The sequence below is a fragment of the Heloderma suspectum genome, chromosome 12 (assembly GCF_057233095.1).
Source record: "Heloderma suspectum isolate Gila_16-S chromosome 12, 16-S_ref, whole genome shotgun sequence".
In the NCBI taxonomy this organism is placed as follows: domain Eukaryota; kingdom Metazoa; phylum Chordata; class Lepidosauria; order Squamata; family Helodermatidae; genus Heloderma; species Heloderma suspectum.
In genome coordinates, this window is record NC_139469.1 from 21,862,439 (window position 1) to 22,150,796 (window position 288,358).

General features: G+C 46.7%; 1 protein-coding gene and 1 pseudogene across 2 annotated transcripts; both read right to left on the reverse strand.

The window, feature by feature from the left end:
• Positions 1–1,316: 1,316 nt before the first annotated feature.
• Positions 1,317–1,441, reverse strand: LOC146336680 (U1 spliceosomal RNA; annotated as a pseudogene).
• A 43,613-nt stretch (positions 1,442–45,054) lies between these two features.
• On the reverse strand, positions 45,055–236,727 carry NTN3 (netrin 3). 2 transcript variants are annotated; one of them, XM_084818726.1, is made up of 7 exons: positions 236,352–236,727; positions 174,907–175,916; positions 145,479–145,667; positions 99,494–99,643; positions 97,332–97,385; positions 50,149–50,223; positions 45,055–45,725 (listed from the first exon to the last, which is right to left on the reverse strand). In XM_084818726.1, exons 2-7 carry the CDS (start codon positions 175,871–175,873, stop codon positions 45,397–45,399), a joined length of 1,764 nt encoding a protein of 587 aa, XP_084674852.1. In that variant the 5' UTR covers positions 175,874–175,916; positions 236,352–236,727; the 3' UTR covers positions 45,055–45,396. The 2 variants fall into 2 exon arrangements, with proteins under 2 accessions (XP_084674852.1, XP_084674853.1); XM_084818727.1 differs by lacking the exon at positions 45,055–45,725 and adding an exon at positions 48,743–48,906.
• Between the last annotated feature and the right edge of the window lie 51,631 nt (positions 236,728–288,358).

Here is a 288,358-nt window from a genome sequence, read left to right on the forward strand (position 1 = left end):
GAGGACAGTCCTGTATTGGAAGGCATCCTCTATTTGAAAGAGCCTTGTGTGGCGCAGAGTGGTAGGTGGCAGTATTGTAACTGAAACTCTCCCCACAACCTGAGTTCGATCTCAGCGGAAGCCAGGTCTCGGGTAGCTGGCTCAGGTCGACTCAGCCTTCCATCCTTCTGAGGTCAGTAAAATGAGTACCCAGCTTGCTGGGGTAAAGGTAGTCATAACTGGGGAAGGTAATGGCAAACCACCCTGCTACAGTCTGCCATGAAAACGCCAGTGCAAGTGGCGTCCTTGTAGGGGTCAGTAATGACCCGGTGCTTGCACAGGAGGAACCTTTCCTTTCCTTTTTTCCTCTATTTGAAGGGCTGAGGGAGGACAGTCCTTCATTTGGAGGTGTCCTCTGTTTGAAGGGTTGTCCAGTCCAAGTCTAGCGTAAGGAGAAAGAACCCCAAGAAGAGAGAAGAACAGAGGCCTTGAAGTTGCCCATCAACCATTTACAGCACCTGGACAGCAGACTGAACAACAGGCATGCAAGTCACCTGGTTCGTCTTCTCCACTATGGTGAGATACATGGCATTTCTGTTTAAATTATAAGAGAGACTTCTACATTTGCATTTATACATATCAATTACCCTATGCAAATTTTATGGAAGTCTGTCCCATTTTTCTGTGATGAATTTCCTCTTCTTTGGTGGTGCAAATGTGGCCACCCTAGTTACTGCTACTATCCCTCCCTCCTGTTTTGAAAAGCAATCACCTAACAGAATGGAAGTCATATTGCTGATGACAATGGAGACTCTTCTTTTTCTTCTTTTAAACCCCTGCATGGTGGGGATGATGGTGATGATGATATTTGTATACCACTCTGTATCTAAAACAGATTTTGGAACAGTGAACATAAAGGTAAAATAGTAAAAGAATAAAAAGATTAAAACACTATATTGCAATTAAGCTTAAAAAACAAAGCAGAATGCCAATAGAAATTGTGGCTGGTCTGATAAGGAATGCCTCCTTGAACAGTGCTGTTTTCAGGAGGCACTAGAAACAACAGTGTTGATGCCTGCCTGACTTCCAGAGGCAGGGAATTTGGGGGAGCAAACACATTGAATCCTCATAGAATCATAGAATAGTAGGGTTGGAAGGGGCCTATAAGACCATTGAGTCCAACCCCCTGCTCAGTGCAGGAATCCAAGTCAGAGCATCCCTGACAGATGTGGGAGAGCCCACCACCTCCCTAGGTAATGGGTTCCATTGCTGAATTGCTCTAACAGTCAGGAAGTTTTTCCTGATGTTCAGCTGGAATCTGGCTTCCTGTAACTTGAGCCCATGCAGTCGGGTTTCCCAGTGGGGAAATCACAGAAGTCAGCACACCCGGAGTGCAATGGATGAGCCTCGCCCTGGGAAAACCACCTTCATGATCATGGTGTCTCCCCTGCCAGGTAACTCAAGCCCATTATTCCGTGTCCTGCACTCTGGGATGATCAAGAAGAGATCCTGGCCTTCTTCTCTGTGACAACCTTTCAAGTATTTGAAGAGTGCTATCATATCTCCCCTCAGTCTGCTCTTCCCAAGGCTAAACATGCCCAGTGCTCTTCTCAAGGCTAAATATGCCTCCCCTCCTAATGTGCAGTGGACCTGTTCTGAATCAGGGCTGCAAGCACCTACTCTAGAGTAAAGAAAAGGCTCAGCTACATGCTATGAAATTTATTTATTAATTACATTTCTATATCGCCCAATAGCTGAAGCTCTCTGGGCAGTAACATGTAGTAATTACCTAGGGAGGTGGCAGGCTCTCCCACACTGGAGGCCTTCAAGACGAGGCTGGACAGCCATCTGTCAGGGATGCTCTGACTTGGATTCCTGCACTGAGCAGGGGGTTGGACTCGATGGCCTTGTAGGCTCCTTCCAGCCCTACTATTCTGTGATCCTATGATTCTAACACGATGTGTAGTTTTTTTTTATGTACAAGCACAGCAATCCTCAAGTTTGGATGGGGAAGAGTAGCTAAATATGACTGCTCTGTTCCAGAGAAGATGTTTCCATGCCAGGATTGGGAATGCAAATGTTACCTATCTGCATTACTTTCACTGGGACATGCATTTGAACCTGCTCCCACGCTCTGATCTCCTTTGGACTGGGCAGATATCTTCAAGTGAGATAGCTCTACCTCCACATAAGGGTCCTCTTCACCAAGCTTGGAATTTTGAAATGCTATGAGTATATTTAAATACGAACATATTTTGGTTAAATAAAGAATATTTCTCATTAAATTTTTACAGCCACAACATAGTGTGGTATTATGACAGGGAAAACTGTGCTGTATTAAAGAGGGCTATTTCTTTCTCCTGCTTCTGTTTACCACTCTACAAACATACCCCCCTTTGAAAATATAAAAGAACTGCTAGATACCCAGGGATATATTTTTCTCCTCTTTCCCCACATTTCCTAGAATTATCCTAGGGAACATCACACATAGCTCACCACTGGGTGACATTTTAGTCAGTCCTAATAAAAGTATTACCCTGGTGTTACTTTTTAATATCTCAGGCAGAGTGCTACAATGTCAGTAAAACAATTGAACATCTGGGTGGCTAACAACTCCACTGGATTCTGGTCAGTTTTGGCCCTATTTGGACCACTTCCTCCATGGGTGAATTTACAGATGTGTTGCCAGAGCTCAGTTATTCTTGGAATTCAGTAGCACAGTTCTGTGTGAGGCAGCAATGGCAGTGCTGTTAATGAACCCCAATTGTATTCTGCAGCTTCTGTCCATTTGAATTGCCTGGGGGAGAGTCTGGGTGGATTGTGCTCCACTTAAGGCTGAGCAAAAATGGCCTCTCAAAATATTCTCCATGCTATTTGTGGGTGACAAAATGGTGGTGGTGGTGGTGGTGGGGACACATTTCATTGAACATTATCTGGAGCAAGGACGAATTCTCCAACGGTTTGTGTGTGGAGAGAGGCTCAAACAAGAAAAGACTATTCTATGAAATGTTGGCTGAGTTAATACTGAATGGAACAATATCATTCATACTGGTGAAGGAAGAGAGCAATGGGCTAAGAAAGGACTGGAAGGAGTCCATTGCTTTTTTCAACAATATTATAATAATACTGATAGTGGTTCAAGTGTTGGACTGGGGCTTGGGAGATCTGGGTACTACTTCCTACTCAGCCATGGAACTCACTGGGTGACTGTAGGCTAGTCAATGACTCCCAGCCTAACCTACCTCACAGGGTTGTTGTGAGGATAAAATGGAGAGGAGGAGGGGGATCACAAATGCCACTTTGGAATTCTCCACTGTTTTTTTTTTCTGTACAGATGGTGGAATTGAGAAGGCCATTTTGCTGAATATCCTCTAGGGTAAGACTGAAATTCTCCAACAGTTTAGGAACAGCTCAAAGAAAGATGATTTCCCCAAAATGTATCAGAAAATTCTCTTCTTGGAAATTTTGGCCCAGCCATCGGCCCACTACCTCACTGATTTCCTCACACCTTTTGCTCATTCCCTGACTACTATGAGGAGCTGCCCTTCTGACTTCTGTTTAGCATATGTACCTATTTTTTATCAGAGAACTGCTGGAGGCCATCCATTTGGTACAGATATCCATGTGTGTATCTTTGTAATACCCTACTCCTTTTAAAAATCTGGGATTTCCCTCAGAGCAGACAGCAAAAAATTAATTTCATTTATTTCTGAAGAATGGGTAGGGAAAGAAAATTCCTTATGGGGTAAGAAAAGGACATGGCTCTGGACATCCTAGTGTCTCATTTTTTCCTACCAATTATAGGCTGTATCCTGATATTATACTAAGCCACAGTTTACCGCTATAGGAATGAGCCTGGGTGAAACTCAGGCTTGTACATTCCCCTCTCTGTTCTCTTCCAGTGTGTCTGTAAGTAAATCAAGCGTTCACTTCCATTTTAAGTAATCATTGTTAGTCATTTTGTCCAAACCAAGAACTGTGTTTAATGTAGGGATGTACGAAAGTCACTTACCTTTTCGAAGGGTGACATTCGTGGAGGGGGGAGGCGCTCCGTCCCTCCCCCTGAAATTCTGGCTGGGGGGGAGGCGCTCCGTCCCTCCCCCCTGAAATTCTGGCCGGCCGGCTCCGCTCCGCAGGGATTCTGCGGAGCCGCCGGCTGGCTCCGCCAGCAGCCGGACATCCGGCCGCTGGCTAGCAGGGACGCAAATGGCGGCAGCTGTAGCTGCCGTTGTTTGCGTCCCTGCAGTCAGCCGTGATAGGCTACGTAAATGTTTACGTAGCCTATCACGGCTGATTTAAAAGAAAAAAAAAAACACATACGCAAATGGCAGCGCCCATGGGCCCATGGGCGCCGCCATTTGCGTACGCGCATTTTTTTCTTTTAAATCAGCCGTGATAGGCTACGTAAACATTTACGTAGCCTATCATGGTGTTTTTTAAAAATCTAGCCGTGATAGGCTACGTAAATCTTTACGTAGCCTATCACTTTTTTTGTTTTTGTTTTTTTTTAACTGGAAATGGCGGTGGCGGCAGCCAGTCGGAAGACCGGCCGCCGCAGCCACCGCTGCCGAACCGCCGCTGGAGCCGCCGCCGCCAGGAAGATCTGCCCAAGGTAAGTCCCGTCCCGGGGGGGGGGGCGGGGGGGCAGACCGCTCCGCCACTGATTTCGGGGGGCCGAATGCGCTGGCATTCGGCCTCCCCGAGATTCATGGCGGAACTTTCGTACATCCCTAGTTTAATGTGTGAACTATAGCTTATGGAAACAAGCCAGGAACATAAACCATGGTTTGAAGTTGGCTTGTTTTCTTAAATCCAAATTAAGACTAACTGTAGTTTGTCTGGGGAGGGACATAACAAGGAACTATGGTTAGTCAGAAAACCAAGCTTCTGATCTCCTTGTAGCTGTGCTGGAGAAGGGGAGGCGGAGCATATGAGCCCTGAGGCTTATGCATATAATACTAAACTATAGTTTAGCATTACATGTGAACCAGGGCACAGTCTCTGTTTCATAGCTTCCCTCTTCCTGGGGATGGATGAATCTGTCAGTGTTGTTTTCTCCTGTACTCCCATTCTTTTAAAATCTTAAGTTCTTTCTGTCTTGAATATGAAGACATTGGCAAATTTCTTTCCAAAAACGGGAATTCTCACCCATCTGCACTGGACAAATTCAATAGGTGCCACTATTCCCAGCATGAAGAGGACAATGTTGTGCCTGCCAGCCAAGGAACTGTTAAAAATGAGGAGCCTGTCAGGAGAAAGAGGTGGCAAATAATCCAGCTCCACAAACATGGCCAAATACACAGGGATTCAAAGCCAGACTGTTAAGAGCAAAGCACTCAAAACCCCAGGGGCAGGATGGACTGATCTGTCAGTTTTGGTTGCTCCCATGTTCCATTTCCCCCGCCCCAATAAATACATAAATAAACAAATCTTTCTGTCCCATTTATGAAGAAATTTGCAAATTTCAGTAAGGTTTTATAAAAAACCAAGCCAAACAAAATTCTTGTCCATCTGTACCTACTCCCCATCCACGGTTGTACTCTGTAGATTATTTAAACCTCCCTTGTGACTCGCACCCCCACTTTCTCCTTCTTAGTGGCTCCTAATTTATCAACGCAATGCACTTAGATGAAAAGGGTGGGCAGGGGGTGAGAGAGAGAGAGAGAGAGAGAGAGAGAGAGAGAGAGAGACTTGCATTTCATTCTCAGGCAGCTCCTGCGATGTTCCTGGGTGTGCCTAAGCGAGATGATTGATGGGCACCATGTTGGGGGCAGATGGAGTGTGCCTGAGGTTGGCCAAGAGCGCTGAGCTGTCCAACATGCTGACGGATGAAGCGTGTCCAACCCATGAGGGATGACACCTCCATGCATCCTTCCCTCCCTCCGCCCTGGTTGCTGTCACGCTGGGGTGGTGAAGGTGATGGAGCGTGTCCGCTCTGCAAAGGACGTCATTGCCTGTGCTGTGCAGATGCTTTTGCTGATGGGCCATCTTTCTTCCACTTTCCAGCATCTTTTCCACTCTCCGGGCCAGATCCACAGTAAACATAAATCATCATCACACACTCCATCGGATGCAAGCAGAGCCGTGTCGATCTGCAGGGACTGTGTGGTTCACTCCCGTGATTCTTTCTATTTCTGTCAAAATGGGGATTCAGCCAAACGGAGCTACCCCGTGAGTATCTTGGAGATGTCAGCTGGGGTGGGTGAGTCGCCCTGTAATGCAGACAGCCTGATCTTGTTCAGACATGTAACTGCTGCTAGGGATGCATGACAATTTCCTTTTTGCTTGCAAAACATGTGAGCATGTCCCATTCAAAGCTCCAGATACGAGTGCAAGCATTTTTCTCCCCCTTTCCTAATACTAGAACCCAATGGGGTTATCCCATGAAGCTGATTGGTGGGAGATTCAGGACAGATAAAAGGAAGGATTCTTCAGTGCATAGTTAATCTATGGAACTCACTTCCATAAGATGTGGTGATAGCCACCAATGTGGATGGCTTTAAAAGGGGATTAGATATTCCTGGAGGCAAAGGCTATCAATGGTTATTAGTCCTGATGGTTCTGTGCTTCCTCCAGTATCAGAGCAGTTGTTGGGGAACGTGGGTGGTAGGGTGCTGTTGCACTTGTGTCCTGCCTGTGGGTTTCCCATGGGCAGCTGGTTGGCCACTGTGTGAACAAAATGCTAGATGGACCCTTGATCTGATCCAGCAGGGCTCTTCTTATGTTATCCACTGAAAATATTTTCTAATTGTCCAACACTTGCTCGCATTCATCTCATTCCCGATTCCCAGTACAAATTTCCTCCATGGACTGAATCAGCCCCACTTTAGTCTATGGCGGAAAGTTGTGCAGATCAGGAAATTTGCACGAATTTGGGGAAGCTTGCATGAATCTCCCCTTTGATTGCTGCTCGATTTGCTCAAGTTTCCCATTTGCGCAGAGTGAGCAGCGATCTCAAACGTGGACAGCAGTCAAGCACAAGACGAATGCAGAGACAATGTTTGGAGAATCCTAGTGATCTGGAACATCACTCGTTCTCCCATCCCTAGCTGCTGCAGTTCCACTGAGCGTGCCTTTTAAAGCCAGGATGGGGAACTTACAACCCTAGGGCTGCTTGCAACTCTTGGTCTAATGCTATTGTTTTAAAAAACCTGCAAGTTGAGAGAGAGAAGGGGGTGGCAGAAAGAGAGAGAGAGAGCACAAAGGGGTGGCCACATACTCACTTTTGTCTCTGGACCCAACTACCACTGTCTGTCAACAGAAAAGAAGCCGAGAGAGAGAAGGGGGTGGCAGAAAGAGAGAGAGCACAAAGGGGTGGCCACACCCACTTTTGTCTCTGGACCCAACCACCACTGTCTGTCAACAGAAAAGAAGTCCCCCCCCCAATGGAGAGTCTTGTACTTGATCTTATCCATTATTTCTTTAGAGAAGATTATATCCCTCGCCTATGTCCCATTCCTCCCTCCCATCCACCTCCATTCATTCTGCCTTGTCTTCTACTTGTCCTGAATTCCAGTTTTACGAGGAGAATTTCTAAAATGTTGCATCTGCAACAAAATTTTGCAGCGTGGAGTGCTCCTGTTCAGGATACTCCGTTCCATTCTTTCTCCCACCTGATTTTCCATTCCTTACCCCCCAAAGTCAGTTGGCATTCCATGACAACTGAGTAAGTCTTCATTCAGTCATTTTTTGGGTTCCCCCTATTATGGGATCATAACAGCAGCCTACTTTACAGGACTGTTGTAACAGATACCAAGGTATCTGCTTGGAAAACTCATTTGGGGACCCATGGAGGTGGGAGCTCTATTCCAGTGACTGCTGCAGAAGGAGGTATGGCAGGAGGAGGGGGACAGGACATCAGAGTAGAATGGGTTGCAGGTGTTCATACACTATTCGCCTTCTAGCCCCTCTCCCAGCTCTCATGTCCCTAGTAGCTCATCCACTGAGCTCTCCTGTCTTGTGGTGCTGCTATTGAGCACCAGGTCAGTTCACAATAAGATCACACTAAGTCGCAATTTAATCGTGGCTGAGAAGGCTGATCTGGAATGTATTACTGAGATGTGGGTGGGTGAGCTGGGTGGGTTGAACTGACCCAGCTCTGCTCGCCTGGGTACTTGGTGCAACACCAACATAGGCTGGAGGGGTGGGGTGGCAGGGTGGCGGCAGTGGCGGCGAGTCACTGTGGTTTACCGAACTTCCATCTCTCTCACCAAGAAACCAGTCCACCTTGGAGCAGTCTTGAGGGGTTGCACCTGGTGCTGGGCCACAGAGACAGAATGGGGATGCAGCTGGTGTACCACTCCCACGCTGGAGGCATTCCAGACGAGGCTGGACAGGGGGTTGGACTCGATGGCCTTGTAGGCCCCTTCCAACCCTACTATTCTAGGATTCTAGGACTCACTCACCTGCTGCCCAGCAAGCTCCCTGACCAAGCTGGCAGAGGTAGTCTCAAGTGTGATGTTGGAGGAACCCAGGATGGGAGTTCGGGGGGTCTTCAGTTCCTGAGCGGAGGCTGTCTCTGGAGCTCTGGCTCAGGACTTGGTGACCTCCATGACAACCATGGGGCTGTTTCAGTTTGTCAGCAGCGCAACACATGAAGTGGCGCATACCCTTGATTTGGTCTTTGCTCCGAGCTGTGAGATGAGTAGTCTCAAAATGGGGAGGTTCCCCCCCCCCAATAACCCCATTGGCATGGTCAGACCGTTTCCTGGTGAGTTTTGAACTCCAGCTGTTATTTCAATGGGCCACTCCCTTTAGTGAGTCTGCCTTCTCACCACCCTTGTCACCAGCTGCTGTTCCTCCTGCTCCTGCTCCTTATTGCTACCACTTGCTTGCTTGACGGACAAAGACCCCATGAGGAAGTGGGCCGTGGCATCTGCTTTTCCTTCTCCTTCTTGCCACCACTGTCATCTGGGCCAGAGCAAGAGGCAAGTGAATGAGCAGGCTGCGGTGATGAAGAGGAGGAACACCTCCAAGGGACTCTTGTCAGTGGGCCCCTGTTGGGGTGAGGATCCTCGGCAAGTGCCTGACCATGCCTGATGCTGGCCTTAACTGTCAGCCTTCAGATGGCTGATTAAAACTACAGTGTTCCATCAAGCTTTGGCTGATTGATGCCATTCTTTGATTGTCAAAGGTTCCTGTGTTTCTTGTAACGCATGTCTTTTTGTTCGAGGGTTTCTCGGGTGGTGGTGGTGGGATTGTTGTACTTTGTTATTTTTATGGCTTTATTGTAAATCCTCCCAAGCACTCATTGAGTGAAGGGGTGACTCAAAAATCCATTAAGCAAAGAAAGAAATAATATAGCATTCACAACAAGAACAAATTGCTTTTGCTGCTGTTTCCTGGAAGCAAAGTAATATGCTGGGAGACTGAAATTCAGGCTTCATCCCTGCAAAATATGTGCTCCACCACCGAGCTATTGCAGATGAGCCAAGGGAGTTGGCCAAAGCACCTACTACAAGGGAAGACCAAAACAAGCAGGATCATCAGTCAATGTGGCTTAGAAGGAATTGCCTTCTCTGCCCAAAACTGCCATAGAGACTCCTGAGGGACACGACAAAGGGGCAGAAGTCCACATCTCTCAACTTCCTGTCTCTAGCTATGGCATTCCCTTGATGCCTCGGAGGGAAAGGGGTAAGATAATCTTGGATCCTAGAGTAGAGGGTGAAGCTGGAAGAGCCACAGGGAAAACTCAGGGGGACAGGAGAGTGTTCCACACTGAAAGGTGGCCTAAAAATCATAAATAAATAAAAATAACAATTTATTATTTATTTATAAAGATTAGATTAGGATGTCACATAGATGCCCCATAAAAAGTGAGTGAACAAATAAGGCAATTCCAGAGCAAGCACCTATTGTGGAAGCATGCCAAGAGAAACTTTGGAAACTGTAGAGTATGAGATATCTTAAATCAACCTTAGCAATGGCCCCAACTATGCTGTAGTGAAGGTTCGAGGCCTACAGAGCCAAGGAAAAGAAAAAGCTCAAGCCTAGAGGCCTGGAGTTTTTTGTTGGGAGGGGTATCTCTGAGAGGAGTAGTTTCATTTCCCTGGTTAAGTTTCAGTTTCATTTCCCCGATTAAGTGTAATTTCTTCAGGTTCGAAAGGGTACTTTTGGTTTTCAGGGAGGAGGGTATATAAAACCAGCAAGACAGCCAGTAAGAGCAGAGTCAGGGAGACCAGAGCCTGGAGAGGGAGCAGGAAGCAGCAGCCTGGAAGTGCAGCTAGGGTAAAGGAACTTGTGTTTTGCAACTTTTATTTTCTCTTAATGCCTTTTGTATCACTCAGCTCTATTGTGTAAATACCTTTAGCTATGATTTGCTTGCTTTAATTTACCAGTAAGCTGTTGTGGTTAAGCCCTGTCTCTAGTGTGTCAATCACTCCACATCTACAGCCCTTTCCCACATTTCTGGGAAGGTGGGACTTTTAAGGAGGCCAGAGATCCTTAAGGAGTTGCTCAGGGGTTCCAGGTCAAAAGGGAAACTCTGAGAGCTGTGCTAAAGAAGTACTAATTGTTATTAAGACAAGGCAAATTCTATTACTGGAATATACTACAGTTTGTTTCTGGGTCCTGTTCAAGGTGCTTTGTTTTACTTTTAAAGCAGTGACCCAGTATGGGCTGGGTCACAAGTCTCCAAAGGAGCACATAGAACCCCGCCCCAGGCCTGAAGATATGAGGCCCTGCTCTCAGTTCCGTCCTTCAGGAAGGTAAAATGTCCTTTATTGGGAGCAGGACCTTACTTGCGGTGGCCCAAGAGTTGTGGAATGCTCTCCTGCAGGAGGTCCATACATGTTCTTCCTTGGGCCCCTTGCACTAATGGATTATGACACCTTTATTCAGTTGGTCTTGTGCAGGTTAATGGAGACTGTTGCTTTTCTAGCTTTAAGGTTTTATTTTATATTAATTTAACTGCACTGCTTTTATTGCAGTGTGGATTGTGTTTTAGTTTTGTATTTTAAAATGGTTGCAAACTACTTTGTGTTGAAAGGTAGTCTACACATTTTGTTAATAAAATAAATTAGACCAATGAATTACAGATGCATACATTTACTTATTTTTGCATAATTTATTTTGTTTCTGCTAGCCTCAGGGGATGTAAGAAACTATGCAGTCATAGTCCACCAGAAGTCCTGTTCAGCTTTCCACTGGCGTCTAAGAATTCACTAGCACTGCCTCTACTTTTCAAGTTTAGTTTCACAACCATAAGGACCAGGAAGTTGTTTATTTTTTTTTTTAAGATAAGATGCCTAGGATGCTGAATTCTATACCCATTATTAAATTTTGTGGCTGCAGAGTGCAGTTTTAGAGTTGCAAAATACACCCAGCCTGACCCTTATCACTACACCTCGGTATATTGATAACAGGACTGTCCTCTTCTGAGTCATATAAGCTTTTGTTGTTGAATGAAGTACATTTATAGGGTGAAAGCTATCAGTAGGGGGTGTTCTGGGTGGCATGCCTGGAAGGGGGCAATCAAGAGGCCAAGAAGGATCAAGCAAAAGGAGGAGAAAGAGTGGTGTGAATGGAATTCTAACTTTTGGCATGTTGACGTTTCACAAGTAGAAGCCAGTCTCCCAACATCTGGCTTGGGATATTGCACATTGCCTAAGAGCAACTCCAGATGTTCAAAAGACCTTTTCTTCATTATATTTTCTTTCTTTCTTTTGTACTCCCCCACCCTGCTCCTTTCCTCTCCCTGGCACTATTGGCTCACTAAATCAAGGAGACAGGCTTTAAAACAGGCTAGGAAAAAATAAATAAATGGCTGGATGGCTAGATGAAATGAATTTTCTGGAACCAAATGAGCAGATGTGCAGTTTGGGTGAATGAGGTGAGAGAGAAACAGCGGGTGCTTCTGAACCCTGAGTGAGCCAAACACTGATCAGTAGTATGCCGAAAGGAACAAGCCAAGATACTGATTCTCATGAAACAGTATGGAAGGAAAAAGTTTCGGCATGGCAAGACATATGCAGGAATTAACCAACCAGTGCCTTGCTGCCTTTTGGTGTGTATTCCTCGCTTGTTTTGACTCTTTGAGTTCTTCGTGACTATACGTGGTTCAGAGGTGAGGGAGACGTTAATAGGAGGAGGGAAATCTTTTTTCAGGGAGAAAAGGCATTCCCCAGACTGATGAGAAAGGCTGTTAAGTGCTGAGTCAAAAACAACAAGTCTGCTTTACATTAACCAAAAAGGTACAAAAGAAACTAGTTGCTTTTGTTGTTGTTATCAGGCCAACTCCAGCTGCAGAAATAGCATGCAAGCTCCCAGATCACACAGAACTCTTCATCACCTTGTTAGCATGCATGCTCATAATATCATTAATTGCTATAGCAGCTCTTACTGGTGGTTCATCTATTCCAGCATCTTTCCCCCCAATAGCTGACAGAGAGATGCTCCAGGAAGGTCTGTTTGATCTGAATCCCTCCTTTCTACCAAGAAAATGGCGCTCACCATTTACAACTCAACAAACAAAAGGGGTGTGTGTGTGGGGCAAATGAGTAACAAAACGCAGAGTGAAAAAGCACTCCCCAACTCAAACAATCATAGCAAGACACAATATCACACCAAAGGGTGTTTAGAAAAGTACAAACATACCCAACAAAGTATGCAAAAACATTCCACCAAAATAGATATGTACATATAAACTACACAAAATGCTGGATACAGATAGCTATATATAAAACCCCATTGGAATCTCCTGGCTGGAGAGGTTACCCAGAAGCTCACCTGCGGCAGAAGCAATGTCCTGAAACACCTCTCCAGGTAATGCCTGGATCTGAGGAAGGACCCCCTCATGGCCAGGCATTTGGGCCCAGCCAGCTCTCTGAAGAGCCAGCCAGGCTTTCTCTAGCTTTCTCATGGCTCTCCAGAGGGCAGGCAGTGGCAAGGCAGGGTGGGCAGGGGAGGCCAGGCAGACAGCCCGTGATGGCAAAGGCAACAGGAGTGACTGGCTGGCTGGGGGTGCACAACTGCATTGGTGACAGCGAGAGGGTCAGTGGGGATGTGCTGGCGCTGGTCCCGCTTGTGTATATATATATAGAGAGAGAGCTTAAGCTTCTCATGCTAAATTCTCAGCCCAAAGCCGATGACTGTGCTTGCACCATGCAGTCACAGAATTGTGTGATGCAGAGAGCAATGACATCCCATTGCCAGGACTGGGCTGTTTGCAGCAGTTGTAACGATATGAAAGAACTATTTGATTCAGCCTGAATGGGTTGTCCTTTCTGGGAGGAACCAGGAACTAGTTAAGGGCAACACCTACCGCTTCTGGCCTGAGGAGAGAGAAAGAGGCCACAGCCTGAGAGAGCTCTGTAGAAAAGCCTTTGTTTAAATAAAACGTTAAAGTTTGTTTCAAAACCAGAGTCTGTTTGATTCTGTCAGGTGAAATCCACCAACTTTGTGATGGGATTATTTAGTAATAATGGCTCCTGTTAGAAAGGCAATTAGCAGAAAAAGAAGAAAAAGGCAAAACAGAATGAGCATTTACCAGTCCCACATGCATACAAGGTTATCCTAGAACAAAAGGAGACCACACCCTTCTTTGTTGAAGAAAAGCTAAAATAATTTACTCATAGTATTCTTGCATATAAATGCAGGTACAGCATAGAGTTTCAAAAAAGTGTTTGTTCAATCTATTTTGTCCATTACATAGGCAGGAGTGAGAGAGAAAACACTTGTGTTCTCGGCAATGGTGGAGGTCAGAGAGAAGGAGAGGGGGAAGGAAGGGGGGAGCAAAGGGAAGGAACCACAGGGAACCACGCTGTAGGCTATAGAGATCCTAAGGCTAGCTGTGGTCAAAATTCCCATGAGCAGTTTTGTTTCATGAACAAAAACTGCAGCACTGCCCCCTTCCAATAACTTGCAGACAAGGTTGCAATATTCCCAACACTTTGAAATAGCAGCCTGAGGTGATCCAGCAGCCATGGGACAAGCCAGTATTCAGGACCAAAGAGCCTGGAACACACTGTTTAATGGCTCACCACACAGGGCAGCAATCCAGAGATCCCAGCAGCTCCTGACAGATATTTCTCCCCCCCCCCCACCCCCAATTCTGCTGCTTCTGTGCTTTCCACTATCGGGGAATTTCCATGAACAAAAGTCTTACCTTCCAACATTCCACAGATGAAAATAGAGGGGGAGGGGGCTGTGTAATTGTGACACCATTATTCTCATAAGAGTTCCCACTCATTGTGCATTGTATTAATTTACTGATTGTATTTAAACACCATACCTTTAACAAATGTTTCGGGCCGGGGGGGGGTTACCTTTAAAACCCAAGGGGCTTGAGACCCTAATACCTGAAGGAGTACCTCTCTCTGTACCAGGGGAGTTGAACCTCAGGACCACAGCACAAATCAAGCCCACCTGGGTTGCCCAGTCTGGCCATCCAGGTTTCCCCAGAGGGCTCTGCCTCCTTCTCCTGTGTCTTAAACCTGGGGCCCTACCCAGCCAGAACCCACAGATTCAAAGGTACCAATATGACTCATGTCCGCTTGTGTGAAAGAATGATATAATGCATTGATGGAAAATGGATGTAGATAATAAAAGCAAACAAAAGCTTACATGCGCCCCTCCAGTTCCCTTGAAGTAACGGGCGTCACCCCAAGGAGCTGGTTATCTGAGCATGCGGTGCACCTTCTCCCTCACAGACGAGAACAGGTAACAGGCCAATTTGCCAGGATTTTATAGGGCTTGTCTCATCTGGTTTCAAACTGTCAGAAGGCACACAGACACACTTCCTTCCCTTCACCAAGCAGGAGAAAGGGGGGGGGGGTTAATTTCTTTGCAGGAAAGACAGTTTCTCACAGCAACGAAAGGTAGAAAAGTACATAGCGTGCAAAATAGCTACTGTGCATTATATAGCTCAGCGGTTCTCAACCTGTGGGTCGTGACCCCTTTGGGGGTCGAATGACCCTTTCACAGGGGTCACCTAAGACCATTGGAAAACACATATTTCCGATGGTCTTAGGAACTGAGACACTGCTCCTCTATCCGTCTCCAGGAGGGTCCGCCCACATGCAGATACGCTAGATAGAATCTAGCACCTTTGCGAGGCTCCGGGTGAGGGAGGCGAGAGAAGGAGAGGCGAAGAGGGAAGGGAGGCCCAGAGGCTCCAGCACCGACGGTGGCGGCTCCCCTTATGGGGGTGACTGGCTGGCAGGGTCCGGCGTGCTCCGCCCCGAGGAGGCCAGACCAGGAAGCGCGTGTGGCCGGCCAGGGGGCTGCTGAAGTGGCAGCGGCCTAAGCGGTAAGAGCGCGGGGAGAGAGCCAGGCAGGGCTGGCGTGTCTGTGTCTGCCGCCTGCAAGGCCCGGCTAGGCCTGGCCGCCCGCCATGGGGTAGGTAAGGATGGCGTGTGGAGAAATCGGAGATGGCAGGAGGCGGAGCGGCCGAAGGGTCGCCGCTTATGGGCGGGCGAGGGAAGATCTCCATGATACGAGGGACGGCGGGAGGGAAGGGCGGTGTCCAGAGCTGCACGCCGAATTATTGGGGGATGTGGGGAGAGAAGGGAGCCGAGGCCTGGCTGCTGTGGGCGGAGGGTGGCCCCCGCAAGCCAGGAGGGTGAGGGGAGATGGGCCGCGATGGTCGCCGCGGGTCGTGAGGATGGTGTGTGAAGCTGAGGCCTGATGCTGCGGAGTGGGCTGGGTTGCGCTGTGGGGCGAGGAGGAGACGGGGCCCCTGCGTGGGTTCGGGGATCCCTGAGGTGGGGATGAAGGGCAGCTGCGAAGCACTCCGCAGGGGGCAGGCGGGCTGTGGGGTTGGGGTGCGGTTCGGCGTGTACAGGCCTGCCCCTGAGGAGTGGGCTGGGCTGTGGGGGTGTGTGAAGGGGGCATTTATATATTTTTATATGGGCTAAGGGAGGCCTATAGGGTGTGTGGAAGAAGGGCGCAGCGCAAAAGCATATGGGGTGGGTCAGAAGGCTGGGCGAGGACCTGGAGGTCGTGGGCCGCAGAGGCTTGTCCTTATGGGGTGGGCTGGGCAGTGAGGGGTGAAGGGGGTGTTAATGGGCTAAAGGAGCCCTGTCTCTTCTTGGGTGGGGGTTGATTAATCACTATGCTTTAATTATGTTCAATTTGTAACAATTAAAATACATCCTGCATATCAGATATTTACATTACGATTCATAACAGTAGCAAAATTACAGTTATGAAGTAGCAACGAAAATAATTTTATGGTTGGGGGTCACCACAACATGAGGAGCTGTATTAAAGGGTCGGGGCATTAGGAAGGTTGAGAACCACTGATCTAGCTGTTGTGTGAGTAGCAAGAAGCATTGACTTTTACTGTACAGCAATGAAAACCAACTCTAGCTTCATAATCGTTGCCAACTGCTCTACCAGACTTACATATGCTACTGAACACTGCATATGACTCTGTGCAAGTTCACACCTGACTCTTCACCATTCTTCCGCAACCAAATCGAGTACACCCTGGCCTTCAAAGGCTCAAAAGCAAGCCTTTTGATTTATTACTTCTCGCCATGTCAATAGCTGAGCCCTGGCACTAAAACGCCCGAGGCAGAGTCCTGGGGACTGATGGCACAACTGAAGCTCTGGATTTCCTCCCGAGCCATCTACATCCAAAACCAATACATTATCATCCACAACCCCATGCTGGCCGATGACACAAATCTTTCAGTTCAGTGTCATCCGGCAATTTGGCCAGCATTTGTAGCGTTCGCAAAAATGAGAGGCGTGGACAGACATGGGTCCAACAAGCCACCTCTAGGAGGACCGCGGTTTGGCAGTTGTTTCCGTTTTGCATCACCCAGAGCCAACCAGGGCCATTCACACAATTAGTAATTGCATCCAGTTTTAAAGGGTTGAGAACAGATGTGTTAACAGGTATGATCCCAATGCAAACCCTGCTGGTGAGATAGGGGAGGATTTAACCCTTTGCTCCCTGCTGTGATCCTGAACTGGATCACTCTCCCTCCCATCCCCAGCATGTCTGCTATTTGCATTGAAAGAAAAGCTTCCACTGGAATGAATGGGAACTTTTATTCCAGTGCAAATAGCAGGTGTGATTTGGATCAAGACTGCAGTGGGGAAGCAAAGGGTCAAAACCTTCCCTCCCCCTCAAGGGGTCCCTATCCAGATCGCTCCCTCCCTGTTCTGATTCTTTATGTTTAAGATGCCATCTATACCATTGCTCATAGGATCATCGAATCATAGAATGGTAGGGTTGGAAGGGGCCTACAAGACCATCGAGTCCAACCCCCTGTTCAATGCAGGAAGCCTGATTCCCAGGCTGTCTCCCATCCAAGTACTAACCAGGGCTGACCCTGGTTAGCTTCAATTGCCTGAATGGCGTCTCCTCTAGTTTAAACCCCACAAAATGTTTTTTTTTTAATTCCCAAAGAATTTTAAGGCACCCCCTTCCCATCTTGACTCTTTTCTTCCCTTTTTAAAACCTGTACCATTTTTTACCAGCAGTAAGCAGAAAAAAATGCATAGGACTTGAAACAGTCAAGTGGGCATTATTTAGGGTTATGTGTGTCCACGGCATTTTACAGGAAGAAACAAGCAGAAAATTCTCCTAGTAAGTAGGAACCGGTGTGGTATACTAGTTAGGGTACTGGACTGGGAAGATCCTGGTTCAAATCAGCCAGCAGGAAGTCACCATCTCTCAGCCTAACCTACCTCACAAGGGTGTTGTGTACTGACCTTTCTGGCTTCCCACAGCTTGAGTTAAGATTCAAGGTTTGCCAGTGGGCTGTAGGGGTTTTCTTTGTAAGCCAGGGGCGGGGAAACTGTGGCGCTCCAAATGTTGTTGGACTCCAACTCCCATCATGCTCAGCCAGCATGCCAATAGGCAGTAATGATGGGAGTTGTGTAGTCCAGCGAGGCATTGAGGGCTACAGGCCCCCCATCCCTTTTGTTGCCAGTTGTTTATGCACCGTATGCCATCCTTGCCAACAGGCAGAAGCAAACCTCGGGGCCAGACGTAGAAAGAACCTGCTGTGAAGCTTCATATTTATTCTGATCTGATGGGCCTTGAGCTGCTCGTCGTTTGGCTCTAACTGGCCCCATACTGTTTTCATTGGCTATTTGCATTGTAGCATGATTCAACTCTGGGCAGAAGTTTCTAACATCTTGTAGGTGGGGGAGGAAGGATGAACTTGTGGTCAAGTCACATACTAGTTATCACGACATTATTGGCATACTTGAACGTCTCTGTGAAGAAGCAAGGGAGCAGATTTTCCACTTACTATTTGTTGCTCAAAAGTTTGGATAGGTACCTTTTGGAAACAAATGAGAGCCAGTGTGGTATAGTGGTTAGAGTGCTGGACTGGGACGCAGGTGATCTGGGTTCTAGTCCCCACTAGGCCATAAAGCTCACTGGGTGACTTTGGGCCAGTCACTAGCTCTCAGCCTAACCTACCTCACAGGGTTGTTGTGAGGATGAAAAGCAGAGGAGGAGGTTCATGTAAACCGCCTTGGGTTCCTTGCAAGAGGAAAAAATGGGATATAAATGTCATGACAAAAACAAAACTAAAAAAAAATGCCCCAGTACCATCTTTTGATTTTTGGTTGCTTAAGTCACGGTGTCTTGCTCATGTGGTTAAATGAGCATGCCTCTTTAAATTTAGAATATATATATTCCACCGTTCCTTGGAAGGAGCCTCATGAGTAAAAGCAGCCTGAATATTCATAGATATAGATATATGAACTGATGTGCTGTTTTTTTGTCCAGAGGCCCACAACGCAGCTTACAACCGGTTTTTAAATTGCATATCAAATAAAATGAGAAAAATGAATGAAACACACACATGCATGCACAATAGACTAAATAAACTATAAGGAAAGTACAGCAGTTGTCAGAACCGCATCAGCACCATGGCAGCAAAACTGATCAGGCGAGAAACAGCTATCCCACATCAAAGGCTCGTCAGAACACAAGCCAGAGAAGCCTGATGGGATATGGATTTCTGGATGCCTGGGTGCCACAACCAAAAAGACCCTGTCCTGCATACCCACCAACTGTATACCACTGATGGTGTGTGTGTGCGCAGATTAATTTTCCATTAATGTTGTAGTGTGGAGGACTTCTGTTCAGGGTTCTAGCCATTCCATTCCATCATACCCCTTTTCCATTTTTTCCTCCCAACAGGCAATCAGCATTGCAACGCTCACTCAGCACATTCCATCCCCACTGGGCTGTTTGTGGAGGCTTCCCGATGGTCAGGGTGTTCCTCCCCCCTAATTATTTTTTTCATATAACTGTATACCTTGGGGTTCCTCCAATCCTCTTCCCGAATGGCATCTCTGAACATCTGAATCAAGGGCATATCTATGATCCAGACTTCAAGCTCTGAGGGGAAAAGTGCATAGGAAGCTGCCTTGTACTGAGTCAGAGTATTGGTTCAACTAGCTCATTACTATCTACAGCATGCACCACAGCTCCCGTCAGCCCCAGCCAGCATAGCCAAAAGTAAGGGATTATGGGAATTGTAGTCCAAAACATCCAGAGGGCACTAGGTTGCTTACCCCTCATCTCCACTGACTGGCAGTGGCTCTCAAGGGTTTCAGACAGGAGGCTTCCCAAGCCCTGCTTGAACATCCAAGACTTGAACCCATGACCCTCTGCATGCAAAGCATGTGCTCTGCCACTGAACTATGGCCCTTCCTAGCAGCCATAAGCACAAGTAAGGTGGCCACTTGTGAATTGCCAAAACAGAGGGCACACATACCCAAAAAAGAGGACAAAAGAGGACACTGATTTGCATAAAATTTGCATATGCTAATGTATCGCATAGGTGAAAATTTAGAAATAATCATTGGAATTTAAATAGGAATACAGTATATCTCACCATAGTGTGGAAGACTGTGACCAGGTGACCTGTGTGCCTTGCTCATTCTACTGTCCGGGTGCTGTTGATGGGCAACTTTCAGGCCCAGCTTTTCCTTCTCATAGTTCTGATCTTTAAACTGGGCTTGGGCTGAAGAGCCCTTCATATAGAGGACACCTTCAAAATAGAGGACAGTCTATTTGAAGGGCTGTCAGAGGACTGTCCTCTGTTTTGAAGGCATTATAAAATAGGACACATGGCCACCCTAGGGCGACAGGGGTGGGGGAAGAAGTCTCAGTCCCTGACCATGCAACAATTCCCAGAATTCTCTTTTGGGGGTGGGAAAGTCTTGACAGGCAAGTGGTATAAAAGTGGTGTATATGCCTGCCCGAGGACTGAGATCTGTTGGAGGGGCCCTCCTCTGCGTCCCACCAGTGCGAGACATACACTATGGTGGGACATGGGAGAGGGCCTTCTCTGCTGTGGACCCCGGTTGTGGAATGCCCTCCCCTTGGAGGCACGATTGGCGCAGACATTGGTCTCATTTCGGTGCCAAGTAAAAACGTGGCTGTTTACCAAAGCCTCTGAGGGCTAAATGCATTCCCTAAAGTAGCACACTGTTTTAACTGTTTTATTGTTTTAGATTTTAATTGGTATTAGCTTTTTTAATGGTTTAATATGTTTTTAGCTGTTTACATTATTTATTGTTTTATACTGTTTAAATTGATTTTATCTGTACACCACCCTGTGATCTTAATGATATAGTGTGGGATAAAAATGCTTTAAATAAATAAATAAGTAAATAAATAAATACGTGATCTAAGTATGTAGTGTAGCTAGTTGTCTCTTGAAGTGAACAACACTGATCCTTTTTGTAGCCTGAAACGTATTGCATCTTCCCCACTATGGTGAGATGGATTGCAATCTTATCTTATCTTATATATATATAATTCAAAGTTGGGCATTAGTTGGTTCTCCCTTTTTGACTACCTTCCTATTGACCAATTATCATGAAACAGACTTCACTGGAAAGTTCTTGACATGCAGATTCCACAAATAACGACAGTTTCACTATAATTCAAAGTCAGGAGTTTATTTCTGTCAATAAAGCTTTTTTTTGGGGGGGAGGAATTAGGCTGTCTTCTCTAACAGTGTACTAGAAAGTTTTATTTTTAATATTAAAAAAGTAAAGTATAATTAAACAAGCACAATTAGCTGCAAAGTGGAGCAAAATGAAATATGAACACAAAAAAGTCTCTGTACACTTTTAAAAAACAGGCTGTGGGTAAAATCCAACACAAAGCCTACTTGAAATAGACCCATTGAAATGAATGGGACTTAAGTGAGTCATTACTAACCTAAGTCCTATCCATTGTCTACCCTAAGTAGGACTTAAGAGGATTTTATCCTCCGTCTTTCTCTTGATAAGAGCAACAGGAGTTCTTCTCCAGGCCACATCAAGACAAGCCAAACAGAGCTTTGAATCCACCATACACCTGTGCCATCTCTTTGCAGCAATTGGAAAAGAACAGCTCCATAGGGTGGCCAAGTGTCCTCTTTTACAAAGCACAGTCCTATATTTTAAGGACTGCCAGAGGACTGCCCTCTATTTTGAAGGCATCCTCTGTTTGAAGGGCTGTCCAGGCCAAATTTGGTATAAAGTTAGAGAATCCTCCGAAGGAAGAGCTGGGCCTTGAAGTTACCCATCCACAACAGCACCTGGGCAGCAGACTGAGCAAGGCACACAGGTCACCTGGTCACAGTCTTCAACACTATGGGGAGGTGCACTGTATTCCTACTTCAATTCTAATCATTATTTCTTAATTTTCATGTATACTATAAAACTAGCGCAAGTGCAATTTATGCAGATCACTGTCCTCTATTTCGGGGATGCATTTCCCCTTTTTTGGCGATTCCTAACGGGCGTCCCTGAGCTCTAGGCATCTCAGCATGGAGGTCTGTGGTAAACCTCATTTTTTCTTTCATTGGGCCTTTGCATCATGCATGCCCCAGAACTGGAAGGCCTCATAAATCCCACCTCTGGAGACCACTCGATTCAGATGTAAAAATATAGGCTTCCCTTTGGTTATATTTCTCTGGGGGGAAAGGTTCTCCCCCAAAGAAAGATGACAAGGTATAAAAGGCGTTTTAGTGTGCAGCTGGCTCAGGCTTTCCTTTCCCAAAGTATATGGTATACAGTCAGATCCTAATTTCAGGCTGCTCCTAAAACTCCAGTTACATCATGACCACCTATTTTCAATGCCGTTAAAACTGGCCTGGCTCCCCTGACGTGTTTTATGCATTGCCATGTCCATTTGAAAGCAACGGACAATGTATTTTATGGCACATTGGAACATATCCTTTTCTCTTCCACCTGTTTTTCCAGATGGGGTCTTCTCTTCCAGAATATTAATAACAGGACTCTAAGGAGATGTCCAAACCTAGTCACTGGGATTTATGGCCAGGGAAGATGCCCAGTCAGTGAGAAGCATGAATTTACAGTCTTATCTCTGGTAGCTGTTCTGGGTAAAAAGAGTAACTAAGGGCATGTAGGGCAGTTGCCATATGGGTGAGGAGTGGGTTTTGTGGGCCGGCCCCTCAGAAATTTGATTCATTAATTATTAGTTTGTTTATTTAATTATTTTATTTATATCCCATTCTTCAGTTTACAAGGAAATTCCTAGTTTGTTGTTTATTCATTCAGTCGCTTCCGACTCTTTGTTACTTCATGGACCAGCCCACGCCAGAGCTTCCTGTCGGCCGTCGCCACCCCCAGCTCCCCCAAGGTCGAGTCCGTCACCTCCAGAATATCATCCATCCTTCTTGCCATTGGTCGGCCCCTCTTCCTTTTGCCTTCCACTTTCCCTAGCATCAGCTTACAAAACAGAACAATAAAATAAAAACACAACAGAAGTGTGCTAGGCCCTCTGCCACTTGGCCCACTTTTATTTTAAAAAGCAACTTCCTAGTTCCTTTATTTGTGGAAAATGAGCAGGATGCATTCCACCCAATTGCCGCTCACCTGCTACCACCTTTCAATCTTCTGGCCAGTGACTGCAAGGGCACGGGTATAATTGATAAGTATGAGGCTTCCTTTAAAAAGTCTTATATAAATAATTTTGTTTTATTAATGTTGAATATACATACCACACTACCTGTATTTATGTTCTGGTCTTCTGCAACGATCTTGCCCCCCCCCCCCAACCAAGTCCCCCTCACCACAATATTTCTGGCTACAGGCCCAGAAACTTGCATCTGCTATAATAGTTTATTGGTTTGGACAAAAGAAAGAAAATATATGCGTATGTGAAGTTATATTGTTGTTGTTGTTCAGTTGTTCAGTCGTGTCCGACTCTTCGTGACCCCATGGACCAGAGCACGCCAAGCCTTCCTGTCCTGCGCTCTCTCCCGGAGCGTGCTCAAGTTCATATTCATTGCATCCGTGATGCTATCTAGCCATCTCATCCTCTGCCGTCCCCTTCTCCTTTTGCCTTCAGTCTTTCCCAGCATCAGGGTCTTTTCCAGGGAGTTTTCTCTTCGCATTAGGTGGCCAAAATATTGGAGCTTCAGCTTCATTATCTGTCCTTCCAATGAGCACTCAGGGTTGATTTCCTTTAGGATGGACTGATTTGACCTCCTTGCAGTCCAGGGCACTCGTAAGAGTCTTCTCCAGCACCACAGTTCGAAAGCATCAATTCTTCGGCGCTCAGCCTTCCTTATAGTCCAGCTCTCACAGCCATACATTACTACTGGGAAAACCATAGCTTTGATTAGACGGACCTTTGTCGGCAAGGTGATGTCTCTGCTTCTTACTATGCTGTCTAGGTTGGCCATAGCTTTCCTCCCAAGGAGCAAGCGTCTTTTAATTTCATGGCTACAGTCACCGTCTGCGGTGATCTTGGAGCCCAAGAAAGTAAAATCTGTCACTGCTTCCATTTCTTCCCCTTCTATATGCCAGGAAGTGATGGGGCCAGATGCCATGATCTTAGTTTTTTTAATGTTGAGTTTCAAACCAGTTTTTGCACTCTCCTCTTTCACCCTCAACAAGAGGCTCTTGAGATCCTCTTCGCTTTCTGCCATTAGGGTGGTATTGTCTGCATATCGGAGGTTGTTGAGAATTCTCCCAGCAATCTTAATTCCGATCTCTGATTCATCCAACCCAGCATTTCTCATGATGTACTCTGCATATAAGTTAAATAAGCAGGGTGACAATATGCAGCCTTGTCGTACTCCTTTCCCAATTTTGAACCAATCGGTTGTTCCATGTCTGGTTCTTACTGTTGCTTCTTGACCCTCGTACAGGTTTCTCAGGAGACAGGTAAGGTGGTCTGGTACTCCCATCACTTTAAGAATTTGCCACAGTTTGTTGTGATCCACACAATCCAAGGCTTTAGCGTAGTCAATGAAGCAGAAATAGACGTTTTTCTGGAATTCTCTTGCTTTCTCCATGATCCAGCGAATGTTGGCGATTTGATCTCTAGTTCCTCTGCCTCTTCTAAATCCAGCTTGTACTTCCGGTAGTTCTTGGTTCGCATACTGCTGAAGCCTAGCTTGTAGGATTTTGAGCATCACCTTGCTGGCATGTGACATGAGCGCAATTGTGCGGCAGTTTGAACACTCTTTGGCGTTGCCCTTCTTTGGAATTGGAATGTAAACTGACCTTTTCCAGTCTTGTGGCCACTGTTGAGTGTTCCAGATTTGTTGGCATATTGAATGCAGCACTTTAACAGCATCATCTTTTAGGATTTTAAATAGCTCAGCTGGAATACTGTCATCTCCGCTAGCTTTGTTGTTACTAATGCTTCCTAAGGCCCACTTGACTTCACTCTCAAGGATGTCCGGCTCAAGTTCAGTGACCGCACTATCATGGCTATCAGGGACATTCAGATCTTTCCTGTATAGTTCTTCTGTGTATTCTTGCCACCTCTTCTTAATCTCATCTGCTTCTGTTAGGTCCCTGCCTTCTTTGTCCTTTATCATGCCCGTCTTTGCACAAAACGTTCCCTTGAGATCTCCAATTTTCTTGAAGAGATCTCTAGTCTTTCCCATTCTGTTGTTTTCCTCGATTTCTTTGCATTGTTCATTTAAGAAGGCCTTCTTGTCTCTCCTTGCTATTCTCTGGAACTCTGCATTCAGTTGGGTATATCTTCCCCTTTCTCCCTTGCTTTTCGCTTCCCTTCTTTCGTGAGCTACTTGTAAAGCCTCCTCAGACAGCCACTTGGCTTTCTTGCATTTCTTTTTCTTTGGGATGGATTTCGTTGCTGCCTCCTGAACAATGTTACGGACCTCCGTCCATAGTTCCTCAGGCACTCTGTCTATCAGGTCTAATCCCTGAAATCTATTCCTCACCTCCACTGTATATTCATCAGGGATATGATTTAGGTCATACCTGAACGGTTTAGTGGTTTTCCCGACGTTCTTCAATTTAAGCCGAAATTTTGCAAGAAGCAGCTCATGATCTGAGCCACAGTCAGCTCCAGGTCTTGTTTTTACTGACTGTATGGAGCTTCTCCATCTTTGGCTGCAAAGGACATAATCCATCTGATTTCGATATTGACCATCTGGTGACGTCCATGTGTAGAGTCGCCTCTTGTGCTGTTGGAAAAGAGTGTTTGCTATGATCAGCGTGTTCTCTTGGCAAAACTCTATTAGCTTTTGTCCTGCTTCATTTTGTACACCAAGGCCATGCCTGCCTGTTATCCCGGTGATTTCTTGACTTCCTACTTTAGCATTCCAATCCCCTATGATGAAGAGGACATCTTTTTTGGGTGTTAGTTCTAGAAGGTGTTGTAGGTCTTCATAGAACCGATCAACCTCAGCTTCTTCGGCCTCAGTGGTTGGGGCATAGACCTGAATTACTGTGATGTTGAATGGTTTGCCTTGGATTCGTACTGAGATCATTCTATCATTTTTAAGATTGTACCCCAGTACTGCTTTTCCCACCCTTTTGTTGACTATGAGTGCTACTCCATTTCTTCTAAGGGATTGTTGCCCACAATAGTAGATATGATGGTCACCTGAATTAAATTCGCCCATGCCTGTCCATTTTAGTTCGCTGATTCCCAAGATGTCGATGTTCAATCTTGCCATCTCATGTTTGACCACCTCCAGCTTACCTTGATTCATTGATCTGACATTCCAGGTTCCTAAACAATATTGTTCTTTACAGCATCAGATTTTCTTTTCACCACCAGACACATCCACAGCTGAGTGTCCTTTCGGCTTTGGCCCAGCCGCTTCACTCTTTCTGGCGCTACTTGGAAATACCCTCTGCTCTTCCCCAGTAGCATATTGGACACCTTCCGACCTGAGGGGCTCATCTTCCGGCGTCATATCTTTTAGCCTTGTGATACGTTCCATGGGGTTTTCTTGGCAAGAATACTGGAGTGGGTTGCCATTTCCTTCTCCAGTGGACCACATTTTGTCAGAACTCTCTGCCATGACCTGTCCGTCTTGGGTGGCCCTGCACGGCATAGCTTATGGCTTCACTGAGTTACGCAAGCCCCTTCGCCACAACAAGGCAGTGATCCATGAAGGGGAAGTTATATATATGGATGCAAATTTAGAAATGATTATTATAATTTAAGTAGAAATACAAGATATCTCACCATTGGCTGTGACCAGGAGAACTGCATTCCTGCTCAGTCTGCATTACCGTTGCTGGGAAATGTCAAGGCCCCCGGGCTCTCCTTTCTTAGGGTTCTTTGATGTTAAAACACACTTGGAGAGGTCTTTTGTAAAGTAGGCCACCCTACCAACAGATTTAGGGCACAATCCTAAGTAGACAGGCGGCTGCCTCTGACCTTGGAGGTGACCACCTACCCAAAGCAAGGCAGGAGAGGCATGGGGTGATCATTCCCTCCACGCCTCTCCTGCCTTGCTCTTTTTTTTGGGGGGGGGACCAGGAGAGGAAGCTGCCGTATGACACATTGGATGTGTCGTATGCGCAGCTCCGCTCTCCCTGCCCCGGAACGCCCCCAGCCTCATCCCTTTTCAGTCACTCCGTGCTTGTCTTTCGAGCATGGAGGGCAAGGCTTCTCCATGCTGCCTCTGAGGCAGTGTGGACAAGAGGGGAGGTTGGTTTTCTAGGAACTGACTTCAGAACATGGGCTCTGAGGTCGGTTCCCGGAATACAGCATAACCTATGGCCCACTAGACAGTGTCTCTAAAAGACCAATGTTTACAACTAACAGAAAAGTCTCACTGAAACTAGGGGCCACAGTCCCATGAAGGAATCTCCGAGTGGGCTTGGCATCATTCTCTGGAAGAATTCTACTTTTCAGTAACGAACATGAGAAGAACTGGCGTCTGGGTTTCTCCAAAAGTTGTGGCACTGAGGCATTCAAAATTGTTAGCCATTCAAGGGGGAAAAAATTAGGTCATGGAATAACAGCAAACAACAAGAGCTGAGGCAATAATGAAGGGAATCCAATATACAAAGTGCTTCCATTTGTCTTGGACCCCACAATGGATTATTACCCTTAACTTTGTCCTCCGTACGTGCTGTGCTTCTGGTAGGCCGAAGCCATTCATTTCACATTGCGTGGGTTCTTGAAAGGGGAAAAACTGGCCAGTGTTTATTTTGACAACAGAAAGCTCTCCTCCTTGGAGTTTCTGGATAATGTGATTTGTCCAAGATGAAGGAATAAATGGTTTATTTTAATCCCTTGTATACAGGGCCCGTTGTATAAATACAGCATGTGCTTTTACAAAGGCTTTGTGGTTTATTTTACTATTAGGGGGCAGAGTTTGCCAACTCTAACCAGGGGTCTTCAAGGGAAGATGGAAAATTTCACACTTCGGCTTGCCGACTCTACCTTGTAGGACGACATCAGGCTTGTCCCAAACTTTTCTCCTCCATCCATAGCTCGTCTCTTTCTCCAGCTGCAGGAGAAAGAGAGAATCCAGGATTAGACTCTGCGACCACATTGCTGCTGACATTTTGCAGATGAAACTAGACTTTTGTCATTGTTAACTAAGGATGAACGAATCTGTCTGTTTCACTTTCCACAACTTTCATGTTTTATCAAACAGAAATTTGTTCTGACTGGTTTCTGCATCAGTTTGAATTTTTTTTTTTAAGTATGGACCAAAAAAATGTATAGAGTGTGGTGTAGCAGTTAGATACTGAGACTCAGCAGATGTGGGTTCTAGTCCTCAGTCAGCCATGAAGCTCACTGGGTGAATTTTGGCCAGTCCCTGGCTTTCAGCCTAAGCTACCTCACAAGGTTGTTGTGAGGATAAAATGGAGAGGGCGACAACTATGTAAGCTGCCTTGGGTTCCTTGCAAGAGGAAAAATGGTGGGATAGTAACATAATAATAAAAAAATGTAAAAACCCAGTGTCCTTATTTTTTCGAATATATTCTGTTTCCATTGCGCATGGGTAGGGACAAAGAACTGTGAAGGGCACTGAAGATGTCTCCTTTGACCACTGGATAAGCTGCTTACTTCCCTCACTCCTCCTGGCTTTTGAGATTCCAGTTTCACATTGTGAAATCTGTCTTTGCAGCCATCAGAACTGGAAACATGCTGTTTAAAACAACAACAGCAAGAAAAGCTAAGATTCCGAGGATGCCGCATTCTGGATTGCCATGTTGAGATTGTACCCTTGCAGAATACACACAGTCCAATCACATTAAGGAAAATGAATGGTGCATAGGGATGGGCGAACTCAACCCATCCTGCACCACTCGCTGGACCCCTACCAGTCACCTGACCCTGTTTGTGGTGTGTGCTGAGCTGCTGGGTGGTCTGCTGGTGCCCAGCGAGCAGCGCACAGCCTCCCTCTCCTCCACTGAGCTGCCATTTTGCGCAAAATGGTGGCTTGGACTTTTCTGTAAATCGTGATTCTGTGCAAAGGGCAGCCATAAAGAGGCCCAATGATGCAAAATTACAGGCATAAATGGCCTGTAATTTTTCATAAATGAGCTTCTTTATGGCCACTATTAGGACTGCTGCCCTTGCCTAACTTGGCACATGCCATGTTGGGTAAGCATGGGGATCTGTGGACTGGCATCTGGGGGGCTGAGCGGGCTGGAAAACACCGAGATCCAGCCCCAAACCGGATGCACATGACACTCCTAATGATGCAAGTGTCTTGGAGAGCAGGAGAGCTCCTGGTAGCTTTGTTCAACTCAGACTCCAGTGGCCTAAGGTCACACACCAGCTGCAAAAGTGTGAAACTGCTTCTGTCATTACAGCTTAAGGCAGAAGCTAAATGGATATAGGAGGCTGCCTTACCTTGAATTCCACCACCGATCCATCTAGGCCTATACTGTCGACTCCAGCATTCCCCAACCAGGTGCCCTCCAGATGTTTTGGACTACAACTCCCATCAACCCCAGCCAGCATTACCAATGGTAAGGAATGCTGGGAGCTATTATCCACAACATCTAGAGGTCACCAGCGTGGGGGAGGCTGGCGTAAACCAACCCATTGAATGAGCACCAATCAGAGACTAGGTACGGCAGGAGAAAGGCTGTCAATGGCTGGGTTCACAGAACACGTGTGGGTTGTTGCTGAACTGTGGATTGTTTGTTGAACCACGGGTTAGTGTGTTGTCTGAACCTAGGACATTTTCCACAAGGTGGCTTGTTAACCATGCAGTGTAGCTTATTTTTCTCGAACAAGGCATCTTGGGAGCCCATGGTTTGTTGTTGGGTTGTTCAGGGTGGTTAACAAGCCACACTGCATGGTTAACAAGCCACCCTGTGGAAAATGTCCTGAGTTCAGACAACATGGTTCAACAAATAGCCCACAGTTTAACAACAACCCACACTCAACCACTGAGTGTGGGATAGTGTGTTGTATGAACCCAGCCACTGTATTAGCCACACTCAGCCTTTCATTTAAGAAGGCAGTGGAACTGTACGGAATGTTCTCTGATTTCTTAGGGGTGGACGAAAGTCACTTACCTGTCCTCGAAGCTTGTTCGTGGTGGGGGGGAGGCGCTTTGCTGCTCCCCCCACGAAGTTCAGGCCGGGGGGGGGAGGCTTCCTGCCTCGCCCGGCCGACATTCAGGCCGGGGAGGAGGCTTCCCGCCTCGCCCGGCTGCGAACTCCAAAGTTTTTTTTTTTTAAAAAAACGCCCCCGTGATAGGCTACGTGACGATTAATGTAGCCTATCATGGCTAGATCTGCAAAGTCAGCCGTGATAGGCTACGTTAATCGTCACGTAACCTATCACGGGGGCATTTTTTTTTTTTCTTTCATTGCAATGGCGGCGGCGGCAGCCGGTCGAAAGACCGGCTGCCGCTCCCACCCCGCACGAACACCTGCCGAACTGCCGGCTGGACCCGCCGCCGGGAGGGACATTCGGCAAAGGTAAGTCCTGTCCCGGGGGTGTGTGCGGGGGGCGGGGGGGTGCGGAGAATTTCTCCCCGAAACTTGTTCGGGGGGCCGAACACGTTGGTGCTCGGCCCCCCGAAGTTTCGGGGAGAAATTCTCCGCCATCCCTAATTTCAATATGCATTTTGAAAGTGGCACACTCAACAGAGCAAAACAGATTGCCACAATGTCACTCTCCAGACATTTTTATTGTTTCTGCGTTCTTTGGCACCCTTGTTCCTCTGGTGGCTGCTACATCTCGGCGCCATTTTCCTTCTTCTTTGCCTTCACGGTCTTCTGCCTCATTTACCGGTGCCAGCACTGGATCCAAGTGGCTTTTCTGACCCACATAATTGCTTCCGTGCCATCATCCTGACAGATGTAGTGCTGTGAGAGGAATGACAAAATCACATGGGGTGCAACAGCCAATAAGTTAAGCGGACGAGTAGGCAAACGTGGCCAAGGACTGTGAGAACATAGGAGACTGGGATGAAGAAGACCAGCGCTGAAACAATGTAGGCACGCTTTTAACAAATACTGGGAAAAAGGCCAAAATGGAAAGCACCTTTTGACATTTAAACAAAAGGACACAAAATGAGGTAAGTAGTTTTGGTGCAACCCTTTAGGCAGTCAATGACGTTTCACATACCAGATCTTCACACTCACAGGTAACTCTTGGGCAGAACTCAAGCTCAAATTCAAATTTTGGTCGCTCCAACGCACAAGAATGGGAAGAGGCGTTAGGAGGCCTGGGCCTGGAGCGATAGGCCAGCCCTACAAATTAGGAGGGGTGGGGTGAAGAAACTGTGTTTTCATTGGATTTTAAGATACCTCCCACACACACACACACACACACACACACACCCCAGTGCATTCTCTCACAGGAAACCCACCCCTCACCCGCAGGATTTTCTTATTTCCACCTGTATTTCCTCATCCACACCTTGTGAAAGTTTGGCAACTCTGTCGTCTCCTCATCTGCACCCCCAAAAGCTCAGTTGTGGTATGTTCTTACAGGTGCAGCTTCTTGTGAGGAATGCTCTTGAGGAAGTAACTTAGAGCAGGGAGTAGTAGATAGTATGTAAGTTTTGGGATAGTGTGCACGGCTGGGAAACATAGCTGAGCCATGAGCTGGAGTCAACAGGGACAGCTGAAGGCCTAGAGCCTTGGTCCCTTTCACCTCTTCTCTCCATCACCACAGTCTTGGGAAAGCACTTGCAGAAGGAAGCCAACAGGTTTTGCCAGCTGGCTGACCTCATTGACCCCAACCATTCCTCCACCTTTAACTCTTCCTTAAGAAAGCAAGGAGCACGCCAACCGATCGGTTTATGGCTTCCTCTTGTTCAACCATGTTCTTTGGCTGTAAACTTCATCTTGCTTGGCTAGGCTCCTCTGTTTTGGCTGGATGGAGGGTAGAGTATTGCTTTTATAGGATCCTATAAAACGGCCTGTAGAATGTGTATTATTCATTGAGATTGTGCAAAAAGATTGTGCGTGTGTGTGTGAAAACAGGAAGAAGAAGAAAAAAACACCAAACTCTTTCCTTGAGACTACAGCTGTAGAGGTTAAAAGAAAAGTATGTGTGGAAACCTCAACAGATGGCTGGTCCAGGTAGGTTAGCAATCAAAACTGTCCGTCGATTTCTTCCATAATTTGTAAACATAGAAAGAGAAGAATGTTCAGTGATCTTGCATATAATGATGTCATTCAAAGAATGCTGCAAACTCTGGAGTTGCACAGATTTCTTCATCAGGTATAATTCTTTCATCCTGGCCATACTATGTTGTTTTTACTGAAAGGCTGCCAAATCTGTACAGCGAGAGCTTACCAGAAGCACCTGCCCTCTGGCCAAGAGGAACACAAACCAACACAGGAGATGAGATGGTTCCACCTTTCTTCACCCTAAATACTCATTTGGCCTGACAAAGTGTTCATTGGAGCTCAAGAGTTTCCAAATTCATTTAATGGCATCCGAGGAATTAAAATGTGGCAGCAACATTTGTATAAGATATTTATGGCACACAAAATTATCAAAGGACAGGGTGGAACATTTTCGTTCAAGGTGCTCAGAAATAAATTCCATTGATCTGAATGGAATTGGCTGCCAAGCCAGGAGTCCTGTAGGTCAGGTCCTGACTCTGTAATTCCATGAGCTACCAGGGCTGCTAGTTGGGCTATGAACACCACAGACCAGAATCTGCATGGCCAAGGTAATCAGGTGACTCTGGAAAGTCAATCCATGATGTAGTTACAAGGTCCACCACACACCTGGGCATATTTCTGGGCAGGCACTAGCCTACCACCCATCTGCTCTTTGAGAATGTGTGACTAGGGATGTCGGATAAATCCGTTTGAGGGGGTGAAGTTTGATGGGTTTTCCTAGGCTCGGCCCCCTGGACTTTGTTTCAGTTCCCACTCGATTTGCAGCGAGTTAGACCAGTTTGTGGATTTTCTGGACATTTTGTGCATTTAGGCGGGGGGGGGGGTCTGCAATTTTCAGAATAACTGAATTTATTTATTTATTTTATTATTGCATTTATATCCCGCCTTTTTTCCTCTTGCAAGGATCCCAAGGCGGCTTACATTATCCTCCTCCTCTCCGTTGTATCCTCACAACAACAACTCTGTGAGGTAGGTTGGGCTGAGAGTCTGTGACTGGCCCAAAGTCACCCAGTGAGCTTCCATGGCCAAGTGGGGACTAAAACCCGGATCTCCTGGCTCCCAGTCTGTCACTCTCGCCACTACACTACACTGGCTCTCTATTCTGAATTTGTGTAAATTACAGAAATTATGGCCAGATTTGCATAGTTTGCATCAATTCGGCTGTAAGATGTGCAAATTTGGCCATAATTTGCACACATTACAGAACCTTCCCCCACCCTCCAACAAATGCACAAAAAAGTTCCCACAGTTCAGGGAACAGCCTGGAGCTCAGGTCACAGATGCAAAGTGAGTCGTATACGCTGAGGACCCCATCAAGCCAAAAAAGGCATCCCCATGTGTTACTATTTCTCCCTCTGATCCAGGTACTTACCAGAGCTCCCTAGACAGGGCCATCGCAATAGTAGAGCAGATGCTTTGTATGCACAAGGTCCCAGGTTCAATTCCTGGCATCTCCAGTTAAATGGTGGCGGGAAAGACCTCTGCTGGAGAACCACCTCCTGTCAGAGTAGATAGCCTTCCCCAACCTTCTTCATGCTGTCTGCAGCTGACGGGAGTTGTAGTACAACACATATTGAGGGCCCCTTGTTGGGGAAGGCTGGAGCAGGCAATTTTGGGCTCGCTGGATCAATGGTGTGATGCAATTTAACGTGGGCTTTCTATTTTCTTTTAGCTTCTGCTACTATATTTGGTTCTGCAGTAGTAGCAATAGTTTAAATTTCTCATGTGAAACACTGAAATAAATGAATAAGAGTTTGGGTATTACCATGAGGAAATGTCCATGAAACATGCTGCACAGAAGAGAGATTTCCTGGGTACATCTTCACATTTCATAATCCAGCACAGCCTTCTTAGCTGCCAGGTTGACTTCAAGATATCAGGCCATCCTAAACTGTACCATCCTGTAGTTGATGCTCTTAGAACTATGCCACACCGAATTAATTATGATAAAGTAGGAAACTTTCCGAATGAGCCACAGAGGGATCATTCCTGGGGTTATTTTAAAGGGGCAAAAGTTTCATCCATAAACCATCATTTTTATTGTGGCCTCTGAGGTATGGGCGATCTCCTAGGTCACCCCTCCCACAATGCCTGGCTCTGAGGAAGGACCCCCTCAGAGCCAGGCATTTGGGCCTGGCTGTCTCTCTGAAGTCATGCTGGCTGCTTTTTCTGGCTTTTTCTTCAGAAAGCTTGCCTGCCTGCCCTCTGGCTTCTGGGACAGCAAGACAGAGGGAAGGTGGCAACTGAGGTGGTGGGGTAGGGGGGTTACAGGTGACAGGGGGTGATAGGTAATCTGGCAGCAGCAGCGGCAATGGGGTGGTGGCAGGTTTGTGCTCTCCCACCTCAGGCAGTGGGAGGGCTTATGCTGGCCCTGGCCAGCCGAGTGGTACCCAATTATTTCTCCCCATGACAATGGATGTCCACTCCATAATCATCCACAGTTTCTCTTTCAAGCACCCCAGGGAAAATTACGGTAATCTACTGCTAGATGGAGGAACAATAATCTAAAATGACCACTGGCTAAGTATGGGTGCCAGGGTTGACACCTTCTCTCCTGCCAGGGTCCCTGTCCCCTGCACCTGAGAAAAAAAGCTTCACCAGCTAAATTTCTACCTGTCCCACTGTTATGGGCAAAGGAGGGCAAAGGGACCTAGCAGCATGCCCTAGTGAGTTGTTCTGGTGTGAACCCAGCCAGTTTGAATATCTGAACCCAAACTGCACTCCATGCCCCAAGGAAACCCCACTCTGTAATTAGTACATATGACTGCCAACAAGATGTTGTGGTGTGTTGTGTATCGCCTCCTAACAGGAGTACTCCTGCTCAGGGTTCAAGCCAACAGCCATACTTTCCTCCAGGATACTATGGGCTGTACATAATGGTGGATTTGTACTAGTGGAAACTACTTCTACATGCGCAAGGCGCGGTCACTGATTTTCACTGATCCCACCTCGTACCTGCTGCAGCCCTCCATGCCATATCTCATACGATTCCAGAGGGTGCCCCAGCTCTCAGGAGCAGGTTTTTTTAGGGGGCAAGAGGGGCTGCAGCGGGTAGGGTGGTTTAGCAAAAATAAGGTGACTTGCCTTGCATGTGTGGAAGCGTTTCCTGCAAGTGCAACGCCACAATTGGGTTCAATCTTATAAGCTGGTAGGATCTCATGGAGGATATTCCATTTCTCCCTCCCTCCATTTTCCATTGGCTACTGAGTATGCTCATTTCTCATTGGGCTGTTTGAGGGCGGGTTTTAAAAATGTGTACTTCTGGAAAGCTTGGGTTCCCCCCATCATGCTGATACCTCTCTTTTCTTTCTCAGTGGCCCCATTTGGGCTTGATTTCTATCGGCACTCACCACCTGAATGCATAATTAGAGAGAATGATTAGACTTGAATTGTTGTCGTTGCTTGAAACATATGTATCTTACATGAGTCACAAAATGGTGGGATGTAGGTGGATGGCAGCCATATTTGTTTCCACCACTTTCAAAATAGATTTGAAATAAATGTATGTGTGTGATCAGGTGCTTACGCAGGATTGTAAGGAGAATGTTCTTGGATTCTAAAGTATTTTTAAGAAGTCAGTAAGATATCAAACACACATACAAAACATTTACAAATTAAACACAATTGCAGTTATTTTTGAAGTGTGTGTGTGTTTGTCTGGGGAAGATCACATTTTTCTCATATGTCGCTGTTTTATTTATGTAATTCTCATGAACAAAGTAAGAATGATTTGCAAACGTACAATGACAAATCACTTTTCTTCATCTGTATGCACCAAAGGCTACACTTGCCTGGATCTTGTTGTTCAAAAGCGGCTGCGTCCATTTTCTCCCTTTACTAGTTTGTTGAAGGATCATTCAAATGCTGAAATGGTTAGACTCGTGCAGCACCGTCCCTCATAATTATTCCTAAAATGCTATGGGAGCCCTGAACCTTATAATGGAAAGATATATTCTCCTTTATGGAAAGAAGTGGTTTGTGAGCAGTTGCTGGAAGACATGCTCAACACACCCTGCCCTGGATGCTCCCAATCCATGTTATTTTGAGCATTAACTACTGGAGAAAACACACTATGATCAATCTCCTAAGCTGGTGCTCAGAAAATAGTTTTTGTACTCTGGAATGGACACTCAAGCACTAAATACATGTGCACCTCTGCAGAATAGATGAGAAATTCATTTGGTCTGGAGCTTACCTGATTTGCACCTCCTGAATCTATATGCAAACCATAACATGCTTGCACACTGAAATCCAGTTTTTGCAATGCAATTTGCAACTCAAAAAATGCGTACAAAGGGGAAAGTGCATATATTAGGGGAAAGTATGCACAAAAATGCCATATGTAGGGTCAAATAACTTGCAAAAGTGTGCACACTAGGACAAATGCATACAAAAATGTAAATATTAGAAGGGTGCACAAAAATGCATACAAATTTTAATGTCAACTCTGCTTACCGAATTCACAAACCGATGCCAAAATGGGCTGAAATGAACTCATGGTCGTGCAAATGAGAAATGAAGCGAAACGAAAACTGATAGATTCATCCATTCCTAGTGCCCTGTCAGTTGTGAAGGCTGCATTCATGTTCCAAACATGGCATTTTCCTTAAAGGCTCAACCAAGTCTTGTGCTGGGGTAGACAACCTGGTGTCCTCCAGATGTTTTGGACTGCAACACCCATCATAGCATACCACTGGCCACGCTGGCTGGGGCTGAAGGGAGTTGTAGTCCAAAATATTTGGAGGGCACCAGGTTTCCCTGAGGCATCTTGTGGCATCCGAAAGCCTAAGACATACTGATTGTGGCCAGAGTGTTTGTGGACTACAAACATTTCCACACACTGCAGCATTAAACTATGGAACTCGCTACCGCAGGTTGTAGTGATGGCCACCCATTTGGATGGCTTGAAAAGGGGGTTGGACAAATTCCTGGAGGAAATGGCTGTCAATGGCTACTAGTCTTGATGGCTATGTGCTATTCCAGTACCAGAGGCAGTGAGCTGAGTACACTAGTTGCTGGGGAACAGGGGTGGGAGGTGCTGTTGTGCTCATGCCCTGCTTGTGGGTTCCTGGTCAACAGCTGGTCGGCCACTGTGTGAACAGAATGCTGGACTAGATGGACCCTTGGTCTGATCCAGCAGGGCTCTTATTATGTTCTTATGTTCTTCTGTACAGCCCACTTCATCAGTTACATGAAGTGTTACGTGTGTGTGTGTGCACGTGCGTGCAACAATTGCACTTATCTTAGAAAAACTATTGCCTTTAAAAACAGAAGCACTGGTAAGATCTGTTTCATTAGAACTTCATGCATAAGTCTAACAAGATGATATATGTTATTAAATGCAAGCGCTCTGGATGTCACATTGGGTACCCTGGAAAACAATAGACCTTTGTACACGACGTACAAATGAGTGATCTTGACAAAGAAGCTCAAACAACCTGGAGAGAAACATTTTAATTCTGATTGCCAGATGCTCTCTGACTTGGAAAAGTGTCTGGGCTACACCACTTTCACATGTGTTCACGGATAAGTTCATTCCGTCCAGTTTCCGCTTTAATCCACTATTTTTTTTTATAAAGTCTGTACAGAAATTCACATTTAAATCATCTTTAAATGTGTATTTTTGAATGCATTTTCTCTCAGAATATGCATTTCTAAATGTATTGTCCATTTTAAATGTTTTTGATACACCTTTTGAGCCAAGGACTGTGTCTTGACATCTGGAGAAATGCAAACTCTGATGGATGGCTACATTTCAATCAGCGCATTAGTCTGGGAAGTAAAGATTAGATTGGTTTGAACTGGAATTCACAATGACCCAATTCCTCATGCATCCCTACTTCTGGATCTATAGCCTTGACAACACTAACACCCCATGGACTTAATCTGGAACATAACTCTGAATTTCTATCTAGCCTTTGGGTTCTACTTAAAAAACAAAACAAAACATCTCTCTTGCATATGGCACACCACACTTCTTAGAATTCTTCCATCCTGAGGTGGTTCTAAAAAATGCCACCTTTACTTCCAGTGTTCATTTGAATTCCCCAATGTTACCCTTCCCCAGTGTGGTGCCCACCACATGTTTGGGACTTCAACTCCCATCATCCCACCTAGCATGGCCAAGGGTCAGGGATGCTGGGAGCTGTAGTCCAAAACATTGGGATGGTACTAACTGTGTTATTGAGCAAGGAGGAAACTGAAACATTGAACCAAATAACGTTAAACAAATCTCTGTTTGGTCATCCACCTGTTTACGTATAATTTAATGTTTGGTGCTATCCTTCTAGCTTCCAGAGTCAACTTGTTTGAAATGAACTTCATGAATCTCATGAAGTGTACACTAATCCACAAAAGCCTTAGCCATAATCAGTTAGTCTTTAAGGTATCAGGTGTCTCTTTCTTCCGTTTCGTCTTAGAATATAAGATTCACCATGCTGGATCCAACCATAGCCTGTCTAGATCCAACCATAGCCCATAAACCTGCAGCCCTCAGTGTAATTTCATGCAGGTGGGGTGGGGGTGTGGGAGTCCAGAGAAAGAGAATGAGGGTGGGAGGGCGGTAATGGCTGGGAAGGGGGCGGGTGAAGCCCTCTGCAAGCAATCAGTTCCTGCCTCTGGCAAGGAGAGAAAGGGGGGCGGGCAAAATGGATAGAGCAATAGAAGGAGGGGAAAGAGAGAGAGAGAGAGAGATGGAGTGGCACAGAGACCAAGTGAAATGGGGTGGCAGAGAGAGAGGGAGAGGGAGATGCAGTCCTGCCATCTGGCAAACTCCATCCACTTTTGGCTCCACATATGGCTTCATTCACCAGTGGCTGCACCCCCACTACTGATTTTCCCCAAGGGTCAGGAGTTCTTCACAGGAAAAATCTTGCCCACCCCTGTTCTAGTCCAATGTTCTATTTGCAACAGAAGCACGGTTCTTTCGGCACTCGAAAGCAAGAGTGTCTCCTGGCACTGAAAGGCAGGCGTAAAGGCAACGGCCATCCCCAGTTGTTTGTACCCAGCTTTGAGAATTCAGAGAAATGCCTTGCTGCCAGACTAGCGCATCAATGTACCGGCCATCCAGGCACACAAGGGTGTAGTGTTCAGACTTTGCTGAATCGGCAGCCAGGTGGCCATTGACTCGGCTGCTAAGAAGGAATTACTGTTGGCCCCAAGCCAAAGAACTCATCGTCTCATTGTGCACTTGCAGCGTTCAACCCTATGAGATCATGCTTTCTTATACCAAAGAGATGGCAGGGAAACCTCACATACATACCAAGTACAAACCCTTTGCAGTGACTATTGTCCTTTGGTGACATAAAACAGCAGCCCAAAGCTTAACCCAAAGTATTAAAAGCAATCATGACTGGCTGTTTCCATAATACTCAGGCAAAGCCCTCTGTGAAATCAGAGCAGCTGAGTCAATGGCGGGAAGAAGGCAGCCATGATACCTCAGTAGGGGTGCACGAAAGTCACTTACCTGGTCTCGCAGCTTGCTTCGCGGTGGGGGGGAGGCGCTTCGCTGCTCCCCCCGAAGTTCAGGCCGGGGGGGGGAGGCTTTCCTCCTCGCCCGGCCGAAATTCAGGCCGGGGAGAAGCGCCCCGTCTCCCTGGCCACGAACTTCAAAAGAAAAACACACACACAAAAACGCCCCTGTGATAGGCTACGTAACGATTAACGTAGCCTATCACGGCTAGATCTGCAAAGTCAGCCATGATAGGCTACGTTAATCGTCACGTAGCCTATCACGGGTGACTTTGAAAAAAAAAACGCGTACGCAAATGGCGGCCCCCATAGGGAGCCGCCATTCGCGTTCCTTATTTGGTCCCTGTAGTCTACGTAAAGATTTACATAGACTACAGGGACCAAATAAGGAACGCGAATGGCGGCTCCCTATGGGGGCCGCCATTAGCCATACGTGCTTTGTTTTTTTTTTAAAGTCACCCATGATAGGCTACGTGACGATTAACGTAGCCTATCACGGCTGACTTTGCAAATCTAGCCGTGATAGGCTACATTAATCGTTACGTAGCCTATCACAGGGGCGTTTGTTTGTTTTTTACTTTGCTTGTAATGGCAGCGGTGGCAGCCGGTCGAAAGAGCGGCTGCTGCCCCCGCCCCTGACGAAGACCTGCCGAACCGCCGCTGGGACCCGCCGCCGGGAGGGACATTCGTGAAAGGTAAGTCCCATCCCGGGGGGGGGGGCAGAGAATTTCTCCCCGAACAACCTTCGGAGGACCGAATGCGTTGGCGCTCGGCACCCCGAAGTTTCGGGGAGAAATTCTCCCCCATCCCTATCTCAGGCAAAGTCCTCTGTGACATCAGAGCAGCTGAGTCAATGGCAGCCAGAAGGTTTCCATGATACTCTGGCAAAGCTCTCTGTGACATCAGAGCAGCTGAGTCAATGGCAGCCATGACACCTCAAGCAAACCCTTCTGTAACACCAGAGCAGCTGCGCCAATGGCAGATATTTATTTTAGGGTAATTTTAGAAATGTGATGTTTTTAATGTTGAATTTTATTGTATGAACCGTTTTTAGTGTTGTACATTGTCCAGAGTGGCTGGGTGACCGGCCAGATGGGTGATTAATAAATTTAATAAATCAATAAATCAGTATGTATGTATGTATGTATTTATGGCAAATGATGAATTAGGCCTATTACCTCAGACCCCCCTAATCTCAGGGGCAGGTTTGCAGGTCTGTTTTGGCAGAGGACTGGCTGGGAATGCACTAGTAAGAAATGCCTACTGTCCCATCAGAGCAGGTTAAGCAAGCCTCAGGACAGATGGGGCAGGCAGTGAGATCCAAGGGCCACAAAGAAGGAGCTTCAGTACTACTCACTACAGGATCCTTCTGAGATTGTAGTGGGAATGAGGTACGCAGATTACATATTTCTCAAACCAATCCAGTTTCATGGCATCTGTGTGCAAGATGAGGGCACGCCACTGCAGTCAGGAAGAGCCAAAAGCCACACTTGTTACGTTTAAATGGAGGCTGAGACTGTGAAGTCATCACCCAGTGGTTCCCCCACTAAGGAATGCAAGCTTTACAGGAGTAAAAGACTTGAGTTCCCAATAAAACTGCACACACTGGCAGCTGTGAGGGTGAGCAGGCAGCAAGGTGAGAAGGGGAGGTGAACATCCACTCAGGTCACAACGTGGATCATGGCCTGAGTCTGTAGAACAGCCTGTGTTAACTGGGGCTGACTAGAGATACCAGCCAATGGGAGCTTCCCTCAGATCCTACAAGAGAGCCGAGTGGGGGAAATGGCAGCAGAAGTAGAGAACGCATGCTTACCCGTGCACACGCACCCCCCCCCAAAGAGAGTCTTGTTGCACCTTAAAGGGTAATAGATTTATTGTGGCATTATGTGTTCATGGACTGGAGCCCATTGCCTCATATGGCAAATACAGACACATAGACACACAGAGGTTTAAAAACCCCTGTCAACAGTAGAGACCAAAGGCCCTGAAATACAAGTTACAGTTGGTGACACATGACCGCCACTGTTAACCATCTGTTTTCTCTGAGCCGAGACTGCTCAGCCGAAGTGCCTCCCTTCCCCATTTCACCATCACATTTGCAAGCAGTGAAGTTGGGGGAGGGGGCATTTTAGCTATGTTGGGGGAGCTGATAAGGGCGCAAAATGGGGCCTTGCCAGCCGTATTCTCCTCAGAGACCAGCGACTGCTATATTTCCCCACCACCACACCCATGCCTATAAAACTCCCCCTTGAAACGATGATACAGGGTGACGTAGCACAAACCCTGTTCAGGCGTCATGCCCAAATAGGGTATATTGACACTTGCAATGGGTAAGGCCCGGGCATGTCAGTTCCACCTCCAATGTGTCCTTATGCGCCACCCCACCCCCTCAGACCTGACCTTGCCTCGCCTCACTGAACAGCAAGGTCTGAAGGGGGCATCCGCTCATGTTGGCTTGAATGCCAGTAGAAAACACGGTGCACTCAAGAACTCTGATAAAGCAGGGTACCCAGTTGCAGTGCCAGCTCCAGGTTTTCGGGGGCCCTTGGCATCTTGCTCTCAATGGACCCCCCTCCTTCAGTAAGTCTGCCTTCCCACCACCATTGTCCCCAGCTGCTCTTGCTCTTCATCCTCTTCCTCATCATTGCTTTCACTAGCTTGCTTGCCAGGCAGACAGCCAGGGAGCAAATAGGCCATGGCATCTCCTGCTCCTCCTCCTCACCACTGTTGTCTGAGGAAGCGGAACAAGCAGGAACAGTGGTGAAGAGGAGCAGCAACTCCAGAGGGTTCTTTTCAGCAGGCCCCTTCTGGGATGGGAGCCCTTGGAGATGCCCGACCATGCCTAACCTTGATGCCGGCCTTGCCCAGTCATATGGAGGTTTATACAAGCCAACGCGAGTAAAAGCCCCCTTCAAACCTCCTGGTGCAATGGGGAGAGCTTGGGAACTGAGGAGGCAGGGATGAAGATGTTGAGGGTGGGGCCAGCATGTGCACCCCTGCACCCCTTACACCTGTTGATATATCTTGCTCAAGCATAACCCCTGAACAGGACTATTTTTTAAGGGGAATTTGAGGTGGGGGAAGATGTTGGGAAGAACGCTGCTGCCAGAGAAGCACTACAGCTGCAAAACAGATGGGGTGAAAGAAGGTGATGTGGAGGAAGGGGGTGAAGTTTCATCCCCAGAAGGTCCCCCTGCCCACTCAAAACAACAACAACAACAACAAACCCACAGAGAACTTTGGGTGTAGCCTTAATGAATGCACATTAGGGTTGCAAAACTCAGCCAATCAATAGGTAAGATCAAGGGCCAGCAACTTGTGGCCCTCCAGTTGTTTGGTCTATGACTCCCATCATCCCTCACCATTACCTATGCTGGGTGGGGATGATAGGAGCTGTAGGCCAAAACTCCTGAAGTGTCACTATTTGTCCACCCGAGTTAGAATAATCAATTAAAAACATTTTAATCTTCCAAAAAAATGCCCCCAATTAATTGGACTGTAGATTTATTTTTGATTTATTTTTAAATACAGGTACTTATGAAAACTGCAGATGGAAAATGCCATCTTAAAAGAGATGGTCCTTCATGTGAGAGAACAGGGAAGCACCTTCCTAAGAGGGGGCTGGCTATGAGTCATGTATGCATCTAGAAAGAAAGAAAACATTTCTTTCTCACATGCAAATGTATGCATATTTAATCGATTGATCCATTAAAACTATGATTAACTGGCTTTCTTTTATCAGTCCTTTAATTTTTTTCCTTTTTCACCCCTCCCTCCTGAAAAAGAAGGCCATTTTGCCTAATATCCTCCACCATTATTTTGTGGTGCAGCTATTTTCCCACAATGCCCTGGAACATCTAGAGCATTGTGTGTGTGTGTGTGTGTGTGTGTGTGTGTGTGTGTGTGGTGGGGGGAAGATACAACATGGCGGCCAGGTTGTCAACACAAGAGCTCTGCTGTTGCTGCTTCTCTTGCTTGCAGAACAAAAGAAGGAAGCTGTCCCTCCCTGAGAAACTGTTGGAGCATTTCCCCTTCAGAGAATATCCCTGTGACATCTCCCGTGCCCCCTCCAACTTGGCAGCCTGTGAATAGGTTTGAGAATTTTAGGAGACCATTTTTGCCAACTGAGGATAACACTTCGTGCATCTGAGTACATACCAGTTCTGTTTTCAGGTGCCCCGAAGTTCTGTCTCTCGCTCTCTTTTTCTCTGTGTGTGGGTGTGTGTGTGTGAGAGAGAAAGAGAGACTGCTGTAATACAGCGGTGGGAACTGGGAAGACTTCAGGCTTTTTTTTTTTAACCAGTACCCAGAGATCCACCTACTGGAGCCTGGTGCAAAAGGCAGACCCTTGGAATTCAAGCCCAAGAATTTGTTTTGAGTACCAGAACTTAGGGATGGACGAAAGGGACTTACCTGGTCCCGCAGCTTGCTTCGCGGTGCGGGGGAGGCTCTTCGCTTCTCCCCCCGAAGTTCAGGCGAGGGGGGGAGGCACCCCATCCCTCGCCGCCGAAATTCAGGCCGGGTAGGAGCGCCCTGTCTACCCGGCCGCGAAAAAAAAAGGAAAGTAAAACAACAACAACACACACCCGTGATAGGCTACGTAACGATTTACGTAGCCTATCACGGCTAGATTTCCAAAGTCAGCCGTGATAGGCTACGTAAATCGTCACGTAGCCTATCACGGGTGACTCTGAAAAAAAAAAAAGCACATACGCAAATGGCGGCGCCCATGGGGCGCCGCCATTTGTGTTCCTTAGTTTGGCACGTCTAGTCTACGTAAAGGTTTACGTAGACAACAGCGAAAATAAGGGAACGCTATTTGCGTTGCCCTTATTTTCGCCGTAATCTACGTAAATCTTTACGCAGACTAGACGTGCCAAACTAAGGAATGCAAATGGCGGCGCCCCATGGGCGCCGCCATTTGCGTACGCGCTTTTTTTTTCCCCCCAAAGTCACCCGTGATAGGCTACGTGACGATTTACGTAGCCTATCACGGCTGACTTTGGAAATCTAGCCGTGATAGGCTACGTAAATCGTTACGTAGCCTATCACGGGTGTGTTTTGTTTTTTTTGTACTTTCCTTTTTTATTTTGCAATGGCGGCGGCGGCAGCCGGTCAGAAGACTGGCCGTCGCCCCCGCCGAAACGCTGCTGAACCGCTGCCAGGACCCGCCGCTGAGAGGGACATTCGCACGAGGTAAGTCCCGTCCCGGGGGGGGGGGGGGGCCAGCGGAGAATTTCACCACCAATTTCGGGGGGCCGAATGTGTTGGCATTCGGCCTCCCAGAGATTCGTGGAGAAATTCTCCGCCATCCCTACCAGAACTGAATGAAGCTCACTGTCCTTCCACGCAAGAATCCCCTCCTGGTTACCACAAGCTTTCTACATTTCAGCAGTATAATTCAGGGTGGGGTGGAGTCATGTGGTTGCGGCTATTGCCAAACAACTGGGAGTCAGAAATCCTTGCCAGTCGACTACAGCCACCCAGAGATCTCCCAGTATATCCAGACCTACTTTCTGCCCTCCCATGCTGTAACCTGCTAAACATGGCTACAGTGGAGGCTGGTGGCCCCGATGTCAGTGGGGTAGTGAATCCACTCCGGGTTTCAGTCAGAACCAGTCAGAACTCTGCTTTGCACCTTGGATAGCTCCTTTAGGGTCCTGACTGGTTCTGACAGAAACCTGGAGTGGATTCATCACCCCACTGATGTCAGAGGCACCAGCCTCCACTGCCCTCTGGAATTTGGCAGAATCAGAGAGACTGTGTTATATTCTTTTAAAAAAGGACAAGGTAGGTAATTCATTCCTGCCCAGAGAAGGTCTGAGCTGTCTTCTCTCAAGCTTCTTCAATTAATTGGCCTCACCAGACCTTTCCTTCACTTCGCTCCTTGTTAAAGGTTTGTCGTTACTGTGTTACTCTTAATAAACTTTATTTTTTATAAAAAAAGACCCATGCACTCATGCACTCATCCCTCCCCCCCCGCCCGCCCACGCACACACAGAAAGAAACCTTTTGCCAAAATATACACTATACACAGGCGAGTCCATCCATTCACATGATATATCTATGTACACAGTCTCTAGGAACAGTCTGCTGAGCGGAGTGCACAGGGAACCAATGGGCGAGAGCGGAGGGAGGCATGTATTAACAGATATGAGCCCAAACCCATCACGGTTTCAAGCACTTCCCCTTTTTCTCCCGCCTCTGCAGTTTCCGAAGGCGCCGGGTCCAGGCGTCCCGCCACTGGATCACCAGGCTGTTCTTGTCCGCCATTAGCCCCGGCCGGTCGGTGGGGTTTTCGCTGATGCCCATGACCAGGTACTTCCTGCTAATCTGGATTTTGGGGCATTTGCAGGCCAAGTCTTTCATGTGGATCCAGAGGAAGTTGTCACCCCGTTTGACCCGCTCATCCCTGCACTTGTAGACTGAGAGGATGTTGACGGTGAACTTCGCCCAGTTGGCCACGGTCTCCATGTCTAAGACGTTGACTTGGACAACTGAAGGGAGAGTTTGAGGAGAGAGAGCGAGAGAGAAAGAGAAAGAGAAAGAGCTGTAAGACTACTAAGCAAGTAGTCAGCAGCAAGGAGCTGACACTGAATATTTTGAGTCAATGCTCAGGTTCATGTCATAGGAAGCCCCATGGGTGAGTGGCTCCCAAGTCTGGGAGATAGGATCATTGCCTGTTCTGGATGGGGTTGCACTCCCCTTGAAAGATCAGGTTTGTAGTTTAGGGGTACTCCTAGATCCATCACTGTCAGTGGAGGCCCAAGCAGCCACTGTGGCTCGGAGTGCCTTCTACCAGCTTCGGCTGTTCGCCATCTATGGCCTCTCCTGGACAGAGATAGCTTGGCCAGAGTGGTACAGGCATTAGTAACCTCAAGACTGGATTACTGCAATGCGCTCTATGTGGGGCTGCCCTTGAGGCTGGTCCGGAAGCTGGAGCTAGTGCAGAACGCAGCAGCTCAGCTGTTGTCGGGAGCTGCCCCTTTTCAGCATGTAACTCCTCTGCTGAGGGAACTGTACTGGCTGCCTATTCGCTACTGGGCCAGGTTTAAGGTTTTTGTACTAGTGTATAAAGCCCTAAACAACTTGGGACCAGGATACTTGAGAGAGCGCCTTCTCCCTTATCAACCTGCGTGGTCACTGAGGTCATCAGACAAGGTGTTCCTGGTGATTTCACATGGACCTACACCCAGTTGGAATCCACCCAAAGTAGATCCTTCAGGTGCCCTCTCTGTGGAACTCCCTGCCTCTGGATGTTAGGCAGTCACAAACATTATTTTGTTTCCGGTGCCTGCTGAAGACACCAGAAGGCTTGTTACATTTCAACAAGCCTTCCCCAATTGACCAAACATGGTTTTTATTGGTATTTTATTGGTATTCTGTTGGTTCTTTCAGAAATTATTCTGTGGGTTCTTTTAAAAATTAATATTGTGTTTTATTCCTTTTATCTTTCATTGTTAAGTGCTCCGGAATCTGTTCAGACATGGAGCAGAATATAACTATTGTAAGTAAGTAAGTAAGTAAGCAAGTAAGTAAGAAAATATTCAATGAACAAAGGGTTGTTGCACTGTCATGAGATTTTGCAGCCACACCCCATGTATAAACGATGCACACTGTTCCTTAGGAAATGTGGGCCTTGGAGATTGCCACTCATCTTAAAAAGTTAGGAACATAGGAAGCTGCCTTATACTCAATCAGACTGTTGGTCCATATAGCCCCATATTGTCAACACTGACTGACAGCTGCTCTCCAGGCAGAATTCTTTCTTAGCCCTACCTGGTGATGCTGGGGATTGAACCTGCGACCTTCCGCATGCAAAGCATGCAAAGCTCTACCACTGAGCTATGGCCTCTCCCTAGTCCTTTTGAAAGCTAGATAGACCAAAGGTCCTTTGCCTTCAAAAGGATTACAAACCTGCCAGAGGCAACCTGCAATGAGGTAAGGTGAGGCATCTTTGTGCCTGATTCCCTCCCCAGCTTAGAGATGTCTGGCGCAGTGAAATCCTGCCCTTTGGGGGCTTGACGGATTTCCCCTGAGCCCTTGGCTCAGCTTGCTTTAGTGAGTTGAGCCACAGGGCAGAACTCATGGGCACCATGCGGAAATGGCTCCCTTTCCCTCCTGGGACCCAAGAAGGAAAAGGAGCCACTTAGCAACCCCACTGTTGCTGTGCACACAAACGGCTCCTTTCCCTCCTGGGACCTGGGAGGGAAAAGGAGCCGTTTGTGCGCACATCAGCGGTGGGGATGGAGAAGGAGCGTGGCCAGCTTGAGTTGGGCCAGCTCATGGATGAGTGGCCTGGAGTCCAGGGGCCGAGCCAGTGAAAACTTGCCGAGCTCCACCCCTCCAATGGATTCCTCTGACATCCCTCCCCCAGCTTTCCCATGAGACTCCAACCCCTTGCCCCCTCACTCCCTTCCATGAGTCTCTATCCCACCCACTTCAATTCCCTTACCTTGCTGCTGCACTGGCAGTGGCAGCAGGGGGAAGGAAGAGTGGGCAGTCTCTCTTTCCTTTGGCACCTGGCCTTTAGCACTGCTATGGCTGCGAACCAGGGACACCAGGAGGTGTAGTTTTCCCAGCGCTCCTGGTGAATAAGGAGCACTGGGAAAACTACAGTTCCAAATACTCCTGGTGGCTGGTTTGCAACCATACCTGAATCAAGTGCTGGAGGAGAGGTGAGAAAATGACCTTGCTTGCTTTCTCCCTCCCTCCTGGCCTCAGTGCCATGTTAGGAGGTGGGGGATGGAGGAGCAGGAACCTCACGGGGGAGGAGGGCTGCGGGAGGGGGGAGTTCTTATTCAGGAGAATTCTGGGATGGTGTGTGTGTGTGTGCTGTATCTGAGGTGAGCATTACAAGTTGCTGAGTCTTGTATTTCAAGCCGAAATATATGAAATTGGAGGGTGATTTCTCTAGATACACCAGCCCAAGACATTTTGCTGACTGAGTCAAAGAACAAAGATGGCGCCCCTCCCATTCTATGCACAAAAGCCAACTGAAACTGGCAGCTGAACCTTTCTCTGACTCTAGTGATGAAACAATGTAAGTCCTACTTAGAGTACATCCATTGAAATGAATGGAACTTCAACATGGAAATTCCATGGAAAGTTTATTGTGACTAAGTCCTATTCATTTCAATAGGTCTACTCTAAATAGGACTTATGTTGGATTTTACCCACTGTCTTCTACCACACCTGAAGGCATCAGGCTAGCTTAGGGAGTGCAGGCCACATGAGGCACAGCTTCCTCCTCCAGAACCTTGCTGCCACCTCCCAGGATCTGCCACTTGAGGCAACTGCCTCACTCTGGCTAATGGTAGGGCCGGCCCTGTAGATCATTTGTTGTTATCTCCATGTATCTACCCAACAGCCATTTTTGCTGCCTAACGACTTTGTCATTTTTTAAATTATGGTTTTTATATGTTTGTTTTATATTGCCTTCTGGAGCCTGACTGACAGAAAGGCAGACTATGAATGTTTTAAAGAAATAAATGAATGATATCTGATCGCAATTATCTGCAAGGATAATTATTGTGCCTCTGTAAAAGAGATCTTTCTTCTTCTTCTTCTCTCAACTTTGCTGCTGCCACCCCGTTTCACAGCCATCTGACAGCTATTTCTATTCCCATTCCTTTCCATCTTGCCAAAAACATCTTTTCGGCTGGAGCCAAGGAGTTCCTGTGGAAGATCAATCACAACCCTCAGTCTTTTTAGCGATCCTCCCTCCACTCCAAAAAGTGAATGTTCTTGTGTCAGGGTGATTTACAACCTGCAGTCAGGATGCCCCAAGCCCAAACTTCACACACATCCCATCCCATTCAAGTCTCCTCTCCTCCCCCAGCAGCCACCGCACACACCTTGCAAGAAAAGCAGCGAGAGAAAATGTTCTTTTTAACATATTTGGCAGACAGGGAGGCACTGTGGGTGGGGGTGAAAGTGCACAAAATGTTTTTGTAGGTTGGAGGTGTTGTTGTGTGTGTTTGAATTTTGAGCTGGGCAAACGAGGCAAGATTGGCAGCCTCTGGAGCTGGGGGTCGGGGGGGGGAGAGCTGTAACAAGCATGGGGAACGTGGAGAAGATGTCCCCTACTTAATTTAGGACAATCCTGAGTCATCTTTGTCTCCCTGCATTGCTTGCATGTTCTACCTATCCTTGTTTAGTATCCGCTCCCCACGGGAATCAGTGATTACGCAAAACAACTTCACACATGTCTTATTATGGCTTAAGAATGGGGCCTTAGAGCATATGAAGAGTGCCCTCCTTTCACTACAACCAGCCCCTATGCAACTTGGATGAAGGCAGGGCTGGGCCAGCCCCACACCACACCTCAAAATTGTAAAAAAATTAAAAACAAAATGGCATCTGTAGTAGACATTTTGAAGCTCCGTAGCTACTACGGAGCACCAGAAGGGTCAAAATTAGCTTGAAAACAAGCTAATTTCAACCCGTTTGGTGCTCTGTAGCCATTTCAGATGCCATTTTAAAAATTATTATTACTCGTAGAAACATTCTTCTTATTTTATTCTTTTGATGCCATGGGGAGGAAGAGGTGTGGCCTGTGGGTGGGGCTCGGGGGGCTCGGGGGGGGCAAAAATACCCCTGGTCTTCCCAAAGTTGCCCACCCCTGGATGAAGGGGAAGTGATTCGCTTGGGAGACGCACCTTGCAGGCAAGCTAGCTGTAGTTTTGGGAAGCTCTAGTTTTTGATCAGCAGATTTGGACCGTCTGGTTGTCAGTGGCTCCATCACTAGGGTTTGCTTAAGGCCCAGAAGCAGGGGATAAAAGAAGTATATGGCAAACTGGGCTCTTCCTGGCCAACCAGAGGGTAAGATTGGAAAGGAGAAGATCCTGAGGATGAAGTTCCAGATTTGACTACTGGTCCATTGCATTTGTGATGGAGGTGAGCAGAGCTACTCCTTACCGTAATCTTTCTTGCAGTACTTTTTCATGTTAATTTTGTAGTTGCCTTTGGCTGGCTTGCAGTAGGAGTCACAGTCTGCAGGGGACAGAAGAAACAACATTAGAATGACCACGATGAATGTCCTGGAGTGGCAGCAACACCATCATCGTAGCCTGTATTGCTCGGAGGACAGAGGAGAGATGAACAAATTTGTCCATCTCAGTTTCAGTTTGTCTCACTTTCTCATTTTTCCAATTCTTCCATCATTCCATCGCAACAGTTTGCAGCTTTAAAAGAAAAGAAAAAAGGCACGAAAATCCGTATACATTTTCGTGTTCATTTTTCTGTATAGATGCATTTTTATATGTGACTTTGCCTATTACAAGTATTTTTTTGCAAAACAGTTTCCCTTATATGATGATTTTGGGGTACGCTTTTTCAACTAATATACGCATGTTTGTGTCTGCACATTCTAACATTGTGTCTGCACATTCTAACTCTTAACATTGACATTTTTGTATACTTTTTGTTTGGGCAATTGCATTGCAAAATTCCGAGCAATGTGAACAGCTGTGTTCCAGTTTGCATGTTAGGTCAGGATGTGCATATTTGGTAAGTGGGTATTAAAATGTGAACTGAATGACATTTGTCCCCTTCCCTGGTATGGAGAGACACCGATACCAGTTAGGGCCACACTAGATATTCCCAACCCCATGCTTCCCTTCTGAGGTTAATGCAGGGGATGGGAAGAGACACATATAGGGGATGATCAACAGGCAACTGCTTAATCCTTTCCTCACTCATTGTGTGTTCCCTGCAAATGCCTTTCAACCTTTTTTTTTGCCACTCCTAGGCTCAAGACCAGAAGTGAACCCAGTTGGCAGTGTGTGTGTGTGTGTGTGTGTGTGGAATTGGAAAGGAGAATTGGCAGGCACCAGAGAGTTTAAGAACCCTTTCCCCTTGGCCATCGATATCCCCACACCACATTCCCCTATTATCTCAGCAGAAGAGGGAATATTTTGACAAGGATGAGGGTAGTGGATATAATGTGGGATGAGCACAGTGAGAATGGGTTTGGAGAAAGGCAGCCTTGAACCTTAAGAGATTGTAGATTTTCCAAATTTATTTCACATCAATAAGGGCTAGAAGCTTGGGTGTTGTTGTTGTTGTTTTTAAAAACCACAAACACGGGATTCTCATGAAGCCAATTGATACTGCCGGTGTATGTCCCAAATGCAGTTTCAGGCAAACTGTTCTATCAGTTTGACAAACACTTAAGCTAGAGGCCATAAGAATTTTTTTTGTGAACAGGTTTCCTTCGGCTCCTCAAAAAGAGCAGCATACTTTCATAAAACCATGTAGCTGCTTCAAATGTTTGTACCCATTCAAATGTGGTGGCTGCTTAATTGGAACTTAAAAATCAACCGAGAGCTGTATCAGTTCAGCATGAACTGATGTTCTTGGGTAATGTAAGGTCAGCTCCTTGGCTCCAAAGGATAACATCTCATCATATTTGAGACGGATTTTCAGCACACCTTTAATCCCATATGAAGAAGCTTCACTTTACTGAGGTTTGAACAAATACCATTGGTACTTTAGAGCTGTAGGAAATGGCCTCCTAAAAATTCTCCATTCTATTTGTTGGTGGCAAAATTTGGGAAAGGGTGTTGCTGAATATTCTCAGGCATGTGTGAGTGTGTGTGTGTCGGGGGGGGGGGAGAGAATTCTCTAACAGTTTTTAAAAATAAAATCTCTCTAAAAATTCTCTTCTGATAAATTTTGCCACAGTTAATACTGAATGAAACTGATGGATGAAGGAAACAATGAGGTAAGAGAGGAGGATTAGAAACACTTGAGGCCAAGCCCTTTGCTTCCTTAAAACAATATTAAAATAATCTTAAAACAATCATTAAAATTGGATCCACAGCTATGCCACTTTATTCATGGGCAGAGAACCAGGCAGGCATTTCAGGAAACGTTTTCCAGGAGGGCCTGAAATTCTCCAACAGTTTTGAGTCCAAAAGAGAAATTTCTGAGAAATTTCAGTCTAGCCCTAGTTTTAGAGGGTTGTTGCACGAATGTCCTTTGCACTGAGGTATTGCATTTGTGGGGCTGAAGTAATACAGTGTCCTTCCCCAACTTGGTGCCCTCCAGATGTGTTGGACTACAACTCCCATCATTCCCACCCAGCATGAACATTCATGGGAGTTGCAGTCTGTCAGGGATCCCCTTATGACCTGCACCTCCTGAGGAACTCTTTAAGGATCTCTTGCCTCCTTAAGAGTCTTACCTTCCTTTTACCTTCCCCTTTCCAATAATGTGGGGTTTCTGCTGTAGACGTGGGGTGACTGACACTCTAGATCCAGGGTCTAACCACAACAGTTTACTGGTAAATTAAAGCACGCAAACCATAACTAAAGGTATTTACAAAATAGAGCCAATACAAAAGGCTTTTAGAGAAAATAATAGTTTCAAAAACGAAAGTTCCTCTACCCTTAGACTTCTCCAGCTTGCTTCTTCCTGTTCCCTCTTCAGGCTCTGCTCTTCCTGACTCTGCTCTCACTGCTCTGATCTTTCAGACTCTCCCTTTTTATGCCCTCCTCCCTCAAAACCAAAAGTACCATTTCAAACCTGAAGAAAGGAAACTTAACTGGGCAAATGAAAATGAATCTTAACCAGGGAAATGAAACTACTCCTCTCAGGGATACCCCCTCCCAACAAAAACAACAGCAACACTCCAGGCCTCTAGGCCTGACCTTTTTCTTTTCCTTACCTCTGAAGGCCTCAAACCTTCACACAATCCAACACATCTGGAGGGCACCAGGTTGGGGAAGGCTGTAATATGGGATATTCCTCCTGTTTTCTTTCATTGCTCCATCTATCAAGACTTAAATGAATGGCTTCATTTTTAATTGGGCTTGAAGCGCTTGTGAAATCAACAGAAAATGGAGCTTCTGTCTGCCTGTATTAATGGGGTAATAACAGGAGGGGAAAGTGTGCGTGCGTGTGTGTGTGCATGTAACAGAAAAGTGGAAGAAAACCAAAATAGAAAAAGTGGCTTTATTTTCTTTCACAGTGGTGCAACTACATCGATATATGGATTTTCAGAAGGATAACTTAGCATTTTATTGTGTGTTTTCTTTTATGATTGTATTTTATTGATGCTATAAAGACAATTATATTTAACTTGGCGGTAGAGTTCTTTATTTGTGTGCATGATGCTTTTGTTTTGTTAAGACCTAGGGTCAAAGCAATAAAATCTTGGTTTGACTGCAACCCTGAATATGTTAACTCCTGTACCGTTCTGACTATGAGAGAAGGTTGCCAAAGAAATACTGACTCTACTTTGAAGGGTAATGAGAAAAATGATTGGAGCACAGCCCACACCACCTCTTTCCAAATAACATTCTCCACTGAGAGAAATGTTGCCCACCTGTAACTGTTTTCTGAACACCTGGGACATTATGGACCCAAAGGTGGGATTCACAGTCAGAAACATAGCAGCAAAGTACTATTTCTATCTGAGAATTCAGAGCAGAAGAGAATCCTGGAATATCCTCCCTGGAGACTGGGCCACACCTCCAACATTTCATGGATAAATATAGGAACAGCCAACACATTCTAGACTCAAATGTAGCACAAGGAGCTCGCACAAGGAAAGCAGGAACTAAACATGCATTCAAAGGGATGGTTCCAGATGACAAATGTACTAAGGCAAGCCACACTAGGGAGGAATGAGAATTTCACTTCAGTTCACAGAACATCTGGAGTTCCCCCATTTGCAACCCTGAATGGGAACAGGAGCAAGTTTTTTTTTAAAAAAATGACCACACATTCCTGAACATGCAATTGCATTAGAATTAAGTGGCAATTAAAATTTAAAATGTACACTTTGAAATGTGGATTTTTCAAAAAATATGTGTTTTCCCACTTTAGACAATGGGGGAGGAGTGAACACTTTTGAAAAATGCGCATAGAAATGTTCACTTTTCCTGTTTGAAATGTGCACTTTCCCCATTTGAACGAACCAAAAAGTGGGTTGCAAACGAAAATGGGGGTGAGAGCCAAAATGTGTTTCGAAGTGAAGTTCAGAGAACTTTGGCAATATTGAACATCTCTGGTTCTCCCATACCTAAACTACATGCTACTTTACATCTATATACATGCAGTCTATCACATTCATATTTTTGGAGGTAGAGATGGACAGATGTCCTCCTGTCAGGGTTCTCCGGGTGTCCACCAAGCTACTGCCCCCGCTTGCACGCCTCTGGACCTGCATGCGTCCCCCCATGCTCGCCAAGCTGCCTGCCGCTACCCTGAGCCATCTGTGAGTGCCCGTCATTCCAGTGGCTACCATTTTGCAAAAAAAGAAAAAGAAAAAGGCAACTTGGGAACTTCCATAAATGTAATATTGTGTACATAGCAGCTGTGAAGACCCTATCTACAAAATATTAAAGGCATAAATGGCCCATTTCTTTCCCTCTGCAGAAGTCATCCTCCCATGTTCCTTGTTATAGGCTGGCTTATTGTCCCCCTGATTTAATTTCCGCCAGGATTTCACCAGAGCAGCTTGAGGTGCTGTAGCAACCTGTTCAGGATATAATTCCAGCACCCACATCCACAGAACCATTCCCCCATCATCTCAGCTTGGCCACAAAGGGTGTTGTATGTGAGTAGTGGGGTCCAGACAGTTCCGGATAGGGTGGCCAAAAACGAGAAAATACATGATAAAATATATAATCATAAGAAAGAGGACAAGAGAGGACACTTGTTGGATAAAATTTGCACATGCTAATTTATATGTATAGATGCAAGCTGAGAAATATTATAATTTATATAGAAATACAGTCCATCACACTATGGTTTGGATGACTGTCCAGGTGACTTGTGTGCCTGCCTGTTCAGTCTGCTGTTCAGGCATTAACTGTAGATGGGCAACAGTTCTGATGGTTCTTTATCATTAAACTGGAATTGGACAGGAGAGCCCTTCCAATAGAGGACACCTCCAAAGAGAGCATGGTCATAAGAACATGGATCAGACCCAGGGTCCATCTAGTCCAGCATTCTGTTCACACAGTGGCCAACCAGCTGTCAACTGGGAACCCACAAGCAGGACAGGAGCGCAACAGCACCCACCCACCCCAGCAACTGCTGTACTCAGCTCACTGCCAGCTCAGTGGCACCCCAGCTCACTGCCTCTGATACTGGAGGTAGCACGGGACTAGTAGCCACGGATAGCCTTCTCCTCTAGGAATTTATCTAACCCCCCATTTAAAGCCATCCAAATTAGTGGCTATTGCTATATATCTTATGGTAGCAGATTCCATAGCTTAACTATGCACTGTTTGAAGAAGTCCTTCCTTGGATCTGTCCTGAATTTCCCACCAATCAGCTTCATGGGATGACCTCATTGGGTTCTAGTATTAAGAGAGAGGGAGGAAAATGTCTCCCTTTCCACTTTCTCCATGTCTCCCCTTACCCACCTTATCTCGAAGCTAAACAATCCCAGCTGTTGTAACCTCCCCTCATGTGGGAGTTGCTCCAGCCCCTTGATCATTTTAGTTGCCCTTTTAGTTTTTCAAACAGAGGACTGACCTCTATAAAAGAAGACACATGGCCACCCTCAGTCTGGAGATCCTTGCTTAGGACCATTGTTGCTTAAAATGGAATGTGCATGTGCAGCCAGACATCCGTGTGCCTCAAAGGCGCTGCCACATTTGAAGTGCCGCTCCTAAGAACGTTCCACATTCTTACTTTCCTATGAAAACAATGGAGCTTAATTGCAAGGTTAGTGCTTAAAGGGACAAATTAAACAGTTAAAACTAAACAGTAAAACTAAAAGGTAAATAGCAGCTATGGGGGGGCAGGGCAATTGGAACCATGGAAGGAGGCAGAGAAGGAATTTAACCCTTTGCCCCTGCCACAGTCCTGCTCTATATCCAGTGGAGTAGTGATCATTTTTGAAGTGCAGATGCTCATTCTGGGAGTCCCCATAGACAAGTCCCAAGGACAGTCCATATATGTCAGTTGCTGGGAAATCTGGCCCTTTTTGGGCTTTCCTGAAGTCTGCGGTGCCCCCAACTTGGCTTGCAATTGCGAGCCAAGCCATGGGTTTTTCTGGAAATCCAGGAACTTTTTTGGTTTCCTTTAAAATTTGCATAAATAGACATTTGCACAAATAATGGCTGTAATTTGCATAATTTGCACACGTTGCACATGTCGCAAATTATGGAAACCGCTGCTGAAATTTGCACAAATTATGCACATTGTGGCTCACATTTGCGCAAATGTCAATTCACGGAAATTTTTAAAAAATACGGAAAATCTACCAGCTGGCTCAACTTGCTGCAGACCAAGTTAGACCAGCTGGTGGAAGATGGAATTGAATCTGGGGGGGGTGAGCTAATGAGTTTCTTGAACTCCTCCCCCCAATGGAATTCTTCCGACATCCCTAAAATCATATAAACAAACCAGTTCTAGCAGTTTACACCTCCACCAGAAGCACGTCTTTTGTAAAGCTCATTGCCCATTTGAGACCAAGCCACTGCAAAATATTTGGCGTTACAACAGGGAACTATATATTGTTGCTGGGAAAATTCACTTCCCTCCAGCTACTACGAGGGTTGCAACAAAGCTGAGAGGGAACAGGGAATTCTGTGGACGGGGGGTGGCAGATGACATCAGCAACCCTGCTAATCAAGTAGGCCCAGTGCTGCATCCCCACGAGCCCTGCCTCAGCTATACCACTGCCTTTATCCTCACCCCACTCCCCTGTGGCTGCCATTAGGGATGTTGGAGAAACCCGCAATGGAACCAAATGAGTTTGGATTTTCATGAAGCTGACCTATGGATTCTGCAGTGGACCGGTTTTTCCCCTGTTAGGCGAATTCTGCTGACTTGCAGACCAACTTTCTAACTTTCCCGAATTGTGAGCAAATTTTGTTGTACAAACATACGAATTAAAAAAAAAAAAACCTGGCCAAAAATGCACATCCCCCCACATTGGTTAAAGCATGAAAATGCACATTGGGGGGGGGGGGGGAATTTGCACATTTCTGCACGTGTGAATTTGCAGAACTGCGCATCTGTGTAGATGCAAAATTGTGCAAATTTGGGTTGAAGGGCCGATGACAGAATGAAAGGCGCCTGACAATTCATGTAACACAGACGGAACAGATTTTACACAGCGTGTACATCCCTAGCTGCCATTCACATCAGGAGGAAGCTCCCATTTGTGCCAAAGGGAGCTCTCCTCTCCATTTCAATAGCAACTTTAGGCTGGTGGATGGTTTGGATTGGGTGTAGGGTGGGGGCAAAGAGTGTGATCCTGATGCAGATGTCTCCCTCCCCTGTGGGTGCCAGGTATTAAACAGAGAATAATCCCATCACTGCCAATTCAGCACTTATTGTCACATCTAGCCTGGGATTCGGTTCATTTGATGCCAGCGGACGTTGGCATGCTTCCCTTCCTCTGAACTGCAGCCCACCACAACGGCACTGACAAGCCGCAGAGGGCTAGTGCGTTTTAGCTGGAGATCTATGGGGGGGATAGACGGGATGATTAACACTTCCCCGTCTTTCTGGTGCTGATGGCACAACGGAAGGCTGGGACGTGTCTCTGCCGCCACCCACAGTGGGCTTCCTGACACAGTCATGCTCTTTCACCCGCAAGCCGCTTAGACACCTGACTTTAAATAGCATGTCCGTGTCAGGATCCAAGCTCTCCTCCTTCCCTGGCCACCCAGCTCCCCTCCCTCCATTCCCTCATGCACGTTATTCTAGCAATAAAAGAAGAGAGCAGGGGGCATTTTCCCCTCTCCTTTTTTCTGTTCTCTGTCATCTTCCTTTGAACGTCTCAATTTGCCTCTCTCCAAAGGTTCCGTTTTGGCTGTGCTTCCCCCCCTGCCCCCAAACCCATCGTTCTTCCCTCTTTTCTTCCTCTTTCTTGGGTTCTCTCTGCTCAGCTTGGCGATGGCTAGCGCCATCTCCCCTGGGACGGGGCATGGAGTCAATGAAACTCCCTATTGTCTGTGATTTGCCAGAGGCTTTGGAGAAAGAGAGCTTGAGGGGGGGAGGGGGTAAATATACAACTTCTTCAATGTGCCAACTCCAAAAGGGAAGAATCCCAGATAGAATTATGATCCCAGCTGGATTTCAGCCTCTCTTGCCATTTCCACCCCATTCCCTTTTTATTCCGGCTTTTATGTTGTCTGCTCCAAATTTGTCATTGCTCAAAACCACTCAGCATGGAGCTAATTCTGCCCCAGAGGAGAGTGAGTGCAGCAATACAGACTCAGTTGCCCCTTTCCACCTCAGTCAGGCCTGCAATGGCCAGGCCTTTGTTAACTTTGTTTTGTGCTCCTGTTAAGTTTTTATGGGGTAATGTTCTGAGCCAAACCAACGCAACCTATATCATGGCTGAATCCTTGTAGCTCTTTTTCTCCTATTCCTTTTAAATTGAAATGTATGCGGACCATCCAAAAAGCTGACCTCCTGTTCCCCCTGCATGCTTGAGACCTTTCAAAGAGCTGCTCAGAGCTTTGGAAAACATGGCTGGAAAGAAGAAAGAAAGAAAGAAAGAAAGAAAGAAAGAAAGAAAGCAAGCATAGAATCGGTGAAGTGATCTATTTTATTAGGCCCACCAGTAGCTTAAAGAAGGCATGACTTTCAAAGTTCCACAGAACGCTTCATTAGGTAAAATGTGAGTTAAGGGTACAAACTGTCACCATCTTTTAACTCCTGGCTGGGGTTGAAAGATCAACTTTTATATCAGCTCAGTGCTTCTGTTTCAGGTTCTGGAAGTTTCTTCGATGTGGCCAAGAACAGGGCAGACATTTATGCATCACCAAACCAGATGAAAAACTAGGGCACCTGTTTACATGAAATGTGCATACTCAAATGTATATGTGCAGAGGTAAATTTAGAAAGACCTAGTATAAAGAAATGTAATATATTTCACCAAAGTGAGGAGGAGGAAGACTGTGACCAGCTGATCTGTGTATCTGCTCAGGTGCTAACTGTGGATGAGCAATTTCAAGGCCCCTGGGCTCACCCTTCTGATGGCTCTTTCCCTTTAAAATGGAATTGGACTGGACAGCCCTTCAAATAGAGGACTGTCCTCACTACTGTAGGACACACATGACAACCCCAGGCAAGAGAGGAAGTCTGAGTTCCCCTTCCTCTTATCCTGCACTGGGAGATTAATACAATCCCTGAGTAGATAGAGTGGCTGCTTGTTGTTGTTGTTCAGTCGTTCAGTCATGTCTGACTCTTTGTGATCCCATGCACCATAGCACGCCAGGCTTTCCTGTCCTGCGCTATCTCCTGGAGTGTGCTCAAGTCCATATTCATTGCATCAGTGATGCTATCTAGCCATCTCATCCTCTGCCGTCCCCTTCTCCTTTTGCCTTCAGTCTTTCCCAGCATCAAGTAGGGATGGGGAAGAATTTCTCCCCGAAACTTTGGGGGGCCGAGTGCCAACGCATTCGGTCCTCCGAAGGTTCGGGGAGAAATTTAAAACAAAAACAAAAACACACACCCGTGATAGGCTACGTAATGATTTGCGTAGCCTATCACGGCTAGATTTCCAAAGTCAGCCGTGATAGGCTACGTAAATCGTCACGTAGCCTATCACGGGTGACTTTGGGGGAAAAAAAAGCACGTATGCAAATGGCGGCACCCCATGGGCGCCGCCATTTGCATTCCTTATTTGGGCACGTCTAGTCTACGTAAAGATTTACGTAGACTACGGCGAAAATAAGGGCAACGCAAATAGCGTTCCCTTATTTTCGCCATAGTCTACGTAAATCTTTACGTAGACTACCCCTGCCCAAATAAGGAACGCAAATGGCGGTGCCCATGGGGCGCCGCCATTTGCGTACGCACTTTTTTTTTCCCCCAAAGTCACCCGTGATAGGCTATGTGACGATTTACATAGCCTATCATGGCTGACTTTGGAATTCTAGCCGTGATAGGCTACATAAATCGTCACGTAGCCTATCACAGGTGTGTGTTGTTGTTTTTTTACTGTACTTTTTAATATTGTAATGGCGGTGGCAGCAGCCGGTCGGGAGACCGGCCGCCGCCCCCGCCGAAACGCTGCTGCACCGTCGCCGGGACCCGCTGCCAAGAGGGACATTCGCCGAAGGTAAGTCCCATCCCGGGGGGGGGGGCGGGGGGCCGGCGGAGAATTTCCCCAACACTTTCGGGGGGCCGAATGCATCGGCACTCGGCCTCCCGAAGATTCGTGGAGAAATTCTCTGCCATCCCTGCTTGTAAAGCCTCATCAGACAACCAGTTTGCTTTCTTGCATTTCTTTTTCTTTGGGATGGATTGCGTTGCTGCCTCCTGAACAATGTTATGGACCTCCGTCCAGAGTTCCTCAGGCACTCTGTCTATTAGGTCTAATCCCTTAAATCTCTTCCTCACCTCCACTGTATATTCATAAGGGATATGATTTAGGTCATACCTGAACAGTTTAGTTTTCCCTACATGTAAGCCGAAATTTTGCAAGAAGCAGCTTATGATCTGAGCCACAGTCAGCTCCAGGTCTTGTTTTTACTAGGGATGTACGAAAATGACTTACCTTTCGGGGATTATGCTGATGGTGCGGTGGGAGGTGTTCCGTGTCTCTCCCGGAATCCTCGCCAGGGGGGGAGGCGCTCCGTTCCTCCCCCCCCGGAATCCTGGCCGGCCGGCTGTGCTCCGCAGCGATTCTGCAGAGCCGCCAGCCGGCTCCGCCAGCAGCCGGACATCCGGCCGCTGGCTAGCAGGGACGCAAATGGCGGCGGCTGTAGCCGCCGCCGTTTGCGTCCCTGCAGTCAGCCGTGGTACGTCACTGCTACCACGTGCTGCCACCACTGGTAGACGTAGCCTATCACGGCTGACTTAAAAAAAAGCAAACAAAATGCGCATACGGAAATGGCGGCGGCCATGGTCGCCACCATTTGTGTTCCTTATTTTGGCATGTCTTAGTCTACATAAATATTTATGTCTACGCTATTTGCGTTCCCCTTATTTTCGCCGTCTAAGTCTATGTAAATGTTTACGTAGACTAAGATGTGCCAAAATAAGGAACGCAAATGGCGGCGGCCATGGCTGCCACCATTTGCGTACGCACGTTTTTTTTTAAAGGCAGCCGTGATAGGCTACGTAAACATTTGCGTAGCCTATCACGTTTTTTAAAAAAAATCTAGCCGTGATAGGCTACGTAAATCTTTATGTAGCCTATCACATTTTTTTTTAACTGGAAATGGCGGCGGCAGCAGCTGGTCGGAAGACCGGCCACCGCCGCCGCCGCCGCCACCAGGAAGATCCGCCCAAGGTAAGTATCGTCCCGGGGGGGTGGCAGGGGGTTGGCATTCGGCCTCCCCGAGATCCATGGCAGAACTTTCGTACATCCCTAGTTTTTACTGACTGTATAGAGCTTCTCCATCTTTGGCTGCAAAGTACATAATCAATCTGATTTCGATATTGACCATCTGGTGATGTCCATGTGTAGAGTCGCCTCTTGTGCTGTTGGAAAAGAGTGTTTGCTATGATCAGCGTGTTCCCTTGGCAAAACTCTATTAGCCTTTGTCCTGCTTCATTTTGTACACCAAGGCCATGCTTGCCTGTCATCCTGGTGATTTCTTGACTTCCTACTTTAGCATTCCAATCCCCTATGATGAAGAGGACATCTTTTTTTGGTGTTCGTTCTAGAAAGTGTTGTAGGTCTTCATAGAACTGATCAACCTCAGCTTCTTCGGCATCAGTGGTTGGGGCATAGACTTGAATTACTGTGATGTTGAATGGTTTGCCTTGGATTCGTACTGAGATCATTCTATCGTTTTTAAGACGGTACCCCAGTACCGCTTTTCCCACCCTTTTGTTGACTATGAGTGCTACTCCATTTCTTCTAAGGGATTCTTGCCCACAGTAGTAGATATGATGGTCACCTGTATTAAATTTGCCCATGCTTGTCCATTTTAGTTCGCTGATTCCCAAGGTGTCGAAGTTCAATCTTGCCATCTCATGTTTGACCACCTCCAGCTTACCTTGATTCATTGATCTGACATTCCAGGTTTCTAAACAATATTGTTCTTTACAGCATCAGATTTTCTTTTCACCACCAGACACATCCACAGCTGAGTGTCCTTTCGGCTTTGGCCCAGCCGCTTCACTCTTTCTGGCGCTACTTGGAAATACCCTCCGCTCTTCCCCGGTAGTATATTGGACACCTTCCGATCTGAGGGGCTCATCTTCCGGCGTCATCTCTTTTAGCCTTGTGATACGTTCTATGGGGTTTTCTTGGCAAGGATACTGGAGTGGGTTGCCATTTCCTTCTCCAGCGGACCACATTCTGTCAGAACTCTGTGCCATGACCTGTCTGTCTTGGGTGGCCCTGCACAGCATAGCTTATGGCTTCACTGAGTTACGCAAGCCCCTTTGCCACAGCAAGGCAGTGATCCATGAAGGGGAGTGGCCACTTACACATTGCCAAAAAAGAGGAGATGTATCACTAAAAAAAGAGGACACCAATTTGCATAACATTTGCACATGCAAATGTATAGGTGCAAAATTAGAAATAATAACTGTAAGTTAAACAGAAAACAAGACATCCCAATGCGGGGAAGACTGTGACCAGATGACCTGTGTGCCTGCTTAGTCTGCTGTCCAGATGCCAACTGCAGATAGACAAGTTCAAGGCCCCTGCTGCTCTTCCTTCCTTATGGTTTGTTGACTTTAAACCAGACTTGGACTGGACATCTCTTCAGACAGTGGAACGTCCTCTGCCAACTCTCCAAAATACAGGACTGTTCTCTGTAAAGTAGGCTACTCAGCCACCCTATGAATAGATCCAGTTGCTACTGCTGTTGGGAATATTGCAACCTTGTCTGTAAGCTACAAGAAGGGGGCAGTGTTGCAGTTAGCTCATGGGAATTTTGACAGTAGCTAGCCTCAGGATCTCTATAGCCTACAATGTGGTTTCCTGTGATTTCTTCCTTTTGCTCCCCCCCCCCCACAACTTCCACCATTGCTGGGATCACATGTGTTTGCTCTCTCGCTCCTGCCAGTGTAACGGATCCCAAAATGGACTGAACAAACTCTGTTGAAATTCTACATTGTACCTGCATTTCATATGCAGGAATACTTGTGAGTAAAACTGTTTTCTTCACTGAAGAAGGGCGTGATCTCCTTTTGTTATTTTAAGATAGCCTGCATGCATGTAAACCCTCATTCTATTTTCCCTTTTGTTTTTACTCTGCTAATTGCCTTTCTAACAGGAAGCATCGTTACTAAATAAGCCCATCATATATCCAGCCAACATTCACGGCTTGGTGAGATTCCACCATGTGAGCAGTAGCAGCTAGGGTGGCCCGGGGGTGCCATGCCTCTCAGCATCCAGCACTAGCTCTCCTTTCCTCACACCTCAAGGAGAGGCCCTTTCCCCTCTACCCACCTCCGCTTTCGACACTGCCAAGCTCTGTTGAAGATAGCACTGTAGGGACTGTGTAAAACCCATTCTGTCTGTGTTTCACGGATTGTCAGGTACCTTTCGTTCCATCACCCGCTCATCAACAGAATCGGATTTTTTTGTTTCTGCATTTGTGCAATTTTGCATTTGTGCAATTGCACAATTGTGCAAGTTCACGTGTGCAAAAATGTGCAAATTCCCCCCAAATGCTCATTTTCATGCTTTAGCCTATGGGAGAAATGCACATTTTTGGCTGGGTTTTTTAAAATTTTGCATATTTTTCCATTATGAAATTAGCGCAAAGTTCGGGAAAGTTAGATACTCCTTCCACAAGTCTGCAGAATCCACCCAACAAGGGGGAAAGCTGGTCCGCTGTGGAATCCATGTGGTGGATTCATGAAAATCCGGATTCATTTGGTTCCTTTGTGGATTTCTCTGACATCTTTAGTTGCAGATGTGCAGGCTTGAAGGCCTCCTTCTACTCACTGTGCAGACTCTCTGAGGGAGGAGACAATGGGTTTGTCTGCTTGTGAAATCCCCCCTCCTGGAGAGCAGAATGGAAAGGTTTATGGGAGAAAGTAAACACAGGCCATCATGCCACTGGGCATTTCACCAGCAATAAATAAGCACGCTGTACCAGGGATTCACAATATCGCCGGCGGTACTGCGCTGATTCGTATCCGCAGAGTCATTGATAAATGACTTGATACATTTATGGCGCCCTCCAGCTCTGGGCTGCTCTTTCCTGATCTGGACAACAGAATGTGTGCAGCATAAATAAAGCCTGGTGAAGAGCGTAAGAAAGCAGCCATGTGCCCTGAGAAGGCGAGGTTATGCTTTGTTGAGTCTCCATTTGCTATGACTAAAACTTTTTTCAGAGAACTGCTGACTATATTTGGAGTTACTGAGCTCGTTGCTTAGTCTAGTTTTGCAGGGAGAGGGAATGAGAGACAGATTCCAAGCCAAAGACACCCAGAGGGAGAAACCATTTCTCAGGGCTTTCTTTTGGATGTCTCTGAAGCAGCAAAAGCTGTTGGCACCCTCATACAGCTTTCAGAACCTGGAGGTTTCCCCCGAATGCCATTACATTTATGTGGCCCAGTTTTGATGGCAGACCCCAAATACCTTCAAGATTCTCTTATCTGCCCATTTGCTGCACCCAGTACTGGTGTTTACCCCCACACCACTCAACAGGAAGGGTTAGAAGGGTTATAAAGCTTCCTGTCCAGGCTGTAGATTTGCATGGGCAATGATAGTTTTCATGACGGTGGCTCTTGGCTTCGTCTGATTCCTGGCTTGACCATCCCTCCACTTTGACCCTGGCACTTGGCTCCCATTTGATGGCTGCCCATTCCTCAGCTCTGACAGAGTGGCAGTATAGGTTCTCAAGGCTGAGCTGTAAGTAGATGTCAGAGGTGAGCCAGGGAGCAAGAGCCAGGAGTTCAACCAGGGAGTCAGAGCCAAAAGACACACAGGAACACAGCAGAGCTAGGAAGACCTCGTTGCTCTGGCAAGGTCTCTGTTTATAGCTCTTCCTGCCCAGTCTGGGTGGGTAGTACTGGTCCAGGGCTGAAGAGCACTTCACTGCCAGGAAGATGTTCCCAACTGCAGTTGTTATAGTTCAGCACATGGGGAAGCTGCGTAGAAAGACAAAGGTTCCCAATTCAAGTCCTAACAGATAGAGGTGGGCTGAAATGACCATCCACAATCTACCACTCCATTTATAGGCGGCAGATAGGAGGGAAGCAAGTTCAGTTACATTTTAGGGGAGGGAAGCTTACACTTCTGGCTTGGGTGAAGGGCTTCTTCCTTCCCCCTCCTCCAGTTTTGTGGCTTTTACTTTTTAAAGCTGCTAGTTTTGTGTGGTATTGTGGTAAGTGAACTGCATGTTGGGAGTTGTGGTATAGGCATGTAAAGAAGTGGGGAGGAAGAGAAAGTGAAATGGAGGAGTCAGGAGGATTGGAGAGTGAGAATGTTTGCTTGCGTTTCAGTTTGAAGAAAGGCCTAGTGAAGGCCTAGAACAAAGAAGCATTTAAGCGGCTGTCTCTGGTGACTTCGGATTCTTTCAATACAACACTCTGCTGGGATTCTGGTGGTGTGGCAGCAGAGCATTCTGGGAAGGAAGGACGCTGGCTGCGGCAGCCGCCAAAGCTCTGCTTCTATATTGCCAACAAAACCAGTGCCTTTAAGAAGCAGTAACAAGAATGCCGAAGAAAAGGTTTAAAAGAAAAAATGGGAGGGAAAGCTAAGAAGCTTCCTCTGTGCACTCCTCTGTGTACCAAAATTGCGAGCTCCCCTGCCACACACACACACTAAATCATATCAGCCCACTCCCTGACTCCTCTGCCCGTCTGCTTTTGTTTCGCTGCTGCGTTTCGGCCAAAATGTCACCCCAGATTCTCCCAAACACCCAAAGCAAAAGAAAATGAGCCCAGCTCGACTAGTCACTGTGGCCCAGGGGCAGGCACAGGGTAGATCAAGCGCTACTGATCGATCTCTGGGTGATTTGCAGTAGATCACCACGGGTTTCTGACTCCCAATTGTTTAACAACAGCAGCAACAAAAAGGCTTTTCTTCTCTTTTAAATTAGGCTGTTGAGATGGAAGATGGTGGTGGAGTCGATGGGATTTTTGTGTGACAAGATTCCGAGCTCAGTTCTCTTACTGAAAAGCGATGCCTTCACTGAGCATGTTCTCAGAGGCACTCTTGTTCCTTAATTCTAAAATTCCCTTTCACACCTGGCTCCAGTTGGTGGTCCGCAGGGTTCTAGAAAAAAACAGTCAATCCTGCAAGCCTGACATTTGCCCACCCTCAGGGTATTTTAACTGACAGTGGCCTTCCAGGTAGGGTGGCCACTTAAACTTCACCCCAAAAGAGGACATGCAAAAGAGGACAAAAGGGGGCAGCAATTTGCATAAGAACATGAGAAGAACCCTGCTGGATCAGACCCAGGGTCCATCTAGTCCAGCATTCTGTTCACACAGCGGCCAACCAGCTGCCCACAGAAAACCCACAAGCAGTACATGAGTGCAACAGCACCTGCCCACCCATGTTCCCCAGTAACTGGTGTACATAGGCTCATTGCCTGTGGCACTGGATGTCATCAAGTGGATGACATAGGCTCATCCAGTCTGGCACTGGATGTCATAGCCATCAAGACTAGTAGCCATGGATAGCCATTTCCTCCAGGAATTTGTCCAACCCCCTTTTCAAGCCATCCAAATTGGTGGCCATCACGACATCCTGTGGTAGCGAATTTCATAATTTAACTATGCGCTATGTGAAGAAGTCCTTCCTTTTCTCTGTCCTGAACCTCCCACGAACCAGCTTCATGGGGTGACCCTGGGTTCTAGTATTTTGAGAAAGGGAGAAAAATGTCTCCCTATCCACATTGTCCACACCATGCATAATTTTGTAGACTTCTATCATGCCTCCCCTCACCCTCCTTTTTTCCAAGCGAAACAATCCTAGCTGTTGTGCAAATATAAATGTGCATGTGCAAATTTATATGTGTAGGTGCAAAGTTAGAAATAATAACTACAATTTAAATAGAAGTACAATGTGTCTCAATATAGTGGAGACTGACTAGGTGACCTGTGTGGCTGCTGCTCAGTGTTCTGGCCAGGTGAGAACTGTGGATGGGCAACTCAAGGCCCCGGCTTCTTTCCCTCCTTCTGGTTCTTTGACTTTAAACCAGACGTGGACTGGACATCTGTTGAAATAGAGGATACCTTCAAATAGAGGACTGTCCTCTGCCAGCTCTCCAAAATAGAGGAAAGTCCTCTGTAAACTAGGACACCTGGCCACCCCAGGCTCTCAGGGGGAAGTATTTCCTATCACTACCTGAGCCTTGTCAATAGAGATGCCAGGGGTTGAAGCTGAGCTTGATAGAAGATGGATAGAAGATGGGTTGAAGATCAGAAAAGGGGGGGCTAAGAGGAAGAGAGAAGTAGTTGTTGGAACAGTTATTTGACCAAAGAGAGATGAGGCCAAAATGAACTGCCAGCAATCCAAATAGGAGAGGCACTGCCAGAAAGCTTTGCGACCATAAATCTTTGTCCCTGTTTTCTGCAATTATGATATATATTTTTAAGTGTCACAAGATGTAAACTAATCTCAGTTAGAAAAACATGTTTTTTCGTGGAGGGAGAGATTTGGGCCATCTCTGGTGAAAGGCTTCAGCGGGGAAAAAGTTCTTTAAAAGGACTGGAAATTATTACAAAGATTATTTATAAAAGCTATAAACCCACCCTCTTCCATGAAGGTTAGTCTGCACCACCCCCTCCTCTCCCCCAATCCAATGCTCTGAGCTGCCTTCACACCCTCCCACCAAAACAAGTGAGTCTTCTCGGCAGGCAGAAAGAACGCGGCACATGGAAGGTCCTGACACAAACTACATGATGATATGTAGAAGCAAGGGTAGCTGAACCAGTGGGGAGGGCCATGATGAGGGTGGGTGGGCTATCATCACCTGCTATAAGCAAACCAGGATCTCAGCCTGAGGCATCTCTCCCCCAGGGTTCAGCCTCTGAACCGGTTTTCTGCGCTAGATCTCAGCCCCAGAACTTGAGGTGCTGGGCATTATTCGTACATTTCTATCAGTCTCTCCTGCAAAAGATGAAATGCAATGGAAGAGAGGGCTCTTATGCACCTGAAGCTTGTCGTTGCGGGGGGAGAAAAGTGGCATTTGTGGAAATTCTCTCTGCCATACAGCCTTTAAATGAAGGTGAGGCTGAATGCAGCGGACAGTGGTGGCAGTGGGGTGGTCAATCCTCACTGGGTTTCAGTCAGAACCACTCAGAACTCTAAAGGAGCTCTCCAAGGAGTACCTTGGAGGGCAGTACCCCTGTTTCAGTTGCGGGTAGTAGCTGCTAGTGTTACAAGCTCTGCTTGGCACGCTAGCTTAGGGATGGGAGAGAAATATGTTGGCACTTTATGAACCTACTCATGAACCGGTACACAGTTGCGTGGCAATTAGGGATGCACGGATTCCCCACCGTCCGTTCTGGTGGGGAATCCACGGGGGGGGGAGGCGATCAATTCCTACCCCCTGGAATCTTTGCAGAGCAGCTGTGCTCCATGAGGATTCCACAGAGCCAAGGGCCGCTGCTTACCTGAATCAACCAGAGCCCTTCGCCTCCGCACCAATCGCCATTAAAAAAAAAAAAGTAGCCTTGTGCGCAAGATTCATGGCTGTATTTTGCATCTAAGTCTATGGGCACATCCTGCCAATCGCCTTTTTTTAAAAATGCCGATCGGCGCAGAGGCGAATGGCTCCTGGTGCAACAAGCAGCTGTGCTGTCCTGCACAGAATCCTCCAGGAGAGGAGGTAAGTGGGGCCTGTCTGCCGCGGATTCCTGAGGCCGGATTCCAAAGAATCCAGCCTCATTTGAATCTGCGACGGATTTCTCTAACATCCCTAGTGGCAATATTCGCTCTTTTCAGAATGTTGTGATACAGTTCACGGATTAAAAATGCGTGCAAAGATGCATACGTTACAGGAAAGTGAATACAAACCCATGCTATTTTAAGGGGAAATTGTTTGCAATAATGAACATATTTGGAAAAACACATACAAAATTGCACATATTTTGAGGTGCATACAAACCTGTGTATATTTTGAGAAATGCACATGAAAATGCATATGAATTTTTTGCAGACTTAAAAATAAATCTTAAACTGAAGCAAAACTGGGATGGACTGAACACAACGTTGAGAAACTGAGCAAAACTCAGGCTTGACAGATTTATCCGTCACTAGGCCGGGTCGGTCTGCTCATGGGAAATATGGACTTAAGGTCAAACTAGACAATATGTCAAATTTATGAATGCATTTAACATGCCCCTTTTTTAATTTTGTTTGAAATAGCAATCACAAGGGAGAAGCCAAAATTGGGACTGTGAAGTATGGGGAGTAGAATTTAAGCCTTTTCCCCATGGCATGGGCCCAACGAAAACCCTTCCACTGCTCCCGACAAGTGCCAACCTCGGGGGGGGGGGCAATTTTCATCAGGACCACAGCATGGGGAACATTAACCCTCATCCCTGCTGTCCTCGTCTCGATGCCCCCCCATGCTATTTGAAAAATACCCCCCGATGTTAAATACATTCATGCATTTAATGTATTTATTTATTTGTTATTATTACATTTATAACCCACCTTTTTTCCTCTGGCAAGGAACCCAAGGTGGCTCACATGGTCCTGCTCCTCTCCATTTTTATCATCACAACATCCCTGTGAGGTAGGTTAGGCTGAGCGTCTGTGACTGGACCAAAGTCACCCAGTGAGCTTCATGGCCAAGTGGGGACTAGAACCCAAATCTCCCAGTTCCCATTCCAGCACTCTGACCAGTACACCACAGCTGGCTTTCTATCATCTTCTTTGGCCCTTAGCCATTACCACACACTGCGCTTGTGACTTATACACTAAACTACCACACAGGGCTTCCATTGAAACACGCACAGATTGAAACTACATCCAGTTCGGCTTTTCCACTGATGGATCAAGTGCCGTTTTCTGCTCTTCGCTTTGCTCATATATCACCTGGCAGCATCCTTTGGCTCTTCCCCCATGCATGATATGTGTACCTCCTACCCCAGTGAGGCAAACAGCAGCTCCAGGTGTGCGTGCGTGCGCGGAGGAGATAAAACAGACCAGACAATTATATTGCATGGGGGAGAAGGGGTTAACCCTCTCCCCCTTTCCCCAGTGCCACAGCCGCAATCAGAATTACCACCCACCCACCCCCGGCCCCCTAGCCACATTTTCCATTTAAAGGAAACACAACGCGGGGATCTCTTGAAGTGCTCTCATGTGGTTTGGCCCCAAGACTTTCCTTTTTAGGAAGGTTTTTATAGCCTGTTTACTGGAGCTGACGATGTTTTTAGTAGCGCTTCATGCTGTCATTTTATCTTGTCTTTGGGAGCTGTTTTATTGCTCTGTTTATTAAGTTTGTATGTATTTTATCTTTTTCTGATTGGAACAGGCCTTTGGCTGGGAATTAGGGTATAAATATAAGTAATGAAATAATGGGTAACTTCAACGTACAAGAACATTGCTCAGTGTGTGTGTCTGTGGACACGCATGCTCATATGTGCACCCTAAAAGGACAATCTTCCAACCAAGCCTCAACAGGTTATTTTGGCAAACAATGCTACTCCTGCTCTAATTAGGCAACAAATGAAACAGTCCACCTGCACCACCCTGGCCATCCAAGGATGTTTTTTCAGGTGCATGATGTAGCCAAGTTTACTGGAACAGGTAAATTAGGAGAAGAAAGAGCAATGCTTCCACCAGTGTGAGCATCAGAAATGCATGCTGCCACAACAGGGGGAAAGGTACTGATTTGCCTGGTCATGTATACAGAACGTTTGACATATGTATCAGGTAAATCTGTACTGGGTGAAGGTGCAGAACTTTTTAGAGGCAGCCATATCACGGGCAAACGACAACACTCCCATACCTTGTAGGCCTTATACTCCAGGAGCAAGGAGCTGTTTTGGTCTGGGGGCCAGATTGGCCCCAAATCCCTCCTGGGGCCAGAAGATGTTAGGGGGGACATCCATGATGTCAGGGGGTGGGAGCCCACCCCTGATGTCATCAGGACCCCAGCCAAAGCCCTGGCTGGATTCAGAAAGGAAGGAAGAGGAAAGGAAGAAAAAGGGTAGAGAAGAAAGGAATGAGGTGGAGAGAGAGAGAAAGTCATAATGATTTTCACAACTCATTTAATAAAAATATGCCTATGAAAGGCAGGAAATGGTTTGTGGAATTAGTAACTTAAGGAACTTTGTTTGGTTTAAGGCTCCATTCTTGTGCAGAATACTGCTCCCAGACTATAAAATTAATTTCACTCCACATTTCTGTAAAACGCAGAAAGAGAAAACGGAAAAAGAACCACCCAGATTCATCTGATGTGGCCGGAGGTTGAAGGTACTAATAGTTTTCCATACAAGAGGCATCGAGAGCATGGAAAGACCATTTTAGCCTGCTGCATTCACATGACTCCAAATACTGCATGGAAAACATTTGTCTTCAGCTCTCTGGAAAGGCTCACTCATTCCATGCTACCCAAAGATGCTCTGGTTTTGGAATTTCACAGACTGGAGGCAGCCATTTATGTACCCTGCCTGTCAATACAATAGAAAGCCAGTGTGGTGTAGTGGCGGGAGTGTTGGGCTGTGACTCGGGAGACCAGGGTCCTATTCCCCACTCGGCCATGAAGCTCACTGGGTGACTTTGGGCCAGTCACTGACTCTCAGCCTAACCTACCTCACAGGGTTGTTGTGAGGATGAAAAGGAGAGGAGGAGGAACATGTAAGCCTCCTTGGGTCCCTTGCAAGAGGAAAAAGGGTGGGATATAAATGTAATCACAAAAAAACTAAAAATAAATACCCCAGCTTTTGATTTTTGGTTGCTTAAGTCATGGAGTCTTAAGCGTGGGCTCCTTGGAGGAAAGGTGGGATATGATGGTAACAAATCAATAAATAATACTCAGCACACACATTTTTTACTTGTGTGTAGGGTGGGGTGGGGAGGGACGCTTTCAGTTGAACCTAAGAGAGTGAAATAGGACACAGATGAAATCTCTTAGATATGGTAGGCCTGAGCATTTTAGGGCAATGGTTTTTCAAAGTGGTCTTGAGCTGTGACTACAAAACAGGAATGGTAGCTGCAGGGGTGACCCCTGCCCATGTGCTGGTCTCCTGACTGCAGACCCTTCCCCTTTTTTCCATGCAAGTCTACCCTGAAAAGAAGGGAAGAAGTAGTTATCATGCAAAGTTGAAGGGGGAAACAGGGGAAAACAACAACTGCCGGTTGACCATTCCTGACTGAGGATCAAAGGCAGAGTTAAGGCAAGTGACTGATGACATCAGCAAGAAGTCAAGGTGACCTGGGAAAGCTCCACAGGCCACATTGGATACCCCACCGGGCTGGATTTGTTGGGAATATTACAACCTTGTCTGCAAATTACTGGAAGCAGGCAGCGTTGCAGTTAGTTAATTCATGGGAATTTTGACCACAACTAGCCTCAGGATCTCTATAGCCTACAGCGTGGTTTCCTGTGATTTCTTCTTTTTGCTCCTCTCCTTCCTTCCCGCCCTGCTCTCCGACGTCCACCATTGCTGGGAGCACGTGTGTTTGCTCTCAGTCTTGCCTGTGTAATGGAACACAAAACAGACTGAACAAAGTTCTTTCGAAACTCTACGCTGTACCTGTATTGCACATGCAAGAATACTTGTGAGCAAAACTGTTTTCTTTCTACGCTGAAGAAAGGTGTGGTCTCCCTTTATTATCCTAAGATAGCCTGTGTGGATGTAGGACTGGTAAACACTCATTCTATTTTGCCTTTTGTTTTTTCTCTGCTAATTGCCTTTCTAACAGGAGGCATCGTTGCTAAATAATCCTATCAGGATTATGCCCTGCAGCCCAGAGCACCCCCCCCCCGATGTAAACCAATGACGTTTGACTGCCATCCCAGACACTTCTGTTCCTAAGATTAATGGGGGGACGACGATGACAAGACTCCTCCCCCACCCTAATAAAAAAGAGTCTTATGCCATTTTAAAGACTAGCAAATTAATGAAGGCAAAAGCTTTCATGGACTACAGTTGATTTCATAGCTTGCATGATGGGTTATCCTCAGTTGGCAGGCAGGCAGGCAGGCGTGTGTGTGTGTGTGTGTGTACATGCATGCACACAAGTGGGAATTGCAACAAAATATTGCCGTGTGGAGTGCTCCTGTTCAGGGTTCCAGCCAGCCAGCCATGTCCTCTTGCAGGACATTCCATTCCATCCTCACCCTTCAGTTTCCGTTCCCCCAGCCCCAAGACAAAATAAAAGGAGACCAGGCCTAACTGTAACAGGAGATAGCCCAAACCAGGGGAACAGGAAAGAAAGAGAAGGTGCGCGGGGGTGTGTGTGTTCCTTTCATCCCTCTACAGAATCATCCCAAAATATGCATATTTGTCTCTATTTACAAGCCACTTGGCTGCTTCAAGGTATAGGGAAGGTGACTCCCGTAGTATGCCAGTAGGTTACAGAGCTGCCAAGCTATCAAGCGGCCTGCTAATTGCATTCAGGATTTGTTCCTTTCATTCCATCTGGCAATTTCATTTTGGCCACCTCAGCTCTTGGCTCTTGCACCATCAGAGGGGCATGTAAAAGGTGTCCACGCTGTTAGAAATGTGCCAAAAGCAGTGCAGCAACATCGGGGGTGGGAGGGAATGTTCTCTCGCTGCCTCGTACGTGTGTGGCAGACAGATACCTGCCTCCGCGGTCAATGAGGCAGAAAGCACTTTTGCACTGGTGCTTGGATGTGACGGGGAAGGAGGGGAGAAACAGGAGCAGAGGAAATGAAGAGCCGAGTCAATAAATGTGTTTCAAGGGCAAGGCGACGGGATTGCAAAGAGAAGCCTCTAATCCAGTGGATTTTCAAACACAGAAAGCCAAGGCTCACTTGCACACATAACAGATCAATCACGAGGAGCAACCCTATAAAAGTGTCAGAAGGGATTGGACGGGCATCAGAAAAGCTGCTTCCTAAGCACCTCCACCCCTCGCCAACTCCTGGCGTATTTTTTTCTCTCCCTCCCCATCCCAGCTTTCTTTAGACTTCCAGGACATGGTGTTGCATGTACCACCAGGATTTGGATACAGGATCCATTTAAGCTCAAAGGGCTCCCTAAAGAGGACCATGCCCAAACAGGTGTCTGCTCTCTTGTCTCCCTAACAAGCATCGTCCCATCACTGGGCTGGCAACATCCCCAGAAACACAAATGAGTAGCAGGGTGATTTAAGACATCTGGCGTGGCAAAGGGGGAAGTGGCTGCAGAGACAGCAGCTAGCGTAGATGTGCCAGGAGGTACTTGGATCTGAGAAAACTTTAGAGTGGAAGGCCAGTGCCAGCTCCGGGTTTTGGAGGGCCCTTGGGCAAGACACCCTCAATGGGGCCCCTCCCTCAGTGTGTCTACCTTCTCGCTGCCATTGTCACCAGCTGCTTTTGCTCTTCATCCTCTTTCTCATCATTGCCACCACTTGCTTGCTTGAAAGGCAGAGAGCCAGTGAATAAATAGGCAGTGGCATCTCCTGCTCCTTCTTCTCGCCACCACCATTGTCTGGGCCAGAGTGAGAGGCAGGTGAACAAACAGATGGCAATAGTTAAGAGGAGGAACTTTTGTTCACACAGCGCATAGTTAAACTGTGGAATTTGCTGCCATAACACGTAGTGAAGGCACCCATTCCGATGGCTTTAAAAGGGGATTGGACAAATTCCTGGAGGAGAAGGCTATCAATGGCTACTAGTCCTGATGGCTCTATGCTACCTCCAGTATCAGAGGCAGTATGCCTACGTACACCACTTGCTGGGGAACATGGGTGGGTGGGTGCTGTTGCACTCATGCCCTGCTTGTGGGTTTCCCGTGGGCAGCTGGTTGGCCACTGTGTGAACAGAATGCCGGACTAGATGGACCCTGTGTCTGATCCAGCAGGGCTCTTCTTATGTACTGTTGCAGGGCCTGCTATGGGGTTTGTACTCCATGCCCACAGTAGGTTGGTGTTGTTACCACATTGAGATGGTGGTGAGAGCTAGCTGGCACTCCCACAATGTATTTCTTGCTAACCCATTCACTGCTCCAGCCTTCGGTCACTGTATCTTAAGGTATTTTATAGCATGGATTAAATCCTTGCTCTCCTAATACTGGTGTTTGCTACCCCTAGATCCCTCCATTCCAAATTAATTTTTCTGGAGTTGCCTTTGTTAATATTGGAGTCATCCTAGAGGAAACAGGAGTAAAAGGATAACATGGGATGATTCTAGAGTAATCTCTCTGTCCTTCTGGATAGAAACATGTGGGATAGATGGCCATTTTTAAAGGCAGCATCCTCCTTCCTCCCCCCCTCCATGCAAGTGATTATTGAATAGCCACAAATACCTGCCCAGCCTGGGGGCTCTGGCAGGATTTTAATCTCCACTGTCAGCAATACCTTACCAGTGAACATAATAGATGAGAGCAGTACCTCGCTGCTGATGTGAAGCTGCTCCTGTTTGAAGGAGAACACTCAAATGCATAAAACATTTGTACGGCCATCACTCACTCTAATAGCAAACTCAGTGGGTGAGTGCCAACACAACTGTAGCCAAAATGGGGCCACTGAGAAACAAGTAGGAGGCACCAGCATGTTTGGGGGATTTTTTTTTTAAATACTTACAGGGGGCAACCTCCCCTCCCCCCAACAGCCTAATGAGACTGAGCATGCTCAGTAGCCAACGAATATTGAAAATCATTTGGGAAAAGAAAAGAAAAAAACAGAAAATGATGTGTGGGAGAATAGAATGGAGCATCCCCAAGGCGGATGTGGCTGCAGCCCCAAAATAGCTTTGTGGGGGGGGATCCCCAAGACTCCTGGGGCAACAAAGTCATTGTTGGGGGATATGCTTCCCACCCGCACCAGCCATTTTCAGGGCTGTGGCTTTTCTCCCCCCCCCCCCATCAACATAAGCAAAATAACTCTAAATGTAAAAAAACGGAATGGAATAGAAATCTAAACAACATAAAATGTAATTCCAAATTAATTCATTTAGATTCATTTTAATTTGTATTTATTAAATTCGTATTTGTTTTGTTTTCTTTCAGACTGAACAACTGCACATCCCCTACATCTTGAGCTGCGATACCCTGTGCTAACCCATTTGTGTTTGGGTGCTGAAGACATCGTCCTTCTCGCTACATCTACAAAGCTATTTTCTGGCTATGTTTCACAGAAAACTTCCCCTCTGCAAGAACAACAGCCCGGCCACATCCTCCATTATATTATAGCACCCTCCTTCCTCCAACGGCACCAAAGACAAAGTGCCATCAGATTCTGTTTGAGGTTGCTCTAAAACTTTTTCTGACATCCATGGCGCCCTGCTCATTTTTCCTCTACAAGGAAAACACGCACACACACACATCATGAAAGTGGCTGTGGTGGAATTGCTGCAGAAATTTTCCTTCCAAGTCTGCAGAGAGATGCTGATCCCCATGGAACTGGACACCAAGGGCTTCCTGCAACCCAAAAAGCCCATCCAGCTGAAGCTGGTCTCCAGAGCCATTGCTGGTCCTGAGGAGTAAAGAAATTGGAAACAGAGGCCGCTGCTGCTTCCCTCCCTCCACACTATATCATATGGGACTGGCAGCTTGAGTGAACAGAACTGAAGACGGGAATGCTCCTGTGCTCATCCCATAGCGCTATTGCCTTCAGCAAACAGAAGCGAATGGAGGAAGTTGTAGCTTTGATCAGAAGAGCTTCACAGTTATCATCGGTCCTGGATGTGTCTTTAGTTATGACTGCCTGTTGAAAGTTGTTTTTAGGTATATGTTGTTTGTGTATATCGTCTGTGTGCTTTTATGTAAATGGCTTTTAAACTTCGTATATTGTATTTTAATGTTTTAACTTTTGTAAACCGCCCAGAGAGCTTTGGCTATGGGGTGGTATAGAAATGTAATAAATAATAATAATAATAATAATAATAATAATAATAATAATAATAATGGAGACAGGTGGAACTCTTTAACATTTGCTAAGTCTGGGCTGTTCACCTGTATTGCAGAATCAACGCTTTACTGGAACAGAAAGGGACCATGAGATTAGAAACAGACATCAGTAAAATGGCTCTCCTCCCCCACCCTGCCATAGCGTCCCAATTCTCCCATTTCTTTCCTCCAGGAAGCTTTTGCCAAACCCGGCCTCTCCCATATGCCTTTTTTTCCTTTTCCCAAACCCGTGCCCTCTATGTTTGTGCCCCTCCCCTCCCCTCCTCACCCTCCATCCCTTTCTTCCACCGCCGCCTCTAAGCTTCTTTTTCCACTTAAGCAAGTCTCAGTGGCACAGCTTGGAACCTTCAACACCACCAAGAATGATCTGAATGCATCGCACTCGGCAGGGGGACCCCATTTGGTGGCACACGTCCAGGTGGGCACTGAGAGGAAAGAGCTGCCATTTGCATGAGAGTGTGTGAACAAGGAAGAGAGACAGATGGAATACTGGGGCGTATGCTTGTAAAACATTGCATACATAAGGCCTCCGTGTGCGCGCGCATGTGCGCAAACCAGGGTCTGAGACGTACATGGGGTATAAAGTTGGGTGCAAAGGTTCCTATGTGTTTTGTGGGTCTGCCTATACGGGTGTGTTACATAGTTTCAGCTTGTTTTCCCATGTGTTTATTCGTGTGTGAGAGCCATTCCGTAACTTCATTCGGAATGTGTTAGTAGACAGAGGAGGCAGATTTTGGGGCTCCCACTTCAGACTGCAACAGGGGGGTTGCATTTGTAAATGCAATCCTATCACATAAATAACCTCCTGCAAGAAGATGAGTAGAACATCGGGGTGTCATAGAAGCCAGCTCCCTGATATGTGCAGACTGCAGAGAAATTTTTATGTTGGGGAACACTCAAAAAAGGAACAACCCCCCCCCCTGCAGGCTGAAATTGCTCAGTCCACCCCCACCCCATCCCGATTCTATCACCTCAGTATGTTGCATGCACAGATCTGTCCTTGTAGGATGCCTCTTAGGACCAACTATACAATATATTCAATCCATGGTTTCTGTTTTTGTGTACATTTTTAAAAGTGTGTGTGTGTGTGTGTGTGTGTGTGTGTGTGTTAGGTGTATGAGAGAAAGCGGGGTGGCTCGACCCATTTTTTTAATTTGACCTCACGCACTTTTCATTTGGCCCTGCCCACCAAGGGCACACAGGCCCCAGAAAGCTAGCCACAGCAGAATATGGCCCTTAAGCTGAAAAACATTCCCTACCACTGGTCTAAGCGATGGTCCCAGTGCCAGCTCAAGGTTTATGAGGGTTCTTGGGCAAGGCACCCTCAATGGGCCCCCTCCCTCAGTGAATCTATCTTCTCACCACCATTTTCACCAGCTTCTGTTGCTCCTCATCCCCTTTCTTATCACTTGCCTGCTTCACAGGCAGAGAGCCAGTGAGCAAGTGGGCAGTGGCATCTCCTGCTCCTCCTTCCCACCACCACCATTGTCTGGGCCAGAGTGAGAAGCAGGTGAACAAGCAGGTAGCAATGGAGAAGAAGAGGAGCAACTCCAGGGGGCTTTTGTCAGTGGGCTTCTGTTGAGGTGTGGGCTCTCATCAGGTACCCAAACACGCCTACTCTTGACACTGGCCCTGCATGGTCCTAACAAAAACAGTTCCATCCAGAAGAGCTATGAGTCCTGGGAGGGCAACTGCTATTGGCACTCTGCATATGCACACGAGCAACTGTGCTCATCTTAACAGAGGCATTCTCCCATCTCTAATACACAAGATGGAATGCCTCTTCTAAGACTATGCCTGCTGTGAAAGATGTGGGCATCACCTAAAAACAAGGAAAGCATGCTTCTTGCTTCAAAAATATTTTCACCCCTATGCAAATATATGCACATTTAATTGATAGCTTAATTGTTTAATTGACTAAACACCTTATGATTAATTAAATAAAATTTCTTTAGTGGGGTTGCAGCCCTAGCAATTTCTTTAATGGGGTTGCAGCAACAGCAAGTCAAAGGAATCATAGAATCATAGGGCTGGAAGGGGCCTACAAGGTCATCGAGTCCAACCCCCTGCTCAATGCAGGAACCCTGATTCCCAGGCAGTCTCCCATCCAAGTACTAACCAGGGCTGGCCTTACTTAGCTTCCCAAGCACTTCAAACCATTAAGATCCCTTTTTGAGGTGTTGTTTCGTTTTGAAAAAAATCTACAGAATCAGGATTTGAGTGGTACCATCTTCTGGGGATTGGATAATGGCGGGAGGAGGTTGCTCTCCACCTTATGCCAGTCCAAACCCTCTTTGGTGTCATGGCCTTGTCAGAAATGTGACAAATGATGCATTACCTACAAGCCCTTTCTTTCACAAAGATACCCAGCTTGGGAGGCCTAGAGTAATTGTGCAGATATATCTTTTTAAAATGTTATATATAAATTTAGCATAAGGATGTGGAACACATTGTCTTGACAAATGTATGTGGTGGCCCTCTCGAACGTTAGAGCTTTACACTCAGAAAACATGTTGTGGATTTTTCTCAGTCTCAAATGATGCTCCATTTCTTTCTATCATTAGGCTGTCTATGCAATGATGTTTTATTGCATTAAGTCTAGGGATGGGTGAGAAATTCATTCAGTTCACATTTTACCTAACTGCACACTTTTGAACCAGCATGTGAACCGAAACTCAGTTATCCTTCAAAGTTTTCACTTCTCCGAATTTTGCAATGGAATTCTCCAAGCAAGTACACATGCAAAATTTTGCTTCCAAATATGTGTATATTAAGCAAAAAAATGCTTGTATTTGGGAAAATGTGCACGGAATGCTGATGAATTTTTGTGTGAACTTAAAAAAAAATCTTGAAGTTCGGGATGAACTGAACTTAAGACTGGAAAAATTCTTAAAGTTCAAGACAAACAACACTTCAGACTGGACAAATGAGAAACTGGGAGAAACTGGAATTAATACATTCATCCATCCCTAATGATGTCCACAGAACTATATGGAAACCCAAGCTGGATCAGACAAAAGACCAACGGAATTTGCTCCGGTATCTTTCCTCTTTCCTACAATGGCAAGCAAGATGCCTTTGGGAGGCCTACAAACAGGGCATGAAGGAACTCCACCAACAACAGCTTCATTGTTTTTCCCCAGCATATTCAAAGATGCACTACCCCTGGAAATGGAGGTTCCATTTCCACTATAGATCAATTCTCTGTTAATTGGTCTAATCTCCTTCAGAGCAGGGCCATTGCACCTCTTTCAGTCCAAGAGCCGAATTCCATTTTGGAGAAGCTCTGGGGAGGGGGGGCATTCCAGGTATGGGTGGGGCCAAGGGCAATATGGGTGGGGTGAAATACCCCAAATATCAGGATGTTTTATCTTAAAAAGCTTCCTGCTGGTAACTCAGCCTTAGAGAGAGGCATTTCAACCTTCAGAATGAGGAAAAACACTGTGGAAAAACAGGGACACCACCGAACAATTGGGGGTCAGGGGGTGGGGTCAGGTAAGAGGGGGCGTGGCCAATTAGGTAACCCTATGGGGCGGGACTGGGACCACAGGCAGGCCAAATTAGCCCCCATGGGCCTGTGGTTCAACAGTCCTTCTCTGAAGCCATGAAGCTAGTCGCCATGGGTTGTGTCCAGATGTAGGTGCATACAACTGGGCTGGCAGAAGCAGACTTCCCTGCCTCCCCCTAGCCATGCCAGCCCCTGCCTGCAGTCCCTGGAAAATGCTGCAAAGTAGGTCAGGGGACCTGCTGAAGGAGTTGAACTGTGGTGCAGGAGAAGAGGCATCTTCCATGAGTGGACCCTTCTATCCATGGAAGCTAGGTCCTGGTAGCTCCTGTTGGACAAAGTGCTAGAGGAGAAGGCTATCAATGGCTACTAGTCCTGATGGATATATGCTACCTCCAGTATCCGAGGCAGTATGCCTACGTACACCAGTTGCTGGGGAACGTGGGCAGGAGGGTGCTGTTGCACTCATGTCCTGCTTGTGGGTTTCTGGTGGGCAGCTGGTTTGCCGCTGTGGAACAGAACGCTGGAAGAGATGGACCCTTGGTCTGATCCAGCATGGCTCTTATGTTCTTATGGATCCAACCCCACATCTGTTTTAGCTTGCCACTGATGAGTGTCGGTGGATCGATTTTTTAAAAACAACAAGAACACGCGTTTAGTCTTTAGTAATTTCTGGGGGTCACTTTGGGAGCCCTTTGGCAAAATTTCAAGAGAAGACCTTTGAAACATAAGCTCCATAGCACCATGCTGAAGCCTTCTGAAAAAAATCCAGATTTCAGACCGACCCTTCATTTGTGAATAAGTGTGTGCAAGCCAAAACAATCTGGGAGCTAGTAGCACGCCCAAGTGAGTGTATGTATAAGAGAAGCAGACTGAGAGAGTGTGAGGTACGGAGTCACAGTTTGCGTATCAGAGACAGCTGAGTGAGTGTGGACGTGAAAAAGAAAGTGGAGCAGAGTTGGCCTAGCTAGATAGCTGCAGGCCTCCGCTTCTATTAAGTTTCACAAAATGTTTTCGCCATTTGAATTTGGCATCGGCTCTCCGTGTGTGTCTCTCTGTTTGTATAATATGAAAGAGAAAGACTGAGGGAGTTTGCACATCTGGTTTATTTCTCCTGCCTTTTTCTTTTTTTCTTGTAAAGGAATATTTTGTTTTAAGAGAGATGTAACTTAATTAGGTGTTATGGCTGCAAATCTTTTACTGCTGAATACCTTCAGAGCCATAGATGATAGAACTGCAAGCATAACAAAGCATTGGGGAAGGGCTGTGCGAGAGAGGTGTACCCCTATCCAAATTTGTCTCATGCAGATAGTACCCCTTACAAATTTGACTCCCTGTGTAACTTACTTATCATGCCTGCCTGCCCAGGTGAAAAGGAAACCCTAACGTGTAGGGCTATTGCTAGCTTCGGCTATTGGGCGGTATAGAAATTAATTAATTAAATAAATAAATAACATCTACTAAAATGCAATGCCCAATATATTTGCTGTTTATGGTATATAGAAAGATTAGGAATTGTGGCACTGGGGGAGGGGGGAGAAAATGGAGTTAGAAATGGAATTGAGAGCATCAGATGGAGGTGGAAATAGGATGGGTGATTCAGAAAAGACACAGCTAAAGAAGCAGGTTTGGGGACCAAGGAACCCCAGTTGCAATTAGGGGTGTTGGGGAAATCCGCAACAGATTCAAATGAATTCGGATTTCTATGAATCTGATCTGCAGGTTCTTCAGCGCACCTGACTTTCTCCAAGTCGTGTGACTCTGCGGACTTGCAGACTGGTGTTTTACGTGGGGTGGGGTGGGGGGTAGTGCAAATGCACATTTGCAAACAGGAATGAAATTATCATACATCCCTAAAAAAAAAACCTGATTCTGTCAAGGAGCAGATGACGGGATGAAAGACACCTGACCATCTGCGAAATACTGATGGAATGGATTTTTAAAATCTGTACATTCCTCGTCACACTGCAGTCTTGTTAGCAGCGCTTCCTTCAAACTGAATGCAGCCATTCTGAGTGGCTACCAAGGCCGGGCAGATATGACTTGAACCATGGAGATGTGGGAGCTACATTATGTCTAGAAGTTTGCCCTTATTCTTTTCTTTTACTGCTTTTTAGATTTGCGCTCTGTCTCTGTCATGCTCTCTCTCTCTCTCACACACACACACACTCACTCACTCACTCACACAAACATCTGAACCTTCTGGGGCTAAAACCAGGAATGCCTTGCTCTCTGCATGCCTGCCCTCAAGGTGGGTCACCTAGGCTACAGGTTGGAGCATCTCCTAGGCGGCAAATGGGTACTGGGGTTTCTCCACCCAGCCAGACTGGCCATTAGCTGTCCTCAACAGGAACAGCTGTTCTCTGGTACAGCTGAGCTGAAATTTCTTAGCACATAATGTTGGGGAAAAAAACTTTTTTTCAGCTCCTCCTCCTGAACTGCTGGAGAAAAAAAAAAATCCTCGTGAATAAGGTGGTAACTCTTCCCCAACGTAATTTCAACTTTGCTGTTCCCAAGAAGTCAGTTATTTGCAAATAAGTTCCCAAGTTCCATTTTTAAATATTGCAAGTTTCAAAATGTAGTGAGCCACAGAGGATAGAAAATAATGGCCGTTTGGATCTTCTACAAAGGGGAGAAATGTAAAATTTCATCTGTCTGCCTGCCTGTCATTACTTTTATAGCCCACCTTTAAGGGTGGAACCCTCTCAAGGTGGCTTTTGTGAACTGTCCAGAGAGCTTCAGCTATTGGGTGGTATAGAAATGAAATAAATACAATAAAATAAATAAATTTTCAAAACTGTTCTCTCTCTCTCTGTCACACACACACACACAGATCAACAACAACAAAAACATAAAGAGATTTGATAAACTTACTAATCCCCATCAGATGGCACAATCACCATGTTTTTGATGGCTAAAGGCAGCTGCCAGTAATACATTTAGGCAGGGCTGGCCCAAGATATTTTGTTCCCTGTGGCGAAGAACAAGATGGCACACTCCCCCGTGCTAACTGGACTGGCAGTTGACTCTTTCTTCAACCCTGACAATCAGGCAGCATCCTTCACCTCTGAAAAGACCAAGCTAGCCTAAGGGGGCGCAGGGCAAGGCGTGCAGCACACCACTCTCCTCCAACACATTGCTGCCACCTCCCAGCATCTGCTACCTGAGGCGACTGTCACACTTTGCCTAATGGTAGGGCCAGCCCTACCTTCAGGGAACTGATTGATTCGGGTTCCTGTGAGATGCTTCCAGTACTTTGTGATATGATTAGAGATGTTCCCAAGATTCTCATCTGAATTTTGGTGTCCTGAGTTTTTTTCTCTTGTTTCTGAAGTGGAACCAATGCATTAGGAGTCTTCCATTGTTCCATTTTTTTTCCTTTGAAAATGTTGTAAAGTGCTCTGTGCGTGAGCAGTTTGCCACAGCATGGCAACTCTTCTGTCTTCTTGTCTCTGCCTGTCCCTCACCAATATTATCAATGTGCTCGTGTGCACTGATTAACATTGCAACAACAACAGCAACAACATTCTGCTGAGATACATTTGTCTTAAGGTGAATGTGTGTGGTGTTTTATCAATGTGCAAGTGCATGGATAAAAAAAAATCACACAAAAAGAATCTTGACATGATCATACATGTGACCATGTGAAGGTTTGAGGTGTCCAGGGGCAAAGGGAAAAAAGTCAGGTTTAGAGGCCTGGAGGTTTTGTTGGGAGGGGGTGTCAGAGAAGTAGTTTCATTTCCTCAGTTAAGTTTCATTTCTCCAGGTTTGAAACAGTACTTTTGGTTTTGAGGGAGGAGGGTATGAACAGAAAGTGAGAGAGCCAGTAAGAGCATAGTTGGGGAGACCAGAGCCTGAAGAGGGAGCAGGAAGAAGCAGCCTGGAAAACTCTAAGTACAGCTAGGATAAAGGAACTTGCATTTTGCCACTTTTATTTTCTTTTAATGCCTTTTGTGTCACTCAGCTCTATTGTGTAAATAGCTTTAGCTGTGATTTGCTTGCTTTAATTTACTAGCAAACTATTGTGGTTAAACCCAGTGTCTGGAGTATCAGTCACTCCACGTCTATAGCCTGAACCCCACGTAACTGGAAGGGGGGAGGTAAAAGAAGGAAGGTGGGACTCTTAAGGAGGCAAGAGATCCTTAAGTTGCTCAAGGGGTCCACGTCACAAGGGGCACCTTGACAGACCATATCAAGATTGCTTCATTTTATTGCTTTATCACTGCACATGGGTGCATCATTTACGGTAGATGGGCACGGAGAGAAAAGGGAAAGGACTATAGCTCAGTTGGCAGAGCATATGCTTTGCATACAAAAGGTCCCGAGTTCAATCCTAGGCATCTCCAAGTAGAGCTGTTAAAGACACATGCCTGGTCAGCTGGTATGTTACTTTATTGGATTAATGTTATCAGGTTGGATTGACCTAAGTGCAACTAATGTGCAGTGTAATTCTATGATGTCTACTCAGAAGTGAGTCTTATTGCGTTCAGTGGGGCTTACTCCCAGGTGCATCTGCATGGCAAGGGTGGGAAAGGCCACATTCCTTCCGGGGTATCTATCAGGGGCTACATGCCAGTGGTGGATGGGGCTACACATGGTAGGCAGGGCCAGAGCAAAAGTGGGCAGGGCCACCTATATTCAGTGGAGGCTGATGGCTCCAATTGTGGTGAGGCTACGAATACACTTTGGGTTTCAGTCAGAACCAGCCAGAACTCTAAAGGAGCAATCTAAGGTGCTGAACCTATTTTGGGGGGATATGGCTCAGCACCTTGGATAGCTACTTCAGAGTTCTGAAATCAGAGCTACCAGCCTCCACTGCCTCTCTCCCTCTCTCTCTCTCCCCACAGCAGGCTACCAGGGCAGAGGAAGATCACTCTTGCAAGATGTCTGAACTTGCAGAAAGCATTTGAAGTTAGACTGAGGGCCACATGGGCCCTAGGTCTGCAGGTGACGCACCCCTGGTGTATAGGATTGCAACCTTCATCTGGATCCAGTGCACTGAGTTTTATTATAATTGTGTGATTTATTGCTTGTTAGCTGTGATGTGCTGTGGGGATGGTATTGCAGGGTAAAAGTCCATCTAAACAGAAGGGCAAAGAGAAACAGAGGACAATATTTTAAAAATAATTTTAATGGTATGATTTAATTAATATTTTGTTTTTAAATCTGAATTTTAATTTTAGCCACCTGGAGTGCCTGTGTGTGTGTGTGCGCGCGCGTGCGCACTCATACACACACAGGTGGGATATTAAATAAATAAGGTGCAATCCTTTGCATGTTTTCTTAGACAGAAAAAAAGACTTAACAACTCTCAGCATTCCCCAGCCAGCCATGATGGCTGGGGAATGCATAGGATTGCACCCTAAATAAATGGAATGGAATGGAATGGAATGGAATGCAGAAGGGAAATTCTCTCATCCTTAGATAAGTGTCTTCATCTTATCTAGACCTACGTGAAGTCATAGTAACCGTCTCCTATCCAATCGTTCCACGTTAGTATCAAGTCACATAATGGTTTTCCTACACTGCTTCACTGTCCATATTCACTGTCCACAGTTCCATTCTTAGCCTGATGAGTGGCAAGAAATATGTAACCTAACCTTCCCCCAATATGTAACCTAACCTTCCCCCAATATGTAACCTAACCCTTCCTTCCTAAGATGGTTGAAGTTGGGCTAGAATACATGAACATTTGTTCTGTATTTGTTCCTGCAGTCCAAATGTACAGGATTGGCCACCTTTCCTAGTCTCACCCTATGTTTCTAGGAACAACAGAATTACAAACAAAATCAAAAGCTACCCTTGGGGGGGGTGGGGGTGGGAAATGGAACCTTTGACCCGAAACACATCAGGGGCATTTTAAAGGGTGCATCACTAGAGTTATCATAAGGAAGACCTGGTCTTTTCCTGTTTCTTATCTGCATTACAGCTGTGTTTGTCCAAAATGATTCGTCATCTCCCCGTTTCCTTGCCAGATGCTCACCCTGGATTATCCACCTTCATTTCTGCCATTGAATCGATGTCTGGAAGAGACACCAGGAAGCCCATCCTGCCCCGCTAGATACATGCACTCAGTGGAGGCCAGTGGCTCTGATGTCAATGTGGCAGTGAATCCACTCCAGTCAGAATCAGTCAGAACTTTAAAGGAGCTATCCAAGGTGTTGAACCCCTTTTGGAGCCAAGGTTCAGTACTTTGGATAACTCCTTTAGAGTTCTGAATGTTTCTGACTGAAACCTGGAGTGGATTCACCGCCACACTGACATCGGAGACGTCAGTGCTTCCACTGCATGCACATTCCCACCCCACCCCAAACACCTACTTGCCTAACCTGCTCTTGGAGCCAGATTCTCATTTTATCAACGTACCAGCTAGTGATGCATGCCCCATTCAAATCTCTGATTTGTCTGCTGAAAATATTCACAAATTGTCAAACATGTGCTCGCGTTCATCTCATCCCCGATTCCCAGTTCAATTTGTGCAAAGTGCCTACTTTGTGCAGATCCCTTAGTAGGCTGCATCAGCCCCACTTTTGCCTATAGTGGAAATATGCGCAACTTAAGAGATTTGCACAAATCTCCCATTCAATCACTGCTTGATTTGTGCAAGTTTCCCGTTCATGCAGAATGAGTAGCGATCACAAGCGCAAATGGGAATCAGGCACGAGACAAGAGGCAAGGCAATGTTTGGAGGATCGTGGTGATCTGGCACATTGCTTGTTCACCCATCCCTAGTGGCAGCATTGCTGCTCACTTGTGACTTGAATCCCATGGTGCTCCAGTAATGTCTGAAGAAAGAAATACAGGTACGTGATGTAGGGTCAAGTGGGAAGAACCACACTAGCATCAGAGACTTTGGCATGGTCATTTCTATACAATAGGGATACATTCTTCTCCCTGTCTCATAATACCAGAACCTGGGGTCATCCCATAAAGCTGATTGGTTGGAGATTCCGGACAAATACAAGGAAGGACTTCTTCACACAGTGCATGGTTAAACTAAGGAATTTGCTAGCACAATATGTAGTGATGGCCACCAATTTGGAATGCTTTCAAAGGGGGTTAGACAAATTCCTGGAGGAGAAGGCTATCAGTGGCTACTAGTCCTGATACCTGTGATATCAGAGGCAGTGTGCCTATGTACACTAGTTGCTGGGGAACATGGGCAGGAGGGTGCTCTTGCACTCATGTTCTGCTTATGGGTTTCCCATGGGTAGCTGGTTGGCCACTGTGTGAACAGAATGCTGGACTAGATGGACCCTGGGTCTGATCCAGCAGGGCTCTTATGTTTTTAATCCCACCTTCCTGTCTTCTTTCTGCGTTTGTATATTACAGGAGACGGAGAGCTGTGGAGACTTGGTGGTGGCAGAGCTCTGGTAGCTTTAGAACTGAGCGTTGAAGGCCTTGAATTATGGAGATTACATACCACATCCTTAAGCAAGCTCCCCACTACTGCTGCAGGGTTAAGGTGGCCCTTACCCCTGTCTTACTTCACAGAAGACAGTCCTCTATTCCAAGGGCCAAGAGAGGACAGTCCTGTATTTTTGAAGGCATCCTCTATTTGAGGGGTTGTCCAGTCCAAGTCAGGTTAAAGATAAAGAACCCTAAGAAGGGAGAGCCCAGAAGTCTTGATGTTGCCCATCCAGAGTTCATACCTGGAGCTAACACAGATCTCCTAGTTCTAATCTTCCCAACTTTAGTGAAATAATATTTCTATTTAAATTATAGTCATTGTTTCTAAATGTCCATGTATACATACCAATTAGCACAAGAAACGTGTAGGCAAATTGGTGCCCTCTTTTGTCCTGTTTTATGGCGATGCGTTCAATAGCGTAGTGGCAAGTTCAGAAGTGCAGGGTCCCTTCGTGACAGCCACAGCCGCGCCCCCTCACAGCCACGCCCCCTTCTCGGATTATACAACCTTGTAAGATATATGTACAGCCTTCAACTGGGACCCAAAAACAGTGCAGCTGAGAGTAAGGCAGTGGCATTTCAATTAGACGTCTGAGAAAAAATGCAGGGGGAGTTAAAAAAAATTTCACTCACTCACTCAAACACAAACATTTTAGGTTTTCAAAATACAATCCTCTATGGAAGCTTCAGCCTCTCAACTCAGCCCTCATGGACAGATCCCTTCTCATTTAAACAGCCCCCTTGCACACTCCCTTAGCACCCCAACATTGCCCATTAGTCTTCCCTAAGCTACTTTGTTATATCTCCACACTCCCACTGCAACAGAAACATAATCATAGAATCAGAATAGTAGGGTTGGAAGGGGCCTACAAGGCCATCGAGTCCAACCCCCTGCTCAATGCAGGAATCCAAGTCAGCGCATCCCCGACAGATGGCTGTCCAGCCTCATCTTGAACGCCACCAGTGTGGGAGAGCCCACCGCCTCCCTAGGTAATTGGTTCCATAGTTGTATCGCTCTAACAGTCAGGACGTTTTTCCTGATGTTCAGCCGGAATCTGGCTTCCTGTAACTTGAGCCCATTATTCCGTGTATCCACCCACTCAGCTGGATTGAACTACACACACACACACACACACACACACACACGGGTAGAGGTAAATTTGGAAATGCAGGACAGTCTCCAAGGGCAGTCCAAAAATTTCAGGCAGCTGTGTCGATCCATATCAACAAACCAGTTCTAGGAGTTTGCATCCCCACCAGGAGCACGTCTTTGGTAAAGCAAAGAGGTCTGAATTGCCCATTCCAGACCAAGCCATCCCAAAGACTTTGCATTCCAACATGGAACAATATATTGTTGCTTGGAAAATTCATTCCCCCCACAGCTACAGTGAGGACCGCAGCTAAGCTCAGAGGGAAAAGGGAATTCTGAGGGTGGCGGCAGATGACATCAGAGTCCCTGCTCATGAAAAAGTGCCAGGGCTGCATCCCTGTGAGCCCTGCCTCCGCTACACCACTGGGTGTGTTTCGTCTTTGTTTTGACAATGCAAAAGCGCGGTGGAGGCTGGTGGTTCCAAAGTCAGTGGGGCGGTGAGTCCGGTCCGGGTTTCAGTCAGAGCTCTAAAGGAGCTATCCAAGATGCTTCCACAGCTTGGATAGCTCCTTTAGAATTCTGACTGGTTCTGACCGAAACCCAGAGCAGATTCACCTCCCCACCGACATCGGAGCCACCAGCCTCCACTGCAGAAGCAGCTGGCCTATGCAAGGTAAGCCTCTGTGGTCGGCATGGCTGGGCACTCTTGGAGCTCCGTGTCCCAGTACGAGGTCCACTGTCAGCTCCTGGAGCCTCTTCACCCTGATGCAGCTCCTCTTTCTTCTTGCTGCCTGTTAGCCTGACTTCTCCAAGCCAATGAGCAGTGAAAGGAGCAAGGAGAAGGAGCAGAAAGGTCCTCATGTCCTGTCCTCTCCCTCTCGGAAGTGGCGCCTCTTGGTTCCAGAAGGTGAGCAGTGGTGAAATGGAGCCAGGGCTCACAGGGACACAATGCTGGGCCTTTGTTTTTTTATTAGCAGGGATGCTGCTGCCATGTGCCACCCCAGACCCCAAATTTCCCTGTTCCCTCTCAGCTTAGCAGCAGTCCTCCCAGCAGCTGGGGTAAAATGGATTTTCCCAGCAGCAATATCTTGTTGTGAGCTTTCCCTGTTGAAATGCAAAGTATTTGGGTGTAGCTTGGTCTGGAATGGGCAAATAAGACCCATTAGCTTTACCAAGGACCTGCTCCTAGCAGATGAAAACTCCCAGAACTGTTTTTAAAAAAGGATCAACACAGCTGCCTGCAATTTTAAACTCTCCTTGCGGGATGGCTACGTAGATGATCATGATGAGTGCCTGCACTTCAAAATGTTGCCACTGCATCACGGACCAAGACCCTACCACCCCCACCATGGTGTTTCTCCAGGTCCTTCCAAGGTGAAGCCTTGAGCATTGCTCCTGAAAGAGCCAAGAGCAGGAATGGATTCTTTGAACTGTCCTGGAAAACAGCAAAAGACTTTGTGCTGCAATATTTGAACTAGAAACAGGGTTTATAAAAAGAAAATCACAGATAATTCTATGGACCACTTAGCAGACTTCCTTTGCTGAAAGTAAAATAAAGCACCAGGGTTTCTCGTCGAGTTTGTTTTATATTTTTCCAAGTCAAACTTTTATAAGAGCCCTCAATGTATTTTCAGCAAAAATTTGAAGCTTTCCTTTCTGAATGGATCTTGGAATGAAGATTTACAGAAACCAATTCTGCACCTCCACCCAACCCTTTCCTGAAGAGTTCCCTCTTTGACATTCCTAATTAAGATGCTGAACGGCCAAAAAGGAAAAAGGGAGGGGGGAAGCTTCAGTTTGGGAGCAAACTGGGGAGTTGCCATGAATATATTCCCCACAACCATTCTTGCCAGGAAATTAAGACCAGGGGAATGCTTTTCAGATTCTCACCCTCCTCTCCCCATCACTAAGGATGGAAGATAGTAATCCTGAGGGCATCATGGAGGATGCAAAATATGGGTCAGGCTACTGACACAGTTGCTGCTGTTGCTGCTTGCAGCAGCAGAAAGAGTGGGAACCTTAGAAAGAAGAAAGAAGCTGCACTAACGCCACTGCTAATGGTGACCCCCCCCCCCGCCTCCTACCACTTAGAAACTGTTGAAGTATTTCTCCTCCCACTGGAGAAAGTCAGCAAAATGGTGCCCCCAATTAGGGATGCATGAGAATTTAGTTAATGTTCGTAAATCATGCGAACATGCCATGATCGCAACCCCGAACACGAACGCAAGCAGGAGGTTCTCTGAAAATGCTTGCAAATTCCCAGACTCACATTCATGATAAAAAAAAAAAGAGAGAGGAAAAATTGTAGGACTTTTTACAGTCTTAACATGCATAAGTTTGTGGCTTTAGAAGCCAAACAGCACAATGTAAGGGAAGGGATAGTGCAGAGACAACCCCATGCATTTCAAGGGTGACGCTAAACTCTCTACCCTTGTATCAGACTGGAAGCAAGGGAGGGAGAAGAAATAGAAGGGAAGATTGTGGGGAGAATTTTTTTGTGGGGAGCAATTCAGCCAAGAAGCCATGGGGCAAAGCACAAGAACGTTCCCACACAGTTGCTAGCACAAAAGAGCAATTGTGCTAAAGGGATAGAGAGAAGGCATGGCTCATACAGAGAGATTGCGAACACAAGTGGCATTTTTTCGAGTTGGGTTTTTGGTCCATTTGCTTCAGGGTGGAGGGGCGACATGTGGTTTCGCTGGATTCTCTTGTGCCCAGGTTGGACAAACTTGGCACAAGAAAGTGACACAGTTCAGAGGGACTGCTCTCTTTTAGCACTCGGCCGTCCCCCTCTTCCCTGGTCTCTCCTAACACATTGTTCCAGCTGTGTCCTCCACCTGCAGCATGGCGGCACTGATCGGATTAAATATCATGAGTCTCACGCACAAAGAGACCTATGGTACATCTGCTAGTTCTGGGACTGTTCTCAGGTAGTGCAGAGTGGGCTGGGATGTGACAGTGGGGAATTAATAGCTCAGATTTTTGGCTGAGCCAAAAATACTGCTGTCCCCGTCCCCACACACACTTTTGCCATTCCATTCATATTAAAAGTTATGATGAACTACAGAATTTGGATTTGTTTAAAATAAAAACAAGACGGAGGATTCTCTCTCTCATAATGCTGGAACTCAGACTCATCCAATCAAATGGATAGGCAGGATATATAGCTGACTTCTGGAACTCTCTGGCGCAAGATGGCCACCAGCTTAGATATCTTGAAAAGGAGAATAGACACATTCACAGACGACGAGGAGGATTCTATCAATGGCTACTAGTTAGGATGACTGTGTGCAGCCCCAGGTTCAGAGACAGGACACCTCTGGGTACCAATGGCTGGGGAGAAGGGATGTGCAAATCAGCAAAACCCGAGCTTGGCGATGTTCTCCGCATTCCATCTCAAAGCTTGTTTTAACTCAAGTCCGTATCAGATTGCAAGCTTCCTTTTTTCTTTTTGCATGAAAATTTGTGCATATTTTCGTGCTTATTTTTCTGAATGTACGCATCCATTGTATGCATCATTGAAATGTATGCATTCTTCCCCCATTGATTAAAGCGTGTTTTTGTGTATTTTCCCCAAAGCGCACATTTTTTCATGCATATCTTTCAAACATGCTTCGGCTTCGGCCGAATAGCCGAAGAGAGCTTCGGCTATTGGGCGGTATAGAAATAAATAAATAAATAAATAAATAAATGTGCACATGCTGTTGAATGCATTTTGGGGGGTCCACAAATCACCATTGCAAGCTCAGAAATGTACAGAGTTCAACCACAGATTGTGTCTGAGTCTGTGTTCAGACCAGAAGATGCAAACTGGGTAAACCCTGATCAAAAACTAACTGAAACAAATTTCTTATACATCCCTACTGGGGAGCAAAAATGTCCTGCATTAAGGCTTCCCAGGGGCATTTGATGGGCCGCTGTGGGAAACAGGGTGGTGGACTCGATGGTCTTGTAGGCCCCTTCCAACCCTACTATTCTATGATAATCTAGCAGGGCTCTTCTTATGTTCTCCTTAGCCATGATAGGTCCTTAGAACCTACAGCTTTGGCGGCAGTGTACCTCGGAATACCAGCTGATGGGTGACAAGCATAGGAAAAGAGCTACTGACTTGGTGTCCTGGGTGGGCTTCCTGGAGGCTGGCCATCAATGAGTCTTTAGTCTGATCCAGCAGGGCTCTTCTTATATGTTCTTATGTCTAAATGCATCAGTTCCACTTTGGAAACAAGGCCAGTTAATTCAGAACTCCAAAATCCAAGGAGAAATTTGGACCATGGGGAATTTTGGAAGCATCCCTACCCTCAATTCGTTGTTATGCATTTGTTACCGACCCTACCTAAGTACCCATGCACTGCGGACGGTATGCAGTGAGACAACATCACCACCAAACAAGCAAGTTATGCTACAGTGAAGGCCCACGCTTGAGAACTTGAGCTAGTGTGCTCCTAAAAGAAGTGTATCCATTCTTCAACATGCCCCTAGAACAGGTTGGCTTCAGGCAAGGGTCCATTGCACAGAGTCTTGGAGACACAGCAGAGATTTAGACTCAAGCTTTCCCCATCCTATGTATTAACAGTGGACTCAATTCTCCAAGTGTGGATGTTTATGCAGCCAAGTGCCACCACCCTTGCAGAAGAGGGTGGTATCAGCAGGTTGGGGGAACCCCTGAGGTCCAAAAAAAAAAAAAAGAAGAAACCCAGAACAGCCCAGTGAGGACTTAGCATGCTGACTGATGGTTGGATAGGAATGTGAGACACTGGGAATTCTATTCCATTTAAGCCCAGCAGGATTTCACAGTTTTCCATTCTGATAAGTGGCGGCAGACTATAGCGGATTCTTTTTTCCGATTACAGAAACATTTGTATTTTTTGTGCATATTAAATAGACACATTTTTCGCTTTCCGTGATTTGCGCAAATTTGATTCTGTTGCCCCCACCCCCATTTTTCAGGTCTGATGATTTGTGCAAATGGAATCTTCCCCCCCCCCAGGTCTTTAAGTTTGTGCAAATGGGGTAGTTATTTTTTTTATTTTTTTTAATTCGCCTGTCCGCTGTGTAACCCTGGAGAGGCATATTCCCCTTGTACATATCCTTGTCGGTTTTATCTTCTCCGCATACTACTTTGTTTAGCCCACCAGAGCCCTATTCCGGACTTGTCAAAGAACTTGTCAATTTCATCCTCCATTTCAGCGCTTCCCAAGCGAACCCCTCCCTCTCCCCTGCATCAGATCGCTAAGGGATTTAAAGATCTGAGTCAGAGAACATGGTCACTCTCAGATATACAGAGCAGTGCTGTGAATCTCTAACGTATGCAATTTGAAAGGATGAAATGGAGGGAAGAGCAAAGGAGGGGGGGAGCCAAAAGCAGCAGCCAGTAACTACTCCCCACTCCCCGTTCTTCTCTCCATTTCATCACATTGTGAGGGTTTGAGTCGACACCAGCAGAAGGAAATCTGCCAAGGCCAAACTGGTAAAATCCGTCAAGATTTCACTCCAAAATGGAATTCTCCCACATCCCTACTCTTTCAGGTGGGAGTAATGCAAAATCAGGGAGGAGCAGGAATAGAGTATCTTGGAAAAGGGCATGGCTGGCTGGAATCTTGAATAGTAATGCTCCACACACCAACATTTCATTTCAGGTCCTGCTCATAATAACTAATGTGACAGCCAAGAGTTCTGAGGAGAAAGCTCTTGCATATGGGAAGGAGAGATGGATATTATGAATGCCTGAGCCCAGAAACTCAGCATGAGGCAGCAATGCCCCTTCATGAAACCCTTTGCCAGGTTTCAGAGCGACAGCTTTGGTGCTGGCCTGTGCAAAGGAAGGCTGCTGCTTGGGTTGTTTTTCCTTTTTTCTTTTCAGAGAATTTTGTTTTAAACCCCTAAAGAACTCTTGTCGAGTTTCTTTGGTCATTTTCCAAAAGTAAATAGGATTTAAAACCTCATTTGCACGTTAAAAAAAAAATTAGTTGAAGGAAACCTGGCTATACTCACCCTTCAAGCAAAATCTGGTGCTAGACACACTTTCAACATTAAAATTCCAGCAGATGACTAAACAGAGGGCATGTGCAGAGCACTGACTTGTGGTGATGAAGGGGGGAGAATATCATCATAAATAACAAGGGTGTAATAAACACACGGGTAGAATGAAGTGATTCTAGCAAGTCTAGGAATAGGGTTATACAAAATGTTTCAACATGGAGTGCTCCTGTTCAGGGAGCCAGCCAGCCAGCCGTGAACTCTGCTAAGATACTCCATTCCATTCCCCCTCCATTCTGATTTTGGGTTCCCCACCCACCTACAGACACTCAGCATTCTATAGCTACTGTACCCCTTCAGGTTGTGCTTTCTGTCAATGCCTTGCCATGTAGCCTGGGTTACAAGGTTCTGCAATGGATCAGATCTTGTGCAGGGGGCAGGTTTCTCGGGAAGCAAGATGGGAAGAGATCAGCACCACTGAAAGCTCTGAGCAGTGCTGGGACTGGAAGCCAGACAGAGTTGTCTGCATGTTGCTCCAACAAAGAGCAGAGCAAGACTGAGACTTAAATATGAGTTTAGTTGAGTTTAGGCTAGTTGGCCCCACCTTCATACTGACTGAGGCTTTGTCTCTTAAAGGGGTCTGGCCTGTTTTAACATTCTCAGGCTGTGACAATGTGGGAGTGGCAGTGACATGCTACTTTCCTTATGGCCCGAGTTCTCAGAGTCTGAGGTTGGTAATGTAACCTCCTCTGTATGCAAGGGAGTTGGCCCCTGGGGCCTTTTTGGAGAATTGGGTCCTGAGTATGGTGGAAGCCTCATGATGTCTTTCCATGGCTGAGTCCTCTCCCTGAACCATTAACTCTGGAGTCACTTCTTCAGAGGGAGAGGGGTTGGGATCCTCTGAGGATGAGGGTTTGGGGTCCTGGTCCATGGCAGCTACTGAGCATGCCCAGTCCTCATTGGGCACTTTTAGGGTCTTCCCCTCCCTCACCTCCTTAGTTTTTTTCTCTGTAAAGAGTTTTTTGTAATTCTGCAAACCTTGGAATTCCTTCACACCTGTGGATACCTCCCTCTTGTGTGTGGATGGTGCACTTTTGCCTACATAAGGATCAGCACTTGGAGAATGAGGTCACTATTAGTATAGCGGATGAAAGGATTTCCTCCATGTTTGAATAGCAATGGCAGGGGATCACACCAAAAAATGGTGCACGCTAAGGCTTCATTTATCTTTAGAGTTTTAAAGCCCAATAACAAGGGTCAATCGGGATGCAGAGCTAATTAGCAGCTCTGGATGCATCAGAGGCAGTCCTGGGAGCAAACAGAAGTCACAAAGAGGGGTGGGGGCAGAATGGTGGAGCCATATAAGTTTCCTTTCAGCTTGGGTTTCTTGTGTATAAAAATACTAACATGTTCAGTATGTTTTGTAGTAGTAGTGGTTTCATTCTTTCAGAAGCCTGGCCTGATTTGCTCTTCTGCTTAGCTATCTCTTTATGAATCAGTAAAGTTCACCAAGCCCTTCATTTTCTGGTTTCAGTCTGCTTTATTCAGCCATTTCTGCTAACAGCCCATTCTGTGTTCCTTTGTTGTTCCCCTCATTCACTCTGCCCTGCATTCCACTGCTCCTGAGTTCTGATTTAAATAGGATAATTTCTTACATTAATTCCAGAACTGAACATGCATAGTTTCTTCAGTTAATTTGCCTATCCCTCCCCGCCCCCATATGCCACTAATGAGCATGTGCACATCGGTTAAACACTGTAAAATGAAATCTAGATGTGATCGTTTATACGACTGTATTGAATTCATTTTTGTGTGTCTTCTACTGAGGCACACAGACAAACATGTGCCCCAGTAAAACTCCACATGAAAGGACAACATGGTTGCAACTGACAAACTGAAGGAACTGAAAGCAGCAGCAAACTGCGCATGCGTGGCTTTCTGTCTAAAAACTGGAGAGAAAAACAATAGGTGGATTCCCAGTGCATCAGTCCCACTTTGTAAACAAACCCAGGTTGTCCAAGATCTAGGGAGAAACTCGTATGGAAGCATCTTTGGAAGCATCCCTAACATTACAGAGCGCTTTGGAAAAGCATCCCTGAAGTTGCATCCCTATCTTTGTTACATCTCTAAAGTCACAGAGCATATATGGAAGCATCCCTAAAGTTACAGAGAAATGCAGTTACGATGCTTGGGCAGTGTTCCCACCCTTGCGTTTCCAATATAGCAATTGCTTACCTGCTGGTTCTTCTGTGCTGGTGACCACAGAGGTCGGGTTGATGGCAGGAATCTCTGAAAAAGAAAAAGGTGAAGTTTCTTAGTTGGCTGGATCATGCCTGGGCGCTCTTCCTCCTCGCTTCTCTTCCCACTGCTGGCAGACAGAAAGACTGGAGCAATGTGCCCTACTGGTTTCCATGTCTTCTGCAACAGGTACGAGGAGATGCTTCACAGTCGGTGAGTTTCTATACTTCTCCTCTATTTGCTTGCCACCACAGCCTCTTCATCTGTGCATAAAAGTGAACATAGGCCACATAGAGGCTGAGCCCCCTGCTTTCCAGGAATAACATTATGCCACGGGGGAGACCAAGCGGGCCCATCCACCAGCAAGGGAAGGAGCCATTGCAGGGAGCTCGCTTCCCCCTCCCGGCCAGAAAGAAAACTCAGCTCCAACTGCTTGGGGCTGCAGAAGGGAGGGGGAAGAACACTCTGGCTGGCCCAGTCCATCGGCCAAAGGACCAAGAGCCACCAATTGCCATTCCAGCAAGAACGCCAGCCAGGGAAGATCGCTCTGGCCCAAAGGGCATTTAAATGCCCGCTTATAGCTCACCATCTTGTTATGGCCTTGAAGAACTGATCTCTGTCCTCTTCCTTTTCCTTCCACCCCCCCTCCCCTTGTGTGTCTTCCTGTTGTTGTGTTTTAATTATTATTTGTAAGCCTGATGGCACAGCTTCTCTCTTTTTAATTGACGCCTAAATAATTGTCTGAAAAGTGGGAATAAAAATGCAGTGCATGCATGCATGCATACATATGCCATATATTACTTAGGGATGTACAAAAGTCACTTACCTTTTCGAAAGGTGACATTTGCAGTGGGGGGGAGGTGCTCCGAAATTCCCCCCAAAATTCTCTCCGGCTGGCTCCACTCCGTGGCAATTCTGTGGAGCCGCCGGCCGGGGCCACCCGCAGCCGGACATCCAGCCGCTGGGCAGCCTGCACAGGGACGCAAATGGCGGCTGCCGTAGCCACCACCATATGTGTCCCTGTATTTGGCCATAATAGGCTACATAAATATTTACGTAGCCTATCATGGCCAAAAAAAAGGGAACGCAAATGGCGGCTACAGCAGCCGCCATTTGCGTTCCCTTTTTTTTGGCCGTGATAGGCTACGTAAATATTTACGTAGCCTATTACAGCAAAAGAGTTGGGAACAAATGGTGGCCACTATGCCATTTGCACCCCTCTCTTTTGCCGTGGTAGGCTATGTAAATATTTACGTAGCCTATCACGGCCAAAAAAAAAGGGAATGCAAATGGTGGCCGCCGTAGCTGCTGCCATTTGCATTCCCTTTTTTTGCCGTGATAGGCTACGTCAATACTTACGCATCCTATCACAGCTCCCACAGGGACACAAATGGCATCCCTGCGTTAGCCGTGATAGGCTACGTAAGTCTTTACGTAGCCTATCACGGCTATAATGAAGAAGCGAATGGCGGCTGTGGCCACCATTCGCAAAGCAGCGCGAACGGCAGCAGGTAGGTGTCCCGTTTCACACACCTTTTGCAGGGCGGGGGGGCGGGGGGGCTTCGTTCCGTCACGGATTTCGGGTGGGGCCGAATGCACTGACATTTGGCCTCACCAAGATCCGTGGCGGAATTCTCTGACATCCCTAATATTACTCCATTTAGACCAGTATGGTATACTCTGACTGGCATTGCATCTCCAGGGTATCTCAATGTGCATTGAGAATTAGCATACGCAAATGTTATGCAAATTGCTGCCCTCCTTTTTGGCTAGGCCAGTCCTCTTGTTTTGGCGATTTGTACGTGGCCATGATTTATAAGTGGCCACCCTACCTTGACCTCCAGGCACTGCTCAGGAGGATCTATGCACATTCCACGGAGGCCTGATTTTTTAAGGCTTTGGGGAACAGTACAGTTCCTGAGGTATCTCCCAAGCCTTGGGGGTAAGTGGACCCATGCAAAGAACATTGCGGGGGGTGTTACAGTTTCGGGCCTGCTCGCCTCACAAATGTTGCTTTCTCTCAAATGCTTCATCTCAGCAACAAGCTGTGGGAAAGCGTCGCCCTCTAATCACAGCCTTCCAATATCCAAACTGCAAAAGCGCATCCTCAATACCCGAGAAGTCCAGCGCAGAGCAAGAAATGTAGCAGTGTTACTCACTGATGCAAGGAGCGACTGGCGAACGGCTCTGTTGGTAGCCTTTGGCGCAACGGTTGCAGGTTAGCCCTGTCACGCCGTCTTTGCAAGGGCATTGGCCAGTCGTCTGGTTGCAGGTTTTCCCAGCTGCACCAACGGGGTGGCAGTCGCATGCTAAGGACCAGGGGGAGGTGGGGAGGAGAGCAGAGAGAGAGGGGAGAAAAAGTTACAAGCTGGAAATTGCAAACACGCACAAACGCACTCACATTTCATTAAACGGCATGCTGGGAGATGCAGAGTTATGCGCGAACAAAACATCAATTCGAAACACATGTGAGCAAAAAAGCACTTCCAAATTTCCCAAGCTGGCTCAAACTGCTCGGGCACTGCAGGGCAGAGTTACATGTTACCTTGATGTGTGTATGGGGGGGGGGGAGAGCGTTTGCACGGGTAGAACTGGTGGATGGAGATGCTTAACCCTTCCTTTCCGCCAGTTGATTCTCTCACACATCCTCAGTCCCAGGGTCTCTTCTTTCAGGCAGGCTTAATTCCAGGAGCAGGAGGCTAGTGAGGGAAAAAATGGCTGGGGAAAGGGGTTCTGAGGTTCTAGATGGACCAACGGTCAGCAGTATTAGACAGCTTCATATACTCATGATAGAGGTGGAGCCATACCACCATAGTATATGGCTGTTTTTCGAGTCCAGGGGTTCTCAAACTTTTGACCCCTGGGGCCCACTTGAGAGAGCTGAAGAGGTCCGCCAGTCACAAAACAGTGATGGATCGGGGCGGCGTTTGGCATAATCAGCTGGGCACTGTTGATATCATTTTATATTGATGCCGAGTCACTCTTTGAAAATGGCTAAATGCTTTGCCAAAGCTATTTCCTTGCAGCAGGGAGTTCCATAATTCAGCTTTCCTCAAGTTAAGTACAGACACTGGTTCTGGAGGTATTATTACACAGCCTCTCCATTTCAGGAAGAATTTGCTGATCCTGAGGCTCTAAGTCTCGGTTTTCAACATGTTGCCTATGGGCACCAATGTGCCCACAGACACCTCCTGTCGCCCACCAGGCGCTTTGCCTCTCCTGATTTTAATTGCATTTCTTAAGATGATTTGAAATGGTTCTTTGTTTAACTGGGAGACTGCCATGTTGCAAAGCAAAGTCCTGCTTTTTATTTGGGTACAAAATCTTTATCTGAATTCAAAAGAGCGGTTTTGTATTTTGGAGCTCAGACTCCCACTTCTGCCTTGTGCTTAGATTCTTGGGCTAGTTACCTTTCTGTTAGTCTCACCAGTTTGCCTTCTGGGAAGTATTTTATGACTGGCTACACCCACTTTGGCAGCCATTTTATGAAGGAGCAACCTCCTCCATGCCCAGACATTTTGTGAGAGTGCCCATGACACTCAAAATTCCAAATGTGACCACCAACCCAAGAAATGTTAAGCGAGCCCTGCTCTAGGTAGAGAAAATAGGTAGAGTTTATTTTATAATGTTTTCCTCGTCCTCCCACATGTCTCTCAAAGTCTTCTTACCCTCTTATTCTTTCATAGTTAACGTATACCCTATCCTCAGCTGCCAGTTTCTTTCATCCCTCCCATCTGCTGCTTCTACATTCACTTCCTCCAATAATAGCTTCCCTCTCTTATCCCCTTCCTCTTTATTCCTAGTTCTTGAAATAATAATAATAATAATAATAATAATAATAATAATAATAATAATAATAATAAGCCTTCTCTCTCTAACCTGTGGCCATGTCACAGGGCAGTCAAGCAAAGAGGCACCCGACAGTCTGAAGCACTGAGACCCACCTGAAGGCTGGCTGAGAGCCACTGTTGCGTCCAGACCCATGATTTGAGAAACACTGTGTTAGAGTACAACTCAGATTGGCTGAGGATGATGGGAGGGCACCAGGTTGGGGGAGGCTGGCATAAGGCTTGGTTTTGGAGAAGAGAGTGTATCCAGGGAGGAACATTGAGGTCTTGCTGAAAACATAGAAGCTTGAGCTTGCATGCTAAGGGAGTGTAGTGGACCGAAGCTGTTGTCCTTTCTGAGACAGCCCTCCTACCTCTGTCCCATCAGCCCTGGGGTGGCAGATGCAGGGCTGGCCCTGCCATGAGGCAAAGTGAGGCAGCTGCCTCAGGCAGCAGATTTAAAAGGGCAGCAAATTGTTAGCTATTCAGTTTGTCAATGTTGTATTTTTACTGCTAGAGATGAAGAAAGGTGCCTGTGGGCACACGTTCTGCCTCATGTGTCCAAATGATGAGCTTGGCTTTGCATCCTATGCACCTTGATTTGGGTGGGTGAGGGGCACCATTTGCTGCTTCACCTCAGGCAGCAAAATGTCTTGGGCCAGCCCTGGGCAGATGACTTGATCTTCACCTTTTGGTTCAGCAGCCCCTGCAAAAGTTGGCCACAGCAAGTCATGGCAAAATTTCACTGAAAACAATGGAATGGCACTTGAGTAGTTCTTCCGGTCTTCTCAGGCTATTCCAGGTATCTTAAGGGGGGGGGGGGCGCTGTCACATTGCCAAAAAAGAGGAAGTGCAGCAACCAGGGGGAAAGACATCAAGAGGACAAAACAGTGCACAGAGTTGCATAAAATTTGCATGTGCTGAACTAAAACTATTTCAGTGAGATACTGGACCTGATAAAGATAGCTGATATAAATGCCCCATCATATGCCATTAAATGCCTGAGGGTAGAGGACAGCCTTAACCCAGTGCTGAAAAGATGAGAGTGTTGGTGCCAGGTAGGGCCTCAGTGGGGAGATGGTTCCATAATCAGGGGGCCACCACTGAGAAGGTCCTCCAGTGCCAATCCAGGTGCTAATTGTTGATGGAGAACTTCAAGGCCCTTGGTCTCTCCCAGGAGAAGACACACTTCAAACAGAGGGCTGTCCTTTGCAAAGTAAGACGCATGAGCCCCCTAACGGCTCTGCTGAAGTAATCTACTACTCTTGCAACAGCCAGCCCATAAGAAATCACATCCTTTTGTCCTTTTACCACTAAAAGATAAAAGGTGTGTGATTATGAACCAACGTTGGTTTTTCTGCCACTTTCAAAAAAACTTGACAAACAATTTCAGATCTTGCAGGAGGATTGCATACCATTGTTTTTCAGTTACGAAATTCACCACATCTGACACTGCCCTCTTTGAAAGCAGAAGAATGGATAATACATGGCAAACAGTAAACTAGTGAATAAGAAATAGGGTGGGGAAAGGCTAGTCCAGTGATTTGTTGCAAGAGAGCACAGCCACCCACTGAGCTGATGGGTGCGTAGGTGCATAAAAATGTGTTTGTGCAAACGAGGACATGTCATGGGCTGCAGTGGGACCCAATTTTGGGGGTAAGGCAATAGGTTTCTTTTGCACTACTCAGGAACAAGTTGCAGCCTCATTTATGCCAGCAGTGGCAGCACTTAATATAAAACTCTTGGCAAACCACTCATTTCATGGACTTTTGGGGTGTTTACATGGCCACAAATTACTGTTGTCACTAGACGTTTTCATTACTCCTTTGAGGGGAGGGTGCCACCGTGAGCAAAGGTGTTAAAACATCAGGCCCTCTGGCACCAGCACCCAACACCCTCGGGCAGTTGCAGGGACTTCAGTGCAAATTTCCCACAATTCCCCAGAGCAACATGACATCAGAGGCATTGTGGTGAATTGGTGGCCCCCACCCAGTGCTCGCTGAAATCATGCTGCTGCCTCTAGGTAAGCCCACAGAGGCCTGTGCGAAGGCACTTGGCCAAGGGGCCTCTTAAACCTGGACCCAGCTTTATTGAAAGGGGGTAAAGAAATAGCAACAAATGTACACAAACCTGATATCTTTATTTATTTGCTGTATTTATATCCCACCTCAACACCAAGGTGTTTACGGTGCTATGCACTGTTCCTTCCCCCTTGCAGTTTTTAGTTTCACAACAACCCTGTGAGGTAGGTTAGACTGAGAGTAAATGACTGGCCCAAAGTCACCAACTGAACTTAGGGCACAATCCTATGCATATTTAGACAGGAAAAAGGCCTACAACTCCCAGCATGCCCCCACCAGCAATGGCTGGCAGAGGCATGCTGGGAGTTGTAGGCCTTTTTTTCTGTCTAAACATGCATAGGATTGGGCTTTTATTGGCTGAACAGGGATCTGAGCCAGTCTTAGCCTGACACCATGGAACCATGGAAAGGAGTGGCACTGAACTTGAGCTGAAAGGACACTGACAAAGCAAAGTCAGGGGGCCCACATGAAAAAGTGGAAGAAGGAATGACTTGTTACATTATCATACCATCCACCTGCTCCTATTTAACAGGCATCCTTTCAGCTCCAAAGTGGTGGCCTGGGGGAGGCGAAATGTGAGTGAAACCCACTCCCCACTCAGCATTCCCACTGCCCCCACTGCCTATTCATGGTTCTAGTGGAGAATGTAGTCCCTACTGCTGCTTAGGGATGTACGGAATTTGTAAAATCCTTTCTGTCTGTGTTTCATGGATTGTCAGGTGCGTTTCGTTCCGTCATCTGTTCATCAACGGAATCAGGGGGTTTCCATTTTCCCAAATTTGCACCCCCAAAATGCACAAATCCCCCTGCAAATGTGCATTTTCATGCTTTAGCCTGTGGGGGAAAGGCACATTTTCAGCAGGTGTTTTTATTTTGTTTTACATATCTTTCTACAACTAAATCTGCATAAAATTCTGGAAAGTAAAAAAATGGTTTGCGAATCCATAGAATCTGTGTGACTCGGGAAAAGCCGGTCCGCTGCAATGTCTGTGGGTCAGATTCATAGAAATCTGAACTCATTTGATTCCGTTGCAGATTTCTCCAACATCCCTACTGTGGTGTTTTTTTTTTAAATCCACAATCATTAGAGTGGCTCTCAGTCTGATTGGGCTTCATGATGACATCATGTAACCGATGTGGAAGCCAAATAAGAATTAGGGTGATGCTTCCTGCCGTCAGGTATGCTGATGTGTGTGCACTAGCAGCAGGGGCGAAATATCTATTTTTGTTCTTTCAGTCTATACACAAACTGAAATTCAGTTTTCCTTCCAAATTTGCACTTTGTCATATTTTGGGATGGAGCTTTCCAATCTAAAACACACACACACAAATAGGGTGTGAACAATGGTTCTTTTAGTGAAAATAGCATTCACAAGTCCATGATGTTAGCAGAAATGCCTTGCAGATATGTGTATATTAGGCAAAACTGCACAAACAAAAATGTATGTATTAGGAGAAATGCACATTAAAATGCATATGGATGTTCATGTGAACGTTAAAAAAAAACCACATTAACAATGTGAGGATCAGACAAAGTGAACTGAAGAGTGGGAAACTGAGAGAAATCAAAATGGACAGATTCATCCATCCGTCCATCCCTCGTGCGTGCGTGCTTGTACACGCGCACATGCGCGCGCATGCACACACAGCACCAAGGAACATGATGTCCATCAGAATCACTGGTAAGTGGGACAAGCTGCTTGAGGCTCTTTGCAGAATCTCCAATATGCTCCTCCCCAAATTCTCAGGCTACAAACAGAATGGTTAATTGCATATGGTGTGTGTGTGTGTGTGTGGAGTTGCTAAGCCCTAATGCTTAGCAACCTGGTGCCATCCAGATGTTTTGGACTACAACTCCCAGCATTCCTGACCACTGGCCATGCTGGCTGGGGCTGATGGGAGTTGCAGTCCAAAACATCTGGGGGGCACCACTTTGGGGGAGGTTGCACTAATATATATGCAGGTTTGCATTTTCAATTCAGAATTGTAAATCGGAGAATTTTTTTTCATTTAGACCAAAAGCAAGTTTCTAATCCTCATGATTTCCCCCCAGATCTTTCAGTAGTTAAGGAGTGCTACATATCTTTCTTCACCACAGTGAAGAAAGCCTTTTCAGCCTTTCTCAGTGGCAAATAGTCCCTGCCCCTTTACCCACACCTAGTTATTGCCATCAGTTATGTACGTCTTTCAACTTTTCTTCCCCCATTGTGCGAAAAATCACCCAAATTCTCAAAACAACAACAAAAAAGAAACCCAGTCCAAAACCAACTCCAAAACTCTCCAAAACAAGCAGTCAAATGAAGACGCCTAGAAAGTGTCCAAACAGCATGGACTAGATTCAAATGCAGTCATCTTTAGAGCAGGCCCACTGAAATCAGTGGGACTTAAGGTAGTGTTGAGTCTTGAGCCCCACTGATTTCAATGAGCTTACTCTTAGTATGGCTTAATGTGGATGCAACCCCATATTTCCTCCCACACATACTTGTAGTCTGTGACTTTCTGGCTGCAGACAGCACCTGAGATTTCCTAGCATAGAATTCCATATACTTTCCTTTGTTGACAAGCACAAAACATGAGTGTTCATATTCCAGGAGGACACATCCAGATGACCGCTATGCTTTTCAATAATAATAGTAGTACTACTACTACTACTTTTTAAAAAACTTAGCGTGAAGTTTGGCCTTTCCACCCATGAGCTTCTTGAGTTAACCTCCCGGAGATCAGAGTGTTTGAACTGACGCACACAGCTGCTTTCTAACATTAAGCTCTAGACACCTAGAATCGGCCAATTTTCCTCCTGCCACCCCAGGGCTAATTCCATGCTGGGGTGTGTGTGTGTGTGGGGGGGGGGAGTGCTGGAGTGTGATGCTTTGGCTCATGTGGAAAATGGTAGAAGTTTCCATGCAACCTTCAGCTCCGAGCCGCTCATGAGCAAGAGACAGGCCAGAGTGGCAGGGAAAGTGTGTTAAGGCTCATTAAAGGTAACAAATTGCAACCTTGAGAAAGAGAGAGAGGGGGAGAGGGAGGGATGATGGGAGGAAAGGGGGAAGGAATAATAATAAAAAAAGAATGATGAAGGGTGGTTTCCATTGGGGAAGTTTTTAACTTTGGAAAAAAAAGTGTATTAAAGGACGCCTGGTTAACATCAGGGCGAAAGAGGGGGTAAATTTATTTACAATGCTTGGCTCATTTTTATTGTCAGAGAACCAAGAGTGAGGGTGGTTTCTCCGGGGTCGATTAAGCATACTTGACGGCCCTTAGCCCAAAGGACTCTGGGGGCCTGACTCCCTCCCGCTGGGAGGAACTGCATGTTAAAATACCATTAACATTAATTATATAACCGCATATGAATACGAGGCATAAATGCCGTTCAAGGACCGCATTTATTACCTTGCAGTTAGGATGAACATTTCTGCTCTAGCCCTGTCAATATAGCTGTAGCCTGCAAAGCCCAGGTACTATTCAACAGAGGTGGATGCACAAGAGGAGGATCCTGTTGGGTAGGGTGGCTGCTTATGCATCACCAAAACAGAGGACAAAAGAAGACACAGGCTTGTCTACTATGTGCAAAGGAGAATTTATATGTACAGATGCACGCTGGGAAATAATTACTAGAATACAAATAGGAATACCTAACATCTTATGATAGGGGGGAACCTAGGGTGGGCATGCATCCTCTTTTTCAGAGGACAGTCCTCTATTTGAAGGGCTGCCAGAGGAACGTCCTCTGTTTGAGGACAACCTCTGTTTGAAGAGCTGTCCTGTCCAATTCCAGTTTAAAGAAAAAGAATGGTAAGAACTGTTGCCCATCAACCATTAGCACACGGACAACAAGCAGGTACACGGGTCACCTCGTCACCATCTTCCATACTATGGTGAGATGTGCTGTGCTTCTATTTAAATTATAATAATTGCAAATTTGCGTCTATACATATAAATTAGCATATGTACATTTTCTGCAAATTGATGTCTTCTTTTTTGGTGATGCGTTTCCTCTTTTTCAGCAATTCAGAAGTGGCCACCTTAGGAAAGACTGTGACCAGGTGAGCCGTGTACCTGGTCTGTTTGCCATTCAGGCACTAGCCGTTGATGGGCAATTTGGGGGCCCCTGCACTGTCCTGGCTTATTATGGCTCTGGATCTTCAGACTGGACTTGCATTGGAAGCCCTTCGAACAGGATGCTTTCAAACTGAGGTCTGTCCAGCAACAGGCCTTCAAACAGAGGACTGTCTTTTACAAAGTAGAACACATGGCCACCCTACCATTGGGCCAGAAGTAGATGCACACACTCTAGCCACTGGGCCCTAATCTGGAGGGAGGATGAGCCGGGGATTTCTCTGAGCTCAGGGGATGAACAGAGGGGCAAAACGAACATAACTGTGATCAAAGCCGTGCGGCCACCATGAACTGGTGGAATGAGATGGTAGGAAGCTATGCTATGGTGGCACAATCGACTGCACCATGTCAGGCAGGAGATACCTTTCTTTTTAATGCTGTTCTATGTGAAAACTTTCCACAACGAGAAAACTAGGGATGCTATGTTAACTTTCTAGTTACACCAGGGGTGGGGAAACAGGCCCAGGGGCCAAATCCACCCCCCCCCCCGAGTTCCCGAGTTGGCCATGGCTCATTCCCCTGGCCCCACCCCTTTTCCCCCAACCACCAATCATTTTTGTGGTTTCCTGCCTCCCCGCCCGCCCCATTCTAAAAGGTTGAAATGCCTCCCCTAAGGCTTTGTTCGTGGGACTAGCAGCTTTAACGTACAATATGCAGGGTTGTGGGGGTTTTATATTTGGGGCCTGCCCCTTTTGTTTTCAGCCCTGCCCACTACTGGAATGCAGCCCCCAAGAGCTTCTGTGAAATTGAATTTGGTCCTTAGAGGTTCCCCACCCCTGACTTGCAGAAAGCTTTTCAGACAGGGGAGCATTGAAAAAAGTGTGATGATGCCCCCTGCCTGTGGCCTGAAGGGATGCAATCAGTGGAGGCTGGTGGCGCTGACCTCAGTGGGGCACTGCACCCACACTGGGTTTCAGTCAGAACCAGTCAGAACTCTAAAAGAGCTATCCAAGGTGCGAAGCTTCGTATCTTGTATTGTCTTCGTATTTCACATCTTGGATAGCTCCTTTAGAGTTCTGGCTGGCTCTGACTGAAACCTGGAGCAGATGCACTGCCCCACTGAAGTCAGAGTCACCAGCCTCCACTGGATGCAATCCATTCTACCACCTCAGAAGACTACATAGGAAGCTGCCTTATCCCAGGTCAGGGTATTTGTCCACCTAGTCCATTATTTTCTATTCTGTCCAGCATTGGCTCTCCCGGGTCTCCAGCAGACAGAGGTCTTTACCGTCACTTGCAACCTGATCCTTGTAACTTAAGATGGCAAGGATTGAACCCAGGGCCTTCTGCATAGACACCATGTGGTTTAAATACTGAGCTATGGTCTCTCTCTCTCTCTCTCTCTCTCCCCTCCCCTCCCCTCCCCTCATTCTGATTTCTGATGCATGTTAAGATGAGGCCTAAGAAGGTTTAAACTTACTCATAAGCCTAGTAATACACACAGAAAGCTGGTCCCTCCCACGAGCTCGCCTCAAGCCAGAAACACCACTTTGCGGTGTAGGAAGGAGCAGCTTGCCTCAAGCCGGGAACCAAAACGTCTTCATTATGCTGCACGAAATAGCTGTTTCCAGCTGTGCCCACGCTGCGCTGTCCTTCCCTGTACTTTGGATTCTTGTTACCCCCACGCATGTATTCTGAATTCCTTTGGATTAGGGTGCCCACTTGCCCCCCAAATAGAAAACGCATCGCCAGAAATGAGGACCAAAATGCCAATTTATATGTATCGATGCATAATGTATGGAAGCCAGATTCTGGCTGAACATCAGGAAGAAATTCCTGACTGTTAGAGCAATACGACAATGGAACCAATTACCTAGGGAGGTGGTGGGCTCTCCCACACTGGAGACATTCAAGACGAGACTGGACAGCCATCTGTCAGGGATGCTCTGACTTGGATTCCTGCACTGAGCAGGGGGTTGGACTCGATGGCCTTGTAGGCCCCTTCCACCCCCACTATTCTATGATTCTATGATGTCAATTTAGAAATAATTATTGTGAGTTGGATAGAAGTACAGTTCATCTCACCACAGTGTAGAAGACTGTGACCCAGTGACCTGTGTGGCTGCTCAGTCTGCTGTCTAGGCGCTGTTGATGGGCAACTTGAAGGCCCAGCTCTTTCTCCTGATGGTTCTTGATCTTTAAACTGGGCTTGGGCTGAAGAGCCCTTCATATAGAGAACATCTTCAAAATAGAGGACTGTCCTCTGTAAAAGAGGACACATGGCCACCCTACTTTGGAGTCAGTAAAACAGAAAACAGGTTCACCACCCTGGATCCTGGGCACTGTTACATTTGGCAATGGCATTTGGTAGATGAAAGGAGGGAGCGAAGAAGTTAAGCGTGATGAGTGTCCCATCAACCAGTCTTGGACTAGGGCCTGTTTCAAATAGGAGAGGGGGGGGAGCAAAGGGAAATATCATGGTTTCCATCAGTGTAACAGTCAAACATGATTCCAAAGCCAAACAAAAACACACACATACACACATCCCCCCAAAAGAGATGTTATCGTTTCCCTAATTTTCAGCAGATGGGATTTTGCCAGAGCACCATGTCCCAGTGCATCAGCCTTGCTCTAATGCAGCAAGAAGTGAGCGCACTGCGCCTAATGGGGACCAGATGCAACGGGCCTTATCAGATCTTGGCCAGGATTGGAAACGGACGTGTTTCCGATGAGGGTATTTGTGGGGCTCAGCTGTGATAACACATGGCAGCGGGTGGTGGAGTCCTGGGATGATGTTGAGCCATCCTTCAGCCACAACATGCTTTGATGCCAAGGAGGCTGTGTGTAACACTTCCCTTAGCAAGCTGGGCGGCTCTCTTCCTTGCAGAAATCTTGGTAGGGTGGCCATGGGTCCTACTTTACAGAGGATGGTCCTCTAAATTGGGGTGTTGAACCTGAGACCCGCAGCTCAGATCCGGCCCACCTGCATGCAAATGGAAGTCTGATTCTCCATGGTTTGCCAAATGGCCACACCCCTTCCCTGATCCCTACAGCCCTTTCACTGACCATAGATCTTTTGATGGTTTCCTCACTTTTGTGTCCCCCCCCCCAAGCTTAGTTGCTGGCCATAAGAGCTTTAAGCTAAAATATGCTGGTACATTGGAGTATCCTGGATCACCACTTTTTGCCTTTGATGCCACCCCCTTTCACCTTCATCCCTGTCCGCCACTGGAATGTAGCCCCCGAGAGCTCCTCTGAAATGGAATTAGGCCCTTGGGCTGAGAGAGGTTCAGCACCCCTGCTGTATGTGACGGCGTCCTCTATTTTTGAACTGGTCCAAGTCTGGATTGAAGGTAAAGAAGTCTAAGAAGGGAGAGCAGAGGGACGTTGAAGTTGCCCGTCAGTCATTCCCACCTGGACAGCAGGCTGAGCATCAGGCACAGAAGTCGCACTGTCACCATCTTCCCCACTGTGGAGCGATGTATTGTACTTCCATTTGAATGATAGCAATTATATGTAATGTGCATGTATACGTGTAAAGCAGCACATGTCCATTTGATGGCCATTTGTGCCCCTTTGGCCCTTTCTTTTGGTGAGGTGATGAAAAGTGGCCACTAAACAGTGAGTGGTCATCACAGGCTTGCAAATATATATCTCCCTGGACTTGTTCTGCATGATGACACCAATGAGGTTGACACGGCAGCCATAAACTTTGAATTGGAGAAGCACACACAGCAGCCTGGCTGCATTTCGGAATCCAAATTGTTCTTAAGGCCCTTGCAGGAAGTCTCCAGGTGGGATGCATGATTACTGGCTGGCATTGTTGTTGCATGTATCGGTGGCATTCTATGCTAGGCAGATGATGATCAGGAAACGAAGATGCTCAGGGGACTGGACACAAAGCCCTATGAGGGGAGACTGAAAGAACTGGGCATGTTTAGCCTTGAGAAGAGAAGACTGAGGGGAGATAGGACAGCACTCTTCAAGGACTTGAAAGGCTGTCACAGAGAGGAAGGCCAGGATCTCTTCTCAATCATCCCAGAATGCAGGACTTGGACTCATGGGCTCAAGTTACAGGAAGCCAGATTCCGGCTGAACATCAGGAAAAACATCCTGACTGTTAGAGCACGACAATGGAACCAATTCCCTAGGGAGGTGGTGGGCTCTCCCACACTGGAAGCATTCAAGATGAAGCTGGACAGCCATCTGTCAGGGATGCTTTGACTTGGATTCCTGCATTGAGCAGTGGGTTGGACTCAATGGTCTTGTAGGCCCCTTCCAACCCTACTATTATTTCCATTTCTATGGAGTCCCAGACTCCAGTGCTGTCTGTCAGTTGTAAAGCCATCATACCGCAGAGGGGAGCATCTTCTCTCTTATGAGCCCACCACCAAACTGCTGAGGTCACCATATGAGATCCTGCTCCAAATGAGAGGTCCTTCTGGAATTAGGCCATCAGTTACAAGGAGCAGGGCTTTCTTAGTGGTGGCATCTACCTTTTGGTGCTCCCTCCTAAAAGAGGCACACCAGCCCATTCAGTCTTGCCCTTTAGAAATCTTAGTTAAGATTTTGTTATTGTTGTTGCTGTTACTCTTGTTGTTGGAGCCAGTCTTTGTTATACTTTTATACTTAGAATAGACCCCTTGAAATCAATGGAACTAACTTAATCCCCATTGATTTTAATGTGTCTACTGTAAATCTACTTCCATTATTTCCAAAGGTCTTTGGGTTAGTTAACATTTTAGACTGGTTTTATTATTGGTGGTTTCCCAAGTTTATTGTTGGTGTGTCCCGCCCCCCCCCTTTAATGCTGAACTTATCTGTTTTATCTGATAGTTTTAATTGATCAGAAACATTTCAGTGTTGGGTTTCTTCATTGTTTTTTATTTAAAAAAATACTATACAAAAATGCAGAGAATAAACAAAGATCGGCAATCTAAATGTTAAAGTATAAACTAGTATAAACAATGAATAGAAACATGAGAAATATATATTGTATGATCTTGAACTACATTTCTGAAACATCTAACTTAATCTAGATCTAAATTATATTGCTGTTTATATAAAAAAAGCTAAGAGGAAACTAATTTGATACAAAACCTTTCCCTTTTTTACCTTGTCATATTTGGTTATATATTTTTTAACATTTTGGATATATATATATATATATATATATACACACACACACACACACACACACACTCACACACTTCTGCAGTTTTTCATATTTTCTGTATCCATTCTCTAATAGAAGGAAACTTAGAAAGTTGGGGGGAGGAGTAATCAACTTTTAGTGATTCTTTTATTTTGTAAGCTGCCTAGGTATAACCTGCATGGTGGTTTTAAGCAGCTGCGTTAGATTATTAGTTTAATAGGGATGGATCCAGAATTAGTCATACTTCTGGTATGACTAAGAGAGTAAATCAAGTGAAATCCATGGGGCTTAAGTTAGTCATGACTAACTTAAGTCCCATAGATTTTAATAGATCAAATCTAAGTATGACTAAGTCCAACCTATTGTATTGATTGCTTTATATGGTTGCTTTAGTTGTACTGAGACTTAATGATATTGCTTATGTATCTATTGACGTATTGACATGTATCTATTGACATACTGACATGGTTACTGATATCTGTATTTTATATCATCTTATGTTTTTCAATGGCTATATGGCTTGTTGTTCATCTGATATGCCGTAAGCGCCTTTGGGCACAATGGTGTGGGAAAGCAGCATCGAAATAAATGAAGGAATATAAATTAATTAATTCCAGTACAAAGGTCTAGTTACACATCCTGAAAGCTGGCCCCTCCCCCTAGCCTGCCTCAAGTCGAAAATGCCACTTTGCTGCATACAAGGCAGTCGCTTCCCTCAAGCCAGGAACCAGCGTGGTGTAGTGGCTAGAGTGTTGGACTAGGAGTCAGGAGATCCGGGTTCTAGTCCCTGCTCGGCCATGGAAGCTCACTAGGTGACTTTGGGCCAGTCACAGACTCTCAGCCCAACCCACCTCACAGGGTTGTTGTTGTGAGGATAAAATGGAGGAGGATTGTTTAAGCCGCCTTGGGTTCCTTAAGGAAGAAAAAAGGTGGGATATAAATGTAATAAACAAACAAACAAACAAATAAATACCCCAAAACCTGTTTATCATGATGCACAAATTAGCTATTTCCAGCTGTACCCTTTGGCTGCTCACCCACCTGCCATGTTTATGCGATGTACAATTTATGGACTAGGGAAGCGATATATAAATTTGAAACATAAAATTTATTTTATTTATTTCTTCATTACATTTATACCCCGCCCTTTTTCCTCTTGCAAGGAACCCAAGGCGGCTGACATTATCCTCCTCCTCTCCATTTTATCCTCACAACAACAACCCTGTGAGGTGGGTTGGGCTGAGAGTCTGTGACTGGCCCAAAGTCACCCAGTGAGCTTCCATGGCCAAGTGGGGACTAGAACCCGGATCTCCTGGCTCCCAGTCTGTCACTCTCGCCACTACACTACACTGGCTCTCTATTCTGAATTTGTGTAAATTACAGAAATTATGGCCAGATTTGCTGGTGTCATCATTCCACTGTATGACACCAGCAAATGTGTTCCTCCGGCGGCAGCAGGGCTCGGGTAGCTCCCAGCTGCATCGGGGTCTCCTCCGCCCCCACTGCAGGGGTGGGGGAGGGGGCAGGAAACATGGAGGAATGGGAGGAGGGAAATCTCGGCCCCTGGCACCCCGCTGGGTCTCCCAGAGCCCCTCCAGCCGACTATCTATCTGGAGGCAGGTCTGGATAAGGTCCTCCAAAGTAGGCAGGCTAGGCATGCGTGCCAACTCATCCAAAATCTCGTCGTTCAAACCATCCAAAAACTGAGCCACCAGCTCAGGACCTTGGAAACTGCTCTCCCTTGACTTCATCACTGACTTGCCTCGCTCACATGGTAAGACCACTATTCTGGTGGTGGTGGATTTGTTTTCTAAGATGGCCCATTTCATCCCCTGCTCTGGGTTGCCCACAGCCAGGGAGACGGCGGAGCTTTTTTTGGCGCATGTTTTCCAGCTCCACGGATGGCCCGAGGGTCTCATTTCGGATAGGGGGGCCCAATTCACTGCCCATTTCTGGAGGGAGCTACTTGGGCTTCTCCATGTGATGCTCCGTCTTTCCTCCACCTACCATCCACAGACGGATGGTCAGACCGAGTGCACCAATGCGACTCTGGAGCAATATTTGCACTGTTATGTCAATTACCAGCAAGATGACTGGTTTTCCTTGCTGCCTCTTGCAGAATTTGCTTATAACAATGCCTGCCATGCTTCCACCCGCCAAACTCAATTTTTTGCCAATTTTTGTTAACACCCCAAGGCTTTCCCGTCCACCCTAGCTCCCTCTTCGGTGCTGGCGGCCCATGACTTTTTAGAGGAGTTGCGAGTGGTACACCACCTCTTACGGGACTCCCTTGAGCAAGCCAAGACAGCCTACAAGGCCTCTGCAGACCAGCGGCGCCAGCCGGGTCCGTCTCTGCAACTGGGGGACTGGGTTTGGTTGTCTACCCAATATCTCCCCTCTCACTCGCCCGCAAGGAAGCATGTGCCTCACCGCATGGGGCCTTTTCAGATTACGGCCCAGATTAACCCTGTTGCTTTTTGCCTGGCTCCCCCCCCCCATGAAGATCCTGTCTTTCATCAGTCCTTGCTGTCCCCCCGGTTTCTGGTGACCCTCATCGTTCAGCCGGCTCCCTCCCGCCGCCAGTGCTGGTGGAGGGGGAGGAGGAGTTTGAGGTCGCGGAGATTCTGGACTCCCGCCTTTCTCGTGGCCGCCTGCAATATCTGGTGGACTAGAAGGGGTACGGACCAGATGAGTGATCCTGGAAACCTGGGGAAAATGTGCATGCTCCGTTGCTGCTGAGGCGCTTCCACCAGCTGTACCCACACAAACCCGGGGCCCCAGGGGAGGAGCATGAGGGGTGGCCTCATGGGAGCGGGGATGATGTCAGGGCGGAAACCGAGCCAATAGAGCCCCAGAGCAGTTCTGATTCTGAGGAGGAACAGCAATCCATGGGAGAGGAGCTCGCTCATCTCTCACAAGCACAGCAGCTGGCAGAGATTCCTCCTGCCAGCATTCCTGGGATAGATAATGACCCTGGCAGTGAGAGGGTGGTGGAGGGGGCCTTGCTGGATGCTCGGCGCAGACGCAGGGAGCAACGACAGATGGAGGACGCCGAAAGGAGGTGTTCCGCTCATTTGGTGCTCAAACAACGGTCGCGTCCCAAGGAACCAAGGGAAAGAGGGAGGATCTTTCCCTAGCCCATAAGTTCAGGGTCTTCCCGTGGGTCCCCTTCAAACAGGGACCAACTGCCTTACCTGGAGCTTAGGCTACTCTGCTATCTACCCCAGTGCTGCTCCTTGCTTAGTCGCTAATGATTAGTATCTGAAAGAGTCATAAAGTAATAAAGGAATAAAGTCTTGCAAAGAATTCCTCATCATCTGTGTCCTGAGTTGGCTATTGGTGGGGACTGCAAGAGGCAGCTAGGGTACTCCTGACAGCCACAGAGGACTGGCTTTTCCCGAGTTGCATGGATTCTGCAGACTTGCAGACCGTTGTTTGTTTGTTTGTTTTTGTTCACTTCCTGCCATTTTACACAAATTTAGTCATAGAAAAATTTGTAAAATTAAAAAAAAAATGAGCCAAACATGCACATTTCCTGCATAGGCATGAAAATATGCATTTTTTATTATTATTATTATTAAATTTAATAATCGCCCATCTGGCTGGTCACCCAGCCACTCTGGGCGATGTACAACATACAATAAAACAGTTTAAAACAATAAAATTCTACAATAAAAACATTTTCTAAAATACCCTAACCCACCCCAAATGCCTGCCTGAACAACTGCGTTTTTAATGCATGATGGAAGCTCATTAAAGAGGGGGGATTGGTGCATTTGGGGGGTGGATTTGCGCATATGGGGGTAATTGTGCATTTTCTCAAGTGCAAATTTGCACAAAAGAGAATTTGTGCACATTGGGAAATTGCAAAACCCCCCGATTCCATCAATGAGCGGATGACAGAATGAAAGGCACCTGACAATCCCTGAAATGCAGACAGAGCGGATTTTGAAAAATCCGTACATCCCTACTAAATAGCTGCCCATGGTGCTGGGTGCTGCTGACCCCAGCTCTGGCTATGAGCTATAATATTGTCATAAGTCAAACAACCGTATACAAAGCAGTGATGTGGCTCTCTGGAAAATTTTGGATTGGACCATTTCCCAATGCCTTGAATTGATTGGGACCTGATTTTGCATGTCTGACATACTTAGTAAACAAAACTCTTTTTTTTTTTAGGAAAAAAGGACACCATGTTAAGTTTATACACTGTATAAATATCTCAAAACACTCCCCCCTCCCCCAAATAGCCAAAAGTGGTTGAACTGAAATATTTCCTTAGGAATAAAAGCTCAATAAACTTCACTTAATGTGGTGTAAATGTTATGTTCAAACAAATTCAAAGCTTTACTTGGAAATTATTTTTATTGGAATGCTTGTAAATAACTTTTAAGACATGACAACTCAGAAGCATGCACTTCTCGTCCGTTAAGTTTCAATGAAATGAAAACATTACACACACACACACACACACTTCCTAGGGACAGTCACCTGAAAAAAAGTACTTACAACTTTAAAACAACTCAATTTGATTGATATTGGACTAGTATCCATTCATTATGTTCCTAATTAGTTTTATGATGTTGCATTTTTAGAAATGGAAAAATTCCCATGGAAAAACCTGGTAGTGGAAAATTCTCTGAAAGACTTTTTTGTTAGAGATATTTTTCCAAACCCACATCCCTGTACAAAGCCATGTCAATAAGGCAACAACTTCCTACAATCTGCCTTCGGCACTTTGGTGGTAAGGCAGGAAGGCAGCAAAGCAGGTAAAGTTACGGATGCACGAACATCCCTGCTGCTCACCCTGAAAAGAGCCAAGCTTAGGACATGAGACGAGGAGAGGCCTGCTGGCTCTGACCAAAGGCTTATCTAGTCCAATTCCTGTTTCTCACAGTGATCACCCAGTTGCAGAATTTGTTTGTTTATTACAGTTATATCCCCCTTTCTTCCACTGTGGGACTCAAGGTGGCTGTATGTGGTTCCCCAGGTCATCTCCCTTCCAAGCACTGACCAGACCCAGACCTGCTTAGCTTCAGCAAACAAGATGCCTCATAAGCCTTCAGACCATGTCTTAAATAAAATAGGCTTTTCCCACTGTGGTTCACTAGCAACTGGTCTACCTTTGTACTTGGAGGTAGAATATAGCCACCACAACTAGTAGTCATTGATAGCCTTATCCTCCAAGTTGGTGGCCATCACATCTGATGGGAGGTAATTCCATGATTTCACTAGAGTGGCCATGTGTCCTCGTTACAGAGGATCATCCTCTATTTGAAGGGCTATCAGAGCATAGTCTTCTATTTGAAGGTGTCCTCTATTTGAAGGGCTGCCCAGTCCAAGCCCAGTTGGAAGTCAAAGAACCACAAGGATGGAGAGAAGGGGCCTTGAAGTTGCCCATCCACAGAAGGCAGCTGGACAGCAGACTGAGCAAGGCAGATACATCACCTGGTCACGGTCGTCCCCATTATGGTGAGATGTACTGCATTTCTATTTCCATTATAGACACGATTTCAAGTTTACATCTCTACACATACGTCAGCATATGCACATTTATGCCAATCTGTGTCCTCTTTTGTTCTTTCTTTTGGTGACACATTTCTTCTTTTCTGGTGCTTTGTAAATGGTCATAACTAGGGATGGACAGGCTCACCTGAGGACCCACTTGGCAGGTGCTCAAGAAGCCACCACTGCTTGGCCACGCAAGCCCCTGGAAGGCTCAGCAAGCGGTCCAGGAGTGCCCTACAACTGCCCACTGCTCCATGCAAGCTGCCATTTTTACAGAAGATGGGGCCCTAGACTTCCGTATATCTAATGTTGTGCACAATGGCAGCCGTAAAGGGCCATTCCCGCAACAGTAGATATACGAAAATCTGGAGCCCCCATCTTCCGTAAAAATGGCGGGTCCAGTTAGTCCCAGCCGCTCATGCAGCTTGGCAGGCAGAGGCAGGGGCTCACCGAGCTGGGTTTGGAGGATGAGCGGTGGGGGCTCTGACAGATTCCTGGACCTAGTCGGGCGTCCATGACATCCCTAGTCATACCTAGTGAAGTGTGGACTGAACTGGTCAAGCTGGTCCTGCCTGCCTCCATCTACATCTGAGGAGCAGGGGTGTATGAAACCCCCTTACCTGGAGTCTGTTGGGGGGGGAGGCGATCTGGTCCTCCCCTTCCCCAGAATCCTCCCCGGCCAGCTCCGCTCCGCAGCAAATCTGTGGAGCTGCTGGCCGGGGCCGGCTGCAGCCAGACTTCCGGCTTCGGCCGGTCTTCAGACACAAATGGTGTCCAGCCTAGCAAAAGTTGACCTGGTGTTGAATGGGGTACGGCTACCCTTGAAAGACCAGGTCCACAGCCTGGGGGTCATTTTGGACTCCCAGCTGTCCATGGAGGCTCAGGTGTCAGCTGTGAGCCGGACAGCGCTGTATCAACTCCATTTGATACAGCGGCTGCGTCCCTTCCTTCCCGACCATCTGCTCCCATCGGTAGTACATGCCCTGGTCTCCTCTAGTTTAGACTACTGTAATGCGCTCTACGTGGGGTTACCCTTGAAGACGGTTCGGAAACTGCAGCTGGTACAGAACGCAGCGGCTCGCCTGATTAAAGGCAGCCGCCGGCGAGATCACATCACTCCAGTGCTGAAGGAGTTGCGCTGGTTACCAGTTGTTTTCCGGGCCAAATTCAAGGTGTTGCTTTTGACCTTTAAAACCCTATATGGTTCCGGCCCAGCCTATCTTAAGGAGCGCCTCCAGCAGCATCAGACAGGCCGCTTAACAAGATCAGCCTCGGATGGCCTTCTCTCTGTCCCATCAGCCAGGACAGCTAGACTGGTGGGGACGAGGGAGAGGGCCTTTTCTGTGGTGGCCCCCACTCTGTGGAACTCCCTCCCTAGGGAACTCCGTCATGCCCCCTCTTTAATGAGCTTCCGTCGTGCATTAAAAATGTTGTTGTTCAGGCAGGCATTTGGGGTGGGTTAGGGTATTTTAGAAAATGTTTTTATTGTAGAATTTTATTGTTTTAAACTGTTTTTATTGTATGTTGTACATCGCCCAGAGTGGCTGGGTGACCAGCCAGATGGGCGATTAATAAATTTAATAATAAAAATAAATAAATAAAATAAATGCCATTTGCATCCCTTCCCCTTACCGTGATAGGCTACGTAGTACACGCCATTTGCATCCCTGGTCTTTACCATGATAGGCTACGTAAAGATTTACATAGCCTATCAAGGAAGGGGAAGGGACGTAAATGGTGTCCACTAGGCAGGATGCCATTCACGTCTGAAGACCGGCCGTGGATGGATCTGGCTGGACCTGGACCCAGCGGAGCCAGGTAGGAGCCAGCTGGGTCGGACTTCACGGGGTGGCGGGGTGGAGTGGTCCATCCCACCACGAACTTCGGGGGGTGAATTCTAAGAATCCAGCCCCCCCGGAGCGTGCAGGAGAAACAGAGGTCCATGTATGTTGCTCATCGGTAGGGATGTACGAAACTCTCTTACCTTTGCTCCATCCCTCCCCGCAGAATCCTTGACAGGGGGGGAGGCGATCCGGTCCTCCCTCCCGGAATCCTCAATGGCCAGCTCCGTTCCACAGCCAGGCTGCGGAGCAGCTGGCCAGGGCCGTCCGCAGCCAGATTTCCAGCCATGGACGGCCTGGTGCAGACGCAAATGGCGGCTGCTGTAGCGGCCGCCATTTGCATCCAGCCAGACAACTGTGATAGGCTACATAAAAATTTACATAGCCTATCACGGTTAACCTCAAAAACAACAACAACAACAACACAGCGTACGCAAATGGCGGCGGCTACGGCGGCCGCCATTTACGTTCCTTATTTTTTGCCAATTTATCTTACGTAAATATTTACGTAAGATAAAACGGCAAAAAAAGGGGAACGCAAATAGCGTAGTGGACGCTATTTGCATTCCTTTATTTTTCGCCATTCTAGCCTACGTAAATATTTTTTGCATTTTGGGGGGGGGGGTTAGGTTAGTCATGATAGGCTACGTAAATTCTTACGGAGCCTATCATGGTCCAAGGATGGCAATGGCGGCAGCAGCAGCAGCCCTGCCGCGGCCGGCCAGGAGACCAGCCGCTGCCAGAGCCGCCACCGCCGAATCCGCCCCAGGTAAGTGCCGTCCCGGGGGGATTCCGCGGGGGGGGGCGGGGGGTAGGAGGCCGTTCCACCACGGATTCCGGGGGGCTGGATTCTAAAGAATCTGGCCTCACTGGAATCCGTGGCGGAATTCTCTGCCATCTCTACTCATGGGGCACACACTGGGTAGACAAATTCCACCACTGCTCTTTCCTGTCTCTGGACTGGGCATGGGCAAATCTGTCAATGTGGGTTTCTCTTGGTTTCTTTTTTCCAGTCTTAAATTCAGAACTTTCAGAATTTTTCCAGTTTTGTTTGGTTCGCCTGAACTTTGAGAATTATTTTCTTTTTATCTTTGCATGGAAACGTGCACTCATTTTTATACGCATTTCTCTCGAGGTATGCATTTAATCTCCCTGATATAATGCACTTTTTAACCTTTCTTTCACAAATGTCTGGATTGTTGTGTGGCCCAGTCCTGAACATATGTGTTTTTGTCCATCGTTTTTGATCGGAGTACTCCATTGCAAAATTTGGAGATGAGCGAATATTGAGAGAGCTGCATTTTGGTTCGTGCACTGGTTCAAAAGAGCACATTTCTCCCCCATCCCTACTCCTCTAGACATGCCTTTCTTTGCCAGAGCAGCAACTCCTTGGATGAGGCTGCCAGCTACCAGCATGGAGCTTAAATCATCGCATCCCGTTTGCCAAACAGCCCGCCTTGCCCCTCAAGCGGAGGATATTTTTGCTTCTAAGGGCTTAGCTGCTGCTGCCTTTCCAGCTTTCAAGGGATACTGTGCACATTTTATGGCTTCACTTAAATTATGGGGATTAATATCGAGACGTGCCTTTAGTTGGCTTTTTCAGTTACAACCATTGAATTAACCTCGTCTGAGTGTTTGTCCTGTTTTCCATATTCCCAGCTTTTCCATATTATCAGGTTCACCTTAGACTTTATCCGTTGGCAGGGGGATCACTAGAGGTATTAGCCTGTCAGCTTTAATGCAGGCTTTTCCTTCCAAACATCCTTGGGATGTCACATCAGCATTCAGTGGGACGCTGCCTATGCTTCGGGTGTGTGATTATGGAGGGCTTGCAGCAAGCACAGTCTGGAACTATCTTTGGAGTAGATTGGGTTTCTGGCTCTGGCACAGAAAATGCATTAGAGCTGCAATTTTAAAAATCTATGAATGGCATTAAAAACAAAGCAAACCACGAGACCCAGTGCCTTCCTGCCCATGCAAATCCAGTCACCTGCCATTTCTTTGCATAGTCTGCATACTTGCTTTATCTATTTTTATATTTACAAGCCACTTTTCTGGACCAGGTCCACCCAAGGTGGAAGGGGAAAAACACATGCATGTACATGCAGACATGTACATGTTCTATATATTTTAAATTGTTTTATTGTGTGTTGTTTGGTTTTAGTTTTTGTGAACCGCCCAGAGAGCTTCGGCTATTGGGCGGTATAGAAATGAAATGAATGAATGAATGAATAAATAAATAAATAATGCAGACACGCACACACACAAATATATGTAAAATAATGGTATAATATATATATTTTTAAATACGAAAAGGGACATTTATTATTATTTTATTTATTTACAATATTTATATACCGCTCCACATCAAAAAACTTTGGAGCACTGAACAGCAAGGATAAAAGAATAAAACACCATGTTAAAAATGATTAAAACATTTAAAAAGAGACAAGTTCTGATAAAGTCAAATTTAATAAACTCACGGAAGTTTAAGGTTACTCAAGGAAGGCTTCCCGAAATAACAATGTCTTCAGGAGGCACTGGGAGAAACACAACATTGGTGCCTGCTTTACCTCCAAAGGCAGGGAGTTCCACAGGAAGGGGGCCACTACACTGAAGGCTCTTTTCCTGGTGGACTCCAACTGAGCCATGGCCTCAGTGACCAGTAAGGTTGGTAAGGAAGGAGGCGCTCTCTCAGGTATCTTGGTTTGGAGTTGTTTAGGGCTCTGCACACTAGTACTAATACCTTAAACCTGACCCGGTAGTGAATAGGCAGCCAGTACAGTTCCCTTAGCAAAGGAGTTGCACACTGAAAAGAGGCAGCTCCTGACAACAGCTGAGCTGCTGCATTCAGCACTGCATATTGAAATTTATGCAAATTCAAAACCATCCATCATCTAACTTTATTTATTTGCTTATTCATTATATTTTATATCCTGCCCTTCCTCCAAGGACATGGACATCCAGGTGATGGAAATGGTCCTCCATCCCTAATTTTGTCCTCACAACAACCCTTTGAGCTAGGTTAGGCTGAGAGAAAGTGACTGAATCAGTGAGTTCCATGGCTAAGTGGGGATTTGAACCTGGATCTCCCCTGTGCTAGTCCAACACTCTAACCTCTGTGCCACAGTTGCTCTCACAACTTTGAAGCTGAATTAAGTGGTAGGGGTGTACAAACCCAACCTACCTGGCTCCACTGGAGGTCTGCGGGCAGGGGGGCGACCCGGTCCTCCACCCCGGAATCCTCCCCAGCTGGCTCCACTCCACAGCGAGTCCACAGAGCTGCCAGCCAGGGCCAGCTGCTGCCAGACGTCTGGCCGCGGCCGGTCTTCAGACGCAAATGGCGTCCGGCGTAGCGGACACCATTTGTGTCCCTGCTCTTTACTGTGATAGGCTATGTAAAGATTTACGTAGCCTATCACAGTAAGGCAAAGGGACGCAAATGGCGTCCGCTATGCTGGACGCCATTTGCATTCAAAGACCACTGCGGATGGACCTGGCCGGACCCGGACCCAGCGGTGCTTGGTAGGATCCAGCTGGGTTGGACTCCTGGAGTCCGTGGCAGCATTCTCCACCATCCCTATTAAGTGGTACCTCCCCCTAAAGTATTATGGCCAGAGGAAAAGGAGGGCATGCCTCCTCTACCTTTAATGGTTCTGTCATGGGGGGGAATTTCACCTGGTGCAGCTTCTCCAATCCCTACAAACTGAACCTGCAGGAACTTGAACCTGCAGAGATTAAAAAAGAGTCACCATCCTTTTTATCCCTTTCCCAGGTCTTTTAAGTTTTTCGCTGTTAAACCGTTCAGCCTGCTGCTTTTAATAGCTGGCCTTCTTTGTGTTTTGATTTTACCATGATGATTTTATTGTTATTTGTAGTTCAGTGTAAACCATCCAAGGAGCCATTTGAATGAAGGGTGTTGTACAAAAGTATAAAACAAAGAAAGAAATGCATCCCCCTTCTGCTCCAGGCAAAACAGTATCTGTAGTGGACAGGGATGTACGGATTTTGAAAAATCTGTTCTGTCTGTGTTTCATGGATTGTCAGGTGCCTTTCATTCCATTGTCCGCTCATTGATGGAATCTGGGTTTCTCCAATTTCCCAAATTTGCGCAAATTTGCAAACCTCCCAAAATGTGCAAATCACCCCCAAAGCACATTTTCATACATTAGTCTATGGGGAAAATGTGCATTTTGGGCTGGTGTTTTTTTATTTTACGTATTTTTCTATGATTAAATTTGTGTAACATTCCAGAAAGTTTTTTTTTTTTAAAAAAAGGTCCACAAGCCCAAGGAATCTGTGTGACTCAGGAAAAGCTGATCCACCGCAGAATCCATGGCTCAGATTCACAGAAATCCGAACTCATCTGATTTTGTTGTGGATTTCTCCAACATCCCTAGTAATGAGGGGCAGTGGCAGTAGCACAAGCAACCAGAAGAGTCTGCAAGCTGCCCACATGGCTCCTCCTTATCAGAACTGGGCCACTAGCAAAAAAGTTAGCTGTACTAGGAGCCAGAAGCTGCGGAGAAGCCAGGCATCAGGATCAAAGAGTAAGTCAGGACTGAAGGACAAGCCAGGCGTCAGGGCTGAAGAGCAAGTCAGAAACAAAGAACAAACCAGGAGGTATGACTTCGAATCAAATGAGGAGACAGGACCAAATAATAACCCACAATACATTAGGGATGGGGGAGAAATTCATTCAGTTCACATTTTAATGTGGGCTTACCTAATTTCACACTTTCAAGCCACCATGCAAACCAAAACTGAGTTATCCCTTGAAATTTGCATGCTTCCAAATTTTGCAATGGAGTTCTCCAATAAAAAAAGAGCATACGTTAGAGAAAATAATGGTCAAATATGCATTATATTAGGAAACCTGGCTGCACAAAATTTGTATGTTAGGTAAAATGCATACAAAAATACATGTATCCGGAGAGATGTGCACAGAAATGCTTATGAATTTTCAGGCAAACATGAGGGGGGAAAACCCCCCTCAAGATTCAGAATGAACCAAACCGGAGACCAGATAAATTTGCAAAGCTCAAGACGAACTGAACTCGAGACTGGATAAACGAAACAGTGAGAGAAACCAGCATTCGTACATCCCTAGAATACGGAAATGTACCAAAGCTCAGGAAGACCATGTCACCTGAGTAAGGTTCAGCTGACTCAGAAAGCTCTTTATACTCCTTCCTGCCCAGAAGGATCCAATGACCAGCTTGGGTGGGTGGTGTCAGCTGAGAACTGCAGGTACTTCACTGAGAAGGCTGCCACCTGCAGTGCTATGGTTCACCACATGGGCCAGCCGTGCAAAGATCCAGCAGTTCCTGCATGGCTGGCAGACATCCTGACTAGATGTTCATCCAGTCAGGTGGGAGGAGGTCTGTTTCCTATGGGCAAGATTACCCACCACCACCACCATCAGCCTTGAGTCTTTCTTCTTCGGCCAGGTTTGAGGGACCCGTTCAATCCATCACTCTTGGGAAGGGTGGGGGAGATCCTCCAGGAAGGCTCCTCTGTGTCTCCCAATCCTTCTTCCTGCAACAGTGTGCTCTTCTGTGCTCTTAGACAAGCAGCGGCACCTGTAAGCTGTGTTTACGGATTCCAGTCACTTCTTCACCTCCAGGACTCCTGAACGTCTATTCAATCTGAAACAGTGAGCAGCATCCAAGAGCTCATGAGGAACAATCTTGGAGTTCCACGGGGATGGGGGAAGACAGGGTGAAATGTACATCGTTGGCTCTGTAGACAAGTGGCAGATGGTTGCCCTGCTTTGCAGGATCGCCTTGTTTTGTCCTAATAGAGAAATCGCACATGAGCTGAACCACCACTACCATCCCGCCTGGGGCATTAAGGTTTGTGGTTTGGCCATCCATCACAGCCGTATCACTTCTTCATGGAAATGCTTTGGAACTTCCTAATGCTCTGCAATTATGTGCCGGGAAGATCTCACAGCAGGACTTGCCTCGACAGACTTCAGGCTGCTGCTTCAGCTCTACAGATTAGAAAGCTGAAGCCAGAATATATTTCAGTCGGGGAAGGGAGGGGAAGCTTCTCTCTTGGTACCCCTTGCAAAAAAAAAAGAAAGAAAGAAAAGAAAAAGAAGAAGACTGAAAGGCTGCCAGAGTTGGTCTGGGGGAAGTGGGTGGGTGGGAACATACCAGCCGCCGCCTCCTTTGCCTTCACTTGGACTGTTCCTGCACAGACAGCCTAAAGTCTTCCTGGGTGAATTCCTGACACGCCCACCTCCCCACAATCAGCAGCTTGTGTGTGCATGTGTGGCATGGGATCAGTAGGATATCTTCAAGGAAGATGTCTAAATCCAGAGCAAAGAACATAAGCTAAGTAACAAGAGCTTCTGTTTCCACAGTGCCGGGCTATGGGGATGCCAAGGAAGACAGGGAAAAGGTAAACAAGAGGCTCAGAACATTGCTGAGAACTCAGGTCAGGAAATATCTAGCTAACCCACATCCAGTCTGGGTAATTGGTGGAGTCAGGAGGGCGAGGTGTCTAGAGAGCACATTTTTCTCATTGTGTTAGGGTGATCCAATGAAGATGATGGGTGAGAGATTCCAGGCCAGAAAAAAGCAAGTGCTTCTTCACAGAGCACATCATTGACTTATGGAATTTGCTGTCCACAAATTTGCCTCACCCCTGATGTCACATGACTTCCCGTGACCCCGGGGCACGGATGTCTGAGTGGGGGAAGCCTACATGTGTAGACCTCTATGCCTGTAGGATTCCATGTAGGGTGGCCACCTACGCATCACCAAAAAAGAGGAAACATGTCACCCAAAAAGAGGATACAATTTTACAAAAAACATAGCATACGTTAATTTATAGAAAGAGCAAATTGAGAATGAATTGCTGTAATTTAAAAAGAAATACATCTCACCATAGTGAAGGAAGACTGTGACCTGTCTGCTGCTTGGGTGTTAAATGTTGATGGGCAACTTCAAGGCCCCCAGGGCTCTCTCTTCTTAGGGTTCTTTATCTTAAAACATAACTGGACTAGTTGTTGTTGTTGTGGTTCAGTCGTTAGTCATGTCCGACTCTTCGTGACCCCATGGACCATAGCACGCCAGGCCTTCCTGTCCTGCTCTCTCTCCCGGAGTGTGCTCAAGTTCATATTCATTGCATCGGTGATGCTATCTAGCCAGCTCATCCTCTGCCGCCCCCTTCTCCTTTTGCCTTCAGTCTTTCCCAGCATCAGGGCCTTTTCCAGTGAGTTGGAAACTGGACTAGACCACTCTTCAAATAGAGGACACCTTCACATAGAGGATGGCCCTCTGTAAAGTAGGACACCTGTCCACCCTAATTCCATGGGAGGTGGAACCCTGATCACACAGGTTTCTCCATGCATAGATGTCCCTTGCTCAGAGATCTGTGCACAATGTATGGATGTTAAGGGGCAGGGGAGACTTGCAGTGTACATGGTAGGGCTGTTGGAGAAATCTGCAATGGAATCAAATGAGTTCAGATTTCTTTGAATCCAACAAGTGGATTCCACAGTGGACCAGCTGGGGTGGTGGGGTGGTCAGGGTTTTGTGCATTTTTGCAAGTACGCATTTGTGCAAATGTGAATTTGCACAAATTTGGAAACTTGTGAAAAATCCCATTCCACCCATGAGCGGACAACAGAACGAAAGGCACCTGACAATCCACAAACTCACTTCTCGAAGCACCAGTCCTTATGTACCAAAACAGCCGCATCATGCACAACAGGGAGGTATCAGCTGACTTCGGGGAACCCTAAGGTTTGCAGAAGTACAAAAACAGTTTAGGGAAAAAAAATGGATGGGGGGAAAAGCTCTTCCCAAACAGCCCAGTGAGGACTGAGCATGTTCAGTGGTGACAAAAAGGGGGAAATGGAAAACTGAGAGGGAAAGGAACAAAGCACAGGGACATAAGAAGCAGCTTTAGTTTATATTGAGTGAGATCATGGGTCCATCTAGCCCAGTATTGATGATGCTGACTGGCAGCAGCTCTCCAGGGATTTATCTTCATAATTTTCAGAGCGGAAAAAAAGAAGGAGATTTCCAGGGGCTTGTTAAGGACAGAACGGAGCACTGGCTGCAAACTGCGGAAGTCAAGCGGCACTGAAGGTACACAATTCGTACATCCCTACTACTGACCCTTGGTCACCTTTCTCCAGGACCTCAAGCTCGCTTGGATGACAGCAGGCACTTGGAAAGTCTGGGAGCCACTGGGCCAGCCTTCCCCAACCTGGTGCCTTCCATATGTGTGGGACAACAACTCCCGTCAGCACCAGTTGATGGGAATTCTAGTCCAAAACATCTGGGGATGGCTACACTAGGCCATGGCCCATATATGCCAGTAGACAAGTTAGCGGTCTACTCTGGCTGCTTTTTCTGTCTCGGTCTCTCCCTCCAATCTCTCAGGCAGAGTCTTTCTTGACCCTGATACCTGAAATCCTTTAAACTGGAGCTTCATCCTGGAACCATCTGGGTGCAAAGCAGTCAGGGCCGGCATCAAGGGTAGGCATGGCTGGCATCTGCCGAGGGCCCACACCCCAGCAGGCGCCCACTGACAATAGTCCCCTGGACTTGCTCCTCCTCTTCACCCTTGCAACTGATGTTCATGAACTTGATCTAACATACCAGGTATTTTTATTTATTATTATTATTGCATTTATATCCCACCTTTTTTCCTCTTGCAAGGAACCCAAGGCAGCTTACATTATCCTCCTCCTCTCCGTTTTATCCTCACAACAACAACCCTGTGAGGTAGGTTGGGCTGAGAGTGTGTGACTGGCCCAAAGTCACCCAGTGAGCTTCCATGGCCGAGTGGGGACTAGAACCTGGATCTCCCAGCTCCCAGTCCAGCACTCTTGCCACTACACCACACTGGCTCTCAGTGGTATGCAGGCCAAAAGACACCACTCCCTTGGTTTACAAAAAGGGGCGTGGGGTGCGGGAGGGCAGTTGTCCTGTGCTGATAATGTTGCTATATTTATTATGAAATACAAGCATAGAGTCAGGGCCAGCATCAAGGGTAGGCCGGGTCGGGCACCTGCCAAGGACCCACAGCCCAGCAGGGGCCCACTGACAAGCGCCCCCTGGAGTTGTTCTTCCTCTTCACCATGGCAACCTTCATATTCACCTGCCTCTTGCTCTGGCCCAGACAACGGTGGTGGTGGTGAGGAGGAGGTGGAGCAGGAGATGCCACAGCCTACCTGCTCACCAGGTCTCTGCCTGTCAAGCCAGCAAGTGATGAGAAAAATATTGACGAGAAAGAGCAGACCATGAGAAGAGACCATGGTGGTGGTGGTCTCCTGAGGGAGAGGGGCCATTCAGGGTCTCTGGCTCAACCCCTACCCCCAACCTGGAGTTGGCACTGAAAGCATGTCCTCCATCACTGAGCTATTGACCCACACAGGGAGACCTGGGTTACAAAGGAAGGAAGGAAAGGACACAGTAAAAGGACCTGTTCTGGCAAACTTCAAAACAGCTCAGAGTCTGAAAGGTGTGTGTGTGTGTGTGTGTGTGTGTGTGTATGCGCACGCAAGCCAAGCATAGGAAGGGAAAAGAGGCAGGGGAAATTTCACAGCAGCAACAGTGGTTCCAGAAAATCTCTTCCCAGCCCCACAGAGGAAATGACTCAGGGCTTTTGCGAGAAACCGCAAGCTGATATGTTCACTGCCTGCCCTGCCACTTTTGTGCTGGGTTGCAATATTTAGGGCCGATTTCTCACTCCCAGCTGCTCTCCAGGAAACCGTGTGGACTGAAGGGAGGGGGATCAGCGCAAAAAGGTCAGGATGCACAACCACCGGTGCCTGCTGACGGCAGAAAGAGAGCTCAGAGGATCCACCCGCTGAGGTTAGACCTCAAAGATAAAGGAAGTGGACCTGGACTCTGTGATGAAAATACAGTGGCTATGTTGGTATTGCCAAGGCACTAAGAAAGCAGAAGGCTAGGCAGGCAAGATCCTATATATCTTATCTTACCCTAAGGAGGATATTTTTATAGGAGGAGCGAGAGGAGGCACCACGTTCTTATTCCCAATCTCAACCTAGAACGGGCTCAGAAAAAGCTCTGGCTTTTTCTGAGAATGCTCTTGAATCTCAGGAAGATCTGGCCCGTTCCACATGGGGAAGGATCACAACTCTGTGGTAAGAGCCCCTGCTTTGCACAAAAAAGGTCCCAGGTTCAACCCTCAGCAGCACCAGGCAGGTCTGGAGAAGAACCCTGGCTGATGCCCTGCAGAGCTGCTGCCAGGCTTCCTCAACCTGGTGTCCTCCAGATATGTTGGATTACAGCTGCCATCATCCCCAGCAAGAATGGCTCTGTTGGGAGGGCAAGATAGGAGCTGTGGTTCAACACAACCTAGTTGGCTCCTGGGGAAAAATGGGCTGCCCATTTCCAGTGCAGCCTCCACACACAAAAAGTGTGATGGCCAGCAGCATAGAAGAGCCAGCAGGGATGCAGGGATGCTTTTTTATTAGCAGGGATGCTGATATCATCCACCACCTTCCTCAGAAGCCCTTGTTTCCTCTGAGGTTAGCTGCAAAATTTTTCACAGTAGTGTGCGTGTGTGTGTGTGTGTGTGTGTGAATTTTCCCAGCAACCATATACTTGTTCCCTGTTGTAATGCAAAGCATTTTGGGCTGGCCTCTTCTTAAATTAAGACCCAGTAGTTTTACAATAGGGATGCCAGAAGAATTTGGATGGAGTGGTGGTGGAGCTCAACGAGAATTCATCAGCTCAGCCCTCTGGACTTCGTCTTGCCTTCTACTAGCTGGCCTGATTAGGTGAGTTGGGCCAGCTTGCAGCTTTTCCATATTTATTTTATTATTGGAAGAAATAGACATTTGCGCAAATTGCATCTGCAATTTGCACAAACGTTTATTTTCGCAAATTAAAAACAAAACAAAACAGAAAAAGTTCTCAGACCTTGGGGGGAAAGCCACAGTTCAGTTCACAAATGCAAGCTGAGTCGGGTATAGGGATGGACAGACTCACCTCCGTCTGTCCTCACTAGGTACTTGCTGAACCACAGCTGCCGCCCACCCCCACTCACCGCTGGATGGGCAGGCGAGCGCCCGACGGCCACCCATCCCCTTAGCAAGCCACCATTTTGCATAACAACGTCAGCTCAGGGTTTTCTGGAAATGTAGTGTTGCATAAATGGCCCCTTTATGACCACCATTTACGCAACATTACATTTCCGGAAAACCCCAAGCCACCATTTTTAGGCAAAATGGTGGCTCCCCAAGGGGACAGGTGGCCACCAGGAACTCACAGGCCATGAGGTGCTTGGCAAACGGCCCAGTAAGAGTGTGGTGGCTCGGTGAGCGGGTGTACTACAGAACTCCAGCAAGCCCCCAAAGTGCTGGATTTCCTGGTGACAGACATCCGTACTTTAGAAAAACTGCTGGAACTGGTTTGTTAGGGAACAACACTGTTTCCTGCGTATTTGGACTCTGTTTGGGGGGGGCTATGGAGACCAGCACAATGAACATCCTGAATTTACCACTCCACGACTGGTGACTGCCCTTAGAGGGAAGAGTGTGAACACTTCCATCTATGAGAGACGGGACAGTGTGGGGAAGTAAGGCACAGATGAATGGAAGCCCCTCCCGCTCAGCTGCTTGGGTGATTAAAAATTATTAGCTTTCTGTTTCCCAATGACCTGGTGGCAGGGAGTCTCACTCACTTTGGCCCAGGCACAGAGCCGTGCTACACTCCGTCTGCCACTGCTGCCTTCAGCTTTACAAGGAACTTGTTAAAGCTGTAGTGTTTCTCCTTGCTGCATCATCCACATTCCATCTAATCCCTTCGGGCAGATTGGGATTTTTCTAGGGAATGCAATCAGGCAGGGGAAAGGGGTTTCCATTGCACCCAGCACAAGCCACTTCTTCAAAGAGAGGCGCTCAGCTCTTGCTGGCCCGTCGTGCGGCCCAACTGCAGACTGTTATGATCTGCCAGAGAATTTCTTCCAGGTGCAAAACATTCATAAACTAAAAACAGATTGGATTACTGCAAAAATAAAGCAGCACCCCCCCATCCTGCAATATCCTAGCAATGGTCAATGCTTATAAATTAAAAGCACCCCCCCCAAAAAAAAAACCCATACCCTAGGGCTGGCATGATATTTTGTACACATTCATGCTTTAACTATTTAAAATTTGCATTTTGACTTGGGGGTGGGGACGGATTGAAAAATTAACTGTTTGGGATTGAAAATGCCAATAGAAAATGTGAGCATCAGCTGTCACTGCCCCTCCCCTCTATGCATTCATAGCAAAACTGTAGCCAATCCCTGCAAAAATGTTTATTCAGTCAACATTAAAATTTTAAAAACCTAAGCCATTCTGAAATTACATTTCTATACATTTCAAATTTGGGATTCTAATTATGAAACTTTCTCTCCTAGGGATGTCTGTCACTGGGTAATCCCATTCTTTTTTTACTCAATGGAGTTCCATGGTGTGTACGACTTGATTTGCATTTGGGAGCCAAGCTGTGGGCATTTCCCCAAACTGGTGTAACTTTTTTGTGCATTTCCCCCTGCAGGTTCTGCAATTTGCACAAATTTCTGTGCAATTCGCACAAACTACAAATTTTTAATTTGTGCAAATTTGGCCATAGTTTACAAACATTGCTCAGAAATTTGGGCAAATTGCTCAGAAATATGCACAAATTGCAGAACCTGCAAGGAAAAAGGCACAAAATGCCCAGAAATCCACAAACTGGCCATCTTGCTGCAGACCAAGTCGGGTGCCGCAGAAGGAACCAGAACCAAGTCTGGGGGACCAAGACTAGGAAAAGTTGTCAAACTCCACCCTCAAACAGATTTCTCCAACATCCCTATTCTCTCCAGAATGGTTTTAGTTTTAAGAAGGTCAGCCTAACTGGGAAACTCCAGCTATCCATCTAGCTCTGTATCCTATCTCCAACAATACTACACTGGATATGTTAGAAAAGAAAATATTACGGCACAAGGGTGGCCATGTCTCCTACTTAACAGAAGGTGTCCAAGTCCAGGATCAAGATCAGGAACCCGAAGAAGGTAGAGCAGGCAGGGGATTTAAAGTTGCCCATCTACAGTTAGCAGTGGATATATTGTATTCCTGTTCAACTTCTAGTCATTATTTCTAAAGTTACCTCTGTTAGTATATACATTAGCATATGGAATATACTACTTCATGTAGGCTGATTTACATATATAAATTAGCATATGGAATGTATATTAATCTGTGCCCTCTTTTGGTGATTCATTTCCTCTGTTTTGACAATGTAAAAGTGGTGACCATAGACACACCTCATGTCCTGTTCAGGCGATATGGGAGAGAGACGCAGTGGGTTTCAAGATGGGGCACTCCTTTGTATGCTCCCCCCAACTCAATCCTCTCTGACTTCTCTAAACACACATGAAAACCTTGCATTCAGTATCTCCCAGCCCTGGTACATAAAACAGATGTTTGGTTTTAATCCTGCAAGGCTGGGGACTAGATTAACAGCAAACCATCTCCTGATTTCATCCTGCACTTTTATGACGGGAGGAGGAGGAGAACATGCACATGCCCGAGGAGGCCCTCTCTCAGCTTCTTCATGGACATAATCTGGCAAAGGTGGAACCTTTGACTGGGACGTCAGTACTGCAGCATATGCCCTGCATGTATAGGTGGCCCTGTGTCCTATTTAGCTGAGGACACTCCCCTGTATGATAGTGTCCTCTATTTGAAGGGCTGTCCAGTCCAAATCCAGTCAAAAGGTCAAGAACCTTAACAAGGGAAAGCCCAGGGGCCTTGAAGTTGCCCATCCACCATGCACACCTGGATGGCAGACAGAGCAAGCACACACACTCACCTGGTCACATCTTCTTCTCCACTATGCGCTGTTTTCTACTTAAATTATAGCTGTCATTTCTAAATTGGCAGCTATACCCATGGAGTGGCATAGGTGAATTTGATGCAAATCTGTGTCCACTGTGTCCTCTTCTCTGGTGATAGGTGTACGTGGCAGTCCTATCACCATTTGGCGAGGGAAGAACCTTTGAACGGACCATCAGCAGTGCATGTAATGGGTCCCGGGTTTAATCCGTGGCATCTGTTGCTCTTCAGGTAGCAGACCTCTGTTTTCGAACTCAGAAAGCTGCTGACAGTGAGAATGGCGGACAGTTCTGGGCTAGATGAGCCCACGATCTGACTCAGTATAAATCAACAATTTATATCCTTTAGTATACACACTCTGGGGATGATCAACCTTTCAGCATTAGAGCTTCTGTATATTTTACAGTTGTGCAGGAGGGGGATTTTGGGCAGGTGCCCAGTGCTGCAAAAATCTTTCTTTTCCTAGGGATGCTCAAGGACTTAGATCAGCATTCCCCAACCCTCCATACGACTTGCATTACAATCCTGACACCACTGGCCATACTGGCTGGGGCTGATGGGAGCCGGAGTCCAAAACACCTCAGGCTTGGGAAAGCTGAATTCAATCTTTGCACATTCTGATATGAACAGGCCTGCTCCACACTTCCTGAACTTCTGTGCATATCAGAGCTAGAGCTGTACGGTTTTTTTGTTTAATCCATTCCATGTGTGTGTCGCGGATTGTCAGGCATCTTTCGTTCTGTCATCCACTCATTGATGGAATCCTCCTCCTTTCCGTAATCCTTCCTATCACTGGCTCAATTGCCAGGAAGGGAGTCAGTGAGCATGCAGGCAATGGCACCTACTGTTCCTTCTCATCAACACAGTTGCTGGGGCCAGAGTGAGTGAGGCAGGTGAACAAGCAGTTCCAGGGGCATTGTGGGGGATCCAAAATGGCCGCTCAGCAGGAAACAGCAAGGAGCTGCAAGAGTTCCGTGAGCTCCGTACTGTTGCCCTCAAAATCCCCCGTCCTTGAAAAAGAAAAGATGGGAGCTGGTTCACCACCTCTTCTGCCATGGACACCCCACACACTAAATTCAGCCAAAGCTTCAAAAGTTTCAAATCAGCTCTAATATGTACCAGTAGCATGGGCCATTTACACAGCCCAAACAAGAAGAAATGCATCACCCCCAAAAGAAAAGGAGACAGGGATTTCTGCAAAATTTTCCTAAGCTGATTTATACGTACTGATGCAAATTTAGAAATGATGATAATTTAAATAGAAATGCAATGCAGAGAAGGCTGGTGACTCCCACGTCAGTGGGGCGGTGAATCCGCTCTGGGTTCCAGTCAGAACCAGCCAGAACTCTAAAGGAGCTATCCAAGGTGCTGAATGCACTGTGTGGGTTCCTTCCTTAGGGAGCGCCTTCTCCCCTACGTCCCAGTCCGCCACCTAAGGTCCTCTGAGGGCTGTCTGCTGCAGCTGCCTAATGCGAGACTGGCAGCCCCATGCAAGAGGACCTTCTCCTTTGCCGCCCCTCAGTTGTGGAACGACATGCCGGTTGAAGTGCGCCTGCTGACCTCATTGAAGGTTTTTAAGCAGGCATTAAAGATGCCATTATTCCGGCAGGCCTTCCCCTTTTAGAACTCTTGTTCCTTTTGCTGACTCTTGCATACTGTTTTAAGCAGTGTTGTTTTAAGCTGTGTTTTATTGTTGGATTCTTTAAAAACTGTTTTGATTTCAAAGTTTTTAAGTAAATGGTTTTTAAACTTTGTATATTGTATTTTAATGTTTTAACTTTTGTAAACCGCCCAGAGAGCTTCAGCTATGGGGCGGTATAGAAATAATAATAATAATAATAATAGGAGCCACCAGCCTGCACTGCATCTCACCCTAGCAGGGAAGACTGTGACCAGGTGACCTGAGTGCCTGCTTGGTGTGCTGATGTGGGCAGACAACTGTTGCAGCAGCCCATAACAGAGGGAGATGAGAGGAGGAACTGAGGCCATTCCACCAGCCCTGCTAAAGCTACTTTATTTTTTCTTCTTCCCTTCACATCCCTTTTCCCTTGAGTGTTATAACTTTTTAGATTGGAACTCTGTGGGCAGGGACTGTCTTGTTTAGCTGATTGTCTATAGGCCACTCTGGGAGCCTTTTGACTGAGGAGGGGCATACAAATACTTGAAAATAAAGAAAGCAATGTCAAGGCCCTTGGGCTGTTGCTATGGCAATTGTTTTGGCAATAGGCAGTGCTTCTTTCTGGATATTTGGAGGCAATGAGCACACCAATGGGTGGAGGAAAGAAGTCTATTTAGCTAAAATAAAGCATAACGTATGTGTGCCTTCAGTCACTGGGAACCCGTACTCTTCTCAGAGCAGTAAATCAGATAAGAGCAGCGGTGAATGGCTCCAATGGCCAGGCCTGTGGCACCTTGCCATCTTGGCCCGCAGACAGGTTCCGAGTCTCAAACCTCCCTCAGAGATCTATCTACGCTTTAGTGGGCTCTTTTTCCCCGGTCCCATTGGGAGACACAAACTAGCCTCCGTCATTGGCAAGCAGCCAAGCCAGGTGGTGATAGCGAGCTACCGACGGCCCTGGGCTTCTAACTTCAAAGACAACACTGACTGTTTCTGAGGCAGACAGCTGAAGCTAGAGGCTGGGCTAATCGCATACAACTGATGAGGCATAACGCAGAAGGCCCATCAGGCCTGGATGAGGAATCCAGGCACAGACGTAAGCTAGGCTCCAGTGGGGCCAATACCAGTGGGGCTGCGAATCCACTCTGGGTTGCAGGCAGAACCAGTCAGAACTTTAAAGGAGCTATCCAAGGTGCCAACCCAATTTTGGGGATAGGGGTCAGCTGCTTGGAGAGCTCCTTTAGAGTTCTGACTGGTGCTGACTGAAACCCAGGGCAGATTCACAGCCCCACTGACATTGGAGCCACCAGCCTCTGCTGCTAGGCTCTCATGGGCACGGAAGAGAACAATTACGATGCACTACTAGCTCTTTGATATACAGTGGTCTTCTGTGTTTCCACTACAGCTCTCCCTTCTTATGGCTTTGCGGTTTTTTATAATTAAACCAGGCTTGGACCAGGCAGCCCTGCAAATGGAGGACTGTCTTCCATAATGTAGGATATATGGCCACCCTACTACCAGGTCCTTGGCTGAGGAACACAGTGAAACCGCCCACCGGAAACATTCTAGGCTTCTGGCCACCTAAGGCCCCTGGGCTAGGAACATGTGCCCCAAGTCTCGTTCCCGGTACAGCTGCCCATGTCCCTGGCTCTGACAGCAGTGATGTTGGGTGGAAAACTAAATTTTCCGGAAAATTGTTATTGAAACTGCTGCTATGTTTTTCTGCGGAAAAAAAATATCTATTTTTGGAGTTGCATCATTTCATGAAATTAATTAGTAACATAATGAATGAACACACAATACAAGCCCAGTTGGGCAACTGGAATATAAATACAATATAAATTGGAATATAAATTGGAACCCGTCCAATCCAAAATCCACGTTGCAATGAACTTTTTGCAGAGGACTATCCGAGGAAGCACACATATTTATGTAGCTCCCCAGCCACACTGAAATGAGTATGTTCACAGTTTTCAGCACCTTCAGTTTTTTTCTTCTTCTTCTTCTCAAAATGAAAATAATGTCAGGGAAGTGTACGCTATTGAGTTGTCACGTCTTAAAAATATTTGCAAGTCTTCCAATAAAAATAATAATTTCCAAGTTAAGTGTTGAATTTGTTTGGATATAATATTTAAAACCACACTGCAGCTGCAGTCCTAAACATACTGACTAGGGAAGAAGCCCCATGGAACACAGTGGGGCTTACATCTGAGTAAACACATATAGGATTGCACCATTACTTCCCCCACCCCCATCAAATATTTCAACTCAACTGCTTTTGGCTATTGGTAAACTTGAGATATTTATGCATGTAAAATTAACATCTACAGGTCTGGAAACAGCATTCTTCCCCCCCCCCCCCGCCCACCAAGAGAAGAATATTATAGAGCTGGAAAAGGTGCCAAAAGGGGCAACCAAGTGATCAAGGGGCTGGAGCAATTTTATCAGGAAAGGTTATGAAGCCTGGACTTTAAAAAAGTCCTAGCTTTAAAAAAAAAAAAAAAAAGTGTGGGGGACACAGACTCAGAGGAGGGCAACGAAGATGATCAGGGGACTGGAAACAAAGCCCTACAAGGAGAAACTGAAAGAACTGAGCATGTTTAGCCTTGAGAAGAGAAGACCGAGGGGAGATAGGACAGCGCTCTTCAAGTACGTGAAAGTCTGTCACCGAGAGGAAGGCCAGGATCTCTTCTCGATCATCCCAGAGTGCAGGACACGGAATAATGGACTCAAGTTACAGGAAGCCAGATTCCAGCTGAACATCAGGAGAAACTTCCTGACTGTTAGAGCACGACAATGGAACCAATTCCCTAGGGAGGTGGTGGGCTCTCCCACACTGGAGGCCTTCAAGAAGAAGCTGGACAACCACTTGTCGGGGATGCTCTGACTTGGATTCCTGCATTGAGCAGGGGGTTGGACTCGATGGTCTTGTAGGCCCCTTCCAACCCTACTATTCTATGATTCTGCTATCCTATGATTCTACTATAGAAGTGTACAAAATTATGTATAGTGTGGAGAAAGGGGATAAAAAGATGACCCCATAATACTAGAACCCAGGGTCATCCCATGAAGCTAAAGGATTCAGGACAGATAAAAGTAAGTACGTCTTCACACAGCACATAATTAAACTATAAAATTCTCAACTCAAGATTGAGTGATGGCTGCCAACTTGGGTGGCTTAAAAATGGGGTTAGATAAATTCCTGGAGGATAAGGCCATCAGTGGCTACTAGTCCTGATGACTACATGTTACCTCCAGTATTGGAGGCAGTATGCCTCTGTATCCCAGTTGCTCGGGAACATGAGCAGAGGGGTGTGTCTGTGTGCAGGGGGTGCTATTGCACTCATCATATCCTGCTTGTGGACTTCCCAGAGGCAGGCTATTTGGCTACTGTGTGAACAGAATGCTGGACTAATAGGCCTTTGGTCTGATTCAGCACAGCTCCTCTTATGTTCTTACCGTGGTAAAGTTTTGCAAACTTTTCCCCCATTAAATATGTCAAATAAACATGCTAGGTCAGATCTCAATGGATGTAGGGCACTGAGGAAATTGCCAGAATGTACTTTAGAAAACTCACATCACTTCCTGACACGGGGGGGGGGAGCACCCCTCGAATTGGGCCACCCCAGGCCGCTGCCTTGCCACCTGTAAGGAAACGCTAGCCCTGCTGCTGGTTTAAGTGTGGACAGCAATACAGAAAGCTACCAGTTAGAGTGCTGGACTGGGGAGACCTGGGTTCTAGTCCCCACTTGGCCATGAAGCTCACTGGGTGACTTTCAGCCAGTCACTGACTCAGCCTAACCTATCTCAAAGGGTTGTTGTGAGGATCAAATGGAGAAGAGGAGGATCATGTGTGCTGCCTTGGGCTCATTGTAACAAACAAATGAATTAAAAAATACCCTTCTGGACACACCCTTAAGGAGCTGTTCCTGCAAGATGTCCGTGAAGAAATATATTTTGAAACAGGGTGATGGGAAGCCTGGGTAAAGGGCAGGGGGTGGGAGTGGAATAATTGTGCTGGCTACACATTAGCCCAGAGATAAGTTCTACTGTAGGTAAACGTTGGAGCCTGCTTCTCATTTAAATCCAGACTCCAGATTAGTACAAATAAACCATGACGCGGGCACAAATTATTCAGTGCTGACAGAGCAACTGCTTCTCACCCGAGAGCCATGCCAAACTAGAAAGCGTGTCTTCTTCGCCTTTGGTTATAAACTCACACGTCGGCTCTGAAATTAATTAATCTAGAATATATATACCAAACCTTGGCCGGCTCTGTTCACACATTCACTTGTTTACACTGGGATTACCACTCCCACACTCCTTAGGGTGTGAGGTCGAGGCAATTTGACCTCTGTAGCACTCATCATTACAATGATAAAAATAGGAGGATACATTTCTATAGCATTTTTCAATCTATAACAAAATGGGGGAACTCGTAGTCGTAAGGGACTTTGGCCAATCCTTTTCAAGCAATCAGAGTAGTCACGGTATGGTTTGTTTGTTTATTATAGTTGGATCTAGGGATGTACAGATTTTGTAAAATCCATTCCGTTTCATGGATTGTCAGGTGTCTTTCGTTCTGGTGTCCTCTTATTGGTGGAATCAGATTTTTTCCAATTCCCAAAATTTGTGCACATTTGCACTTGCGAAAATGCACAAACCTCCCACATGCACAAACCCTCCCCCCAAACAAATGTGTATTTTCACGCTTTAGCATATGGAGGAAATGTGCATTTTTGGCCAGGTTTTGTGTTTTTTTTACATATTTTTCTACAACTAAATTTGCATAAAGAACAGAAGTAAAAAAACTGGTCTGCAAGTCTGCAGAATCTGTGAGACTCAGGAAAAGCCGATCCACTGTGTAATCCATGGGTTGGATTAATAGAAATCTGAACTAATTTGATTCTGTTGCGGATTTCTCCGACATCCCTGGTTTGATCCCACCCTTCCTCAGGGCAAGGAACATGATTCCCAACTATGCCTGAGCATATGCTCCCAAAGTGTGAAGTGGGTGACACACTCAGCTTCATCTCTCCTTTCCGTCTAATGATCCATGGAGGGTGTAGAACCCTTTCACTGGTGTCTGGAGGCAGATTGGGGATGGATACAGGCAAACTAGCTGAGACTTCATTCAGACAAGATGGAGGTAAGGTGGGTATGGAAACTGACCGATTGGCATAAAGGAATACATCTGGTCTTAGGTGGGGTTGCCTTCACAGTATACAATTTGGGAGTGGTCCTGGATTCGGTGCTAACAGGGGAAGCTCAGGTGATGATAGTGGCCAGGAGTACTTTTTACAAGCTTGTCTGGCACACCAACTGGTACGCCAACTGCGACCCTCTCTGGTGGGTCTCTGGTGACATCCAGCCTGGACTACTGCAATGTGCTTAACATGGGGCTGCCTTTAAAGATGGCTTGGAAGCTGAAGGTGGCACAGGATACAGCCGCCCAGATATTGGTAGAAGCTGGGCAGTTGGGTCATGTAACAGTGATACGGTGGGAGCTGCACTGGTTGCCAGTGCATTTCTGAGCCCAGTTTAAGTGCTGGTTTTAACCTTTAAAGACTTAAGTGGTTTGTGCCTAAAACGACTGCCTTTACTTTTAATGGCCTGGCTGCACTCTAAGGTCATCAACAGAAGCCTTCCAAACTACCAAGGGTGGTTCTGTAGATGAGTACAAGGGAGAGGGCCTTTTCATTAGTGGCCCAACACCACTGGAATGAGCCTCCGTTGGGGGTTTGTAAGGCCTGTTCTTCTGGCGGTCCTTCCAGAAAGGTCTGATGAACCACTTGTTCTCACTGGCCTTTTCTTAACTGTATTTCTGGACTGCTGGTTTTATTTGTTATTGCTGTTTTTATGCTGTGAATTTCTTTGCTGTTTTGTATGTTTCTTTTATGTATGCTGCCTCAGGAGGGTTCCACCCTTAAAGGAGGCCTAAAAATCATTTTCTGTTAGTGAATAAATAAATTGCTTATATTATTAACAGAACATCAGCAGCTATGAGAAGTTCAGTCCATTTGTATGGCAAGGCACAATTCTGGCCCTTGGAGAACTGTGTGGAGAAAAATGGCCCCCATGAAGATACATATGTTGGCCATCCATGCCCTATTCAAGGGGTCCAACCTTTTTGGACCCATTGGCACACTTGGGAATTTGAGAAACTGCTGTGGGCACCACTACAAAGTGGCTCCCAGGGAGGATGTAACTAGTCACATAATGGCTGCTGTGTGGGCCTGGCTTGTCAAAAGTGAGCTAAAGAAGTGGTGGTGGGGAAGAGAAATAGTGAGGCTAGAGGCTGGAAGGAACAGGGAAATAGCAAGGAAAAGGGGGAGAGGGGAGAGGAAGAGCAAGGCCAGGGGCTGGGAGGAAAGGGATAGAGCCAAAAGGATAGAGAAAGGGCAAGGCTAGAAGGTAGGAGGGGGAGAAATAGTGAGCTAAAGAAGTGGGGGGAAATAGCAGGGCTGGAGGCTGGGTGGGAGGGGAGAAGAATAGCGGGGCAAAGGGGTAGAAAAAGAGCAAGGCTAGAGGCTGGGAGTAGGGAGAAACAGCAAAGTAAAGAAATGGGGAGAAAAAGAGCGAGGCTAGAAGCTAGGAGGAGGATAAACAGCAAGGGAAAGAGATGGGGGAGAGAAGTAGCGAGGCTAGGGCTTGGGAGTCAAAACAGCATGATAAAGGGATGAGTGGGAGAGAAAGAGCAAGGGTAAGAGAGAGAGAGAGAGGGAGGGAGAGAAGGCTAGGGATGGGAAGAGAAAGAAATAGCAAGGAAATTGATTGGGTGGAGAGAAATAGCAAGTGTTATGTATAATTGCTAGAAAGCGGTATTTTCATATATAGGCATTTCATATGTATTCATTGCTATGGGTATATACAAACCCATGCACATATATTTTAAAAATGGGAAATTTAAAAAAAAAGAAGCTTGCAGGTGCCATCAGGCACCACATTAGGGACTCCTTCATGGGTGCCATTGGAGAGCCCCCTGCCCTATTCCTTCTTAAAGTTTTAAAGAATAAACAAAGAGGTAGAAACCCTATCAGTACACGACGACATGCATAATGAGAACACACTACAGATGGATGGCCATCTGTCAGGGACACAGGAGCTGCATCCTGCAGAGCAGAGCCTGAATTGAGCATGGGGTTGGACTAGATGATCTCCAAGACACCTTCCAGCTCTATGATTCTGCATAGGTGGAGACTGGAGCAAGGTCAGTAATGCCCATGCTGCCATTCCAGGCATAGAGGCAAATGAATGCATGGAGCATGGGAGATGGTGTCGCGCCACGCGGCGCAGTGCTGCTCCACTCCACGCGTCCAAGCATTGAATATCGCAAGCTGCCTTATATTAGGTCAAGCTTTTCGTCCATCTAACCCAGATTGCCTAATTCAGGGGTGGGCAGAAGGTAGATAGGCATCTACTGGTAGATCTCTGGGTGATCTGCAGTAGATCATCAAGGGTTTCTGATCCCTCCCAGCTGTTTAACAACAGCAATGACAAAAAAGGGGTTTCTCACCCCACCACCGCTGTCTAAATTCAGCAGCTGAGGTGGAAGAAAGCATGGGGGCGGGGAAAGCCAGGATTGAATTGTGTGCGACAGGACTGTAACCTCAGTTCTGGTCCTGAAAACAAAGTCCTGGACTAAGCATAAGCTCAGAGGCACACTTGTTCCTTAATTCTGAGAGTGGGTTTCCCACCCCCCCACCCCCAGCCACTATTGCATACCTGGCTCCAGCTGGTGGACCTAGTAGATGCAGCAATCCCGACACATGCCCACCAGTGGTCTATTTTTAACAGGCAGCAGCTTTCCAGAGTCTCAGGCAAAAATCTTTCCCTTTACCTACTAGATTATCCTTGTCTCTCTCTAGAGATGCCGGGGATTGACTCTGGGATCTTTTCCATGCAAGCTCTACCACTGTGCTCTACCACTGATAGGGATGGTATGGGCGCCCAATTGGGTCTGGGAGTTGGTGGACCCCCCTACACTTGTGCCACCAAGCTGTGCCTACCAAGCCCCTGCCCCCTCTCAAGCCCCCCCCACACGCTCGCATGGTCCATTTATGTCTGTGATCTTGTGTATACTGGCCACTCACAGCACCATTTTTCATAAGACTAGATGTGAACATATTCGCAATCACCATTTTCTTTCACAAAATGGTGCTTACGGCAGTCACAGACTGGTCCAGGGTGAGTGCACGTGGCTTGGCCAGTGGGTCGGAGCTCACACGCTAGTCTGGGGGTGAGCAAGCTTCTCAGCGGGTTCCCAGAGGACATCTGTGGGGCGTCCGTCCATCCCTAACCCCCAAGCTATGGTCCCAAATGTGCACAAGCTCCTATATTTCCCAGAACACTGAACAGTGCTCTCAGCCCCACATGGGATCCCTGAATGCATGAAGACTGGAGGCAGGGCCCCATAGGCATGACACGGATCACCCCGATTTAAGTATTTAAATCAAATAGATTTATAATCCTCCTTCCTAACAAAGAGCCCAGGGCATCTAACAACCTATATAAACCACAGTACATCGCAGAAACAACAGGAGAATCATGACGCCAAAATCACAAATACACAATAAAATGCCATAAACCTATCCACACAATCCATCGATGAAAAAACACATAGAGCACTTGCCTATACTCCAAAAGGCTGTACAGATAGATAGATCTTTAATTGGCATGTAAATGACAGCAGTAGAGAGGAGTGATGGGGAAATAGCTGGACCTCTTCCAGAAGAGAGTTCCACAACAGGGTGCCATCACCAAAAAGGCCCTGCTAATAATCCCCCCAGTAACCAATGTTCTCTGAGCAGATTACAAAGAGTTAAAGATTGAAATATTAAAACTGGGCCCAGCAGCTCCCTGGCTGCCACCACAGAGATTTCAAAGCTGTTGGAAGATGCTGACCTCTCACTGCCCCTGTTAACACAGGGGCAGCAGTGTTTTGCACCAGCTGCAGTGAGGGATGGACGGACTGTGTAAAATCCACTCCATTTGTGTTCCTCAGATTGACAGGTGCCTTTTGTTCCGTCATCCGTCCACAGACGGATGAGAATATATTTTTTTCGTCATGAAGAAAAATACACAAATAATTACGTAAGTATTTACATATTTACATCATTTACCTCAGTACGTAACATTTAGCATATCGTTCCCTGTTCCATTCAATGTTTCCTCAGCAGACACTTGTGTATTTGTCTACGAATTTATATGAGTAAATTTCAGGAAAGTAAAAACAAAACCATCCGAAAGCCCACGGACTCCACGCAGCCGGGGGGGGTCGCTCCACAGTGCATCCTGAAAGTGCATTCCGCAGTGGATTCCAAAAACCATCCAAAAGCCCACAGACTCCTCACGGCCTGAGGGGGTCACTCTGCAGTGGATTCCAAAAGTGGATTCTGCAGTGGATTCCAAAAACCATCTGAAAGCCCACGGACTCCACGTGGCCTGAGGGGGTCGCTCCACAGTGGACTCTGAAAGTGGATTCCGCAATGGATTCCGAAAACCATCCGGAAGCCCACGGACTCTGAGCAGCCTGAGGGGGTCGCTCTGCAGTGGATTCCAAAAGTGGATTCCGCAGTGGATTCTGAAAACTATCTGCCAGCCCATGAACTCCATGCAGCCTGAGCGGGTTGCTCCACAGTAGATTCCAAAAGTGAATTCTGCAGTGGATTCCGAAAACCATCCGAAAGCCCACAGACCCCGTATGGCCTGAGGGAGTCACTCCACTGTGGATTCTGCAGTGGATTCCAAAAACCATCTGAAAGCCCATGGACACAGCCTGAGGGGGTTGCTCCGCAGTGGATTCCGAAAATGGATTCCACAGCAGATTCCGAAAACCATCCAAAATCCCACAGACTCCACGCGGCCTGAGAGGGTCACTCCGCAGTGGATTCTGAAAGTGGATTCTGCGGTGGATTCCACAGTGGATTCCAAAAACCATCTGAAAGCCCACAGACTCTGTGTGGCCTAAGGGGGGCGCTCCGCAGTGGATCCCGCAGGTTGGATTCTCAGAAATCCAACCTCATTTTAGTCCATCTCGAATTTCTCCAGCATCCCTCACTGCAGCTCCCGGCCTGTCATCATAGGGTCCCCCTCCCCACAGGCAGAGAGCATTGCAATAGTCCGACAGGGCAGTTTCACCTCCCTCGACTGCCTGAAGGGGGGCATTCGTCGGAAGGTGCAGGAGAGGGTATTGTCCCTTACCTTTGCAGGCCTTGCGGTCAGTGATGGATTTGCTCATGTCCCGGTAGAAGCCCTCCTTGCAGTAATGGCAATGCCGCCCAGCAGTACTGTGGCGACAATTGAGGCAGACGCCTCCACTCTTCCGCCCGGAGAGTTTGTAGAGCTCCATGTTGAAACGGCAGCGGCGGGCATGCAGGTTACAGTTGCAGGCTGCAAGAAAGAGATAGGAATAGGTGAAAGAAAGTTTGCAAGAACGTCCACTCACTCATTCATCCATCCAGTCAGGATGGACAAAGGCCGGCATGGTCAGGCACCTGCCCAGGGCCCGCACCCCAGCAGGGGCCCACTGACAAAAGCCCCCTGGAGTTGCTCCTCCTCTTCACCCTTGCAACCTGCTTGCTCACCTGCCTCTCACTCTGGCCCAGACAATACAGGTGGTGAGAAGGAGCAGCAGGAGATGCCACTGCCCATGTCAAGCCAGCAAGTGGTACCCATGATGAGCAAGGGGAGTTGGAACAGTGGCAGCTGGTGACAATGACGGTGAGAAGGTAGATTCACTCAGGGAGGGGGACATTGCAGTTGTCTTGTCCAAGGCCCCTCAAAAACCTGCAGTCAGCACTGGCTGCCACTGTCAGTTAACTGGATCTAACATACTAGGTACGCAGGCCAAAAGACACCATTCCCTTGGTTACAAAAAAGAGAAAAGAATGGGAGTTGTCCTGTGCTGATAGTGCTGCTATGTTTATTATGAAATACAAGCACAGAGGCAGTGCTGGCATCAAGGGTTGGCATGGTCAGGCACCTGCCAAGGGCCCGCACCCCACGAGGGTCCCACTGACAAGATCCCCCTGGAGTTGCTCCTCCTCCTCACCCTTGCAATGTTCTTGTTCACCTGCCTCTCACTCTGGCCCAGACAATGGTGGTGGTGAGAAGATGTGGCAGAAGATGCCATGGCCTACTTGCTCACCAGCTTCCTGCCTGTCAAGCAGCCAGGGGTAGCAGTGATGAAAAAGCAGATAAGGAGCAACAGCTGTCGGTGACCATGGTGATGAGAAGGTAGACTCACTGAGTGAAGGGGTCCTTTGAGAGTGTCTGGCCCAAGGGCCCTCCAAAACCCGGAGCCTGCACAGCATCCAGTGCTAGATCCAGTAAACAAATGTGTGAGAAGGAATTTCCAGATGATAGGATCAGGCCATACCAGTAAATCACAATAAGCTTTATATATCCTGATCTGATTGTTAGTCTGCCCAGTCCAGGTGTGTAGCCATGGTTTGGCACAGATTAGGGACGGGCGAATTGGTTAAGCTCAATGTCATTCACGGTCTCAGTTTTCCAGTGCTAGATTCATCCCCACCCAGTTCCATGTGAGCTTTTTCTCTCCCCACACAGGAATTTGTACACATTGTTGTGTGCATTTTTCAAGATGTGCATTTTCAAACGTACGCAATTTTCCGTAGATGCACCCATTGACTAAAACACATGCATTTCCCTATGTATTTTTCACAAAATGCCCATGTTGTTAAAGGCTGTCTCTTTTGTTTTGCAGAACAGATTGCAAACTTGGAAATGTACAGATGTCGGACTCCAACTTGTGTTTGGGTATGGGTTTGGGTACAGGAACTGCGAATTGGGTAATCTTGCATTAAAATGTGAACCCAAGGAATTTCCCACCCATTCCAGTTCAGATCTGTCACAGCCAAACCATGGGTTGGCCATCAGATCTATGGCTCAAGCTACTGCGCTCCCCCTCATATACTGTGATTCCCATCCTCAGTTTGCCATTACATTCAAATTGAACAAACTATGATTCCTGCAGACTATAATTTGTCTCCAAACTGGCACTGGAAACCCATTCTATGCTATGCTTCCAATTCTGGTTTGGAGGCAAATTACCATTTGCAGTAGCTGTCATTTGCCAAATTTGGATGTCATGTCACAGCAAATGATGCTTATCATAAACCAAGAAGTGAGGGAGGGAACTGATCAGCATGAGAGGAAGGGAAGGAGTGCATGAAAAGAAGGAATGGCCCTGATGCCCAAACCAGGGTTTGGCCATGATATCTGAACTGGGCCAGTATGTTAAAGAATAAATAAAACATAAAGCTTATTACATTGATTAAAACTATCTGCATTCTATCCCATCCCTGGTCACCAAAAACTGATGGAAGGAAAACATGTCACACAGCTACTGGAGAACTCAGAGAGCCAAGCTACATTTTCACCAATGGTACAAGGTAGAGTCCTTCTTAGACTGGACCATTTCAGATCCCTGGGTGTGTCATATGTCCTCTTTTACAGTGGGCAGTCCTCTATTGGAAGGGCTGCCAGAGGAGCATCCTCTGTTTGAAGGCATCCTCTATTTGAAGTCCTCTCCAGTTCTGGTTTAAAGATAAATATCCATAAGAACTGTTGACCATCCACAGTAATCACCTGGGCAGCAGAACAGGAGGCACACAGGTCACCTGGTCACAGTCTTCCACATTATTCTGAGATGTACTGTATTGCTGTTTACATTATTATAATGATTTCTAAGTTTGCGTCTACACGTATAAATGAGCATATGCAAATATTATGGACATTGGCAACCTCTTTCGTCCTCTTTTTGGATAATGCATTCCCTCTTTTTTGGTCATTCATAAGTGGCCACCCTAGATGGATGTTGTGCATTTAAACATTAACAAACAACAACACACACTTTACAAACAGCCTTCCTTGAGCCGCAACTTCTATTATTATGAGCATAGGCTTACCTTGGCAGCAGAAACGAGCTCCCCAGAAGAACGGGGGGGGGAAATAATTTCCCATTCCGATTGGTTCCCGATTCTTCCCCAGACAGCCTGTTCCATCCAAAGCCCCTTCCCAGTGCCCATGCAAAGACCACCCACCTTGAATTGGGCTGCGGGGTGGGCAGGAACGGTCGTTCTGTTATTCACTGCCAGAGCTATTAAGGAACACGAACACCACCAGCTGTGGCCAGGTTATGGAGCAGAGTGGGGTGGGGGAGGCAATGGCAGCAGTGGAGAGGAGAGCTGCTAAAGTCATTTTGCGGGCTGCCCCTCCTCCCAAACCCCTGGTCTCCTTTTTCTCTGATTAGCTGCAGAAACCAAACCAGGGCTTGGAGCAGGGTAGAGAGATCTGCACGCACAAATATTTTTTAACAAAGAGTGGGGAAAGCACTGACGGCTCCTGTTTCACACACTCACAAAAAGAGAATGGGAACAAGATTTCCTCCCGCTATACCCCACCGTCCTCCTCTGCCCTCACACCACCCAACTTCATCCCTCCCTTTCCTGGTCTAGGCTGGGGTGAGAGGTTTTCCAGGCATGCTGTGAAATTCATTAATGTGTCAGCCTAAGGTTTAACTGCTGGGCCTGCTTATCATATCCATGAAATTTCCTTTCTGCTAACCCACCTTCCGCCCTTCATCCCATCCCTGCATGGTTTGCAGCTCTCTCTCTCTCTCTCGCTCGCTCTCTCTGTCTGTTTCTCAGCTTCTCTTCCTTGTTACAGAACAAAGCTGGGGAGGGGGAGGGCAGGGGCGAACCCCTCAAAGATCAAACAGCTACAAAGCACATGGGGGAAAACTCTGGAAGCTCGAACAGTTTTATGCTGCCTAGAGTAATGCCCCCTGTACCCTTTCCCAGGAGCCCTTGCTCCGCCTGAACCTCAGAGCAAGATATTACTGGACAATAACAACAATTCAATTTCTGTAGTGCACCTGTGCACAAACCAACGATGCAGTAAAATACTATAAAACCGTCATCACAAAAACAAAAGTAAAAAAAGAGGCCAAATCAGAAGGAGGGTGTCCATGTTTCCCACTTTACAGAAGACAGTCCTCTGTTTGAAGGACAGTCAGAGGACAGCCCTCTATATGACTGTATCCTCAGTTTGAAGGGCTGTGCAGTCCAAGTCTGGTTTAAAGATGAAGAACACTAATTTGAAAAAGGGGAGAGATCAGGGGCTTTGAAGTTGCTTATCAACAGCTAGGCCCTGCTATGATGTCATTCTAGAGACTTGGGGCCACTGTGAAAAGGCCCCGCTCCTCTTAGCCTTAACATTTGCTAGCAGAAGAGGTGATGGAACTACGTAAATTACAGCTGATCTGGAAGGAACCAGAGGGAGCTAGAACTCCATCCATTTCTACAGGCTACCCCATTAAGCTACTAAACCATACTCTCTCTCTCTCTCTCTCTTGCTCTCTCTCTCTCTCTCTCTCTCACACACACACACACACACACACACACACACACACACACAAAACAATGAATGGTAGAGAAATCCAATATAATTAGGGTGGCTAATTGCCAAAAAAGACATTGCCAAAAAAGACAACAAAGGAGAACGCATATTTGCATAACATTAGTATAGGTTATGTAGAGATAACAACATTCATTCATTCATTCATTCATTTCATTTCTATACCGCCCAATAGCCGAAGCTCTCTGGGCGGTTCACAAAAATTAAACATTTGAAATAATGACTAGCATTTAAACAGAAATCTTAGCATAGTGGGGAAGACTATGACCAGGTGATATGTGTGCTTGCTCAGTTTGCTATCCAGGTGCTAATTGTTGAAGGCAACTTCAAGTCCCTTGGGCAATCCCTTCTTATGGTTCTTTGTCTTTAAACCACAATTGGAGTGGATAGCCCTTCAAACAAAGGATGCCTTCAAATAGAAGACTGTCCTTTGACAGCCCTTCACACTCAGGGATGTTGGTGGCTGGGAAATCCATTTCTTTTTTGGCTTGATGGAGTACTGCAGCATGTACGACTTGCATCATGTCTGCGAACCAAGCTGCAGGCTGTTCCCTGAACTCCAGGAACTTTTTTGTCCTGGGGTGGGGGGAGGTTCTGCAATTTGTGCAAATTATAGCTGGATTTGCACAAATTCAGCCATACTTTGCACAAATTAGGATGTATTTTGTGCAAATTCAGCTGCAATTTGTGCAAATTGCTCAGAAATTTGCACACATTGCAGAACCTTCCCCCAAATGCACAAAATTCCCAGAAAAGCCACTCCGAAGCCCAACTCACTGCAGATCAAGTCGGGTGCCACAGTGGGAACCGAAACTAAGTCCGGGGGTCGAGCCTAGGAAAAGTGATCGAATTCCAGCCCTCAAATGGATTTCTCTGACATCCCTATACACACATGGCCACTGTAATCTGATTCCTGAAATCAGATTGCTGAATCTGACTATAGATTGGCCTATAATGGAGTGGGGGGGGGGATAAAAGAAAGGTATCCCATTTACTTTCTTAGTCTACTCTAGCTGTACAGCTACAAGTATTTAGAGCTAGCTAAAGCTCCCACTGCCTTGGTTTGCACTGGCAACTGCTGTTGAATATAACCTATGCAGGAGACATTTTCCATCTTGGCTGCTACTCTGTCCTGGAAGGGAAAGGAACCATTCCAGAACATTACCTAAGCTTCTACATATGGCCCAATTCTTCCTTGTTTTCAGACATGACAGTGGTTGGGGAAGAAAACCTTGCTCCCCAAGGATGCAGTGAAACAAGGTGTCATTGATGAAAGATGCTGAGGACAGTTGTTACAGCAACAATGTCAAAAGTGGTCCAATTGTAACACAGAGAGCTGAACGTCAGAAGAAGTGGAAAAGAGGGAGATTTCTTAGGCCAGGTGTGAGGAACCTCTGGCCCACTAGCCTGGTATGACCCACAGGCGTTCTGCATCTGGCCTGCCAGCTTCCTCCTTAATGTGTGCATACTCAACATTACTTATTATTTATCCGTTACCCATCGCATGGGAAAGTGGACACAGAGAATAAGGAGAGTTGCCCTAGGAGGACTAGAGAGCAGAAGAGAAGCAAACTCTAGCCTTGTCCATCAGCCAGGGGAAGGGAGGTGGCACGTAGAGATGTGTGATGATAGGAATTATGTTCCATTTAAACCCGATGGAATTCTACAGTGTTTCCATTCTGGTAAGTAGCAGCAGACTGTAGCAGATTTTTTTTCTGATTCCAGAAATGTCCCGCAATTTGTGCAAATGGTAACTTGCACAATCTGGATCTTCTCAACTTGTCAATTCCTCCCCCACACCCCTGTCACTTGGGAAGTCCCAAATCGGAAGATGAAATTGACAAATTCTTTGACAAGTTCAGAATATGGGTCTGGTTGGTTAAACAAAGTAGTGTGTGGAGAAGATGAAACTGACAAGGATATTTAGAAGAGGGGAATAGGCTTCTGCAGCTACATAGCAGACGGGCAGACTCGCGATCACGCGCACTTGTGCAAGTTTGCCAATAAAAAACATTTTTTAAACAATTACCCCATTTGCACAAATGTCAAGATCCCCCACAAACCAAATAAATGAATAACAATCGAATTTGCACAAATTGCTGCCATTCAAAAAACAAACAAACAGAATCTGTCATATTGACTCACTACAGATCAAGTCGACACCAGTGTGGGGAAATGGAATGAAATCTACCAGCGCCAAACTAGAAAGATCTGTTGAGTTTTTACCCCCAAAACAGAATTCTCATGCATCCCTAACTGCACAAGGGATGGACAAACCCACCCCCACCTGGTTTCAGTGGGCACCCGTTGAAGCACTGTCCTGCTCAAGGCCCCTGGACCCATGCTTGAGCTCCCACAAGCTCACTGAGCTGCCCACACTCACCCTGAATCCCATCTGTGAGCACCTGCCATTTTCCCAAGATTGTTTTTATGAAAAAATGAGGTCTTTTAAAATGCACATATTTAAATATGCACAAATTAGAGCCATAAATAGGCCATTTATACCTCTAAGATCACATAGATCAGCCTTTCCCAGCCCTAATTTTTAAAGACCTCCTTTTTCTGTAAAAACAAGCTTGGGGAAATGGCAGACCCTCACAGACAGGTCCGGGTGAGTGCAGGGAATGGCTGGGAGAGCATGTGCGAGGCTGAGTTATATGTGGGGCTGCCTTTAAAAACGGTCTAGAAACTTCAGCTGATCCAAAATAGGGCAGCGAAATTGTGAATGGGGACTGGCCAATGAGATCATATTATGCCAATACTTTTTCCAGCTGAGCTGCACTGTCCATTTCCAGGCTTGATTCAAAGTGCTGATATTAACATTCAGAGTCCTAAATGGCTTGGGGTCAGGTTACCTGAAGGAACATCTCCTCCCATATGTACCTGCCTGGACCCTAAGATCATCTTCAGGAGCCCTTCTCTGGAAGCCCCTGACAAAGGAAGTGAGGCGGGTGGCTACAAGGCAGAGGGCCTTTTCTGCTGTGGCACCCTGGCTGTGGAATGAGCCCCCTAAAGAGGTTCGCCTAGCACCTACATTGTACTCCTTTCAGTGCCAAGTGAAGACCTGTCATCCCCACCCACCCGGCATTTTAGCTCTTTAGTCTTTTAGCTCTGCTGTTTGAAATCTGTATTTTAAATCTTTGCATTGCTGCTAGGGTTTATTCTGATTGTATTTTTATACTGTATTTTTAAGTTTTTATATTTTATATTCTTTTATGTTGTACTATGTGGTTTTAATTTTTTTTAAGCTCCCAGAGACATTTGGCTATTGGGCAGTATAGAAATGTAATTAATTAATTAATTAAGTGCTCAGAGTCAGAGCAGCTACCAACAAAACTAAAATGATAGTTTTAACACTGAAAGTCACTGTTAATGCACAGTATTAAAACTAGAATTAATCAGAGAAAACAGCAAAGCATAACCTCAAATGGCTTTTAAAAACAGGTCTTTATCTTTCTGGAAAACACAGACCCTAAGGGCACCTGGCAAGCCTCCTGCTACACAGTCTGTTCGGTGGTGTTCATGTTACTACCAAGTAGTACAGGCAAGTACGGTGAAATTAGTTTGGTTCACATTTTGATACGAAGTGACCTAATTTGCACTTACTGAACTAATACACAACATGGGATGCAAATGATCCTTACTTTTTCACCCTTTTCCGAATTTTGCAATTCAGTTCTCTGATCAAAAAATGTGTCCAAAAAATGCACACATTAGGGAAAATTACTCCCAAAAAGGCATATATTGGAGAGAAATTGCTTGTAAAATGTGCATATTAGAAGAAATGGCATATACAGTAAAATGCATATAAATTGCTGTGCAGACTTTTTAAAAGTGGGGGTAAGGGGGGACTGCAGCCAGGAAATCAGAAGACGTTTATTTCTTGGGAGGAGAGCAATGACAAATCTTGATAAAATAGTGAAGAGCAGAGACATCACACTGATAACAAAGGTCCGCATAGTTCAAGCAATGGTAGTCCCTGCAGTAACCTATGGCTGTGAGAGTTGGACCATAAGGAAGGCTGAGCGAAGGAAGATAGATGCTTTTGAAGTGTGGTGCTGGAGGAAAATGCCTTGGACTGCAAGAAGATCTAACCAGTCCATTCTCCAGGAAATAAAGCCAGACTGCTCACTTGAGGAAATGATATTAAAGGCAAAACTGAAGTACTTTGGCCATGGCCACATCATGAGAAGACAGGATACCCCGGAGAAGATGCTGATGCTAGGGAAAGTGGAAGGCAACAGGAAGAGGGGCCAACCAAGGGCAAGATGGATGGATGATATTCTGGAGGTGACGGGCTCGACCTGGGGGAGCTGGGGGTGGCGATGGCCGACAGGAAGCTCTGGCGTGGGCTGGTCCATGAAGTCACGAAGAGTCGGAAGCGACTGACTGAATAAACAGCAACAAGGGGGACTTTAACACTCACACCTCCATCATTGTGGTCCTGATATGGATTAGGGCCCCTCCACCTGCGATAGACCACTATTTTGGAATAGACATTGCAGATGTGAAGCGGGGGGACACAAAAGGAGCTGAAAGCTCTGTCTTTAGAGTAATGCATGCTTTGGCTCTTATTTACAGGAGGGCACGGGAACTGCAGGGGTTGTGCCAAAGGCTTTTGGGAAGAGGGATTTGAGAGAGATGGCATCTTGCAGGTGTTCTAGGAGGCAGTCTTGGGCATACAGGACAAAAAGAGAGAAACAGAAGAGTCTTTGGGGGTGCCGAAGACCTTTGGATGGCAGAGGGCGGTGGAACTGGAGGAGGGGAGGTCATGGACAGGGATATGTTTGGATACAAAGCAGAGCATATGTTTGGATACAACTCAGTGATGCCTCTGAGTTTTTGAGGGCCCTTGCGGAAGGCATCCTCAGTGGCCCCCTTCTTCTCAAGTTGGTCTACCTTCTCACCACCTTTGTCACAGGCTGCTATTGCTCCTGTTCTTCCTCATCACAGCTACCACGTGATTGCTTGAGAGGCAGAAAGCCAAGGAAGCAAGAAGGCAGTGGCATCTGCTCCTCCTCCTCCTCCTCCTCCTCACCACCACCACCACCACAGTTGTTTGGGCCAGGGCAAGAGGCAGGTGAGCAAGGAGGTTGCAATGGTGAAGAGGAGGAGCAACTCCAGAGGGCTTTCTCAAGGGGGCCTTGCTGGGGTGTGAGCCCTTGCTAGGTGCCCAACCATACCGACCCTTGAAACTGGCCCTACAGAGAGATAAGGAGGCAGAAAGCCCATGGAGGGCTTTGAAGGAGCTAGTACTGAATCCCAGAGCAGACAGGAAGCCAGCATATGGCTTTAAGAAGGGATATCATGCATGTACTGGAGGTTGGGCCCAAAGGGCAGTCTGGGGATTCTGCTTGTGTACCATCCACCCTGCTGCATGACAGACTCCCTGGCCGAGGTGCTTGAGGTGGTCTCTGATGTGCGTGTGTAGTCCCCTAATTTGTTGGTGTTGGGGGACTTCAATGTACATTCAGAAGCCATCCTCATGGGAGCACCTTGGGACTTCATGGAGACCATGACTTCCTGGGACCTGCACCCTATTCCGCCTTGGTGGATGACATGGGAAGGGCTCTGGATAGGGGTGAATGCTCCTTCCTTGTTCTCCGTGATCTCTCAGTGGCTTTTGATACCATGACCACAGTATCCTCCTGGACTGCCTGGAGGGGTTGGGCATAGGGGACACAGTATTACTGTGGTTCCATTCCTTCCCCTCTAGCAGGTACCAGAGGGTAGCTCTGGGGGAGGAGACTTCAGACCCTTGGCTGCTCACTTACAGGGTGCCACAGGGTTCCATTCTCTTCCTGATGTTATTTAACATCTATGTGAAGCCACTGGGGGCTATCATCAGGCGGTTTGGGGTGCATTGTCACCAATATGCAGATGACATGCAATTCTACCTCTCACTTAAATCTGCACTGAGGGTGGCTGTAGAAACCCTGTCCAAGTGTCTGGAGTTGGTGAGTGGCTGGATGGGAAGGAATAAACTGAAACTGAACCCTGACAAAACTGAAGTTATTTTGGCGGGAGTCAAGGGGAGGTTGGGGGATGCTGACCTGGTGTTGAATGGGGTGCAGTGCCCTTGAAGGACCAGGTCTGCAGCCTGGGGGTAATTTTAGACTCCTGGCTGTCCATGGAGGCTCAGGTGTCGGCCGTGAGCCAAGCAGCACTGTTCCAACTCCATCTGATACGGTGGCTGCGCCCCTGCCTCCCTAACCATCAGTAGTTCATGCCCTGGTCTCCTCTCACCTAGACTACTGTAATGCGCTTCATGTGGGGTTACCCTTGAAGATGGTTCAGAAGTTGCAGCTGGTGCAGAATGCGGCGGCCCGCCTGATTAAAGGCAGCCGTCAGCAAGACCACATCACTCTGGTGCTGAAGGAGTTGCACTGGTTACCAGTTGTTTTCTGGGCCCAATTCAAGGTGTTGGCATTGACCTTTAAAAACATATATGGTTCCAGCCCAGTCTATCTTAAGGAGTGCCTCCAGCAACACCAGGGATGCTGCTCAACAATATCGGCCTTGGAAGGCCTCCTGTCTGTCCCATAAGCCAGGACAGCTAGGCTGGTGAGAACTAGGGAGAGGACCTTTTCTGTGGTGGCCTCCACTTTGTGGAATTCCCTCCCTAGTGACCTCTGCCATGCCCCCTCCTTGATGAGCTTCCGCCAGGCTTTGAAAACCTGGCTGTTCAGGCAGGCATTTGGGGTGGGTTAGGGTTTTTTCTAGAGCAATGTTGTTTTGTTGATTATGTTGTATTTTGTATTCTTATCTGAATTGTATGCCACCTAGAGTGGCCGGGTAGCTGGCCAGATAAGTGGCTAATAAATCTAACAAATAAAAATAAAATAAACAGAGCGAGAAGAGAAGTTAAGGTTTTGGAAGCAGAGTGTTGGATGGAGGAGAGGGGGTAGGGAGATTATTTATGCCTTGCCAAAACAGAGGATGCCAATTTCCATAACTTTCGCATAAGCAGATCGATCGATCGATAGATAGAGTGGAGGCTGGTGGCTTCAATATTAGTGGGGCAGTGAATCCACTCCAGGTTTCAGTCAGAAACAGTCAGCTATCCAAGTTCTGACTGAAATCCAGAGTGGATTCACCACCCCACTGACATGAGAGCCACCAGCCTCCTCCCATGGATATATATTTGGACAGATATGGATAGATGCAAACTTAAAAATGAATACAGTACTATGAATAGAGATGCAATACATATCACCATACTGGGGGAGTCTGCGATGTTGTGACCTAGATGCCAGCTCAGGCTGTTGCCCAGGTGTTAACTCTAGATGGGTAACTTCAAGCTCCCACCCCACCCTGTCATTTCCCTCTTTATGGTTCTTTGACTTTAGACCGGACTCAGAGTGAATGTCTCTTCAAGCAGAGGACCATCTCCTGCCAGACCTCCAAAACAGAGGACTGTTCTCTGTAGAGTAGGGCACCCAGGCACCCTAAGAGGGGGGCGAAGTGAGACAATGGAAGGCCAGAGAAGAGAGGGTTGCAGTAGTCTGCTTGAATACTCTCAGACTGATGTTCTCCGTTTACCGGCTGACTTCCCAGCTCAGCCACCTGCCTAGATGATTACCTGCATTTTCCAGACCAACAGACCTGACAGATAGCATCCCAGGTAAAAGTAAATCAGAAGATAGACTGCAGAAGGGAGCAGGCAATCAACTGAAGCAGTAGAGTTGGCAGGGCTGCCTCAGATCCCTTTCCCAACATGACTGCGCTTGATCTCCAACCACCACTAAGCATGTCGTTTGCATATTCTTTGCCTTCCCTCCCAAGTTGTGGGGAGGAACAGCAGCTAAAAACTTGTTACTGTAACCACGAGCCAGTTTTTGTAACAGCTCCATCTCTCCCTGTCTCATGTTAATCACTAATTAAAGGCCTGTATAGTCCCTGCTGTTTGAGGGTATTAATAAGAATTTAATTGCATAGTTTGGGGCTAATTATATAGGAGCTTGCTTCCTTCCTCGCACAAGCACAGCCAATTTTTCCTCCTCCCCTCCTTTAAAAATCACATGACCAATTAAACAATCACAGGTTCAATTAATTTGTAAATAATGGGCCAATTACATGATGCTGTGACTCTTTGTTTGCTTTCCAAAAGGCCACTGAAATTCCCCTGTGAAGCTGTAACCTGCCTCCTTTCCGCAAGCAAGCTGAGAGCCACTGAGCACACGGTCTAGGAATGGGCTGGGAACAATTAGTCGATGGAACAGTTTTCTTGAAATTCTAGAGTGGACATCAATGCCAAACCCACAGCAGATTGGAGCTGCACCCCGTGCCTTTGCTGGAGAAGGACCTGGCTCCAATGCCTGCAGGGCAGGTTTGCGACTTCTGCCGTGTAGGTCCTGAAAATGCCGCCGCTCCCCTCAGCCTCCCACAGTATTAATGAAATAGTTTTGAATCACGATGCTGTGTTTATCTTGGTCTGCTACTTGGATTGTGTGAGCAACCCAAATGATGGCAATTCTTTAAGTGAGCAAAGTGGCTAGGAGGAGCAGGGGAAGTGCCAAAGGGGAAGGTGAAATTGACAAGTACAGAATATGGCTCCGCTGAGCTAAACCATGTTGTGTGTGGAGAGGATGAAACTGACAAGGATATTTTGAAGAGGAGAATATGCCTCTCTGGGGCTATATAGCAGACATGTGGACTTGCGCAAGATTGCCAATAATTTTTTTTTTAATTACAACTCCGTTTGCACGAATTTCAAGTCCCCCCCATAAAATGTGTCAGTTCCCACCACTAAAAAAACACACAACGGAATCTGCATACTGGCTTGACTTGCTACCGATCAAGTATATGCCAGGGAAGGGGGGGCAGAACAAAATCCACAGGGTTTTCACACACACACACCCAACGGAATTCGCATACATCTCTGCTGTTGGAGCACATGCTTCATCTGCAGAAAGTTCCAGGTTCAGTCCTCAACATCTGCAGTTAAAAGGATCGTGCATAGCAGGACTGTGGGAAATCTTTGCCTGAGAGCCATGGCTAGTCACAGTACTGGGCCAAATGAACCCATGGTTTTATTTGGTATAAGGCAGCTTCATATGCCAACATTATTCCCCGATAAGCAGACAGATGGGTAACTGAATTAACACACCCTTGACCTCCATCCCTGACTTTGACATTTCCACTATTTAATGGACCTATTCCCAAAGTAAAGACAAGAAACAATTGTAAAAGCACAATCCTATGCATGTATACTCAAAAGCAAGTCATTTGAATTCAATGGGTTTTACTTCCAGGTAAGTATTATAGAACTGCAATCTAACTATTTTCATATTTGCATTCTGATGATATTCCTACATTTCTGTTAGACCAAGGGTGGGCAGAAGCTAGATTGTGGTGTACTGGTACGTCTGTGGGATCAGCAAAGATTTCAGACTCCCAATTCTTTAACAGTAGCAACAACAAAAAGGCTTTCCCCCACCTAAATTAGGCTGCTCAAATGCAGAAAGCTTGGGGTAACCAGGGAAGGACTTGTGTGTGCTCAGTTCTGGTACCAAAACCAAATTCCTAGGCTCAGAATGTGCTCGAAAGCATGGTATTCTTTCAGTCTAAGTGAATGTCTTTTGCACCTAGGCCTGGTTGGTGGATCTTGGTGTTCTAGTAAAAGCAGATCCAACAAGTCTGAAGTCTGCCCACCCCTGGATTAGACACAAAACAGGCTTCAGCTTGCCCCATGTCAACGCTGAATAATAGATTAACTAAATCTTTATGATTTTATTCTGTAAGTGTTGAGCTATGCCTTTCTAGCAAGCTTTGCTTGTAAAACCATAGATCTGAGCTATCTATTAGTTCAGATTACCTTAATAATTTGCAAAGTACTTCAGATCTTGTCAAGAGCTCCACTTTGATTCAGCAGTTCAGGCTCTACAAATCTTGAAGTTACTAAAGTCCACGAGCTCTGCATGCCAAATCACTGTGTATAGGTTGATTGGCTTGCATTTGAACTGAGTTACGAGCTGTACTGCTGAGTGCAAGCTGATGAATTTTCAAAGAGCTGAGCAGCTATGTTGCAAAGTGCTGTTCTTTGATCTAGCAAGCTCAGCACTCTGAACAGTTTAATTGTCAATTCAATTCTTTAGGAATATTAAGGAACATCAGGATGATGCTGACCAGAATTGAGACAAAGTTGAGAGATCAGTTGTCAAAGCTGGAGGCAGATCAGATCCAAATATAGATGTCTCTGACTAGAGTAAACTGTCCTGACCTAATGAAACCACTCTGAATAACAAGTTTTAACCCTCTTCGATAGCCCAAGTTCCAATCTGAGATGATGGATGAGAATTTCCTAGTTCTATTGTTTATGATGTTTAAATTTATTTTTGGATTCATTCTGCCTCTCTTCCTGAATTTCGGTTTAAGTAGGATAATGCCTACCATTAAGTTTAGAACTGGATCAGGAGAAATTTGCCTCATTTGGATCAGGAGAAATTTGTCTCATGGTTCAGTTCCTTCAGTTTATTTTCATCTTGGGGGGGGGGGGTTGCTTTTTGCTTACGGCCAATAAACCTTGCTAAAAAAAATCTAACAGAAATGGCACCATTAGCCCTGCTCCTCCTTTTCACCCCCTCTGTTGTCTGGGCCAGAGTGAGAGGCAGGTGAGCAAGCAGGTTGCATTGGCAGAAAAAGTCCAAGGGGCTTTTGTCAATGAGCCCCTTCTGGGGTATGGGCCCTCAGCAGGAGCCCAACCATCCCTACCCTTGGCTCCTGCTGCATCCCAGCATCTGCCGCCTGAGACTGTCACCTTACTCTGCCTCATGGCAGGGCCAGCCCTGGAATACTGGGTGGGACCTAGTTATAAAAGTCTCTATTTTCATCTGTGAAACATTGAAGGGTATGATAGTTGTGTTTGGTTTCTTAATTCCTCATTTTGCAACCCATCCACAAATCCTTGTTCCATCAGAGACAGGAAGCATCAAACCACACCAGGAAAGGCTGCTTTTCTTGATGCATATCTGGTTGGTGCCGTAAGTGTGGAGGAGGAAAGCAAGTCATTACAAGACTTTCAGGTATATTACTAGGTGGCAAACAAGCCCTGCATTACAGTTCAGTCCCTGCCTTTCTGGTCATTTGTATTTTCTGTACCCTGCCCTTGGTAAATCATTGTTCCTATTTTGCTTTCTGGGGAAATTTGGGGGGTACTTGTTTAATTATTTTTAATCTTATCAGTGTATGGCATACATAGGTTGTTCTTGCTGTTCATCCCTCCCTCCCCACGTAACTGCCTCTCTAGATAGTAAATCCTGCACCATATATTTGACTTTTAGCTGTGATATCAAAAGTACAACCAAATCCATTGTAAAATTACTCATTCTAGCTGGTGATGCTGCAGAAATCCATAATTATCCAGTCTCTACTTGAAATCTAGCATGTTTGTAATTCCCATATGAATAATGAGCCTGACTTTGGTCCAATGCGATTTTAATATTTTTGTGATGAAAACTGAAATTTAGTATAAGTGGGAGAGCAATCACATGACTCCTAGACGGTGTTTGGGGTGCAAGGAGTTGCTGTGGATTGCCTCCTCTGCACCCGTGGGCAGAACTATGAGCACAGAGGAGGAGATTCAATTGTGGATCTTCCCTTCCAACACCCTCTGTCATCCCCCTCCAAGCCATCGTAGGAAGCTTCTCTTACAAGTTTGCAACTGCAACCTCATAAGAGAATTCAGAGAGGGAGAAAAGGAGGTGTGCTGGGGGGAGGGGAGGGGAGGGGAGGGGAGGGGAGAAACCTGTTGCACAATATCCTACGGCCTCTCCAGTCAGCTCCCCACCCACACAAAGGTAAGTCAGCTAGACGGGCTCAGAGGATTTGAAACGTATTTTAATGAACTGAAATGATCGTAAGCCTGAGAGCAGAGACAGTCTTATTCTTTATTGATCTGTAAGCTGCCATAAGACCCTTTTCGGCTAAAAAGTGGGGCAAAAAGTGCTTTAAATAAATAAATGATGTACAACACCTTCATTTTTTTTAAAGAAATAAAACAATGGAGTTTTATTTCATATTGCATCCATTCCACCACAAAAACAAACACAGAAAATTTGGTATTGTAAACTTGGCGTGGACATTTGAAATCAGGAGAATTTTGAGAGCATCAGTAGGAATACCCTCCCCCGAAGTAGGGGGTGCCATGTTTGTTTGTTTGTTTGCTTGGATGGGGGGAGGACAGGGCCTTCGCACCTTCAGAAACTACATAACAGGCAGATGTCAACAAGTAAAGCTGTTCCTGACATAGATATGCACTGAGTAAACACGCATAGATCATGCTGTTAGTTGCATAAGTGATTTATTTTGCTTAGAATTTTATCTGCATGTGGGTTTTATTTTTTTCTTTGTTTTATGATGAACATCTTCCAAATTAGTCATATTTCTGTTCCATTTGGTAGCAAAAGCTAATGCACTGTGATTTGGCGGGCCTATTTCTTCTATCGACCTAAAGACTAGGGCAGCCACTTAAGCCTAGAGTTAGGGTGGCCACTTAAGCCTTGCCTAAAAAGAGAACATGCATCACCCTGCAAAGAAGAGAGGATGTCCATTTGCATAATATTTGCATATGCTAATTTATATTTAAGAAGAATACACATTTAGTGTGGGGGGGGATGATTAACTTCAACAAAAGTAAAGGCTGAAAAATCACAAAGGGATCCCCTCCGACTGCCTCTAACTTGCCAGCCTCCAGGGATTCTTGCTCTAAGGATGAATAGCCCCTCTTTTCTGGCACCTTAAATCATTGCCTCTACTTTGCCCCTCTTTCGCCTTCTTGAAGATGTGTGGGACTCCTTCTCCTTGTTCTGTAGACATTAAAATCACAGGGGTGTGTGTGTTATATATTGAAGTTAGTTTCCCTGCCCCCCTTCCATCTGCCCTCCCTGCATAACCGCCTGTCAAGACAATGAATGCTGCTAATGCAATAGCCTTTTATGCATCACCAAAAAAGAGGAAATGTATCACCAACAAAAGAGGACTGAGGGGTGGCACAGATTTGCATAACATTTGCATATGCTAATGTATATGTAGAAGAGGGAGCTAATGCCTTGGCCTCTGCAGTGCCCCCACTGTGGATGGCCAGAAGGTGGCATTGCAGCTCCCAGCTCACTAGGTGTTTAAATGGTTTAAATGGTTTTAAACATTGTATATGGAAATTGTACGCTGCATTTTATCGTCATGTAGCTGTGATTTTGTGAATTGTTGTGAACTGCCCAGAACGCCTCAGCTGTTGGGAGGAGGAGGTACAGAAATGAAATTATTATTATTATTATTATTATTATTATTATTATTATGGCACCTGGGATACGTGCTAGGACTGGGTGGGATCATCTGTTGGGAGTGGGTTATCCAGTGAAAAAACAGCCTACCTTGGCTTATCTTCAGGGTGGTTTAGTGTGATGTGCGAACTTGCCCAATGTATTTTTTCCTTTTGTGATGCAAAGTATTTGGGGGGTGGCTTCTTTTTGAATGGGCAACTAAAACCCATGAGCTTTACAAAAAACCTGATGGAGATGAAAACTGTGAGAATTGGTTTGTTGATATGGATCAACACAGCGGCCTGGATTTTTGGTCTCTCCGTGGGGGCAGAGATATGGCGACTGACAGGCTGGGCACCTTCACTCTTTGGAATGCTAGTCATCCAAAAAAGAAAGGCACGTCCCCGTAAAGAGCCCTGCCAGCAGGCCTTCTCTGTAGTGGCACCCACTCTCTGGAAAACCCTTCCCTGTGCAGTTTGGGAGGAAGAAAATGTAACATCCTTCAAGCCCTTCCTAAAAATGCACCTTTTCACCCAGGCTTTCCCTGGTTTGTAACTGCTGTTGGGTTTTACTCTGGTTTCACACACTGCTTTTAAACTTCTGGGCGCAATCCTATGGGGATAGGTGGCTGCCTCCAAACTCAGAGGCAACCGCCTATCCAGTGCAGGGCAGGAGAAGCATGGAGGGGAGCTGCATTTGTGGCTAGACAGCCAATTTTGGCTGTATAGCTGCAGGAGTGTGGAGCGGGGGAGGAGGCTGCTGGACGACACATAGGATGTGTCGTACCAGCATTTCCACCCTCCCTGCCCCGGAATGCCCCCTGACATGCCCCGTTTTGGCTGCTCCATCCTCCTCTTGTGAGCGCGGAGGACAGGGCTTCTCCGTGCTGCCTGCGAGGCCGCACGGAAGGCGGGGGGGAAGGTCGGTTCCCGGAAACAACATATCCTACGGCCACTGACTAGAGGCCATAGGATTGCTCCCTCCAAGTCTTGTGTTAGGTTGTATCATGTTGTATATTATAATTTTAATTGTTGTGAACTGCCCAGAGAGCCTTGGCTGTTGGGCAGTATATAAATGCAATAAATAAAATAATAGAATTAAAACATTCACTCCAAAATTGAGCACTACATCGATGATGGCAGGGTGTAGCCACTATTTCCATTCCCGCCCCCAATGCTCACAATATAGTATCACTCTGGGGAACTGTGTGAAATGTAAAAGCCTTCGGCCCCAAAGTGATGCTACGCTGGGGGCGTTGAGGGAAATTTAACTCTAGGCTAGATCCAGGCACTGGCACTGCTTGGATAGAAAATAATAATGACAGTCCAGCGCAGCAGCAGCAGCGGGCCCTGCTGGAGCTTTGGGCCCTCAACAGCTGCCCGAAGATACTGGGTGCTGGCGCCAGCCCTGTGGCCACGTCATCCCTCTTCTCTGTAGCCACATCTGCTGAGACATTCAGCTCTTTGCGGCAGAGCTGTCTCTGCTTGCTGCACATTTCTAGCAATTCCCATCTGAGTTTGGCGCCCTTGGCCAATATAAGTGAAAAATTATCTTTCTTTATCATGATCGGAGCCAGCTAACATATTTGGAACAAAAATCAATTTGCTTTAAAAAAAAACACACAAAAAAAACACCAGATCAGCACCATATTCAGGTGGAATATGTGGATGGGAGGCAGGAAGAGTTTTCTAAAAAGATTCTATTAAATTTAATTCAGGCTCCCTGAGTTGAAGGGACTCTAAGGATCATCCAGTCCATCCCTTGGACTGGCAACATTCCTTAGCTGTAAACATTCCCAGATGAATAACGTACTCAAGCCGCCTTCTTCTTTTTCCTCAAAAAAATAATAATAAAAGAAAATTAAGTTGCAGACAACCAAACATTTGTGCCAAACACGCCAAACCCACAATTTGGAAGGCTGCCCAAACCACAAAATGTACTGAACCCTGAAAGTTTTCAGATCCGAGGTGTATATGTATGTGTTTTTAGTAACCGCAAGCATTTTCTTTTTAGGAAAACATACACACAGAATTCATTCATGCCACCCACCAACCTTTGGCTAAATGGGACATTCTCTCTCTAGCCTGCTATGCTATCCCAGAAGAAAAGAACTGAGTTCTCGAGATTTCTTCCCCTCCTGGAAGCCTCAGGCAAACACCATCCCAAAGAGACTAGGTCAGCTTCCTCAACCTGGTGCCCCCCATGCCCCAGCCATCCATGGTGGAAGTCAATCCAGCATATTTGGAGTAATCCCAGGCAATGCCATCCTAGAAAACCTGATGGCCTAATCCTACCTCCTTGCAAGAGAGAAAGCGGATAAGATTGGCTGTAAGAACTGTTGTATCACTTCCCTGTCATGGGCCACGGCATTCCACTGGTGGTGCAGTGAAGAAAAAAAGATGTTCCACAGGTCTAGCAACTCAGGATTTTGCACCTGCAGTGACACAATGAGACTACATCGAGTGTAGACAGGGAGCGGGCGTGTGCCAAAATCAGGACAGAGGAGCAGTGATGCTATCCATGTTGACAATCTAAACTGTGTTGACAGAATGCCTTAATCTAGGCACCCACCCTTATTAATTGTTATCATTATGTATAAAGTGCCTACATTTTCTACATGCTGCACAAAGATTAAGAAAATAATATAGTCTCTGCCCGTGGGCTTACAATCTCATACTCACAAAATTCAGAGAGAAAAGGAAATAGAGAGGGAATAGGAAAACAAGCCACTTCAGCCTTTCTCTGGTAGCAACCGTAAAACATAAATATCAGTATCGATGGCACATGCCAAGGCTCAGGGTCCAAAGAGCCTGCAGGGGCAGGAGTGGATGCACAAGGAGGGACAATGTCATGGCACATGATCACTGTTCAGCACACACTGACATGATGCAACGAATGCCACCACTCGGATGCCCTGATGTCTGCACCAGACTGGGAAGGGATGTAAATCTAGTGCAGAAGCGTAATGGATGGCAGTCCAGGTCCTAGGTAGAGGAGAAGGCACAAGCTCTATACCCCCAGGGTTGGCAGCAAGGGTAGGCATGAGCGGGCTCCTGTCGAGGGCCTGTCACTCCAGCAGGGGCTCACTGACTCCCAGTTTGCTCCTCTTCATCATTGCAACCTTTTGGGTAAAAGCTTAGACAACCTTGGATATAGGGAAGTCGGAGAATTCCGCCTTGGTCCCCAATGAGGCTGGATTCTAAAGAATCCGGACCCCCGGAGTCCATGGCAGAACAGAACACTTACCTCCGCCTCCCCGCAGAATCCTCTTTGGCCAGATCCTCTGGCTCCGGAGTGCCAGCAATACGGCCACCATGCCATATCGCTGGCTGAAGGCGATTGACTGTGGATGCAAATGGCATCCAGGACGCCATTTGCGGCCATAAAGGTCTTCGTTTACGGTAAATGCAGTCATAAATGGCTGCATTTAGCTTAAACTAAGACATTTATGACCGCAAATGGCTTAGTGGACACCATTTGTGTCCCTGTTTTTTCATGCGATAGGCTACGCAAATATTTGCATAGCCTATCGCGTGAAAAAAAAAAGGCACGGCGGCCATATCGCTGGCGCTTCAGAGCCAGCCAGTGGCTCCACGGAATCGCCATGGAGCGGAGCCGGCCAAAGAAGATCACCTCCCCCCTGCAGGCGGATTCCTTACAGACCAGCAGGTAGGGAATCTGCCCATCCCTACTTCGATATTCCTGCTCATGTAAACTAGCCAAGAGGTGGCTGTTGTTGTTGTTATCTGGACCTGGTAGGGATCTCGTGGGAGTCTGAGAGGGGGGTGGGGTCTGGCAGACCCCCCCCCCGCTTGGCCTCCTGGACTCCTGTCCGCGGACCACTGCCACTTACCTGCCACGTTTGGCTCCCTGGTTGAGCCGGCAGGCACTCTGTGGGCACCTAGTGAGCTGCACGCGGCCGGCCGACTCCTCAGCAAGCCGCTATTTTGTGTAAAATTTGGCAGCTCATTATTTTGTGTAAAAGACATTTTACATAAATGGCAGCTGTAAAGCAGCCATTTATGCAAGATTACACACGTGAATAGACCATTCACCCCTGCAATCTCGAGTAAATGGTCACTTTACGGCTGCCATTTATGTAAAATGTCTTCTACGCAAAACCATGAGCGGCCAATTTGATGCAAAATGAAGGCTCACCGAGGAGTCTGGTGGCTGCGTGCTGGGCGCCTGCAGATTGCCTGCCAGGTCGAACAGGGAGCCAACCAGGAGTGGGTAACTGGCGGGGGTCTGGTGAGCGGCACGTGGGGCAGGCGTGGGGTGGTGCACCCATCCCTAGGGCCTGGGTCATCAGTCTCTCCAAGGCGAGATGGACATGGATTGAACAGGCAAGACATGGCACAGACTGACAGTACCAGGCATCTCGTCCACATCTTCAGTAGCCAAGCCGTGTGGGCAGAGAAGAAGAAGGGGAAGAATTGTGTTCCTCTGCATCACTAGCCAGGAGCATTAATTTACTGTGCCTGAATGCAAGGCACATCAGTCCTCTTGGCCAATCTTCTCTCCCACGTATTGTGGCCAGGAGGGCTCCTGGGACAAGAGACAAGGCTGGGAGAAGGGACTCCTGGGACAAGGGACAAGGGACTCCTGGGACAAGGGACAAGGCTGGGACAAGGGACTCCTCGGACAAGAGACTCCTTGATGAGAACTCCTTGATTCAAGGGACTCCTGGGACAAGGAACTCCAGGGACTTCTTGACTCTTTGACAAGGACTCCTTGGCTCCTTGACAAGGACTCCTTGACTCAAGGGACTCCTTGACAAGGGACAAGAGACTCCTGGGACAAGGGATAAGGGACAAGACTGGGCACTGGGGAAATAGGACAAGAAGCACTGGATGTTTTGGCCTACAGCTCCCAACATCCTTCACCATTGGTTATGCTAGCTAAGGCTGATGGGAGTTGTAGGCCAAAACATCTGGACAGCCATGTTGCCCACCAATTTTTTTTTTCAAGGTCCACATTCCCTCGGGGACAATCTGATGGGAGCCCCACATGGGGTGCATAGGGGTGTACGAAACACACTCACCAGTCTGCTGGGGGGGTCCGCGGGTGGGAGGCAATCTGTCCCTCCCCCCAGAATCCTCCCCAGCTGGCTCCACTCTGTGGCGAGTCCGTGGATCCGGTGGCTGGGCCTGTCCACATCCAGACTTCTGGCTGCTGCCACGCAAATGGCGTAAAGATTTACGTAGCCTATCACGGCAAAAGGCAGGGATGCAAATGGCGTCCACTATGCTGGATGCCATTTGCGTCTGAAGACAGGCAGCAGCGGACGGCAGCGGATGGCAGCGGATTCAGCCAACGCGGATTCCCCCAGGTGGCAGAGGTGAGTCTTTCATTCCACCGCGGACTCCGGGGGGGCGGATTCTTAGAATCCAGCCTCAGTGGAGTCCATGGCAGAATTTTCCACCATCCCTCCGTGGGCAGTGGGCAGGGCCAGAGACAAAAGTGGGCAGGGTTACCTCTTTTCTCTCTCTTTTTCTGATGCCTTCTTCTCTCCTTCCTTCCTCCTCTTCTTCCTCTGCAGCCAGCAGGTCTGAACTAGAGTGGCAAGGTGTCCCATTTCAGGGGACAATCCTCTAGCCATCTTGCATGTCAATTTTCTTGATGAAAAGGCAGGTACAAATCGAACCAGTCAATAAATATTTGAAGACTGTCCTCAGACAGCTTTGAAGGTGTCCTTTATTTAAAGGGCAGTGCAATCCAAGCCCACTTTAAAGATAAGAAGCCCAAAGAAGGGAGAGCAGGCAGGGGCCTTGAAGATTCTCGTCCACACTTACCACCAGGACAACAGATAGAGCAGCAGGCACACTGGTCACCTGGTCCCAGTCTTCCCCACTATAGCAATATGTGTCACATTTCTATTTAAATTATAGTTATCCTTTCTGAACTGCACCTATGCACATAAATTACCATATGCAAATGTTATGCAAACTGGCATGCTTGTAATTGGTACTGCATTGCCTCTTTTTTGGGGGGGTGATGCATAACTAGGGTTGCACAAATCAGCAAAACCCGATCTCACTGAAGTTCTCCAAATTTCATCTCAAAGCTCATTCAGACTCGTGTCCATATTAGATTGTGAGCTTTGGGTTTTTTTCTTTGCACATGAAAATCCATGTGTGTTTTCATCCATTTTTTCCCCCTCATACATGTATCACTTGTGCACATCTCTGAAATGTGCACATTCTTCTCCCATTGATTAAAGGGTATTTGTGCGCATTTTCCAAATGTACACATGCTGTCATACACATTGTTTCTGGTCCGCAAATCACACTGCAAGCTTGGAAAGGTACGGACTTTGACCACAGATTGCATCCGAGTCTGTGTTCAGTCCAAAAGGTGCAAATTGGATAAATCGTGATCAAAAATGAACTGAAACAAATTTCTCATACATCCCTATTCATGAGTGGCCACCCTAATACTGATTGCTTGCAGAGGGCTTTTGAAATTAGGCCAAAGGGATGCCCTCCCATGCTTTAAAAGCATAGACCCCATCAGGCTGCCATAAGTGCATGGAGAACGTCTCCAAGGGCACCCAGTTTGACACTGGACAAGGCAGTTATGTCAAGGATGGGTTTGTCTTTGGATATAAAGACAGTGAGAGCTGATGAGTCCCTTTTTCCTAGGGAGTGTGGCAGTGGAGGCTGTTGGCTCCAATTGTCAGTGGGGTAGTGAATCCGCTCCGGGTTTCAGTCAGAAGCAGCCAGAACCCTAGAGGAGCTATCCAAGGTGCTCCACACTCTGCACCCACACAGCCCCACTGACATCAGAGCCACCAGCCAAATTGTTGAAAGTCAGAGATCACACTGACTGTGGAATTGGGTGTTGGCCTCTGCTTGACCTATCACACTCCCCCTGCAGGATCAGACCGCTCAGGAGGGCAGTTCACCAGTACCCAGCTTGGCCACACGAGTTGCAGGTAGTAGCTACAGATCTTATGAGCTCTGTTTGGCACGCCAGCTTAGAGATGGGGCAGAAATCTTGGATAGCTCCTTTGGAGTTCTGACTGGTTCTGACTGGTTCTGACTGAAACCCGGAGCGGATTCACCACCCCACTGACATTGGCGCCACCAGCCTCCACGGGAGTGTGGTGTCCTCCAGACTCAGCTAGCATGCCCTCCTCCATCACTCCTGGCACGCTGAGCATGGCCTTCTGCTCTCAACCTGGGACCCCTCCAGCGATATCCCTGGCAGAGATGGCTTTTAGAATGCCCTGCGTGGCCAGGGTAGATCCGGTCGAGACCGCTACCAGACAGGCACAAGAAGGCCCTGCCTTGCCTAGCCGTGCGACGGGGGGAAGTTCCCAGGCAGGCCCTCTCCCTTTAATTGGTACTAATTGCTGCGTCTGTTCCTGCTGGCCGGCGAGATGTCATGGTTGAAAGGCACAGAGGGGAACACTCAGGGAGCTAATCCTGCTTTCAGCTGCTAAGCCCCCTTGGAGGCGTGTGATGGAGGAGCTCTTTCACAGAAGGCACAAAGCCTGCGAGTGGAAAGGGGGAAATGGGAGATGGAGCCGACGGGGAAAACTTTCACACGGCAGCTCTGCTAAGCCGCCTTTGTGCATCTGGGCGCGTCCGGGATGTCTTAAAGGGACACTGCCTCCCTCTCTCGCGCCTCAACCAGCATGCCTTTTCTCTTCTCTTGTTCGTCTTCTCGGTTCCATCTGCCAAAGGGCTGACCCTTGAAACGATCTAGGGATGCTGAAGGGAACACTCCCTAGGGTGTGCATTCAGCGAGCTAGGAAGGGGTGTTAGAGGGAAGTAGCCACCAACTTCAGGCTCTCCCAGGTCTGTACTGAAGTTTGTCTTACTTCTGCCTCCTCTGGTCTTGGGTCACATTACTGCCGGTCTGCATGGTCAGGCTTCTGCTGGACCACTTCACCGATTTGACAGGAGGAGAGTGCCATTTGTGAGCCCATGCATGTGCAGGCAATCCTGAGATGGTTTCATTCAGCCTTCTCCAATCTGGCACCTTCCAGATGTGTTGGACTACAAATCCCATTGCCCCGTTGTCCCATGGTGGCTGGAAGTGATGGGATATGTTGTCCTAGAGGGCGCTGAGATAGGGAAGACTGGATTAATTTAATAAAAGTTGCTTACAATTCAGTCCTCTTGAGGACTCAGCTGCCCTGCCCCAAGGATGCTGTGACCTCAGTGACATCAGAGCATCTAAGCCAATGTTGCCTCTCGCTGCCCAGCATCAGATCAAATCAGCCAATGACATCAAATGAGGTGGGGCAGGCAGAGGGGTCAATGAAGAGATAGTAAATCAGAAGAGATCAGAAGAAAGAGTGCAGAATAGCACTCGGTTGTGAAACATCCTATCAAGGGAGGGTCATCTCACCCCCTTTCTCATGGTCCTCCACCATCTTGGAAAGACTTCCTTTTTCAGTAGGTTTTTTACCTGATGGGCTGAAGCTATTTTGTTCATCCCTTGAAGAATGAATTTTTGTTTTATCTGCGGTTATCTTGTCTTTTAACTCATCATTCTTTACTGTTCAGATGTTGTTGTGTGTGTTTTTAATTATGCTGTAAGATGCATTTTAATGGATGGATATGGTATAAATACTTTTAACCAGTGCCTGAATAGAATTATATAAAAGCAATCATAAAACTTAAAACTTCCCTGGGAAGTCTCAGTATTCTCCCTTAAAATGGTTACCTAATTTCAGGGCCAGCCCTACCGTGAAGCAGAGTGAAGTGGTTGCCTCAGGCGACAAATGGTCCCAGGCCATAGTCTGAAGGCACATGAGGCAGCCACCTTGCTGAAGCTAAGCAGGTTTGGGGCTGGTCAGTGCTTGGATGGGAGACTACCTGGGAACCACAGTAGCCACCTTGAGTTCCATGATGGAAGAAAGGTGGGATGGAAATGTAACAAAATAATTAAATCATTAAATAAATATAATCATGAACATCATCAACAACTGAAAAACAGCCTGCCATTCGGAGAAGGCCTGGTGTCAGCACTGAACTGACAGCTACCTGCCTACCCTGGTGCCACCCCCAGATTGAGCTTAGGTGGCTGGAATTTGGCTGGCTGCCATTTTGCTTTTGGTTACCAGACATTGCTTTGATCTGGTGCATTGTGGGGAAAACAGAAGAGCAGCCACCAGGAGGCTGCCTCTCAGAAGCTTTGCTGCTCCTTTCCATTAAAAAGGAAAGAAATAAAAAGAGGAGGAAGGCCTTCCACTCTGCTAGGCTACAAGGTAAGCCCTCGCTGGGAGTCCTAAGGGTGGGTGGGAATCCACATTGGAAAGGGCCTACAGAGGACCCTCTCATATCTGGAGCCGGCCCTATTTCTGACAGGCCCTTTACCAGTCCAAACAGAATCTGTATTTGCTAGAATATCAACAGTGCTGTCCCTACCATGAGGCGAGGTGGCTGCTTCAGGCGGCAGATTAGGGAGAGAGGTATGGAATGGATAGAGCTGTATATACCTTGTGACTTACTCTGCCCCCACCCCTGAAACTACCCCGCTACCCTGAGAGCACAAGCGGATGCTGTCCTGTCACCAATGTTGGAATAAGATTCAAGCGCTTGTCAGCTTTTGTACATGGAAAATCTTGTCATCTTGTCCTTTACCTCACACCAGCCCTAAGGATCAAAGTATGAATCCCCGTCTTGGCCATTTCTATAAAATCAGCTATTATATGAATTTGGCTTATTATCCTTATACCACCATGTGCATATCGACCCACTACTTTCTCAGGGCCATTTAATTTGACAAATGAAATGCAGCAGACTGAGGGCTCTGGCCTATGAAAGCTCCTGTCACAAGGACCCAAAGACAGATTGGCAGTGTTTCTTCCTATTGCAATGACTGGCCTTTTCCCTCCCAGTTTTTGTCTGTTTGTTTCATTTTTATTTTACTCCAGGGCCAGAGGAATTGGACCTGAACAGGTAAAAATCTGCCACACCAGGTAGGAGCAGAGAGTGCCAGCCCCATGATTCGGAAGGCCCTCGAGCAAGATACCCTCAGAGACCCCCCTGCTGGAGTGGCCCACAGTGGTATAGCGGTAAATTTTCAAGCAGGCACCCATCATGAAAGTCCCCCCAGCCACGCCTGCAAGGACAGTCCCACACTACAGGCAGCAGTGTTGATCTATTTCAACAGACACACTCTACCATCTCCACCAGGAGCAGGCTTTTTGTAAAGCTAATGGGTCTCCGTTACCCATTCAAGACCAAGCCACCCCAAAATACTTTGCATTACAGCAGGGAACAATATGTCTTTCCTGGGAAAATCCATCCCCCCCACCCCCACCCAGCTGCTGTGAGGATTACAGCTAAGCTCAGAGGGAACAGGGAAGTCTGGGCGGGTGGCAGATATCATCAGTGTCCCTTCCTTGGCTGACCACCAGCCTCAGTTTTATTGGCACTCTGTTTTTTAAAGGATAACTCTAATATCATGTTTCATTCGTCTTCTTTTTTATCTCTTGTTGTTCACCACTCCGGAATCGATTTAGATGCAGAGCAGTACACAAATGTTGTAAATAAATAATAAGTAAACAAATAAACAATTTTAAAAGTGCTGATGGGTTGACCGTGTGAGCCCTGGCTCCACTACACCATTGGTAGCCCACCTCCACTTCCTCCCTTCTGTTTCTGCTGCCCTCTCCTTCTGGGCCTGATTTGTGGACCCATCCAAAGGAGGGAGCACAAGGCAAGTAAAGAGGGGAGAGCACAAAGGGGAGAGCACAAAAAGGGAGACTGCAAAAGGGAGAGCACAAAAAGGGAGAGAGCACAAGGGGAGAGCGCAAGGGGAGAGCGCAAAGGGGAGAGAGCAGAAAAAGGGGGAGCGCACAAGGGTAGAGTGCAAAGGGGAGAGTGCAAAAAAGGGAGAGAGCACAAGGGGAGAGAGCAAAGGGGAGAGAGCAGAAAAAGGGAGAGAGCACAAGGGGAGAGCGCAAAGGGGAGAGAGCAGAAAAAGGGAGAGAGCGCAAAGGGAGAGTGCAAAGAGAGAGAGAGAGAGAGCATAGGGGGAGAGCGCAAAAAGGGAGAGAGCACAGGGGGAGAGCGTAAAGGGGAGAGAGCAGAAAAAGGGAGAGAGCGCAAAGGGAGAGTGCAAAGAGAGAGAGAGAGCACAGGGGGAGAGCGCAAAAAGGGAGAGAGCACAGGGGGAGAGCGCAAAGGGGAGAGAGCACAGGGGGAGAGCACAAAGGGGAGAGCACAAAAAGAGAGACTGCAAAAGGGAGAGCACAAAAAGGGAGAGAGCACAAGGGGAGAGTGCAAAGGGGAGAGAGCAGAAAAAGGGGGAGCGCACAAGGGTAGAGTGCAAAGGGGAGAGTGCAAAAAAGGGAGAGAGGAAGAAAAAGGGAGAGAGCACAAGGGGAGCGCACAAAGGGGAGAGAGCAGAAAAAGGGAGAGAACACAAGGGGAGAGTGCAAAGGGGAGAGTGCAAAAAAGGGAGAGAGCAGAAAAAGGGAGAGCACACAAGGGGAGAGTGCAAAGGGGAGAGTGCAAAAAGGGAGAGAGCACAAGGGGAGAGTGCAAAGGGGAGAGCGCAAAAAAGGGAGAGAGCAGAAAAAGGGAGAGCGCACAAGGGGAGAGAGCAGAAAAAGGGAGAGCGCACAAGGGGAGAGCGCAAAGGGGAGAGAGCAGAAAAAGGGAGAGCGCGCAAGGGGAGAGTGCAAAGGGAGAGTGCAAAAAAGGGAGAGAGCAGAAAAAGGGAGAGTGCACAAGACAAGCAGAGGGTTCTCCTCTCCTCACTCTGCTGCTCTCCTCTCCTCACTCTGGTAAGGTGAACCAGCAGTGACAGCAAGGATGAGGAGCAGCAGGGCCAGCAAGTGCCAGGGGTTGACAGTATGCCCCCTGCAGAGGCATGAGCCTTGACAGGGGCCCAACTATGCCCACCAATGGCGCTAGGCCTGGGAGGAGACTAGCACAAAATGGAAAGGCAGAAAACTCTCTTACCTAGGCACTCATTGGCCTCCCTGGCCGTCGCCCTCTGCCACGGACGATCATAATGGAAAGGTTTGCAGCGGTCACACTCGGGGCCTTCGGTGTTGTGCTTGCAGTCACACACTAGCTTGCCTTCTTTGTCCTTGACGCAGCGTGAGGCGTGGCCATTGCACTTGCAGCGTCCCCCAACCTGAAACTCGCCCACAGCGTAATAGTACGAGGAAGAGCTTATCCCACCGTCCTCATCCTCATGGTCCCGCCCCCCTAGTTCCCGGAACAAATGGGGGCGGCTAAAAATGACTCGGATGTCGGTGGCTGTCACCCAGTCCTGAAGAACAGGGCTGCTGTCAAGGTCCTGGCCAGAAGGACGCCCTTCCAGAGTGCTGAAGGCGATCAGTCCTCCGGTCAACGGGTAGAGGTCGGTGTGCCCATCTGTGCACAGCGCCTCCTGCTCATTCTGCTTGGTGATGGCAGCTTTGTTGGGCTTGCCATAGATTTTCCGGCACTGTGATGAGTAGTACTGATAAGGCACCCAGGTTTTGCCGTAATCCATGGACTTGAGCACGGCGGCCGACTCAGGACGGGGTGAGCAGAACAGCAGGCTCACGTAGATCACCTCGAACTTCTTGCCCAGGGAGACAGTGAGGGTGACGTTCTGGGGCGAGTGGTGCAAGGTGTCGGAGCGCCAGCAGGTCAGGTTGGCAGCCGTGTTGAGGTCGGTGAGGTAGGAGGCTGGGTGAGCTTTCCGGGGGTCTGAAGAATCGCAGTGACGGGTGGCCGGCTTTCCGCACGTGCTGGAGGCCTGGACCTCCTTTCCAAATGCGGCATTGACGAACTCCGGAATGCAGCGGCGGGGTGCCCCTTTTTCATCGTAGCAAGGGTCTGGAGGAACCTGTTGCACTGCAAAGGGGTTGACAGCCTGAGACAGGTCGAGCCCGCAGACAGTGAAGAGCAACCACAGTATGCACACCAGGTCCATCCTCTTGCAGCGAGATCTTCCTACGTCACGGAAACCAGCTTCTCTGTAAATCAAAAGCAAATGTAGGGTTAATTAAAATGGTTGGCTAGGGGACAGAAGATCAGCTACAACATGTCTGGCCTAGAAGAACATGGATTAGAGTGGGAAGAGGCAGACAGCTTGCAAACGTTTTAGAAGATGCTGGAGCTTCTTTTTGAAGCTTTCTCCTAGTACCTAGTTGAATCGAATAGCGCATGGCATCACAGCAATTTATTTCATAGTCATTTGAGATTTGGTAAAGAATCCCAGATATACTCCGATGAGTAAGGTAATGCTGATTAAGGTAGGAATGGGAAATTCTATGAACCGAGGCCTTGTGAAGAGTATGAAACACAATCTTGTGTTTGATACACAAGTGGAAAAGACCATTGTGTTCAATAGCTGTGGATAGCTTTAACATAACATTGAAAGCAAATATTAAATTAAGTTGAATATAATGGTACATTGATTAAATACGTATGATAGCTTTGTAATTAGAAGGAGGAGGAGTAAAAGTGAAGGGGCAACTGGTCATCTTCTATCGCTTAGAATAGGACAAGAAGCAACGGGTTCAGCTTCAAAGTACTGGAATGTTTCACCTATGAAACTGCAGTGGAACTGGATGGATGGTTCAGAAATAGAACAAAGTGCCTGGGAAGGTTGTTTGGAATAACTTCCTTTGATCGGTCAAAGAAGAGGCCAGGCAGGCCCTTTCGCAAGGATGCTGTGCATCTTGTAGCTACAGAACATCCATTTTGGAGCTTCTCTGCATAAGCTACGAGGAGAAAAAAGAGATCCCCTGTGCTCCTGCTGTGTGTGAGCAATACATGCCCCAGCAGGGGTGGAAGAAATTGTACGTCTTTGTACAGAAACAAAGATTTGCCATCAGTCCTGTGATTAACAAGGACCAGGATTGTCTCCCATTCAGTTATATCACAGAGCCAACTTGGTATAGTGCAGCCTTCCTCGATGTGGTACCTGCCACATGTGTTGGACTACAACTCCCATCATTCCCAGCCAGCATGGGAGTTGCAATCAAACACATCTGACAGGCAGCACATTGGGGAAGGCTGGTGCAATGGGTAGAGTGTTGGGGCTAGGACCAAGAAGGCCTGGGTTCAAAATCCCTCTTCTGCCATGCAGTTCCCTGGGTGACCTTGGACTCTTTCAGACTAACCTACCTTACAAGGTTGTTGTAATGATAAAATGGGAACAGGGGAGAGATGGACCTTGTATGATGGCCTGAACTCCTTGGAAGAAGTGCAGAATAAAAACATAATAAATTTTGTTGTTTATTCATTCAGTCACTTCCAACTCTTGGTGACTTCATGGACCAGCCCACACCAGAGCTTCCTGTCGGCCGTCGCCACCCCCAGCTCCCCCAAGGTCAAGTCCGTCACCTCCAGAATATCATCCATCCATCTTGCCCTTGGTCGGCCCCTCTTCCTGTTGCCTTCCACTTTCCCTAGCATCAGCATCTTCTCCAGGGTGTCCTGTCTTCTCATTATGTGGCCAAAGTACTTCAGTTTTGCCTTTAATATCATTCCCTCAAGTGAGCAGTCTGGCTTTATTTCCTGGAGTATGGACTGGTTTGATCTTCTTGCAGTCCAAGGCACTCTCAGTGATATAAATGGGCTTTGCTCTTGCTGAAAGGTGGCTGTGTGCAGCCACACAGCAATTGCCCTGCCTACATAGGCACAGGCTGAAGTTAGATGCAATATGGATTGTGGGGGTTAGATGAAAAAGTATCCATGCAAATAAGAGTCTCAGTTCTAAGGTGTAAAGGAGATGACAGCTAGGCCAAAAGCTGGAAATGAGAGCCAGTGTGGTGTAGTGGTTAGAGTGTTGGACTCGGACTCAGGAGATCCAGGCTCTAGTTGTCAGGAGCGCCCTACCTGCCTCTTTAAGTCCCCTCCAATAGCCAACTCACGACACAGATGAAAGGGATTCTTTCCAAGGCTTTATTCCTTTACAACTTAATGACTCTTTCAGATGCTAATCACCAGCAACTAAGCAAGGAAATGCACTGGGGTAGTTAGCGGAGTAGCCTAAGCTCCAGGTAAGGCAGTTGGTCCCTGTTTGAAGGGGAAGAGCAGGAAAACTCTGAACTTATGGGCTATGGAGAGGTCCTCCCTCTTACCCGGGGATCCTTGGGATGCAACCGTTGTTTTAGCGCCAAGCGGGCAGAGCACCGCCTCTCAGCGCCCTCCATCAGGCGCCGCTCCCTCCGTCCCCGCCGAGCATTCAGCAAGATCCCGTCCCCCAGTTTCTCACTGCCAGGGTCACTATATCTCTCAGTAATGCAGACAGGAGGAATCTCTCCTTGCCGCTGTGCCTGTGAGAGATGAGCGAGCTCCTCTCCCACGGGTGGTTGGTCCTCCTCAGAATCAGAACTACTCTGGGGCTCTATGGGCTCAGTATCCACCCTGACACTAGTCCCCACTTGGCCATGAAGCTCACTGGGTGGCTTTGGGCCAGTCACTGACTCTCAACCTAACCTACCTCACAGGGTTGTTGTGAGGATGAAATGGAAGGGAGGGAGAGGACCATGTCAGCCACCCTGGGTTCCTTGGAGGAAAAATGGTGGGATAGAAATGTAATAATAAAAAATGTTGGTGTGAGAGGGTCTAAATGGCACATGGGTATGTGGGGCAGAGGATCAATGCAGGACTGCCAGGAACTACATACAAGTAGCCAAATCAGTTTGAAATTATCTAAGTGTTTTCAGTATTAATATGAAATATCCAAATATAATTTTAGAAAGTTTAGAAATCTGGGCCTGGAGCTTGTCAGCCATGCTAAGACCTTGGTGGACTCAATGGGCAGAACACTGGAAACTGGGAGCAATTTTACTTCTGAGCAAGCAATGGGGTAGAATATAGCCTACTGTATATCTGTTTACCTTCACAAATACAAGTGCTAGAGATTTACTTTCTACTAGGGTGGCCACAAGTATGGCCAAAAAACAGGATAGCCATTACCAAAAAAGGGAGATACAGGGTAGTAGCCGATGTGTGTCCTACTTAGAGGAGACCAACTGAAATGAATGGGATTTAAGTTGCTACTGTCTAACTGCAGTCTGATTCATGTCGATGACTCTGCTCCAAGTGGGACTAACATTGGATACTACCCATTTGTATCTGCATAAAATGTATATGTACATATACATATTTTTAAATAATTACCATCATTTAACTAGAAATACAATGCATCTCACCATAGTGGGGAAGACTGTGATCAGGTGAGCTGTGTGCCCACCTGTTCAGTCTGAAGTTCAGGTGCTAAGTGTTGATGGGCAACTTCAAGGCCTCGGGGCTCTTCCTTCTGATGGTACTCCATCTTTAAATTAGACTCTGTCCGGACTAGGGATGTAGGAGAATTTCGTTTTTGCCCACAAAATATGCCAGCATACCCTGTTCGAAGACCTGAACATGATAGTGAGTGTGAGCACGGGTCCGGCAAAAATGTTCACAAATTCCCAGACATGCACTCATGTTTGATTTGCGCAACTTTCCCAGTTCAATTTTGCACAAGTTTCCTAATTTGCAAAAATTCCCCTGTATGCTGCATCAGCCCTGCTTTAGCCTATGGAAGAAAGTTATGTAAATTTCCCATTCAATTGCTGCCCGATTTGTGCAAATTTCACGTTCGTGCAGGGCAAGCAGTGATCGCAAATGCAAACGGGAATTAGGTACTGGACAAGCGGCAAGGCAATGTTCAGACAATCCTATTGCGATCTTAAACATCACTCATTCACCCATCCCTAGTCTGGACAATACCTTCAAATAGAGGTGGGATGCCCATGCACCTCCAACTCTATAGAGGACAGTCCTCTATTTGAAGAGCTGTCAGAGGACACCCCTCTATTTGAACATGGCCTCTATTTGAAGGGCTTTCAGGTATGAATCTGTTTTAAAGATAAAGGACCCTAAGAGGTCCTGCTGGCTATTCTTGGAGGTCCTGCTGGTCATTCCAAAATGAATACAATGTCACCATGAAGTACCCAGATGGCAGGCCTTCTCTGTAGTGGCACCCACCCTCTGGAAAACCCTCCCCTGTGCAGTTCAGGGGGTAGAAAATGTAGCATCTTTTAAACGCCTCCTGAAAACACACCTGTTCACACAGGCTTTCCCTGGGCTATGAGTTACTACTGCTGGGTTTTACCTGGTGTTGTTTTTTTTTACCTGGTGTTTTTTTTTTTAAGACTTATGTTTTTTCAAGTTGTATTTTATTGTTTTAATTGTGAATTGCCCAGAGAGCCTCGGCTATTGGGCAGTATTAAAATGTAATGAATACAAACAAACAAACAAATAAATATGAAGGAAGAACAGTAAAAGTGAGCAAACTAGTAAGCTGGGACAAAATGAATGCTTTCAATATAACAGAAAGCTGTATATGTACATACATATTCTCCAACATTTCAGAGATGGAATTAAGAACATTCTTGGTACTTCTAACACACCTGTTCGCACTACCCAAGTCTCCTTCCCCCACCCCCTCCCTTTTGGTCCTAACCATCAGTTGCCACCTAACATATTAAATTCAATCTTTAAAAGATTACAAAAGAAAGGAATAAAATAAAGGTCACAGCAGAATCAGAAAACATAAAAATGGGAACAGCTGCAAGAAGGCAATGCCACCCCAAGGCATTTTGCTGCCTATGGCCATCTGTCCTCTTTTGTAGAGGACCATCCTCTATTTGAAGGGCTGTCATGTCCAGTTCCAGTTTAAAGATAAAGAACCATCAGAACTGTTGCCCATCAACAGTCAGCTTCTGAGCAGCAGACTGACCCTGTAGGCACATACATCACATAAGAACACCAGAAGGGCTGCGCTGGATCAGACCCAGGGTCCATCTAGTCCAGCATTCTGTTCACACAGTGACCAACCAGCTGCCCACAGGAAACCCACAAGCAGGACACGAGTGCACTAGCACCCTCCCACCCATGTTCTCCAGCAACTGGTGTGCATAGGCATACTGCCTCTGGCACTGGAGATAACATATAGCCATCAGGACTAGTAGCCATTGATAGTCTTCTCCTCCATGAACTTGTCCAGTCCCCTTTCAAAGCCTTCCAAATGGGTGGCCATCACTACATCTTATGGAAGTGAATTTCCTAGTTTAACTACATGCTGTGTGAAGAAGTCCTTCCTTTCATCTATCCTGAATGTCCCACCAATCAGCTTCATGGGTTCTAGTATTATGGGAAAGGGAGAAAATGTCTCCCCATCCACTTTCTCCACACCATCCATAATTTTGTATACCTCTATCATGTCTCCCCTTCCTTACTGCTTTTCCAAACTAAACTATCACCCGTCTTAGTCACTGTGGTGAGATGCACTGTGTTTCTGTTTAAATTATAATAATTATTTCTAAATTAGCATATATGCATATATATTAGCATAGGCAAACGTTATACAAGTTGGCATCCTCTTTTGTCCTCTTTTTGGGGAATTCATCAGTGGCCACTCTACTGAGACCACCTCACTGCAGGACTGACCTTGTGCTGGCCATGGAAGGAGAACAGAAACTCCAAAGAACAGAATGGTGCTCCTGCAGTCTTGAGGGGAGATATGATAGTGCTCTTCAAGTACTTGAAAGGTTGTGACAGAGAGGAAGGCCAGGATCTCTTCTCCATCATCCCAGAATGCAGGACACGGAATAATGGGCTCAAGTGACAGTAAGCCAGATCCCGGCTGAACATCAGGAAAAACTTCCTGACTGTTAGAGCAATACGACAATGGAACCAATTACCTAGGGAGGTGGTGGGCTCTCCCACACTGGAGGCATTCAAGATGAGGCTGGACAGCCATCTGTCGGGGATGCTCTGACTTGGGTTCCTGCACTGAGCAGGGGGTTGAACTCGATGGTCTTATAGGCCCCTTTCAAAACTACTATTCTGTGATTCTATGATTCTATGAACAAGAAACACTCCATGCTGCAACTTTTTGTTGCAGCTCTCACTTGCTCCTACAGAATGAATCAAGCTCCAGAGCAGTTGGGAGGACAACCTGGTGACTCCCTAAACCTTCCTTTTCCTCACTATCAGTTGTTAGGATCTGGTGTGTTTCAGTGCCTGCCCTGTTCTGTTTTTCCCAAGCAGCCATCCCAGATGCCTGCCCATATCTGGGTCTCGAAAGGGATGAGTTTCCGAAAGTTTTTGGCATGGAGAAGACAGCCAAACCTGCACCCAGATGGAACGACTGTTTTCTTTTGCAAACAAAATTGCAGGTAGCTTTCAACTGGCTGTCAGCCTTCCTGCCTGTCTAATCCAGGCAGCATGCCACAGGTTGAGTTGGGTTGTGCAATTAATTTTTCTTCATTTCTCTCTGTCTCACCCATCTTCCAAGGAGCTTGGAGTACACCCTGGGCTGTCCAATATTTACCCTCACAATACATTTCCAAGGTAGGTTCGGCTTCAGAGTGGGCTGCCCAGACCTAGCATCTGCGCCTGGAACCATCGAGCAGCTGCCAGGGCCCCAGCAAGCCCACTGGCACTGATGGCTGCCCTGGGCCCGCCGTGGCAGGTGCTGTGTGGCTGTGAGCTGCCATTTTTCATTATCCGCTATGCCCTGGAGTGACGCTATGTCAGAAACCCTGGGCACTGTGAGAAACTTAAAGTGACCACTCGTAGCTGCCCACTGCTGCGGCCAGGTACACCCAGGGCCAGGGGAATGGAGGCACTGATGCAGGGCCAAGACCATCCAAGGAGTTCATGACTGAGGAACCATGTGTCAAGGGCTCCTTGGAGGCCTCTCTCAGTCTAATCCAGTAGCCAAGTCCAGACACAGACAAAGGGATTCTTTTCAAAGCTTTATTCCTCTTTTACAACTTAGCAACTCTACTGTTAGCAACTAGATATGAGCAGCAGAGTACCTGTGCCCTAAGTGGGAACAGTTGGTCCCCGTTTGAAAGGGAATCACTGGCAGACCCTGAACTTAAGGGCTAGGGAGAGGCCCTCCCCTTTTCCCTTGGATCCTCTGGGTGCAACCATTGTTTGCGTGCCAACCGGGCACTACACCTCATTTCCGCGCCCTCCATTTGGCGCCACTCCCTGTGTCAGCGTCGCGCGTCCAGCAAGTCTGCTTCCCGTGCTCTCTCACTCCCGGGACTGCTATCTAAGCTAGGAATGCCGGTGGGAGGAATCTCCGTCAGCTGTCAGCCCTGGGAAAGAGGAGCGCGCTCCTCTCCCAGGAGCGGCTCCTCTTCCTCAGAATCAGAACTACTCTGGGATTCTATGGGCTCCGTGTCCACCCTGACATCGTGGTTTTCTGGTCTGACACTATGGCAGAAGGCCGGTGTGAAAGGTAGGCATGGCTGGGCACCTGCTCAGTTGGATTCCTGCACTGAGCAGGGGGTTGGACTCAACGGTCTTGTAGGCCCCTTCCAACTCTACTATTCTATGATTCTATGATTCTGTGAGGGCCCATATCCCAGCACTGACAGGAATCCCCTGCACTTGGCCCTCCTCCTCACAGCCTGCTTGTCCACCTGCCTGTCGCTCCGGCCCAGACAAGGGTAGTGGTGAGAAGGAGGAGCAGGAGATGCCATGGCCTCCTTGCTCCCTGGCTCTCTGCCCGCTGATCAAACAAGCGGTAGAGCGATAGCAGCGGGTGAAAATGGCGTCGAGAAGGTTGCCTCTCTGAGGGAAGAATCCCATTGAGGCTGTTGTGCACAGTAGCCTGCCAAAACCTGGCCCTGGCACTACATGAAATGTTTATTCAGCACATTTGTATCTCATATTTCCAACTAAAACTGCATAGGTTTAGCTGCTGTCCATTACATATGCCTTCCATCATTTTACAGATGAAAAAACAGTGATATGCTAGCAACATCCAGTTTTCGTACCACACCTGGGAACATGTTCATGTCCCCTCTACTGTTACACATTGCTAAAGGCCCTTTTCTCTTCCACTGTATTTTTATTTACCCTCCACTGATTTAACAGCAAAAAGGCTGATAAGTTCTTTTTGTAAAGATATACTGTGTGGGGGGGTGGGGGGTGGGGATTGTAATTGTCACATAGTGTATTATCAAAAAGTTCAGAATAAATTTAGCATGGGAAATGGCAGGCTGCACACTTCATGGCATCTCAATATCCATGCGTGTGCACTCACGCGCACATTTGGCAGTAGAGACAAGATACATTAATTTCAAGATGCACCCACTCCGAGACTTACTGCACAATCCAATTCATGTCTACTTGGGAGTAAGCCCCATTGAGTTCAATGGAGAATGCTGAGGAATAACATTGCTACCAGCTCACACTAACAAAAATTTAACCGCGCATCCCCAAATGACCAGACTAAGGGTGATTTCCACAGGGAGTTGGTTGGCCTGTTGCAGCAAAAATGACAGAGTCTTGTGGCACTTCTAAAAACTAACCAATTGATTATGGCACTAGCCAGGGGTGGACAACTTGTGGCCCTCCAGATGTTTTGGCCTACAACACCCATCAGCCCTAGCCAGCATAGCCAATGGTGAGGGCTGATGGGAGTTGTGGCTCAAAACATCTGGAGGGGGCACAAGTTGCCTACCCCTGGCATAAGCTTTCGCAGACTAGAGTCCAATTCAGCAGATCCATGAGGTGTTATTAAGTATAGATATATAAGCAGCGAGGTCAGAGGGAAATGAAACGTAAAACAACAACAGTCAGTGACATTCACATTGATGCCTGAGATGTACGTATGTAAAATAATAACAATAACCATATATAAGAACACAAGAAGAGCCATGCTGAACCAGACCAAGGTCCATCTAGTCCATCATTCTGTTCACACAGTGGCCAGCCAGCTGCTCACGGGAAGCCCACAAGCAGGACACGGGTGCAACAGCCCCCTCCTGCCCATGTTCCCCAGCAACTGGTGTACATAGGCATACTGCCTCTGATAACTGGAGGTAGCATATAGCCATCAGGACTAGTAGCCATCAGTAGCCTTCTCCTCCAGGACTTTGTCCAACAGGAGCTACCAGGACCTAGCTTCCATGGATAGAAGGGTCCACTCATAGAATTTGCCTCTTCTCCTGCACCACAGCTCAACCCACAGTACTAGCAGCCATTGATTGCCTTCTCCTCCATTAATTTGTCCAATCCCCCTTTAAAGCCAATCCCCCTTTAAAGCCATCATCACTTCATCTTGTGGAAGTGAGTTCCTCAGTTTAACTGTGTGCTGTGTGAAGAAGTCATTCCTTTTATCTGTCTGAATCTCCCACTGATGAGCTTTATGGGATGACCCTGGGTTCTAGAATTATGAGAGTGGGAGAAAAATGTCTCGCTACCCACTTTCTCCACACCATGCATAATTTTGTGTGCCTCTATCAAGTCTCACCTCTTTTCTGCACTAAACATAAAGTCATCTTGATGATAACACAAACATCCTGGCACTGCCAAGCTAATTAATACCTATAGTGGGCTACAAAGATGTTATGTCAATTCAGGCCACAGGTGATGGGACGGAACTCTGTGATAAGTTGTAATTCAGCATGATAGTGGCTTACCAGAATGGGATACAGGGTCCAGAAAATAGGGTGAATCCGAAGCACAAGCCATTATTTTCACCAAGAACCAGTCTCCTGCAAGTAACAAGTGTTGGGGTCTGAAAAGGCAGTCAACCCATGACAAACATCATTTGCCATTGATTCTCCTCTGCCTCCTGGACCGATTAGAATTCATAGAATCATAGAACCATAGAATAGTAGGGTTGGAAGGGGCCTACAAGGCCATCGAGTCCAACCCCCTGCTTTATGCAGGAATCCAAGTCAGAGCATCAATACAAGTCAGAGCATCAATCCAAGTCAGAGCATCATCATTTCATCCATAACTTGACAGATTTTGCTTGGCCAATGACCCAACATGATTCTACCCCCCGGCCCTGCAGTGGTGCAGCTCGGGCTGGATATTGGGGCAAAAGTCCAGGGCCCTGCACCCCAGATATCCCCCTATATGACCATTCAGAGAGCAACAGGTGATGGGGTCAGCAGCAAGCAGGCCTAGCATCAGCACATCGGACAGCGTGGGCATGCTGGAGGACACCAGGGCTGACACTGGTTGCCACAGCACTCTTTCTTCTTACTTTTAAAATCATTTTACAATCAGCGGATGGCCAACCAGACACACGCGTCATTACAGATGCTCATGTTATTATTTTTACTCAAATATATTGTCCTTTCCTCGAACAAACTGCTGTTTCTTCGCAAGTAAATGTGTTAGGATGAGGGGAGCAGAGGCAAATTCCATTTTACTCCCGTGGTCATGATTGTGTTATGATTTCAGTTTAAAATGTGAAACTGCGCATGCTCAGAGTATGTCTTTTTTCTTATTGGGGCTTGCAGACAGGGTTGGCGGTGCTGTTCCTCAAACATCTCAGGAATGTAGAAGTAGTTCTTAAGCATGGAATGGCAGTGTGGGCGGGGGGGGGGAGAAGAGAAATGTTAGTTGTGTCCTTCACAATACACATGGCCATCTAAAACGGGGTCCACATTAAGTCCAGAGGCTAAAATTTCCAGCTGGACCATTGTGGTGGCCCCGGCCAGTATGCTGAAATCCAATGGGAGTGCTAATCGCATGACATTTGGGTGAATCTGTCATTTTTGCTTCCTCCCCCATCGAATTTTTTAAGTCTCAAGTTCTTTCTCTTCCAAATATGAACTTTGCAAAGTTTGGTAATTCTCATCAAAAGCAACCTGCGACAAAATTCTTGCGTATCTGCACCAGCCAAATTCATCAGGTAGAGCTAATTCCCAGCATGGAGAAGACCACAGTATAACTGACTACTATACTGCTGTTAAAGATGAGGAGCTGGTCAGAAAAAAAGAGTTGGCAACTCTAATTCAGCACTGACATGGCAGAATACTTAGGGTTTTTAAGAGCAAAGCACTCTCAGCCCTGGACCTGGATGGATCTGTCCTTTCAGGTTTCTCCCACGTCCGATTGTTGTTAATGTCAAGGTTTCTTTGTCTCAAATACAGAGCACTTTTCAAATTTTGGTAAATTCTTACCAAAAGTGAACAGAAACAAAATGTTCACTGGTCCTTATTTGGCAGTTAGGCAAATATCCTACTTTGTCCTTCCTTTATTTTATTTTTCAAGCCCAAGGCAGGAAGCACGATCCTCGTCCCATTTCCAGTTAAGGACAAGATGTCAGGCGCCCATCTATGACCACGAAGGAGCCCCATTCTACCCCTCCCAGCCACCAACATGAGTAACTGTTGTTGCACCATCGTCAAAGGACAAGCAGCTCAAAGAGAACCAAAAGCAGGATGAAGGTGGAGGCGGGCGGGAAATTGCCTGATTAACATCCCGTTCAGAGAGTAAACTCTTGCCCTGGCTTTGCAGTGGGTGGGAACAAGCGTTGCTCCTTTGAGAGAATAGCTGCCCAGTGGGGTTGGGATCTGCCCCGCTGGGCTCACACCTTCCCCCTCCGCCTTTGATGTGGGAGGTGGGGTTTGCAAGCTGGCTGGCTTCCCCAGTGAGGGCATTAGGAGCTAATTAAACCTTTGAATTTTCACCCGGCATGTGGCAGGAACATGCTGTCCTCAGGAGAGAACGACACCTGAAGTTCTGGCTTAATTGGAAAGAGAGGGGGGGCGAGGGCAGGAGAGTAAAAAGGAGTGGGGAAAAGGGGGAGAAAAAGAGGCAAGCAAAGAGGGGGTCAGTGCACAGGGCGGGGGCGAGAACAGAGGGAAACAATTAACTAGAGCCCTGTGCAAGCACTGGGCCAGATGCAAATGGCAGAAAAGGATTATGGGAGGCTGCATTCAAAGGTACAGGAATGAACTACGTTTGGGGATTCTGTCTGGATTATTCACCAAGCAGGCCTTGATTTCCATATTGTTCCACATTATTCACATCACAAACATGCGCACACGAGTGCTGGAGAGAGACCAGAGTCATAGCTAGGTCTTATATTTCATACACGCACACACACACACACACACACACACACACTCAATAGGGGACCAGCCATTATTGTTTCTTGGTCCCCAGCAGCTCTCAGTGCATCTGGAAGTCTGCTGAGCACCAAGCAGGTGCTCATCTAACGAAGTCTGCACAACATACCCAGCTTTTTTCTCTCCCCACCCCCATCCAGGCTGATGAAGAGTTCTGAATAACACGAAAGCTTGCTCACTATCTGGGTTGGTCCAGATATCACCCTACTATTGACTTTAGATTCTCCGCCCCCTTACTGAACCAACACAGCTACCTTACCTATGTTTCTTCATGCACAAGATAAGAACAGGAGCTTATAATGCTGACTTCCTCTGGAGGATGTGTCATGAAGTTATGCAAAGGGATGTTTCAGAGGCCTCCTCTGCTCTGCTTTTGATAGTGCAAGTAGCTATGTTTAGGGATGGGTGAGAATTTAATTGCAGTATGATTTTGAGAAGAATTTAGCACAATTCACATCTTTCTTCACATTCAGAATGGAAAGAAAAATCCAATGCGGGAGAAACTGAAACTGACAGGTTCATCTGTCCAGGCCCAGGGCTTTGATTGTTTCTCTCCTCCTCTTTGAGTGCTTAGCTCTGGGTTTCAATCCCTGTATATTTAGTGGTGCTGATTTAGGGCAACTTTTCTGACAGGTTCCTCATGGCAGGCAGGCCACACACTTGTAATATCCCTGTTCTCATACCGCAGATCAGTTTGTGAGCCCCACTCCCTCCATTACAGCTCTTCGCTATTTTGCTATATGCTGTTGAATTTTCCCTGCAACAGGGCCGTCCCAAGACATTTTGCAGCCTGAGGTGAAGAACAAGATGGCGCCCCTTCTCACTCCACATACAAAAGCCAATTGGACTGGCAGTTGAACCTTACTTACTGGAAATGGGCTGGCATCCTACACTGTGCCTGAAAGCTTCAGGCTAGCTGAGGGAACATGGGGCAGGCTGCATGGTACACAGCTCTATCCTCCAGCAACTTGCTGCCACCCTCCCAACATCTGCCACCTGAGGTGGCCGCCTCACTCTGCCCATGGTAGGGCTGGCCCTGCTGTGCAATAGCCTGTCTTCCAAGCATCTAAAAATCCAAGGTGTTGATTATCCTTTCAGTCATTAAACAAACACTAGGAAAAGCACAGGACAAGCCATTCCAAATTGGCCTCGGCAGCTGCAGCATGTGAAATGGCAAGTGGTGCTCTGCATGGTGCCGTAGTGTTCATGCTCATGCATTTCTGTGGATGTGCACTAGAGACCAGATGCATCCAGTCCATGCTCAGAGAATTATTAACTGCTAGAGAAAGACCCGGGCTTGCAAGCTGAGCCTTGAAGGACGGCAACACCAGCCACTTACACTAACAGTGTTTGAACAAGGCATTTCCCCCAAAGACAAAAATGCAGAGATAGCAAAACAATGGGGAAAGGCTGGGAAGGACCCCAGTTGTAAAGCCTGGAGGGTCTACTGTGTGGATCAGGAGCATTGCTAGGCCTGGCTCCATGTGGTCCTGGCTCCAGATCTATTTTCCAGGACCCTGATCTATTCCCCAGAGCAATGAGTATCCCTTCGTACCAATGGAAGAGTTTGTTCTCAGCTTCATGGCCATGCAGGAGGTGATTTTTCAGGGGGAATTGCAGCTGGGAAGGGATGGGTTAACCCTCCCCTCCCCATATTCTGCCATTCTCCCCCTGCCCCCCCCCCCCGAAACCCTGCCTGCATGGCAATTAAAGCTTAGGAAAAATGCTTCCATTGAATAGGACATTTTTTCTAAGCTTAATTGCCAATAAGGAGGGATTTCCTAGGGGATCGCAGTTGAGGAGGGAAGGTTTAACACACCCCTCTTTGCATGCTGTGCCCCCAAATCCCCCCCCACATGGCACTTAAGCATATGGGCCTGGGCCCCTAAGCTTTTAATTGCCTAGCAACATCCCTCGTGTGGACAATAAGAGAGCCAGTGTGGTGTAGTGGTTTAAGTGTTGGACTGGAGCCATGGAGACCCGGGTTCAAGTCCGCTATGAAGCTCACTGGGTGACTTTGGGCCAGTCACTGATTCTCAGCCTAATCTACCTCACAGGGCTGTTGTGAAGATAAAATTGAGAGGAGGAGAATCATGTATGCCACTTTGGGCTCCTTGGAGGAGATGGTGGGAGATAAATGTAAATAAATAAATAAATAAATAAATGGACCAGTGGCCCATTTCAGTATCAGACAGCTTTCTATTAGGGATGTATGAGAAATTTGTTTCAGTTCATTTCTGATCAGAGTTTTACCCAGTTCTCACCTTCTGGACCAAACACAGACCCAGACACATTTCCCAGCTTGCAATGAGATTCATGGACCAAAAATAAAAAAAAGTGACAGCATATGCACATTTCAAAAATGAGCACGTTTCAAAATGAGTACATTTAAAAAATGTAAACAATTGATGTGTACATTTTGAAAAATACGCATGGAAATACGCACAGATTTTCATGCAGAAAGAAAAAAATAAAGCTCACAATCTGATACAGACCAAAGTCACAATGAGCTTCAAGATGGAAGAATTGGGAGAACTTCTGCAAGCTTGCATTTGCACAACCCTACTTCCTATATGCCTATTGATTCACACACCACCACCCCTCTCTTGCTCTCTCGCTCTCTCTCTCTCTCTCACACACACACACACAGTGGAGTTTGGCAATTTACTCAGCAAATCTGTGTCGCACAAAATTTCATAGGGCAGAAAGACATCAGCCACAGCTTTGTAAGCCAAGAAGACAACCAGCCAATGATCTGCATACAACCGTAATTCCAGGACTGATGGGGAAGGGGAACATGGTAGAAGGTGCATTGACTCTTCCTTTGTCATAGCTTGGGTTTAGGCAGAATGTCTCCTCCCCCCACCCCAGCACCCCAGCTGGAGGAGCTGCACTCTTGGCTCAAGGATACTCCATATCTGGATGAGCCAGATTGCTCTGCATGGCCCTGAATTCCTTCTAGGGATGGGCAGATTACTTACCCAGTTCTGGCCCGGGGTGTCTACGGTGGGGGGGAGGGATCCATCCATCCCTCCCCCCGGAATCCTCCCCGGCTGGCTCTGCTCTGCAGTGAGTCCACGGAGCCGCCGGCTGGGGCTACCTGCAGCTGGACTTCCGTCCACTGCCGGGCTGCGGCCACAAATGGCGTCCGGCGTAGTGGGCGCCATTTGTGTCCCTGCATTAGCCGTGATAGGCTATGTATATATTTATGTAGCCTATCACGGCAAAGAGTAGCAATGCAAATGGCATAGCGGACGCCATTTGCATTCTTGCTCTTTGCCGTGATAGGCTACGTAAATACTTATGTAGCCTATCACAGCTAAAGTAGGGAGGCAAATGGTGGCTGCTGACTGGGGCAGCAGATGGACCGGACCAGCTGATGCCAGGTAGAGTCCGTCTCGGGAAAATCTCGCGGGGTGGCAGGGGGGAGTGCTCCATTCCGCCACAGACTTGGGGGGGGGGCGATTCTTTAGATTCTTTAGAATCCGGCCTCATTGGAGTCCGTGGTGGAATTCTCTAACATCCCTAATCCCTCCCAATGTTTCAAAGGGGGAAATAGATACACTTCTTTTATATTAAGTTGAGCCAAGGGGTCTTTAGTGGGGTAGCGATCAAGCAAAGGGAGCAAGCCACAGATGGCTCGCATGCCCAGCTCCACCAAAGATGTATTTTTGAAATATTAATTTCCAAAATATACATTTCCCCCTGAAGACAAGAAAGCGTGAGGGAATTCTTTCCATTCAGCTGTCACAAAAGCGAGCATTCGTATGCTCATGGAATATCTCACTCCCCAAAGATTAGCAATACAGGATTTCAGAAGTAGGGACACGTTAGCAAGTTGAGACGGCATCCTGCTTGTCCCAGGCCAGCCTTCGCTAACCTGCCATGGGCCTGTCGGCTGGGGATCATGGGAGCTGTAGTTCAACACATCTGGAGGGCACCAGCTTGGGGAAGGTGGCTGATGCTGCTAGCTACATTACTTTTTGTTTCCACTGCAATTCCTTTGCTCTCTTCTTTGCTGCTGCAAAGGTTCGTGGCTGTGTTCCACCAGTGCAGTGCTGGCATTGGACAGAATCCCAACGGGGCGCTTACGCGTCCGCTGATTCTTTGCTGCCCCGCCAATTCCCTTCCACAAGCAGTTGGTCCCACCAACGGCATTGCTCAAGCAGGACCCACCGCTTACGCAAGGCAGATTTAGTGCTTCCTAGGGCAAGCCCCCAAATAAGTGGAAACGCTTGTTTCTGGAAAGAGGCAGGTCAGCGGAGCTCCCTTGTGCGAGCTCCGCCCACCTGCCTCCTTCCAGAAACCAGTGTTTCCTCTCATTTTGAGTTGCCCCGGAAGGGCTAAATCACCATCGTGCAAGTGGTGGGGGCCATTTGCCCAATGCAATCAGCAAGGCAGAAGAGAACTGGCAGGAGCGCCCACGCCCCATTGGATTCTGCCTCCATTGTGTCTGCCCAGTGTATCGGGGCTGTAGAATTACCTCACCCATACGTAAATACCATTGGTTTTGTTTATACCAGCCTCCCCAAACCTGGTGACCTCCAGATGTGTTGGATGACAACTCCCATCACCCATTGTCATGTTGGCTGGGGATGATAGGAGTTGAAGTCCAGCACATCCTAGAAGGGGGGCACCAGGTTAGGGGGAGGCTGAATTATACCATTTATAAATCACTTTTCTGAGACAATAATAAAATACAGAACATTTTTTTAAAAAAAATCAATCCTATGCAAACTAATCCAGTAATTAAAAAATACTATCCACCCCACCAATCAGAAACCAATGCAACCACTAAAACATAACACAGCCACAGCTCCAGTTCATTCAAGGTTTGGCAAGAACAGTTAAGTTTTCACCAACTTTTTAATTAGTAGCATTTGTGTGAGAGGAAGAAGGAGAACAGGTAAGTTTTCACCAACCTCCTAATTAAGTGTGTGTGTGTGTGTGTGTGTGTGTTCAAAGAATGGGAGGTTTCAGGTCGTTGTGAAAGAAAAGGGATTGCAAAAAGTGGCTGAGTGGGTGTGTTTGTGTAGGGCACAGAGGGTACAGCCTGGTGCAGCTTTTGTCCAGAGCCTAGCTGACAAGCAAAACTTTCCCTTAAGACAGTTCTAGAGGCTGGCAACAGGGAAACATCAGCGGATCATGGTTCAGGGTTTAGCAGATCCTGTGGGTCAGGTGGAGTCAAAGTTCTAGGAGGCAGTTTGGAAGAAAACCACAGAAGGATGCAAGCCAAGGCAGCTCACACAAGTTGTAGTGGGAAAGCTGTGGTTTGCGGGCTGTCTATTGTCACCCACACAATTGCCAGGACTGGATTAACCTAACATCATCATAATTTAGGCGGCGCTTCCCACTGCAAAAAATAGACTCAAAGCGACTTGCACAAATACAGAATTCCATAATTAATACGGCAGAAAAAACCTCAAAACCATCTGAATGAAAAGTGAGCTGGGCAAGAGTTTAAACAACTGAGCACCAGTTCTGCTGAATGCAAGCAGCAAGCAAACAGCAAACTAGAAAGAATTCACTGATGCCGGCTGTAAGAACAGTCCGGGCAGGTCTTTGGGAGCAGATGTGGCAAAGTCAAACTAATCTGCAAGTGGTTTTATGAGTTTTCCTTTGCAAAGGTTTTCCAGGAAACAGTGGCTGAGGTGAGACACACATGTACACAGAGCACGAGAAAGAGAGCGTGCATATGCGCAAGAGAGTTTCAGTCCGTGCTCAGGCCAATCAAAAATGGCTTACAAAATATAGAAAGTATAAAAACAATAATCAATACTTAAAACACATCTATAATAAGCTAAAAGTGGCAGCAGAGGGAAAAACACAAAGGGCCCAAATAAATAAAATTAAGCAACATAGCCTTTGCAATTTCCCCCCTCTGTATCCATGTATGTATGTATGTATGTATGCGGAAATGTGGATATGTACTTATAGACAAATCAAATGGCCAGGGGAAAATTGAACTTTCCAGACACCAATGCACTGCCCAGAACATGTCCTGGGACACGAATGATGCTGATACCATGTATTTTGACAAAGTAAAAGTGCTATTCAAAGGGTCAATCCCAATAGCCTTGCAAATGGGGTTAATTAATGCTCCCCCCATCCAGTTTTCCTTCAACTGACTTCAAAAGACCCATTAGTTTTTTGTCTCCGCATCGTTAAACTGCAGCCACTGGGTTATCTGTAAAGAGATTTCAATTGCTTGCTCAGTTCCAGCAACAGAGCTTCAACCTGCATGTGGCATTCTTTCTGCTATCATTTTGGGTGTCACCGGGCTAGAGATTGTACCCCCACTTAGGGCTCAGAGAACGTAGTAAGCAGAGGATAGATAGCGAGTTCTGGGCCTTCTCCAATTCCCTTCAAAGCTGTGCCGGGATGGGAAGCTGCCTCTGCTCTTTCCGTCCAGTGTTCGCTGGGAACTGTCCAGCAAAAGAGCACACAAGACCAGTGCTGAATCCTAACCTCAGGACACTGCAGAAAACTCGACCAGCTGATGTTACCCTGTGGGCAGGAGCTGGTTAGACCTCCTATGTCAGAGGTGGCCAAACTGCGGTTTCATAGGAACCACATCTGGCATGTGGCCAGCTGAAGTGTGCTTCCCTCAGAGTTAAGGAAACTGTTTGATTCAGCCATGTCTGCTCTACATCCCTTCTCCCACAGGGACTCACACGGAGATAGAGACAGCTATGTTTTAAAATCAGCTTCATAAGCCCTACTCATTGGTTCACCTCCAACATCCATCGAAGAGGATCTTTAAGGTGTTAGGGCCTTCTTAGTGGTGGCCCCTACTCCAAGGAATTCCCTCCCAAGAGATATGCCGTTGGCCCCATCAGCCATAGGCTTTAAGAGGGCTCTGAAAAAACCTATTTGTTTCCTCTGGCTTTTAATGGAATGGCTTGATTGTATACTAGCAAAGGGACCCGGCTTCACACGGGTTGGAATTGACTTTAGGTTGATACAGAGAAAAGTCTTCATGCAAACTTACACAGCTGTCCCAGTTGGGCACATTGTGCCCACCCTGCCTCAGCGAAGGGACACCTGCTGGCACCACTAGGCATGGCCCCTGCCATGGCCCATCTCTAAAGCCCCCTGAGGGAGGCGTCTTCCACTCCATTCCCCCTTGGACAGAGCTGCCCCACAGCAGAGGGGAGAAGGGCAGGCCTAGAACTTGGCCTGCTAATCTTCCCTGGCTTCAAACTGTGCTTGTTTTTTTTTAATATATATATACATTAACATGTTTTGTTTCTTTTTCATTATTTGCGGCTTGTTTTTTTTTTTAAGTCTAAAAATCATGAAAAACATGAATGTTGTATGGTTAAAATCTGCTTCCTGCAGTGCTGAATCATGACGGGAAGTTCGGCTGAAATCGAACAAATGGTATTGAAGCAGTATATCTTTTTAAAAATTGATTTGCCACATTTTTGGTTCAAGATGGTGGTCGAAATTTTCACTATGCCTAAAACCATCCCAGATAGAGAAACAACAGATCCTGAAAGCTTCATAATGATCAGGTTACAGTTTTTTAGTCCATCGAGGACATACAAACACTTCCTGTTTTGAAAAAGAAAAAAAAAGGAGGAGGAGGAGAAGAATTTCTGTTCATTTCGCTTAGGTTTTCTGAACTTGGCTATGTTTTTACTATAGCTAGCTTCTTTTACATTGATTGTAAACAGCAATTTGAGGTTTTTTTACAAAAATATTTTAAATTATATCGCATTTTGCTTTTATTATTGTAAGTCACTGGGAGGATGTACTCTTGAAGGGCAGCTTAGAAATATCTGAAATAAAGAAATATAAGATATTGTGAGCTGACATTTGACTGGATTCACACCCTAGTGCAAGGTAAGTGAAACATCTTTTCTTCCAGAGGACATGGGGCATGGAAAAAGAACTGGATGAACTTCTTACCTTGCACTGGGCTGGGAGAGACACGGAAGTGGCAAGGATGCCCCAGCTCCGTGGAAGGTCAGAGGCTGACCTCCCCCTCCGCTCTGTATGCCAGAAGACTTGAGATGAGAGAAGCCGTCAGGGTGATGATCACACATTATTGTGGACTACTCTGTCTATCCAAAATCTGCGGCCCCCAGTAGAGACAGCATTACAAAATATGTGATCTCCTACCTCCTGCTGGAAACAGTACAGTTCCCATTCTACTGGCTATTGCCATGGTCAGTATTCCCATGGTTTCCATTCTAACTACTACTTAGTTTTGCTGTATGCGTAGCACAAGCTGGAACCTGGTTCTGAAGTTCTGCTCGACCAGCCTTCCTCAACCTGTCTCCCTCCAGGTGTCATACACTACAACTACTACTGAGAGCCAGGGTGGCGTGGTGGTTAGAGTGTTGGACTGGGATTCAGAGACCTGGGTTCTAGTCCCTACCAGGCCATGAAGTCACTGGGTGACTTTGGGCCAGTCACAGACTCTCAGCCTAACCTACCTCGCAGGGCTGTTGTGAGAATACAAGGGAGAGGAGGAGGGCCATGTAAGCTGCCTTGAGTTCCTTGCAACAGCCATGTAAAGTCTGTTAGGCTGAGAGACAGCAACTGTCCTAAGGCCATCTGGCTTTTTACACCCCAAGGAATTTGAACACACCCCAGTTCCAACAGCTTAACAGCTCCTCTGAACTGCGCCTGGTGCAATGAGATCTCAAGTAGCAACAAAGTATGCTTTCACTTGGGAGTGAAGAAACTTTTCAAGTGTGCTCCTCTGGCTGAATCATGCCCTTTTAGGGATGTGGGAATCAGCAAAACTTAAACTTATCAAAGTTCTCCAAGTTCCACCTTGAAGCTTGGTCCAACTTGTGTCCATATCAGATTGCAAGCTTTACCCTTAGATGTGCAATCAAAAGTACACTATCTTCTCCCAGTGATTCATGGGTGGTTGTGTGCATCTTCTTCTTTTAAAGGACACATGTTTTCATGCCTATTTTTCTAATGAACGCATTTTTGACCACGTTTTTGGCCCCTGCGTATAGCATCACAAGCTTGGGATTGAACAAGCTTTGACCGCAGATGGTGCTTGCATTCGGGAGCTGTGAATGGGGTAAATTCTGGTCATCAATGAACTGAAACAAATGTCCGTTGCTGACCTCAAAGGTCGGCATGGACAGGCACTTGCCAAGGTCCCACACCTCAGCAGAGGGCCCGCCAACAAAAGCCCCCTGGACCTGTTCCTTCTCTTTGCCATGGCAACCTGCTTGTCCACTTACCTCTTGCTCTGGCCCCAGCAACTGTGTCAGTGCCACAGCCTGCTTGCTCACTGGCTCTCTGCCTGGCAAGCAAGAAGGCGATAGCAATGATAAGGAAAAGGGGGATGGGGAGGAGCAGCCGGTGTCATGGGCAATGAGAAAGGAGGCTCACTAAGGGAGGAGCCCTTCAAGGGTGCCTCGCCCAAGGGCCCCCAAAACATGGAACCTGCACTGCAATTTCTCATAATGCATCCCTACCCTTAGTACACACCAGTAATATAATGTTATATGGAAATTAGCCCTCAATTATGATCAAGGAAGGGACCCACATTTTCCTAGGGGCATCATTGTCGGAAGGTGTGGCAGACATCCTGGCCTTTACCCTTGGCGTAGAGGACTGACCCTCAAGGAGGTCAATGTTTCTTCTCTCACATTCTCTCCTGTTCTGTCTCTCTCTCTTTCTTGGTTGAGTCATGCTAAATCAATATTTTCTCTGTTAACAAAGCGGCAGCATTTTTTGGAGTCCCTCCGCAGAGGGATGATGAATCAGCAACAGACGTCGAAGCCTTCGGGCCCAAATGATTCCTGCTGTTTTGATTCCCATTTCTGTTTATATTACCCAGGCCTTGGCCACTGATCCAACAGATGGGGGCCAAAATATTAGCATTGCCAACATTCAGCAGAAACATAAATCATCTCTGGGTGTATCTTCTTGGGGTGGAGCTTTGAAAGAGGATCGGGTACGCATCCAAAGGCCTACGTAAACATTGGTGTGTAACAAAATCCCAGTGGCCTTTTGGGGGATGGTGGTGTGCTAAGATGAAAACAGGCTTGGGAGGGGTTGATTTAGAGAGGCAAAGTGGTGGTGTATGTGCTTTAACCATTTCTCCCTGCCACTTCTTCTCTCCATTTTGCTCCCTACCATCACCACCACATTTTCCTCACAGGTTTCCAAACATACGTTTACCCTCACAGATAAGTGGTTAGATCCCTGCAGGGGCAAAATCAAGTGGGGTGGACTGATTTGGAGCAGGGAAGTGTCAGGTGTAGTAAAGAGTTAAGCAGACATGCCTCCATCACTTCTCTGCTCTAAATTGCTCCCCCCCAAAGGGCCTTTTCTCCATTTAAAAAAAGACGCTTCCTTAGACACAGATGTATATCATAACAATGAGCCACACCATTTCCCCATAGGGATGCATCAGTAATAATCATGATTTGTTAGTTGGTTGGTTGGTTGATTTTGAAGATGGATACTCTGACTTCTAATTAAATAATTCTCAAGGCAGCTTCCAAGCAATAATACAAAAACCCAAAACACACACACACAACTTAGCAGCCTTAGGGCACAATCCTATGGCCGCTAGACAGTGGCTAGATGGGCGTTGGATTATTCAGTTTTCAGGAACCAACCTCAGAGCCAGCACTCCAAGGTCAGTTCCCAGAAAACTGCCTCCCCACCCCCACCGCCTTGTAAGAGGTGCAGTTTGTTCCTGGCTCCACACTCGTAAGAGCAGTGTGGAACAGGGGAAAAGAGGGTGTTCTTGGGGGTGGGGAGAGGAGGGGACGTTGGAAGCATTGTTATGCCACTTCCTATGTGCCATCTGGCCCCCCCACACCCCGCTGCGCCCTGCTCCAAACTGCTCCAGCTAGACAACTGAAATTGGCCGTCTAGCTACTAATGCAAGGTGGCCAGAGCGTGGAGGAGAACATCCTCTCCATGCTCTGCCCACTCTGAATTGGATAGTCAGTTGCATCCGTGTTCAGAGGCAGCCAACTATCCCCATTGGACTGTGCCCTTATTCTTCAGGCCAATCAACAGGACCAGAGCATGTTTCCCTTTGGTTCTGCTGTTCTAGGGCAACTGGAATCAAGTGTTCTTTTTGGCTGGGAAGGGAGAAGGGATGTACGGGAAATCCATTTCAGTTCATTTTTTATCAGGATTTACCCAATTCACACTTTCTGGACTGAACATAGACTCAGACACAATCTGAAATCAAAGTCTGTACATTTCCTAGTTTGTAATTTGATTCGCAGACCACAAAAAATGCATTCGACAGCATGCGTACACCTGAAAAGCATGCATAAAAATGCATACTTTTGAAGAATGTGCATTGTGCGCAAATATGCTTTCATCAATGGGAGAAGAATGCATACATTCCAAAGATGTGCAGAACTGATGTGTACATTTGGAAAAATATGCCCAAAAATATGCACGGATTTTCATGCAAAAACTAAAAACAAAGCTCGCAACCTGCTAAAGACTCAAGTCGGAATGAGCTTCAAGATGGAAATCGGAGAACTTCAGAGAGCTCGGGCTTTACAGATTGGGACATTCCTAGAAGGGAGGAGCAAGCTCCCTGCAGATGCTCCTTCTCTGGCCCATAGATGGTGGCGGGTTGCCTGGATGTTCTTCCTGGGAGACAAGGAGTGCAACCTGGCTGGAGACAGAATGTGCATCCCTTCTACTCTCCAGTCCTAGGGCAATGGGGAGTTGTAACCAAGCATTTTTTCTGATCCCACAGATAAGGGCCAAAATATTTTGGGGATTGGTAAACTGATTGGGATTCATTGAAGCAGGGTGGATGCAACTGTGCAGCAATGTTGATTCTGTTGAGTAGAAGAGACATGGGCAGCTCAAGCATCACTTTCCCCCACATGATGCTGCCTGTACTCTTCGCTCATTTTCAGAGGTTCTTCTCCGTGTGCCTTCCAAGGGTGGCAGGGTGGTCACCAGAGTGGGGGCCTTTTTAAATGGTGGTGCCCTACCTTTGAAACATGCTTCCCAGGTAGGCTCACCTGGTGCCTACTCTTGCATCTTTGGGGCACAAGGAGAAGGGTTGTTTTTATTGTCCCAGACCTCTGAACTGCCTTTATTCTGGAGGTGGTATCCTTTTCTTGTTTCTGCTGGTTTAATATATGCTTTGCTTTTTTGTTGGTTGATCATTTTGAGCTGTTTACTAACTTTTGTGAGATGCCCCAAGAATAGACAGATATAATTTTATACATAAAATAGAATTTCAGCAAGGATATTGAACATCTCAGACTGTTCATCCCAATGTGGCTGAAACCAAGAGAGGAACCGCAGTCGTAATGGCTAACAGTCACATTCGCAGGTGTGTCTTCATGAACACAAAGGTGGTGGAAGCCATGAGACCAAAGAGGCTCTGGATACTGAAGGAAGCCTGACTATTCAAGCTCAGTCCTGAAGTAGATACATTGCCACAACAGAGGGAGACAAGCACAGACCAAATGAATTGGATGCATTGGATCCTTCACTTTTTTCCCTCACTGTTCCATTCATATGGAAATTGCTCAACAATGAAAATGTACAGGTCCATCAATGCTAAATTACTGATATCAACAGATATGGGGGAAATCGATGCACCGCGTGTGGCTGTCAAAGAGCTTGGCCAAGCCAGAGGTCGCCTATGCAAAAATGGTATCCTTTTTATTCCTCTTGAACCTTCTGTTATGCAACTTCCTTTGCAACATAAATTGCATTGATTTTAGTTATGGGAAACATTGCCTGTCATAGAAAGCTCTTAAACCTGTATTCTCTTATCCTGTCATCATCCCTCTCCTTTCAGTTGTTCATATTGTACTGCTTTTCTCTGTTCTTTTCCTTTTTGATCTCTTATTAAAACATTTTTAAGAAATATGGAGGGCATAGGCTGACGGAGAGCTGAATTTGTAGGCCACAACAGCCCATTTTCTACCTCCCTTATTAGTCAGAGTTGAGCAAGGTTGCTTCTTTAATAACAATACGTATCATTTATATAGCACAGAGATAGGCACCCCACCAGATGCTTGGTACTACAACTCCCATCAGCCCCAGCCAGCATGGCCAATGGTCAATTATGATGAGACGTGCCGTCCAAAATTTCTGATGGGCGCCCTGTTACCTATCCTGCCATAGGGCTTCAAAGCACTTCTCATGCATTATCTAGTGACAAGCCTTACAACAACCCTGTAAAGCAGTTCAGTATTACTGTGCACCCTATTTTTCAGATGGGGGTGGTAGTACCGACTGTCAAAAATGGGTCATCCTTTCCCTTCACAATCAACACCACAATAGACAAAGCTTCAGGCTAATACAGCTTTATTTTGCTAGAGACTAGCCTCTGTACAAATGCAGATTCAAGGAAACTCTCAGACTGCCCCAGGCCCTAGACACCTAATCAACCATCTCTAAGCAGAGGAGATGAACCAGAGGGTAGAGAAGTTGCCGGAAGTTTGGGTATGAACCTCATGGCCAAGATTGCTTCATAGGGATGCCCCTCCCTTAGGGTGGCTCCCTCCTACATTGGCTTCCAAGAGTGGCTATCTGGGCAGAGCATCTGAGCCCTGCCCCTAACTTTTCCCACTTAGCTTTGTGATGTGCCCTAGTGTCATGCCCCTCTTCCTCCTCCTCCTTGGAAACTTGAGTTCCTATGGTGGAGGGAGGGGGCAGGGGCAGGGACTGAGCCTGGGCCATCTGTTTGTCAAGGCCTTTGGAGGAATCTCTCCCAGCATCTAGGCGCTGTAGGGAGGGTCCCTCCCCCATGCTTTGATTTAGCTGTTCTAACTCTGACTCAGAATCGGAGTTGTCAGACATCTGAAAGGGCTGGAACTTATCCCTGACACTGAGGAGGAGAGAGAGAGTGATTTACTTAAAGCCACCTAGTGAGCTCATGACAGAGGCAAGATCTGAACTGGGGGCATTGTAATTTGCACCATCATCTCTTAGCCACTACAATAATCAGCCTTCTTTCCCCACAAATGCTCAGGGTTGGCGTCAAGGGTAGGCATAGCTGGGCATCTGCAGAGCACCCACACCTCAGCAGGGTCCCACTAACAACAGCTCCTTGGACTTGCCCATCCTCTTCTCCATTGCAACCTGCTTGTTCACCTGCCTCTTACTCTGTCCCAGATAACAGAGGTGGTGAGCAGGAGCAGCAGCAGATGCCATGGCCTACTTGCTCTCTGGCTCTCTGCCTGTTAAGCAAGCAAGTGGTAGCAATGATAAGAAAGAAGAAGAGGAGCAAGAACAGCTGGTAACAATAGCGGTGAGAAGGTAGACTCACTGATGGAAGAGACTCACCAAAGATGTCCTGCCCAAGGGCCCTCCAAAACCTGGAGTTGGTACTGGCTGTACTGCAAGGGAATTTGAGGCAGGATGCAGGAAAAAAGAGGCACATCCCTCTTCTTGCACTGTGAGCACATTTCCTAATCTACGGGACATGGGAGGAGTGGAGAGCTGCTTGTCCTGTGGATCCTTGACTACTTGCCACAGAGCTGGAAGCATAGGAAGGGCAACTTTCTGGAACAGCAGTATCAGATTAGACAAGTTGAAACACAAGGTCGTTAATAGATGGTGGAGCTGCTGAATCTCAAGCCCAAGTGATTGCAACATCATGTGCAAAATACATCCTGAGTACAGCTGAAGATCTGTAGTTGGGGATACTGGATTAGTAACACCCATTATGTGTTTTGGTGAAGTACATAAGAACATAAGAAGAGCCATGCTGGACCAGAACAAGGGTCCATCTGGTCCAGCATTCTATTCACACAGTGGCCAACCAGCTGCCCGCAGGAAACCTGAAAATACAACATTAGTGCAATAGCACCCTCCTGTTGTGTTCCCAAGAAACTTGGTGTTTCTGGGGAACACCTCTGATTCCAGAGGTAGCACATAGCCATCAGGACTAGTAGCCATTGATTACCTTCTCCTCCAGGAAATTGTCCAACACCCTTTTAAAGCCATCCAAATTGATGGCCACCACTACATCTTGTGGAAGTGAATTCCATAGTTTAACTATGCACTGTGTGAAGTCCTAACCCTTTATCTGTCTTGAATTCCCCACCAGTTGGGTGGTCAGATGACTTCAGATGCTCAGTCCTCATCAGTGGAAAAGGAGGTAGAACCACATCCGCCAAACCCAAGTCTGAATCCCAAGATGAACTATCATACTGCAGGGATGTGAGGATGGAACCACCAGGACTAGAACCAGGAACCCAAATCTCTGTACACAGCTGCCCCGTGTCATGTAGTTTGGCCACGTTAGCAGCAACCCTCACCCCAGCTGTGGGGAAATGGATTTTCCCAGCAACAATATATAGTTGGCTGTTGTAATACAAAGTATTTTGTGGTAGCTTGGTCTTGAATGGGCAATGAAGACCCATGAGCTTTCACAGAAGACGGAGATAAAACCTGCTAAAGCTGGTTTGTTGATATGGATCAACGCAGCTGCCTGTATTTTTGGACTCTCCTTGGGGGTGTGATGATAGGGACTGTCATGGTGAGCTTCTGCACTTCAAAATTTACTACTACATCACTGCTCAAAAGTAATGCCTCCACTAAACTAAACAGAATTTACTTTTGAATAAATATGTTCAAGAAGAGCAAAACAGATTACTTAACCCTCACTCGATGAGTCATATAACTGATCATCTAAATGAGGCTGTAACAAACCTTTTTAATTATGTGGCCATCTCTGGATCTTAACAGGGATGTGAGAATCTGCAAAACTCAAGCTTCTCCAAATTCCACCTTCTGGCTCATTTTGACTCTCATCCATACCAAATCTCATCCATACCAAATGTGTGCATATTTGTGTGTGAATGTTTCCAAATGTATGCATCAATTGTATGCATTTTTCAAATGTACACATTTTCCCCATAGATTAAAGCATGTTTGTGTACATTTTTCAAGAGTACGCATTTCTCAAATGTATTTCTTTGTTCCACAAATTGCATCACGAGCTTGGAAATGTTAGGGCTTCAAATACAGGTTGTGTTCAGGTCCTCATTCAGTTCCAAGGGGTGCAAACTGTGTAAATTCTGGTCAAAAATGAACTGAGATAAATTTCTCATTCAACCCAAGATCTTAATTGTGGCCTGTGAACTTTTGGCAATTGCTCAGAAGTAGTGACCAATGTGTGTTCAGCACATGAGCCAACAAGCAATGTTTGAGATCACTAGGATTCCCTGAACATCATCTTGCTGCTTGTCTTGTGCCTGATTCCTGTTTGCATTTGTGATTGCTGCTCACTCTGTATGAACAGGAAACTTGCACTAATTGAGTAGCAGTCAGATTTGTGCAAATCTCTCCAAAATTTGAGCAAATCTCCCCAAATTTGCGCAGATCTCCTAATTTGCACAAATTTCCTCCATAGATTAGCAAGGCTGATTCAGTCTATGGAGGAAATTTCCACAAATTAGGACATTTGCACAAATCAAATTGCGAACAAGATGAATACGAGCATATGTTTGACAATTTGTGAATGTTTTTGGTGGACATGTGTATTCACATTCAGGGCTTTTGATGGGGCACGCTCACATGTTTTGCCATCAGAAATGAAATTCTCATACATCCTTATTCAGCAACTTCCTTGGTTTTTAACACATCAATCAACTACCTGCGGGAGCTGGGGAAAAGTGCTACCCGTTAATGTAAGGGAAATCCATTCATGTCACTGGGTTTTACAGACCTCAGCAGTGTATGTTTATGGGTCAATAGACCTGGATTCAAATCCCCATTCACTGAGTGACCTTGGATGAGTCACTTTCTTGACTCTACAGCTATTAAAGCATACAGAAATTATGCATGATGCAAAAATTCTGGCAGGACCTTCTGTCCCACAATCTGATCCTGACCCACAAACTCAAACCCTCCAACAAATATATATTTCCTCATCACATGTACAAGCTGATGATGATTTGGAGTAGCTCACTGCTAACAGCCATACTTGGGAACTACATCTGGCAACCTTCCTCATATGAACAGACTTTGGGAATTATGGAAATGATAGGACTGGGGGAATGAGATGTTTGTGATCTTTTGGAACCATAAAACATGTGCAAATTTGTGACATCTAAATTGGAAAGATGTGCTGTGTAGGCCATAGGGAGACACACTTTGTTGTGCGTGCGGTCAATATTTCAAAACATCTTTGGCAGGGCATGTCACTGGACCTCTTGCAAAGGGCATTTGGCTTGCCCATTCCCGTGTTATTAAGCCTTTGTTCACTTAATGTAAAACAGGCGTACCTATTTTCCTCTGTACCTCCACTCACAGGGCTAAGCTGGACAGGCTGCATTGCTTTGCAGCGCCTCTGCTCTCTACAACCCCCTTTCCATAATCAGACTGGGCATCCTCATGTACCACAAGTGGAACTGGCCACATCAGTCGAGGATGGGCCAGGAATTTGGGCTCTGAGCCCAGAACTGAGGTTTGATTATTATTTTTAATGGGTGGGGATGGAAGCAAGAGAAATAAAAGTCTGGGTCAAGCAGCAGCCCAACTGCAAGGGAATTAGCTTTCCTCCCCCCCCCCCCCGCACTTTCTTACACTCCTACCCCTTTGAGTTGATTTTATAAATGCTAACTACTGATTTCATTGCATTGTTAAGCAGTGAGAAGCTTTACGAGGCCACTTTCCCCCCACCCCCACCCCAGCCTGGTATTCACCGGGATTTCCTTGTTGCAACTACACTTTTATTTATTTTTGCAGGTGCAAAATAACACCGAGTTTAAGTCATAAAAAAGCCACACAGAGAACATATGCTTGTAAGGCAGCCCTGTGTCCTTTACTTTAGAGAGACAGTCCTCTGTTTGCACAGCTGTCAGAGGGCAGCCCTCTATTTGAAGGTATCCTCTACTTAAAGAGCTGTCCAGTTCATGTCCAGTTTAAAGATAAAGAAGCCCCAATGTTTGGGAAACATTGGATTAGGAGAAGCGAGCCCCTCACTTTTCTCTTGACACCACAATTTGAATCAACTTCCTTGCAGAGTCTTCAGTACACCACTTCCTAACAGGTAGCCCTGAACTTTTGTGTTCTTCTGACACACTGAGCACAAGCCAATCAATGGCAAACACTTTTAATTCTCGTGGATTTCAATGCAAAATGAGAGTTAAGCATGTGCCTAATTCTGCCATTGATTTCAAGGGCCCAATTCACAATCAGTGCTAAACCTAGGGGTGTACGGATTACTCACCCCTTTCCGGTGGGGCCGTCTGCTGCGGGGGACGATCTGTCCCTCCCCCTTGGAATCCTCCCCAGCCGGCTCTGCTCCATGGCGAGCCCACAGAGCCACCAGCTGGGCCCGCCCACAGCCGGACTTCCATCTGCAGCTAAAGTAGGGAGGCAAATGGCGGCCGCAGACTGGGGCAGCGGACGGACCGGACGACCGACAAAAGGTAGGGTCCATCCCAGGGAAATTTCGCAGGGTGTGGGGGGGATTGCTCCGTTCCGCCACGGACTCGTGGGAGGGGATTCTAAAGAATCCAGCCTCATTGGAGTCCATGGCGGAATTCTCTAACATCCCTAGCTAAACCACAGTTTAGCGTTGCTTCTTCACCCCTTCTTTCTCCAAGCATCCACTTCCATTTTCAACTCTGTTATGCCATGTTCAAACTAGGGGTGCACGAAAGTCACTTACCTGGTCTCGCAGCTTGCTTCGCGGTGGGGTGGAGGCGCTTCACTGCTCCCCCCGAAGTTCAGGCCGGGGGGGGAGGCTTCCCTCCTCGCCCGGCCGAAATTCAGGCTGGGGGGGAGGCTTCCCACCTCACCCAGCCAAAATTCAGGCCGGGGAGAAGCACCCCGTCTCCCCGGCCGCGAACTTCAAAAGAAAAAACAAAACGCCCCTGTGATAGGCTACGTAGCGATTAACGTAGCCTATCATGGCTAGATCTGCAAAGTCAGCCGTGATAGGCTACGTTAATCGTCATGTAGCCTATCATGGGTGACTTTGAAAAAAAAAAAAAAAGCGCGTACGCAAATGGCAGCCCCCATAGGGAGCCGCCATTCGCGTTCCTTATTTGGTCCCTGTAGTCTACGTAAAGATTTACGTAGACTACGGCGAAAATAAGGGCAACGCTATTTGTGTTGCCCTTATTTTCGCCATAGTCTACGTAAATCTTTACATAGACTACAGGGACCAAATAAGGAATGCGAATGGCGGCTCCCTATGGGGGCCACCATTAGCCGTACGCGGTTTTGTGTTTTTTTTTAAAGTCACCCTTGATAGGCTACGTGACGATTAACGTAGCCTATCACGGCTGACTTTGCAAATCTAGCCGTGATAGGCTACGTTAATCGTTACGTAGCCTATCACAGGGGCATTTTTATTTTTTTTTACTTTGCTTCTAATGGCAGCGGCGGCAGCCGGTCAAAAGACCGGCTGCCGCCCCCGCCCCTGACAAAGACCTGCCGAACCGCCGCCGGGACCCACCGCTGGGAGGGACATTCGTGAAAGGTAAGTCCCATCCAGGGGGGGGCGGGGGGCGGGGGGGTGGAGAAGTTCTCCCCGAACAACCTTCGGAGGACCGAATGCGTTGGCGCTCGGCCCCCCGAAGTTTCGGGGAGAAATTCTCCCCCATCCCTAGTTCAAACCAGGAACTTGTTTAGTGTTAACTATAGTTTATTGGAATGAGCCAGGATCATTAACTACAGTTTGAAGTTAGTTTGTTTCAATAATCCATAGTTAATACTAGCTACAGTTTGTCTGAGTTTGGACATTCCGACAAACTGCAGTTAGTTGAAAACAGAAAAAAATGCTTTGAATCTCCTCCTGAGCATGCTAGAGGAGGATCAGGGAGGAAGTGGATGAGCCTTAGGCTCACACATGTTTTTGTGTTACATGCAAACACAGCAAATGAGATGTTCTAAGTGCTTCACCGACAGGATTGTAGCCATAGCATTGAGAGTCTCTATGCAAGAGCTATGTTTTCCAGGGGCCGGGTGTGTGTGTGACTAATGCTGGTGTCAAAACCACCAACAGACTAGGAAGTAGAATGCCATGCAACTAGGTGCTCCATTGAGAAGATGCTGCATTGAAAATGTTCCAAGCAATGGCATCATGATAGAGGTAAATTGCATAGCTGTCCTAAAAGGAGAGAAGTAGTTGTAAGCTATTATCCCAATGACAGTCTATTAGTAGGAAAGGCATTAGTAATTTGCATCCCAAAAAATGTTCCAGTACTTGAAGTGGGAAAAAGGAGTACATTTGTTTACACGCATTAAGGGTGCAACCCTATGCATGCTTATTCAGATAAAAGCATGGCTGCCTGGGGCACGCTGGGAGTTGTAGGACTGTTTTCTGACTAAGCATGCATAGGATTGCACCCTAAGTCAGCCTTCTCCCACCTGGTGCCCACCCAGCATTCCTGGCCATTGGCCATGCTGGCTGGGGCTAATGGGAGTTGAAGTCCAGAACATCTGGAGGGAATCAGGATGGGGAAGGATGAATGAAGTGAACAAAGGTTTCCCCACATAGTCTGTAATGTTGTTCTTTGCTTTCCTTTTTTGGTAATACATTAACTTCAGAAATACACATTTCCTTGAAATGCAGCCTATTTTCATCATCCGGCATTGGAGTTGTGTATGTTTGCATTATCGCACACCAATTCACAGGTGAACTGCTAAAACGTTTTTCATCTTGGATCACTGAACACTTTCCAGGTAAGAGAGATTGTACCACGATACGCTCGACAAGCATATTTCAGCACCGACTATACGTGCTGAAGAGATCAGCAACTGGCAGCAACCTAAACATGTGGTGAAAAATAGCTATTCTTCAAATAGGTACCACAGTTAGAGGCCAGATGAATTCTCAGTCAGCCAGTGCTCTTTAAAAACAAAACCTCCAAAAAATAACAGCCATAAAAGACTTTTTCCTCCCAAGATGTAAAAAGAGTTTGTGGTTGATTATTAATAAAAGATGACAACCATAACCATAACAGAACTGTAAGTGATACCAGCCGAGAGAGACTCAGAGAGGTTCCAGATGGAGAAAGCCATTCAATGACCTCCATCCATCCCAGTGGATCAGGATTATGTCCTAGAAGATCATTTCTAATGCTCCGAGAGTGTGATAGTCAAAGCCATCCTCTTTCTTCCTCAGCAGCTGGGGAGGAAAGTTCCGTTTCCTGTGGATTTTCACATCTACCCTCTCTCCCCGTGCCTCTCTTGGGAAGTGCTTTGCCTTATTTGGAATTGATATCGAAGAAGCAAAAAATCTGGTATCTCCTCCGGCAATGAACTCCACTACTCATTTCTCTTCCCCCCCCCTTTCTCTCTCTCTGTCTCTCTCTCTCTCACACACACACACACGTGTGCAACAGATTAATTTCCAGGAAACAATGCTCAATAAATACTAAATTGATTTCCATGATCGCAGAATGCAGCTTGTGTGTAGGGGGGGGGGGGAGCCATGGCTGTATGTAGTTGAAGACCAGGCCCTGTCTATCCCCTGAGACATGAATATTGCCAGCAGTGCACTTAGTCAGCATTTCAGATGCTCAATTGGGGCAGCAAACACAAGCACTGGATAGCAGCTGGGAAGCGGTTGATGAGAGGGCCCTGAGGTCCTTAATGGAGGATTAAGTGGTGCTTTTGCATTAGAGATCATGGAGTCTGGTGGGCATGGAACTGTATGTATTACAGCATGCATGTCCATGACAGACCCCTTGCCTACAACCAAACAGCGCTGGCTCCAGGTTTTGAGGACCCTGGGCAAGACACTCTCAATGGGCCCCTCCTTCAGTGAGTCTACCTTCTCACCACCATTGTCACCGGCTGCTCTTGCTACTCATCCTCTCTCTCATCTTTGCTCCCATTTGCTTGCTTGACAGGTAAGAGGGCCAGTGAGTAAGTAGGCAGTGGCATCTCCTGCTCTTCTTTTTCACCGCCACCAATGTCTGGGCCTGAACATGATGCAGGTGAACATGCAGGCCGTAATTGTGAAGTGGAGGTGCAACTCCAGACAGCTCTCGTTTGTGGGCCCCGCTGGGTTGTAGGCCATTGGCAGGTGCCCAACTTTGCCTGACCTTGACACCGGGCCTGGCTAGTGCATTTGTGGGGAAGGCTGGTGTAGCAACTCCAGAGGGCTGGGTCCTTGCTGGGTACCCAACCATGCCTGCCTTGACACCATCCCTGCAACCAGATGTGCACTGGTTTGTGTGATTACAGCAGTTCCATTAAGCAAGGTTCTGGACAAAGTTTGTAAGCACTGTAAGTAGCTGTATTTACATTCTGAAGCAATTTTATTAACTCACATATGCTTGCCAAAGTTCAGGCCCTGCCTGGGGCGTAATCTGAAGTCACATGATGCAGCAACTTTGCTGTAGCAAAGAAGGTGTAAGTCAGGTCATTGACTGGACAGAAGATAGCTGGGGAACCTCATATACCAGGGGTGGGGATCACGTGGCCCTCCAAATATTGTTGGACTACAACTCCCATCTTCCCCAACCATTAGCTATGCTGGCTGGGGATGATGGCAGTCAGAGTCCAACAACATCTGGAAAGCCATGTCTTCCCCATGCTTGCAATATACCATGCCTTGAATTACATGGAAGAAAGGTGGGATATACATGTAGCAAACATACAACTACAAAGATCATGTTTTCCTTATTAAATTTTTTAACAACACTATTTATTCATTGATTGATGGATTGAATATATTCCTTAGTCCCCTTTCAAAGCTCTGGACTTTCCAAAGTGGCTTGCAATATAAAGCAGTAGCATTCTATATCAAATTACAAAAGCACCTTAAATTTAAACAATTTTAAAATAAGCCAGTTAAAATAAAACACAATTTCAAATATCTAACAACATCAAGCACCATTAAGCCTTTTCAAGAGAGAACCCAGAGAGAACAAAGATGTTTTTAACCTCCCTTTTAAGAGTAGCCACTACTAGAGTTAGCCATACATCTCTTGGTAGGGAATTCCAAAGGGTAGGGGCTACCACTGGGAAGGCCTCCTCTCTCTTGTTCACCAGTCTTACTGATCTTAGTGGCAGGCCTCTAAGTTGGGCCTCTGAAAAAGATCTTAAAGCACAGGCAAATTCACATAGACTTTCACTATCCTGTAGGTTGTCTTCCACTATAATGAATGCAGCTGGATTTAGAAGTTCAAAAAACCTGGGTGCAAATCCAGAGACTGCAAATGATAAACATCATTGCCTTCAAATTCCTCAGCACTGCCCAAAAAGCTTCAGCTATGGGGCGGTACAGAAATATAATAAATGAAATGAAATGAAACATGATTTATTTGACAGTGTTCTCTTTTTTTAAATGGAAGATGTCAACTTCCAACATTTCAGATTATATATATAACGTGTAGTACTGCCACTCCTGATACCCAGTTAACAGCACAGCTGGCAATGAGTGCAGAAGCTGAAACGTTTAGCTTAAAATATATTTTAATAGTCTATTGTTAGACTTCCTATCTTTCATCTCTCTCTCTCTCTTTCTCACACACACACACACACACCAGTTTCCAGCGTGGGTCTAATATTAACTCTGTGAATGAACTCACACAACATAGGACACTGTGGCTGCACTGGTGAAATTCCAGTACTTCCATGCAAAGCCTTGCAGGAGGTCGATGGGGTGGAGAGCAGGAGCAAAACAAGGCAAGGCATACCGCCACCCAGAGCCGGCCCTACCATTAAGCAGGGAGAGAACAGAGCTGTGTCTGCTGCATGGCCTAACCCTAAGCTAGCCAGCTGCCCTCAAGTGCAGGAGAAGACATTGTCTTGTCTCTAGGGATGGGCGAGAATCTCATTTCAGCTCATTTTTGATAAGAATTTACAAAAATTCACAAATTTCTTCATTAACGAGATGGAAAGAAATTGAGATTTTTTTAAAAAAAAAATTGTGGGAGAAACAGAAATCGACAGATTCGTCCATCCAGGCTCAGAGCTTGGAGTGCTTCGCTCTTAAAAACTGGCTTTGAATCCCTGTGTATTCAGCCATCTTTGTGGAGCTGAATTAGGGTTCCAACCACTGACGGGCTCTTCATCTTTCACAGCTATAAGAAGGCAGGTATAGCGTGGTCCTCTCCATGCTGAGGATAGCTATACCAATTGAATTTGGGCAGTGCAGTGGAGTGAGAATTTCATTTCGGTTCGTTTTTGATCAGAATTGACCCACATTTGCAAAGTTCATACTTGGGAGAGAAAGAATTTGGGATTTTAAGAAGTTCAATGTGGGAGAAAGCAGAAGTGACCAATTTGTCCATCCGTACACCAGTGCTCATGCCACATTCACCCACTGCCGTCTGCTCAGCTTCTGTATGTATGTAGAATGGGGAGGAGGTGCCTTCCAGCGGAGGCTGGTGGCTCCGATGTCAGTGGGGCACTGAATCTGCTCCAGGTTTCCGTCGGAACTGAAGTCGGGCAGCAAAGTGGCTATGCTAAAGAAGGGAAGCACGCTCTGGCTTCTGCCATTAGCCAGGGGACCTAGCTAGGATGAGTGGGAGACTGTGCCCCCTGCTTTCCAGGAATAACATTATGCCAAGGGGGAGACCAAGCGGGCCCATCCATCGGAAAGGGAAGGAGCCGTTGCAGGGAGCTCGCTTCCCCCTCCTGGCCAGAAAGAAAACTCAGCTCCAACTGCCTGGGACTGCAGAAGCGAGGGGGAAGAACAGTCTGGCTGGCCCAGTCCATCGACCAAATGACCAAGAGCCACCAATTGCCATTCCAGCAAGAACGCCAGCCAGGGAAGATTGCTCTGGCCTGAAGGGCATTTAAATGCCTGCTTATAGCTTACCATCTTGTTATGGCCTCGAAGAACTGATCTCCATCCTCTTCCTTTTCCTTCCACTCCCCTTCCCTTGTGTGGTCTGTCATTTTAATTTGTATGCCTGATGGCAGGGCCTCAATCTCTCTCTCTTTTAGTGATGTGAGCAGCTTTGGGAGACAATAATTGTCTGGAAAGTGGGATGAAAATGCAGCAAATAAGAAAAATTAAAAGTATAAGAGGAGTTATGAATGTAAGAACTTCAGGAGAGTCCTGCTGGATCAGACTAAGAGTTCATCTAGTCCAGCCTTCTGTTCCCACAGTGTCCAACCAGCTGTGTACAGGAGGTCACAAGCAGGGCATGATGCGCTCTTTCTCCCCCCGCCCCCCGTAGAACTCTGGCCCATTCCAGCAGCAGCCACTTCCTATTTCTCTGCAGAGACCCTAGCTCAACTCTGGCTCCTTGACATGGCAATCCCAGCACCAGCTATGGAATGTGTTTCTGCCTTCATCCAACAAGCGGAATGCGCCAAGACCAAAAATCAGCTCCGGACATGGATAAATCAATCCATGTGTCACTGGGGTAAAAACACAGACACACACATAGGGAAAAATATGTCTAAAAGCAAAGTGGCAGAGAAATCCAGACAACAAGCAGGAGGAACAGGCCCAGAGAGGGCAAAGCTCAGTCGCTTTGCCAAGCAGAGGGTCCTAGGTTCAGTCTCTGGCTTCTCTAATGAAATTAATCACAGGTACTCTTGGAAATACATTCCAATTCCAAAGAAGGGCAATGCCAAAGAGTGTTCAAACTACCGTACAATTGCGCTCATTTCACATGCCAGCAAAGTGATGCTCAAAATCCTACAAGCTAGGCTTCAGCAGTATGCGAACCGGAACTACCGGAAGTACAAGCTGGGTTTCGAAGAGGCAGAGGAACTAGAGATCAAATCGCCAACTTTCACTGGATCATGGAGAAAGCAAGAGAATTCCAGAAAAATGTATATTTCTGCTTCATTGACGACGCTAAAACCTTTGATTGTGTGGATCACAACAAAATGTGCCAAATTCTGAAAGAGATGGGGGTACCAGACCAACTTACCTGTCTCCTGAGAAACCTGTATGAGGGTCAAGAAGCAACAGTAAGAACCAGACATGGAACAACCGATTGGTTCAAAATTGGGAAAGGAGTACGACATGGCTGCATATTGTCACCCTGCTTATTTAACTTATATTATATGCAGAGTACATCATGAGAAACACCGGGTTGGATGAATCAGAGGTCGGAATTAAGATTGCCGGGAGAATTACCTACAACCTCAGATACACAGATGATACCACCCTAATGGCAGTAAGCGAAGAGGATCTAAAGAGCCTCTTGTTGAGGGTGAAAGAGGAGAGTGCAAAAGCTGGTTTGAAACTCAACATTAAAAAAACGAAGATCATGGCATCTGGCCCCATCACTTCCTGGCATATAGAAGGGGAAGAAATGGAAGCAGTGACAGATTTTATTTTCTTGGGCTCCAAGATCACCGCAGACGGTGACTGTAGCCATGAAATTAAAAGACGCTTGCTCCTTGGGAGGAAAGACAGCTGACCTAGACAGCATAGTCAGAAGCAGAGACATCACCTTGCTGACAAAGGTCCGTCTAATCAAAGCTATGGTTTTCCCAGTAGTAACGTATGGCTGTGAGGGCTGGACTATAAGGAAGGCTGAGCACTGAAGAATTGATGCCTTCGAACTGTGGTGCTGGAGAAGACTCTTACGAGTCCCCTGGACTGCAAGGAGGTCAAATCAGTCCATCCTAAAGGAAATCAACCCTGAGTGATCATTGGATTTTGGCCACCTAATGCGAAGAGAAAACTCTCTGGAAAAGACCCTGATGCTGGGAAAGACTGAAGGCAAAAGGAGAAGGGGATGGCAGAGGATGAGATGGCTAGATAGCATTACCGATGCAATGAATATGGACTTGAGCACGCTCCGGGAGAGAGCGCAGGACAGGAAGGCCTGGCGTGCTATGGTCCATGGGGTCACGAAGAGTCAGACACGACTGAACAACTGAACAACAACACTCTTGGAAATATCCCTGCCTGAGATGATGGAAATCTGATGGCATCAGAGGAGGCAATATCAGGCTAGATCAGCTTTCCCCGGCCTGGGTCCCTCCAGATGGTTTTGGAATATAGCTCCCAGCATTCCTGACCATCGGCCATGTTGGCTTGGGCTGATGAGGTTGAAGTCCAAATCGTCCAGAGGGAAACAGGTTGGGGAAGGATGGGCTAGGTGCATAAGGCATATTTGTGTGCGATGGTGGGGCCATGGCTGCTCCTTGGGGGCAAAGTCCAGGGCCCTGCAAGGCCCCCCAGAATGAAACCCAGGAAGTAGCAGGTGCAGATGCAAACTCCTTTTTTATTCCTGTAGTCATGACGGTGCAATGACTTAAGTGAGTTTAAAATACAAAGCTGCACATGCTCAGGGGATGCTCCCATAAGACCATCCAGTCCGAAGTCTAAAACTACCTAACTGCACCACTGTTGGCGTGAAGGCAGCACCAGAGACAACTAAAACCACACCTACCAGAGGCTCAAAGCCTAGGAGCAAAAGCTGAGCAGAAACGCAGGGGTGCACACATGAGCCTGGTCAAAGGAGTCATGCAGACCAGGGGTCACTATCCAAAACATGCAGTTAGGTACGCTTAGGTCCACTGATTCCCTGGGCTGGATTGTACCTAGGGATGCCACGGGAGTCCAAGAGGGGGGTGGAGCCCAGTGGACTCCCCCCTGCTCAGCCTCCCGGCCCTCATTCACGGAGTTGCCACACTTAACAGACCCCACTCACCAAGCCACCGTGAGGTCCATGAGCGCCCAGCAGCTGTCCAACTCCTTTCGCAAGAAAATGGGGGGTCGGGTTTTCCAGTAAATGTAATGTTCTGTAAATGGTAGCCATAAAGGGGCCATTTATGCAACGTTACAGGTGTAAATAGGGGCCACGGTGGCTTAGTGGTTAAGACGCTGAACTGCAGACCGGAAGGTCAGCAGGACAGCAGCTCGAGACCCGAGTGCCGCGTGACGGAGTGAGCTCCCGTCTTCAGTCCCAGCTCCTGCCAACCTAGCAGTTCGAAAGCAAGAAATTGCAAGTAGATAAATAGGTGCCGCTTTGGCGGGAAAGGTAACAGCGTTCCGTACACCTCAGTGTTCAGTCATGCCGGCCACACGACCACGGAAGCATCTTCGGACAGCGCTGGCTCTTCGGCTTAGAAATGGAGATGAGCACCACCCACTAGAGTCGGACACGACTGGCTGGGGACACCTTTACCTTTACCTTTACCTTTACAGGCGTAAATGGCCCATTACAGGCATCAATGGACTGTGTGGCAGCTCATCCAGGGAAGCTGAATGGGGCGGGTAGGCAGCAGCGGCTCGGTACGTGCCCGACAGCACCACATCCATCCCCAATTGTACCCAGACTGTTTCCAGTGCGCTGGTGGATGCACCAAATGCATTACAAGCGCAAAATAAATACAGTGCGTGGAGGAGGACAACGAAGGCACACAGCGACGGGAACATTTCCCTGGGGATCATTCTACTTCTGGCCAACTGTGACTTCACAGCCCATCAAAGTAGGTTGACCATACGTACCGTTTTAAACGGGACGGTGCCGTTTTTTTCATATTTCCCGACCGTCCCATCATTTTAATAAATGTCAATTTTGTCCCGTTTTTCATTTTTTGAAAAAAAAAACTGAACGCGTTCATCAGAAGGCTCTATGCTAATCAATGCGTGCAGTAAAACTACTAGTGCGACGAAAGAGGAAGTTCCATTTCCTTTGTCCAGTCGGGGCCAGGCTTCTTGAGCTCGCAACGATCAGATGCCGCCCCCTGGGTTGTCTGCAGTGGCGGGGAATTCAAGAGGCAGCCACTGAGCCCCATTCAGCATGTGGGAGCCAGGAGGGTGAGTCTTACTGCTATTTCTACCATCATTCCGCCCATAGAGATTCTTTCTGCCCTACGTTCAGTTTGATTTGGACTTTTCAGACTCAACAGGCTGTTAGCTATTTTTTTATTACAGCGGAACTCTCAGTGAAATTAGGGATGGACGAAAGGGACTTACCTTGTCCCGCAGCTTGCTTCGCGGTGGGGGGGAGGCGCTTCGGTTCTCCCCCCAAAGTTCAGGCGAGGGGGGGAGGCGCCCCGCCTCACCCGGCCGAAATTCAGGCCGGGGGGGAGGCGCCCCATCCCTCGCCAGTGAAATTCAGTCTCCCCGGCCATGAAAAAAAAAGTTTTTAAAAAACCACACACACACACACCCGTGATAGGCTACGTAACGATTTGCATAGCCTATCATGGCTAGATTTCCAAAGTCAGCCGTGATAGGCTACGTAAATCGTCACATAGCCTATCACGGGTGACTTTGGGGGGGGGGGAAAAAAGCGCGTACGCAAATTGTGGCGCCCCATGGGCGCTGCCATTTGCGTTCCTTATTTTGGCACATCTAGTCTACGTAAAGATTTACATAGACTACGGCGAAAATAAGGGCAACGCAAATAGCGTTCCCTTATTTTCGCCGTAGTCTACGTAAATCTTTACATAGACTACCCCTGTCCAAATAAGGAACACAAATGGCGGCGCCCATGGGGCGCCGCCATTTGCGTACGTGCTTTTTTTTTTCCCAAAGTCACCCGTGATAGGCTCCGTGACGATTTATGTAGCCTATTACGGCTGACTTTGGAAATCTAGCCGTGATAGGCTACGTAAATCGTCACGTAGCCTATCACAGGTGTGTGGTGTTTTTTTTTTTACTGTACTTTTTTATTTTGTAATGGCGGCGGCAGCAGCCGGTCAGGAGACCGGCCGCCGCCCCCGCCCCCGCTGAACCGCCGCCGAACCGCCTCCGGGACCTGCCGCCGAGAGGGACATTCGCCGAAGGTAAGTCCCATCCGGGGGGGCGGGGGGCCAGCGGAGAATTTCCCCAACACTTTTGGGGGGCCGAATGCGTCGGCACTCGGCCTCCCGAAGATTCGTGGAGAAATTCTCCGCCATCCCTGAGTGAAATAGAGACTTCCTCTACGTCTACCTAAATTTTTGTATGAGGTATGTCACTGAAGAATATAATTGTTAGCTCAATATGTTCATGCAATAAAACTTTTGTTATCATCTTCCTTTTTCATGAATACGGAATATTACATAACCCCGTCCCATTTTTGTCATCCCAATATCCCGTTTTTGTCTGAAGGAAATATGGTCAGCCTACATCGAAGGGGCATTACAATACACTGTCAAGCTGTGGAGGGCGAGGCAGAATTGGTGGTCAGAGACACCCGCTGTAATAAACTCCAGTCCAGACTGATATGGCAAGTGTGGAGGCAGGACAGAGCAGGCAGCAGAACAGGCAGGGCCAGGAAAGCAGGGGAAAAGGCTTGCAGGTTCTGGAAAGGGATATAGGAACAGGCAGAGAAAGGGTGAACCTCTGTACAAATGTATCTGTCACTTTCAATTTCTCTCCGTTTCTCATTTTTCCAGTCTTAAGTTCAAGTTGTCCCAAACTCTGAGAATTTTCCCAATCTTAAATTCAGTTCATCCCAAACTTTACGATTTATTTATTTTTTACAGTTGCATGCATGAAAATCCGTATGCATTTTTGTGTGCATTTCTCCTAATACATACATTTGTGCACACAATTTTGCCTAAGGTACACATTTGTTGCAAACTGTTTTCCTACTGTAATATTGTTTTGAATGTTCCTTTCACTATTACATGCATTTTTGTGTGCACTTTCATCTAATATGCACATTTTTGTATGCATTTCTGTATACGTTTCTCCATTGCAACATTTGGAGAAGTGCAAATTTCAAAGGATAACCGAGTTTTGGTTTGTGGCTTGGTTCAAATGTGTGGAATTAGGAAAAATCACATTTAAAAGCATTTCCTCCATCCCTAGGTGAGGCACAGAAGCTGTGAAATGGACAGAGAAGTCCTCTGTAGCACAGACACAGCCTGACGATAGGAAGGAGAGTTATATAGGCTAGGTTCACACAACACAACAAGACAGAGTACAGGTTGAGTATGGGTGGAATATGACATTGAATTGTGGGCTGTTGTTGAATCATGGGTTGTTGTGCTGTGTGAATGCAGCCACACTAACAAATCATGGTTTATTAACCACAAACAACTCACAAAGAGAAACCATATTTGTTGTTGAGTTGTGAACCTTGGGTTGTTTGTGCTTAACAAACCATGGTTTGTTAGCACAGCTTGGTTCACACAACACAATAACCCACAAGTCATCATGATTCAACAACAACCCATACTCGACCTGTACCCTGGTGTGTCACATTGTGTGAACCCAGCCATAGAGACAGGGCAGGGCAGAGGCAAATTGCAGCTCAGAGGGGTGGAGTGAGACAAAGAGCCCATAAAGTTACTTGGGCTCAAGAAGGCCAGTGGCTTTCTGAGAACATGCAATGGCTCCAACCTGTCTCTCCAAAGGCCTGTAATTCAAGTCCAGCCATGCCTAATGACTCTGAAACTCAGTTTCTTCTGCCTTCAGGCAAGAATTGATGGATCTGATGTTTACAATGCTATAGTTCAGCAAAGGGAATATGTACAGCAATGAGAAATAGCATGTCTGAGCATGCACAGAGTGCATTTCCTTTACAACCAGCCCACACACATTGTGGGGGAGGGCAAGACTTCTGGCTCAAAGGATGTAACTTACAGGCACCTCCAATTTCATAAATTATGATGATTGCTCATATTTATATCCCACTCTCCTTCCAAGGAATTCAGGGTAGATTACATAGTTCTCTGCCCCTGCTTTTATTTTAATCTTTACCTTGTGAGGTAGGTTGGGCTGAGAGACAGCAACTGACCTAGGGTCATCTAGTGAACTTCATGGCTGAGTGAGGATTTGAACACAGATATCCCTGGTCTTAGGGCCAAAATATACATTACTTGCAGTGTGAATCTGGCAGTTGCGTATTCTTTATAGTAGGTGCAGGGGGTTGATCCAGCCCTTTAAAAGCCCTTTACCCCCTGCAGCTACCATCCAAACCTGGATCAGGTCCTCTGCATCTCCTCTAGAGTAAAAATGAAAAAAAAAATAAAAGATGTAGCTGCTAGACACACATTTAAAATAATGTCTGTTTTGGCCCTTAGTCTGAAATTCTAGCCACTACACCATACTGCCTGTCAAATGCCCATGCTATTTCCTCCTGGAGCAGTTGGGTAGCAATTGCACAGAGGATATACACAGTGCCTGGTGACAGAGCTGGATCCAAGGCTGTACAAAAGGGAACACTGGCCAATTTCTAATAATGACAGGATACAAGTTGTACCCAGCCACCCTTGCAGAGTATAGGATGTTGCTTCAGCTGCAGCCAACCATCACCAAATCTTTGCTCAAGCTTTTTTTTTTTTTTTTAAATCAGTCTATGGTACTGGTGTAACATCAATCAGAGCTTAACCCTATTGTCTTAGAACCTGACTTAAATTAACATCAGACACTCCCCTCCCCCAATGCAAAGGGGGAAATTAGCATCTTCTGAAAAAGAGGCCGGATTTCTTAGGTTACGAAACACAATGGAAAGAAACCAGAATGAACACAAAGGCGTTAAGAAGAGATGCGTCAGAAAGGACTCTGTTGATGAGACAAGGCCTCTCGCCATTCTCCACTTTATCCTGTTAGGAGCAACTTTTTCTTCCTTGAAGCCATGATGTGGCAGAGCTCTTGCTCATTTCCATGTTGTTTGTACAGGAGAACTCCCCCAACTGAAACGCAGCTCACGATCCTTGGCTCTCTCTGTTTCCGCAGGAGCATTATGCAGGCACAAACAAACCCATAAGCACATACAGCGCTCATCCTACACAAACCACAAAAGCTGTCATCAATCTGGGGTCTACTGACTCAGGTTTTGCTCACCAGTATCCCAGACCAAAAACACCTCCATATATGGTGCCGAGTGGTATGATTTATCTGCCCTTTGCAATACTGGCCCACCGCAGCGCATAGGCCATTCTGCTTGGTCGCCTGGTTTATGGCATTCACTCCTCCCTCCCAATGTTTGTTTATTCAATTCACCCAATCCACAATCCAGTTTTGCTGGAGCGCTTGGGAATTAAGCTGGTTAGCATCAAGAAATATTTTTCTAAAACAGCAACACACAACAACACTTGATCAATTGATCGGCCAAACAGTGTCAAGGATGCTTCCTCCACCGTTTCACAAATGAAAATAGCAGCATGCTTGTGACACCCCTGTACCTATTCTCAAACCAAGTTTCACGTCCCAAGCGTTATCCTGTTTGCTATTATACATTGTTAAAGGGTTAGGGCAGCTGGTTACATATCACCAAAAAAGAGAGGAAGTGCATCACCCAAAAACATAAGATGAAAGAGGGTACGGATTTGCATAATATTTGCATATGTGGATTCCTATGTGCAGATGCACATGTAGAAATAGTAAATGTGTTTTAAATGGAAATCCAATACATCTCACCATAATGTGGAAGACTGTGACCAGGTGACCTGTGCGTCAGCTCAGTCCGCTGTCCAGAGCTAACTGTTGATAGGTAATATTAAGGCCCCTGGACTCTCCCTGTTTAAGGTGCTTTATCTTTAAACTGGATGGACTGGACAGTCCTTCAAATAGAGGTTGCCTTCAAATAGACAGCTGTCCACTTACAACCCTTCAGGTGGAAGACTGTCCTCTGTGTGAAGTAGAACATACATGGCCACCCTCTTAGCGGTTCTTCTCTGCTGGTGCATGTTGTATTAAAGTATTCTGCCCTTCAAAGATTTAAAAGCCAATCAGCTGGCTGATCTTTTGGGCGAAGATTTCCTTTAAAAATACATCATTGTCCTACAGCTAGGGATGTTGGAGAAATCTGCAATGAATTTTCAAATGAGTTCGGATTTCTATCAATCCGAACTGAAGATTGCACGGTGGACCAGGTTTTCCTGAGTTGCATGGATTCCATGGACTTGCAGACCATTTGTTTACTTGGGGGGGGGATTTGCGCAAATGCGCACTTCTGCTAATGTTCATCAGCACAAATGCACACTTGCACAAGTGTGCATTAACACAAATAAACATTTGCAAGCAGGAATGAAATTCTTGTGCAGCCATAAAAAAAGTTCACATTCTGTCAGTGTACAGGCGGAACAAAAAACGCCTGTAAATCCACGAAACACAGATGGAACGGATTTAACAAAATCCATACATCCCTACCTACAACAGTCTTTCCCAACCCCATGCGTTCCAGATGTTTGGGGCTGCAACTCCCATAAGCCCCAGCCATCCAGACCAATGGTCAAAGATGATGGGAGTGGTTGTCTAAAATATCTGAAGTCCACTAGGCTGGGGAAGGCTATCCTACAATATGTATCATCAAAAGAACTTTAAAATATGCTTCACCAGCTGTAGTGCATGAATGAGAGGCAACATCCCGCATGGTGCCTCAGTGAACTCACATGCATCCATTTACCTACAGAAGCATGAGATTTGCATAATATTTGCATATGCTGATTCATATGTGCACATGCACATTTAGAAATAATAACTGTATTTTAAACAGAAATACAGTACATCTCACCATAATGTGGAAGACTGTGTCCAGGTGACCTGTCTGCCAGCTCAGTCTGTGTCCAGAGGTAATTGTTGATAGGTAACACTAAGGCCCCTGGACTATCATAGAATAGAATAGTAGAATAGTAGGGTTGGAAGGGGCCTACAAGGCCATCCCAGGCTCCCACTGAGGGATTTAGGCCACAGTCCAAATATGCTTACCTGGGAGTGAACTCCATTTAACTCAATGGGGCTTACTTCTGAACAGACATGTATAGGATTGGACTACCGACTTCCCCAGTGGTAGCCAAACCCTAAAGGATGACAACATGAGTCACTTGCACTAACAATGGTTTAACAAAATATCCCTCAAAAAACCAGGGGTGGGGAACCTGTGGACCTCTAGATGTTGTTGGACTACAGCTCCCATCATCCCTGACCACTGGCCATGCTGGCTAGAGGGCCACAAGTTCCTTCCCCTTTCCAAATAGGCAATTTACCAAGGCTAGGGGCCAGAAAATAGGCTCTGATCCTGTTAAAAGGGGACATTTGGAATACGTGAAATAATCATTATGTTCTGTAAAGCACTGATTTGTTGGAAGAGTCACGAGGAAAGAGTTAGGCTAATTACAAAAGCTATTGTCTTCTAAGAGACCTCCAAATCCAGCCCTCCCAAAAGCTTTACAGAGCAGTACATCAGATCACACTGAAGCTTCTCATCCTCACAGCAAATGCCAACAACAGACACAGGAGCTGTCCTGGCTCCTGGACACCTTCCGCCACCCTGTCATGATTCTTTTCCACCTTGATGATGACTGCTTGTGTGAAATACGAGATCTGGCACCTAAATTTAGTATTTTTTAAAAAAGGGGTTGGTAACTTCCAGAGCTTGCATTTCACTCCATGTGGCTAAACCTACGTTTACACAGAGTCAGTGATGTGGGACGGAAATTTTTCCAAGAAAAAAATTCTGAAATCGAACACTTTTCCCTGCTGGTGAAATTTTCATTTTTAGAAATGCGTTGCTTCACAACATTCATCAGCAATGTAAAGAATATTTACAAGTAGAGTGGCCAGGTTCCCTCTTTTATGGAGGAGATTCCTCTGTTTTGAAGGTGGCTGGGGAATGCTGGGAATCGTAGGACTTCTTCTGTCTAAACATGCACAGGATTGCACCTTTAAAGATCAAGAACAATCAGAAGGGAGAGCAGGCAAGGGCCTCAAAGTTGCCCATTTACAGTTATCAGGCATACGGGTCAGCTGGTTATGGGCACAAGGATGGTGGACTGCAATTCCCATCATCCTTCTTTTTGCCTATGCTGACCAGGGCTGATGGGAGTTGCAGTCCAAAAAAATCTGGAGAGCCACATATTCCCTGCCCCTGGCTTAAACTACATCAGTACTTTCTAGATTTGCACCTATACATAGCAATCACCATATGCAAGCTTTATGCAAATCTGTGCCCTCTTTTGTCCTCTTTGGGGGTGAGGCATTTGCTCTCTCTCTTTCTTGTGATGCATAAGTGGCCACCTCAACTACAAGTTAAAGTGAGCAACTGCTATGGAGAAAACGGCGCTAGTCAAATCCAACATTAAAGTTCAAACCAATGACTGAGAATACTTGACGACCTCAGTAAGACCTCTGATCTGCATTTCAGCTCACCACAGTAGGGCAGGTATGTGTCCTTTATGGAGGACAGTCCTCTATGCAAACGACTGCCCAACCCAAGTCAGTCCACTTTATGGGGGATAGTCCTCTATGTAAACAGATGCCCAACCCAAGTCTATTATAAAGTTAAAGAACTCTGAGAAGACGGGGAGCCCAGGGGTCTTGAAACTGCCCATCCACAGTTAGTATCTGGGCAGTGGACTGAGCAGGAACATGGGTTGCTGGGCCGCAGTCTTCTCCACTAAGGTGGGATGTATTGTCTTTCTATGTAAATTGCAGCTATTATTTTTACATAAAAATTAGCATTCACAAATGCTATGCAACTCTCTCCTCCTTTGGGGGCAGTGCATTTTCTTGGCTTGGCAGTTGGGAAATGGCCAGCCTACAGAGCAGCCTTCCCCAATCTGACTGACTGGAGGATGCTGGGAATTGTAGTGCAACTCATCTAGAGAGTACCAGGTTCAGAAAGCTTGCTAGAGAGACTAGAGGGACACGGAACATGGCTTCTCCCATAGAATACAGGCTCGTATAGGAGGAGATAGTCCTTCAGATATCCAGTCCCTGAACCATTTTGGTGGTTTAAAAGTTAAGAACCTTGGAAGGCTAGAATTAAGCCTAGGAAGCAGTTGTACAAATAGGCCCAGAGACAGCAGGCGAGAAGATAAGCAGGGAGGCTTTAACTTCTCTTGAGCATAGGGAGATCCCTCGCTGGGAAATCCCTCTTTTTTGGCTCAATGGAGTTCTGCAACATGTACAACTTGCTTTGCATCTACAAGTTGAGCTGTGGGCTGTTCCCCAAACTCCGGGAACTTCTTTGTGCATTTTGGGGGGAGGTTCTGCAATTTGCACAAGTTGCAGAACCTTCCAAACAAACAAAATGCGCAAAATTCCCGGACAATCTGCAAACTGGCCCAACTCTCTGCAGATCAAGTCAGGCACCACAGCAAAAACTGAAATGAAGTCCGGGGGTGGGGAGCTGACTCTAGGAAAACTCACCGAACTCCACCCCCAAATGTATTTCTCCAGCATCCCTACTTGAGCATCTGCATTAGCCCAGATAAGGAATGGCTGAATGCAGGATGTGGCTTTTCAAAGACAACTTCACTCTAAACACTGTGGTTCAACCAGTTTGTGGACGGGGTTGTCTAGCAGGCCAACGGCATCCCACCAAGACACCTGGTGATGAGGTCCATTAAGAAAACACAGATCTAGGACAGAGCAGCTTCCACAGCCATAAGCCCTTTTCTTAATGTTTAATAGCATCCAACGTGTTGCTTTACAAGACTTTAATCCCAGCCCAGCCAACCTAAACCCCTTCACACATTCCTGCTGCATTGTTTGGCTGCCTCACATGTTCTTAAGAATAGCACTTGGTATGCAGAGAGCTTTATTGCCACTGATCTGATCCCACACAGTGTGGCGGTGTGTCTGTTCCTACAACAGGGCTCCTGTTCATTTTTGCCCTATCCCATCCTGGAAGGAAGCAATCTGGTTTCTAAAAGGACCTTGTTGCTCTTTTGCAAACTGCAGAGACGAGTGATGAAATCCATGTTTTGAATGTTTCAAACACACACACACCAAAACGTCATTTGGAAATCACAACACCGGACAGCGTATAAGGAGACGATGCAGCGCAGTGGTCAGCAATGGATTTCATCTGCGCTGGAGCACTCAGCTTCACATTGTGGCTGAGTGGCAGCCTAGAGTCTAATATCTAGACTATAATTTATGGAGAAAGCATGCATGTTTTAATCATCTTGGGCAAGAAAAGTGTCCAATGCTGGAAAACTTCCATAATCTCTAAATTCACAGAATACACCACTGCCAGCTCCAGAAGGGGCGGGGGGGGGGGGCAGAGCTTGGGCAGGATGTCCACAGTGGGATCCTCTCCTTGAAGAATATAGGAATTTGCCATGTCCCAAGACAGACCATTGCTCCATCTAGTTCAGTGGTGACTACATTGACTGGCAGCAGCTCTGTAGGTTTGGGACAGGAGTATGGTGGGACCATAGCTCAGTGGGTAGAGCCCCTGCTTTGCAGGCAGAAGGTCCCAGGTTTGATCCCCAGCATCTCCAAGTAGGGCTGGAAAAAATTTTTTCCTGAAACCCTGCCTGGAGAGCCACTAGCTACCAGTCAGTGTCAACAATACTGGGCTAGGTGGGACCAAGGCAGCTTCCTATGTTTCCTAGCCTTGACTGGAGACACCAGGGATTGAACTTGGGACCTTTTGCATTCAAATCATGCATTCTGCTTAGGGATGTCGGAGAAATCTGCAATGGAATCAAAGGAGTTTGGATTTCTGTGAATCTGACCCACAGATTCTGCAGCGGACTGGCTTTTCCCGAGTCGCACAGATTCTGTAGACTTGCAGACTGGGTGTTTCTTTTCACACTTTCTGGAATTTATGAAAATGTAGTCGTAGAAAAATAAGTAAAATAAAAAAACACTGGCCAGAAATGCGCATTTCCCCCCCATAGGCTAAAGCATGAAAATGTGCATTTTGCTAATATTACTGAAATTCAATAAGAATTCGTTGTTGTTTTTTTAAAGTGCATTGCAGGGGAGGGATTTGTGTATTTTTGCAAGTCCAAATTTGCTTGCACAAATTCAGGAAACTGGAAACAATCCCATTCTTCCCATGAGCACACGAGGCAGATGGAACAGATTTCACAAAATCCGTACATCCCTAATTCTGCTACTGAGTTATGGCCCTTTGCTTGCCCTCTTTCTCTGTGCTCAATCCACTCCGCAGGAGAGGGAAGCAGAAGCTATCCATCTCCATTCCTATCACTGCCAAGGAGGAGGAAGAGCAGGGCCTGGGGACCTCAAGGATTGCCCGGGGACCCCCAGCTGTAGCTGGAGAATTGACAGGTGCCCAACAATGTAGATCAACCAATGCCAGCACTGACATACGCGCCCCCTACTCACCACCTTCACTCCCCAACTGGAGTGGCCCTTTGCGCATTGCCCAGTGAGAGGACAAAAGAGAGCACAGGCTTGCATAAAGTGTGTCTATGTTCATGGATATCTATAGATGCAGACATAGAAATAGTACAGCTCTTTAAACAGAAATACAAGACATCTCGCCATAATATGGGGGACGGAGATGACGTAGCCTGTGTGCCTGGCTGCTGCTCAGTCTGCTGTCCGGGTGCTAAATGCTGAAGGGCATTGAAATGCTTCAAGGCTCCTGCTCTCTCCCTACAGATAAAGGTCCTTTATCTTCCATCCAGACTTGGACTGGACATCCCCTCCAAAAGGAGGAAGCCTTTAAATAGAGGGGTGTCCTCAGGCAGCTCTTCAAATAGAGGATTGTCCTCTGCAAAGAAGGACTCTTGGCCACCCTATTTCCCACTTGACCGGCTTTTCCCACCTACCTCTGGTCTCCCAAAGCAACATTCAGCTTCAGGCCCCAAGAGCAGATGAGGAATGCCTGGAGCTGCATTTGCAATGGGATGGGTTGAGCAGAGAGGAAACGCATCTCCGGAGCACTGCCTCATCCCCCTACGTTATTCCAAAGCCAGTCCCTACAGGGCAGGAGTTCTACCTTGTCTCTCCCCTTCCCAAAGCCAACTCGGCTTGAGGGAGGTGCAGCATAGAAAACACATCATGACCTCTCTCTCCCCTCGTTTCCCCAGTCTAGGTGCTGACTTTGAGGGGAGGCAATGCGCCAGAGTTGCATTGCCTCCCTCTACCTTCTGTCAGATTGCTTTCTTGAATAATGTTTCTTGCTCAAACTCTACTGCTGACAACACTGGAATAGAATGTGGCACAAAGTCTTCTGAGCTGGCTTTTAACTAGGGATGTACAAATCCCTTACCTGGCTCCACGCCGGGGCATCCGCGGTGGGGTGGAGTCACTCCATCCCTCCCCCCGGAATCCTCCATGGCCGGCTCCACTCCACTGCGGCTCCACGGGGCCGGCCGCAGCCAGAGTTCCGGTCGCGACCAGGCTGCTGCGGCCGCAAATGGCGGCTGTCATAGCGGCCACCATTTGCGTCCTTGCAAGCAGCCGTGATAGGCTACGTAAGTATTTACGTAGCCTATCACAGCAAAGAGCAGGGACATAAATGGCATAGCTCTTTGCCGTGATAGGCTATGTAAATACTTACGTGGCCTATCACAGCTGCAAGAACGCAAATGGCGGCCACAGCTGCGGCTGGCCGGGAGACCAAGTGGAGCCACTGCCGCTGCCGCCAGAGCCACCGCCGCCGCCGCATCCACCCCAGGTAAGTTCCGTCCTGGTGGGATTCCGCGGGGTGGTGGGGGGCAGGAGGCCATTCCGCCACGGATTCCGGGTGGAATTCTAAAGAATCTGGCCTCACTGGAATCCGTGGCAGAATTCTCTGACATCCCTACTTTTAACACACACACACACACACACACACACACACACACACACAGAGAGAGAGAGAGAGAGAGATTCTAGCAGCTTTAATGTCCCATCAGTTCCTGATATATTGCTTTCCTCTCAAAATCTTCAAAACCATTTTCTGAGGCCACTGACCCATAAAACCCTGAAGATGTCTTCCCCCAAAGGCCTACACAGGTCAAGGCATGTTTCCACAAACCTTGCACCTGCTCAAGGTTCTCAGCCACCTTGCTTTATGTGCATACATGAGTCCCTTTTCATTACCAGTGACTTTTATTTGTTCCAGGGCTCAGCCCTTGGATCCCATTTCAGATGTCCAACTAAAGACTAAAGTATCTCTGAACATGTATAGAGTGCCTTTCTCCCATCGCCATATAACTACAGCATCATGGATTAGAGGATGGGCTTCCAGGTCAGATTATGTGGTTGCCAAATTACTCTGAGTCCCAGAACCCGTTTTTCCCTGAAGCCATTCTGCACTGCTGATAAGCATAAAGCCCACTGGCTCCCTCTGTTTTATGAAAGCAACACTGCAGATCCCAAATCTGCCTTCAAGGTAACAGGAACAACCTTTTCAACAGGTTCAGTGTCTGTGCCAGTGGAAGCTGGTAGCTCCGATGTCAGTGGAGTAGTGAATCCGCTCCGGGTTTCCATCAGAACCAGTCAAAACAGAGCTATCCAAGGTGCTTTGCTTTGCAAAGACTGGTTCTGACTGAAACCCAGAGTGGATTCACCACCCCACTGACATCAGAACCAGTAGCCTCCACTGGCCTGTGCTGATCTCTGTATGCCAATTCCTTATCCTCCTTTAGTAATTCTTTAACTCTATTGTCATCCAACGGTCCAACTGCCTCCCTGCTCCTGATGTGTTTTTTAAAAGGAAATTATTATTGGTCTTAATGCGCTCCTCAAAATCCTTTTTTTTTTTGCATCCCTTAATTGGGCCTGTACACACAACACGCTAACCCACACTCAGTGGTTGAGTGTGGGTGGTTGTTGAACTGTGGGTTGTTTGTTGAACCATTGTTAGCGTGTTAACCACCCTGAACAACCCGACAACAAACCATGGGCTCTCAAGACAGCTTGTTCAAGAAAAAATAAGCCACACTGCATGGTTAACAAGCCACCTTGCACAAAATATCCTGGGTTCAGACAACACGCTAACCCACAGTTCAACGAACAATGCACACTCAACCACCGAGTGTGGGTTAGCATGTTGTGAGAATCCAGTCATTGTCTGCTTGCCCTGGCAAAACTGAGAGAGCCACTTCCCAGCTGAGACAAGCAGGTTGCTGCTGTGAAGCAGATTGACACAAGTCTGCAGATATGCAATGAATGCCATTCACACAGGGAGAAGAGAGGTGATGTTAAACTGCTGCTGTTACTGGCCATCGGCGTGCAAAGGGAATACTCCAAAGAGGGTTCCTGTTTTAATGCATGTAAAAAAAAAAAAAAAAAGACAGCCATGCAGGTCCATGCGGGGGGTGAGAAAAAATCCAAAATCTACCGTTAGGAAGTGCCTTTGTTAGGACCAGCCGAGTTGCCACAAAAAAAGTGTGCAGCCTTTTGAGCTCTCCAGCACTCATCATCAGGCTAGATGGTACAAAAAGGGGTATCAGAAACTGGAGCTGGGCTTCCAATTGATCTAGCATATACTGGAGAAACACCCTCGAAAGCAGCCTTCCCAACCTAGTGCCCTCCAGATTTGACAGACTGCAACTTCCACCCTCCCCCACCATCAGCTCTGGTGGCTGGGAATGATGGGAATCATGGTCCAACACATCTGGAGGGTGACAGGTTGGTGAAGGGTGCTCTAAAGAGACCCTCCTCCAGAGCTGCACGGCTTTATGCTGACAACCAAATCGTTGATTTGTGAAAAGATTGGCTGTATGGGATGGGTTGAGCTAAGATGCTGCCAGACTCTTTAATCTGGAAAGCCTGCCCATAATCCAAAGTGCATTGAAGGTTAGTCTGCTGTTGTTCTTTGGTGGGAGAAATGCACTCAGCACACACTCAGAAACCCCCTAGGTTTGCAATTACTTCTTCACAAGCCTTTCCAACCTCACATGCTCCAAGGCTGAACCCTGGCTCAAATGAAACCTTGCTGACTAGGACCATTTCCAGTTCTGTCTCAAGTAGGGATGTTGTGGGAGCCTGAGAGGGGGATGGAGTCTGGTGGAACCCCCGCCCCCCGCTCGGTCTCCCGGACCCCACTTGCCAAACCACCGTACACTTACCAGGCCCGTTTGCCAAGCACCGTGTGCTCTTCGAGCGCCTAGCAGCCGCCTGTCCCCTCACTGAGCCGCCATTTTGAAAAAAAAAAGTGGCTTGGGTTTTTCTGTAAAAGTAGTGCTGTGTAAATGGCGGCCGTAAAGAGGTCATTCATGCAACATCTCAGGCGTAAATTTACTAGAAGCTTTGCTGCTTTGTGTTTCCTGCTTTGTGTTTGCTGAGTGAAGCTTTACTGCTTTGTGTTTGCTGAGTGACGCTTTGCTGCTTTGTGTTTGATAAGTGAAGTGTTTGCTGCTTGCTTAGTGTCTGCACTGGCACACTGCCACCTGAGCTAGGGGTGTTGAGAAGCTTTCAGCTCCGGGCCAAGTTCAATTCTGGAGAAGCTCTCAGGTGGTGGGTGGGTTTGAAGGCAAAGGGGCGGGTCAAAGGCCAAAAGGACGCACCCAAAAATGCAAGCAAATTTTAGCTTGAAGCTCTTACTGCAGGTAAATAATTATCAGGAGAAGCATTTCAACCTTTTAGAATGGGGAAAACCTGGGAGTAAACCTGGAAAACCACCAAATGGTCAGCCATCGTGGGAAGGGGTGGATCCAGGTGAAGAGTGTGGGGCCATCTGGGAAACTCTGGAGGGCTGGATTGGGATCCCAACAGGGCTGGAATTGGCCCACGGGCCTAAGATTCAACACCCCCAACCTAAGCAGTCCTTAGCTGTTCCTTGTCCCAACCCAGCAAGCTTCTACTAACTCTGCAAGCTTTCCTTCTATTGCTGTGTGTGCAGAACGTATGGGTTTCCACCTCCCACAATCCCTGGACCGTGTTCTGCCCCCTTTTTAGGGGCTGAGTTTGTGCCTTTGACTTTTTCTCTTAAACTGAGCCAGATCTGCACACAGCCAGACATCTTTGTGTTCTTGACAGATATTGGTAGAAAGATGCACAATCTGAAGGGGAAAGGAAACAGGGATGAAACTTTGCAAGGAGGGTCTCTGTTAATGAGAATGTAAAACGAAGTCCTTCTCCCAGTATGAACCTACCCATACCATACACAACAATCATCATGAGGCCATTCTCCAAGTGCCTCTTCCGAGGGAGGTTTGGAGGATGGTGACAAGGGAGAGGGCCTTCTCGGTTGTGGCCCCTCACTTATGGAATGCTTTCCCCAGTGAGGTCGACCTGGCACCAACATTGTCAACTTTTTGGTGCCAGTTAAGACCTTCCTCTACTCCCAGGTAATTGACAGCCTATGATGGGGTTTTTAACAGGTCTTGGGAATTCTTTTGTCTATCATTAAAATTGTTTATATTTTTGTATATAAATAGTTGTTTAGATATTATGTTTGTATATTGTATTTGTAAGGCTTTCATCTTTGTAAACCACCCAGAGAGCTTTGGCTATTGGGTGATACAGAAGTGGAATGAATGAATGAAATACACCAAGTCCTTGGGCAGATCATGTGGATTTCAGGGCACATGCAAAAATGTGCAGATTCCCCACAAAATGTGCATTTTCACACTTTAGCCTATGGAGGAAATGTGCATTTTTTGGCCTTTTTATTTTGCGTATTTTTCTACAACAAAATTTGCACAAAAGTCAGGAAAGTTAGAAAATCGGCCCGCAAGGCCATGGAATCTGCCTGACAGAGGAAAAGCCGGTCTGCTGTGGAATACACGGGTCGGATTAATGAAAATCCAAACTCATTTGGTTGTGTTGCAGATTTCTCCCACATCCCTAGTCCCAGGTTCTATTCCCAGCCCCTCCAGGAAAGGCTCCTTCTTAAAACCCTGGGGAGGCATTACCAGTCAGTGTCAACAGTGCTGAGGTTGATGGACCATAGCCTGAATCCAGGTATAAAGCAGCTTTTTACGTCCCTGCCTTTACCTCCCATGAATGCCTTGTTTGCACTGCATTTGCGTGATCTGCTAACCTTGTCATTCTTTGGGGGTCAGCTACTTCTCTGAGGCAAATTCCATGATGGGGATTCATTAGGAAGGGGATCAAGAATAAGACTGGAAGGAAATCAAGAATCCCCAACAAGAATCCCCAATCAAGAATCCCCAACAAGAATCAAGAATCCCCAATAAATCTGGAAGGGAATCAAGAATAAGACTGGAAGGAAATCAAGAATCCCCAACAAGAATCAAGAATCCCCAATAAAACTGGAAGGGAATCAAGAATCCCCAACAAGAATCCCCAATCAAGAATCCCCAACAAGAATCAAGAATCCCCAATAAAACTGGAAGGGAATCAAGGATAAGACTGTTCCTATCATAATGTCTTTACACAAATTGGTCCTGCAACCACACTTGGAAGCCCGGGTATGGTTCTTGTCAGTGGAGCTGAAAAACGCTATTGTAGAGCTGGAAAAGGAGAAGAAAGGGGGTTCTAAAATGAATAATGGGGTGGAGGAACTCCCCTATGAGGAAAGGTGATGGCTGCAGCTTTTTCACTTAGTAAGCTAAAGGGCGTAAGTTGGAGCAAGGGGGACATGAATAAGTGCACATGGAATAAGTGTGGAATAAGTGCACATGGTGTGGAATAAGTGGGCAGGGGGACATTTTTTCTCCCGCTTTCATAATACTAAACCTGGAGTCATCTAATGAAGCTGAGTGGTGGGGGATTCAGGACAGATAAAAGGCAGTACTTCTTCACACAGCGCATAGTTAAACCATGGATTTCACTACCACAAGACGTAGTGATGGCAGCCAACTTGGATGGCTTTAAAAGGAGGTTAGACAAATTCAGGGAGGAGATGGCTGTCAATGGCTACTAGTCCTGATGGCTATATGCAACCTCCAGTATCAGGGGCAGTATGCAGTTTCTGGCGAACATGGGTGGGAGGGTGCTATTGCACTCAAGTCCTGCTTGTGGGCTTCCCATAGGTATCTGTTTGGCCACCCTGTAAACGGTGGACTAGCTTGGCCTTTTGTCTTGATCCAGCATGGCTCTTCTTATGTCTAGAAGTTACATCTCAAAATGGGCTGGCTGGTGCATGCATTTTGCCTGCAATGCACGTGAATGAAATATGTGCACACTGGACTACATTAAGGCGCTTGTCTACCCCACCATTTCACGTGCTGGGGAGGCTCATTTCCAGCTGCTAATAAGCAGACTGTAGCATGGGACAATTAATATTTCTTCTAGCATCTCTTTAACCTCAAAACCACCTTCTCTTTTAAAATCATACAGGACAGACAGAATAACTATGCAGAGGGATGCGGGATACAGAAGGTGGAGTGAATGCAGTGTGTAATGCAAAGGGAGGCTCAGCTAGCAATAATCCTTGGTATGGGAAGCAAGCTGTTTGCCAGAAGCATGTCTCTGTTTTCATCAGCAAAATGTTGGTGGCTATCAGGGCAGCCCTACCGTTAGACAGAGTGAGGCAGCTGCCTCCGGCAGCAGATTGTAAGTGTCATGACTGGGCAGCAAATAGTTATTTAATTTGTTGTTTTGTGTTTTTACTGCCAGGGATGGAGGGGGGAGCATTTGTGGGATTTTCTTCCTCATGTGCCAGAATAACTTGCCAGGTATCCTTCACCTTGACTTCAGTGGGTGAGAGGCAGCATTTGCTACTCTGCTTCTGGCAACAGCAAAAAAGGGGTTTGGGGCTGGGCCTGTTGGGTGTATGTGCTTAGTGCTTTCTGGAAAAACATAAGAGAGGGATCAGGTGTGTGGGTCCCAAATGTTGCCAAGACACATCTATCCACTGAGAATGCTGACTATGCGCACACCCATTAAATGAAAATTATGGAAGAAGGAGCAGGACACGCAGCTGGATGGAAAGAGTTCAGAAACTTCTGTTGAAATGAAATGTTAGAACTAGGAGCCTATTCGCACATGACAGTTCTCCTACACAAGTACATCACTTTTGTGTGCAGGAAAAAATGCACACATATCACACACACATGCCCATGTGCAATGAATGCACACACATCCATTTTGCCATATTACAAGGAACCATTTTTTCTGTTTAAAGCACATTCACATAGATGTCACACACAGCTTGCCAGATGCCATAATAAAAAGGTAAAGGTGTCCCCAACCAGTCGTGTCCGACTCTAGGGTGTGGTGCTCATCTCCATTTCTAAGCTGAAGAGCCAGCGCTTCCGTGGTCATGTGGCCGGCATGACTGAACACCGAGGTGCACAGAACGCTGTTACCTTTCAGATGGCATCTATTAGATGGCAATGCCATCTTATGGCATTGGCTTATGAACTGCGCAAATCCTTAAAATGAATATATATTCAAGACAGCTAAGCAAAACAGATCAGTGGGTGTGTGGAACACCCTTACAGCACAATCTTTTGCAGAAGTCACCTCCCACTGTGTTCTATGGGACCTAACTCTCAGGCAATTGTGCTTAGGGAAGCAGGTTTTGCCTTTATATGCGAACGGTCTTCTCTCCCCTTTTTTTAAAGGGACTATGTCTTCAGAAAATGCCTTATTTTACATCAAAATATATATGTTAGAAATCTCTTATTAAATCAGTACTTTGCTTCATCTGGAAAGGAAGAGGCTCAAAAGAGTTAAGCAGCACAGGGAAAGAAGGAAAGAAGGATACCAAACCCAGTCGCCATTGGTCAAAATATGATTAAGGAATCCAGGAAGCATGTTCCAGACATTAGGATCTGCATGTACATTTTTGGGGGAAGAGGGCTGCTCCAGGTTGCTCTGCAATGCACCCAGTCGGCAGGAAAGAGGCAAATTTCCACACAGAGCTCTGGATAAAGAAATAGTGCTCGAGAGCAAGCATACAAGAAAGGATGCTATAGGGTTGAAATACCTATTCTACTGGAAAAATGGGGATGGCTGTTGTTCGGAGCAAAGGGGCACCTCTTTGGCGCAGAGATCCACCAGGGAAGAAATGGATGGTGCTTGCGCAAAAAAAATTCACCTGTGCTCTCATGCAAGCCCCATTCATCTCAGTGGAGCGAGCAAGCACAGGAGACATCCCCCGCTGGATTGATGACATCATGTTCCTTTATTTCAGAAGTGTGACGTCAGGGATGACCTTCTCAAAGACATCTGGCATCCCTGCTACAAATCCCACACGTGCAATCAAAAATGGACCACGCAGGTGCAAAACGGTGTGCATGCGCCTACATGTACCATCCTCAAGACCTCCGCTCAGGATTTTGTCTCTAAAGTCCATATTCTGAAAACTACGCCCTGCCAGTCTCAGACCTCAAGCATCTCCTGTGCCCACTTGCAGCTGTTGAAAGCAGAGCATGACTCCTAGCACACACCCCCTTCACCCACTGGATCCATTATTTTGAACACACCCACCTCTTATTGCCACTTCCTTCCCTCTTCTGCCCAGTTTCATTTCAGAAGAAGCAGTCCAAGGTGTTGCTATAACCATGTTGAGTGCCCTAGCTCTTTCATATAAAAAAATTGCCCATCAAACTGAGCAGCAGAGCAGTTATTTTAGAAGACAAAGTACTTAAAGGTGCCAAGTTGTTATATAATACTAACTCTCTCTCTCTCACACACACACACACACCCTGGAGGCAACCTTAAGAGTTAGTAAGGACAAGATTGATCAGATGGAAAGTGTTTAAAAAGTTCCGTCCCTTTCTTGAAATTCCAAGGTGAAGTTATGAAAGGATTAAACAGGAAATAAAAAGGAAAGGGGGGGGAGAGAGAGAGAGCCAAAAAAAAAAGATGGAAAGGAAAGGTTAAAAACACACACATACGCACACACGCAACACACACACGCACAACCCTATTAAATAGTATTTAACTTGGACAGCGTAGAATTAGCAGAGAGGGTGTGCGTAAAAGCAGATTCTTAATCCATGCAGTAAGCAAATAAAAAGAGAGAGTGCTTTTTCCGCTTCCATATAAACAAGCTTAAAAATACTGTCAAGAGTTGGAGAGAAAATGTGTGTGGGGGGGGGGGGAGTGGCACAAGATTCCCCATCTCCATAAAACACTGAATATTCAAGGGGGGGCGGTGGGGATGAACCAAGGAAGGGGGGGCAACTTACTGCGACAAGAAGAACAGGTACAAGTTCCACTTCAGAGATCCAGCCGGGAGATGTCAAAGGAGCGTAAATTCCAGACACCCGAATCGCCTTGGCTAAAGACAGGAAAATAAGACTTTGCAACTCTGGACAGACAGAGGGAAAGAGAGAGCGGGGGAGAGAGAGAGAGAGAGAGCGTGGGGGGGGGGAGAGGGAGAGCAATCTGCTGGTGTAGCTGGTTGCAAAAAAAATAAAAATTAAACAGAAGGGGAAGTAAGCGAACCACCCCCTTCCACACACAAAAAGTCAAACGTGGTTGGTGCTGCGACCCCGTAGAGTGAATCTCAGTGCCGCACAGGGTTCCCTGAGCTATTCCACTCTTTTCTCTCTCCCCTGAACTGCCCAATGAAGAGCTGCTTCTCTGGGAGGGACCGGCGCGGGGGGGGGGGGGGAGAGAGAGAGAGAGAGAAATGCAACAGTGGAGAAACTGAGCCCCGGCGGCCCGCCTTTAAATGGAGTAAAAAGGTTTCAATAAATCCAAGGGTTGAAAAGAAGGGGGGGGGGGGACGTCAACTCCCTGAGGAAATCAGAAGCAGATTTCAAGACATTTAATCACATACAGGGAGGTGTGTGTATGTGTGAGGGTGAAAGCTATGCCATGCCTTGCTGGGTTATTTGCCTCGCTCGCTCGCTCGCTCGCTCGCTCTTCTCCACCCTGGCTCTCCTCTCCCTTTTCTGCACTCTTTCAAAGGGAGCCCCCTTCAGCCAGGGCTGGCGCTCCCCCCCCCAACCCCCGAAAGAAGAAGGTAGAAGAAGAGAAGAGGGAGCAGGGAAGGGAGAAAAAAGAAGGGGGACCCCCTCCCCGAGAATTGGGGGACACGACGAGGACAGGAAGAGGGGGAGAACGTAGAAAAGAGGGGGCAAAAATTAAACGATGCTAGCAAGGAGTTCAGAGGGATGGAGAAAGGAATCTGGAAATTAAAACGAGTTCCCAGGGGAAAGTGAATTCAAGAGCTGGGTCGGGGGCTGGGGGGGACCTTGTCAGGCACTGCTGGACTTCCAGCTTTTTGGAAAGGCAGAGAAGAGGTGAAGACAGGAAACTTTTTTCTTTCTTTTTCGTTTTTTGGCTTCACAGGCTGTTGGGTTCTTGGAGGTTCTAGGAAATTGAAAAAGGAGGGGCCAAGCGGGGGGAGTTTCGCCTCCAGCTAACGCCGGGGTCGATAGGTAAGGAGGGGAAATGCCAGCTCTGTGGAGAGGAGGAGGGAGAGAGAAAGATAGGGCAGAATTCCCCAAAAAGTGGTGAGGGGGAGGGGCAACTGTCATTCCCTCTGTCAGACGCACAACGTCACACCTGAGACATTGGCATCCCAGCCGGCACAGCAACAACAAAAGCAAGAATTATTATTATTATTATTATTATTATTATTATTATTATTATCTTACAAGAGTTTTATAAGTGTTCCAGATGCTTTACAGTAATCGTCCCATTTCTCTTCCTCCTCATAAGAGCAGTGTACAGTTTAGTCATTCATGCCCCCACTTTACAGACAGGCAAACTGAGGCTGAAAGGATGAATCTTGCCCAAGGCCACCCAGAGCACTGGGAAGTTGGAAGGCCAGATCTCCATGGGTCAAAGCTCCTGTCCTTCGTTGACTAAACCCACACTGAATTTATTGCTCATCTCAATCCCGTTCTCAGCACCGCATCCCTCTAGCTTTGCAACAAAGCAACATCAACATGTGGCCAACAAATCACTCCAGGATGCTCACTGCAACTCCACCATCCCAAGGAATGCAGCTAAGTTCTAACATCCGACCCATGCGCAGCAATGGTCAGTCGTGGTTGCGCAAACGCTCAGGAGTCACCCACACAAGTAGCACCAGATGTGAACAAGGCACAACTGCATTTTTTAGGGGGGAAATCCAAAGGCAGAAAGAAAAGGCAGTGGGAGAATACACATTTTAAAAACATAAATAGTCAAGAAATTAATATGCCTCCCTATTCCAATTCGGTGGCAAACAAGCTCCTCCTTATATGCACATCTGTAAAAGGGTATCGGCACGGCAGCTTCCCGAATTTCTAGTTTAATGCTGTATCAAACCCAGGAGCTTACGAAATAGCAGCCCCAGAACCTATTTTAAGTAGAACTGAACAGAAATGTCTCCAAAGATGTTTTTCTGAGATTTTTCTTTTTCTCCTTCCCTATAAAAAAGGGAGACTAGTTGGCAGAATTTCCTCCAGATATTCTCCACCAATTTTTCTTGTGGCAGCAACTATTCTCTCCCTCTCTCCCCCCCCCCCATACCACAGAACACCACTAGGCCTGGGGCACTGTGGGGGATGCAAGATGGGAGACACTCTGCCGATGGAGTTCCCATTGATGCCGCTTGCAGAGGCAGGACACACTAATGCAAACACTTTAGGGAAAAGGGAAGATGATGTGTTACAGCCACTGCTGATGGTGGGCTCCACTCCTGAGAAACTGTTGGAGAATTTCTCCTCCCCCTGGAGAATTTTGGTGAAATCATGCCCTCCTCCCACCCAGTTTCTTTGCCCACAGTTAAGATAGGAGAATTTTGAGATGCTGTTTGTGCACAGCTCCAATTGTAAGTGGCAGAGATCAGCAGTGCAACACAGGCAGAAAACCCACCATTGGAAGGTGTGCTCAATGCCTCTAGGTCACCGTTGACTAACCACACACAGCTCTTAGTCATCTAATGTTAGTGAGAACTAGGGATGTATGAAAGTCACTTACCTTTTCGATGGGGTGATTCGTGGTGGGGGGGAGGCACTCCGCACCTCCCCCTGAAATCCTAATCCGGCCAGCTCCGCTCCGCGGAAATTCCACAGTGCCGCCGGCCGGGGCCACCCGCAGCCAGACATCCGGCCACTGGGCAGCCTGCAGGGGAAAAAAAAAACAGCATATGCAAATGGCGGCTATGGCAGCCGCCATTTGCGTTCCCTTTTTTTCGCCGTTTTAGCCTACGTAAATATTTATGTAAGCTATTACGGCGGGGGAGGGGAGGAACGCAAATCGCGCCCACTACGCTATTTGTGTTCCCCTTTTTTTCACTGTAATAGCTTACGTAAATATTTACATAGGCTAAAACAGCGAAAAAAAGGGAACGCAAATGGCGGCCGCCGTAGCCGCCATTTGCGTACGCTGTTGGGTTTTTTTAGCTTGCTGTGGTAGGCTACATAAGTATTCACTATCACGGCCTCTGCAGGGACGCAAATGGCATCCCTGCATTAGCCGTGATAGGCTACGTAATTATTTACGTAGCCTATCACAGCTATTATGAGGAAGCGAATGGCGGCCGCAGCACGGCCGCCATTCGCAAGTCAGCATGGACGGCAGCAGGTAAGTGCTCCATTTTGCACGCCTTTCGTGGGGGGGGGCGGGGGCTTTGTTCCGCCATGGATTTCGGGGGGCTGAATGCCCTGGCATTCGGCGTCACCGAGATCCATGGCGGAATTCTCTGACATCCCTAGTAAGAACTAAGAACGTAAGAAGAGCCCTGCTGGATCAGACCAAGGGTTCATCTAGTCCAGCATTCTGCTCACACAGTGGCCAACCAGCTGTTGACTGGGAACCCACAAGCAGGACATGAATGCAACAGCACTTTCCCACCCACGTTCCCCAGCAACTGGTGTCCATAGGCATACTGCCTCTGATACTGGAGGTAGCACAGAGCCATCAGGACTAGTAGGCATTGATAGCCTTCTCTTCAGGAATTTGTCTAACCCCCTTTTCAAGCCATCCAAATTGGTGGCCGTCACTACATCTTGTGGTAGCGAAGTCCACAGTTTAACTATGTGCTGTGTGAAGAAGTCCTTCCTTTGATCTGGCCCGAATCTCCCGCCAATCACCTTCATGGGACGAGCCCACTGGGTTAGTATTATGAGAGAGAGAGAGAGAGAGAGAGAGAGGGAGAAAAATATGGATAGGCCTTCCAAGGACAGAGAGCAGGCTTTCGAGGCTGGCTTAAGTTGCTGTTCCAGAAAACTGTGCTGCACACAGCTCAGCGTATGGAAATTGTTCCCAGAAGATGATAAGAGTTGGATCACAACTCCCATCATCCCCAGCCAGCATAGCTGTAGTGCAGCCAGTTGTAGTCCAACATGGCTTCTTGCTGGGGATGTGTAGCCGTGTGTAGTCAAACACAGCCGGAGGGAGTCTGGTTGGTGCTCTACCACTGAGTTACAGCCACATAGTTATGGCCTACATTCACCGACATGGGCATATCGCCCTGTTCTTGCAGGGCACAAGTTCACATTGCCTTCAGCTTTTTTCTTTTGAAAACAGTAAAAAAGACAAAACCCAGCCTTTTCCCCTCATGTCTTTTCCTTCCTGGTTGCTACTGCCTGATCCCTAGGCAAAACCACACTGCCCAAAAGTAATACCTATTTGCGACCAAGAAGAAACCTCTGAGGAGCTTTGCATGGAGTGTTGAATTAAGATGTTTTAAGACTCTGAGGGTCATTTCATCTTGGATTTGGCGTCACACGACCTCTGTGGGTTCCCCCATGCACCCCCCAGCTGGTGAGATGGGCAGTATTCCCTCGTGCACCCCTGGTGAGATGGGCAGCTGGGGGGTGCGCGAGGGAATACTGCCCATCTTACCAGGCTGAAGTGAGCTGGGCATCTGTCATCCACTCAAAATTCAATCAAAGACACAGATCTTGTAGTTTCTATTTGGCCCTTCTATAGTCATGCTATACGATCAGCAACGGTGTGATAGTAAATGTTGAAGTGCAGGCACTTATCATGATGGTCCCCATAGCCACGCCTGCGGGGACAGTCCAAAAACAGAGACAGCTGGGTGGATCCATATCAACAAACCAGATCTAGCACTTTTCATCCCCACCAGGAGCAGGTCTTTTGTAAAGTTAATGGTCTTTACTGCCCAGTCAAGACCAAACCACCCCAAAATACTTTGCATTACAACAGGGCTAACTCACAACTATATGTTGTTGCTGGGGAAATCCATTTTTCTCCCCCCTCCACCTCCACCCCACTCTTCAGTTACTGTGAGGAGTGCAGCTAAGTTAGGCGGGAAGACTGAAGGGGGTGGCGAATGATGTCATCATCACAGAGAGTTTTGGCTATTGGGAGGTTTAGAAATGTAATAAAATAATTTAATACATTTCTGTACTGCCAAATATCAGAAGCACTCTGGGCGGGTCACAAGAATTAAAAAGATAAAATTCACAGCATCAGAATTTAAATATGCAACATTTAAGAACAATTTAAATAGCTAAAAACAATTTCAATACAATACTAGACCTGTTCAAACAGCTGGCATAAATGCCCCATCATATGCCATTAAATGCCTGGAAGTAGAGGACAGTCTTAACCTGGTGCCAAAAAGATGACAGCGTTGGCACCAGGCAGGCTTCAAAAATCAGGAGGCCACCACTGAAAAGGCCCTGTCCCTAAATAAATAAAATCCCTGCTAATCATAAAGTCTGGGTGTTTCATCCCCTGTGAGCCCTGAGTCCATTACACCACTGACACTCAGCATCTGGAATCAGCAGCCTAATGTTCACTTCTTCACACCATACACAGCTACAGGATGTTACAGTGGCCACTAACATAAACAAGATTTTTAAAAGGATTACACATTTCCTACCAATGACTATTAGGAGAGCTAGGAATGGGGCTTCCAGATTCCATTGCAGTGTACCTCTGTGATTACCAGATGCTGGAGGAAAAACATAAAGGAATGACTATCTCCAGGGTTGGTATCTACACTGGCATCCTTGGGCTCCCATGCTGGCTGGGGATGATGGGATTTATAGTCTAACACATCTGGAAGGCACCAGGTTGGGAATGACCGTAGTAGGGCATACATCCCATTAACACAGTGAGAATTACTTCTGAGTAAACATGCATAAGGTTGCACTCTTAATAAACTGTTTCAAGTTAATCTTTTAAAGTTTCCCCTTCTCATTATTCCTGGGAATGTATCTCCTTTCATTTTTTTTTCTTAACTATTTCATAAGCCAGGAGGATGCAACATATATACACTGGGGTAGAGATCCAGGACTCCAACTCCCATCTGCCCCAGCCAGCATGGGTCAGGGATGATGGGAAATGTGGTTTAACAACATCTGGAGGCCCACACGTTCCCCACCCCTGGTCTAGGGGTCTCGCTACAATCCTGAAAAAGCCACCTCTTCTTTAAAATGTAAGTTTCTAGTCCTGGTTGTTGCAGATAGATTTCATTTGAGAATAAAAATAAAAAGGATGGCCAAAACACTCAAAGACCAGAAGGAAGTGGGGATAGAAAGGACAGAAATATAAAGAGTCCAGAATTCACAGGACCGGGGATGTCCCCACTACCCATGATTTCAAAAACTATATTTCATTTTTCCCAAAAGGATTGCGTTATTTGGGGAGAGGGTTCCATCTGACTGAGTATAAAAAAAACAAAAACATGGCGTTCACCAACTGTAGCTTGGTATCTGCTATGTTCACAATAATAATTTGCAAGTTTTATTGCAGACTTCTGCAACCTGGCACCCTCCAGATACGTTAGAAATCAACTTCCATCAGCCCAGCCAACATGGCAAAGCCATGCTGTCGGTGGGCCCTGGAGGGCTTACTTGGCAGCAGTGGTGGCCAGTGGCAGCACTGGGTGGCCAAGGAGTTCCATTTTAACTTCCCACAATGCCCCGCAGCAACACTACATCAACAGCCTCGTGGGAGATTAAAATGGCAGATAGACCTACCCAGCTGCCTGACACTGCTCAGAGTACTGGCCAGGGGGAAAAAAAAGTAGGAGAGGGCATCAATAGTAGGCCCTGTCATAGTTTAGGGGCCCTGGCAAATGCCCAAAGATGCCAGATAGTGGTGCCAGTCCTGCTGACCATCTACTGTATTTGAACATAGGAGGCTGCCATATAGAGAGACAGACCAGTATCCCAGGACTCCAAGGTCTTTCCCAGCTCTGCATTAAACTGAGATCCTTTAACCTTGGAATGCCAGCACCCGGCCTTCTCAGTGATGCACTAGGCATGTTTAGATCCTGGTCTTAATGGTCTTACGGTGGGGGGCTTTCGATGGCCATGTGTATTACTTCCATGGTGAAGCATACAATTAAACTTTATCTTTCCATTCCCTCCAGCCGCCATCCCATGCTTTAAAACTATGTCTACATTCCTGATATGTTTAAATAACAACAAACCTGTTTGCCAACCCTGATTATATATGTGTGTGTGTGTGTGTGTGTTCTGAATATATATTATGTGCGGTTTTGCATTTTAAGCTCACTTAAATCACAGTACCATCGTGACTGCAGGAATAAAATGAAGTTTGCTTTGGCACCTGCCACTTTCTGGGTGTTCACTGGTGGACCCTGGACTTCAGCCCCATGTTCCAGCTTTAGCTACATCACTGGATCTTCTGCATGCAAAGCATATGCTCTGCCACTGAGCTATGTTTAAGAGGAAAAGTGTGGGAGGCGATGGGGAAGGAATGTGGCAGATTATGTCCAATGTTTTCAGGTTAAGAAATCAAATCATATTTATGATCCAAGTGGATTATAACCCCCTCTAGTGGATCCCAATCCACATTTTCCCCTTCTCTCTCTCTCTCCTTCCACCCCACTTGTCTCTTTCTCCCCCAGCTCTTCTGTGAGTCACCTGCAAAAACCATTGTTGCCCTTAGGCAGCTGAAAGTAATTTAAAACAGCAGTTGAGGTAAGCAAAGGGATGCAAAACCCCACTTCCTGATCATTCACTTGGGTCAAAGCCCATATTAACGCAAGACCTTTCTTAGACCAACTCAAGGTTGCAAAACAGCACATGCGAGCTTCCAACTTCTCCAGGACTCTTCATCAGGCAAGATGATAAACAAAGCAAAAGAGTAGAGGTGGGTGGAGGAAAAATGTGGCTGTCGTTCAAGCCATGGAGTCTGCATTTGATTAGTCTCAATATGGAATATGGGAGGGGGTCTCAGACATTCAAATTAGGTTCTACCAGGTGCTGAGATGGTTTTGGGTTGCATCTAGGACCATCCCTAGGACTGCAGGGAGGAAGAAACAAGCTGTTGCTGGCAGTTCCAGGGTCAATGCCCCCTCCCTTCCAAATCCCACATAAGACACACAACCCCCTGCAATCAGTGTCACATGAACTGAGAGCTGGAAAGCATAAGAGATAGTTTATGTAAGGCGCTAGAGGACTGCTGGTACCACCAGCTCCATGGATTAAGGACGTGCATAATCTGTTCTAGCATATGGAGGCCTCCAAGACTCCGTTAGTCTCCTCCCTCTGTTTACTGCTCTGTTCCCAGCAGACATAATCTCCCAAATTTCTCCAAAGCAGCCTTTCTTTGGATGCTATAAAACAAGAAACTGACCTAAGGTGCAAATGGATAAGGATACACACAGAGAGAGAACTTTCTGTCAGTGTCAGCTCATGGAAAGAGGACATTTGGAACAGGGATGCTGGATGTTGCTATGCAGGAGGCAATGCTTCATCTGAGGTGCCTACAGGAACAGAAGGACAGCTGAAGGGCAAAACAGGCGAGGGACTAGGGCTGCCAACAGGCCAACTGCCTGACTGGTAAAGCCATGTTCTATCAGGTAGATGTTCTTGGGTCTGAAGATCCAGCAAAATACAGGTTCTGAACTGGCTCTGCCCCTGTCTTGCCAAGTTCCATTCTGGCTCCACCCTTCATCTGCCATATATATTCAGGCTCCACCCCTGATCCCACCAAATTTTGCCATGGCTTCATCTCGAGGCCCCAGCCAGGGGGGTTAAGCTTGTGTTTTGTTTTTAAAATCAAAATTTGGCAAGCTTACTAGGGACTCCCAGAGATCTACACACTCTCTGCTTCAGTCACTGAAGACCTGAACAGGCCCAAATCATTATTATATTTACATTTCTGTGCTGCCCCATAGTCGAGGTTCTCCGTTAAGAGGAGCCTGTGACATTCACACAACTGCATAGCCCTTAGACCTGCATATTATGCATGTGTGAACACACACCCAGTAACTGCAGCAAAACACTGTGTTTGGGGCATTGGAAAAAATGCAGTATACCACACCCACATCCACACACACACACACACACACACACACTCTCTCTTCCTTATGGAAAGATGTTGTGAATATTCCATGGAAACTCAGTTAAACTCCTGTGCATTTTTTGTATGATAAAGCAAAAGTCTGGAATGGTTCTTAGGTGCCTTTGTGATTTCAGTGGTTCACTCATAACTGATTTATGCTCCTCTGGAAGAACATAGAAGCAAGAGATGACTACAGAGAGAGAAAGGCCAGCAACATGTGTCACTCATGTGCTTCCAGAAGTCTCCCCTTCTCGCCTACCAAAAATATCCTGATATGATCCTTTCAACTGCCATGGAAAGCGATGAGTTCACTGGCAGTAGGAAACATGTCAGGAGGGTATAAAAGATCAGACATGACCCCCATGCATGTTATCCATGCATGTTATCCAATCTAGGATGCATGTTATCCATCCTAGATTGGCCGGTCAAAGTATCTGCAGACCAGTGGTTCAAATAATCAATTTGTAAGAAATGTAATAAATAAATAAACAAAAAAAAGATTTTTTAAAAAAACAGAGATGTCTCTTTGATTTAGAATATCTGAAAATCTCTTGTTTATCTCTATTTTTATCATGTGATTATGCAGAATATATTTTGTATTTATTTGTTTGTTTATTTGCTTATTTTATTAAGGTCTCAGCTGGTAATAGAGAACTGCTATGTCAAAAGCAGAGGACCGACCCACCTCTGGAGGCAGAGGCAGAACACGGGTGGGAGGAAAAAATCTAGGACTCTGAACTTTTGTGCTCAATAGCCAAATCAAAACTATAAAGCAGGAGTGGGAAAGCTTTTTTAGCCCCATTTTGGAGAAGCTCTTGGGGGCTGCATTCTAGCGGTGGGCAGGGCCAAAACTAAAATGGGCAGGGCTGAAAAATCCAAACCTCCTCCCATTCTATTGTTACTAATTTATAGGAGGAAGCACGTCTGCTCAGAAATAAGAAAGAGCATCATGTCTACTCAAAAGTAAGCAGGACAAGCCTCTGATCAGAAGTAAGCAGGACTGAATTACTCAGCAGCTTCCATGTCAGGCCCTGCAGGGAAAAACTCTTATCTCTGATCAGCAGCTGGTTGGAGAGAAGTGCTTCCCACCCACCACCCACCACCCACCCCGCTAACTGCTGAGAAAGGGAACCTTTTTCAGTGCTGGGCAGGGGGAAGTTGCTGATCAAGGGGGAGGTGGTGGCAGGGGATTAAGCTGCCAGGCTGGATGGGCAATTCCCCTGGGCCTCTGCCCCATCCATGTTATAAAGGCAGACAAGGGGATGAGCTAACAAGCAGCCACCCCTGTCCTTTTCAGGACTAAGTGCATCCGGTCAGCTCTCTTTTGACTGCAATGGTTCATAAGTGGTGGGAAAGTCTGGCTTTGATTGTGAGCCACCTTGAGTGCCATTTTTTGGCAGAAAGGTGGGATATAAATACAATAAATAAGTGGATTCCTTTTTGTTGTTATAGTAGCGACTGTCAGGCTAATCAATCTTCAGTCAGAAGCTGAGCATAGGCAAAACCCGTCCTCTGAATCTTCCCGAAGGAGAAAGCACTGGGGTGCAACTCCATATCGTCCCGGTCTCCTGTCTGGGGTCGTGCTCAGTCTGTGATGGAATTTCAGTGATTTCAGCCGCATCAGTGTGACCACCACCTCTCTTTTTCTTTTGTAGATTGTTTTTGGTGTGGTTGATATCGCCTGTCGTACCTGGGGAGACGCCCCCTACCAGAGAGAGAAAGAGAGAACAGTGAGCTGAGTGCACCTGGAGATGCAGGTATCTCTTGCTGGGGATATGATGTGGAGAAACAGATCTGCCGCTTGACAGGAGTATATAGGCCCCTTGCCTGCACTTTTGCCCTGCTCATATATTTGTGAATAAACCTAATATTGGTTTGACACAGCAAGCACTGTAAACTTCCAGTGCTCTCTCATCCAAAGGACACCAAATCCCAAGCAGTGCAGAACCCCTCACTGCTTGGGGAAATGGAGAGCATGATGGGGAAATGGAGAGCATGATGGGGAAATGGAGAGCATGAGCATAATATCAGCAGCATTGGGGTCCTCAGAACAGAATGCAGCACCTGATTTTGTGGTCCTGAGGCCAAAACATGGGCGTGTATTGCTGCAGCACATCAGCAACTCGAAGAACTTAGGGAGCATCTCCCCAAGTACATCAGGCAATATCAACCACATCACAAACACCAAACACAATCTACAAGAGAAAAGGGGGCGGGCTGTCACACTGATGTGTCTGAGATCACTGAAATTCCATCACAGACTGAGCACAACCCAAGACAGGAGACTGGGGCGATATGGAGTTGCACCCCAGTGCTTTCTCCTTTGGAAAGATTCAGAGGACAGGTTTTGTTCATGATCAGCTTCTGACTGAAGGAATCCAATTTACCTAGCTCAATTGTAACCACCAACATTTCAATGCACTGAGGTATTTCTGTGAGCTTAGCTCTCCCCCTGCTGGTTGCACAGAGATCCTTTTAAGATTAAAAAATGCAATATGCAGTGGGGATGTATAAGAAATTCATTTCAGTTCGTTTTCGGACCAGAATTTACCCAGTTTGCACCTCCCAGAGCCAAACGTGGACTCGAATGCAATCTGCAATCAAGGCCCATGCATTTCCAAGCTTGCAAGGTGATTTGTGAACCCCCCAAAATGAGTTTAACAACATATTGAACTCCGGGTGGTTCCACATGGACCTGTGGCCCAATTGGTGCCCACCAGGGGAAGAGCCTTTAGCGTGGTGGCCCCCTTTCTTTGGAATTCCCTGCCCCTGGAGGTCAGGCAGGCACCAACACTGTGCTGTTACCGGCATCTCCTGAAAACAGCAGTGTTCCAGTAGGCATTCCTTAATTGATCAGTTACGGTTTCTATTGGCGTTGTGTTTTTCAACAAGTATAATTTTAATGCGGTGTTTTAATCTTTTTATTCTTTTACTTTTTTATCGTTTGTGTTCACCACTCCAAAATCTGTTCTAGATATGGAGTGGTATATAAATATTGTAAATAAAATAAATAAGTAAGTTAGTAAGCACATTTGAAAAAATGTGGATGAAAAAATGCACACTTTTTTTTAAAAAAATGCACAAAATTCTGTAATCAGTGGGAGTATGCATGCATTTCAAAAACGTGCACAATTGATGCATGCATTTGGGAAAATATGCACAAAAATATGCGGTAAAGACAACTGACCCAGTGGAGCCAGATGTCCTGAGGGGGGGTTCTTCTCGGGTTCATCATGGGGAAGCTGGAGAAGGTAGAACTCAGGGCAGGAGCAACAGAGTGCCCTTCCAATTGCATGTACAAAAAGTGCAGATGTTGGCAGGATGGGCAGATGAATCTGTCTTCAGCACTGATGGTGGAACAAATCTGCCCCACACCTGAAGGCAGCAGCCTAACTTAGCAGGTAGAGAGCAGGTGGCACAGTACACAGGTGTCTCCTCCAGCCTTCCAGCATAGCCACCAAAGGGGGCTGTTTCACTCTGCCTAATGGTAATGCTGGCAGGCCCTGGCCAATATGAAATTCAGATATCACCAACACTCACAGCACCAACACTCTCTTTCCTCCCACCATCATTAAAGGCAAATGGCACATTCTGTGGGTTTGAATTATCAGAGCTAGAAGATGAGGCACGGGTTGTTTAGTCTGGATGACTACGGGTACAATCCTATGCATGTTTAAACAGAAAAGATGTCCTACAACTCCGATGCTGGGCGTTGTAGGACTTTTTCCTGTCTAAGTGTGCATTGGATTGCACCTTAAATAGAAGAACTGGGGGCTGCTGCAGAGATTGAGGCAGAACACACACACCCTTCCAGCTGACATTGTTCACAGATCGCTAAAGCAGAAAACACCTGGATATTTTTTCCCTGTTGTTTATTTGTTGTTTATTCATTATTTAATATATATACCACCTTTCTGCCAAAAATATGGTGCTCAATACGGTTGATAATAAAATACAGATTAAAAACAAAATATTAATTAAAACAGAGCAAAAAGAAATACATTAAAAACAATAAAACAACAATAAAAAACAAACAGCATCCAACCAATTAAAAAAACCCTTCAGCAGAAGACCAGCTTATGTGCCAAAGGACTGAATAAAAATGCCTTTAGTGCCAGTGGAAGGACAACATTCCTATTGGCTGGACTCAATGGTCTTATAGGCCCCTTACAACCCTACTATCCTATGACTATTTTATGATTCTCAACTTCTGTCAACATGGGGCCTAACTAAACATCACATACAAAGGTGTGTGATGAAAACCCCCCTTTTATTATGTCATCTAGTTTTTGCCTGCTTGCAAAGGGGAACCATATCTATCAAAAGATTATTGCCTCATATTGTTCTGTAGAACAATATTAAAAAATATTTAACAATTTTAAAGGAGCTAGCAAACAAGGGCATTTTAGCTGCGATCTTATACTCACTTGCCTGGGAGTAAGTCCCATTGACTCATTGGGGCTTACTTTTGAATAGATATGTAAAGAATAGCACTGTTAGACTCCTACTCCTGTTCCATATATTAGGCCTTACTATCACATTTACAAAGAAGGTTTATATCACTTGATCTATCTAATACAAATACCCACTCCTCCCACATTCAGGCTTAAGAAGAGGATTTTTTAAAGGTAATTTTGGAATTGAAAAATTTGCAGTTTGCCTCAACTATCACCTCATTGAGCATTTATGCCTGAATAAAACACTGCAAAAAAGCAATCTTGATGCAATTGCTTAAAGTGCATTGAGATGCTTTTTTGTGCGGTGTTTTACTTATGCACACATGTTCTCCATATACACTGGTAAAACACACAGAAGGGAATTTTATTAAGGCATATGCATATCTACAATCATATCCATCTTTGCTTTTTTGCAGTGCTTTATCCAGGCATACAGGGACATACGTGTATCGGTAAACCTCCACACAAAAGGAATCTTGATGCCCTTGTACATACAATCACAGCTGGATGGCTGTTTTGCAGTGTTTTATCAAGGTACACAAATGAATGTTGGCAATACAAGGAGGAGGGGAAAGGAGGAACTGAAAGCTACAGCAAAGTGGTCACGCACAGCATTCTGTACAGAATTGAAGGATTCCTAAGACATGGGTTCTACTCCAGAACTTCAAGATCAGGTAATTCAGAACTCCACAGCCAAATTTCAAATGGCTTCGAAATGACAGAAATACAGAAAGGTAGTTTGAAAAAGTATAAGAATCATGGACAAAATATCTATTATACTCCACAAAATATATCAGGCAAAATACTTTTACAACTTAGGGTTCCTTTGCATCCTGATTTCAAGAGGATATCTTGGGGAAACGGTTCCCATTTATACTGTTTGATTTCTAGTGAAGCTGAAAAGGGAACAGGCAAGTGAAAATTGGTGGTGATGCAACAAGTGCTTAATGAGCTGTTGGCTAATGTATGGTTCTTCAGAACAGGTGGGTGCAGGTGTGTCTATATATACAGGGCCAGCGTCAAGGGTAGGCATGGTTGGGCATCTGCTGAGGTCCCACACCCCAGCAGGGGTTCATTGACAAGAGCCCCCTGGAGTTGCCCTTCTTCACCTTTGCCTGTTCACCTGCCTCCGCTCCGGCCCAGACAACAGTGATGGTAGTGAGAAGGAGGAGCAGGAGATGCCACTGCCTGCTTACTCACTGGCTCTCTGCCTGTCAAACAAGCAAGTAGTAGCAATTATAAGGAGGAGGAGAAGCAATAACAGCTGGTCTTGTCAGTGGGCCCCTGCCTGGGTGTGGGCCCATGGCAGATGTCCAACCATGCCTACCTTTGGCACCAGCCCTAGGCAAGCCAAAGATTGAGTTAGAGGACATCTTTTGGAAATGTCACAAGACCCCTTTGTTTGGAATGGCTTTTGGCTACGACAGTTCAGCAGGGTGACTGCTGAGGTTCTGCAGTGGTTTATGCTTTATCCATTTTTGTTTGATTTGAAGGTTTATTGCCACCTGTCTTGTGCCTTTGTGGATGGATGACCTACAGATCTAAGGCTACAGTCCTATGCACTTACCTGGGAATAACCCCTGTTGAGCACAACTGGATTACATCTGAGTGAACATTCATAGGGTTGACTTATGAATGAATGAAGAGCAGAACAACAGAAAAGTCAGGTCAAGCCTTCGCCTCTAAGATAATGAGATGCAGTATAGTAGAAAAAAGCTTCGTTTGGGTAGTAATAAACACTCTGGCCACTAGATGGCCCTGCTGCTCTACAGTCAGTAGAATTCGGGCTGACTGACTATTACTGATCACTTTGAATGCCTGGCGTTTTATATTAGAAGTTTACATTGACCTTTTCTTGAATCAGGCTTAAACACAAAACCCACACTGGCTGCCACAGGTAGCATTAGAGTAGTACTTTTATTAGGACCAAGCTTTGGAGTTTCACCGAATGCTTCTACAAGATGGCCTTGTAGGCCCCTTCCAACCCTACTATACTATTCTATGATTCTAGAAGAAGAAGAAGAAGAAGAAGAAGCCGCCGAACAGCCACCTGTCAGGGATGCTCTGACTTGGATTCCTGCATTGAGGAATCGACGGTCCTCGTAGGCCCCTTCCAAGCCTACTATTCCACGATTCTATGAAGAAAACAGAGGAGGAAGACGAAAATATGTTGTTGGGCATGAGTAATTTCAAAACCTAACTCACAATGACACATGGCGCAGATAGTACAAGCAATGCCCAAAGGTGCTTTTGGTGTCAAGAATAAAATTTTTCAAAGAGACCTGTAGCACCTGAAAGAAAATTTCAGTTATTGCAGCAAAAGCTTTCGTAAGGAGCTGCCTGCTTTGGTTGCAAACACTGATGCTGCAGTAAATTGCATCATCTCTAAAGGCCGACAGGACTCCATGCCCTCTAATCTAAAATGGTGTCTAGGATATCAGTCATGGAAGATGGTCCTATCAATGGCTATTAGCTATGATTGCTATTCAGAACCTCCATGTTCAGAGACAGTGTACCTCCAAGTACTCTCTTTTTTTAAATCTTCTACCTGATTAATCAGTACACCCTTTTATTGATCAAAAGATTTTTAACTGATTCACTGATTGGTTGATTGAACACTGCAGCCCTAATTATTAACATGTTATTTATCATATCGTTCTTTCCCTACCTTTTTTGGGTTCAGTTTGCAAGGCTTTATAATTTTGCTTTCTGTATTTATTTAAAACATCACTATATCTGCCTTCCATTCAAAATTTCTAGGCTGGTTTATAATTCATAACACACAAGAGAACTATTTACAACAGTAAAAGGCAGTGCTAAAAATGTTTTTAAAAATTTAAATCATTTTTTTAAAAGCAGCAGCAGCAGACATTTAAATGCCTGGGGAAATAAAAAGGTCTTTATCTGGTGCCTAAAAGTCATCAGTGCAGATGTGAAGCAAGCCCCATGTGGACAGAGTTCCAGAAGCAAAGTACAGGGTGGCCATGTGTCCTACTTTGCAGAGAACAATCCTCTGTTTGAAGGGCTGCCGAAGGACAGTCCTCTGTTTGAAGTTGCTGTCCAGTCTAGTGAAGGCTGGTGGCTCCAATTTTGGTAGGGCTATAAATCCATTCTGGGTTTCAGTCAGAACCAGCCAATACTCTAAAGGAGCTATCCAAGGTCCTGGAACTCAGCCCCAAACTGAGTTCCAAAATTTTTCCACCAACATTGGAACCACCAGCCCCAGCCCCCCCCCCCCCCACACACACACTGGTGGGAGAATTTATCCTCCTTTGGCAACATTTAGTGAAACAACAATCCCCTCCTCCCCAGTTTCTCTGCCCACAAATAGGGTGGAGAATTTCAAGAGCTCATTTGTGCACAGTTCTGCCTACCTGCCTCACATCATTTATTTATTTATTTATTTATTCATTCATTTCATTTCTATACCGCCCAATAGCCGAAGCTCTCTGGGTGGTTCACAAAAATTAAAACCAAACAACACACAATAAAACAATTTAAAATATATAGAACATTAAAACCACAATATAACAATACAACCACAATAAAACCTAGCAGCAGTGCAGGAGTTTAAAATACAGATTTAAAACAGCAAAGATAAAAATTTAGAAAGCTAAAATGCTAAAATGCCTGGGAAAATAAAAAGGTCTTCACCTGGCGCCGAAAGGAATACAATGTAGGCGCCAGGCGAACCTCACTAGGGAGCTCATTCCAGAGCCGGGGTGCCACAGCAGAAAAAGCCCTCCTCCTAGTAGCCACCCGCCTCACTTCCTTTGGCAGGGGCTCACGGAGAAGGGCCGCTGACGATGATCTTAAGGTCATCATCAGATGAATTCTAGTCTAGGTCTGTGCCAAATATTCACCAGTTTTTATTTTCTTCAATAAAAACTAGTGAACATCAGTGAGAAACATGTTTTTTTTCTGAGGGAACCCCCATGCAGGTTGTACAAATATTCACATTTTCCCCTAATACTGTTTGGTGCTATTGTGTCCTCTGGTTGCTACTGCTTTCTCCTTCCAGAAAAACTCCCACTGGTGGTGGTTTTAGCAACATGAGATGAACAATGGCTTAAAATTAGAATTCTTTGAGGGGGCACTGCTGAAAATGTTTACAGGGCGGGATATCCACGCATTTGAGTACTTTCAACTCAGTTCCTTTATTTCCACATGTATGTGAACTCAGTCTGCAGATTCCGGACTCTTGATGTTTCCTTGGACTAAAGTGGCAAACTCTAGGCTCCGGGCATTTTCTCATCTTGCCCCACAATTTTGGAATTCTCTCCCTTTGTACCTCTGTATGGAACCAGAGTTGGACAAATTTAAATGAGGCTTAAAAATTTATTTGTTCAGGTCAGAGTCATCGCCATTGGTGTCGGGAGTGAGGAACAATTCAGTTTATAATTGGGTTTCAAATTGGTTGGTTGTTTTAATTGATTGGTTGCAAGTAGTTAAAATTTTGATTAGTGGTTTATTTAATGTGCAATTATTGTCTTTGTTTCTATTATTGTGTTGTATGTTCAATGGCTACTAGTCCTGATGGCTATGTGCTACCTCCAATACCAGAGGCACTGAGCCTATGTACACCAGTTGCTGGGGAACATGGGTGGGAGGGTGCTGTTGCACTCATGCCCTGCTTATGGGTTCCTAGTTGACAGCTGGCTGGCCACTGTGTGAACAGAATGCTGGACTAGGTAGACCCTTGGTCTGATCCAGCAGGGCTCTTCTTATGTTGTTATGTTTGGGGGTTAAATGGAATGCGCTCTGGTATAGAGCGCAATATAAATTTGTGTGATGATGATGATGCCTGGCTCCCCCCAATCAAACCATGGCATCCAGACAACCATATGTCACAAATAGAAAGAAGATGCATGGCAAAAAGTTACCTGCTGAGCAAATAGATTTGGATGACTCGAGCAAGCAAGCCAAACTGCATGCAATAGGGAAATTACTCAGACAGCTTACTGGCCAACAATGAGCAAAATACATCTACCAAGGTTATTAACATGTGATTATTAACAAGCTCCACACTACACAGGAAGAATGTTGAACTGCTTTCAGCCCAAGGGCTAATGCAACTTGGGAGGAGGCCTCAAGGGCTGCACTCCAGCGGTGGGCGAAACTGAAGGCAAGATGGGGTGAGGCCAAATGCAAAACCATATTTTAGCATAAAGTTCTCACTGCCCATAACTAATCCTTATCAGAGGCATTTTGACCTTTCAGAATGAGCAAAGAACCCCAGAAAAACCAGAAAACCATCAAATGGCCGGTGGTCAGAGGAAAGGGGGCAGGACTGTCTGGGGAACCCCAGAGAGCTAGATTGGAACCATTGGCAAGCCAGATTTGGCCCGCTGGCCTGAGGTTCCTCACTTCTGCTTCATAGCATCCTGGTCCAGACTTTAGAATGACGCTAAGCTCATGTAAATGCCTTGAGATTGATACGTTTAATCCTGTTTACCTCTGTGCAAGATTGTGGCCCTGTCTTTCACAGATACGCTCCCTGTTATTCCAGAAGAATTGGAAAAAATAAGATCCCGAGGCTGGCACACTGTACATCGATTGAATCTGAAGCCGTGTGTTCAATGTAATATGAGAACCTTTCAGATGCAGGATTATCCAGCCCTATTGATATTTTCTGGCAGAACTGAGTTCTGCTAACCATTTAAAAAAATGCTGGAATCTAAAAATGCCATGATGATGATGATTTTGTATCCCTTTCTGCAAATTTAACACTGACTCTTCATAAATAACATTAAATAAATTGAGCAAGCAAGAGGCTGAACGTCAGTTGGGCAGAGGTGATGAAACCAAGGCCTACAACAAGAAGAAGAGAAGAGTAGTAGTAGTGGGAGACTCCTTGCTGCGTGGGATCGAAACCCAGGTATGTCGCAAAGACCCATGGACTTGCCAGGTATGCTGTCTCCCAGGAGGATGGATTAGAGACATGACTGAAGAGTTGCCTGTACTCATAAAGCCCACTGACAGGTATCCCTTTCTTCTCATCCATGTGGGAACAAATGATACCACCAAGTGGAGCTACAAAGAAATCACGTCAGACTTTTGAAGCTTTGGGAAGGAAACTCAAGAACTTTGGGGCCAGATAGTTTTCTCATCCATCCTTCCAGTAGCCAGAAGAGGGATAGAAAGGGAAAGAAAAATACTCCTGGTGAATGACTGGCTAAGAAGGTGGTGCCGACAAGTGAGATTTGGATTCTGGGACCACGGGCTATACTTCCTGGAAGATGGACCGTGCAAGGGACGGGTTGCACCTCACAAAGGATGGGAAGAATGTGTTTGGCCACAGCATGAAGAACTTCATCAGAAGGGCTTTAAACTGAATGCTACAGAGAAGGGAGACGTAAAGTTGGGGGTAACAATGGATGAAGGCTCATGCACGGCAACAGAGAGAACAGCTCTAATAGTGCCCAATAATAGTCTTCAGACACATGTAGGAAGAAAGCCAGACCATGAAGCACATGGTCTTTGATGTCTATATACTAATGCCTAGAGTATGGGAAACAAACAGAACGAACTTGAACTCTTAATACAGGAGGGAAATTATGACTTGATAGGTATAACTGAGACTTGGTGAGATGACTCTCATGACTGGAATACAGCAATTGAAGGATATAACTTATTCAAAAAGAACAGAAGGAACAGAAAGGGAGGTGGGGTTGCACTATATGTGAAAAATACATATCTCTGCTCAGAAATACAGGAGGATGAGCTTGGTAGCCCCATCGAGTCTACTACTGGCCACCCAATCACGGAGAAGATGAGAATGAAACTTTTGAAAAGCAAATAGCCAATGTTTCAAGGAAGCATGATGTAGTAGTAATGGGGGACTTCACTTTCCCCAATATTTGTTGGGAGACAAATTCTGCAAAACATGGCCCCTCCAGGAAATTCCTGACTTGTGTGGCGGATAACTTCCTCCTACAGAAAGTAGAGGAAGGAACTAGAGGATTGGCTATCCTTGACCTGATCCTAACCAACAGAGATGCCTCAGTGAATAAAGTAGCAGTTACAGGAACTCTGGAGGAAAACGACCATGTTATACATGAGTTCTTGGTTCTAAAGGAAGCAAAAGCCGAATGTAGCCAAATGCATACCCTGGATTTTAGCTGATTTTAATACACTCAGAACAATGATAAGTAAGGTCCCATGGCAAGTGACTCCAGTGAGAAAAGGAGCCCAAGATGGGTGAGAGCTTTTAAAAAAGGAAATTCTCAAGGCACAATTACAAACAATTCCAACAAGAAGAAAAGGTGGAAGACAATAGAACAAGCCAATGTGGCTTCACAAAAAGCTGAAAACCTGAGGACCTGAAAACAAAAAAGGACGCATATAGGAAGTGGAGAGAAGGCCAAGCAACAAAGGAAGAGTACAGGCAGATAGCACAGAATTGCAGGGGTGGCGTCAGGAAGGCTAAAGCTGAGAACGAGCTCAGGTTAGTGAGGGATGCTAAAAACAACAAAAAGGCTTTCTTCAGCTACATGCATACTAAAAGGCAGAGGAAAGAAATGGTGGTTCAGCTATTAAATAAGGATGGCAAAATGATAACGGATGACAAAGAAAAGGCAGAAGTGCTCAATTCCTACTTTGGCTCAGTCTTCTCCCAAAAGAGGGACTATGACCCCCCTGGCAAAGGCAAAGTACAGGCTGAAGGGGCAGGATTGCAGCTTGAGATCGATGGGCATATGGTCAAGGAACACCTAATTAGTTTGAATGAGTTCAAATGTCCAGGGCCAGATGAACTGCATCCTAGAGTCATAAAGGAACTGGCAGAAGAACTCTCAGAACCACTGTCTATTCTCTTTGAGAAATCATGGAGGACGGGAGAAGTGCCAGATGACTGGAGGAGGGCTAATGTTGTCCCTATCTTCAAAAAGGGTAAAAAGGTGGAACTTGGGAACTACAGACCAGTCAGTCTGACATCAATCCCTGGGAAAATTCTGGAGCAGATGATAAAGCAATCAGTCTGTAAGCACCTTGAAAACAATGCAGTGATTACTCGAAGCCAACATGGATTTGTCAAGAACAAATCCTGCCAGACGAATCTGATCTTATTTTTTTGATCAAGTAACCTCCCTTGTGGACTGTGGGAATGCTGTGGACATAATATACCTTGACTTCAGCAAAGCTTTCGGCAAAGTGCCCCATGATATCCTGATGAGCAAACTAGCTCAAAGTGGGCTAGATGAAACAACGATCCAGTGGAGCCACAGTTGGCTACAGAATCGGACTCAAAGAGTGCTTATCAATGGGATCTTCTCAAACTGGAGAGAGGTAATGAGCAGAGTACTGCAGGGCTCAGTCCTGGGCCCAGTACTCTTCAACATTTTTATGAATGACTTGGAGGAGGAGGTGCAGGGAATGCTCACCAGATTTGCAGATGACACAAAATTGGGCAGGATAGCTAATACTTTGGAAGACAGAAACAAAATTCAAAGTGATCTGGATAGACTGGAGCGCTGGGCAGAAAACAACAGAATGACATTTCATAGGGATCAATGCCAAGTTCTGCACCTAGGAAAAAGAAACCAAATGCACAGTTACAAGATGGGGGATACGTGGCTCAACAACACTACAAGTGGGAAAGATCTTGGAATTGTTGTCGATCACAAGCTGAATATGAGCCAACAATGTGATGTGGCTGCAAAAAAGGCCAATGCTATTTTGGGCTGCATTCACAGAAGCATAGCTTCCAAATCCCAGGAAGTACTAGTTCCGCTCTACTCAGCACTGGTTAGGCCTCATCTGGAGTACTGTGTCCAGTTCTGGGCACCGCACTTTAAGAAGGATGCAGACAAGCTGGAGAGGGTTCAGAGGAGGGCAATGAAGATGATCAGGGGACTGGAAACAAAGCCCTATGAAGAGAGACTGAAAGAACTGGGCATGTTTAGCCTTAAGAAGAGAAGACTGAGGGGAGATAGGATAGTGCTCTTCAAGTACTTGAAAGGCTGTCACAGAGAGGAAAGCCGGGATTTCCTCTTGATCATCCCAGAATGCAGGACATGGAATCATGGGCTCAAGTGACAGGAAGCCAGATTCTGGCTGAACATCAGGAAAAACTTCCTGACTGTTAGAGCAATACAACAATGGAACCAATGACCTAGAGAGATAGTGGGCTCTCCCACACTGGAGGCATTCAAGACAAGGCTGGACAGCCATCTGTCAGGGATGCTCTGACTTGGATTCCTGCTTTGAGCAAGGGGTTGGACTTGATGGTAGGCCCCTTCCAACCCTACTATTCTATGATTCTATGAACATTTCTTCATCTTCTTCTTGTTTATTATTATTATTATTATTATTATTATTGTAGTTTTCCCAAGCAAAACCCAAAATGACACATCTGAGAAAGCTCCCAGCATTGGGAAAAGGAAGCGTTGCATTAGAGTTGATGTGAAGTGACAGGAATGTTCTATCTGTGACAGCCCCTTTCACACCTGCAAATCATCAGATTCTGATGTGTTTATTTGTATCTAGTCATCAGCCTATCACAAAGCAAACAGTTAAAGGTATACATCTGTATAAAAATAACACAAGTTTGCCTAAATAAAATTGACACAAAAACAAATTATATTGACACAAACATAAACACCTGAATATCCCTGGCAAAACACGGCATTCCCCATTTAAAATGTTGTCCCTGTTTTAACACAAGTTAAAATAAATAAAATTTACACACACATGAGAACATAAGAGCATAAGAAGAGCCCTGCTGGATCAGACCAGGGGCCCATCTAGTCCAGCATTCTGTTCACACAGTGGCCAACGAGCTGTTGACCAGGAACCCAAAAGCAGGACAGCAGTGCCTGAATAGAATTATATTAAAGCAATCACGAACTTAAAATTCAGAATCTCCCTGGGAAGTCATAGAATCATAGAATCATAGAATAGTAGGGTTGGAAGGGGCCTACAAGGCCATCGAGTCCAACCCCCTGCTCAATGCAGGAATCCAAGTCAGAGCATCCCTGACAAATGGCTGTCCAGCCTCGTCTTGAAGGCCTCCAGTGTGGGAGAGCCCACCACCTCCCCAGGTAATTGGTTCCATTGCCGTATTGCTCTGACACTCAGGAAGTTTTTCCTGATGTTCAGTCGGAATCTGGCTTCCTGTAACTTGAGCCCATTATTCCGTGTCCTGCACTCTGGGATGATCGAGAAGAGATCCTGGCCTTCTTCTCTGTGACAACCTTTCAAGTACTTGAAGAGCGCTATCATATCTCCCCTCAGTCTTCTCTTCTCAAGGCTAAACATGCCCAGTTCTTTCAGTCTCTCTTCATAGGGCTTTGTTTCCAGTCCCCTGATCATCTTTGTTGCCCTCCTTTGAACCCTCTCCAGCTTGTCTGCATCCTTCTTAAAGTGTGGTGCCCAGAACTGGACACAGTACTCCAGATGAGGCCTAACCAGTGCTGAGTAGAGGGGAACTAGTACTTCCCGGGATTTGGAAGCGATGCTTCTATGAATGCAGCCCAAAATAGCATTTGCCTTTTTTGCAGCCACATCACATTGTTGGCTCATATTCAGCTTGTGATCGACGACAATTCCAAGATCCTTCTCGCTCGTAGTGTGGTTGAGCCACGTATCCCCCATCTTGTAACTGTGCATTTGGTTTCTTTTTCCTAGGTGCAGAACTTGGCATTTGTCCCTATTAAATGCCATTCTGTTGTTTTCTGCCCAGCACTCCAGTCTATCCAGATCACTTTGAATTTTGTTTCTGTCTTCCAAAGTATTAGCTATCCCTCCCAATTTTGTGTCATCTGCAAATTTGATCAGCATTCCCTGCACCTCCTCCTCCAAGTCATTAATAAAAATATTGAAGAGCACTGGGCCCAGGACTGAGCCCTGCGGTACCCCACTCGTTACCTCTCCCCAGCTTGAGAAGGTCCCATTGATAAGCACTCTTTGGGTCCGATTCTGTAGCCAACTGTGGCTCCACTGGATCGTTGTTTCATCTAGCCCACTTCGAGCTAGTTTGCTCATCAGGATATCATGGGGCACTTTGTCGAAAGCTTTGCTGAAGTCGAGGTATATGATGTCTACAGCATTCCCACGGTCTACAAGGGAGGTGACTTGATCAAAAAATGAGATCAGATTTGTCTGGCAGGACTTGTTTTTGACAAATCCATGTTGGCTTTGAGTAATCACTGCATTGTTGTCAAGGTGCTTCCAGATGGATTGCTTTATGATCTGCTCCAGAATTTTCCCAGGGATTGATGTCAGACTGACTGGTCTGTAGTTCCCAGGTTCCTCCTTTTTACCCTTTTTGAAGATAGGGACAACGTTAGCCCTCCTCCAGTCATCTGGCACTTCCCCGGTCCTCCATGATTTCTCAAAGAGAATAGACAGCGGTTCTGAGAGCTCTTCTGCCAGTTCCTTTATGACTCTAGGATGCAGTTCATCTGGCCCTGGAGATTTGAACTCATTCAAAGTAATGAGGTGTTCCTTGACCATATGCCTGTCGATCTCAAGCTGCAATCCTGCCCCTTCAGCCTGTACTTCGCCTTTGCCAGGGGGGTCATAGACCCTCTTTTGGGAGAAGACTGAGCCAAAGTAGGAATTGAGCACCTCTGCCTTTTCTTTGTCCTCTGTTATCATTTTGCCATCCTTATTTAATAGCTGAACAACCATTTCTTTCCTCTGCCTTTTACTATGCACGTAGCTGAAGAAAGCCTTTTTGTTGTTTTTAGCATCCCTCGCTAACCTCACCTCGTTCTCCGCTTTAGCCTTCCTGACGCCATCCCTGCAATTCTGTGCTACCTGCCTGTACTCTTCCTTTGTTACTTGGCCTTCTTTCCACTTCCTATATGTGTCCTTTTTTGTTTTCAGGTCATCCCTAAGCTTTTTGTGAAGCCACATTGGCTTCTTCTGTTGTCTTCCACCTTTTCTTCTTGTTGGAATTGTTTGTGATTGTGCCTTGAGAATTTCCTTTTGTAAAAGTTCCCACCCATCTTGGACTCCTTTTCTCGCTAGCATTGCTTGCCATGGGACCTTACTGATCATTGTTCTGAGTTTATTAAAATCAGCTTTCCTAAAATCCAGGGTACGCGTTTGAGTACACTCGGCTTTTGCTTCCCTTAGAACCAAGAACTCAAGTACAACATGGTCGCTTTCCCCCAGAGTTCCTGTAACTGCTACTTTATCCACTAAGTCATCTCTGTTGGTTAGGATCAAGTCAAGGATAGCCGATCCTCTAGTTCCTTCCTCTACTTTCTGTAGGAGGAAGTTATCCGCCACACAAGTCAGGAATTTCCTGGAGGGGCCATGTTTTGCAGAATTTGTCTCCCAACAAATATCGGGGAAATTGAAGTCCCCCATTACTACTACATCATGCTTCCTTAAAACATTGGCTATTTGATTTTCAAAAGTTTCATCCTTGTCTTCTCCTTGATTGGGTGGCCGGTAGTAGACTCCAACCACCAGGTTCCTTTTATTCTTTGCTCCATTTATTTCAACCCAGATGCTCTCGATGGGGCTACCAAGCTCCTCCTCCTGTATTTCTGTGCAGAGATATGTATTTTTCACATACAGTGCAACCCCGCCTCCCTTTCTGTTCCTCCTGTTCTTTTTGAACAAGTTATATCCTTCAACTGCTGTATTCCAGTCATGAGAGTCATCCCACCAAGTCTCAGTTATACCTATCAAGTCATAATTTCCCTCCTGTATTAAGAGTTCAAGTTCGTTCTGTTTGTTTCCCATACTCTGGGCATTAGTATATAGACATCGAAGACCATGTGCTTCATAGTCTGGCTTTCTTCCTACATGTGTCTGAAGACTATTATTGGGCGCTATCAGCGCTGTTCTCTCCATTGCAGTGCATGCGCCTACGTCCATTGTTACCCCCAACATTACATCTCCCTTCCCCGTAGGATTCAGTTTAAAGCCCTCCTGATGAAGTTCTTCATGCTGTGGCCAAACACATTCTTCCCAGCCTTTGTGAGGTGCAACCCATCCCTAGCCAACAGCCCATCTTCCAGTAAGTATAGCCCGTGGTCCCAGAATCCAAATCTCTCTCGTCGGCACCACCTTCGTAGCCAGTCATTCACCCGGAGTATTTTTCGTTCCCTTTCTATCCCTCTTCTAACTACTGGAAGGATGGATGAGAAAACTATCTGGGCCCCAAAGTTCTTGAGTTTCCTTCCCAAAGCTTCAAAGTCTGACGTGATCTCTTCGTAGCTCCGCTTGGCGGTATCATTTGTTCCCACATGGATGAGAAGAAAGGGATACCTGTCAGTGGGCTTTATGAGTGCAGGCAACCTTTCAGTCACGTCTCTAATCTGTCCTCCCGGGAGACAACATACCTGGCGAGTCCACGGGTCTTCGCGACATACTTGGGTCTCGATCCCACGCAGCAAGGAGTCTCCCACTACTACCACTCTTCTCTTCTTCTTCTTGTAGGCCTGGGTTTCATCGCCTCTGTTTGACTGACCTTTAGCCTCTTGCTCACTCTCATGCAGGTTCCCCTGTGATTCTTCCTCTGCAGGCTGTCCTCCAGTCTCATCTGCAAGTACCTGGAATCGGTTCCACAGCTCCACCGCTTCCACTGGTGCAGAGTGGCGTCTAGTTCTTCTTCTCCTAACTGTCACCGTTTTCCAAGGAGTATCCTCTACTCCATTTTTCTTCACCTCAGCATTTCCCACTGCCTCATCTTGCTGTTGCTCTTCAAGCTTCTGGTCTGCCCTTTGCTGCTGTAGTTCCCCCATTCTGTCCAAGAACTCTTCGTGTTCTCTTATTCCCCGGAGGGTTGACAGTCGCCGCTCCAGTCCACTTACTTTTTCCTCCAGCAGCGTGATCAACTTGCACTTGTTGCAGGTGTAGGCCATGTTGTTCTCAGGCAAGAAAACAAACATTGCACACACCTTGCAGGTCACCACCACTGGAGAGTCTTGTCCTTCCATAGCCTCTTTTCCCTTTTTGTGTCTAGCTTTGTGATTGTTCTAGACTAGCCTGTGCCTGCTCCTCTACTCAGTAGAGGTTAAAAGCAGAGTCCCACTGGTGTGGAAGTGTGTGTTACAAGACAAATAAATGAAAAAAAGTTAGTAAAAAAAAATAAAAAAAAATAAAAAAAAAATGTTAGGGGCCTCCCCCTTGACCTCCCCTGCCGAACTCCCCTGGCCAACTCCTGTTTGCTCCCCCTGTTCGCTCGCTCTGTTCGCTCGCTCTCTGGGAGCTTGCCTGCTTCTGTAGTCCCTGGACCAGCTGGAGCAGCTTGCTCTGCTCTGCTCTGCTCAGCTGGGAGGCGGGAAACAGACTGAAGCTTCCCGCCCAGTCAGCTGCTGGGAGTACTCAGGCCACACCCCTCCAATTCAGTTGGAGCTCTCAGAAGCTCCTGGTGAGCTCACAGCCAGTCAGAAGGATAAAGGGCAGCGCCCTGGGCTTCCTGCAACCCACTTACCTCTTAGCCTCTGTCTCCTTTGTCTCCTTTGTCTCTTCAACCACTGCAACTCCCCTGGCCAACTCCTGTTTGCTCCCCCTGTTCGCTCGCTCTGTTCGCTCGCTCTCTGGGAGCTTGCCTGCTTCTGTAGTCCCTGGACCAGCTGGAGCAGCTTGCTCTGCTCTGCTCTGCTCAGCTGGGAGGCGGGAAACAGACTGAAGCTTCCCGCCCAGTCAGCTGCTGGGAGTACTCAGGCCACACCCCTCCAATTCAGTTGGAGCTCTCAGAAGCTCCTGGTGAGCTCACAGCCAGTCAGAAGGATAAAGGGCAGCGCCCTGGGCTTCCTGCAACCCACTTACCTCTTAGCCTCTGTCTCCTTTGTCTCCTTTGTCTCTTCAACCACTGCAACTCCCCTGGCCAACTCCTGTTTGCTCCCCCTGTTCGCTCGCTCTGTTCGCTCGCTCTCTGGGAGCTTGCCTGCTTCTGTAGTCCCTGGACCAGCTGGAGCAGCTTGCTCTGCTCTGCTCTGCTCAGCTGGGAGGCGGGAAACAGACTGAAGCTTCCCGCCCAGTCAGCTGCTGGGAGTACTCAGGCCACACCCCTCCAATTCAGTTGGAGCTCTCAGAAGCTCCTGGTGAGCTCACAGCCAGTCAGAAGGATAAAGGGCAGCGCCCTGGGCTTCCTGCAACCCACTTACCTCTTAGCCTCTGTCTCCTTTGTCTCCTTTGTCTCTTCAACCACTGCAACTCCCCTGGCCAACTCCTGTTTGCTCCCCCTGTTCGCTCGCTCTGTTCGCTCGCTCTCTGGGAGCTTGCCTGCTTCTGTAGTCCCTGGACCAGCTGGAGCAGCTTGCTCTGCTCTGCTCTGCTCAGCTGGGAGGCGGGAAACAGACTGAAGCTTCCCGCCCAGTCAGCTGCTGGGAGTACTCAGGCCACACCCCTCCAATTCAGTTGGAGCTCTCAGAAGCTCCTGGTGAGCTCACAGCCAGTCAGAAGGATAAAGGGCAGCGCCCTGGGCTTCCTGCAACCCACTTACCTCTTAGCCTCTGTCTCCTTTGTCTCCTTTGTCTCTTCAACCACTGCAACTCCCCTGGCCAACTCCTGTTTGCTCCCCCTGTTCGCTCGCTCTGTTCGCTCGCTCTCTGGGAGCTTGCCTGCTTCTGTAGTCCCTGGACCAGCTGGAGCAGCTTGCTCTGCTCTGCTCTGCTCAGCTGGGAGGCGGGAAACAGACTGAAGCTTCCCGCCCAGTCAGCTGCTGGGAGTACTCAGGCCACACCCCTCCAATTCAGTTGGAGCTCTCAGAAGCTCCTGGTGAGCTCACAGCCAGTCAGAAGGATAAAGGGCAGCGCCCTGGGCTTCCTGCAACCCACTTACCTCTTAGCCTCTGTCTCCTTTGTCTCCTTTGTCTCTTCAACCACTGCAACTCCCCTGGCCAATTCCTGTTTGCTCCCCCTGTTCACTCGCTCTGTTCGCTCGCTCTCTGGGAGCTTGCCTGCTTCTGTAGTCCCTGGACCAGCTGGAGCAGCTTGCTCTGCTCTGCTCTGCTCAGCTGGGAGGCGGGAAACAGACTGAAGCTTCCCGCCCAGTCAGCTGCTGGGAGTACTCAGGCCACACCCCTCCAATTCAGTTGGAGCTCTCAGAAGCTCCTGGTGAGCTCACAGCCAGTCAGAAGGATAAAGGGCAGCGCCCTGGGCTTCCTGCAACCCACTTACCTCTTAGCCTCTGTCTCCTTTGTCTCCTTTGTCTCTTCAACCACTGCAACTCCCCTGGCCAACTCCTGTTTGCTCCCCCTGTTCGCTCGCTCTGTTCGCTCGCTCTCTGGGAGCTTGCCTGCTTCTGTAGTCCCTGGACCAGCTGGAGCAGCTTGCTCTGCTCTGCTCTGCTCAGCTGGGAGGCGGGAAACAGACTGAAGCTTCCCGCCCAGTCAGCTGCTGGGAGTACTCAGGCCACACCCCTCCAATTCAGTTGGAGCTCTCAGAAGCTCCTGGTGAGCTCACAGCCAGTCAGAAGGATAAAGGGCAGCGCCCTGGGCTTCCTGCAACCCACTTACCTCTTAGCCTCTGTCTCCTTTGTCTCCTTTGTCTCTTCAACCACTGCAACTCCCCTGGCCAACTCCTGTTTGCTCCCCCTGTTCGCTCGCTCTGTTCGCTCGCTCTCTGGGAGCTTGCCTGCTTCTGTAGTCCCTGGACCAGCTGGAGCAGCTTGCTCTGCTCTGCTCTGCTCAGCTGGGAGGCGGGAAACAGACTGAAGCTTCCCGCCCAGTCAGCTGCTGGGAGTACTCAGGCCACACCCCTCCAATTCAGTTGGAGCTCTCAGAAGCTCCTGGTGAGCTCACAGCCAGTCAGAAGGATAAAGGGCAGCGCCCTGGGCTTCCTGCAACCCACTTACCTCTTAGCCTCTGTCTCCTTTGTCTCCTTTGTCTCTTCAACCACTGCAACTCCCCTGGCCAACTCCTGTTTGCTCCCCCTGTTCGCTCGCTCTGTTCGCTCGCTCTCTGGGAGCTTGCCTGCTTCTGTAGTCCCTGGACCAGCTGGAGCAGCTTGCTCTGCTCTGCTCTGCTCAGCTGGGAGGCGGGAAACAGACTGAAGCTTCCCGCCCAGTCAGCTGCTGGGAGTACTCAGGCCACACCCCTCCAATTCAGTTGGAGCTCTCAGAAGCTCCTGGTGAGCTCACAGCCAGTCAGAAGGATAAAGGGCAGCGCCCTGGGCTTCCTGCAACCCACTTACCTCTTAGCCTCTGTCTCCTTTGTCTCCTTTGTCTCTTCAACCACTGCAACTCCCCTGGCCAACTCCTGTTTGCTCCCCCTGTTCGCTCGCTCTGTTCGCTCGCTCTCTGGGAGCTTGCCTGCTTCTGTAGTCCCTGGACCAGCTGGAGCAGCTTGCTCTGCTCTGCTCTGCTCAGCTGGGAGGCGGGAAACAGACTGAAGCTTCCCGCCCAGTCAGCTGCTGGGAGTACTCAGGCCACACCCCTCCAATTCAGTTGGAGCTCTCAGAAGCTCCTGGTGAGCTCACAGCCAGTCAGAAGGATAAAGGGCAGCGCCCTGGGCTTCCTGCAACCCACTTACCTCTTAGCCTCTGTCTCCTTTGTCTCCTTTGTCTCTTCAACCACTGCAACTCCCCTGGCCAACTCCTGTTTGCTCCCCCTGTTCGCTCGCTCTGTTCGCTCGCTCTCTGGGAGCTTGCCTGCTTCTGTAGTCCCTGGACCAGCTGGAGCAGCTTGCTCTGCTCTGCTCTGCTCAGCTGGGAGGCGGGAAACAGACTGAAGCTTCCCGCCCAGTCAGCTGCTGGGAGTACTCAGGCCACACCCCTCCAATTCAGTTGGAGCTCTCAGAAGCTCCTGGTGAGCTCACAGCCAGTCAGAAGGATAAAGGGCAGCGCCCTGGGCTTCCTGCAACCCACTTACCTCTTAGCCTCTGTCTCCTTTGTCTCCTTTGTCTCTTCAACCACTGCAACTCCCCTGGCCAACTCCTGTTTGCTCCCCCTGTTCGCTCGCTCTGTTCGCTCGCTCTCTGGGAGCTTGCCTGCTTCTGTAGTCCCTGGACCAGCTGGAGCAGCTTGCTCTGCTCTGCTCTGCTCAGCTGGGAGGCGGGAAACAGACTGAAGCTTCCCGCCCAGTCAGCTGCTGGGAGTACTCAGGCCACACCCCTCCAATTCAGTTGGAGCTCTCAGAAGCTCCTGGTGAGCTCACAGCCAGTCAGAAGGATAAAGGGCAGCGCCCTGGGCTTCCTGCAACCCACTTACCTCTTAGCCTCTGTCTCCTTTGTCTCCTTTGTCTCTTCAACCACTGCAACTCCCCTGGCCAACTCCTGTTTGCTCCCCCTGTTCGCTCGCTCTGTTCGCTCGCTCTCTGGGAGCTTGCCTGCTTCTGTAGTCCCTGGACCAGCTGGAGCAGCTTGCTCTGCTCTGCTCTGCTCAGCTGGGAGGCGGGAAACAGACTGAAGCTTCCCGCCCAGTCAGCTGCTGGGAGTACTCAGGCCACACCCCTCCAATTCAGTTGGAGCTCTCAGAAGCTCCTGGTGAGCTCACAGCCAGTCAGAAGGATAAAGGGCAGCGCCCTGGGCTTCCTGCAACCCACTTACCTCTTAGCCTCTGTCTCCTTTGTCTCCTTTGTCTCTTCAACCACTGCAGCTCCCCTGGCCAACTCCTGTTTGCTCCCCCTGTTCGCTCGCTCTGTTCGCTCGCTCTCTGGGAGCTTGCCTGCTTCTGTAGTCCCTGGACCAGCTGGAGCAGCTTGCTCTGCTCTGCTCTGCTCAGCTGGGAGGCGGGAAACAAAGTCTCAGCATTCCCCCTTAAAAATTGTTCCCTAATTTCAGGGCTGGCCCCACAATGAAGCAGAGTGAAGTGGTTGCCTCAGGTGGCAAATGGTCCCAGGCCATAGTCTGAAGGCACATGAGGCAGCCACCTTGCTGAAGCTAAGCAGGTTTGGGGCTGGTCAGTGCCTGGAGGGGAAACCACCTGGGAACCACATGTAGTCACCTTGAGTTCTATGATGGAAGAAAGGTGGGATATAAATGTAATAATATTAATAATAATGCTGGGTGGTGTAGAGGGGGGCAGTGGTGGCAGCCCCCTTCACGCTTCCCTCTGTTAGAGGACAGTGCTGTGTTTTCCAGGGGACCTGCCTGGCACCTCCTAAGCTAGTCTGCTTCCCTCGGGTGTAGCAGAGAATGCCGCCCTATGCCACCAGTGTCAAAGTAGGATTCTACTGTCAATCCGCTTAGCTTCTGCAAGTGGAATGGTGGGGCACCATCTTGCCCTTTGCCTCAGGCCTCAAAATGTCTTGGGCCAGCCCTGCCTAACATCTATTACTACTGATAGAAACCATGCAATCCTCGCCATTAGGTATTTTTTCTGCCCACAAAGCAGATAGATTACAGTCTCGTGGATGGACCTCCCCACTAGTGATGGACAAATCAGTCTAATCTGAACTATTTAACCTTTTCATGTTTCAATCTGAATTCTGTTCAATCCAGTTTCTGCATCAATCTATTATTTTTTTAAGTTGCATGAATTTTTTCATGTATTTCTGCACATAACTTTCTCTAATGTAAGCATTTCTGGCATGCAACTTTCCCACATGGACGCATTGTTGTTCACAACCTTCCAGCCAAGAGCTGCATTGCAAAATTCAGAGAAAAGTTCCAAGCCAGGAAGTGTGAATTGGTTGGGGAAGTGTGAAAGGGGTCCATTCACTTAAAAATGCAGACCAAATGGGCGATTAATAAATTTAATAAATAAATAAAATAAATGAAATTCTCCCCCATTCCTTCTCTCTGCATGTCCCTCTAAAATCTAACCCAGCCTTCCTGGTGTATGGATTAAAGTTTTCCTACTAAGTCACTTTCAGCTCGTGGAAGTGTGTGCAAGGTTTGTAGAAGCACTGTAGAATCAAACATCTGGGATCTACTGCTTACTACTACTCACAACCTAAGGACCTGGGAGAACAAGAAAAAGGGACTCCAAAAGGGGTGATGAAGGCCTCTGAGCAGATTTACAATCTGCCAGTCCAGATGTTTGGGACGGCAAAGTAACATATATGACCCTGTCTGGAAAAGTGCCATGCATTCAAGTAGGAAACCAAGTAGTTCCAGGGATTGACCCCTTGGTCCCATTTGGAAAGGCTAAAGGTCATTTACTTAGCGATGGAGTGTCTGAGTTCCAGAAAGCTGAAATAAAAGTTTGCACAGAACTAGGCAGTAGTGTGCTTTTGACAGCAGAGCTGTATCTTCTGTGGTGTGGTGGTGATTCTGCAGTCAAGGGGATTACTCACCCAAGTTATGGATCTCTTCATCCTTGGCCCCTCAAATGTATTTTAGCCTACCAGATATGTGGGAATTATGGGAGTTACAATACCAACACATCTGGAGGGTCCCAGCTTGGGTAAGGCTTATCTAACCAAAAGTATTGTTCCCTTACCACATTAGACAAAGGACAATATATAATAATACGTATAAGGTCTTCTGCCTGCCTCAAACCACAAAGACAGATGCACTCGGAATGTGGCGTAATCCCATCTACAAATCATCAAGGGATAATTATGCATGATCAAAAAAAGAACTTTATGACCTGACAGTTCTATCATTCAAGGTGTTTAGGGTTGCAGTTCCCAAAAAATGTCCATCTTGCAGCACAAAATTCAATGAAGTGTTTTAATTAGTGTGTGTGTCTGTGTCTGGGTGAGGTAATGGACTGGATGAGGGCCAATAAACTGAGATGCAACCCAGACAAGTTGGAGGTACTGTTACTGGGTGCTTCATCTGCCTGGCTAAGTGATGTTCAACCTGTTCTAGAGGGGGTCGCACTCCCCCTAAAAGGATTGGGTTTGTGTTGGGGGTGCTCTTGGATCCAACATTGTCACCGAGGCACAAGTGGTCTAGGTGACACAGCACCTTCTATCAGCTTTGGTTGATATACCAATGAGGACCCTATCTGTAGCCTAGCTACAGTTATCTACACTACAATATCCTCTCGTTTAGATTATTGCAATGTGTTGTACATGGGGCTTCCTTTGCATTATACATGGAGCAGTGAGACTGTTAATGGGGACCGGATGTTATAATCATATTATGCCAGTGCTTTGTGATCTGGACTGGCTTCCAGTCCATTGACAGGGCCAACTTAAAATGCTGGTATTAACTTTTAAAGTACTTATCGGCTTGGGGCCAGGTTACCTGAAGGATCATCTCCTCCCATATATACTTGCCTGGACTTTAAAGTCATCTTCAGATGCCCTTTTCCGGGTGCCCCCACCAGACAAAGAGCCAAGAAGAGTGACTTTTCAGTGGTGGCACCCCAGTTATAGAATGCCCTCCCCAGAGAAGCTCACCTGGTGCCTACATTGGGTTATTTTCAATATCAGGTTAAAACCTTTTCCCAAGCTTTTTAGTTTTTCAGGGTGTTTTTTTTAAGTGTTAGTGTGTATTAAGATCCTTGCAATGCTGACGGCTTTGACTTTGTTTTGATTTTTACTCTAGTTTTATTCTGTATTAAACTTTTAAATATTTTATGTTTTATTATTCTGTTGCATTTTATGGTTTTAAGTCTTGTTTTGTGAACCTCCAAGAAAGCTTCAGCTATTGGGCAGTATAGAAATGTAATAAATAAATAAATAAGTGTGTGTGTGTGTGTGTGTGTGTGTGTGTGAAAGGTAGATAGACTAACAGAGAATTTAAAAGATACATTTAAGGCTAAATGTAATGTTTTGGCTTCAACTCTCATCAGTAGCTGTGATGTTAAAGCACATTTTTAACATCACAGCTACTGATGACGGTGGAAGCTGAAACACAGCACATAGTTAAACTATGGAATTTGCTACCACAAGACATAGTGATGGCTACCAATTTCGATGGCTGTAAAAGGGGATGGGAGGAGAAGGCTACCGATGGCTCTTAGTCCTGATGGCTCTGTGCTACCTCCAGCATCAGAGGCAGTATGCCTATGTACACCAATTGCTGGGGAACATGGGTGGGAGGGTGCTGCTGCACTCATGTCCTGATTGTGAGCTTCTGGTGGGCAGCTGGTTGGCCGCTGTGTGAACAGAATGCTGGACTAGGTGGACCCTGGTCTGATCCAGCAGGGCTCTTCTTACGTTCTTATCTTCTTTTGTTATGTTTAGTTCTAAATATATATATTTTAAATTATCTGTTGTTAGACTATCTACCTTACTTATATATTTTAACTTAAGACTGACTGCATCCATGGTGTATCCAGACCCTCCTTGTTGCTTTGCTGTTGTGCCGCTTTACACGCACACGCACACGCACACTCGAGGTGCCACTTTTGCTTCAGGCAACTGAAGCTGTATTTCTCCAAGATGCCAGCATAGGAGGACAGAGACAGGTGAAAGTAACAGAGACCTGAGCTGCATTAATTCACACTGCCGTGTGAAGCATTTATTAGCTCCGGCTGTGTGCTGGGCTCCCGCTGCAGGTACAAGCTGTGATGCCTCACGAATGCGTCTCGCCTCTCTGCCAACACTGAGACAAGCTGACGAATTCTGATCTCTTAAAATATGACGGGAGGCCCAGAAGCTCAGACGAGTGCCAGCAGTTCAGAGACATCGCTTTCATAAGACACGGAGGTCTGTCTCCCTTTGCTGTCATGGCCTGAGTTAGTGCCTTTTTGCCTTTTGGGCAGAAGCAGCAGGGTGTTAAAGATGTCATTCACCCTCAACTTCAAATGCTGGTTTACAACTTTTATATGCTACAAAGTCACAGAGCAAGTGAGACAATCCCTTTAACTGGACCAACTCAGAATGAAAGGTGCAGGATGCAAATTTTAGGCTCCCAATGAACTCCTCCTCAGGCTGGGTGTATAAGGGGGGGGCGGGCGGGGAGAGGAGATTGAGAGAGAGAGAGAGAGAGAGAGAGATCATGGATGTGCTATTTTATGTCTGCAGGTAGTTTCCACCAAGCTGAATGGAATGCTGTCTACCAGGCACATATAGCATCCTCCCAGGGCCTTCATAAACCTTTTGCAGTTTTTTTCTGCCTGCCTGAAACTGCAAAAATTGGGTTAGTTCTATATGAAACACATCATGCACACTTTCTATTGGCATTCTGTTTTTTTTAAAGCATGATTTTAAGGGAGCAATCCTATGGGTATAGGAGGCCACCTCCTAATGTGGAGGCAGCCGCTTATCCAATGCAGGGCAGGTTGAGCACGTAGGGGATCTTCTCCTCTGCATTCCACCCACCCTGCATTACCAGCTAGAAGGCCGATTTCGGCTGTCTAGCCAGAGCAGTTCAGGGTGGGGTGGGAAGATGGACAGTGCATAGGAAGCTTCATAAAGAGGCTTCCGCCATCCTTGCCCCTCCCCACCCCCAGGAATGCCCCCTTTGGCCCCATTCTGCGCTGCTCTTATGAGCACGGATCCAGGGAACATTCTGTACCGCCTACGAGGTAGTAGGGGAGGAGGTGGGGAGGCGGTTCTCTGGAAACCGACCTTGGGGTGCAGGCTCCAAGGTCAATTCCCAGACACCAGCCAATGCAATCTAACTGCAATCTAACTGCAATCTAACTGCAATCTAACTGCTGTCTAATGGCCATAGGATTGTGCCCTAAGGTGGTGTTTTAATCTTTTTTATTCTTTTACTGTTTTATCTTTTGTGTTCACTGCTCCGAAATCAGTTTTAGATGTGAAGTGGTATACAAATATTGTAAATAAATAAATACATAGATATATACATAAAGTCCTGTACTTTAAAGTAGTTGTCCACTGCTAAACAATTTGTACTTGTTAATTCATCCTTCCTGAAGCTGAGGTCCTCCAGGTATATTGAACTCCAACACCAGGGAGATGTTGGGAGTTGTAGTCCAACACATCTGGAGGACAGCAGGTGGAGGAAGGCTGTTTTAATTAATCTTGTTGTGTCGTTTGCTGGATTGGGTGTTTTTATATTGTGTCTTATAGTTTAAATGTGGATTGTGTAAGCCACCTTGTGAGGACTATCTCAGGTGAAAATAACTGGGGTAAATGACTGAATCTGGCCTACTCGTGTGCAGATGTATACACATGGTTGCAAATGTAGAAATAGTAACTATAATTTAAATGGCAATACAATACATCTCATCATAGCGGTGATCTTTAAACCAGACTTGGACTGGGCATTGCGTCAAATGGAGGACCATCAAATAGGGGACTGTCCTCTGACAACTCTCCAAAACAGAGGACCGTCCTCTCTAAATAGGACACCTGGCTGCCATAGGCTCAGTTAATATGGGATGGTTTCCCACATGCATTTCCACAAACATTGTTGGGCACATCTGCATGGGCTGTTGCATAAGGATTTAATCAACCTCTTCCATAGTGTCTCCGTTCCCGCAAATGACCCCCATTCAGGCCCATGCTGCCCTCCAAAGCTCACAGTGCAGGAAAGTCTTGGGGGGTAGGGCTTGGATGAGGCCAAAGGGAATCCCAAGGCAGGGGTGTTTTGCCCCCATATGGGAGTCCCTCCCACGGGATGTGTGTTTGATCCCCTCTTTCATTACTTGTAAATGTGCTGTAAAGACCTTTTTATTTCAGTCTGCTTTTAATTTGCTAAAGTTAGTCTGAAGTTTTAAAACTGTTATTTCTTTGTGTGTTATCTTTGCTGGGCCTGGGCCTGGTTGTTTTTATGTCTCTGTTTTAAATTTAATGTATTCAATGTGTTTTATTTTTTAAATACTTTTTTATGATGATTGTCTATGATGCTATTTAAAATGTTTATTTTATTAGTTTTGTTGTATTGCTTTGTGGAGGCTATTTGCCTGGAAAAGACAGACAGACAGACAGACAGACACTAATAATGTTGTTCAATTGAATGCCTTATTTTTATTACATTTGTAGCCCATTTCATAATGTTGATGCACAATTTGCATGCATAATGCAACATACATGTTTTACTTCAAATAATTGATTTTGAATTTCAGTTCAAAATCCAGGGCTCATGCATAGATCCGATCACAATTACTTGTGTGCACACACTGTTGAGGGGGCAGTAATGACATATGTTTTCTGGCCAGTCAAATGTTATTTCAACACTCAACACACAAGTCAGTGTTGCCAGCTTTACAAATGAAGGCAAACAGTTTGCACTCTTGGTTTCAGCTTCAGCACTATTGGAATCTTTGGTTTCACTATTGGTTTCAGCTTCGAGAAGTTTGAAATTTTTGAAACTTTCAAAACTTTTTAAAAAAACTTTTGAAACTTTTGCAATTTTTGGTTTCAGCTTCAGCACTACTGGAAACTTTTAGTTTCACTACTGGAAACTTTGGTTTCACTATTGGAAATTTTGGTTTCAGCTTCAGCACTATTGGTTTCAGTTTGCACTGTTGGTTTCAGTTTGCCTGCATTTACAAATGAAGGCAAGCAGTTTGCACTATTGGTTTCAGCTTTAGAGTGGATAGTTGAGCAGATAACCTGTGACAGGTCTCCCACAAGCCTGGCTCTCCAGAACTTGCCTGGATCACCTGCCCCTAAATCCAGCCCCCCCCCCCCCATCCTGAGGCTCATATAGATTTGAGGTACTAGATAGATTTGCAACATTAAAAAAAACACGCATACACAACAGCACAGGAATAATGGGGCAGGGGGACAAACCAAACTAAAATGCAACAGCACAGGGGTTAATTGTCAGGTTCCTTCGTTGTCCCCCTTCGGGATCAACACACTTCAAGAAACAAGGCTTCAGGCTCGCTACTTTATTAGTTAAGGACTAGCTTCTTTACACCTTGGGGGAGCTGGGGGTGGCAACGGCCGACAGGAAGCTCTGGCATGGGCTGGTCCATGAAGTCACAAAGAGTCGGAAGCGACTGACCGAATAAACAGCAACAGCAACAAGCTTCTTTACAAATGCAGATTCTAGGAAATTCTCAGACTGCAATGAAACAGCTAATCCACACATCTACAAATATCAATAGAGGAGGCAAAGTGGAAGTTAGAGAAGTTGCAAGCAGTCTGGGCAAGAACTTCTCAACCAGACTAGCTTTGCAGGGATGCCCCTCCCTTAGGGCGGCTCCCTCCTATGTAGGCTTTCCCAAGTGGCCAACCTGGTGGAGTGTCTTGAGTCCTGCCTCTAACTTTTCCCACTTCGCTCTGCAACAGACCCTAGCATCCCTCAAGTCACGGCCCTTGCTCTCCTCCTCCTCCGAAACCTGGGTTCTCATGGTGGAGGAAAGGGGGGACTGTTCAGGCTGAGCCATTTGTGTGTCAAGGTCTTGGGAAGAAAGCCTTGCCATATCAGAGCAGACTAGGGAGGGTGCCTCCCCCTGTTCTGGCTGTTCCCATTCTGAACCCAAGCTGCTAGACAACTCCACACATTCAGATTCATTCCTGACATTAATGAGGGACAAATCAAACTAAATGGAAATGTAAAGAACTGTAAGGCAAAGGTCCAGCTGAGGTCCAGTGATTTGCAAACTCACATACATTTTAATTGGCATAATTTATTTTGAATTTTAGTTCAAAATCCAGGGCTCATGAATGTAGGTAGGACCATCAGAAACTGCCTTATCCTGAGGCAGGCCCTTGGTCCATCTAGCCCAGTATTGCTGATGCAGACTGGCAGCGGCTCTCCAGGGTTTCAGGCAGGGTTCTGTCATAACCCTACCTGGAGATGCTGGGGACTTAACCTAGGACCTTTGCATGCAAAATATACACTGAACTACGGTCCCTCTAGGCACAGAGTGTCAGCAACCCTACCTGTAGCACAAAGCTATCCAAACATTTCCCCAGTCAGTTCTTTTTTACATCAGCTGTGTCTGCAGTGTGAGGATGAAAAGAAAGAGGATGGTATTTGCCTCACTTCCTGTTAGCTAAAGGACACCGTCAGTCCGAAAATAGTCATGCAGTCCTACAAGCACCTGGCACTCAGCTCCTGTATGCTCTCCAAGACCCTTATCCCTTGGGCACCCTGATGCATGTGTATGTCTGTGCTGGGCTGATCAAAAATTCCTGGAGGAGCCAAGATGTTCTGAAGCTGTGCACACTCACTCATTCACACTCTCTCTGTCTCTCTCCATGACCTCTTTGCACATATAAAAACTGAGAACGGATGGTGCTCAGTAGTCATTAAACTGAGCCCAACAGTACATACCTGTTTGGGGACATCATGGAACTTGGTTGGATGCTCCCTCTGATCCTTCTCTGTATTGCTGAAATAAGAAAAATGTGACCTTAACCAACTGATGGTGCATGAATACAATTTGAGGAGCTTGGATGAACATAGGGAGAACGTTCCTGATATAAACCATGTCGGGCCTTTGACCTTCCTGAAAACTGTGGCTGTGACCTGGAGAACCCTCCTCTTCATCCCAGATTTTTGTTGGCTGACTGCAACTAGTCAGCAGTGACAGAAACACACATTGCATGAGCTCAGAGGCATTTTCTTCTGAATTGTTATTTCACATGTTGAGGAAATGAACCTTCTTTTTAAAAAGGGTCAGCAGTGACAGAAACACACATTGCATGAGCTCAGAGGCATTTTCTTCTGAATTGTTATTTCACATGTTGAGGAGATGAACCTTCTTTTTAAAAAGGGGGTTCAGAGCTTCAAACAAAGTCCTGATCCCACTATGTAGTTGTGGCAAAGGTAATTGTACAATCCCCCCCCCCCGCATTAAATTTTAAAGATAACTGTGCAAAGAGGGAAAGAGGGTTGTCTGAATCTGCTGTAGCTCAGTGACAGAGGCAAATACATTATTTGTTCAGTTATTTGTGCACACAGTACCATCAGCGTGCAAGGTGCTTTACAGAGTACGAGGGGACGGAACAATGTAAAATGTGACACAGGAGAAACAACAGCAGAGGGGACCACAACTAAAAGATAATATTGTAGAGCTGGGAAAAGTGCAGAAAAAGGCAGCTAAAATTATCAAGGGGCTGGAGCATCTCCCCCATGAGAGAAGTTACAACAGCTGGGATTGTTTCACTTGGGAAAAAGGAGGGTAAGGGGAGGCATGATAGAGGTGTACAAAATTGTGCCTGGTGTGGAGAATAAGGATAGGGAGACATTCTTCTCCCTCTCTCATTGTACTAGAACCCAGTGGGGGTCACCCCATGAAGCTGATTGGTGGGAGATTCAGGACAGATAAAAGGGAGGACTTCTTCACACAGCGCACAGTTAAGCTATGGAACTCGCTACCACAAGATGCAGTGATGGCCACCCATTTGGATGGCTTTAAAAGGGGGTTAGACAAATTCCTGGAGGAAAAGGCTGTCAATGGCTACTAGTCCTTTTCTAAATTAGAAAAGTTTAGACCTTACTTCCCCGTCATGCACCCTTCCCAACACATTGTGAGGCATTAATGGGCAGGGGGTTGACACAGAGCTTCTGAAGTCAGGATCCAGCGCCTTACACCTCCTGGCCCACTGGTGCTGTGGTCCCGCTGCTTCAGGAGAACCATCTAGGCTGCAGGACCAGCCCACCTGGTTATTCCATCAGCTGACCCCCCAAGGGCCAATCTGCCCACCAGACCCTATACTGTCTTAGTCTGACAGCTTGCTCCTCAGTCTGTGTAAGGACACAGCTGAAGTCCTTGTCTGCTCTCCTGGACCTTGACCTCTGCCTGGTTTTAATTACATGCCTGCCTCTGGCCCCTCAGACCCTTTTTTTGCTAATCTGGATTTTGACTCCTGCCTGATTTGGACCATGCACCTGCTTTTGGACCACTTGGGCCAATAATTGTCCCATTCTGTGGTCCCTTGAGGCTCACAAGGAAAGATCAAGATCAAGGCAGGAAGAAAATAGGACCTTGGATAGCTCTGAGCGGGTCGTGCTGGCTGAAATTCTTTCCTACTAATACAGTAGGAGGATGTTGTCTCAGCAGGGACCAAAAACCAACTGAATTCTTATGTAGGCTGACAAGACTTGTAGTGTGGTCAGCTCCACCCTCCTGGAGGAGGTGACTGGATTGTTAAAGGGCCCTCACCTGCTTTTGTAGCCTGAGACTTTTGCAAGACTGGGGAAATGAAAGTTCTGCTGGGGACAAATCTTCTCAGCCAGACGGTAATGGCAGGGCTGTGTCTTCTGGCCATGAGGGCCGTGAATAAGGCACTGAATTTCTTATCACCAGAGAAGTAGCCTGTGCCTCATCCACAGCATCCTGTGCTACATACTGGAAGGCCCAAGGGCTGGGATCATGACAATAATCATCTACCCTATGTTGTGGAAACTGACTTGGTAGAGACCCGATGTGCGTAGCACCTCTACATGGTATGAGATCAGACACGAGCCTGAGGTTTGCACACGTCTTGCTCCCTGTCTTCCTAACTGTGCACAGAAGGTAATCCCTGAATTGCAAGGTATCGTGCTTTTTTCAACATGGGATCTGTCCTAACCCTGGACATTGCAATCAGCAAGGCAACTGGTCCCTAAGACTGTCTGTCAGTACATGCTGGTGTGCTACAAGAGAACTGTTCAGGTATCATCAGAAATTAGATAAATCACCAAGGTGCAGCCCGCACCATCTTTGCATGCATCATATACCTCGACTTCAGCAGAGCTTTCGACAAAGTGCCCCATGATATCCTGATGAGCAAACTAGCTCAAAGTGGGCTAGATGAAACAACAATCCGGTGGATCCACATTTGGCCACAGAATCGGACTCAAAGAGTGCTTATCAATGGGACCTTCTCAAACTGGGGATGGGTAACGAGTGGGGTAGCACAGGGCTCAGTCCTGGGCCCGGTGCTCTTCAACATTTTTATTAATGACTTGGAGGAGGAGCTGCAGGGAATGCTCACCAGATTTGCAGATGACACAAAATTGGGCGGGATAGCTAATACTTTGGAAGACAGAAACAAAATTCAAAGTGATCTGGATAGACTGGAGCGCTGGGCAGAAAACAACAGAATGACATTTAATAGGGATCAATGCCAAGTTCTGCACCTAGGAAAAAGAAACCAAATGCACAGTTACAAGATGGGGGATACGTGGCTCAACACGACAAGCGAGAAGGATCTTGGAAATGTTGTCGATAACAAGCTGAATATGAGCCAATAATGTGATGTGGCTGCAAAAAAGGCCAATGCTATTTTGGGCTGCATTAATAGAAGCATAGCTTCCAAATCCCGGGAAGTACTAGTTCCGCTCTACTCAGCACTGGTTAGACCTCATCTGGAGTACTGTGTCCAATTCTGGGCAACACACTTTAAGAAGGATGCAGACAAACTGGAGAGGGTTCAGAGGAGGGCAACAAAGATGATCAGGGGACTGAAAACAAAGCTCTATGAGGAGAGACTGAAAGAACTGGGCATGTTTAGCCTTAAGAAGAGAAGACTGAGTGGAGATGGGATAGCGCTCTTCAAGTACTTGAAAGGTGGATCTCCTCTCGATCATCCCAGAGTGCAGGACACGGAATCATGGGCTCAAGTGACAGGAAGCCAGATTCCGGCTGAACTTCAGGAAAAACTTCCTGACTGTTAGAGCAATACGACAATGGAATCCATTACCTAGGGAGGTGGAGGGCTCTCCCACACTGGAAGCGTTCAAGACGAGGCTGGACAGCCATCTGTCAGGGATGCTCTGACTTGGATTCCTGCATTGAGCAGGGGGTTGGACTCAATGGCCATGTTGGCCCCTTCCAACCCTACTATTCTACCAATCTATGATTCTATGCTTTATAGCTCTGGTCATGGCTCCTTCCAACCAGCTAAGGATGGGTGAGAATTTTCTTTTAGTTTAGTTTTGATAAGAATTTATCAAAATCCTATCCGTTCTGGGAATAGATGTACCTACTAAATTTGGTTGGTGCAGATGGGTAAGAATTTTGTTTCAGTTTGTTTTTAGAAGAATTTTCAAAATTTGCAAGGTTCTTCATATTTGATAGAGAAAGAACTTGAGATTTTAAAGAAATTGAATGGGGAAGAAAGTGAAATGAACAGATTCACCCATCCTTACAACCAGCCTCCATTGGGAAGAAGTTTTTTTTTATTATTTTAATTTTTTATTGTTTGCATCACGTGTGCTTAGATCAATAAAATCCACCAAGTCCCAGATTCACATCACACAGCACTCACTAAGAAGCCATTTTACACATATTTATGGGGGCTCACTCAATATAGCCTTTGGCCCCTCTTTCTTCACCACCATCAGGAATTATTTGGCTATGGACCTATGTGTGTAGGGCATGTACACAAAAGCGTAACATGTGAAAAGTGCAGCTGAGAAGCCAGGATTTCCCCTTGTCAGTGTAATTTAGCATTTAGCCACTAGATGGGAGATTTCTCTCAGAGTTGGGAAGTCTCTGCTCTGTGGCTCCAAGGGTGGGATATATTATATAATCTCAGCATCCAGAGAACCAACCCATAACAGCCTAGTTTAACACCTTAGGATTCCAGTCTTCTACAATGCTCTTCTGTCACCTGCGTCTTGCACAGCCCTGCTTCTCCACTGTAATCCTAATATAGAAAATGTATTTGAAATCTGTTTGTTCCACTTAGATCTTGAGGATCAAAATGTCACTGATTGGAAAGAGCTGATCTTGTGTGTGTGCGCGTGTCCCCCATCTAAGCTAGGGATGTGCAGATCAGCAAAACTCGAGCTCGCTGAAGTCCTCCAAGTTCCACCCCAAAGCTTGTTCCGACTCAAGCCCTATCAGATTGAAAGCTTCATTTTTTTTTCTTTTCCCATGAAAATCCATGCACCTCTTTGAAATGTATGTATTTTCTCCTGTCGATTAAAGTGTATCCATGTGTAGTTTTCAAAAGAACACATTTTTAATGCACATTTTTCAAATGTACACGTGCTGTCAAACACATTTTTTGTGGTCTGTGAATCACACTGCAAGCTCGGAAATGTACAGACTTCAACCGCAGATTGCATCCAAGTCCCTGTTCGGTCCAGAAGGTGCAAACTGGGTAAATCCTGAACAAAGATGAACTGAAATGAATTTCTCACACATCCCTAATCTAAACATATTCTGCCTCCTCACCAATCCAGCATCAAGTGTCTGGACAGCAGAAACCACAGATATTTTTGTATACAACCTGCTGCCAACTATATAGAAATGCGTGGGCTGGGAGCTCTAAGCCAACATTGGCATTAAAAGGGGGAAATCGAACAATTAAGACACCTTTGAGCTTTGTGACTTCAGAGGGAGAGAACAGTAACTCCACAACATATGAGCCTCAGAGTCAAACTGCACGTTACATGTAATTGCATAAATTGTAGCTGAGGACTAGCTTTTTATTTACTCTAATGTAAACGTCCATGGCCCTGATTTAGATTGGGACCACCGTATACTGGGAGGAGAGGATCGAACCTTCTTCCACCACCATTTTTCCTCAAATTCCCACACACACCGATTAAAATGAAGAAGAAGAAAAAAGCTGGCACTAATGGAGGCTTTTTTAACCCTTTTTGCAGGAAGGGGAATGTCAGGGGGGAAATGGTGGGAAGAGGTTTAATCCTCTCCTCATGGTGCACAGTGGTCCCCATCCAAATCAGAGCCATGTATGCTTACACTAAATAAAAAGCTAATCTTCAGCTACACACAGATTAGCTCTCAGATCAGTCAGGCACTTAACTGTTGCCAAAAAAGAGGAAATGCATCACCAAATAAGAGGAGACAGGAGGGTGCAGATTTGCATCAAATGTGCATATGCTAACTGATATGTATAGATGCACATTTAGAATGAATTACTCTACTTTAAATAGGAATACAGTGCCTCTCACCATAGTGGGGAAGACCGTGACCAGGTGCTATGAGTATCCGCTCTGTCTACTGTCCAGCTGCTAACTGCTGATGGGTAGTTTCAAGGCCCCTAATCTCTATTAAGCCTAGAGGCAGTTAGCACCAGCCAAGTGAGTAGAGAAATGGAACCAACCATCTCAGGATCTGTTCTCTTAATAATGGAGAACACCACTGATTCCTGCACTCCCTAGCCGATTACCCTCATGTGAAGGAACCCATTTTCCCAATTTGCCTCCCCTTCCAATATGGCAAATCCAGAATTTCCTTCCTTCCAAAAATTCTAGTCTTGATTGATTTCTTAAATTATTTTATGTCACCTTTTGACCAGTGTCTGAGTTCATGTGGGAAATGTTATCAGAGAGAAACGTGTGATGACTTTCCAACCTTAGTTTAAGCCTTAAACCCTGACTCAAACTTGGAGGGATGATGTGTGAATTGGAATGGAGATCTATGGCTCATTGCCATAGGAGCATTTTGAATAGCTGAGCTACTTTTAGGGGCTGTGGTTGGTAAATGTCACAAAAGTAGGTCCCAGGTCCCAGAAATTCAGGATTGATTGTTTTTCCTCCTCCTGAATTAGTAGGCCTGATTATGGCCCTTGGTACTCAAACAGTGAGGCAGGCCTCTTTAGGAAAGTACCAGATGGTGCTAGGGGCATTAAGGGCACAGACCTACTTCCTCCCAGGTAGGGATGGGTGAGACATTTGCTCCACTGAGGTTTTTGTTTATGCAAATATATCCAACTCACACCTCCTGGAAACAAATGCGGAACTGAATGTAATTTTCCGAAATCCGTACATTTCTGGGCTTGCAATGAATTCTGTGAAAGGAAAAAAAAGAGGCATTTAACAACATGTGCATGTTTGAAAAATGCAGAAAACCCACTGCCTACATTTCTAAAATGCACACTAACATGCTTTAGTCATTTGAAAAACATGCAGGGAAAATGCATACGTTTGAAAAATGTGCACAAAAATGTGTATGGAGTTCCATGCAGGGGAGGAAAAAAAAACTTGTATGGAACCAAGACAGAATGAGCTTGGTGGTGGAAAACCAAGAACCTTGACAAGATCGATATTTGCAGATCTGCCCAGCCCTACTCCCAAGCCTTTTTTCCCCCCAATCATGTCTTGATTAGTCAAGGGACAGAATAGCATTGGGAAAGCTATGTTATCTTTCTTGTCTTGATTTACTGTGCTGTAGGGGTCAGCAGAGTAACCCCATATTCTTCACTGTCTCTTTCTTTCCTTCGCTGCAATATCCTCTTGACAGCATAGTGACCAATAAAGTTATTACCGAAATTCATTGTGCCATGGTTCAATACGTGATTTGTTGGTTTTTTAATGGCTGGCTCTAGTGCGAATCAAGTGCCATTTCCCACAGGTGTGGTCGGTGTTCAACAGACCTGGTGCACAGTGCTAGCACTTTGTGGATGCACAGAAGTTATTTCATATTAATTTGTTTATTTTATTGTTTATTTATTACAGTTTGGATCCAGGACCCTCTGCTCACACAAGGTCTCTCCGCCAGATTTTTGGAGATCCACATACCCACCCACAACCACAGATCACCCCATTCAGCTGCGTCTCCTGACTCTCTGTGTAGCATTTTCAGGGGACTGGAGGGGCTGCTGTGGGAATGAGGGGGTGGGGAAGTCGACTTCTACCAGCTCAGTTGATCCAGATTAAATCTGGATCCAAGCCTACATTTTATACCGCCTGATAGCCAAAGCCCTCTAGATGGTTCATGAAACAAGACTGAAAACCATAAAATACAAAATCATAATAAAAATAATATTAAAACCTTTTAAAAATCTAACACAAATGAATAAAAGCAGAATAAATGCCGAAGTAAAAGCCAGCAGCAGTACAAAGATCTAAAAGAACAGATGTGCCTGATCTCATCTGATCTCGGAAGCTAAGCAGGGTCAGCCCTAGTTAATACTTGGATGGGAAAGTGTCTGGGAATCAGGCTTCCTGCAATGAACAGGGGGTTGGTCTTGTAGGCCCCTTCCAATCCTATGATTCTATGAATCATTAGCTGCAATGAAAAGCAATTTTCTTTTTAACACTGAAGGACTAAAAAACCTAGGAGAATAAACAGGTTCTTCACCTGGTACCAAAAAGACTAAAACGTAAGTGCCAGACAAGACTGTCTGGGGAGTCCCACAACCATGGTGCCACCACTTAAAAGGCCCTTTCCCTTACTGCCTCTCTGCCTTAACTACTTGTTGTTGCTCAGTCGTGTCCGACTCTTCATGACCCCATGGACCATAGCACGCCAGGCCTTCCTGTCCTGCGCTCTCTCCCGGAGCGTGCTCAAGTTCATATTCATTGCATCCGTGATGCTATCTAGCCATCTCATCCTCTGCCGTCCCCTTCTCCTTTTGCCTTCAGTCTTTCCCAGCATCAGGGTCTTTTCCAGAGAGTTTTCTCTTCGCATTAGGTGGCCAAAATATTGGAGCTTCAGCTTCAGTATCTGTCCTTCCAATGAACACTCAGGGTTGATTTCCTTTAGGATGGACTGATTTGACCTCCTTGCAGCCCAGGGGACTCGTAAGAGTCTTCTCCAGCACCACAGTTTGAAAGCATCAATTCTTCGGTGCTCAGCCTTCCTTATAGTCCAGCTCTCACAGCCGTATGTTACTATACTACTGGGGAAACCATAGCTTTGATTAGACGGACCTTTGTCGGCAAGGTGATGTCTCTGCTTCTGACTATGCTATCTAGATTTGCCATAGCTTTCCTCCCAAGGAGCAAGCGTCTTTTAATTTCATGGCTACAGTCACCGTCTGCGGTGATCTTGGAGCCCAAGAAAGTAAAATCTGTCACTGCTTCCATTTCTTCCCCTTCTATATGCCAGGAAGTGATGGGGCCGGATGCCATGATCTTCGTTTTTTTAATGTTGAGTTTCAAACCAGCTTTTGCACTCTCCTCTTTCACCCTCAACAAGAGGCTCTTGAGATCCTCTTTGCTTTCTGCCATTAGGGTGGTATCGTCTGCATATCGGAGGTTGTTGATAATTCTCCCAGCAATCTTAATTCCGACCTCTGATTCATTCAGTTGTTCCATGTCTGGTTCTTACTGTTGCTTCTTGACCCTCGTACAGGTTTCTCAGGAGACAGGTAAGGTGGTCTGGTACTCCCACCACTTTAAGAATTTGCCACAGTTTGTTGTGATCCACACAATCAAAGGCTTTAGCGTAGTCAATGAAGCAGAAATAGACGTTTTTCTGGAATTCTCTTGCTTTCTCCATGATGCAGCGAATGTTGGCGATTTGATCTCTAGTTCCTCTGCCTCTTCGAAACCCAGCTTGTACTTCCGGTAGTTCTCGGTTCGCATACTGCTGAAGCCTAGCTTGTAGGATTTTGAGCATCACCTTGCTGGCATGTGAAATGAGCGCAATTGTGCGGTAGTTTGAACACTCTTTGGCATTGCCCTTCTTTGGAATTGGAATGTAAACTGACCTTTTCCAGTCTTGTGGCCATTGTTGAGTGTTCCAAATTTGTTGGCATATTGAATGCAGCAGTTTAACAGCATCATCTTTTAGATTTTAAATAGCTCAGCTGGAATACTGTCATCTCCGCTAGCTTTGTTGTTAGTAATGCCTCCTAAGGCCCACTTGACTTCACTCTCGAGGATGTCCGGCTCAAGTTCAGTGACCGCACTATCATGGCTATCAGGGACATTCAGATCTTTCCTGTATAGTTCTTCTGTGTATTCTTTCCACCTCTTCTTAATCTCATCTACTTCTGTTAGGTCCCTGCCTTCTTTGTCCTTTATCATGCCCGTCTTTGCACAAAACGTTCCCTTGAGATCTCCAATTTTCTTGAAGAGATCTCTAGTCTTTCCCATTCTGTTGTTTTCCTCCATTTCTTTGCATTGTTCATTTAAGAAGGCCTTCTTGTATCTCCTTGCTATTCTCTGGAACTCTGCATTCAGTTGGATATATCTTCCCCTTTCTCCCTTGCTTTTCGCTTCCCTTCTTTCCTCAGCTACTTATAAAGCCTCATCAGACAGCCACTTTGCTTTCTTGCATTTCTTTTTCTTTGGGATGGATTTCGTTGCTGCCTCCTGAACAATGTTACGGACCTCCGTCCATAGTTCCTCAGGCACTCTGTCTATCAGGTCTAATCCCTGAAATCTATTCCTCACCCCCACTGTGTATTCATAAGGGATATGATTTAGGTCATACCTGAATGGTTTAGTGGTTTTCCCGACGTTCTTCAATTTAAGCCGAAATTTTGCAAGAAGCAGCTCATGATCTGAGCCACAGTCAGCTCCAGATCTTGTTTTTACTGACTGTATAGAGCTTCTCCATCTTTGGCTGCAAAAGACATAATCAATCTGATTTCGATATTGACCATCTGGTGATGTCCATGTGTAGAGTCGCCTCTTGTGCTGTTGGAAAAGAGTGTTTGCTATGATCAGCGTGTTCTCTTGGCAAAACTCGATTAGCCTTTGTCCTGCTTCATTTTGTACACCAAGGCCATGCCTGCCTGTTATCCCGGTGATTTCTTGACTTCCTACTTTAGCATTCCAATCCCCTATGATGAAGAGGACATCTTTTTTTCGTGTTAGTTCCAGAAGGTGTTGTAGGTCTTCATAGAACTGATCAACCTCAGCTTCTTTGGCATCAGTGGTTGGGGCATAGACCTGAATTACTGTGATGTTGAATGGTTTGCCTTGGATTCGTGCTGAGATCATTCTATCGTTTTTGAGATTGTACCCCAGTACTGCTTTTCCCACCCTTTTGTTGACTATGAGTGCTACTCCATTTCTTCTAAGGGATTCTTGCCCACAATAGTAGATATGATGGTCTCCTGAATTAAATTTGCCCATGCCTGTCCATTTTAGTTCGCTGATTCCCAAGATGTCGATGTTCAAACTTGCCATCTCATGTTTGACCACCTCCAGCTTACCTTGATTCATTGATCTGACATTCCAGGTTCCTAAACAATATTGTTCTTTACAGCATTGGACTTTCCTTTCACCACCAGACACATCCACAGCTGAGTGTCCTTTTGGCTTTGGCCCAGCCGCTTCACTCTTTCTGGCGCTACTTGGAAATACCCTCTGCTCTTCCCCAATAGTATATTGGACACCTTCCGACCTGAGGGGCTCATCTTCCGGCATCATATCTTTTAGCCTTGTGATACATTCCATGGGGTTTTCTTGGCAAGAATACTGGAGCGGGTTGCCATTTCCTTCTCCAGTGGACCACATTTTGTCAGAACTCTCTGCCATGACCTGTCCGTCTTGGGTGGCCCTGCACAGCATAGCTTATGGCTTCACTGAGTTACGCAAGCCCCTTCACCACAACAAGGCAGTGATCCATAAAGGGGAAACTACTTACTTAACTACTTACTCTCAATGAAAATCTTGTTTTCTTCCCTACTCCCTGCAAATTACATGACCAGACCACCGGTCTTTTATTTTGCTGAGAATTTCCTCTGTTTTAAGTCAATCAGTTATCTTGATTATTTCTTGCAAGTTTTTTATGTTCTTATTGTCCCCCAGTTCTAAAACGCTCTATTGTTCTGAGTGGGGAGGCGTTGGGGGGGGGGTTGAATTTCACAGAAGCTCTCTCCTATGGCCGGTCTTATGGGTTGGACGCAGGACAGGTGAAACCAAGCTTACATTCCCAGAGTGCAATACAGTAAGTTTCAAGGCAAGCACACTGCTGACCTGTATTTACATAAGAACCCAAGAAAGATCTCTTGGAAAGTTGGGAATCCCACCCCCCACCCTCCACCCTTGTTTCTGGATCATCAAGGAAGTTTGTAAACATACTAAGCCAATTCTCAATTTTGCTGATAGTGTTTGCCCAGCACTAGTGACCAGATGCAAAATCAGACAGGGCTCCTGTACATTTAGAGTGCAATCCTATGCAAGTTTAGACAGAAAAAAATGCCTACAGCTCCCAGCATTCCCCAGACAACAAGGCTGGCTGGGG

Excerpts from the sequence above, each read along its gene's own strand:
- NTN3 (XM_084818726.1), bottom strand. The coding sequence starts at position 175,873 with ATGGACCTGGTGTGCATACTGTGGTTGCTCTTCACTGTCTGCGGGCTC. Across the intron at positions 99,644-145,478 it reads TGACCGCAAGGCCTGCAAAG|CATGCGACTGCCACCCCGTT; the intron begins GTAAGGGACAAT and ends CCTGGTCCTTAG. Across the intron at positions 50,224-97,331 it reads CAGCACAGAAGAACCAGCAG|ACTGTGACTCCTACTGCAAG; the intron begins GTAAGCAATTGC and ends TGTCCCCTGCAG.